This window comes from Heptranchias perlo, chromosome 5 (assembly GCF_035084215.1).
Source record: "Heptranchias perlo isolate sHepPer1 chromosome 5, sHepPer1.hap1, whole genome shotgun sequence".
NCBI classification, from domain to species: Eukaryota; Metazoa; Chordata; class Chondrichthyes; order Hexanchiformes; family Hexanchidae; genus Heptranchias; species Heptranchias perlo.
In genome coordinates this window covers 97142121-97370123 of record NC_090329.1, presented here as the reverse complement: position 1 = coordinate 97370123, position 228003 = coordinate 97142121, and the positions used below count along the sequence as shown (strand labels likewise).

Genomic DNA, 228003 nt, shown 5'->3' with positions numbered 1-228003 from the left:
AATGGAGCTGAACAACATGTCATTGAAGCAGCTGAAGATGGCTGGACCAAGGATGCTTCTCCAAGGAACTCCTGCAGAAATGTCCGGGTAACACTTGCGCCAGATAAGTGCGAGATTGCGTAGTGGTTATATTGTTGGATTAGTAAGCCAGACGACTATAGTATTAATTCAGAGAACATGAGTTCAAATCCCACCATGGCAGTTTGAGAATTTGAATTCAGTTTTAAAAACCTGGAAATAAAAAGCTGGTACCAGTCAAAAAGTGACCATGAAGCTGTTGGATTGTTGTAAAAACCCAACTAGTTCACTGATGTTCTTTAGACAAGGAAACCTGCCATCTTTACCTAGTCTGACCTATATGTGACTCTTGAACCAATGTGGCTGACTCTTAACTGCCCTCTGAAGTGGTTCCTGTAAGTGATGAAGGTATTCCTACGATGGTATTAGGTAGGGAGTTCCAGAAATACACAGGAAGTTACCACCAGAATATTCCAGTACCTGACCTCCAGAGGCCTCCTTTGCTCATCTGTGGGGAGGACTGCAGAAATAGTGCCTTTCCTCATTTCTGGTTCTAGGAATGACAAACTCTGGAAGCACCTGAACTGGAGATTTAAAAGCAAAAGCACTGAATGCTGGAGATCCGTCGGTATCCGAAAAAAAGACACGTTAATATTTGACTCTTGGCCAGAATTCACTTTTAACCTGTGTTTTTTTTCTCTCTTCAGAGGCTGGTCTCATTTCTGATAGTCTTGCAGAGGTGAAGTAACGTGTTGCAGTGTGAGGCTGTCGGCCCCAGGGGTCGCTCAGACTGCAGTGTCGGGCTGTCGGCCCCAGGGGTCGCTCAGACTGCAGTGTCGGGCTGTCGGCCCCAGGGGTCGCTCAGACTGCAGTGTGAGGCTGTCGGCCCCAGGGGTCGCTCAGACTGCAGTGTCGGGCTGTCGGCCCCAGGGGTCGCTCAGACTGCAGTGTCGGGCTGTCGGCCCCAGGGGTCGCTCAGACTGCAGTGTCGGGCTGTCGGCCCCAGGGGTCGCTCAGACTGCAGTGTCGGGCTGTCGGCCCCAGGGGTCGCTCAGACTGCAGTGTCGGGCTGTCGGCCCCAGGGGTCGCTCGGGTGACGGCGGTGCTCGATGCTGCTGGAGATTGAAGTGATTATTGTGCAAACTGGGAGATTCAGTCTGCGTAGTAAGAAAGTCAGGGAGCAACAATAAAATCTGCAACTTCTCACATACCGACTGCACAGTCAATATTTGGGGTTGAACAGCAAAATAAAGGACACGATTTCATTCAAAAGTAAGTTTCATATTGCTTTTCGTAACTTTTTTTTTTGCAGGGTGTTTGTATCTGAATAAGGTGGTGCGAAGTCGCTACTTTCCCAAGTGCGTTACCGCATTCGGCTTCATATCGGGTTTGTTGGCCTTTCCCGATGTGCAAGTGCGGAGTTTTGAGAGCTTCCATTACCTGTTTGGTGAAGTTGTGGGTATGCATGAGAGGCAGAGGCGCTGAGAGACTCGGTTCGCTGACTTTCAGTAAAATATGTGAACAGTAAGAGAGTGCGAGGTAAAGAAAGCGACTCGCAGGCACAGGTGAGCCCGGGCTGGCTCCGAGGGGAGGGCGAGATGTGTGGTGTGACTCGGTGTAACACGCTGGTCCTGTGGGGGATGCTGTGGGGGACATGACACAGCCAGTGATAGATTATACAGCCCGTGATCATGTCATTTATGAGCCATCCAGTGATTTATTATTATTATACATTCTGTCCTGTTAAGAGTTTTAGATTTACTATGAAGGCCACGTGTGCTATTGATTTGTTATTGCTTCGAAATCTATTTTTGCGATGTTCCTTAGCTGATGGACTTCGGTTTATTTGAAACGAGTTTTAAACAAAAATCCTACACTGATGGCCAGCAACTTTTTCTTTATCCAACAGAGGTAATACTTTTAACATCAAAATAAAATTGTTGAACAAAGATAAAGTGGAAAATACATTTTGTTTGAACTTCTTTATTCGATAGTTTATTCAAACCACACGAAATATTGTACTAATATACTAGTATAATAAGGGATACCAGACATCGTTTGTCCAAAGGTTAACCTATCTTTATAAGCCTTTGACTATCAAAGAAGAATTGAGATCACTTAAGGATGCAAATTGGGTTCAAACTTAATGACCTAAAATAGTTAACATATTAATTGATTACTCCCTGGAAATATTAACTAAAGAAGAAACCAACAGCATGTTCCCCATTATAGGGGCTTGCACAACTAAAGGTTGACATCACTTGCGTTGGGATTAAAACCAATAAATTCCTAGGGAGGAATGATATTTACACAAGGGTGTTAAGTCTAGGGATTAAATCTTAAAACTTGCTGATGTTCATCATGAATACAGGGGAGGTTTCACTGGATTGGAAATGACTTGCATTTATATAAAACCTTTAATGTAGAAAAACATCTTCAAAACTCTGAAGCAGCTTGAGAAAACTGATATTGTGCCAAAGGAGAGATTGGGAGGTGTGCATAACAGATTGCTTAAAGAAATGAGAGTTGAAGGGGAGGGGAAGGTGGATGAGTTCAGGGAGGGAATTCCAGGAACCCAGAATGGCCTCTGGCAAGATAGTGGAGGCAAGGTGGAATTGTCCAAAGAAGTGGTTGGATGCAATGAAGGAGGTGCAATGAATCAGAGGCCTGTCTTGTTTTAAATCATAAAAGACTCTGGGGTGAATTTCCACAGGGGTTTGCCTGTTTTTCCAGGGTTTCTGCTACTCTTTCGCTGAAGTTATGTGGGAATTCACTCCCTCTACATTTTATTTTTCTTTATAGGTTTTTCTCCCTGATTGCTCGATGCAAAATATCACTTTTCGGTTTGTAGGAAGTGTGGGATTACATGTGGAAGTATTCGTTTGTTCTGGGCCTGAGAATAAGTATCTGAAGTATCAAAATTGTAATTTGGGGGGGAACATCAGGTTTCTCTTTAAAAATTTGTTCTCGAGATCTGTGCTGGGCTGGCAAGACCACATTTACTGCCCATCCTATTTGCCCTGGGAAGGCCCTGATGGTCATCCTTCTCCTTAAATAACTGCGGTCCTTGAGGTGATGGTGTTAGGCAGAGCATTCCAGGATATCAGCCCAGGAGCTATGATAGGTGTTCAAGTCAGGATGGTGTTGTGGCTTGTAGGGAAACTTGAAGGTGATGGTGTTCCCATGATATTGCTACTGTTTTCCTTCTACGGAAAGAAAGGCTAAATGGACACCCTCATCTGTACTTATCTTTGTGGTAACAGCATTTAGGAATTGTATCCCAGTAAAACCGAGCCTAAAGTGAGAAACTGAACTTTCATTAACCAAACAAGCATTATTTGTTACCAACCACTGTTTAATTAGAATCATACAGCACAGAAGGAGGCCATTCGGCCCATTGTGCCTGTGCCGGCTTTTTGAAAGAGCTATCCAATTAGTCCCACTTCCCTGCTCTTTCCCCGTAGTCTTGCAAATTTTTCCTTTTCAAGTATTTATCCAATTCCCTTTTGAAAGTTACTATTGCATCTGTTTCCATCACCCTTTCAGGCAGTGCATTCCAGATCGTAACAACTCGCTGCGTTAAAAAAGAAATGTCCTTAAACCTGTTTACTCTGGCTACCGACCCTCCTGCCAGCAGAAACAGTTTCTCCCTATGTACTCTATCAAAACCCCTCATAATTTTGAACATCTCTATTAAATCTCCCCTTAACCTTCTCTGCTCTAAGGAGAATAATCCCAACTTCTCTCCACATAACTGAAGTCCTTCATCCCTGGTACCATTCTAGTAAATCTCCTCTGCACCCTCTCCAAAGTGCTATGAGGTGAGAAGAGTTGTTGGACAGACAAGAGACACACACAAAAAGAATAAGGTATATTTTTGCAACATCAAAGCAATTTACAGCAGTAGCAGTATTAACAAAAAACAAATTTTGTTGTTTTATACTGGAAAGAATTCTTAACCATTCTAATACTGTTAAATTCCCTCCAGTATACTGTGTATTTTTTAAAGTGAAAACTGTACATTTTTTAAGATGTAACAGATCCTGTTACCTTAAATATCTATCATAGTACTGTATTTTAACGTCCATTTTTCTTTAATATAAGTTGCCCATTCAACCATGCAATTGTCACCCTGATAGTACAAAACTTCTAGTGTACATAACAGAAGAATGTCAAAGTAAGAGATCATAATGAATAGGGTAGCTAGGGCTTATTTACCTCACTCATTCATGCTCTTCTCCTATTTTGATCTTGGGTTAAAGTTAATTTGGAATGGCATATACTTTTGTGATTTTCGTGCCCCTGAAACACTATTATTCAATAGTATAAGAATAGTTTATGCTCACTGATGCGATACAGATCATATTATACAAGTGTGGTGTAGCACAATGTTGAAACACACTATAATGTTAGTATGGTGGGCATGGATTTGTGATTAATTTGATTCGTGCTGAGTGCCAATGTCAGGAGGATTCTAAGCAGAGGCCAGGATTTTCTCTACCAGCAGGGAGAAGAAAACTGAAGGAACATTCATCCATGGCCCATTTAATGACCAGTTACAGATCAGCCTTGATATTGTGCTGCAGATCCTGCCCACAGACCTGAGGTTTGTTGCACAGAAGGAGGCTATTCGGCCCACCATATCAGTGCAGGCTCTTTTCTCGAGCAATCCGAAACTAATCCCACTACCCTGCTCTCTTCCCCAGAGCCCTGTATCAATCCGAAACTAATCCCACTACCCTGCTCTCTTCCCCAGAGCCCTGTATCAATCCGAAACTAATCCCACTACCTTGCTCTCTTCCCCAGAGCCCTGTATCAATCCAAAACTAATCCCACTACCCTGCTCTCTTCCCCAGAGCCCTGTATCAATCCGAAACTAATCCCACTACCTTGCTCTCTTCCCCAGAGCCCTGTATCAATCCAAAACTAATCCCACTACCCTGCTCTCTTCCCCAGAGCCCTGTATCACCTGCTTCAAATATTTATCCACTTTTTTTTCTTAAAAGATGCAATGGCTTCAGGCTCAACCAATCGATCTGGCAAAGCGTTCCATGCTGTAATCTTCCGAGCAAAGAAATTTCTCCTAATATCTCTTCTTACTTTGTTAGTAAGGACTGTATGTAGCGTGGGAGACCAACGGCACAAATTGGCAGTTCGGAGAAGCCTCAGGATGGCTGCTGTGGGAAATTGATAAAATGTTTCTCTGATTCATTCGGGGGTGCTCTTCTGATGTTGGGCTGAGGCACGTTGTTGGGGCAGAGTATAGAAAGCTTTGCTCTGCCTCTGGCTGTGCTATACCTGATCTGGGAGTGCTTGAAACATGAAGATTTCTATTCCTCGGCACTGACAATCCTTCATCCTGTTGAGCACAAGAAAAGGGCGGGGTGGGGGGAGAAAAGCTTTAGGATAAATTATTAATTCAACAAATTGTGAATTAGAAAAAGTATTATTCACTTTCATAAGATGTCCTATACTAGCCTATGTATGCTTATACTGGAGGTAGTATGATAGATGGCTGGCATTCAGCTGCAGGGCAGTAATTCCATCAAGCAGTCTGCTAACACTGTCACCAGCAAGATTAGAGCTCGAGTAGTTAATTTATGAATGTTAGCAGGACTGTGAAATTCAACTAATATCTAGACTAACATTATTGTTCTTCATGCATAGTTCAGTGATTTTAAAGAACACTTTTATCTTTGACTAAGTTAAAAATGAAAGCCAGCATAGGCACAATGGGCTGAATGGCCTCCTGCCATGCTGTAATTTTTATGAATCTATGATGTGGGAGCTGGAACATAGGAATTTCTAGACGAGAAAAGACCAAGGTCCATCTAGTTCGCCTTCTAGCAGCCTGGTAGTCACATGGTACAATGATAATGGAGTTGTTGACTAATTAGGGTAATCGATCTCTTTCGATTAATCTACAACAGACCCAAACATGAGGTGAGGAAAACCTCCAGTGGTGAAAAGTTTTGGAAATCATGGGGCATAAATTGCTCACCCGAGAACGCCATTCATCAATGATGTCCTCTCTCTCTGCCGGCGAATCCAGGAAGCAAACTTGCGAATGTGCACATGCACATGTGCACTAAAACCCAGAAACTGCGAACTTGCTCCCGTTGGTTTGCTGGCAGTTTGACAGGTCTGAATTAAAGGGCCACGGTACGCTACAATCAGTGGAATCAATAACCATGTGTAAACTTACCCACAGCCAGCTGGAACGAAGATACTTACACCACCAAAAGTTACGCTGGAAAATACCAGCTCTGCACTACTTTTTAAAAGCACAATGACTGTGAAACAACAAAAAATTAAATTTAAAAAACATGGAATGTCATGTTACTCAATTTTTTTTGATCATTAAAAAAAATTTTTTTTTACTTTTCACTTCTGTAAGTTTCATTAAATCGTTTGCTTGGCTTTTCACAAAATATGCAAAATTTTTATTTAAACTAACATACAGAAGTTAACTGTAAAGGAATGATTTCTAGTTGCCTGCTTGTGGGTGTGACTTCTCTTCGACAGATTCTGTGGGCGTGGCTTCCATTCCCACAGTCTCTATCGGATCTGAATGAACCTGCGCTAAATTCATAGTGCTGAACTTAAAAAAAAAATTGAAGAGGGAGCAAGTGGACATCTGAGATCACGAGGTAAGTTTTTTTTTCGTAGTTTGTCTGCAGGATGTGCGGACAGCCTTGCCACGCAGGTCGGAGCAAGTTCCGGTCCTGCAGATCCAAAATCACCTGTTCCTTCCAAGCATGCTACACTTACCACATGTCATGTCTCTAAATATTATGTATCCCAAAATATTGTTTTCTGAAAGATATATATCTAATGTGATTGAATCAATACTATCTGCTCATCATCTACCCAAGGACCCTGTTTCATAGATTTGCCTCTCGCTCACTAAAATAATGTTTCCGCAGATTAGTTTTGAATTTCCCCCCCCAGCCCTTTAAGTGTGGGCTGTGACTTCTGGTTCTCTTTTTCTGGACAAGGTGAAGGTGAAGTTGTGTGTCATTACACAATCCATATACTTTTATAGTAGTACAGTACTAATGGGAGTTTTCAAGCAGTGAATTATAAGGAAATATACATTAAGTATTTATATATCGTTACTTAGCTGCCCATAATTTAGGGAATGCACAATTGATTAGTCAGTTTAATCCTTGGTTTCACCCCCCCCCCCCCCCCGCCCTAACTAACAGATAAATGAATATTTGTATTTGCAGTGTCTTTCCAGTATTTGCTTTTGGTATGAAATAACTCATTTGTTAAATCAGCTGTGGGACATCATGATACATTTACTATTAGATTACTGTGCCTATTACTATTGATCATCTAACCGCATTTTACTATGGTGAGGCTAGTTGCCAAAATTCAGGATTTCACAATTGCTTTAGGCACCATTACACTATATGCACCAATAAAGAATGCAATGGACATTCATTGTTCAACCCAACAAATTGTCACATTATTTTTAAAATTAAATTTTATCGGTGAGATAGATACATAAAAAAAGCTCAATTTTTGCTGAAACACATGATGTTTGTCATGATAACAGAATTCTGTTGTCAGCAAACTAGACTATGCTTGTCTATCCAATACTGTGCTTTTAAAAAATAAAAGTTACTTTTTATAATCCATGTTTTCTTTGGTGACTTCACTTGAGCTAGAACCACAGAAAGACACAAAGTTGATGTGTAGCAACTAACTTGCTGTTGCCATAGTATCAACAAGTTTTTTGTTAATTTTATGAATGTTTGTACTCATCAAGGCGAGGGAAGTTACTGCTAGGAAAGGAATACTATTCCATTTTGGATACTCTGTCAGCATCCAATGTGCCTCAACACCAACCCCAGAACAGCATTTCCTACTGCACTAGTGTAACGTGTTTCAAGTCCTTTAGGGAAGGAAACCTGCCGTCCTTACCTGGTCTGGCCGATATATGACTCCAGACCCACAGCAATGTGGTTGATTCTTAATTGCCCTCGCAAGCCACTCAGTTGTAAAATCTCGCTTAAAAAAAAGTCATAAGAATAAAACCGGACGGACCACCCGGCATCAGACCACTAGGCACTGGACACGACCAAGGCAAACCAAGCCCAGTCGACCCTGCAAAGTCCTCCTCACTAACATCTGGGGACTTGTGCCAAAATTGGGAGAGCTGTCCCACAGAATTGTCCAGCAACAGCCTGACGTGGCCATAATCACAGAATCATACCTTTCAGCCAACGTCCCAGACTTTTCCATCACCGTCCCTGGGTATGTCCTGTCCCACTGGCAGAACAGACCAACCAGAGGTGGCAGTACAGTGATGTACAGTCAGGAGGTGGTGGCCCTGGGAGTCCTCAACATTGACTCTGGACCCCATGAAATCTCATGGCATCAGGTCAAACATGGGCAAGGAAACCTCCTGCTGATTACTACCTACCACCCTCCTTCAGCTGATGAATCAGTCCTCCTCCATGTTGAGCACCACTTGGAGGAAGCACTGAGAGTAGCAAGGGCACAGAATGTACTCTGGAGGGGGGAACTTCAATGTTCATCACCAAGAGTGGCTCAGTAGCACCACTACTGACTGAGTTGGCCGAGTCCTGAAAGACATAGCTGCCACACTGGGCCTGCGGCAGGTGGTGAGCGAACCAACACGAGGGGGAAAAACCTACTTGACCTCGTCCTCACCAATCTACCTGTTGTAGATGCATCTGTCCATGACCGTATTGGTAGGAGTGACCACCGCACATTCCTTGTGGAGATGAAGTCCCATCTTCTCACTGAGGACACCATCCAACGTGTTGTGTGGCACTATTACCATGCTAAATGGGATTAATTCAGAACAGATCTAGCAACTCAAAACTGGGCATCCTTGAGGCGCTGTGGGCCATCAGCAGCAGCAGAATTGTATTCCAGCACAATCTGTAACCCCATGGCCCGGCATATTCCTCACTTTACCATTACCAACAAACCAGGGGATCAACGCTGGTTCAATGAGGAGTGTAGAAGAGCATGCCAGGAGCAGCACCAGGCGTACCTAAAAATGAGGTGCCAACCTGGTGAAGCTACAACTCAGGACTACTTACATGCTAAATAGCAGAAGCAACATGCTTTAGACAGAGCTAAGCGATTCCACAACCAACGGATCAGATCAAAGCTCTGCAGTCCTGCCACGTCCAGTCATGAATTAAATTAAACAACTAACGGGAGGAGGAGGCTCTGGAAATATCCCCATCCTCAATGATGGTGGAGTCCAGCACGTGAGTGCAAAAGACAAGGCTGAAGCGTTTGCAACCATCTTCAGCCAGAAGTGCCGAGTGGATGATCCATCTCTGCCCCCTCCCGATATCCCCACCATCACAGAAGCCAGTCTTCAGCCAATTCGATTCACTCCACGTGATATCAAGAAACGGCTGAGTGCACTGGATACAGCAAAGGCTACGGGCCCCGACAACATCCCAGCTGTAGTGCTCGATTGGCACCCCATCCACCACCCTAAACACTCACTCTCTTCACCACCGGCGCACAGTGGCTGCAGCATGTACCATCCGCAGGATACACTGCAGTAACTCGCCAAGGCTTCTTTGACAGCAATTCACAAACCCGTGACCTCTACCACCTAGAAGGACAAGGGCAGCAGGCACATGGGAACAACACCACCTGCACGTTCCCCTCCAAGTCACACACCATCCCGACTTGGAAATATATCGCCGTTCCTTCATCATCACTGGGTCAAAATCCTGGAACTCCCTTCCTAACAGCACTGTGGGAGAACCTTCACCAGACGGACTGCAGTGGTTCAAGAAGGTGGCTCACCACCACCTTCTCAAGGGCAATTAGGGATGGGCAATAAATGCTGGCCTCACCAGCGAGGCCCACATCCCATGAACGAATAAAAAAAAAAGTATCTACGCCAGCTATGATGATTTCTGAATGTAACTGTCAATTAGTGCCAAAATAGGAGCAGTTTTGTGATGTGAGCCTGTGTTACACCCCCAGTAGAAACTGTCCAGTCTTAATTTACACAGGGCTCTGACTGCCAAATGAGACATTCATCCCATTGGACTGGATTCAACCCAGGGTTCGGAGGTGAAAGGATATTGTGCTATCCAATCCCCTCAGCTGCTTTTTAAAAAAAAAATTCAGTTAGCAGGGATGATTCACCTTTTGACATTTTGATTTCTGGCATATCTTGTCTTGATACAAAAGTTTGAGATAATGATGCTTGAAACTTAGCATCACCTTCATTGAAATCCTTATAAGATAGGGCCAGAGTTTTCCATTTCTGTGCTCGCCAGCCTGCGATTTTCTCACCATTCATTTTAATAGGAGGAATGTCAACAGCCTGGCGAGCACAGAAACAGAAAATCCCAGCGTGGTGTATTTCATGCACATGGTATCTTTTTTTTACTAAGCCCATGTTTGAATTTCACCTTTTACTCACCTACGTTTGTTGGTACATTGTCGACTTTATTTCTTGTGACCTTTCCCAGATACAATTGTGAATGTCACTTTGAGAATGTACCATGCCAGAAGGGGAAAACACTTACCAATTTTTTTCATCAGCATAACTTCTCAACATTCAGCTGAAATTTGAAGTGATAAGAGATGGCATTACTTACATTTATTTTAACTTCAATTTAAATTTTGGTTAATGTTTGTGCTAATCAAGCTGTAGAATATGCATGGAAGAAATTGGGACACATTTGCTACTTTAGTGTCTAGTATCGGCATCAATCATGCCCAGCTCAAGCATAACATGGCCAGATACAAAGTAAAGCACTCTGCCCAACAAATCATCTCAACCCCAGCCTCATCCCATGGCAGCAATCCTATGGCCCCTCCGAATGCCGCTGCTGATATGTTCTTAGGTATGGGCAATTTTGTGTCAGTGACCCATGCCAAAAGGAACTGAATTTATATTGGTCAAGCTAGTTTTACATAGGACCCTTGCAGTTAAACAGATTTTCACCCCATCAGTCTGGGCTGGAGTCAAGCCTAGGACTCATGATTTATTTAATGAATTTCAGGGACCCCCTTTTTCATTCAGTCATTCATTAGAAGATTCTGAACTGGTCCTGGTACCGGGCATATATATATCCTGTGTTTTTGGGGCTACGGTGAAAAAAGAACTACATTTTCTAACATAAAGTACATTCACTAAGCATGCTCAATTACAAAGTCCTTTGAACATAGAGAGATGGGGGGGAGGAACTCCACAGGTAAAGATAAAAAACAACACAACTCTTTATTTTCAGTCAATACACAAAATTTCTTATTCATGAACATCAATCAAAAAGTAAACAACTTTAAATTTGATCCAGAAATAATTTTAACTTCAGACAAACAGCAACGATAATGCTCCTCAATTTTCCCTCCCCCCTCGATGCTGTTTCTTGCTGAGGTAAGGGGCCATGGGTTCTGGATGCTCTCTGGTACCTCATCCAGGTGTCCATTCTTAATATGTGAGCCAGTCAGTGATTGTCGGATTACTTCACTGGGGGCATCACAGCTGAGCCTGATTCTGTCACCCAACCTTCAAATGTGGACTTTCCAGCATGGATGATTGGATAGCCATCAGAATAAGGAATAGTTGCTGATTTTTTTTTAAAACTCTCCTCTCCACTGAACCAGTTTTAGTTTCCCTACTGTTGCCTCAGCTGAGATTGGTTAACTCAATACAGATCAAGAATTGGATCTGAAATGTTCCTGGTCCTTGTGGCTCAATACCATTCAAATAAGTTAGGGTTTACATTAAACGCTTTTTGACAGCAAGAAAGTTTAGTAACAGATCCCATATTCCCAGCGCCCCATCATTTCTAGGTTCCACTAGCTCCCTGTGCCCCAGCTAAATGATTTCAAAATCCTTGTCTTTGCTTTCAAATCCCTCAAGCTTTGCCCCACTATATCTTAATAATCTCCTCCAGCCTAATATCCCCCCATGCACCCTTCTCTCTAATACTAATCTTCTTAATCTGCTCCCTCCGTTCCAACATTGACCAATCATTTAGCCGCCACATCCTTGCCTAATTCCCTTTGCCTTGCCACCTCCTTCTCTGCTTTCAAAAATGTCCTCACACTGCTTTTTGACCATACCTTCAACCTTCACCCTACCCCCTTTCCATTTCCCATTTCCCATCTGGCTTAGCAGTCACAATTTTGTCCTCAATGTAAAGCACTTGAACACATCTTCCTGCTCGTGAGGGGTGCTACAGAAATGTAAGTTCTTTTTGCTTTCACAGACCTCAGCAGTACGCTGGTTAAAAGCCCTATGTTTATTGAATACATTTTGAACCCTGAAAAGCAGCAGAGCTTTGAATGATGCACAAAGCTGATTTGTGGTGGGATTATTGGGCAGTGTTTTACTCAGTGGGCTGAAGTGGGTTTACTAGCAGAAAATCATTGCAGTATAAAATTAAAATTGTTTTTCTTGGTTTTTAAAAAAAATTGTATAAATATCTAATTGGCTGACATTTAGCACTGGGAGCTATTTTTCTTTTCTGTCAAAACTACAAAGCAGTTGTAGGTGATCGGTGTGGCAAGTGTCCTTTCCCTCCGCTGTGAGGAGAGGATTTTTCTTTCCTTGATATATGTTCTGTAATGTACTCCTAGATTCCCAGTGCCATTGTAACTTTTATTATTGTCACTGCCGGCATAAACTATAGCAGTCAGTGGTACAACAATCCCAGAGCTGATGTAAGAATCCTGTCCAATGTTTCTTTTTAAAATGTAGAATAATCTTTTTTTTATTCGTTCATGAGATGTGGGCGTCGCTGGCAAGGCCAGCATTTATTGCCCATCCCTAATTGCCCTTGAGAAGGTGGTAGTGAGCCGCCTTCTTGAACCGCTGCAGTCCGTGTGGTGAAGGTTCTCCCACAGTGCTGTTAGGAAGGGAGTTCCAGGATTTTGACCCAGCGACGATGAAGGAACGGCGATATATTTCCAAGTCGGGATGGTGTGTGACTTGGAGGGGAACGTGCAGGTGGTGTTGTTCCCATGTACCTGCTGCTCTTGTCCTTCTAGGTGGTAGAGGTTGTGGGTTTGTAGGTGCTGTCGAAGAAGCCTTGGCGAGTTGCTGCAGTGCATCCTGTGGATGGTACACACTGCAGTCACAGTGCGCCGGTGGTGAAGGAAGTGAATGTTTAGGGTGGTGAATGGGGTGTCAATCAAGTGGGCTGCTTTGTCCTGGATGGTGTCGAGATTCTTGAGTGTTGTTGGAGCTGCACTCATCCAGGCAAGTGGAGAGTATTCCATCACACTCCTGACTTGTGCCTTGTAGATGGTGGAAAGGCTTTGGGGAGTCAGCAGGTGAGTCACTCGCCACAGAATATCCAGCCTCTGACCTGCTCTTGTAGCCACAGTATTTATGTGGCTTGTCCAGTTAAGTTTCTGGTCAATGGTGACCCCCAGGATGTTGATGGTGAGGCAATGGTAATGCCGTTGAATGTCAAGGGGAGGTGGTTAGACTCTCTCTTGTTGGAGATGGTCATTGCCTGGCACTTGTCTGGCGCGAATGTTACTTGCCACATATCAGCCCAAGCCTGGATGTTGTCCAGGTCATGCTGCATGCGGGCTCAGACTGCTTCATTATCTGAGGGGTTGCAAATGGAACTGCACACTGTGCAATTATCAGCGAACATCCCCATTTCTGACCTTTATGATGGAGGAAAGGTCATTGATGAAGCAGCTGAAGATGGTTGAGCCTAGGACACTGCCCTGAGGAACTCCTGCAGCAATGTCCTGGCGCTGAGATGATTGGCCTCCAACAACTACTACCATCTTCCTTTGTGCTAGGTACGGCTCCAGCCACTGGACAGTTTTCCCCCTGATTCCCATTGACTTCAATTTTACTAGGGCTCCTTGGTGCCACACTCAGTCAAATGCTGCCTTGATATCAAGGGCAGTCACTCTCACCTCACCTCACGTCTGGAATTCAGCTCTTTTGTCCATGTTTGGACCAAGGCTGTAATGAGGTCTGGAGCCGAGTGGTCCTGGCGGAACCCAAACTGAGCATCGGTGAGCAGGTTATTGGTGAGTAAGTGCCGCTTGATAGCACTGTCAACGACACCTTCCATCACTTTGCTGATGATTGAGAGTAGGCTGATGGGGCGGTAATTGGCTGGATTGGATTTGTCCTGCTTTTTGTGGACAGGACATACCTGGGCAATTTTCCACATTGTCGGGTAGATTCCAGTGTTGTAGCTGTACTGGAACAGCTTGGCTAGAGGCGCGGCTAGTTCTGGAGCGCAAGTCTTCAGCACTACAGCCGGGATGTTGTCGGGTCCATAGCCTTTGTTGTATCCAGTGGACTCAGCCATTTCTTGATATCATGTGGAGTGAATCGAATTGGCTGAAGACTGGCTTCTGTGATGGTGGGGATATCAGGAGGAGGCTGAGATGGATCATCCACTCATTTGGATCTTATGGTTAATTTTGTTTCTTTTCATGTAGGTGAGCTTTTATTTTTAGTCCAGGGGAACATGCATCACTGCACCATTTTAATATTGTACAGTAGTGTGAGCCATGTTATACTTTTCAGAAATCAATGGTGGTGTTGCATTTCAATTTTTATTACAATCGAGAAAACAGTGGGGTGCAGCAAAAAATTTATTTGAAAAAAAAACTATTACATATATATTATTTTCCCCTCATATCATTACAGTATTGTCAAGAGAAAAGACAGATAACTCAGTAGTAGATTTTCCACATGTAATATTGTTCATTATGCTTCAAATAAAACCTCTGGATTACCTCAACAAAACAGTAGCTGATTCCTGTTGCCTATTAAATAGCTTTTTTTTAAAAAAAGTCTAATAATTGTATAGTTGCAATGGGATGGTAGTCTGAGCATTCATACCCCAGCTGTCCCATGTAGCGAGTTACTGATGTCAAGCATATCATTTGGAGAGGCAATAGTGGAGGTCAGGTGGGGAGAGCGAAAGAAGGGTCTGAAGAATGTATTTTGTCTTCACGTTAATGCAGTCTGAAGTTAGATCATCTGTATGTTTGTACTGCTGCTCAAAACACAACAGGGCAACAATCAAAACCTGAGTCTAATTTAGCACAGCAATGGAAATATTCCACACTCAACTAAAATATTAAAGTTCGTTTCCATATTTTTCTCTCCCACAGAGCTCTGTGAAGTGCTTTGACATCCAACTCAGAATGAAGAATAGATATGGTCACGGGTTTAAGTTCTATGACTGCCTGTCACTTTTCAGAACAAGTTTATTCAGTATCACTTGAGCTATTAGACCAAGTGTTTCATTACATGGGGCAGTTCTTCTCGGAGGGTCTTACTTCAAGGCAGCCACATTTACCAGGGTGGAATATTATTGCCAGATGTCCTTTAGAAATCCATAGTTGACACTGTTCTCTGTAGGGAGACTACATAGCTCTTTATCAAGGTCTTAGACTACACTAGTCAGATCACACTTGGAGTATTGTGTTCAGTTTTGGTCACCAAGCCACTAAAAAGATCATAAATGTTTTATAAAAGATTACAGGAAAGAGCAACAAGACTGATCTCAAGTGTGAAGATGATGAGCTATCAGGAAGGATTAAAGAAGCTTTAACTACAGTCTGGAAAGAAGACAATTAAAGAGGGCGCTCATTGTACAGAAAATATTATATGCTACAGATTAGATAAATCCAAATTATACTTCAAAGTAAGGCAGGAAGTAGGGTTAGAGGTATAAATGGAAATTAGTGAAAAATACATTTAAAACCGATATTAGAGAACTTTTTTTAAAAAAGGGCGATTTGTTTCGATTTGGAATATTTTGCTAGGCAGGTAGGAGAGGCAAAAGCATTGGGTCATTCAACAAACAGTTGGAAGCAATGATAGGAGTGTGGGTACTGTAGGGAGAGGCTTTGATGGGCCGAATGGCCTTTTCTCATCCCTGATCTTTATGTTGACATGAGCTTCCTGTGGGGCGTTAACATGGTCAAAACTGAAACTGGCATTAAATTCAATTTGATCTATTCCAAACGGTGAAGTGAAACCTACCCATATTATTCCATAGGCCCCCAAAGTATCCAGTATACATGCCAGAACGACTATAAGAACCACATCAAGAGCTGTCGGTGTCAGCAAGATTCCTCTGTAATTTTCAGTCTTACTAGGATCCCATTTCTTGTGGATAGAAACAACACCTGTGCTCTGGAATACCGTGGGTATGCATGTCTCAAACAGAATCCTGTTGCCCCACCTTCAAAAGGAAAGCTCCAAGGCAAGTTGGTGGTTCCTGGCACAGATCTTGAAGGCCATTACAATCCTCCATTCCCTGACTAGGAATTCAACATGAATACAATTTTTGCCTGCTGCTCCCCCAGTAATTATGTGCTGCAATAAAGTGTGCAGCAGAGAATATGTAGGACAGTTTGTGGCCTTATAGTGGATTGCAGAACATCATACGGCTTTGGGGAAACCCATTAATATTGCTTTCATTGATTTTTTTTTGACCTAGAGTCTGACATTTGTACACTCACTGAGCCTCTTTCTCTTGATAGAGGAGTGAGGTTGTCAACTGTCATCTGTCTTATTTGATGTCATCTTCAATGTTGTGCTGTCAGGAACAGTCTAGAAGTCTGTTCAGGCCATTTCTGAAAGAATTCCACTGCTTCTCTTCACCGATAACAGTGTTATGGGTGGACTCTCCTGAAGACCCTCGTGCACTGTACTCACCTTCTTGAATAATGGACGAACCAATAGAATACATGGTAGGGTGGTCTCAGCTGGGCAAGCACTGGGAAGATTACCAGTTTGCTGTGCTGATGGGCTGTGTAGTTTAAGTACCACTGTATAAACTTGGGGTTATAACCTTTGTCCATTGCTAAGCTGTGCCTAAACTCTCTGGATTTGGGTAAGTAGTGTGTTCCTTGCCTCATTCCTCTTTCAAGAGGAAGAGGCTCAGTGAGTATACCACCCACAGGTATCCAGATCTTGGGAGCTGGAATACACATCCAAGATAAAATCCAAGATTGAGCCATATATTCCCACAGCTTCCAGATTCTCCATGAGGGCTGTGTGAGTCTCCAGGCCAAAACCCTTACAAAAATCAATAAGAGCAATCCTGCAGCGGGAGTGTACACTTCATATTGGGCAAACAGAAACTACCTGTGTAGATTTGTCAGTAGCTCGGCCTGGAGTCTCTTAAATATGGCTTCCGTGTAGGCCAGACACCCAATTGGCCAAGAAGATTCATGGGGCACTGGCACGAATACTGGGGAAAGAGGGAGCTGTTCCGATGGGATGGGCACATTTTAAACCGGGCTGGGACCAGCGCCCTGCGAATCAAATAACTAGGGTGTTAAACCAGAAAGGGGGGGGAGGGGTCAGGTGAGGGGAAATTTAGAAATCTCATCAGGAAAGTCAAGGCCACAGAGCAGTGTAGTGATTTGGGTAAAGATAAGCAGAGTGTGGCAGGAAGGGACAGAGTGTTCACCCACAATAGTGCATCAGCAAATAATGTCAAAGCAGGAAAAAATGGTAAAAAGTCAAAATTAAAGGCTCTTTATCTGAATGCACGGAGCATTCGTAACAAGATAGATGAATTAGTTGCACAAGTAGAGATAAGTGGGTTTGATCTAATAGCTATTATAGAGACATGGTTGCGAAGTGACCAAGGTTGGGAATTAAATATTCCAGGGTATATAACATTTAGAAAAGACAGGCAGAATGGAAAGGGAGGGAGTGTAGCCCTGATAATAAAGGATGACATAAGGACAGTGATGAGAAATGACCTTGGCTCGGAAGATCAGGAAGTAGAATCAGTTTGGGTAGAAATAAGAAATAACAATGGGCAGAAAACACTGGTGGGAGTAGTTTATAGGCCCCCTAATAGTAGCAATATCGTTGGACAGAGTATTAATCATGAAATAATAGGAGCTTGTAACAAAGGTAATGCAGTAATCGTGGGGGACTTTTATCTTCAAATAGACTGGGCAAATCAAATTGGCAAAGGTAGTTTGGAGGATGAGTTCATGGAATGCATTCAAGATGATTTCCTAGAGCAATACATCATGGAACCAACCAGGGAACAGGCTATTTTAGATCTTGTATTAAGTAATGAGACAGGGTTAATTAGTAATCTCACAATAAGAGATCCTCTGGGGAAGAGTGATCAAAATATGATAGAATTTCACAATGAGTTTGAGAGTGACATACTTAAGTCAGAAACTAGAGTCTTAAACTTAAATAAAGCCAATTACATAGGTATGAGAGGTGAGTTGGCTAAGGTAGATTTGGAAACCAAATTAAAGGGTATGATGTTTGAAAAGCAATGGCAAACATTTAAAGAATTATTTCAATATTCTCAACAAATATACATTCCGTTGAGAAATAAAAACTCCACAGGAAAAGTGATCCACCTATGGCTAACTAAAGAAGTTAAGGATAGTATTAGATTAAAAGAAGAGGCCTATAATGTTGCCAAGAAGAGTAGTAAGCCTGAGGATTGGGAGAGTTTTAGAAACCAGCAAAGGACAATCAAAAAATTGGTCCCTTAGAGGCTGAGACAGGAGAAATTATAATGGGGAAATCAGGAAATGGCGATGTGCAAAACAAATATTTTGTATCTGTCTTCACAGTAAAAGACTCAAAAAAACATACCAGAAATAGTGGGGAACCAAGGGTCTAATAAGAGTCAGGATCTTAAAGTAATTAATATCAGTAGAGAAAAAGTACTTGAGAAATAATGGGACTAAAAGCTGATAAATCCCCTGGACCTGATGGCCTACATCCGAGGGTTCTAAAAGAGGTGGCTGCAGAGATAGTGGATGCATTGGTTATAATCTTCCAAAATTCCCGAGATCCTAGAAGGGTCCCAGCGGATTGGAAGGTAGCAAATGTGACCCCGCTATTCAAGAAAGGAGGGAGAGAGAAAACAGGGAACTACAGGCCAGTTAGCCTGATATCACTTGTCGGGGAAAATGCTGGAATCCATTATTAAGGAAGTGGTAACAGGGCACTTAGAAAATCATAATATGATTAGGCAGAGTCAACATGGTTTTATGAAAGGGAAATCATGTTTGACAAATTTATTAGAGTTCTTTGAGGATGTAACTAGTAGGGTAGATAAAAGGGAACCAGTGGATGTCGTATATTTGGATTTTCAAAAGACATTCGATAAGGTACCACATAAAAGGTTGCTACACAAGATAAGGGCTCATGTTGATGGGGTAATATATCAGCTTGGATAGAAGATTGGTTAACGGACAGAGAACAGAGAGTAGGGATTAACAGCTCATTTTCAGGCTGGCAGGCTGTAACTAGTGGGGTGCCGCAAGGATCGGTGCTTGGGCCCAGCTATTTACAATCTATATTAACAACTTAGATGAAGGGACCGAGTGTAATGTATCCAAGTTTGCTGATGATACTAAGCTAGGTGGGAAAATAAGCTGTGAGGAGACCACAAAGAGTCTGCAAAGGGATATAGACAGGTTAAGTGAGTGGGCAAGAAGATGGCAGATGGAGTATAATGTGAGGAAATGAAAGGTTATTCATGTCGGTAGGAAGAATAGAAAATCGGAATATTTTTTAAATGTTGAGGAACTATTAAATGTTGGTGTTCAGAGAGACTTGGGTGTCCTCGTACAAGGAACACAAAAGTTAGCATGCATGTACAGCAAGCAATTAGGAAAGCAAATGGAATGATGGTCTTTATTACAAGTGGATTGGAGTACAAAAGTAAGGAAGTCTTACTACAATTGTGCAGGGCTTTGGTGAGACCTCAACTGGAGTACTGTGTACAGTTTTGGTCTCCTTATTGACGATACCGGATTCTTTACTCTTAGTCTGGTTCAGCAAAAACTGAAAGCGAATACACTTGAAAGTTTTAACACAATTTATTAGCTGCAGCTGGCCCTATCTATAGAATTGATTTCAACTCTTGACAGAGTCTGGTCAATCTCATAGAACAGGCAAATTACACAGTCAAAGTTCACACAATTATACATTTTCAGAGTGGGGAGGGACATGAGTAGCAAGGGGTTAAAACCAATCATAAGCTGAGTCTGGGCAAGCCATACTAACTGACATAATGACCGACCACTCACAGGTGATACCTGTTCATACGTAGGTCACAGGAAAGGGAGTCTCACTTATCTCAGGCCTGGGATGTTTTTCTACCTTGTCCGAAATAAGGATCCATTCATTAGGTAGCTGCAAAACAACACTCCCTACACCTGCTTACCCCAGAATTCAGCTTATCATATCGCTTTGCTTGATTCATAATAAAGCATACATTTTCATACAGGAAATTAATAACAATTCAGCTTATCATATCGCTTTGCTTGATTCATAATAAAGCATACATTTTCATACAGGAAATTAATAACATAAACGAATGCTCAAGGATAAACTCATTTGAAAATCTCATTGTTCTAATTCTAGCTAGCAAAATGGGCCACTTATATTAACCCTTGGTTTACCATACTGCCATTTTGTTATGGAGGCATCTTATTGAGCTACTGAAAGCTTACTACATTTGCATTTCATTAGAGGGGCACCTCGTAGGTATTCTCATTATCTAAGGAAGAATATACTTGCCTTAGAGGTGGTGCAGTGAAGGTTCACAAGATTAATTCCTGGAATGAGAGGGTTGTCCTATGAGGCGAGGTTGAGTAGAATGGGCCTGTACTCTCTGGAGTTTAGAAGAATGAGAGGTGATCTAATTGAAACATATAAAATTATGAGCAGGCTTGACAGGGTGGATACTGAGAGGTAGTTTCCCATGGCTGGAGAGTCTAGAACTAGGGGACATAGTCTCAGGCTAAGGGGTTGGCCATTTAAGACTGCGATGAGGAGGAATTTTTTCACTCAGAGGGTTATGAATCTTTGGAATTCTCTACCCCAGAGGGCTGTGGATGCTGAGTGGTTGAATACATTCAAGGCTGAGATAGACAGATTTCTGGACCACAGGGGAATCAAGGGATATGGGGATCAGGCAGAAAAGTGGAGTTGAGGTCGAAAATCAGCCATGATGTGATTGAATGGTGGAGCAGGCTCGAGGGGCCACCTGGCCTGCTCCTGCTCCTATTTCTTATGTTCTTATAAGAATTACACCTGCTCTGTTAAATTACATAGAACGTACGGCGCAGAAACAGGCCATTCGACCCAACTGGTCGTTGCCAGTGTTTATGCTCTACACGAGCCTCCTCCTACCCCTCTTCAGCATATCCTTCTATTCGTTTCTGCCTCATGTGTTTATTTAGGTTTCCCTTAAATGCATCTATGCTGTTTGCCTCAACTACTCCTTATGGTAGCGAGTTCCACATTCTCACCATTCTTTGAGTAAATAAGTTTCTCCTGAATTCCTTACTGGTTTATTAGTGAATATGTTATATTTATGGTCCCTAGTTTTGGACTCCCCACAAGTCGAAACATCTTCTCTACATCTACCCTATCGAACCCCTTCATTATTTTTGAAGTCCTCTAACAGGTCACCTCTCAGTCTTCTCTTTTCTAGAGAAAAGAGGCCCAGTCTGTTCAGTCTTTCCTGATAGTTGTACCCTCTCAGTTCTGGTATCATCCTTGTAAATCTGTTTTGACTTTCTCCAGTGCTTCTATACCCCTTTTATAATATGAAGACAGCAACTGTGCACAGTACTCTAAGTGTGGTCTAACCAACATAACTTCTCTGCTTTTGAATTCTATCCCTCTAGGAATGAACCCCAGTGCTTTATTTGCTTTTTTTATGGCCTTGTTAACCTGTGTCACTACTTTTAGTGATTTGTGTATCTGTACCCCATTTAGGCTCTTATTTTCCAAGGACTATGTGGCCGCTTTATTCTTCCTACCAAAGTGCACCACCTCACACTTAGCTATACTGAAATTCTCTGGTTAGTAAGTTTGCAGATGACACCAAGATTGGTGGCATTGTGGACAGTGAAGAAGGTTATCTAGGATTGCAACGGGATCTTGATAAATTGGGCCAGTGGGCCGATGAATGGCAGATGGAGTTTAATTTAGATAAATGTGAGGTGATGCATTTTGGTAGATCGAATCGGGCCAGGACCTACTCCGTTAATGGTAGGGCGTTGGGGAGAGTTATAGAACAAAGAGATCTAGGAGTACAGGCTCATAGCTCCTTGAAAGTGGAGTCACAGGTGGATAGGGTGGTGAAGAAGGCATTCAGCATGCTTGGTTTAATTGGTCAGAACATTGAATACAGGAGTTGGGATGTCTTGTTGAAGTTGTACAAGACATTAGTAAGACCACACTTGGAATACTGTGTACAGTTCTGGTCACCCTATTATAGAAAGGATATTATTAAACTAGAAAGAGTGCAGAAAAGATTTACTAGGATGCTACCGGGACTTGATGGTTTGACTTATAGGGAGAGGTTGGATAGACTGAGACTTTTTTCCCTGGAGAGTAGGAGGTTAAGGGGTGATCTTATAGAAGTCTGTAAAATAATGAGGGGCATAGATAAGGTAGATAGTCAAAATCTTTTCCCAAAGGTAGGGGAGTCTATAACGAGGGGACATAGATTTAAGGTGAGAGGGGAGAGATACAAAAGGGTCCAGAGGGGCAATTTTTTTCACTCAAAGGGTGGTGAGTGCCTGGAACGAGCTGCCAGAGGCAGTAATAGAGGCGGGTACAATTTTGTCTTTTAAAAAGCATTTGGACAGTTACATGGGTAAGATGGGTATAGAGGGATATGGGCCAAGTGCAGGCAATTGGGACTAGCTTAGTGGTATAAACTGGGCGACATGGACATGTTGGGCCGAAGGGCCTGTTTCCATGTTGTAAACTTCTATGATTCTATGATTCATTTGCTAATTTCATGGCCATTCTGTAAGTTTATTAACGTCGTCTTGTGTTTTGTCGCAGTCTTCCTCGGTATTAACTATATTTGGTGTTGTTTGCAAATTTTGAGATTGTATTTGAGTCCAAATCGTTTATTTAAATGGTGAACAACGGTGGTCCCAACACCAATCCTTGTGGAACACCACTTCCCACCTTTTGCTAGTTTGAGTAACTACTCTTAACCCCTACTCTCTTCTGTTTTGTAGCTAGCTTGCTATCCATTCTGCTACTTGTCCCCTGACTCCACATGCTCTGACCCTAGTCATGAATCTACTAAGTGGTACCTTATCAAAGACCATTTGAAAATCCAAATATATTACCTGTACTGCATTACCTTTGTCTAATTAATTGTAGAGTGCCATCAATAATATGGGGCACAAATTCAAGTTGGAAGTTCAGATACTGTGCTTGTAGCACAAATAGGAACTGTTCAAATCCATTTAAATAGTATAAACAAAAAAATAAATAAATGCAGATGTCAGACATCTGAAACAAGAATAGACAATGCTGGAAACACTTGAGGTTATCTTTGGAGAGTCCAATTAACGTTTTCAAACAACTTCACCTGAAATGTGAAATTGCCTTTTGCTCCTTTTAAAACAATGGCTGCCCCTAGGCAACATCATCCGAAAACACAATGTCAGGTTCCACACGTACGCTGACAACACCCAGCTCTACCTCACCACCACCTCTCTCGACCCCTCCACTGTCTTTCATTTGTCACACTGCTTGTCCAACATCCAGAACTGGATGAACAAAAATTTCCTCCAACTAAATATTGGGAAGACCGAAGCCATTGTCTTCGGCCCCCACCACAAACTCCGCTCCCTAGCCACCGACTCCATCCCTCTCCCTGGCCACTATTTGAGGCTGAACCAGACCGTCCGCACCAAGTCCCGTTCATCCATCACCCCTGTGCTTGCTAACCTACGTTGGCTCCCGGTCCGGGAACACCTCGATTTAAAAATTCTCATCCTTGATTTCAAACCCCTCCTTGGCCTCGCCCCTCCCCATTTCTGTTACCATCAGCCCTACAACCCTTCGAGATCTCTGCGCTCCTCCAATTCTTGCCTCTTGTGCATCCCTGATTTTAATTGCTCCACCATTGATGGCTGTGCCTTCAGCAGCTTAGGCCCCAAGCTCTGGAATTCCCTCCATAAACCTCTCTGCCTCTCTACCTCTCCTCCTTATAAAATGCTCTTCAAAACCTACCTCTTTGGTCACCTGTCCTAATATCCCCTTATGTGGCTCGGTGTCAAATTTTGTTTGATAACAGTCCTGTGAAGGGTCTTGGGACGTTTTACTACGTTAAAGGTGCTATATAAATGCAAGTTGTTGTTGTTGTTGATTGTGCTTGAAGCCACAAAAACATTATTAACTGGATAAACAGGATCCCACAACAATGGGAAGATTGTCATCTTATTGCCTGAGGCAGCATTCGCCTCCGTGTAAACCACAGAATCTTTAGGAATCATAAAGTAATAATTAACTGTGCCACTACAAAGAAAGTGTAATTATATCTACTTACACTATATTTAGCTTCCAAAGTTGCCAGTTCTTTTAAAAAGAAAATTTATTGGATTCTCAAGAAAGTACATTCATATATAAAACTCATGAGATCTAAGCCCTAAGCTCTGGAATTCCCTCACTAAATCTCTCCGCCTCTCTACCTCTCCTCCTTTAATGTGGAGATGCCGGTGATAGACTGGGGTGGACAAATGTAAGGAGTCGCACAACACCAGGTTATAGTCCAACAGCTTTATTTGAAATCGCAAGCTTTCGGAGCTGACGAAGGAGCAAAGCTCCGAAAACTTGTGATTTCAAATAAAGCTGTTGGACTATAACCTGGTGTTGTGCGACTCCTTACATTTCTCCTCCTTTAAGACACTCCTTAAAACCTACCTCTTTGACCAAGCTTTTGGTTACCTGTCCTAATATCTCCTTATGTGTCAAATTTTGTTTGATAACACTCCTACGAAGTGCCTTGGGACGTTTTACTACGTTAAAGGCGCTATCTAAATGCAAGTTGTTGTTGAGACCACTATACAATTGTGTACATTCGCATGTATATTTTGAGGCCATTGCACATTTAGCTATGCATTTACATATATTCCTTGAAAGTGTAGATTTACATATGTCTTCTAAAGTCATTGTACATCTTGATTGCATGGTGCATGCAGGAGGAGTGAGTGCATTGATGCATCCAGGCATGACTGTGCTTGCAGTGGGACCTGTACAGATTTTGGGTTTGAGGTAGCTTTTTTAATCTTGGTGCCTGGGTGTCGTTTAGGCCTGATGGGGGAAGAGGCCCCACATACTAGTGGTCATGTTGTTTGTGGTTGTAACAGAAAGTATAGAATGCTTCATGAATTTGCTTGTAATTCTTGTGCGCGGTGGGGTGGGGGGGCATGCTAATCTTCTGTGTCATTCCCATTTTAATAAACTTGCCACCGAAGCAAGCGTGACTAAGAAGCCTTTTATTTAATACAATACAAATGGAATGCATTGGCAACATATTTTTTATTTTATTGTAATTTGCTGAAAACTTATGTAAACTAGGTACTTTTGGAGTGGTATGACTTAATCTGTTGGCTTTACCTTGTAAAGGGTTAGTAGTAGCAGTCTCGTGTCACTCAGTTACAAAAGTAGCTACTTTTAAAATATATGCTTGATCAGAACCAAAAATTCATTAAAAGTCATCGAAGGAATCTTAAACTCCAGCAAAATGGCGAGATGGCGAGATAATCACTGGATTGGGGGTAATATTCTGGCATGGGTGGAGGATTGGTTATCTAACAGGAAGCAGAGAGTTGGGATTAATGGTTCATTCTCGGACTGGCAACCAGTGGCCAGTGGTGTTCCACAGGGGTCGGTGCTGGGTCCCCAACTCTTTACAATCTATATTAACGATTTGGAGGAGGGGACCAAGTGTAACATATCAAAATTTGCAGATGATACAAAGATGGGAGGGAGAGTGAGGAGGACATAAAAAACCTACAGGGGGATATAGACAGGCTGGGTGAGTGGGCGGAGATTTGGCAGATGCAATACAATATTGGAAAATGTGAGGTTATGCACTTTGGCAGGGAAAATCAGAGAGCAAGTTATTATCTTAAAGGCGAGAAACTGGAAAGTACTGCAGTACAAAGGGATCTGGGGGTCCTAGTGCAAGAAGATCAAAAAGTTAGTATGCAGGTGCAGCAGGTGATCAAGAAGGCCAACGGAATGTTGACTTATATTGCTAGGGGGATAGAATATAAAAACAGGGAGGTATTGCTGCAATTATATAAGGTATTGGTGAGACCGCACCTGGAATACTGCATACAGTTTTGGTGTCCATACTTAAGAAAAGACATACTTGCTCTCGAGGCAGTACAAAGAAGGTTCACTCGGTTAAACCCGGGGATGAGGGGGCGGACATATGAGGAGAGGTTGAGTAGATTGGGACTCTATTCATTGGAGTTCAGAAGAATGAGAGGCGATCTTATTGAAACATATAAGATTGTGAAGGGGCTTGATCGGGTGGATGCGGTAAGGATGTTCCCAAGGATGGGTGAAACTAGAACTAGGGGGCATAATCTTAGAATAAGGGGCTGCTCTTTCAAAACTGAGATGAGGAGAAACTTCTTCACTCAGAGGGTAGTAGGTCTGTGGAATTTGCTGCCCCAGGAAGCTGTGGAAGCTACATCATTAAATAAATTTAAAACGGAAATCGACAGTTTCCTAGAAGTAAAGGGAATTAGGGGTTACGGGGAGCGGGCAGGAAATTGGACATGAATTTAGATTTGAGGTTAGGATCAGATCAGCCATGATCTTATTGAATGGCGGAGCAGGCTCGAGGGGCCGATTGGCCTACTCCTGCTCCTATTTCTTATGTTCTTATGTTCTTATGTTCTTATGGTAAATTTAACCTGATCGTTGAAAGAAGAATTCCATCCTCGCTTCAATCCCCAGTCTGCACTGAGCCAATCTCAGCAGTGACTGTGGAGGCTGCAGCTGTACAGTTTGCTTCATTGCCCCAGGGGTCCCACCCCGCCTCCAGCTCATTGGCAGACACGGTGGTGTCAATAGACACTCTGGGAGAAGAATCAGCCAGGGTTCCCATTGCTGATCACTATCCAGTGACACCTGGCTCAGTTGTGATGGTATCCATTGTCACAATCAAAAGATAATTCACTAATATTCATGGTCTAGGTTCACACATGTTCAATGGCCATTGGGGCGATGCACCAAAGGGTAACTGATATCCTTGGAGCTGTACCCTAGCAAAATTAGGTATGCTATTTTATATAATTTTGTATACTTCACACTCCACTTTGGTTTCATGAAGCCACAACTAGAATTTCCTTGCTTCATTTCTGGGAAAATTTATTTGTCTTTCCAATTTTAAAAATGCTTGATCCTTAATTTAGTAGCTTCCATCCTCCCATTAAATGCATATTGACAGGAACATGGGAGCCTAAAATCTGCATTTAGTGCCATGATCCGCCTGCCAGTGACCTCCTAGAGCTGACTCTGCCAAAATATCAAAGTCAGGGACAGGTCAACGCATTTGAATATGCCAAGCGAGGGTTAATTTAAAAAGTTAAAAATTTTAAAAATCTTCAGGGGACCAGACCAAGTCCAGGCCTGAATCCACAGGTGGGCCCGGCATCTGCGGGTGGCCTCTTCATTCAACGTACTGCTCCACCTGGCCATGCTGCCTCTGACATTGGTGCTCTTGTTTGGGATGGGCAGAGGTTCCAACCAATCAAGGCTTTTAGAAACTGGCGGGGAGGGCTGGGACCTCGCATATCTAGGTCCCAGCCTAATTCCTGGTACTTCTACTGCATTCCTGCCAGACCTGTGGCACAATAATGCTGGACCATAGATTTTCAGCCCCAAACACCACGGTAGCACATGTTTATGAGGCATTGTCGGGTTACTGAAACCTCCCAGATATTGTAAATAGATTTGTCACAGTGGAAAGCAGTGTTATCGAAACTCCATTAGATTTTAAAGGTGAAAGAGCAGACATTCATTATATTTGTGTAGGCTACCACTTTCAATATACATCACCATTTCTATGACAGCAGATCCAACAACACAAATAGCATCTAGCTGAAGATTTCCATTGGGTTCAATGCGTCCTTCTTAGTATTGATGCTCCTCCCTACCCACAAGGAAGCTTGGTTCCATTCCAGATAATTCAACAAAGATTGGGAGCTTGCTATGTGGGGAATCTTAGCTATATGACACGTTCTGCGTACTAACTGTTTATGCTGCCCATAAAAGTTTTCTTGTTCCTATCTGTTCTTGGTGTGTGTGTGTTTGGTGGGGGGAGGGAGGAGCAAACATAACTATGGAATCCCATGAGGTTGTGACCAGTACTGTCAAAAACACAAGTGAGGGGGTTTTTTTGAACAATATTGCATGATATTGAATTACACCCAAGAGGAAACATGTGTAAAGTCTTGAGGTGAACTTTTAATTTATTTTAAAATCAATCTCAATAGGCTTACAATTGCTGATTAAACATATGACAACTTGCACACTGATGCATAGGACATAGTGGCAGAAAAATTCTAAATCAGTGCTAGAGAAAACATTTGGATCCTTTTCACATTATTGTGCTATTACTGCCCACATTGTAAGCTGACAGGTCAGAGCACGTTAAATTAAATGTGGTGAGAAGATAAAACACAACCATATTTGTTTATTTGATTTTAGTTTTTTGAACTGATTGACATAAAACAGTTTAATGCTGGAGTTACTGTTTTCCATTTGCAAAGATAATTTGTGGGATTCATCCAAAATTGGCTCATCAATGATCTTCAACTCAGCCAGACTACAGGCACAGAACCTGGGCCTTGTACAGGTCTCTGTTAAAATCAGTAACTAATTCCCCAATTGTTACACTACCTGGTGTGGAGAGAAAGATTTGCTTTTGTATAGCACTTTACCACAACTCTAAACATCTTGGCATTTTGAAGAATGAGAGGTGATCTCATCGAAACATATAAAATTCTAACAGGACTAGACAGACTAGAATGCAGGGAGGATGTTCCCAATGGCTGGGGAGTCCAGAACCAGGGGTCACAGTCTCAGGATATGGGGTATGCCATTTAGAACCGAGATGAGGAGAAATTTCTTCACTGAGGGTGGTGAACCTGTAGAATTCTCTACCACAGACGGCAGTGGAGGCCAAGTCATTAGATGTATTCACGAAGGAGATAGATATATTTCTTAATGCTAAAGGGATCAAGGGATATGGGGAAAAAGCGGGAACAGGATACTGAGTTAGACGATCAGCCATGATCATTTTGAATGGCAGAGAAGGGCCGAAAGGCCTACTCTTGCTCCTATTTTCTATGTTTCTATACAATGCATGGCATTGCAGTATAGTGACTTTTGTTATGTCGGTAAAGGTGGCAACTGTTTTTGTACAGCAAGATCCCACAAACAGCAATGAGAAGTATGACCAATCAATCAGTTTATTTTGGTAGTATTGGTTGAGGAGGGAATGTTGACCAGGGCACTGGGAAAATTCCTTGCTCTCGTTTGAAAAGTCCTATGAGATCTTTAACGTTCACCTGAATGGGCAGATGGGATTATGGTTCAATGTCTCATCCGAAGGACGGCACTTTTGACAATGCAGCACTTCTTCAGTACTGCACTGGAGTGCCAGCTGAGATTGAGAGAGGTGAAATGTGCAGACCAGAAATATCCCAGGTCCAGTCTTTGGTCTGTGCTGAGTTAGCTGATCACAGCTGTGGGGCAGCTTCCCTCAGCACACCCAGACTAGGAAGGAGAAAATTGGCCAGGGTTCTGACTCTAGTTTGCTGTACAGCTACTCCAAATAGGAGTGTGTGTGGAACAAGTGAGGACATTATCAGCCTCAGCTGTAATGGCCTCTGATGTTGTGTCTACTGACACTTGTTTCCTCAGCTCATGCATGAAGAATGGTCACTTGGGCAGGGTATTGGAGGGTGACTAGCGTCCATGGTGCCATATGCCAGAAAGGAGGGAGGAGAGGAAGAAAATTCTTGCACAAGGCTAAAAGATTCTGTAAAAGGAATACTGCAGCTTTAATACAGAATTAGACTAAAGACCAAATGATCAGGGAAACAGTTACTGTTTGATAAAGTGCCGAAACTGTATCAGAACCAGTCACTGTAAAGTCTTTTTATTTTAGTGTTGACTTTTGCATTATAACTTGGCTGATTTATGCAATTCAGTTAAGGTTTAATGAAAAAGTAATTTATTGTTGCTTGGTTTCTTACTTCAGTCCTGGCACAATAAAAGGATGCAAGAGTCTGTGTTGCTGTAGTGGCCATTCAGTCATGCTACTCTGATCCTCTTTTCAATGAAAATGCACCCACATTTTGATGTAAGGCTAAGATAATGAGAGATGGCGTAAAGGGTCAGTGCAATCTGTGAAAAGCTGTACAACGCTTTGTACAGTAGAAATATTTTGAAGACTGGTGTATACAACCTGCAAAACATGGAAAAGCTGACAAACGGCTTGACAACAGCTGCCACAATCTCCCAAAACATTTCACAACTCAAAAATCAGCATACAATATCATTAGGTTTAGAATAGTTATGGAAAAGGACAAGGAAAAATTAAATGTGAAAATACTCAACTGGAGGAGATCTAGTTTCAGTGAATTGGAAAGGGATCTGGCCCAGGTGGATTGGAATCAAAGCAATGGGAGGCCTTCAAAGGGGAGATAGTTTGGGTACAGACTATACACATTCCCATGAGGGGGAAAGGAAGGGCATCCAAAGCTACAGCTCCCTGGATGACTAAAGACATTAACATTAAAATGAAACAGAAAGAGAGACTTATGATAAATGTCAGGTTCATAATTCAGTAGAGAACCAAGCAGAATACAGAAAGTACAGAAGAGAACTGAAAAAGGAAATAAGAGGGGCAAAGAGAGTGAATGAGAATAGATTAGCGGGTAACATAAAAGGGAACCTAAAAGTGTTTTATAAACATATAAATAGTAAAAGGGTAGTCAAAGGAAGAGTGTGGCCGATTAGGACACTCTTCCAATCCTCCTTCAGATATGGGGATGGTGCCAGAGGACTGGAGGACTGCAAATGTTTCACTCCTGTTCAAAAAAGGGGAGAGGGATAAACCCAGTAACTACAGGCCAGTCAGCCAAACATCAGTGATGGGGAAACTTTTAGAGCCACTAATCTGGGACAAAATAAATTGACACTTGGAAAAATATGTGTTAATAAATGAAAGTCAGCACGGATTTGTTAAAGGCAAATCGTGTTTGACTAACTTGATTGAGTTCTTTGATGAAGTAACGGAGAGGGTTGATGAGGGTAGTGCGGTTGATGTGTATATGGACTTTCAAAAGGCGTTTGATAAAGTACCACATAATAGATTTGTTAGCAAAATTGAGGCCTGTGGGGCTAAAGGGGCAGTGGCTGCGTGGATAAGAAATTGGCTAAGAGACAGAAAGCAGAGAGTAGTGGTGAACGGTGGTTTTTCAGACTGGAGGGAAGTGTGCAGTGATGCCCCCCTGGGGTCCATGTTAGGACCGCTGCTCTTTTTGATATATACATGTCCTGGACTTGGGTATATAGGACATAATTTCAAAGTTTGCAAGTGGCACGAAACATAGAAATATAGTAAACAATGTGGAGGATAGTAATAAAGTTCAGGAAGACATAGACTGGTGAAATGCGCAAACACATGGCAGATAAAATTTAACGCCGAGAAGTATGAAGTGATTCATTTTGGTGGAAAGAATGTGGAGAAGCAATATAAACTAAATGATACAATTTTAAAGGTGCAGGAATAGAGAGACTTGGAGTCTTTGAAGGTGGCAAGACAAGTTGAGAAGGCTGTTAAAAAGCATATGGGACCCTTGGCTTTATAAATAGAGACATAGAGTACAAAAGCAAGGAGGTTATGCTAAACCTTTATAAAACACTGGTTAGGCCTCAGCTGGAATATTGTGGCCAATTCTGGGCACCACAATGTAGGAACGATGTCAAGGCCTTAGAGAGGGTGCAGAGGAGATTTACTAGAATGGTGCCATGGAGGAAGGGCTTTGGCTACATGGAGAGACAAGAGAAACTGGATTTGTTCTCCTTTAGAGCAGAGAAGGTTAAGGGGAGATTTGATAGAGGTGTTCAAAATCATGAAGAGTTTTGATAGAGTAAATAAAGAGAAACTGTTTCCAGTGGCAGAAGGATTGGTAACAAGAGGATACAGATTTAAGGTAATTGGCAAAAGAACCAGAGGCGACATGAGGAAAAAAAAATTTATACAGCAAGTTGTTATGATCTGGAATGCACTGCCTGAAAGGGCGGTTGAAGCAGAATCAATAACAACTTTCAAAAGGGAATTTGATAAATACTTGAAGGAGAAAAATTTGCAGGGCTGTGGGGAAAGAGCAGGGGAGTGGGACTAATTGGATAGCTCTTTGCTGTATCATTCTATAATTATGAACTGAATACATGGCTATAACCCAGGCCATTGCTTCAAGACTGAATAAATTAAATTCCTTTTTATCTTGGACTTCAGGATTTTTATTAGTGTTTTGGAATCAGATTCTACAATTTCAGTTTGTTTTTTCTGTGAAAACTGAAACCCAATGGCGTCGTGCTTTATGAAGAAATAGAAATAGTTACAAGGGGAGTGCGGCGGGCCCTGAACTTGTCATGATCTAAGTTGCAGCTATTTCCAATATTGTATTGTAGGAAAAACTTTGAAATGCACATTTTTGCAGTAGTGGATGTAGAAATTTCTGATGGAGAAACTGAGCTCTGATGGTGCATAATTTGTTTCCTAGCGGGTTCGGAGATACCTCCCCCTGGGAAATTTAGATTTTTCTTTTAAAACACTTCTATTTAGTAAATTTTCCAGCATTTTGAAATGTAATGTGATTATTTTTCTTGCCTGCTTTTTCTGTTTTTCTGCGTTTTCCCATTAGCATCAGACTCCGCTATGTTGAACTTCTTTCTCCCCTCCCCCCCCATCCCCAGGGTCAGTTGACTTACTGACTCCATTTTCTGAGATATTATGCATTTATAAACAAATTTGAAATAAATGCCATGTATTTGTGTCCAGTGTATTATAGCATTACGCAGTTGAAATGATTCATGAGGCAGCATGTGTAAGAGATAATCCATTCCAGGCACTTTGTTTAGTGACTAATTGTGGTTTGTGTTAGTCACTCATAAAACACACACTTACATCATTGTGTGGTCATATTTGTTCTGTATTAATTGTTTATGATTAGTACTGGCATTTTGTCACTGGGTATAACTTGTTTTAAATACTGTCCTAATTACACAAATCAGTAGAAGAGAACACTGAGCCACAAAATGCCAGTATAATCTATAATTGGTCCTAATTGTTTTATCCTCCCTCCAACAGCTCCTTGAATTTCTAATTTCAAAATTTAGTTTTGTGGGTAGTACAGGATATTGAAATTGTACTGTGCAGTGGTGTAGTAGAATTTGAATTCAGATTCTCCTTTGCGCTGTTTGGAGTGAAATCATAAATGTGTTTATAGAGCAAATCATTCCCTAAATTGAGTTCTCAGTCTCCACCTTGCCTCTTAGAGGAGGGGTACAGCTAAGCATGCCTCCATAAATGGCTCAGTGTAGTACTGAACCAGATAGAACAAGATGCTGCGTTAGCTGATCTCAGGTGGTTGAGGAGGTGAGGCACACTACAATTTGATATTAAATTCCCTGGGCTGGGGAAAAAAAACATTGATCAAAGATCCCATTTCTTACTGCTGTCTGGCGGCCCTGCTAGAATATCTGGACTGTTAATATCCAGATTATTTTAGTGTTTCAATAAATGTTTTGAAGGGATTTTTGATAGCCTTTTATTGACTGTCATGGCAAAATGAAAGCCTATTTTAGGAACATAGGAAACATAGGAACAGGAGTAGGCCATTCAGCCGCTCGTGCCTGCTCCGCCATTTGATAAGATCATGGCTGATCTGTGATCTAACTCCATTTTAATAAAACAATCTTGTTCTGAGCAAAATATTTACTGTGATCTTTGAAGGTGTGTTTTAAGCTTTCCAACCTATTTCTTGATGTTTTGCACTGACCCAGTTTCAGTTGAAGGAGAACGTTGTTTTTGAGCCATACACCTGGTTCTGGTTAAGAAATCTGCATTTTTCATGTATTTGTTGACCTTAACAGGGATTTTAAGATTTTTTAAATCCACCCCTATTTATATTTTTAAAAAACAGAAAGCTCATCCTTATCAGTCAAGGGCCTGAGAGGTTTGTGCATGTGAGGGGGAGATTGGGGATCCCAATGTTGTTCAGGGTATGGACATGTGTAGAGTAGGATCTCAGCTCTTCTGGGAATGGTGTGTAACTAGTTTGGGCTATGATATTGAGAGAGTTTGTGTTTGTAGGTGACATTGAGTGTGTGTGTGTGTATATTAACTAAACAGTATGGGAAGAGGAAAAATAAGAGTATCAAACTTGCACAGGGGCAGGAAATTCTTGAATTCCATTGAATGCTCACTTCTAATGTTCTGTAACTGTTTTTGTTATGAGTTAATATTACTTTGTTCCTCTTCTAATTTTATTTCAGTCACTTACTTGACGATGCTCTGTGCAAGTACATGCACACAAGTTGTTGATTTGCCTTGAAAGTTAGGAATTTCAAGTTATCAAGGAAGCTGTTAGAAATATCAGGTCACAGAAGAAAAATAAGGGCTGAAACATTCAGTTGACCAGGGAAAGTTTTACTTGTAAAAAGAATAATGCAATCATCTCTTGCTAAGACATGTTTAAGTAGAGTGTCTTATAAATGCAGATTATTATTTTGAAATATAAGTATGGAGTCCTTAATATTGACAGCGATAGCGTTCATGACAGCTTTTTTTTCAAGAAGTCTTTCTCAATGTATGTCAGAAACTTCTGTGCTCATTTTTTACTTCATTCCTGACTACAGTGCCAATCAGATATTTCTCTCGCTCACCACTTCAATTATCAAGCAATAATCCTAGATCATGATCATCATCATATTTCTTTTGGCGTCTGCAGTTATTTTCTGTATATGTTAGATGTTTTTCCTGTATCCAAATGAGGATGCAAAATCCGCCAAGTAAAGTGTGCAAACGGTGAACTTCTCCAATGGACCCAGCTTGGGTCCATTGGGCCCGATATTAGGAGGGAGGCGGGTTGGCAGCGGGGGATCGACTGGGCGCGTGGGTAACGCGCCCAGTGAAATCGGGGTGCTCCGCACGCAATCGCAGCTTGATTGAAGGTACTTACCTTTGCTTCCGGGTTTCGCGCTGGAAAGCTGCGCAGCGGGCGGACTGCGCAACCGCATCATAGGCTGTCAGCTGGAGGAGCGCTATTTAAAGGGGCAGTCCTCCACTGACTGATGCTGCAGAAAATATGCAAAATTACAGCATGGAGCAGCCCAGGGGGAAGGCTGCTCCCAGGTTTAATGATGCCTCACTCCAGGTCTTAGTGGATGGGGTTGAGAAGGAGGGGGAGGACAGAGATCTTCTCCCAGGCGGGTGGGAGGAAGTGGCCTGCCTCTGCCACCAAGAAGGCCTGGCTCGAGGTGGCAGAGGAGGTCACCTGTACCACCAAAATATCGCGCACCTGCATACAGTGTAGGAGGCGCTTCAATGACCTAAGTAGGTCAGCCGAAGTGAGTACACTTACTCATTCCCCTACACTCCGTCTGCCACATCACCGCCCCCACCCCACATCTCCTGCACTGCCAACACTACTCTATCACATCACCCCCCATACCCACTCAAAGGTCATCCTCATCTTACCTGCACTTACTCACCTAGCCAGTACTCATCCCACCACTACCACTCAACCCAATCATCATACAATCTCATGGCTCCATCTCATACTCACCATCTCATGCATCTCTTTCACGGTCAGCCTCACTCAACCTGCCACTACCTGTGCTGCAGCTACAGGACATGCATCACATATGTGCAGTAGGAAGCGTAAGGCAAACGTGTCGTGAGCATGAAGGGGACGCACAAGGGTGTTTGAGGGTTTGTCATGGTTTTTATTTATATTTAATTTCTGATCAGCTCACATAACATATTATATTGGCACGTCTTTGCGAATCTTGTCTGGCTTGTGCAATAATGCCCTTTCCTGAGGATCACAATGAAGACCCACAACTGATGCCACTCATTGTGTCACTGCAGAGTGGGTGTAGGTGCACTTGCAGGGCTCTTTTGTGCAGACGACTGAGAGACGTCGGCGATGTCCCCGGTGGCACCCTGGAAGGATGCGAAGGAGAAGTTGTTGAGGGCAGTGGTGACTTTGACAGCGACAGGTAAGAAGATGGTACTCGGGCCAGCCGGGAGCAGCTCGGCATGAAGGAAGCTGCAGATGTCCACGATTACATGTCGAGTGACTCTGAGCCTCCATGTGCACTGCTCCTCAGAGAGGTCCAGGAAGCTGAGCCTCGGTCTGCAGACCCTGTGGCGAGGGTAGTGCCCTCTGCGACGCATCTCTCTCTGCAGTTGCCCTCTCTGCTGCTGTGCAGGTGGATGTGTCACAGCACTGTGTTGTGGAGCTCCACGTGTCAGAGGTGGACGGTGTGGCCGGCGAGGCTGGTGATGCTGTTCATCCTCCGAGGAGGTCATGATTGCAGCTACGGCGGCCCCCATCTGGAAGATGTACGTTTGAGGGGGTCCACAAGGTCGGTAAATGTGAATGTACACCAGGGTAAGTGTGCAAGTTTGTGAATTTTATTGTTAGGAGGAGGGTGGTGGATGCCAAACTTTGTCCAAAGTGACAGAGTGGCCTCCTGCAATGGGTGAGGGTCTCCCAACCCCCTCCCCCCACCTGTCAAATGGACCTTTGCAGCTCACACAGGCTGGCTGCAACACGTCCATTTGAACTGGGAGTGTTTCCCCCAGTACGGGAAACAGTCTCAGTTGAGATGAAAATCCCACCCCTCATAAAATATCAGGTCAATCAACGCAAACGACCTGAAGTACCTACTTAATTACCTTAAGTGGCATCCCACCGGCTTTAATTGCCGGCGGGAGTCCCGCATGTGGGGGCTGCACGCGCATCTAAGCGCGCCACTGGGGAACCCGGAAGTGGACAAGTTGAGAAGGCTGTTTAAAAAAGCAGATGGGATCCTGGGCTTTATTAATAGACGCACAAGGTACAAAAGCAAGGAATTTATTCTAAACTTTTATAAAACATTGGTTAGGCCTCAGCTGGAGTATTGTTTATAATTCTGGGCACCACACTTTAGGAAGGATGTGAAGGCCTTAGAGAGGGTGTAGAAGAGATTTACTAAAATGGTACCTGGAATGAGGGTCTTCAGTTATGTGGAGAGATTGGAGAAGCTGGGGTTGTTCTCCTTGGAACAGAGAAGGTTAAGGAGGGATTTGATAAAACTGTTCATGATCTTGAACACTTCTAATAGAGTAAATAAGGAGAAACTGTTTCCAGTGGCAGACAGGTTGGTAACCAGAGAAGACAGATTTAAGCTGATTGGCAAAAGAGCCAGATCCAACATGAGGGAACATTTTTTTATGCAGCGAGTTGTAATGATCTGGAATGCACTGCCTGAAAGGGAGGTGGAAGCAGATTCAATAGTAATTTTCAAAAGGAAATTGGATAAATAATTGAAGGGAAAAAATTTACAGGGCTATGGGGAAACAGCAGGGGAATGGGACTAATTGGATAGCTCTTTCAAAGAGCCGGCACAGGCACGATATGGCCCATCTGTTAATTTAGTGCCTCAACCATGCTCTCTGTTTCCACAAGAAGATCTCCTTTGTTGTCCCTAATCGGCCCCACCCCTCCTTTGACTACCATTTTACTATTTATATGTTTATAAAAGACTTTTGGGTTCCCTTTTATGTTGGCTGCTATTCTATTCTCATACTCTCTCTTTACCCCCTTACTCCCATTTTTAGAATTTTTTTTATTTGTTCATGGGATGTGGGCGTCGCTGGCAATGCCAGCATTTATTGCCCATCCCTAATTGCCCTTGAGAAGGTGGTGGTGAGCCGCCTTCTTGAACCGCTGCAGTCCGTGTGGTGAAGGTTCTCCCACAGTGCTGTTAGGTAGGGAGTTCCAGGATTTTGACCCAGCGACGATGAAGGAACAGTGATATATTTCCAAGTCGGGATGGTGTGTGACTTGGAGGGGAACGTGCAGGTGGTGCTGTTCCCATGTTCCTGCAGCCCTTGTCCTTCTAGGTGGTAGAGGTCGCGGGTTTGGGAGGTGCTGTCGAAGAAGCCTTGGTGAATTGCTGCAGTGCATCCTGTGGATGGTATACACTGCAGCCACAGTGCGCCGGTGGTGAAGGGAGTGAATGTTTAGGGTGGTGGATGGGGTATTCATTTTCTGTATTTTGTATTCAGCCTAGTTCTCAACTGTATTTTAAACCTTACTTTCGTCATAAGCCTCTTTTTTCTGTTTCATTTTAATCTTTATATCTTTAGTCATACAAGGAACTCTAGCTTTGGACGGCTTTCCTTTCCCCTCATAGGCATGTGTCTACTCTGTACCCGTGCCAACTCCTCCTTGAAGGCCTCCCATTGTTCAATTACTGTTTTGCCTACAGATTTTTAATTCCAATTTACCTGGGCAAGATCTCTTGTTAACTCACTGAAATTTGCCCTCCTCCAGTTAAGCATTTTCAGATTTGATTGCACTTTATCCTTTCCATAACAATTTTAAACCTAATGATATTATGATCACTGTTCCCCAAATGCTCCCCCCACTAAAACATGCTCCACCTGCCTCATTTCATTCCCCACAACTAGATCCAGCACTGTTTCCTTCTTGGTTGGGCTGGTAACACACTGTTCCAGAAAGTTCTCTTGAGCACATTTCAGGAATTCCTCCCCCTCTTTGCCCTTTACACCGTTACTGTCCCAGTCTATTTTGGGATAATTGAAATCCCCCACTTTCACTACTCTATAGTTCTTGCATCTTTCTGTAATTTGCCTGCAAATTTGTTCCTCCATCTCCTTCCCATTATTTTTTTTATTCGTTCACGGGATGTGGGCGTCGCTGGCAAGGCCAGCATTTATTGCCCATCCCTAATTGCCCTCGAGAAGGTGGTGGTGAGCCGCCGCCTTGAACCGCTGCAGTCCGTGTGGTGACGGTTCTCCCACAGTGCTGTTAGGAAGGGAGTTCCAGGATTTTGACCCAGCGACGATGAAGGAACGGCGATATATTTCCAAGTCGGGATGGTGTGTGACTTGGAGGGGAACGTGCAGGTGGTGTTGTTCCCATGCGCCTGCTGCTCTTGTCCTTCTAGGTGGTAGAGGTCGCGGGTTTGGGAGGTGCTGTCGAAGAAGCCTTGGCGAGTTGCTGCAGTGCATCCTGTGGATGGTACACACTGCAGCCACAGTGCGCTGGTGGTGAAGGGAGTGAATGTTTAGGGTGGTGGATGGGGTGCCAATCAAGCGGGCTGCTTTATCTTGGATGGTGTTGAGCTTCTTGAGTGTTGTTGGAGCTGCACTCATCCAGGCAAGTGGAAAGTATTCCATCACACTCCTGACTTGTGCCTTGTAGATGGTGGAAAGGCTTTGGGGAGTCAGGAGGTGAGTCACTCGCCGCAGAATACCCAGCCTCTGACCTGCTCTCGTGGCCTGTAGTATGCACCCAGTAGTGTAATAGCTCCTCTATTGTTCCTTAATTCTAACCAAATAGATTCTGTCTTTGACCCCCTCAACTACATCATCCCTTTCCAAGGCTATAATAGCTTCTTTGATCAATACTGCCAAACCCCTCCTTTCTTTCCTTCCCTATCTTTCCTGAATACCTTGTAGCCATGAATATTAAGTTCATAATCCTCCCCTTCTTTGAGCCATGATGTGGAGATGCCGGTGATGGACTGGGGTGGACAAATGTAAGGAATCTTACAACACCAGTAACATACAGCAGTCCTGGCAGTAGCGAGTGTCAGCTTGCCTCCGTTACAAATGCTCTCACCTCTGAATCAGAAGGTTGTGGGTTCAAGTCCCACCCGAGGACCTAAGCACATAATCTAGGCTGACACTTCAGTGCAGGGCTGAGGGAGAGTGTTACTGACTGAAGCTCGCTGTTTAATGGAGGAGAGTGAGGAGGTGGGTGGGTGTTACTGACTGAAGCTCGCTGTTTAATGGTGGAGAGTGAGGAGGTGGGTGGGTGTTACTGACTGAAGCTCGCTGTTTAATGGTGGAGAGTGAGGAGGTGGGCGGGTGTTACTGTTTATTGGAGGAGAGTGAGGAGGTGGGCGGGTGTTACTGACTGAAGCTCGCTGTTTAATGGTGGAGAGTGAGGAGGTGGGTGGGTGTTACTGACTGAAGCTCGCTGTTTAATGGTGGAGAGTGAGGAGGTGGGTGGGTGTTACTGACTGAAGCTCGCTGTTTAATGGTGGAGAGTGAGGAGGTGGGCGGGTGTTACTGTTTATTGGAGGAGAGTGAGGAGGTGGGCGGGTGTTACTGACTGAAGCTCGCTGTTTAATGGTGGAGAGTGAGGAGGTGGGCGGGTGTTACTGCTACAATACGTTGCAGGAAAGGATGCCCCGGAGCATGGTACATTGGCGAGACCATGCAGACACCGCGCAACAATCGCCAGACAGGAGGGTTCCCTCCCAGTCGGGGAACACTTTAGCAGTCAAGGACATTCAGCCACTGATCTTCGGGTCAGCGTTCTCCAAGGCGGCCTTCGAGACACACGACAACGCAAATTCGTCGAGCAGAAGTTGATAGCCAAGTTCCGCACCCATGAGGACGGCCTCAACCGGGATCTTGGGTTCATGTCACGCTACATGTAACCCCACCAGCAAAAAGGGGGAAAAAAAAGTTATGTGTTTTAATATTCTCTCTCTCTCTCTGCCATTTGGGTCTCTTTCTTTCTGTCTGTGTAATTGACACAATGTATATCCAGTGTACTGGGACGTGCTGTTCTCTGTGACTGGCCTGTTTGAACAACAACGACACCTTTTGATTGGTGTGATGCTGTCCCAGCCTAATATAAGATATGCGATTTGAGAATCTTTCACTCATTCACCTGACGAAGGGAATAATCTCCGAAAGCTTGTGATTTTAAAATAAAATTGTTGGACTATAACCTGGTGTTGTAAGATTCCTTGCATTCTTTGAGCCAGGTCTCTGTTATTGCCACCATATCATAGTCTCATGTGGCGACTTGAGCCTGCAGCTCACCAATCTTATTTATCACACTACGTACGCACATGTACTCTAAACTCATCTTAGATTACTTTGCATTTATTCCCTGTCTGATCCCTCCTATTTCTGAACTGTTCTTTACTCTAGTGCTACTCGTCCCTCCCAGTCTTCTGTGCACCTTGTTTCTCCTCTATAATGTTTCATCCTGGTGCCCATCCCTCTGCCAAATTAGTTTAAACCCTCTCCCACAGCACTAGTTAACCTCCACGCAAGGATTTTGATGAGGTCTTCCATTTTCAACATTTTACAGCGTAATAAAATTAGGTCAATGGTTTGAAACTTTTAATTAACCAAGGTTATCAGAAATTAATAACAACAAACCTGTGAACTGCATATTTTAAACACTGCCTTCCCTAGTCTGAAACAGTAGTAGGTAATGGTACTCCCTCTTATGACTTGATGAGAGTTTCATGCATTAAAAATGTTGCATTGTGTAATGCACATGGCCTAGGTTTTTAAATGTCATGATGATACACACATCACTGATTTATTAAAGGTCTCAGTTCAGTTGTTGCGTAGTATCTCTTGGCAAAAACCTTTAGAGGTGCAGTTTGTCATGTTCAGCCAGGGGAAAGCAGTCCAACAATAATCCAAATACCAATAAGTAAGACATTTTTCATTCTGCCTCAACATCATTCAAAGTTTTGCTCACTGCACTCTAACAGGAGCCATATCTTCGAGTATTAAACATACTTTTTTGCAGGTTTCTACAATAAAACAGCTACAAAAAAAAATCCTTTCAGTCTGTACAGAGGAAAGGAATGTAAAGCATAATTGTCAACCATCCACTTTTCATATGGACAGTCAGCTTTTTGAATCCTGGGTTGCCCCATAATACACTGTGGCTCACCTCTTCTATGCATGTGCTGAAACATCATGCATGCTCAGAAAAGATGAGCCACTGTGGACTATGGGTGACTTTAGCGATCTTAAAATCAACTGTTTTCCAAGCCCCCATGTGAATAGGGATTGAAAAAGCTGAGTCTCTGCGTGAAAAGCAAATGGTTAGCAGCTATATTCTACCAGCAACTATTGTCTCTGGCAGTGGGTTCATGCTGGGTGATTACCCTGTAGAAACCCTGCAGTCGAGTCCATGGATATCCACCAATCCTATTGGCTCAGCTGAAACAGTGATGATATAGAGGGACAGCTGCTGGTGAGAACTTAGGCGAAGATCCTATAAACCATCTGAGAACTGAGTTCTACAGAACGAAGCACTTTACATTGAGTAGAGGTGATGTACGGAGTGTTAACTCGTCACTAGCTCACAGGCTCTCTGTACTGGTGCTCACCGATACCCTATAATGGGGTGGTGAGGAAAGGGTTGCACCCAATGCAATAGATTTGCACTGTACGGAGAGAAGGGTGGGTGGCACAGGGGCAGGTGGAGCAGTGTAGGTGTCATTTGTGTCTCTGGTGGAGCTTGGCTCGATTTGCCCTCCTAGCTCTGCGCCCTTCTACTTGCAATGAGTACGTTCAGATGTACTTTCACATAGTAGCTTGATGCAGGTTGGGTTCTGGGAGAGCAGCACCAAAACCACTTCCCTACCTCACTTCCTCATTTTATTTTTAAAGGAAGACTTGTGTTTATATAGTGCCTTATTGCATTGATACTCAACACACAATTAATTACTTTGAGGTGTTGTCATTTTAGTTATGCGTACAAACGGAGCAGCTATTTTGCACATAGAATCAGCAGTGCAATAAATGGCCATTTTTTTTTAGTTTTTTTGGTTGAAGGAGAAATCTCAGCCAGGACACCAGGAGAATTCCTCGTTCGTCATGCCATGGGATCTTTGGTATCCAAGTGAACCACTTGAACAGATGCACAGGCCTTCAGTTTAATGCCTCATTCGAAAGACGGCATCTCAAACAATGCAGCTCTCCCGCAGCTCTCTCTCAGCCCTGCACTGAACTACATTCCAACAACGTTCACCTGAGGAAGGAGGAAGCCTCCGAAAGCTTGTGAATTTAAAATAAAATTGCTGGACTATAACTTGGTGTTGTAAAATTGTTTACAACTGCACTGAAGTGTCAGCCTAGATTATGTGCTTAGGTCCTCGGGTGGGACTTGAACCCACAACCTTCTGATTCAGAGGTGAGAGCATTTGTAACGGAGGCAAGCTGACACTCACCACTGCCAGGACTGCTGTATGTTTGTTGGAGGCTGATCAGGTACATGCCATCCAGTTCTTCTGCACGTGTGCAGACTGTCCCCACAGCAGAATGCCATTTTATGTCATGACATTCAAAGACTCCCTTCTATTTGCCAAATGTATTAAATTCTCCAAGTACCTCAAAGACTCTTGATATATCTGGGGTTTGACGAGTAGTGGAGTGATGTGTGTTTTTCCATCCGATTTCAGTCTCGCTGAGGTCATCCTTTAATCTACTGTAGCTCATCCCTTCTTCGCTTGTGCTGGAACATCACGTGTACGTGGGTGAAGTGAGCCACTCTGGATTGTGGGATGACCTTAACCAGCCTAACATCGGCTGTTCTCCAAACTCCCCTCACACAAACAGTGCAAATGGATGCTGAAAAAAATATGAAAGGACACTTTTTTGCTCTTGGAGTAATGTCAGGCTTTTTGAGCTCTTTTTTCAACTTGTGCCAATCACATTATTCTTGTTGCAAAAATGTTATATTTGTTGTTTTGCAACATCTGTATAAAATGTCATCATAAGCATGTACTATTCCTTCCCCTAAAAGGGCAACAATCCCCTTAAATGATTAACAGTAATGTACTTGTGTATGTACCATAGCAGAGAATTGCAGATAGTCTGGTTGATTTTTTTCATTTTATTTTTTGATCATCCAGCCTGCTGTCCACTCCACTGTACTGTAAAAGAACGTTTTACTTGACTGCTTAAAAAATACTTCCAAGATTTCTGATTATAATATGATGCTGTTAGTCTTCCCTTACAGAGAATATTATTTTGTCATGAGGGGAGTACTTTAATTGTAAGCTACTATGCTGATGGACTGATTTATTGACAGAGGAGATAGGCTGTAGTCTAGGAAAAAGAAAAATAAGTCTTATGAAAACAGGGTTACCTGAGAATTGGCTTTTTAGGATTTTAAAACTGATCCATCAAGCTTAACTTTGCTCTACCAAAACTGCCCACAACTTTAGGATCATCCTGGAAAGCAAAGATAATCCCCAGCTTCATAAGTCCTGCCCCCTCCACCCTCACCTTTAACATGTGCAAGGGGCTCATAGAGGTCTTTGTCACCAAGATTGAAACCATTCATTCTGCTGCCTCTGCTGCTACCTCTTTTTCCTTCCCACCAAGTCAAACCTTCCCCCAGACATTCTCCTACCCTAGCCGTGAACTATTTGTAGTTTCTCTCCCATCACCATCCCATGCTCTCTCCAAGCTCATCTCACCCCTGAAAGCGACCAACTGCTACCTCAGACTCACTCCCACTAAACTTTTTTTTTATTCGTTCATGGGATGTGAGCGCGCTGGCAGGGTCAGCATTTATTGCCCATCCCTAACTGCCCTTGAGAAGGTGGTGGTGAGCCGACTTCTTGAACTGCTGCAATCCGTGTAGTGAAAGTTCTCCCACAGTGCTGTTAGGTAGGGAGTTCCAGGATTTTGACCCAGTGACGATGAAGGAACGGCGATATATTTCCAGGTCGGGATGGTGTGTGACTTGGAGGGGAATGTGCAGGTGGTGTTGTTCCCATGTGCCTGCTGCCCTTGTCCTTCTAGGTGGTAGAGGTCGTGGGTTTGGGAGATGCTGTCGAAGAAGCCTTGGCGAGTTGCTGCAGTGCATCCTGTAGATGGTACACACTGCAGCCACAGTGCGCCGGTGGTGAAGGGAGTGAATGCTTAGGGTGCCAACCAAGCAGGCTGCTTTGTCTTGGATGGTGTCGAGCTTCTTGAGTGTTGTTGGAGCTGCACTCATCCAGGCAAGTGGAGAGTATTCCATCACACTCCTGACTTGTGCCTTGTAGATAGTGGAAAGGCATTGGGGAGTCAGGAAGTGAGTCACTCGCCGCAGAATACCCAGCCTCTGACCTGCTCTTGTAGCCACAGTATTTATGTGGCTGGTCCAGTTAAGTTGCTGGCCAATGGTGACCCCAGGATGTTGATGGTGGGGGATTCGGTGATGGTAAAGCCGTTGAATGTCAAGGGGAGGTGGTTAGACACATCTCTTGTTGGAGATGGTCATTGCCTGGCACTTGTCTGGCGTGAATGTTACTTGCCACTTATCAGCCCAAGCCTGGATGTTGTCGAGGTCTTGCTGCATGCAGGCATGGACTGCTTCATTATCTCAGGGGTTGTGAATGGAACTGAACACTGTGCAATCATCAGCGAACATCCCCATTTCTGACCTTATGATGGAGGGAAGATCATTGATGAAGCAGCTGAAGATGGTTGGGCCTAGGACACTGCCCTGAGGAACTCCTGCAGCAAGGTCCTGGGGCTGAGATGATTGGCCTCCAACAACCACTACCATCTTCCTTTGTGCTAGGTATGACTCCAGCCACTGGAGTCGATTCCCCCGATTCCCATTGACTTCAATTTTATTAGGGCTTCTTGGTGCCACACTCGGTCAAATGCTGCCTTGATGTCAAGGGCAGTCACTCTCACCTCACCCCTGGAATTCAGCTCTTTTGTCCATGTTTGGACCAAGGCTGTAATGAGGTCTGGAGCCGAGTGGTCCTGGCGGAACCCAAACTGAGCATCGGTGAGCAGGTTATTGGTGAGTAAGTGCCGCTTGATAGCACTGTCGATGACATCTTCCATCACTTTGCTGATGATTGAGAGTAGACTGATGGGGTGGTAATTGGCTGGATTGGATTTGTCCTGCTTTTTGTGGACAGGACATACCTGGGCAATTTTCTACATTGTCAGGTGAACCAACCAACTTCCCTTTCTGTTCTCCCATGCTAGCTGATATTGTCAATTGTTTCCTCTCTTTAGGCGCTGTCCCCCACCCTTTCAAAACCGCTGCCAACACCAAACCCACCCTGGACCCATTTGTCCTTGTAAACTACCAACTTCATCTCCAACCTCCATTTCCTCTCCAAAGTTCTTAAATATGCTGCTGCCTTCCAGATCTATCTTTCCCACAACTTCCTGTTTGAATTTCTCCAATAAAGTTTATACCCTTTCTATAGCACCAGTATTGTCCTAACCAAAGCCACAAACAACATTCTCTGTGACTGTTGTGCAATATCTTTCCTTTGCCTCTCTGCAGCCTTTGACACGATCAACCATACCATCCTCCTCCAAGGTCTCTCCTCCATTGTGTTGGGACTGCTATTGCATGGTTGCACTCTTACCTATTCTAGCATTGCTTCCAATTGTTTCTCTTCCTACCCCACATCATTACCTCAGGAGTCCCTCAAGGATCTATCCTTGGCCACTTCCTTGCCCTCATCTTCACGCTGTCTCTTGACGACATTATCTGCAGACGTGGGGTCAGCTTCCACGTGCATGCTGATGATACCCAGCTCTCTACCCTTCCACTACCTTGCTCAACCTCCTCCACTGCCTTTGTTCTGTCAGACTGCTTCTCTGACATACACTCCAGCTATCATCTGTGTCCCCCCATTACAACCTCCATACCTTCACCACTGAATCCATCCCTCTGGCCACTGTCTCAGGCTGAACCAGACTGTAGGCTTCCAACCCCATATTCTCCAGCACAAAGACTGCCTACATCTATCTCCATAACATCACCTACCACCACTGCTACCTCAACCCATCTTCCACTGTAACCCTCATCCATGCCTTTACTACCTCCAGACCCAATTATTCCAATGCTTTTCTGGCTGGGTTCCCATCTTTCACCCTCCATCAGCTTCAGCGCATCCAAAACCCTGCCGGCTGCATCCTATCCTGCACCTAGTTTCACTCACCCATCACTCAGTCCCCCAACACCATAAAATTCTCTTCTTGTGTCTAAATCTGTCCATGGCCTCACCCTTCCCCCCACCCTTCTCTGTAACTGTCCTCTGTATCTTCCCACCTTCACTCCACTATTTGTGGCCTTGTCTTCAGCTGCCTCAGTCCCAGACACTTGAATTCCCTCCCTCACCCCCTCTCCCCCCGCTTCTCCAGTTCCTTCTCCTCTGAAGACTCTCCTTAAAACCCACCTCTTTCACCAAGCTTTTGATTACCCCAATTGATATTTCCTTCTTTGGCTTGGTGTCCATCTTTTTTCCATATGCCTCTGTAAAGCATTTCAGAATATTTCTTTACCTTAAAAGTTCTATATAAATGCAAGTTGTTAACATCTGAGAGATAGCTTAACAAGGACACTAGACACTCAATACAATCTGAAGCATTGTTCACAGCTATCACTTTGTAGAATTTGCCAGCATTCAACACAATAGGTCAGTGATTTGGGGAAAACTGATTTCTAGCTAGCGTAATGAAAAGAGATGGTTTACTTTATTTTCTCCTAAAAATAATGAGTGGAAAGTCAATTTATACCAAACCTACAGGAGGGGTATAGTCAGTCATTGCAGTCTTGATAAGAAGGACTGATTTGTACTTTGGTATTTTAAACCCATTTTTAACTTTGCTGATGTGGCACGATAATTTAAAATGTTTACAGGAAAGTGTGATGTGATAGAGCTCTAAATATCTGAGCGCATGATACTCGGGACTAGTTGCCAGTAAATTTCTGCAGGTGTCTGTTCTGGACCCACTGCTGTTCACACTATTCAATTCAGATGAGATTACAACCCTGAAAATTCTCTAGTGTCGGGGGGGGGGGGGGTCACAGATTGGGGACGGAATCTGGATCCGCCGGGTCTCTACCCCTTTCTACCTGTGATTCTAAATTATGATGGGGTGGGAGGGGAGAAGCAGACACTTCTTGCACACACCTGCTTCCATGGTGACGATACTGATCGAGGCAGGACTGGTTGAATGGTGCCAGGCGCCCTGAATCTGACAGTTCCGTGTCAGATGCTCCACTGTACCACATAAAGCCAGGACTTAATCCTGGTGGAGATGGGGCCCAGCTTTTTAAAAGTCAATTTCCAAGCAGCAATCGACTTGCTGCTGGGAAAACAGCAAATTTGAGTTCTGGGCCTTTCAGCCATTCTTGTAATTTTAATAAAAACAGAAAATGCTGGAAAACACTCAGGTCAGGCAGCATCTGTAGAGAGAGAAACAGAGTTAACGTTTCAGGTCAATGACTTTTTATCAGAACTGAATGAAAGGAATCAATAAATAAATAAAACAAGAAAAGTTGCATTGGACAGAGTTTGGAATTGAGGAAGGGATTGTTCATCAGTTGGCAAGCTTTCTCTTGTATCCTGTTCAGGGGTAGAAAAGAAGTGTTTGAAGGAGCTCCCCATACATGGGAGCAGTATTCACGCCTTTGACAAACTTGGGCTTAATGGAGAGTTAAGAGATGTTGAGGAAAAAAGAAGACAGCTTTAACAATGGAAGACCTTGTATGGATAACTCCATAAACCAGGGCTAATAGTGGAGAGGCTAATAATGCATAGATATTCTGCTATTTTATTTGATTTACTTTTAGGGATTAGAGAGTGTTTATGCAGAGCTTTCTCTAAGAAGATTAAATACTGTCGAGTCATTATGTAGGGTAGAGTGTATATTGTCTGTGCAAGGAGAAAACATGTAGACGGAATGGCATTTTCTCATTCCATAGTTTCTTCTGTTGTTTCTGACAGGCCTGCAGTCTGAATTCTGATATGTGTATTTATTGCACAACTACTTTTATTGATGTAATATAAATGCAGCATAAAGCACAGAACTCTTGATGATGGAAGACCCCAATAGTTTCTGTCATTTTGCTTTCCTTCCTTCACTTTTCTTGTCTGAATATTCTTTTGCCTCTAGGTGACAGTTTAAATATGTTTTGAAAAGATGGAAAAAATGCCTATCAGTGAAGGTGTACTGTCCCTACCAGCAGTAAATTACACTTGGAAAGAATTATCCAGATGTTTCATAAAGTTCATACATCAAGTTCAACTACAAGATTGGCTAAAAGTTACATCAAAGTGAGATTGACGAGCACTCCATCTTCCTTTGGCTACAAATTAATGTCTGTGAACAATCTACTGGATTAGCAGCTAGTTACACAAGAAAAAAGTGGTGAAGTATTCTCAATGGGGGGAAAAAGAGTTCATCTAATATTGTCACTTGGTGAATATGAAAAACAAGTACTGCTTAAAAACAAATAATTTCTTTTACAGGTTGATGGTAATCCATATGGAATCTTGTAAGGAGTCGCACAACACCAGGTTATAGTCCAACAGCTTTATTTGAAATCACAAGCTTTCGGAGCTTTGCTCCCTCGTCAGGTGACTCACCTGATGAAGGAGCAAAGCTCCGAAAGCTTGTGATTTCAAATAAAGCTGTTGGACTATAACCTGGTGTTGTGCGACTCCTTACATTTGTCCACCCCAGTCTATCACCGGCATCTCCACATCATATGGAATCTGATTGTATACACAATAATAATGTCTCTTTTTTTAAAAATTACATCTGAACAATTTGATTAAATATTCACCGGATTGTTTCAACTATCCAAAGTAGAGGCAGTAATGTATTAATTCAATTATCAAAGCAGAAATGTTGAAAATACACTGCAGATCCGAAAGAGAATGATAGACTTGTATTTCAGACTAGAACTGATAAAAGGGCTGATGAAGAGTCATGCCTGAAATATTAACATAACTTTCTGTCTCTAGTGCGAAATGACCAATTGCATTTCCAATATTTTCTGTTTTGATTCCAGATTTCCAGTATTTGCTGGGTTTTTTTGTCTATTAATTTAAAGATACCCGCTTGAACCAAAACCATACTTTCTTTGCAGGGAGTAACTTTTACTTCAAAAAGTATTTTCTCAAATTTAGTTGCTGTTTGAGTATTTGATTTTTCTGTGTAAACATTAAAGGGGCATGCTCTTCACAAAGTTAGACACATCTTTTTGTTATCCCTTTAATAGCTTACACCTTAATTTTCTGCAATAACTCTCTTACATGACATCTGTTTTTAGGGGAGGTGTGCACTGAAGGTGCATGATTTATTTTCTGGAGGGGATCTAAGGGCCTGCTTTCCAGGGATTTTTTCTTGGGTATCCAGCCTTTTAAATGCTATATAGATAGTAGTGCAGCTTGAGAGAAATAGTGCCTGCTGTTAATGATTTTGTAGAAATTCTAAAATATTTTGTAACTACTGAATATGGGTCTGTCAAATGGTACAGCAGGTTGATGCTCCAACATGCTATACCATGAGTGATAGGATAAGGGATTGTGGCCATGATTCCTTACACGTTGAATTTCCAATCTCAGTTGGGTCATTGAGAATGACCTGGAGCTCAGAGTCTCCCTCACTTGGGGGGAAGAATAATCGGAGAATGTGGCACCTTGGTCCACTCTAGTGCATGACTTAGTGGCCAGCGCCTAGAGACACCCTGATCCACCAACAAGCATACTTCAGCGGACTTTCCCAGTAACTCGGTAGGTAACTCCACCATTTGGTGCAGTGGAGTCATACAGATGCTACTGTTGGATTTAGCATCACTGGCTGGAGAAGAGGGAACAAGTCTGCCAGGGTTCCTGATCCTCGCCTCTAACCAGTACCTGCTCCTGAAAGTGCACTTGTAGATGTCCGATGAATACAGGAACTGGGCTTAGCTTGACCACTGTGGTAGAACAGCCTGCTGTTACTTTGTCACACAGGAAGCAAGGTATTGCACGTCTTCCAGCATCCGTGGAACTTTATCCAATAACAGTCACCTACCTCGTGGGAGAATGGAAGGGAAAAGATTAGCCACAAAGCCTAATGAGCAAGGAGGTTATGATGGAGCTGTATAAAACACTGGTTAGGCCACAGCTGGAGTACTGTGTGCAGTTCTGGTCACCACACTACAGGAAGGATGTGATCGCTTTGGAGAGGGTGCAGAGGAGATTCACCAGGATGTTACCAGGGCTGGAGCGCTTCAGCTATGAAGAGAGACTGGGAAGATTGGGTTTGTTTTCCTTGGAGCAGAGGAGGCTGAGGGGGGACATGATTGAGGTGTACAAAATTATGAGGGGCACAGATAGGATGGATACTAAGGAGCTTTTTCCCTTCGTTGAGGGTTCTATAACAAGGGGACATAGATTCAAGGTAAAAGGCGGGAGGTTTAGAGGGGATTTGAGAAAGAACTTTTTCACCCAGAGGGTGGTTGGAGTCTGGAACTCACTGCCTGAAAGGGTTGTGGAGGCAGGAACCCTCACAACATTCAAGAAGCATTTGGATGAGCACTTGAAATGCCATAGCATACAAGGCTACGGACCAAATGCTGGAATATGGGATTAGAGTAGACAGGGCTGATGGCCGGCGCGGACACGATGGGCCGAAGGGCCTCTATCCGTGCTCTATGACTCTATGTCTATGACTCTAATGTGCTTCAGCCTCCAGCTGAAATGGTTTTAAGCTACTCACTTCCCAACAATTAAATGAACAGGATGCCAATTTCCTATAGAACTGGACGGACCACACATATTTCTATAGCCTCACACCAAAAATTAAAAACTCATGTTTGCATTAAAATTAATAATATGTAAACATGAAAGAATGGGAATCAGTGCAGAAGTCTTCACTGTGGCATGCCTTTAATGGTCCTCCGAAAAGAAATCAGAGGAGCCAATTAGTCTGAATTAAAAGGAAACTTAACCTAGCAGTGAATTAAAATGGCTCTTCCAATTTATTGTGAATAACCTGTGGGCATGAATACTGCATTGCATCAAATTTCTTTTTGGCTTTTGGCCATTTTATGTTTTTTCAATTCAAATTTAAACAAAGCTACTGAAACAAAATGCCTGCTTTTCACTCTCCGGTTCTGAATCCCTCATTACCTCTAACGGGTAGAAATTGATCGTTGTTGCGCCTGATTTCCAGGTAGAAAATGGGGGTTAAAAGGACAGTTTCAAGGTGCAACGTCCCGCGAGGGTTGCCAACTCTGGTTGGATGTATTGTTGGAGGTTCAATCATGTGACATGTGATATCATAGCATTCAATCACGTGACATTGTCTGGGCTCACACATGAAGAATGGTCATTTGGGGGCGGCTGGCGTCGGGGGAACCGAACCCCAGTGAGAGTCGGTGCCGGGGGAACCGAACCCCAGTGAGAGTCGGTGCCGGGGGAACCGAACCCCAGTGAGAGTCGGTGCCGGGGGAACCGAACCCCAGTGAGAGTCGGTGCCGGGGGAACCGAACCCCAGTGAGAGTCGGTGCCGGGGGAACCGAACCCGAGTGAGAGTCGGTGCCGGGGGAACCGAACCCGAGTGAGAGTCGGTGCCGGGGGAACCGAACCCCAGTGAGAGTCGGTGCCGGGGGAACCGAACCCCAGTGAGAGTCGGTGCCGGGGGAACCGAACCCCAGTGAGAGTCGGTGCCGGGGGAACCGAACCCCAGTGAGAGTCGGTGCCGGGGGAACCGAACCCCAGTGAGAGTCGGTGCCGGGGGAACCGAACCCCAGTGAGAGTCGGTGCCGGGGGAACCGAACCAGAGTGAGAGTCGGTGCCGGGGGAACCGAACCCCAGTGAGAGTCGGTGCCGGGGGAACCGAACCCCAGTGAGAGTCGGTGCCGGGGGAACCGAACCCCAGTGAGAGTCGGTGCCGGGGGAACCGAACCAGAGTGAGAGTCGGTGCCGGGGGAACCGAACCAGAGTGAGAGTCGGTGCCGGGGGAACCGAACCAGAGTGAGAGTCGGTGCCGGGGGAACCGAACCCCAGTGAGAGTCGGTGCCGGGGGAACCGAACCCCAGTGAGAGTCGGTGCCGGGGGAACCGAACCCCAGTGAGAGTCGGTGCCGGGGGAACCGAACCCCAGTGAGAGTCGGTGCCGGGGGAACCGAACCCCAGTGAGAGTCGGTGCCGGGGGAACCGAACCCCAGTGAGAGTCGGTGCCGGGGGAACCGAACCCCAGTGAGAGTCGGTGCCGGGGGAACCGAACCCCAGTGAGAGTCGGTGCCGGGGGAACCGAACCCCAGTGAGAGTCGGTGCCGGGGGAACCGAACCCCAGTGAGAGTCGGTGCCGGGGGAACCGAACCCCAGTGAGAGTCGGTGCCGGGGGAACCGAACCCCAGTGAGAGTCGGTGCCGGGGGAACCGAACCCCAGTGAGAGTCGGTGCCGGGGGAACCGAACCCCAGTGAGAGTCGGTGCCGGGGGAACCGAACCCCAGTGAGAGTCGGTGCCGGGGGAACCGAACCCCAGTGAGAGTCGGTGCCGGGGGAACCGAACCCCAGTGAGAGTCGGTGCCGGGGGAACCGAACCCCAGTGAGAGTCGGTGCCGGGGGAACCGAACCCCAGTGAGAGTCGGTGCCGGGGGAACCGAACCCCAGTGAGAGTCGGTGCCGGGGGAACCGAACCCCAGTGAGAGTCGGTGCCGGGGGAACCGAACCCCAGTGAGAGTCGGTGCCGGGGGAACCGAACCCCAGTGAGAGTCGGTGCCGGGGGAACCGAACCCCAGTGAGAGTCGGTGCCGGGGGAACCGAACCCCAGTGAGAGTCGGTGCCGGGGGAACCGAACCCCAGTGAGAGTCGGTGCCGGGGGAACCGAACCCCAGTGAGAGTCGGTGCCGGGGGAACCGAACCCCAGTGAGAGTCGGTGCCGGGGGAACCGAACCCCAGTGAGAGTCGGTGCCGGGGGAACCGAACCCCAGTGAGAGTCGGTGCCGGGGGAACCGAACCAGAGTGAGAGTCGGTGCCGGGGGAACCGAACCCCAGTGAGAGTCGGTGCCGGGGGAACCGAACCCCAGTGAGAGTCGGTGCCGGGGGAACCGAACCCCAGTGAGAGTCGGTGCCGGGGGAACCGAACCCCAGTGAGAGTCGGTGCCGGGGGAACCGAACCCCAGTGAGAGTCGGTGCCGGGGGAACCGAACCCCAGTGAGAGTCGGTGCCGGGGGAACCGAACCCCAGTGAGAGTCGGTGCCGGGGGAACCGAACCCCAGTGAGAGTCGGTGCCGGGGGAACCGAACCCCAGTGAGAGTCGGTGCCGGGGGAACCGAACCCCAGTGAGAGTCGGTGCCGGGGGAACCGAACCCCAGTGAGAGTCGGTGCCGGGGGAACCGAACCCCAGTGAGAGTCGGTGCCGGGGGAACCGAACCCCAGTGAGAGTCGGTGCCGGGGGAACCGAACCCCAGTGAGAGTCGGTGCCGGGGGAACCGAACCCCAGTGAGAGTCGGTGCCGGGGGAACCGAACCAGAGTGAGAGTCGGTGCCGGGGGAACCGAACCCCAGTGAGAGACGGTGCCGGGGGAACCGAACCCCAGTGAGAGACGGTGCCGGGTGAACCGAACCCCAGTGAGGGTCGGCGACGCCAGGGGAACCGAACCCCAGTGAGAGTCGGTGCCGGGGGAACCGAACCCCAGTGAGAGACGGTGCCGGGCGAACCGAACCCCAGTGAGGGTCGGCGACGCCAGGGGAACCGAACCCCAGTGAGAGTCGGTGCCGGGGGAACCGAACCAGAGTGAGAGTCGGTGCCGGGGGAACCGAACCCCATTGAGAGTCGGTGCCGGGGGAACCGAACCCCAGTGAGGGTCGGCGACGCCAGGGGAACCGAGCCCCAGCGAGAGTCGGCGACGCAGGAACCGAACCCCAGCGAGAGTCGGTGAGCAAACCATTGGGCAGGTAGACCCACACCAGCATCACCTGCTTGCCGATATTGTAGTGGTATGTCCCGTAGTTGGTGTGCGGCATGGCCACCGCGCTCCGACTTACTGAAGGCAAAGCCGGAGGCAGTCCGAGAAAGAAGTTTGCAGGCACAAAGCGCAAACGTGAAGTAGTTTTTTCCCGAGTTGCCAGCAGCAGCGCTCGGGAAACACGTCGCCGATTTTGGGAGACTCCTGCCCAAAGCAGGAGGGTTGGCAACTCTACGTCCTGCGCCTGATCTGCGCATGAGTTACGGGCGGCGTCATATTGGTAAAGTTAGCTTTGCACGCGTCCACTTATTCTTAACTCCGCCTGCATCTGCTCTAATGTAATTCCCTTCATTCCACTTACCCAGTTTTAGTTTAACCTCACATCCATCCCTCCGTCTATTCTTGGTGCCAAGACATTGGTGTGGGGCAGTTCAAGTGCAATCCATCCCTCTTGTACAGCCATCTCCTGTTCTAAAACTATTCCCAATGCCCCACAAATCTAAAACCTTGCTCCTATACCGTTCTTCCAATCAGAAATTCAGGTGCCTAACCTTACTCTGCCTGTTTGGGTTCATAGTACTCCTGAGAATACTAGCCTTAAGATCTTATCTTTTCACTTTCTTCCTAATTTGCCACATTCCTGATGCAAGATGTTTTTCTTTACTCATTCTCGGGATGTGAGCGTCGCTGGCAAGGCCAGCATTTATTGCCCATCCTTGGTTGCCCTGAGAAGGTGGTGGTGGAGGACTGGTTCTTGAACTGCTGGTAGCAGATTGATACAACTGAGTGGCTTGCTACGCCACTTCAGAGGGCAGTTAAGAGTCAACCATGTTGTTGTGGGACTTGAGTCACATATAGTTCAGACCGGGTAAGTTTGGCAGATTTCCTCCCATAAAGGACATTAGTGAACCAATTGGGTTTTGACAACAATCCCACAGTTCTGTGGTCACTTTTACTGATTAACAATTTTTTATTTCCAGATTTTTAAAACTGAATTCAAATTTTCAAACCGCCATGGTGGGATTTGAACTCACATTCTCTGGATTATTAGACCAGACCTCTGAATTACTAGTCTAGTAATTTAACCACAACACTACCATACCCAATAATATCCTTTCCTTACTCCTACAAATATCATTTGTTCCCACATAAAACCACTCACCCACCTCTCAAAAGTCTGTCCGCATGCAGCTTGATGTCCGTCACCTGGCACCTTTTTTTAAAATTCGTTCATGGGATGTGGGCGTCGCTGGTGAGGCCAGCATTTATTGCCCATCCCTACTTGCCATTGAGAAGGTGGTGGTGAGCTGCCTTCTTGAACCGCTGCAGTCCGTGTGGTGAAGGTTCTCCCACAGTGCTGTTAGGAAGGGAGTTCCAGGATTTTGACCCAGCGACGATGAAGGAACGGCGATATATTTCCAAGTCGGGATGGTGTGTGACTTGGAGGGGAACGTGCAGGTGGTGTTGTTCCCATGTGCCTGCTGCCATTCTCCTTCTAGGTGGTAGAGGTTGTGGGTTTGGGAGGTGCTGTCGAAGAAGCCTTGGCAAGTTGCTGCAGTGCATCCTGTGGATGGTACACACTGCAGCCACTGTGCGCCGATGGTGAAGGGAGTGAATGTTTAGGGTGGTGGATGGGATGCCAATCAAGTGGGCTGCTTTGTCCTGGATGGTGTCGAGCTTCTTGAGTGTTGTTGGAGCTGCACTCATCCAGGCAATTGGAGAGTATTCCATTACACTTCTGACTTGTGCCTTGTAGATGGTGGAAAGGCTTTGGGGAGTCAGGAGGTGAGTCACTCGCTGCAGAATACCCAGCCTCTGACCTGCTCTTGTAGCCACAGTATTTATGTGGCTGGTCCAGTTAAGTTTCTGGTTAGTGGTGACCCTCAGGATGTTGATGGTGGGGGATTCCGTGATGGTAATGCCATTGAATGTCAAGGGGAGGTGGTTAGACTTTCTCTTGTTGGAGATGGTCATTGCCTGGCACTTGTCTGGCGTGAATGTTACTTGCCACTTATGAGCTCAAGCCTGGATGTTGTCCAGGTCTTGCTGCATGTGGGCACGGACTGCTTCATTATCTGAAGGGTTGCGAATGGAACTGAACATTGTGCAATCATCAGCGAACATCCCCATTTCTGACCTTATGATGGAGGGAAGGTCATTGATGAAACAGCTGAAGATGGTTGGGCCTAGGACACTGCCCTGAGGAACTCCTGCAGCAATGTCCTGGGGCTGAGATGATTGGCCTCCAACAATCACTACCATCTTCCTTTGTGCTAGGTATGACTCCAGCCACTGGAGAGTTTTCCCCCTGATTCCCATTGACTTCAGTTTTACTAGGGCTCCTTGGTGCCACACTTGGTCAAATGCTGCCTTGATGTCGAGGGCAGTCACTCTCACCTCACCTCTGGAATTCAGCTCTTTTGTCCATGTTTGGATCAAGGCTGTAATGAGGTCTGGAGCCGAGTGGTCCTGGCGGAACCCAAACTGAGCATCAGTGAGCAGGTTATTGGTGAGTAAGTGCCACTTGATAGCACTGTCGATGACACCTTCCATCACTTTGCTGATGATTGAGAGTAGACTGATGGGGTGGTAATTGGCCAGATTGGATTTGTCCTGCTTTTTGTGGACAGGACATACCTGGGCAATTTTCCACATTGTCGGGTAGATGCCAGTGTTGTAGCTGTACTGGAACAGTTGGCTAGAGGTGCGACTAGTTCTGGATCACAAGTCTTCAGCACTACAGCTGGGATGTTGTCCGGGCCCATAGCCTTTGCTGTATCCAGTGCACTCAGCCGTTTCTTGATATCACGTGGAGTGAATCGAATTGGCTGAAGACTGGCTTCTGTGATGGTAGGGATATCGGGAGGAGGCTGAGATGGATCATCCACTCGGCACTTCTGGCTGAAGATGGTTGCAAACGCTTCAGCCTTGTCGTTTGCACTCATGTGCTGGACTCTGCCATCATTGAGGATGGGGATGTTTACAGAATCTCCTCCTCCCGTTAGTTTTTTAATTGTCCACCACCATTCACAACTGGATGTGGCAGGACTGCAGAGCTTTGATCTGATCCGTTGGTTGTGGAATTGCTTAGCTCTGTCTATAGCATGTTGCTTCCGCTGTTTAGCGTGCATGTAGTCCTGAGTTGTAGCTTCACCAGGTTGGCACCTCATTTTTAGGTACGTTTGGTGCTACTCCTGGCATGCTCTTCTACACTCCTCATTGAACCAGGTTTGATCCCCTGGCTTGTTGGTAATGGTAGAGTGGGGAATATGCTGCTGCTGATGGCCCACAGTGCCTCATGGATGCCCAGTTTTAAGCTGCTAGATCTGTTCTGAATCTATCCCATTTAGCACGGTGGTAGTGCCACACAACACATTGGATGGTGTCCTCAGTGCAAAGACGAGACTTCGTCTCCACGACGACTGTGCAGTGGTCACTCCTACCAATACTGTCATGGACAGATGCATCTGCGACGGGTAGATTGGTGAGTACGAGGTCAAGTAGGTTTTTCCCTCATTTTGGTTCCCTCGCCACCTGCCGCAGGCCCAGTCTGGCAGCTATGTCCTTCAGGACTCGGCCAGCTCGGTCAGTAGTGGTGTTACCGAGCCACTCTTGGTGATGGACATTGAAGTCCCCCACCCAGAGTACATTCTGTGCCCTTGCTACCCTCAGTGCTTCCTCCAAGTGGTGCTCAACATGGAGGAGGACTGATTCATCAACTGAGGGAGGACGGTAGGTGGTAATCAGCAGGAGGTTTCCTTGCCCATGTTTGACCTGATGCCATGAGATTTCATGGGGTCCAGAGTCAATGTTGGGGACTCCCAGGGCCACTCCATGGGAGACAGTACACCATTCTGGATTCTAGGTTAGGCCAAAAGACATACCTGTCTATCCCCCAACCACTGAATCTCTTGCTACTAACACTTGTCTCCTCATATCTCACTGGGGGCCAGTTACCCAAGGTAGTACTCTGATTAACAGCACTGTTTGCCACATAGTGTCTGCCAAAACTCTTGTTTGCTTCAGAAAAAGCCTGCCTGGAAAACAATTTGCATTTCATACTGGAGAAGGAGTTGGGTAGTTTTGGCCTAGGTGGACTCCCACCCAGACTACTTTCCTCCTGATGATACCTTGTGGATCCCTTTCCTCTTCCTATCCCCATCTCCCAGCCCTGCCTCTCCTCACTTTCTTGTCCTGGTGTACCCATGCTTCAAGCCATATGGTCTAAAACTTTTGCCCCAGCCTGTGTACTATGTAATGCATCAAGGTGCTTCTCATTCAATAGTTTGCTGCTTGAGCATAACAACTTGATAACAAATAATGCAAGCTTATTCAGTTGAATCATGCACACAGACTGTACTTCATGCATTTCATGATGGCGCACACCCTTTTAAAAGAAAGCAGTCTTTATGGTCGGTAAAAATAAGCCATTAATTGATTGATGGGTCTTTATCCTGTTGCCACAGTAACGTCCAAACCAAAAACCATTTCAGTATGTAGACTGAGGCAGGTATGAATATGCCTAACTGATCCGACAATCCTGTCAATAAATCTGAAGCTGAAACTTTTTTTCCCAAACTGGGATTTGATTTATTTTGTTCCATGTTTGGTATGCACTCTTCCATGAGGAGGATACCTGTTGCAGAAAGGCAGGACCCAAGAGAGGGCAGAACTAGTTGCAAGATGGATGACTTTCAAGTGGTAGCTAACCAGAATGTTGTTCATTGAATTGGAGAGAATATCATCAATTTTTTTAATCAACCTTTTTAGTTCCTATAGTCCGTGTCTGGGTCACTACCACTGTGTATAAAGGGCGAAGTTACATCTGTGGTGTTATGTTTCCGCAGCAGGTAGTACTTGTATTTCCTTGCTTTGTTACCACATGGTACGATTATCTGTGCTGCAGCTTCTGGCTTACGTGCTCATGAAACGACCTCAGCAGGTCATTTCCTGGAACTGTAGTTACGTGATGCTACATTTGTCATCCCATTGCGGTGAGGCCTGGGATTCCTTCTTATTGTGTAACTTTGTGCCACTCATTCAAAGAAGTTGGAGCAGCTGTTTACTGGAGGATTTAAGTACTGTGTCACTTTGACCTGCCCCCCTGCCGGGCCATCACTAACTCTTGAAAAAGTGATCTGCAAAGCCAGATTAGCCCAACCATTTCTGTTACATCTCCTGAAGGTAATTCCAGTAATGTGAACAAGTGTATGCACCTTTAATTGTATTTTTGTCAGAATGGCTTAAGAATAGGAGAGTGAGAAGGTCACCAGGAACCACTCAGCAGGTCAGCCAGCATCTGTTTACAAAAGAGACAAGCTGCCATTTCACCAGTACTGCATTTAAAAAGGAACAGAACAAGGGGAGAGAAAAAGAACACACACAAACATGCTCACAGGAAAAGAAATAGAAAGGGTGATTTTAACCCTGCCCGCCCAGCGGAAACTGGGTAAGCAGGCAGGTTGGTAAAATCACCTGGGAGACTTACCCACCAATGTTCCACTGTCTTCTGTTTTAACACGCTCTTCTGAGCAGGTGGCAAGGACACCCACCTGAAACCAGTGGGATTCTTCTTTAAATATGTGGATCGGGGATCCATGATATCATTGAGTACTAAATGCAATTTTAACTGGTGGCTTTCCAGCCAGGTGAAGCTAGTGGTAGGAAGAGCCAGGGCCAGAAGAGGGCCTAACAGGTATGTTTTTTATACATTTTAATTTTTACTTTCCTTGTGCTTATTCTGGCCCCACAAGGAAAGTTTAAGCCTCCCCTGCTCCAGGCTCCTCCCTTTCTCACGCTCCCGCACCCCCGACCTTTCACGATGGCGATACACCACCGAAACCTCCTCCCCATGACACACCTGAGTGCCGGTGACCGTTCCTCTGGTCCCGGCTGGCAGCCTCCTGCTATCAGATATTTCGCTCCCACCAGCCATCTATCGCTTCTCGCTGGTCTCAGGCAGGCAGCTGTCCAGGGGACGTGCCACATGAGGCCCACAAGTTAAAATCTGTCGGGGCCTCACGCTGCCGAGGTCAGAGGGGTTTGACTCTCACCTCGGTCCCCGCCTGCCTGATTCCTGCACTGGGTTAACATTGGGTCTACAATGACCAGGAAAATGCTTAAGTGGAAAACAGGAGATGGCTACGTGACAGAAGTGATATTAGCATGGTATAATAAGAAGCATAATGAGAAATAGAAGACTTATATTAGACGCAGAGAGTGTTTGAATGGCTGAAGGGGTGGAGGACAGGCAGGTAGAAAGGGAAGTATGAAAAACTGGCAAAGAGCTGGCTCCAGTAGCCGTGTAGGATAAAGAAATGCAGGTTGACACCAAGAGGGCGGATCACCTTGCCAGCATGATGTTCCGATAGGGAGAGGTGGGGGCTCCCACCCCAAGCACTATTTTATCTTCCCCCCCGCCCCCCCCCCCCAATTATGGAGGGAATACGAGCACACCCATCTCACATTATGTAATGATGGTAGTGAAAGAATGGAGCTACGTCTTGTGTGAAACCCATGCATTCGTACAAGCTATGGCCCCATCATTGTTGGGATATGTGTGTGTGTATTGCATTTAATTATTAAATAAATACCCACTTAAGATGCAGCACCTTCAATTCTGCCAGTTCCATCAAAAGTAAGTCAGGTGGAATGAGGAGCAGTCAGGGAATCACGTTGCAGTTACACCCCTCCCCCTGACTCCCATATTCAATTTTTAATTTTTCCAAAGAGAAAGGTAATTAAAAAATGATTTTCCTTTTCTGTGGGTTGTTAGCAATATTGTCACCTAATTACACATTTTAATCATGAATAAAGATTGTTCCTTTGAAATGTCAAATCAGCTGCCAGATGATCCCCACAAACGACAGCAGTAGCTTGACTCATCTCAAAGATACAGTAGAGTCTTGTGCTGGTTGGTTGAAAGATTGTGACCATTTTTGCTATAAAAATGCAAGTTATTATTGATTTACTTGTTGAGATGTGTATAACAAGGAGCATCCCTGGCTGGCAGTGATTCAATTGAGTGACTCTAAGATGTCATAAACAATGTGTAGCTTAAGGTGCTTGTGGATATCAGCAGCATTCAAAGATGTAGTAATAAACTAAGTATTTTTGTCTAGTTTCAATTTAATAGGTTTCTTTTTTGAAAATTGACCCAGCTTTGGTCCCTGTACCGACCTTATTTTGAACTTGCTGTGAAACTACTCAAACTCAACTGGGTAAATCTACCTGGACTCCCAGCTGAGCCAAGACTGGATCTAACTCAACCTTTGAGTATTTATCCATATTGGCTTCTCTCCTCCATTCCTAAAATGTCTCTGCCACCTTTTGTCCCATCAATCCATTTCTGCTCCCCAATAGCTGGCTTACATTCCCATGTAGCAGAATCTTAGAATCATAGAAATTTACAGCACAGAAGGAGGCCATCTGGCCCATCAGATGTCATCATTGCATATGCTGTGATTGTGATAATGAACTTGATTCAAGGAGAAAAACAAACTCATGCAAAATATAGGATCCTTTTCTTCATTTGCACGTTCCAACATGGCCTCACCCCTCTCTACTCTGAAACCTCCTTCAGCCTATGTTGCTGCACACACCCTTGACTGTTCCAGTTCTGGCCTGTCCCTGTGGCTCCCCCTCGCTGCGCATTACCTTTGGCTGCAATCTGCAGCCATTGCAGCCTCACATTCTGCAATGCTGTCCCTAAACTCTTTCACTTTGCTATCTCCCTTTCCTCCCTCAAAACCTACCTGGTAATCACCGTTAACCCTTCTCCCACCGCTGCTTGGTGTCGGTTATTTTCACCTCTGTGAAGCGTTGTGATGTTTTATGTCAACAGTGCTATAAAAATGCAAGTTATTATTGATTTACTTGTTGAGACGTATAACGAGGAGCGTCCCTGGCTGGCAGTGATTCAATTGAGTGGCTCTAAGATGTCATAAACAATGTGTAGCTTAAGGTGCTTGTGGATATCAGCAGCATTCAAAGATGTAGTCGAGAGCTCTGGAATTATACAACAGACCATTTAGCATCTGAAAAAGAAAGCTAAGTTGACATTTCAGATGGGACTCTTCATCTGAACTGTAGGATAAAACCATTGCTTTCAACAAACCAACCAGATTTTTTTCCCCCTGCAGTTTGAAAGAAAATCCTTTCATGGGGCTAGCTGTAGGCAACAAGGATGATGAAAGGGCAATAAACAGGATGGCAGTGACAGAGGAGCTGTAGATGAATGGTACAATGTCATTGTTCCCACATACCAAATGGTTTTGCAGAGTGTTAAACACTGTTGTATTTTCCGATGAATAAAACTATGAATTTTTAAAAATTCCTTTTTTTTCCCCTGCTTTGTTGTAAACAGTCTAATGACAGTATTCATACTTGATTGATCTTGCCTGTAGCTGACTGGTTGTGCTGCCTCGTGATTTGCCTGTGCTGTTCCAAGATGGTTATAAATTATTTCCGACAGCTAACAATGGAGCTGGCTAGAGCAGAAATGAAACGATACCATTGTATTTGATAGCACCTTGAGATGTTTTTCCACATTAAAGGTGGTTTATAAATGCAAGTTGTTATTGGTGTTGTTGAGAATTTCAAATCTGAGGTGTTGGGACACTGAGAGCCAACGTAGGGCAGTGAGCACAGAGGTGATAGGCGAAATGGGCTTGGTGTGGGATTGGGTATGAGATTTGGATGAGCTAAAGTTTGTGGACAGTGGAGGATGGGAGGCTGGCCAGAAGAACATTGGAATAGTCAAAGTTTGGAGGTGACAAAGGCATGGAAAGAATATGGGGTCAGAAGCTCAGCTAAGGATCAAATAGGATGCTGAGGTTGCGAACAGTCAGCTTGAACTTGAGACGGAGGCCTGGGAGGGGAATCGAATCCATGGCGAGGGTACAGAGTTTTTGGAGGGGGACGAAGACGTTGGTTTTGGTCTTCCCAATATTTAACTGGAGGAAACTGTGGCTCATCCGGGACTGAATGTTGCACAAGGAAAGAAGTAGTAAGGAAGGAAGACTTCTGTTTATAATAATAGGGAGAGAAGTGCAAGAAAGACTTGCATTTATACAGCACCATATCGTATCTCAAATGCTTCAAAGTGTTCCACATTCATTGAATTTGTTTGAAGTGCATTTACTGTTGTTATGCAGGCATCCACTTGGTAATTATTGCCATGTAAATTGAGGATGCACAACTTTACAGTTCTTTACTAGGCCGCCTTATACGGATAACTTGATAAATACTCCAGTTCTTTCAACGGTTTTCAGTGGCACAGCCAGTTTCACCGTTATTACATCTTATTGACGTCATTCGTCTTAGGAAATTAATGTGAAACTTTGCTACAAGGTTTCTCCTGGGTATGTTTTGATATGTGCTAATATTGCTGCATGATGGGATGTAGTGGTTTTAAGTCACCATTTGTTATTGTGCATGTCACTGAACAGAAGGGATCAAGACAACTTGTTTAAAGAAAACAAGTTTTTACTGGGTTTTTTTTCCTATTGAAGGTGTTACAGCTCCTTTTTTAAAGATATTTTCTCCATTTTTCCTTTCTTGCGTCTCTCCATACCACACACAAACCCCAGCTGAGTGGACAACAGTGGAATAACTTGTAACCCACCAATGCTACTCTAAAGCCAACTGCAAGGAATTACGCAGGAATGGCTTGGAATGGCGCTCTCACCCATATTCTTGCTCACCTTGCAAGAAAGGACCTGGTTCTTTCTCTGTGCCTCTCTATGATAGCACGGCTGAGATCACAAACTCACCCTGTGAAAAACTCAGCCACAAACTCGTGTCCTACTGCGGTATCGGCTCTTTGCTTTTGAGGGAGCTACAGAATAAAATCTAATTTTATTTACATTTAAAAACTACTTCCCCTTTTGGTTTTCACCAAAGTAGTCTCCTCCCCTTCCCGCATTCCCTTTGCTGCCCATTAGATCGATTTGTTTTAAGTGTCAGAGAAGATTTGTCCTTGATGGTCACTAAATGTGATTTCCAGGAGTGCAGCTTCATATTCTAATGACCACGTGTTTCAGTAATGCTGCTCCTTATCTGTTCCCTCCTCCTTTTGTAATAATTCTTTGATATATTTTGTTTCTCAGATTAAGGGTAGAACTCTTTTGATTTTTGCATAACTTCAGAAAGATGTTGCGTTTGAAATTTATCAGAACAAATATGTTTAGTGTTGTTGGATCCAACAGGTTGGTGCCTTTCCAGCACAGCTTGTAGGCCAGGAGGAGCAGGAGTGTTTCCCTCCAGCCCACCAAGCAAACCTGCTTCCCTCTCTGCGATCCGCTGACCACCCTACCACCACCACCCCCACCCCGATCTCCCTCTGCCTGGCCCACAATGTCCTCTTTTCTGCCCCTCCCCGACCCATGATCTCTCCCACCCTCCCTTCCCGGCTGCGGCCTGGTACCGCAGGCCTTCCCGCCCGACAGTCAGCCTCTTAATCTGGTTGGCTGCCGGCCAGGAAACAAAGTCAAAAAATGTAAATGAGGTCCTGCCGTTAAATTCCCAGCGCCTGTATTTCCAGGTTACCCGACCGCTACACCTCCCCCCCACTGCCCACCGCCCCCCCCCCCCCCCCCCACCTCCCAGTAAATATCAGAGCCTTTTTTTTGTGAGAACATAATCCATGCGATTTCTCTATTTCCTCCAACCCCTGCCATGAGAGTAATGGAGACACTGCTGAGAACTGCAGTGGGGGTTGGAACCTGCGTCTATCTATCTCTGCCGCCTGTGCCAGTGAGTATTGACACTCCAAAGCGCACTTCGCTCCATCCTTTAAGTCTAAAGGAAGATGGATATCAAGGGGCTAATCTTACCAGATTTTGTTGGCGGTAGAGAACCTCACTGGCTGTGAAGTTGGGGAACACCGGCTAATTCGGAGCGGGCTTCGTTTTGCGGAGAAGAAAAAGGCCAACATTTTTGAGGCTGCGATGATAGCTGGTGCAAATCACATTTAATGCTCCACGTTTTATGTAAGTAGGCCCCTCACTGGAACTTGCGCCTTTTTCTGTCACTTTCTTGTCAGCAGTGATGCCCACCCCTTTAGAAATGGGCGCTGCAGTGTTCGGATGTCAGGGCTTGTAGGAGTAGGCTTCTTAAAGGTGAGTATTCTTTTTGGCTGGTAAATTAGTTATACTTTGCTTAGCATGTTGCTTTATCTGCATTTTTATTGGTACGTTATTTTTTGTTGCTGTTTAGGCCTGATTTTATTGCATTTGAAGACTTTAATCACCAAATCTATTTCTTACAACCATTTGCTTCTACCTGCTGTTTCACTTGCAGCAACCGAAAAGAGCGGGATTGGAATTCCATTGGCATTTCTAATGGTACTCCTACATTTGAAGGAGGAAAAGACGACAAGAAATGCAGTTGCAACTGTACCTCGTGTAATATACGCAGTGGTCCTTACCCCAGCACCCACATTTAGTGGCCCAGACAGCCTTTCCTGGGTGTGGGAAAGGAGACCTGTCTTCCACACCTTCCCTTCACAACGTAGCTAGACCATCTCTTGGAAGCTATCTTGAAAACAACTCTACCACAGGGAAGGCTCTTCCCATGAGTAATTGGGGGTCGTGCCTTCATCTGCCTAGCCCAAAGACCTCCCTAAACCTCTCCGCCTATCTACCTCTCTCTCCTCTTTTACGACACTGCTTAAAACCCACCTCTATGACCAAGCTTTTGGTTATCTGTCCTAATGATAAGTGTTGATGGGGTCTCTTTGCAGTGTGTCTACTCCCTCACACTAAAGGTGTGTTCTTGGTGTTTTTATAGACTGACTTCATTTCTTTAGTTCAAAATTTGCACAAGCATTTACTAAAACACTCTTTGACCAAGCTTTTGGTCATCTGTCCAAATGTAAAACTAAGTCGAATGTTGCTTTTGACAGTGCACTATTATAATTAGAGTAATGTCCTTCCTTACATTGGACAGAACAATATTATGAAAAACATATTTGTGTGGTAAGTATAAATCTCATTTTTTTTAAAAAAACCTCCCACACAGGCTGGCTGTTAACATTCAGTCAGCCAAAAGGACAGGTCAGTGCAGGCTCTAGGTTTCCCCCATTAGTCAGTACTCCTACACAATGGCTTAGCTGGAGGTGAAGGAACTGTCTCACTTTAAGTTCCCTCCACCACCCCAATGCCATCTGGAGGTACTTCATTTAGTGGCCTGATTTTAAGTGACTGTCAGTCGGTGCTGCCCTGATGGCTGTCCCATGTGTTATTGAGCCATACACACCAGAAGGTGATAGATTCAATGCTTAGCCTGTGCTAAGTTACCTGATCTAAGTGGATGCAGCAGTTGGGGCAGTACAATTGCCCTCAGTGCCCCTGAGTGAGGGAGGGGGAAGATCCAAGCGATGCCTCCTTGAATGTATCATCATGTGAAAACTGGATTGGATTTGGTCGCAAATGGTCTCCATGGTTGAATAGCTTGACAATACTCACAGTCTAGGCTCATGGGTGACGAACTGCCATGTGGATGAGGTGCTGGAGGTCCTTTTTGTTCTTTGGCATCTTCAGGAGAGGTGCAGGGAAAAATCAGATTTTTAAATAATAAGAAAATCGCAATAGGAGGCAAGTTGCCAATCACTGCAGCCAGTGTGCTGGTCACAGATGAGTTATGGTATTGACACATGAGAAGCGCATAATGAGTTTCTTAATATTAAGCTGTTGCCACATCTGAGGTGTGTCGGCTGCATTGACATAATAACACAATACAGCAGTTAATCGGCTTATTTGTTTCTGTTTAGGAAGCCCTGAAGCACACGCCTCAGTGACTAATTTGCAAGCAGTCAGTTGAGGCTTTCTTGAATCACTGTTTTAATTTATTTAGCGATTTTGTGTAACGTGTTATTTTTTTTCTTTTTGTGGGTTTTGAGGAGGGAGCGACACATCCATTTTTCCTTGTTGACCTATGTGATGTTTTCCCGTTTTCCTTTGTTTGGAAGACAATCTAATCGGACTCCTGTCATTGCCGCTTGTGAAGACTTCTCGACGCATGGCGGCAAGAAAGGGATTGTAGATGTGAAATGTTTTGATCTATAAAGGAGGAGGACAGGCCACGTTGACATGCTTTGGCATCTGAAGCAGCATGGCAGAACCTTGTGTCTCAATAAGTCTGTTGAGGATTTTTTGCATCACAGTTTTAATTTATTTAGTGGATTCAACCATGCGGGAGCAGAATTTCGATTGGCAGCAAGCCACCGGCTGGCACCAAAGGGGCAATCACCAGCAAAAAGAGAAGTGATGGGGAGGGGATTTCAGGATAGAAGGGGAGAGCACAGGGCAGGGGAGGTCTAAACATTTCTTGTGGGGCCTGGACGTGGACTCCAGCTCCTCCTGGTTTGACCAGGAAAGTAAAAACAAAGCTTACCTGTTTGGGTCTCTTCTGGCCCCGGACTCTTCTTTCCCCTGTCTTCACCTGGCGGGAAAGCCACAACGGATTCCTGGCTCAGGCCACAGCTAATATTGCAGTTGGTGCTCGATGGCATCATTGGACTCCAGCCTGCATATTTACATGACGGCCTCGCCGGCCTCAGGCGGGTGTCGTTGCCACCTGCTCGGAAAAGCAGGTTAAATAGAAGACTGCGGGATATTGGCAGGTAAGTCACCCGGCTGATTTTAACTGCCTGGTTTCTGGTTGGCAAGAAGGGTTAAAATTGCCCCTGAGGTCTCCTTCTCAAGTTTATTTGCTTTTTACATCTTTGCTGTGCCTTGTGCATGTGTACAAACTGCTGTGTGCAGATTTGCATAACATTGTATCATGATTTGTATTTCATTTCTAATTAGTGAATCCATAACTTTGCATTTCATTCAGAGTATGGGTAATCACCCATGATATAGCACATTTTGAGCTATATTTTTTGCCTATTCATTAACATCTCACATGCTAAGCATGAAATAAAACCTGAAAAGATTTTTTTTAGGCAAAGTTATTATCAAGTAGCACGACATAACTATAAAATCAAGAAACTTCATTTTGCAGCATTTTCTATTGAAAATTAAAAAAGCTATAATTTAAATTTTAAAAAATCATCTTTCTTCTCCATTAATATAGTTCAAAATGTCATGCAATATTCCTTCCTAAGCCAAGAGAATGACAGAATAGTTATCATGTATACATTTTCAAATTTTTCTTAAAAACTATTTTTGCTGCCAGGTACCACTGCAGGGGGATAATAGTTGTTGCATAAAGCTTTGAAAGCAGTACCCCTTTTAAAATTATTCTATTTACTCATCTGGAGCCTTTCTTAAAAGCTGAGTATTCTCTAGCCTCATTTTCCCTCGAAGGCTGTTGGTGGAATTATTCATGAGGGGCCAGTGTTCCCCCTATTGGAACACATTGACCAAACTGTACACATTCACAGTCAATCAGTTTTGCTCCTAAAATTAGGGGTTTCAAGTTTCTGAGTACCAATTTCTTTGACATTTATGTCATTGCTAAATGTTCCCTAATTTATTAATTTTGGCAAATATTTTGTGAGTGTATTTAGCGATTTCACTGGCCTGCGCACCCTGTTACATCAAGGTATAAACTTGAACCTATTTTAGCAGCATATACATTTTTTAATGCTTTCTGCAAACTGGTACAGCTTATTCTTTCTTCTTTACTGTTTGCAATTTCTGACCAAGCCAGTAAATTTTTCTATTGAAAATTTTAAAAGCTATAGTTTTTTTTTTAAATTATATTTCTTCTCTCTTAATCTAGTTTAAAATATGTCATACACTATTCCTTCCTACGCCAAGGGGATGGCCAGGCACCAAATGTTGCTTTTGAATGACATAGGCCAGGGTACTTGCCTCCATAAAGTGTTTTTTTTAAATCCCTTCCCCCCCCCCACCCTGCTAAAAACAGGTTAGGAACACACAATGGACTTGACAAACATCTTCCCTCTGCATGGAAGCATCTATTTGCCATCACAAGTGTGGTTTTAATAAAGAAAAAAATGTTGTGTTTGCCCTTCAAGCTCTGATGATGCCGTGATCAGACTGCTTCTATATGAAAAACCTGTGTCTGTATTTTTTATGAGGGAGATCAGGGTTTGGAAGGACAAAAAGTGAGAATACTAGACCAGACTTTTCATAAATATAGGGCCAGAATTTCCTTGATCTGAATTACACCAAAATTTACACGGTTTCTATGCTTATTTTGCAACACCAACTTATGCCAAAATTTCCTGAGAATCTCATTGCCATATGCCAGAATGTAAAAACCAGTTGAAATAATCAGGGCCTGAGGAAAGTATGGAACATACATCTAGCATCTTTAAATCCCTCTTTATCTTAATGGGCTAGAATTTGCGCAGAGCAGCGTGGCAACGATTCTGCAAAATAAATTTACAAATGTACTTACTGCGGGCTCTGTGGCGTCGACTTGCGTGATTTTGAACTTTTAAAGAATTGTGCGCTATCAACCCAGCCTCTGAACGGGGTAATTGATTTGCATGGAAATGTCTGTGAGACTAGAAGACGCCCAGAAAATCTGTCAGGAAAAGAAGTCACGCCTGCAAGCAGACTTCATTCATTTAAAGTTAGTATTCTGGAAGTCATTGTGAACAAAAAAGTTACTTTTTTTTTATAAAAAGCCAAAGAAATAATTGAATTGAATTAAATTAAAGAGGCAGAAGGGAAAAGTTTCAAAAAAAAAATGTAATGACCAAAATCTATTAAAATAAGGAGTAATATGAGATTCCACATTTTTAAAATTTAATATTTAGTTGTATGGCAGTCATAAAGAGTTACCGTGCTTTCAAAACTTAGTTTAGACCTGGTATTTTTCAGAATACCTTTTGATGGCGTGGTTAGTTACATTCCAGCTGGGCGGATGAGCAAGTTTGTGATATTTAGCACGCGGTGGCCTTTTAATTCGCAGCTGTCAAATCGCTGGTGAGCCAATAGGAGCAAGTTCACGATTTCTGCGTTTTAGTGCGCATCTGCAAACGCGGGAACTTGCTCCTTCGATTCGCCATAGAAAACGGAAAGCGTAGTTGAGCTCCTCCGTTATTTCGGGATCAATTTCTGCCCATTTGATGTTATGAAAGTTCAAATTTGAAGCCATCAAACCATCATTTATGCACATTAAGCACAGCATGTTTAAGAAAATGAAATTGTGGCAGCTTTTCTTTTTCTAATGTAACAGTTTCTGATGCCATTTAAAAAAAGCATTCAAAGATATAGAAAATACAGTACAGGTCTGAGTAAGGAGGAATTTTTTAAAAATTGCTATAGAACACCAGAAATCGTGACTTTGGATCCTGCAGTGCCTAATATTTTGGGCATAAATTTATGCCTGTTCAGAATTAAGTTAATTAAATGGGCGTGAAGAGACTGCGTAACAGGTAGATATGTGACACAAAGATAATGTCGAGCCGAGAATGAAGAGCTTATATACTGGGATTGACTAAAGTCCTCATCAAAAGCTAGAAAATTTACTGTGTAGACAAAAATCAGAGAGGTTGCACTGTGAGCCTGCCATCATCTTTCCTTTCGATGGAACTGGTTTTGTATCTTCTAAGTGTTGTGATCTTCACAAAACACATTCTGTATGAAGATTCTGCTTTCAAAACACTTCCAAAAAAAAATTCATGAGAAGGTAACTGAGCCGATGAGTACACTGCTATTGCCAATAGTGGACTGTTGTGATTGCCAAAGTCTGATCCTAGCCAGCCTTCGCAGCAGGACAAGAAGTCCCCCTTCAAATAAAGGAAAAGGAAGGAAAGGACTTGCATTTATATAGAACCTCACATATCCTCAGGACGTCCAAAAGTCACTTCACAGCCATCTAAGTACTTTTGAAGTGTAGTCATTGTTGTCTTGTAGGCAAATGTGGCAATTTGTGCAGTGGTGTTGCTGTTCTATTCGTTTTTGTAAGTGTATACAGAAGCACTGTAAATAAATGAGTATTGTGCACATAGAAACACTTCAAACACCAATCTTGACATTTTGTCCAAGGAGATTATCCAGGAATGAAAAGGCAAGGTGTTATTAATTCAATCTACAGGAATGTCAATTTTAAGGCTATAATCGTCATTTTTTCCTCACTTGAGTGACTAGTTAATAGAATTCAAAGGGGGATATAGACCTTGGTAAGTAATAACGAGGAGTAATGCTTTCTTCCAGAAAGTCCTCCCAGGTGAACAATAAACTCTCTTTGTTAGAGAGTAGTGGGTTTTCTATTGATAAAATGCTGATTGTACAAAGAAATCTGGTATTTAATAATCTACCTTTCTTAGGTTTTTTTATTAAACTGTAATCTTCACGCAATTAAAAGTAAAACACTTCTGGGCTGGGACAAGGAAAATCAGCCAGAGTTCCTGTAACTATTCATTGTCTATCAAACTGTGCTAAAAAGTGTCTGCTAGGTGAGGACAGGGGTGAGGCAGTAAATGTTGAACCATCAACAGGGTTGGTGGGTGTAGGGTGGGCGGCAGTGGAGGAAATGAGGGATGAGGAGGAGATTAGAAATATTAATCCTTGGGGAATGATTTGAGTTGGATGATTGCCAGGAATGGCAGGGGTGGGGTGATTGAGGGAGATGGCAATAGTTATCAAGTCGCACTTAATTACAACTGTTAAACAATTTTTCTAAAAATAAAAGCCAGATACAATTACCTGGATTTGCCAATTTAGAGCAGTAGTTTTTTTTAACTTTTCTTTCGGATGAGATGTTAAACCAAGGCCCCGTCTGCATTCTTTAGGTGGGTGTACAAGATCACATGGCACTATTCAAAGAAGAGCAGGGTAGTTCTGTACTGATTGCCTGGGTTAGCAATTGTAAGGAATCTTACAACACCAGGTTATAGTCCAACAATTTTATTTTAAAATCACAAGCTTTCGGAGATTATCCCCTTCGTCAGGTGAATGAGTGAAAGGTTCTCAAATCGCATATCTTATATTAGGCTGGGACAGCATCACACCAATCAAAAGGTGTCGTTGGTGTTCAAACAGGCCAGTCACGGAGAACAGTACGTCCCAATACACTGAATATACATTGTGTCAATTACACAGACAGAGAGAAAGAGACCCAAATGGCAGAGAGCGAGAGAGAGAGTATTAAAAACAGATAACTTTTTTTTCCCCTTTTGCTGGTGGGGTTACGTGTAGCGTGACATGAACCCAAGATCCCGGTTGAGGCCGTCCTCATGGGTGCGGAACTTGGCTATCAACTTCTGCTCGACGATTTTGCGTTGTCTTGTGTCTCGAAGGCCGCCTTGGAGAACGCTTACCCGAAGATCGGTGGTTGAATGTCCTTGGCTGCTAAAGTGTTCCCCAACTGGGAGGGAACCCTCCTGTCTGGCGATTGTTGCGCGGTGTCCGTTCATCCGTTGTCGCAGTGTCTGCATGGTCTCGCCAATGTACCATGCTCCGGGGCATCCTTTCCTGCAACGTATGAGGTAGACAACGTTGGCCGAGTCACAGGAGTATGAACCATGTACCTGGTGGTGGTGTCCTCTCGTGTGATGGTGGTATCCGTGTCGATGATCTGGCATGTCTTGCAGAGGTTGCCGTGGCAGGGTTGTGTGGTGTCGTGGACACTGTTCTCCTGAAAGCTGGGTAATTTGCTGCGAACGATGGTCTGTTTGAGGTTGGGTGGCTGTTTGAAGGTGAGTAGTGGAGGCGTGGGGATGGCCTTAGCGAGGTGTTCGTCGTCATCGATGACATGTTGAAGGCTGCGGAGAACATGGCATAGTTACTCCGCTCCGGGGAAGTACTGGACGACGAAGGGTACTCTGTTGGTTGCGTCCCGTGTTTGTCTTCTGAGGAGGTCTATGCGATTCTTCGCTGTGGCCCGTCGGAACTGTCGATCGACAAGTCGAGCGTCATATCCCGTTCTTACGAGGGCGTCTTTCAGCGTCTGTAGGTGTCCATCGCGTTCCTCCTCGTCTGAGCAGACCCTGTGTATTCGCAGGGCCTGTCCTTAGGGGATGGCCTCTTTGACGTGGTTGGGGTGGAAGCTGGAAAAGTGGAGCATCGTGAGGTTGTCTGTGGGCTTGCTGAGTGAGGTGCTGAGGTGCCCGTCTTTGATGGGTTAGCAATAGCAGAGACAATGATTGAGATTTCCCAGTGTTGGCATTAGCACAGGCAATGTTTACGAGATAGCCCCTTATATCAGAGCAATATTCAAAATGATGTTTGAAATTTTTAGATTGCAGTAAGTGATAGATAGTAACAATGAAAGCGTATGATTTCAGGATAACTTTTCTAAAGTTTAAACACTCTACATGATTATGACAAATTTCACTTGAGCCCCTTTTGGGTTTGTAAAGATTACAACTTTACTTCTTGGAATCTATAAATCATAATCCAGCATCATACTTGTTTTTGGATACTCAAACCTCACCTGTAGCTTTGTCATTTTTGAAATGGTTCATGTTTTAATCCTCAGGCACATGGATTCTTATAGTGCTCCATCATATTGCTGTAAACAATTTTACAACACCAAGTTATAGTCCAGCAATTTTATTTTAAATTCACAAGCTTTCGGAGGCTACCTCCTTCCTCAGGTGAACGATGTGGAAATCCATTTGCCACAGTTTTGCCCATTCAATTAATCTATTAATATCACTCTGTAATGTTATGCTTCCATTCTACACTGCTAACAATGCTGCCTATCTTTGTGTCATCGGCAAACTTGGATATGTGGCTCTCTGTCCCGTCATCTAAGTCGTTAGAAATACAGTGAATAGTTGAGGCCCCGACACAGATCCCTGTGGGACACCACTAGTCACATCCTGCCAATTTAAGTACCTGCCCATTTTCCACATCGTTCACCTGAGGAAGGAGGTAGCCTCCGAAAGCTTGTGAATTTAAAATAAAATTGCTGGACTATAACTTGGTGTTGTAAAATTGTTTACAATTGTCAACCCCAGTCCATCACCGGCATCTCCACATCATCATATTGCTGACAGCCCAGACTGTTAGTAGAAAATAATCACATTCAAAAAAATACAAGCAGGGACATCCTACTTGGAATTGAGGGCAAATTATTGACTTGGTTAGGAAATTGGCTGAGTGGCAGGAGACAGAGAGTGGGGATAATGGGCAGGTACTTAAATTGGCAGGATGTGACTAGTGGTGTCCCACAGGGATCTGTGTCGGGGCCTCAACTATTCACTGTATTTCTAATGACTTAGATGACGGGACAGAGAGCCACATATCCAAGTTTGCCGATGACACAAAGATAGGCAGCATTGTTAGCAGTGTAGAATGGAAGCATAAAATTACAGAGTGATATTAATAGATTAAATGAATGGGCAAAACTGTGGCAAATGGATTTCAATGTAGGCAAGTGTGAGGTCATCCACTTTGGACCTAAAAAGGATAGATCAGAGTACTTTCTAAATGGTGAAAAGCTCAAAACAGTGGAGGTCCAAAGAGACTTGGGGGTCCATGCACATAGATCATTAAAATGTCATGGACAGGTACAGAAAATAATCAAAAAGGCTAATGGAATACTGGTCTTTATATCTAGAGGACTAGAATACAAGGGGATAGAAGTTATGCTACAGCTATACAAAGCCCTGGATAGACCACACCTGGAGTACTGTGTTTAGTTCTACCCACCGCACCTTAGGAAGGTGAATTAGGACTGGGTTATTGTCGTTAGTTGAAAGAATGTATAATTTGTTCATGGACCGCACAATCCTCGTGGAGACGAAGTCCCATCTTCACACTGAGGACACCATCCAACGTGTTGTGTGGCACTACCACCATGCTAAATGGAATAGATTCAGAACAGATCTAGCAGCTCAAAACTGGGCATCCATGAGGTGCTGTGGGCCATCAGCAGCAGCAGAATTGTATTCCAGCACAATCTGTAACCTCATGGCCCGGCATATTCCTCACTTTACCATTACCAACAAGCCAGGGGATCAACCCTGGTTCAATGAGGAGTGTAGAAGAGCATGCCAGGAGCAGCACCAGGCGTACCTAAAAATGAGGTGCCAACCTGGTGAAGCTACAACACAGGACTACATGCATGCTAAACAGCGGAAGCAACATGCTAATAGACAGAGCTAAGCGATTCCACAACCAACGGATCAGATCAAAGCTCTGCAGTCCTGCCACATCCAGTCGTGAATGGTGTTGGACAATTAAACAACTAACGGGAAGAGGAGGCTCTGTAAACATCCCCATCCTCAATGATGGCGGAGTCCTGCACGTGAGTGCAAAAGACCAGGCTGAACCGTTTGCAACCATCTTCAGCCAGAAGTGCCGAGTGGATGATCCATCTCAGCCTCCTCGTGATATCCCCACCGTCACAGAAGCCAGTCTTCAGTCGATTCAATTCACTCCATGTGATATCAAGAAACGGCTGAGTGCACCAGATACAGCAAAGGTTATGGGCCCCGAAAACGTCCCGGCTGTAGTGCTGAAGACTTGTGTTCCAGAACTAGCCGCGCCTCTAGCCAAACTGTTCCACTACAGCTACAACACTGGCATCTACCTGACAATGTGGAAATTTGCCCAGGTATGTCCTGTCCACAAAAAGCAGGACAAAACCAATCTGGCCAATTACTGCCTCATCAGTCTACTCTCAATCATCAGCAAAGTGATGGAAGGTGTCGTTGACAGTGCTATCAAGCGGCACTTACTCACCAATAACCTGCTCACCGATGCTCAGTTTGGGATTTGCTAGGACCACTCAGCCTTGGTCCAAACATGGACAAAAGAGCTGAATTCCAGACGTGAGGTGAGAGTGACTGCCCTTGACATCAAGGCAACATTTGACCGAGTGTGGTACCAAGGAGCCCTAGTAAAATTGAAGTAAATGGGAATCAGGGGGAAAACTCTCCAATGGCTGGAGTTGTACCTAGCACAAAGGAAGATGGTAGTGGTTGTTGGAGGCCAATCATCTCAGCCCCAGGACATTGCTGCAGGAGTTCTTCAGGGCAGTGGTCCTAGGCCCAACCATCTTCAGCTGCTTCATCAATAACCTTCCCTCCATCATAAGGTCAGAAATGGGGGTGTTTGCTAATGATTGCACAGTGTTCAGTTCCATTCGAAACCCCTCAGATAATGAAGCAGCCCATGCCTGCATGCAGCAAGACCTGGACAACATCCATGCTTGGGCTGATAAGTGACAAGTAACATTCATGCCAGACAAGTGCCAGGCAATGACTATCTCCAATAAGAGAAAATCTAACCACCTCCCCTTGACATTCAACGGCATAACCATCGCCGAATCCCCCACCATCAACATCCTGGGGTCACCATTGACCAGAAACTTAACTGGACCAGCCACACAAATACTGTGGCTACAAGAGCAGGTCAGAGGCTGGGTATTTTGCGGCGAGTGACTCACCTCCTGACTCCCCAAAGCCTTTCCATCATCTACAAGGCACAAGTCAGAAGTGTGATGGAATACTCTCCACTTGCCTGGATGAGTGCAGCTCCAACAACACTCAAGAAGCTTTACACCATCCAGGACAAAGTAGCCCCCTTGATTGGTACCCCATCCACCACTCTAAACATTCACTCCCTTCACCACCAACGCACTGTGGCTGCAGTGTGTACCATCCACAGGGTGTACTGCAGCAACTCGCCAAGGCTTCTCCAACAGCACCTCCCAAACTCATAACCTCTACCACCTAGAAGGACAAGGGCAGCAGGCACATGGGAACAACACCACCTGCACGTTCCTCTCCAAGTAACACACCATCCCGACTTGGAAATATATCGCCGTTCTTTCATCGTCGCTGGGTCAAAATCCTGGAACTCCCTTCCTAACAGCACTGTGGGAGAACCGTCACCACACGGACTGCAGCGGTTCAAGAAGGCGGCTCACCACCACCTTCTCAAGGGCAATTAGGGATGGGAATAAATGCTGGCCTTGCCAGCGACGCCCACATCCCATGAACGAATTTTAAAAAAAATACATAATGGAGCAGAAGGAAGAAATGTAAATGTTTCAAATGAAAATTGGCCCAATCAATGATTTATAAAATCTAGCATCCCATATTCTTTTTTTCTAACAGCTTTATCAACTTTTAAAAATCTGTGTTTTACTCATTTCCTATACATTTCCTCTTCTCACACATAAATAATGGCACTTGGGTGAGGTATCTGAGAGAGATGGTTGCTCTACCAAAGAGTCAACACGTTCAGGCTTGTATCTGGATGAGATTAATTGGCTGTAGTGCAGTAAGTGTTAAAATGGCGAGGTTCATCTAATGTCAATCATGTTCATCTAATGTTCATCACACTCAAACCTACAGTAATCCCTTTGTGGATTGGGTTATTGTTTGTTGAAAGAATGTATAATTTGTTGAATATACATAATGGAGCAGAAGGAATAAATGTAAATGTTCAAAAATTTGAAATCAAATACGTATTGAAAATTATTGCAGTGGTATATATCCCTCAACACCATCAAAATAGATTACCCGGTCATTTATCTCATTGCTGTTTGTGGGACCTTACTATGCACAAATTGGTTGCTATGTTTGCTGACATAACCACAGTGACTACATTTCAAAATAAGTCAATGTCTGTGAAGCATTTGGGACATCCTGAGGACATGAAAGATGCAATATAAATGCAATTTTTAAAAATTAAAATCATTGTAGAGTTGGATATTTAGATATATATTTTTTAAAAGAAAGGTTGGAGTTTTATTTTTTTTAAATTAAACTTAGAAATAGCAAATAAATGAGGAAGGATCAAACTAACCCTTATTAATTTTAAGCTAATTCAATTAATCCCCACTTCTCTTTCTTTACCCCCCCCCCCCAAGAATACAGAATAAGAATAAATAAAACTGGGAAGAAGTATTGCAAAGCTCTGGTCATGAGGCTGCTTCTCCCAAAGTAGTCAGGTTTTTTCCATTACTTAATTTCCTCCTGGAGGTGCCAATCCATCTGTACCTGAGGACGCTTATGGTTTCCTGGACCTCAGGATTTTGAATTGTAAACTCTGGGAAAGGACACAACTCCTGAAATTTCCTAGTGAAGTTCTGGAACTATTTCAAATGGTGGTAGCTGCCCCTGAGTGCCAGTGATTTGTGTGTTTGGAAGCATCATATTTGCCTATAAGGAGGGGGGTTGCTGTCTGGATAACAAACAATAGCAGTCACTCCAATCTTACAAAAAGCAAAATACTGGAAATCTGAAACAAAATCAGTAAAACACTGACAACACTCAGTAAATCAGACAGCATCATCGAAACAATGCAAATCAACATTTTGGATAATGAACCCTTCCTCAGAACTGAAAGATATTACAGATGAACAGCATTTAAAAATGTTCCGGATGTTTCTGCCTCTCTCTTTTTTTTCCTGTTTTTTTTTGTTGAATGTGTATTCGGGGGTTCTGTAGGTGACACCTCTCTGTTTGAACACGGTGATTGCCTTGGCAACGGGCAGTTGCAGAGGCAGTCTGTAAACACCATGTATTGTTCTATATGTATAAATGCGTAGGCTTCGAGGAGCTCCTGAACATTTACCTGAGGAAGGAGGAAGCCTCCGAAAGCTTGTAGATTTCAAATAAAAATTGTTGGACTATAACTTGGTGTTGTAAAATTGTTTACAAGCATTTAAAAAGGAACAGAACAAAGGGAAGGGGAGAAATAAGAAACCTCACAATGACTTGTAAAATACTTAGGTTGCGAACAGGAGATGGTTAAATGTCAGAAGTGAGATGCGCATGAGACGAAATGAGGTTTAATGAGAGAAATCAAAGAAATAAAAGACATATACTAGACACATAGTGTGTGACTAGCTAAAGGGGATAGGTAAGTAGAATCGGAAGCCCAAAAAACTGGCAAAGGCCTCAGTGGCCCAGGAGTATGCTGGAGGAGAAAAGCAGGTCGACATCAAGGGTGCAGACCGCCTGGCCAGCACACTGTTCTGACGGGAGTGGGGGGCTCGCCACCACAAGCACCAACCCTCTCCCTTTAGCTATTCACACTGTTTTCTGACTCCATTTTTAAATGTTTCCTGACCCACTAATCTGACACTGATAGATCATAAGTGAACACAAGCAACTACTCCTGCTCCTAATTCTTATGTTAAATAAACATCATTTAACTGCAGAAACACACTTCAGTAAGTAACAGAGCATGCCAAAAAAGTAGTCTTAAGTAGCCTTGGTTGGTTAAAGCTGTTCGGGCGGCCTTCATTCTTCATTGTGACGGGCACTAGTGAAGCTGCTATTGACATGTAAATTGATGTGACAGTTATCCCGGTGAGAGCTTGTAGCGAGCAGTACATTTTGGCTGTTGGCTGTGAATGAGACATTTTAGGTTGAAGTCTTTGACCATACAGGTCTCTTCCTTGTGATCGCTGTACTCAAAGCTTGGACATGAGGAGATGAAGCTGTAACTGTAAGTACTAAGCTGTACTTTACCCTTTCCAGTCATGTTAAATTGATGATTGTGTGTATGTTCAGCTCGGAGAACAATGACAAAAGAAAGTCTTTCTTCACAGTCCCTCCTCCTTTTGATAAACAATACGTGACCTCATGTTTAGGTAGGGTGTTATTTCAGTCTACATGTATTTCAGCAGTGTAACAATTTTAAAAATAAATTAGCTGCATTTGAGAGGCTTCTGGTCAAAATAAACACGCATGCACAAACACACACACACACACACACACACACACACACACTGTTCTTTTAGGTATACGGCATCAGAACTTTTTTTAGAATCTATTCATTGCTCGGAATTGATTCTAAAAGGGAAATTCCATTTATAAACTGTGTTTAGTAATATTTCCTGGGCCAAATCTAGGAATCAGAGGTATGTGCCAGGTGGCAGAGAGCACTTTCAGCACAAAGAAAGCAGTAAAGACCAACGAACAATGCAGTACTATGGGTTCAAACTGCTGCCAGAATTAATTTCAGCTAGGTGATGAAAATCTGTGTGCACATTGATGTACAATTTTAAGTTCTGAATTTTATTCCAAATATGTAATGCTAAATGTCAAAATTAACCATTCAGATGTACAAATCTGAATGGTCAATTGGGGGCATTAACATTATAATAGGAGGTTGCCATTCCAATTATTGGGGCCTTTTGAATATGCTTCCTTCAGTTTAGTGAGTTTGTTCTTGGAAATCTGTTAGACTGAATGTTTTGTGTGAGCGAGGTCTTCTGCTTTATTGTGTGGGGGAAGGGCTGGCAACTAAATAGAGAGCACCTCCTTCCTGGCAGCCAATGGAATAGAGTGCCGTGTGGCGAGAGGCCTGTGAAACAGGCTACTGCACATTGAGATAACATAGAAAGGCAGCTTGTGCAGTAGAGCTGTGCTGCTGCCATCTGAGTAATGGAGAATTTATTGCTAATCTCATTGGCAAGTCAGCTGCATCAAAACTAAATAAATCTGTTCTGTATCGACTGAAAACCACCCGCTGCCATTTTCTCAAATGAATTGAGACTAAGAGGAAAGTAAATGTTTACAAACCTCCTGAAAGTTTTTACTTTTGTAAAGAGACATTACCTAATTACATATTAATGAAATGCATGGTAGCAGATAGTCCCAAGCACTTGGAGAGCAGATATTTTTTTAAATTTTGTGTTCTCTTTTGTGCTATTGTACCAAGAGCACTCTTGACTGAAGAAATGTGCTGCTTGGTGTAGTATTGAGCCATTTAGACCAGTAAGGGTCCAGCTTCAATTACAGGTCCCTGCTGGGTTAGTTCAGTGTTGTACAGAGGGACTTCTGGATTGTCAGGGATGGCATCTTTCAGATGAGACTTTAAACTGAGGCCCCTTCTCTAAATGTAAAAGATCAAGTGGCACTATTTGAAGAAGAGCACGAGGTTTTCCCAGTGGCCTGGCCTGCATTCCTCTCTTAATCATCATTCACCAATATAGATTGGCTGGTGATTCATTCATTCATTTGTTGTTCATGGGAACTGGCTGTGTGCAAATTGGCTGCCCCATTTCCCTGGATAACAGTGACTGCACTTGAAAAAGTAATTTATTGGTTGCAAAGTGTCATGGCATGCCCTGAAGATGTAATGGGATGCTACGTAAATGCAAGATTTTTTTCTACATTTGGCCTCAGCATCCCTGAGCAAGGATGTGGAAAATCAGCCAGGGTTCTCACTCCTGATCATTATCGATGGGCCTTTGTTGGCAAGGTGCACATATGTGGATAAGAATGAGGATTGGGTTGATTGTGATGTCTCCTACAGATGAATAGTCACATATCACACATTCGTAGATGTCCAGGCTCAGAGATAATTGTTCATTTGGGCAAGGTACAGGAGGACTACTAATGGCTTTGGAACCATAGTTCAGTATAATGTAAAAAAAGAGTTGCATTTATACAGCGCCTTTCATGACCTCAGGACGTCCCAAAGCACTTTACAGCCAATGAAGTGCTTTTCTTTTGCTGTGTAGTCACTGTTGCAATGTAAAAAATGCGGCAGACAATTTGCACACAGCAGTGTGATAATGACCAGATAATCTGTTTTCGTGGTGTTGGTTGAGAGATACATCTTGGCCAGGACACCAGGTAGAATTCCCCTGCTCTTCTTCACAATAGTGCCATGGGATCTTTTACACCTGTGAGGGCAGACGGGGCCTCGATTTTAATTTCTCAACCGACAGTGCAGCACTCTAATACTGCACTGGAGTATCAGCCTGGATTTTGTGCTCAAGTCCCTAGAGGGAGACTTGAACCCATAACCTTCTGACTCAGAGGCGAGAGTGTTACCCACTGAGCCACAGCTGACACACACTCTACGTGGAGCCTTCAGGAGAGGAGGGGGCAAAAATGGGGATGGTGGAAAAAATGTACCAGTAATTCTGTATTAAAATACTGCTGGCAAGGTTTCAGTTGTAATGACTTCCTGAGCTTTTGTCTGCCCTGTAGTCTCTTTATAGAAAATTCCCTGGGTGATGTTTATAATTAGTGCTCCCTTTCCAATTTTTTTATTGCAATTCCCTGCCAGTCTAAATAAATATTGGGGGGGAAAGTATGAAAAATCATTTCCTTTGGTGCCCCTTATTGAAAAGAATTGATCGATGCAGGAGGCAGTTGGAGGGACTTGACTTCCTTTCCCTGCTGCCCTGTATGTGCTTGGTGTCTAGGAAAGAGTTCTGCTTGCCAGGGAGACATGCATCTCCCTCCAGCTGGTGAGTGCTGTAGAGCAGGAGGTGATTTGGTGCAGATGATGCTGCCACTTTCCTTGCACAGAGCATTATCAAATTTCCACCATCCATTGGATCTGTTCAGCAAGCTTTGCTGCTGCTTTGTGATCATTCCGACTCTCCACCACGACTCTTCCTGCCACACTAAACATGGGAGCTTTGTGAACACTGCAGTATGTACGCATGGAGTACTGAGCCGGTGATAAGACGGGGCAGCTCCGTGGCAGGAGCATGAGACCCCAGAAGGAAAAATGCCTCATAATCAAGCTAGGAACACGAGCTGTTACAGTTGTACCTTAACACCCTGTTTTAGCCTAAAAAAAAATTGTAGAAAACCAGTGGGAAGTTTTCATGCATGAGGGTCGAAAATCCTCGATTCTTGCGGCGCACTTCTATAACCCCAGTGGATGTGCAACCTGGGAGCTGCTGGGGCCACAATCAGGAGGCTTACAGCTATGAGTTGGCCTTTCCCCTCCTTCGACCTTCTCTCCACCCCCCGCCCCCCCCACCCTACACAAGGTCCAGCCACAGTGCCTTCTGAGGTGCTCCAAATGTGCCATAATGTTGCGAGTAACCAATTGGGAAACATAAATTGGGTGATCTCCCCTTGACCCACCAAACCTCTACAGGGTCAATGGCGGAAGTCACTGGCAGGCACAATCCCGCATTATTGCTGGAATCTCTGTCCCGTGCAAATTCAGGTCACCATCTTGTAGTTCTGAAACTACCTTACATTAATGGAACTGCCTGGAACATAGTCTTTTGTATGCAGAAATTATTAATGCAATAATGTTTGCTTGATGAGACAGAGTTTTTGGAACATGCATTAGGCCAGGAGCCCCAATGTTTTGGAGATCCTTGAATGGGCTGCATCGGAGTAAAAGCAGTACATTATAGCTTTTAGCGTGGGTGAGAAGCAGAAATGGTGCAGCCTTGATGGTAAAGTTGTATTACAAATGCTGTCTCCTTCATTTTAGTCTTTTTCCTCATTCACTCCCGTCTCTTCCTCTCGCTGCGTTCGTTTCTGTCTCTTCCCCCTTTGCTCTTTTTCTTTCTAACTGGGTGGTGAGAGGCAGCAGAATTGGGCTCAGGTGAGTGGTAGAGTTAGAGGCAAAGGGGACTCGGGTGGCAGATGAAACAGCAACATTAGGACTCTGGTTAGAGGTGGCCACTGCATCTGGGCGAGGTGTGAAGCGATACTCGTGATTCTGCTGTATGCAAGAGCCGAGAGTCTCTTGATTGATGGCTGACTGTAGACATTAGGGGTTCCGGCATCCTCAGACACAGTCCCTGTGAACCTGGGACAGTCAGTTGCTCAAAGATGGGACTATCCTCCAGTGCAAATTGCTCACCTCTGATAAACCCATCGGTAGAAACAACTGATCTACAAGTAGGTTCTTAAAAAAAAAATGGTCAAGGTCACCGCAGCGCAATGGACCTTGTCAGCATTCGTGTACTGGATTGACATACAGCTTTTGTACTACTCCCCTCCTTTAGGTGGGACATGTATTACATAGCATTACATAATATTTACAGCACAGAAACAGGCCATTTAGCCCAACAGGTCCACACCAGTATTTATGCGCCATAAGAGCCTCCTCCCATCTTATGTCATCTCATCCTACTAACATTATCCTTCTTTTCATTTCTACTTCATGTGGTTATCTAGCTTCTCCTTAAATGAATCTATGCTATTCACCTCAACTACTCCTTGTGGTAGCAAGTTCCACATTCTAACCACTCTCTGAGTAAAGAGATTTACTGTGGATCCCTGAGCCACTGCCCAACTGAAGGAGGACAGCAGCGCTGCTGGGAGTGGGAGTTACAGGTCAGTCCAGTGCACTCCTGCTGACAAAGCCAAATAGCCCTGCCTGTGATTTTTTTTAAAATTATGGCAAACCAACTGGTAGATCAACTGTTCCTACCTGTGAGAGGAATCAAAAGGTGGAGCTTTCCACCAGATCTAACAGTTGCTGCTTCAATACAAATTGTACAGGTTGGTAAAGAGCATGATCAGTTCTGTGTCAGCTGAATTATTTCGCTGTACCAACTAATAAACTGGGAGGGAGGAAATTAAATACATCTCAGTCCACATGTGTCCTCTGTGCTGTACGGGAGTCATGTTTATAAACTAATTGGCACTAAACTGGCCATCTCACTCCAAGAAGGGAAGAATGGCTGGTGTTAGAAGGGAGAGGGGCGAATCAAACCGATGAAGCCAGGGACGCTGTTTTGAGGTTCGGGATCAGGGTTTTGCCAGGGCAGAGCAGAGGGCACATCACTGTCACCCTGTATTCAACGTGTGGTATGCCTAACATGGAAGCACTCAATGGTAAGAGTGTGGGGGTAATTTTGACTTTGAGCGATAGTGCAAAACGGGCGATATCGGATCAGCTCGTTATACATCCCTCCCGATTTTCAATTCCTGTGCCTACAAGTCTTTCCGTCAGGCTACAGGAAACTGATTTAACATCACAAACGCTGCAAGACAGCTCATGAATACCAGTCTCCTGGAATCTGAATTTAAAAAAACAATATAAAAGCAGGTTATGTGTGTTAGTTGAAAAGTCACGTTGTACTGAACTCAGCTGGAATTGAAATATTTCCCATTATCTTGATGTTTCTGAGAACCTGAGTGATAGTCACACATTGATGTCTCTGAAGGGCGCCATGTTTTTCCAGTTGCTCGAGCGTGACTTCCAAACCATAGCCTGCTCATTGATACGAGAGCTTTATAGGCCTTTCAAAGCTGGAAAGAGATACAAAATATCTAAGAGATGATACATGTTCATAAGGGATTCAAGAGGTGCTGCGGTCATGGAAAAGTATTTGGACAGCGCAAAGTCCCACATGTCATTTTCATCACACTGACATTATGCAAAGTGACAGATGCATTTCAATGTTAATTGTATCTTGTGCTTGAAAACAAAAGGTTTGCTAAGCTCTCTTGTGAAGACTTTAATAACATTCTAAACTAGTTTGACAATGCTGTCAAAAATCATAATGAAACACACATTTCCTATAATGATTGATTTTACGTCTAGCATCAAGCTGAGTGCAGTTTCTAAATAATCCTGAACTATCATAGCTGACAATAATGCAGTAGGCCCGACATGGTGTTCTGTGGCATCTGGTCGTCATATTTATTATTAAGCAAGGAGAAAGGAGTTTTTAAAAGGGGCGGGTCAGTGAGATAAAATTGAGTGATGCTCGCTGATTAAGAATCTTTGCATACTGCTGCAAGCAGACCGGTAGAATATACCTCAGCATTCAATCACATCTTGTTATTTGAATATAGGTACAGGATTCAGCCCCTCGAGCCTGTTCCATCATTCACTTAGATCATGGCTGATCTGTACCTCAACTCCATTTACCTTCTTTTGTTCCGTATCCCTTAATACCCTTACCCAATAAAAATCTATCAATCTGAGACTTGAACATTTTAATTGACCTAGCATCCACAGCCTTTTGGGGGAGAGGAAAGTTACTAGTTGATTTGGGGAATTATAGTAGGACGAGGAAAAGCAAAAAATGCACAGTTTTGACTCGCTGCTTTCAGTGGATTTTTTTTTTGAGTGCATTGGTAGTTAAAAGTTTCACACTGACATTGGTGTAGAAATGGGAAGGGTTTCTTTTTTAAAATGTAAATACTGGTCACTCATATTTGAGTTTGAAAATGGCAACACATTTGTAAGAAAACGTGTTGCCATTTTCACACAAGTAGTATTGCAATGAGTTATATGAAAATCAACAGGGAGCATGAAAAAAGGTAAATCCTCTCAACAGTCTGAGCATTTCCCTCCCCTTCTATTTTCCATTTTTTTTTCTCATTTCCCCATTTGTAAATTATTTTCTTTTTTTTTTAGGCCCCCTTTCTCATGGAATATACTGATCTCTGGCTGAGAGGATAGATAGGCAACCATCCCCTAGGTTCCTGCCAGTACTAGGAGGTGTGACACAACAGCACAGATCTGCTTTCCTTCAGATGTTGTCCTCTCTTGGAGAAGCAGCAGAGCCCAGCTGTCATTACATTGGGTTTCATTGGGGTAGAGCTCCTAACTCTCAACACTCTGCTAAAGCCAGCAGCCAAGAAGACCCATTAAGTTTGCTTTAGGTTACCACCGGCTGCACGAGATGAGATTAATGGTATTTTCTGTTGCCCACCTAAGCTCTTCCTGCCCATGTGATTCACATGGCTGAGATACAAGCTGGGGCTGGTGTGGGAAGTCAATTGTCAGACTGGTGTAGTAGAGTTTCGAGGTTGGAGCTATTGCTCAGTGTTGGGTGAGTGTAGAGGGAGTTTTATTCTGTCTTTATTTAGTCTGACAGTACCCTACCTGATCTGACAGTACTTAATGCTGACCATAGGTTCCCAAAATTGGAATGTGTTCCATTCTTAAGCATTAATCTCCCTCACCTCAATGAGCACAAAAATTCCCCTAAAATAAACTGATGACCTATTAAGCACAGAGTTCTGAAGTACAGCTGGATAGCCTACACAAATATACTGAACTAACCTCTGCTGCATTGAATGTTTGAAATCTCAGGTAGATAGAGTGCAACATTCACCTCCTGTTCATAGGGCCCAGACTTCAATCCTAATTTCATTTGAAATTAACTATCCACAGTAGGTAAATGTTGCCAGCTCTCAGCCTAGTCACTCATTGAAGCATCTCTCAATAATGGAGTACTTATGTTTTTTTGAAGGGATAGAGAGAAAAGAAAAAAATGATTGCAACTGCAACTGCAAGGGAATTAGGGGTTACAGGGAGCGGGCAGGAAATTGGACATGAATTTAGATTTCAGGTTAGGATCAGATCAGCCATGATCTTATTGAATGGCGGAGCAGGCTCGAGGGGCCGATTGGCCTACTCCTGCTCCTATTTCTTATGTTCTTATGTTCTTATTAAGCTGCACCTCTTATTGCCTGATATGGAGTGGTGCTGATGGTAATACGAGAGATGTCTGTGGTATGGAAAAAGTAGGGGATTTTTTTTTTTTCAGTTTGGTTTCCCTCGTGCCTCCGTCCCCCATGGCAGTGACTTGTGTTGGATTATGGTTTCACGGACTCCAGGGGCTCGATGTTAGGAGGGAGGCAGGTTGGCAGCGGGGGGGTCGACTGGGCGCGTGGGTAACGCGCCCAGTGAAGTCGGGGTGCTCCGCACGCGATCGCAGCCTAATTGAAGGCACTTACCATGGCTTCCGGGTTTCCTGTTCCAGATCTGCGCTGCGGGCGCACTGCGCACCCGCATCACGGCTGTCAGCAGGAGGAGCCCTATTTAAAGGGGCAGTCCTCCAATGCTCCTCCTGCAGCAAAGAACCTATTTTGGATCATGGAGCAGGCCAGAGGCAAGACTGCTCCAAGGTTCTCTGACTCCTCACTCCAGGTGCTGCTCGATGGGGTGAAGAGGAGGAGGGAAACTTTTTTTCCATCGGATGGGAGGAGGTGGCCTCCCTCAGCCACCAAGTAGGCCTGGCTGGAGGTGGCCGAGGAGGTGAGCAGCAACGGCAATATGTCCAGAACCTGGGTCCAGTGCAGGAAGCGCTTTAATGATCTAACCAGGTCAGCCAAAGTGAGTATACTTACGCATTCTCCCACACTCCATCTTCCACATCACCTCCATCACTGCCACCACAATGCTCTCGCATCACTCCTCACATCCACTCAATCATCATCCTCACCTTGCCTGCACATACTCACCGCCCCAGTTCCCATTCGAACACTACCACGCAACCCAATCCTCGTACAATCTCATGGCTATGTCTCACATGCACCCTCCCATGCATTTCCCTCATGGTCACCCCCACCCACACCAATGCATGCAGCGGGTCACCATGCAACCATCACTCAATCACGCCTCTGTGTTTTGCCTTGATAGAAGAGATGCCAGAATGCCCGGGAGAGGGCAAGGACCGGAGGGGGCCCGCCACACCAGGTGGCCTTAACAGATGCGGAGCAGCAGGCACTCGAAATAAGTCGGACGCTGGAGTGCCTGTCCGTGGCGGACACCGAGACTGGGAGCGCACAAGCGGCTGGTGACAGAAATCTAACACTCAGCACTCGTGATAGCGAATGATCGCAGCATCTCAACATCTGTCCACATGCTTAATATTGCTTTCTGTTCTCTTGCAGGGCCATCTGCGAGCGCTGTGACGGCGGAGGGCGATTCCTCAGAGGACCTGCCGGCCTCTGAGGGGGCATCATCACATCTGAGCCAGCCATCCACCAGTGCAGATACACACACCTCGGTGGGTCCCCATCCTCACTTAGTTGGGCTTGCACATGGCGAGTCACCACTCACATGTGAGCACGAGCAGACCCTGATGGCAGGGGCAGCCGTGGAGAGTCCTCGTCGGTGGGAGCACTCTTCTCCAGGCTCTGCTCAGCTGGACCCAGATGCTGAACCCTCGGGGCCAGCCATGAAAAGGAGAGTCATCGAGGGGCAGCAGAACATTGCCGAGGTACTGGAACAGTTGCCACGTGCACTCTCCACAATCGCGCAGAGGATGGAGGAGTCCAACTCCTGCATGAGTGGAATACTGTCACAGGGACGTGAAGGCATCTCTGAGATAGTGTCGAGGGTAGGTGCGGGAATGTCTGCGATGGAGAAAGGCTAGCCTCCATCGAGCGTCAAGCACGGTTCAACAATGAGTCCATTCAGGCCCTGACAACGGCCGTTAGGATTCAGGGTGAGCAACATTCTGCCGCCTTAAACAGGCTGACAGATACCTTGCAACTGGCCTTCCAAGGCTTCACACAAGTCCTCCAAACTGTCATCCAGCGGAGTGGAAGGAGTGACGTGGGCCTGGGCCAGGAGAGGGATGATGGTGAAAGGGGACATGGAAGTGGGGACACCACACAAAGCACTCCCACGTCTCACCCGTTGCCCCCCTCTCAACCAGTACCTGCAATGCTGCCCCCTTTCCAGGTGGCTGAGTCTGGCCCTGCACAGGTGCAGGTGGAGCAGTCTTTGGAGGGGCCCTCACGGGCACCAAAACCCAGAGGGCGTCCGCACAAAGCATCTCATCGGTCAGGGCATGGACAAGAGCAACCTGCCACTACCTCCCGTAAACGTAAGGCGAAGGATTTGTGAGCACAAAAGGGATGCACAAGGATGTAAGACAAAATGTCATGTTTTTGATTTACTTTTGTTTGTTTTGCCAATAATCATAAAAAATTATCACCACGACTGCCAAGTCTTTGCAAATCATGTCTGGTTTGTGCAATAATGTCCTTTCCTGAGGATCACCATGAAGACCCACAACTGATGCCACCCATTGTGTCACTGCAGAGTGGGTGTAGGTGTATTTGCAGGGCTCTTTTGTGCAGACAACTGAGAGACGTCGGTGATGTCCCCGGTGGCACCCTGGAAGGATGCGGAGGAGAAGTTGTTGAGGGCAGTGGTGACTTTGACAACGACAGGTGTGGGGGGAGACCCTCACTCATTGCAGGAGGTAAGAAGATGGTGCTCGGGCCAGCCGGGAGCAGCTCGGCATGAAGGAGGCTGCAGATGTCCACGACTACATGTCGAGTGACTCTGAGCCTCCATGTGCACTGCTGCTCAGAGAGGTCCAGGAAGCTGAGCCTCGGTCTGTAGACCCTGTGGCGAGGGTAATGCCTTCTGCGACGCATCTCTCTGCGGTTGCCCTCCCTCCTGCAGGTGGATGTGTCACAGCACTGTGTTGTGGAGTTCCACATGTCAGACGTGGATGGCATGGCTGGTGATGCTGTTCATCCTCCGAGGAGGTCATGACTGCAACTATGGCGGCCCCCATCCAGAAGATATACGTTTAAGGGGGTCCGCAAGGTCGGTAAATGTGTCTGCAGCCCGGGGTTGAGGTTCCAAGTTGGTGAATTTTAGTGTTAGGAGGAGGGTGGTGGAGGCCAAACTTTGTCCAAAGTGACAGAGTGACCTCCAGCAATGAGTGAGGGTCTCCCCCCACACCTGTCAAATGGACCTTTGCAGCTGCCACAGGCTGGTGGCTGCAACACGTCCATTTCAACTGGGAGTGTTTCCCCCAGTACGGGAAACACTCTCAGTTTGGATGAAAATCCCACCCCTCCTAAAATATCCTACAAATCAGGTCTGCTAACGACCTGAAGTATCAAAATAATTGCCTTAAGTGGGATCCCGCTGGCTTTAATTGCCGCCGGGAGTCCCACACGCGGGGGCTGCACGCGCATCTAAGCACGTCACTGGGGAACCCGGAAGTGGGCGGGGCGGAGACGGGCTCCGGACCTGCTTCGGGAATCCCCACTTTTCAGAGACCCCCCCCCCGCTACGAACGCACCCGCTCGGACGTCTGAAAATCGAGCCCCAGCTCTTCCATGGTACCCCATCCAAGCGGGCATTCTTGCTGTGCGACGGTGCATGTTGGCAGACTATTCTGGCTTTGGGGTTCACAGTGGAGCTTGATTCTGCTCTTGCCCTCACGCTAACACTTTCCAGCAGGGGCTATTGGATAGAAATCAGAAGTAGGGGCGCTGGCTGATGTTTGTGCTTCCCTTCCTAGTCCTAATTCAGAGCCACTTAGGGGCAATTGTAGCTGTCAGCTAACTCTAATTACTGCAGCAGTCAGAGACTTTATTGGATGTAGTAAATGCCTGATTCTCTGTGGTGAGAACCTTAAGGAATGAGGAAAACCAATCTGATACATTGAATTTAAAACCTATTGCACTTATTGCCCCTCTCAGGCATGATAAGTTCAGCCAATGATAATCCCACCGTTTAAGAAACAGTTGAATGCTCTTCATGCTCAAATATGAACATTTGTCAAAGAAGTTGTCTGGTGATTCCCTTGATCAAGAGCAGTAATAATGTCCAGTGGAGTTCTAAACCAGCACAAATTCCATGTTCCAGAACTTGTATGTAATCTCCTTGAGTAAAATTCTAAACAATGCAAGGAGACCCAGTTGCATTGCTAGAATATATTTGAAATTCTCCATTGATTGAACTCTGGTTGTTTGCCAACATAATTACCACTGCACTTCAAAACAAAAAGGAATTAATTGTGTAAAAGTATTTTGAGAAGTTTGTTTGTGAATATGTTATGTAAATATAAGTATTAGAATTTTTAACGGGCAGCAAGTTATTTGGCCTGTATTGGACAGCAGCTGTCCGTCAGATAGTAGCCTGAACCAGAAGGACACTGACTGATCTCCTAGGATTCCCAGTCACAATCCCAAGAGAATGTTGATTGAGGAAAGGGGTATCAGGAATGCGAGTTTGTGCTGCGGTACAGTGTTACCAAGATATCCCGACACCCTGTTGATAAGTGTTGTTTAATTTTTTTGATGAAAAATAATTTACAAAAGATTTTTGCATTTGGTTTCCTGTATACCATCGGCAGCCAATTTCGCCCGCCATAAATCAAATTCGGAATTCGTTGCCAACTGTTTTTGTTTCCGTTCAAAATGGGTCAACTTTTCTTTTCCTTTTGTTGTTGTTGAGGAAACAAATGGTGGTTAAAGGTAAACCACTCGTAATGTTTTTGGAGGGGTGCCAAAAGAATTCTAATACATCACCACAGTTTTTATTATTGCACTGTGGCTTCCTCTTTGTAGTACTGAGCCTCCTGGAATGGTTTTAACCTCAGGTGTTTGGGTCCCGTGCCAGGAATGTGGGATGAAGCTCATCCTTCACTGCAGGGCATGAAATGTGAAAGTATTTTGAGCTGGTAGTTCTTACAGAAACAGATTTTACAAAACAAGTTACACTCGGGGTTCAGAAAGAGTATATAGCCATTTGATCTTTGGGAAACAATATTAATAACAGGATTGAGCAATAGTTTGGAATCCTAGTTAGATTGAATTTTGACAGAATAGCCATAACTGCTCACTTTTATCAATATCCTAACATTGTCACTCACAATGAATGGCAATTTGTTGCTTCACTTTTGTTCTGAGTCAGTATAATAAAATACAGTAGAATCCCGTTCACGTGAATTGCCTGGGAGAAACTTTTTAAAAAGTTAGAATAGAACAGAAGATTCTTTTCATTTATCATCTTGTAAATGCACGGTGCAAGTGAGTTTAGCATGAAATTTACTTTAAGGATTGTTGTGGATAATGAGGGTTTAGAGAATCAAGATTCTACTATAAATACAAGACATGAAATGTGAACCTGGAGAGAGAAGTGCTGTCTGCTCTAACAAATGGTGCTGGCAAAAATGTCTAATGTGCGGATTCAATTCTGCAAGATGGAGGACCAATAAGGAGGAAACAAATGTGCACTACAGGACTTAACACAAACAATCCAGAAAGCCGCCTTGATATAATTTCTAGGTCAGATGCACAGTCATTTCAATCAGAAGATTCAGCAGAGACTCTCTGTGCTAATCTGTTAGTTTACCTCATTCTTGACTACATTTGGCTTCATGCAGATTTGAAGTAAACTGTAAAGCTGGAAGTCCCCTAAGTATCAACCCTTGGCCCCCTCCTTTTTCTCGTCATGTTGCCGAGGGGCAGCATGTAGATATCAGGTTTCCACATGTACGCTGACGACACCCAGCTCTACCTCGCCACCACCTCTCTCGTCCCCTCCACTGCCTCTGTGTGTTACCAGACTGCCTGCTGACATCCAACCCTGGATGAGCTGCAATTTTTTCTAATGAAACATTGAGAAGATTGGAGCCTTTGGCCTTGATATTTATGGGGAGGCAGGGAGCGGGGCAGGGAGGGGGTAGTAGCGGCTAGGAAACCCGGAAATGCGGGTAACGCAGAGGTCCTGCCGAATTTAACGGCAGAACCTCGTTCAAATTTTTTTTTCCCGTTTTCTGGCCAGCAGCCAGCCAGATTGAAAGACTGGCTGGCTGTCGAACGGGAAGGCCTGCACTGGTAGCTGGATCCGGGGAGCAGAGCAAAGACGAGGGAGGGGAGAGGTCTGGGGTTGTGGGGGGTGGGGGAGGGGGGTAGGTCGTGGGTCGACGGGGGGAGATCGTGGAGGGAGTAAACGTGGGTCGGAAGGAGATCGCGGGAGGGTGGGAAGGATCAGCGGATCACTGGGAGGGAGACCGATCACAGCAGGTTTGCTTGGGGGGCCGGGCAGAAGCACTCCTGCTCCTCCTGGCCCACAGGCAGTGCTAGAAAAGCACTTACCTGCTGGATCCGGCCGTTCACACCTCTCTTCAGCTGCCGGGTTTCCCAAGCCCTGAGAAACCCGACCCACAGCTGTTAAATCTAAAACTGTGGTAAAATTTGAGGCACGCAGCCTCATTAAAATATTTAAATAACTGACCCGCCTCTGGAGAGCAGGTTAGTCGCCCACCCTCCAATCTGCTTCTTAAAACTGGAAGTGGACAGGTTGGAGTCGGGTTTCTGATTTTTGACTGTCGTGGGACAGGTCAGTTTTACCCTACCGATGATGTGTCGTTGCAATAGTAGTCCTGCTCAGTACAACAGGAACTGCAGGTTCAGACAGTTGGAGGCGAATTAGGGTCGGGTTTCAGATATTTGAAATTTTAACCACCTCCCTATCCCTCTCCTGCCTGTCCTGGGGAGTTAAAATTCTCCCCATTGTCTTCAGTCCCCGCTACAAACTCTGTTCTGTCACCACCAATTCCATCCCACTCCCTGGCCGCTGTCACAGGCTGAACCAGACTGTTCATAACCTCGGTGTCCTATTTGACCCTGAGATGAGCTTCCAATCCCATATCCTCTCCATCACAAAGACCTCCCATTTCCACCTTGTCTGTCTCCACCTCTGCCTCAGCTTGTCTGCTCCTGAAAGCCTCATCCATGCTTTTGTTAACTCCAGACTAGCCAATTCCAATGTCCTCCTGACCAGCCTTCCATTTTCCTCCCTCCATAAACTTGAGCTCATCCAAAACTCTGCTGCCTGTATCCTAACTCGCACCAAGTCCCATTCACCCATCACCCCTGTACTCGCTGACCTACACTGGCTGCCTGTCCATCAATGCCTTGATTTCAAAATTCTCGTGCTCATGTTCAAATCCCTCCCTATCTCTGTAACTTCCTCCAGCCTTACAACCCTCCGAGATCTCTCTGCTCCTCCAATTTTGGCCTCTTGCACATCCCTGATTTTAATCACTCCAAAATTGGTGGCCGTGTCTTCAGCTGCCTAGGCTCTGGAATTCCCTCCCTAAACCTCTCCACCTCTCTACCTCTCTCTCCTTTAAGACGCTTTTTAAACCCCACCTCTTTAATCAAGCTTTTGGTCACCCATCCAAATATCTCTCTTAGGCCCGTGTCAATCTTTGTCTGATTATGCTTCTATGAAGTGCCTTGGGATGTTTTCCTATGTTAAAGGTGCTATATAAATGCAAGTTGTTGTAAAGATATTCTCAGTATTCACATGTACTAACATGAGTATTACATGGACTGCAATAATACATTTATTATGTAAAAACCTTCATGCTTTTAATACCTTAAAACTTTCCCCGCTGTTACAAAACGTAACATTCAGGAATCTTGTAAATGCTTACTTAAAACATTAGAGCCCTGAAGTATAACTTGTGGAGATGGGGAGCACACATCCAATTAACAGCCTTAGTTAGAACCAGAATGTGCCAGGGCAGGAATAAACAGGATTTGAATTGTTCTATTGTCCAGACATGTGTAACTAATCTGTCAATACAGCTGTCAGTTTTTGGTGATTCCTGTTATGTCTGCAAACAATTTTGGAAATAGAAAAATGTACCTTTTTATTAATCATCTTCCATTTGTAAGTGTATTTGTGCTCTTATTCACAACCCCCTCTCCAAATGCCACAACACCATTCCTTAACTGGCAGGGTAGCTATCAGTAGTATGTTGGCAATGGTCCAGGCTGATTCATTGGCTATTTTTTCTTCCCTCCCTGTGTGCCTGGTTCACAAACCTTATAACACAGCACATATAGGTTGAAATTCTTCTGCATTTTCTTAGTGTACTAGTGGTGCGTTCATGTCAAATTCCTGTGTGAACTATTTTAACAGTCACTAACCCACGCGTAGGAATTTGTTGTGAACGTGTAACTAGTGCACTTAAAATACTGTACAGAGAATTTTCAACCACTTGACCTCTGTGTTTGGTGAATTGTATCTGACATCATATTAGTCTATGACACAGCATCTTAAAGCCCAGGTGCTCCCTTTCCCCCTCCTCCTCAATATGCATCTTTTGAAAACATTACACATGCACAGAATAAAAACAGAAAATGCTGGAAACTCTCAGCGGGTCAGGCAGCATCTGTGGAGAGAGGAGCAGAGTTGACGTTTCAGGTCGATGACCTTTCATCAGAACTGGAAGAAATTAGAGATTTAACAGTTAATAAGCACGTACAGAGCCAGGGTTACATTATAGATACAGAGCGATATATATAGATCGATGCAGATAGCTATAGGTCAATATCTATACATGATGTGGAGATGCCGGTGATGGACTGGGGTGGACAAATGTAAGGAATCTTACAACACCAGGTTATAGTCCAACTGTTTTATTTGAAAATCACAAGCTTTCGGAGATTATCTCCTTCGTCAGGTGAGTGAGTGAATGAGAGGTTCTCAAATTGCATATCTTAGATTAGGCTGGGACACGATCACACCAATCAAAAGCGGCTACAGAACATTTTGGAGGGGGAGGGCGAACAGCCAGCTGTCGTGGTGCACATAGGCACCAACGATATAGGTAAAAAAGGGGATGAAGTCCTAAAAGCAGAATATAGGGAGTTAGGAGGTAAATTAAAAAATAGGACCTCAAAGGTAGTAATCTCAGGATTGCTGCCAGTGCCACGTGCTAGTCAGAGTAGAAATAGGAGGATATTTCAAATGAATACGTGGCTAGAGGAATGGTGCAAGGGGGAGGGATTCAAATTCCTGGGACACTGGAAACGGTTCTGGGGGAGGTGGGACCAGTACAAACCGGATGGTCTGCACCTGGGCAGGGCCGGGACCGCTGTCCTAGGAGGAGTGTTTGCTAGTGCTGTTGGGGAGGGTTTAAACTAAAGTGGCAGGGGGTTGGGAACCTGAGCAGGGAGAGAGAGGAAAGCGTAACAGGAAGGGACAGAAGGTATGGAGTAATAGGTAAAGTGTTAAAAAAGGAAAAAGCAGGAACTAAGCGTCACAAAACAGATTTGAAAGTTCTTTATCTGAATGCACGTAGCATTCGTAATAAAATGGACGAGTTAACGGCACAAATAACTACGTATGGGTATGATCTTGTGGCCATTACAGAAACATGGCTGCAGGGTGACAACGACTGGGAATTAAATATGCCAGGGTATTTAACAATCAGGAAGGACAGGCAGGAAGGAAGGGGAGGTGGGGTGGCTATGTTAATAAAGGAAGGAATCACTGTAATACAGAGAAATGATATTGGGACAAAGCATCAAGATAATGAAACAGTTTGGGTGGAGATAAGGAATAATAAGGGAAAAAAAACATTAGTGGGCGTAGTTATATAGGCCTCCTAATAGTTGCAACTCTGCTGGAAGAAGTATTAATCAGGAGATAGTCGGGGCATGTAATAAGGGAACAGCCATAATTATGGGGGATTTTAATTATCATATTAACTGGACAAATCAAATTGGGCAGAGCAGCCTTGAGGACGAGTTCATTGAGTGCATCAGGGATGGATTTCTTGAGCAGTATGTAACTGATCCTACAAGGGGGCAGGCAACCTTGGACCTGGTCCTGTGTAATGAGTCAGGATTAATTAATAATGTCCTAGTTAAGGATCCCCTTGGAACGAGCGACCACAACATGGTTGAATTCCATATCCAATTAGAGGGTGAGAAGGTTGATTCTCAAACAAGCGTACTGAGCTTGAATAAAGGAGACTATGATGGTATGAGAGCGGAATTGATTAAAGTGGACTGGGAAAATAGATTAAAGGGTAAGATGGTACATGAGCAGTGGTGTTCATTTAGGGAGTTATTTTACAACTTTCAAAATAAATATATTCCACTGAGGAAAAAAGGGTGTAAAAGAAATGACAGCCATCCGTGGCTAAGTAAAGAAATCAAGGATAGTATCCGACTAAAAACAAGGACATATAAGGTAGCCAAACTTAGTGGGAGGATAGAAGATTGGGAATTCTTCAAAAGACAGCAAAAAGTAACTAAAGGATTGATTAAGAAAGGGAAGTTAGATTATGAAAAGAAATTAGCAAAAAATATAAAAACAGATAGCAAGAGTTTCTATCGTTATATAAAAAGAAAAAGGGTGGCTAAGGCAAACATAGGTCCCTTAGAGGATGAGACCGGGAAATTAATGGTGGGAAACATGGAGATGGCAAAAATGCTGAACAAATATTTTGTTTCAGTCTTTACAGTAGAGGACACTAAGAATATCCCAACACTGGACAAACAGGGGACTCTCGGGGGGGAGGAGCTAAATACGATTAAAATCACTCAGGAGATGGTACTCAGTAAAATAATGGGACTCAAGGCGGATAAATCCCCTGGACCTGATGGCTTCCATCCTAGGGTCTTGAGGGAAGTGGCAGTAGGGATTGTGGATGCTTTGGTGATAGTTTTCCAAAATTCCCTGGACTCAGGAGAGGTCCCGGCATATTGGAAAACTGCTAATGTAACACCGTTATTTAAAAAGGGTAGTAGGCAGAAGGCTGGAAATTATAGGCCAGTTAGCTTAACATCTGTGGTGGGTAAAATTTTGGAGTCTATTATTAAGGAGACAGTAACGGAACATTTAGATAAGCATAATTTAATAGGACAAAGTCAGCATGGCTTTATGAAGGGGAAGTCATGTCTGACAAATTTGCTTGAGTTCTTCGAGGATATAACGTATAGGGTGGATAAAGGGGAACCAGTGGACATAGTGTATTTAGACTTCCAGAAGGCATTCGACAAGGTGCCACATAAAAGATTATTACTTAAGATAAAAAATCACGGGATTGGGGGTAATATTCTGGCATGGGTGGAGGATTGGTTATCGAACAGGAAGCAGAGAGTTGGGATAAATGGTTCATTTTCGGACTGGCAACCAGTAACCAGTGGTGTTCCACAGGGGTCGGTGCTGGGTCCCCAACTCTTTACAATCTATATTAACGATTTGGAGGAGGGGACCGAGTGCAACATATCAAAATTTGCAGATGATACAAAGATGGGAGGGAAAGTAGAGAGTGAGGAGGACATAAAAAACCTGCAAGGGGATATAGACAGGCTGGGTGAGTGGGCGGAGATTTGGCAGATGCAATATAATATTGGAAAATGTGAGGTTATGCACTTTGGCAGGAAAAATCAGAGAGCAAGTTATTTTCTTAATGGCGAGAAACTGGAAAGTACTGCAGTACAAAGGGATCTGGGGGTCCCAGTGCAAGAAAATCAAAAAGTTGGTATGCAGGTGCAGCAGGTGATCAAGAAAGCCAACGGAATGTTGGCTTTTATTGCTAGGGGGATAGAATATAAAAACAAGGAGGTATTGCTGCAGTTATATAAGGTATTGGTGAGACCGCACCTGGAATACTGCATACAGTTTTGGTCTCCATACTTAAGAAAAGACATACTTGCTCTCGAGGCAGTACAAAGAAGGTTCACTCGGTTAATCCCGGGGATGAGGGGGCGGACATATGAGGAGAGGTTGAGTAGATTGGGACTCTACTCATTGGAGTTCAGAAGAATGAGAGGCGATCTTATTGAAACATATAAGATTGTGAAGGGTCTTGATCGGGTGGATGCAGTAAGGATGTTCCCAAAGATGGGTGAAACTAGAACTAGGGGGCATAATCTTAGAATAAGGGGCTGCTCTTTCAAAACTGAGATGAGGAGAAACTTCTTCACTCAGAGGGTGGTAGGTCTGTGGAATTTGCTGCCCCAGGAAGCTGTGGAAGCTACATCATTAGATAAATTTAAAACAGAAATAGACAGTTTCCTAGAAGTAAAGGGAATTAGGGGTTATGGGGAGCGGGCAGGAAATTGGACATGAAGCTGAGTTCGGATCGGTCAATGCCCTGTGGGTGGCGGAGAGGGCCCAGGGGCTATGTGGCCGGGTCCTGCTCCGACTTCTTGTGTTCTTTAGATTTGTGGTTGGGATCAGATCAGCCATGATCTTATTGAATGGCGGAGCAGGCTCGAGGGGCCGATTGGCCTACTCCTGCTCCAATTTCTTATGTTCTTATGTTCTTATGTTTCGTTGGTGTGATCGTGTCCCAGCCTAATATAAGATATGCGATTTGAGAACCTCTCATTCACTCACTCACCTGACGAAGGAGATAATCTCCGAAAGCTTGTGATTTTCAAATAAAACTGTTGGACTATAACCTGGTGTTGTAAGATTCCTTACAAATATCTATACATACAGCTGAGCTCTGATGGCTACGAGAATCATCTGCTACCCACCCTGTGCTGTGTTTTTTATCACTTCATTTGTTTTTCTTGTCCATTATCTTCTGTATTTAGAAGCATAGGAACACAGTTGTAATGAAAAAGTTATATTTCTAAATTTAATGGCATTTAAGAAAATACTTTAATCAATAATTCTTGCGTTCTGCCCTTAATGTGCACAAGATTTAACGAGTGGCTTGGTTGCTGGATCCTTCCTGCTGGAAAAACTGTCTTTTTCCCGCAGTGTTTTTCTCTCTCAATTTTTAATAGCAGTTGACCCTTGTGTGACCATTTTTTTTTTAACTTTGCAGTGTATTAATCACTTCAAAATCTGGGGGGTAGCCATGGCTCAGTGGCATCTGAGTCAGAAGGGCTCAGGTCCTACTCCAGAGACTTGAGCACAAAGCCTAAGCCGACACTCGAGTGCTGCACGGTCGGAGGTGCTGTCTTTCGGATAAGACGTCAAACCGAGTCCCCGTCAGGTGGAAGTAAAAGATTCCATGGCAGAATTTCGAAGAAGAGCAGGGGAGTTCTCCCCGGTGTCCTGGCCAATATTTATCCTTCAACCAACACCACTAAAGCAGATTATCTGGTCATAATCACCTTGCGGGATCTTATTGCGTACAAATTGGCTGCTGCGTTTCCTACTTTACAACAGTGACCACACTTCAAAAGTACTTCATTGGCTGTAAAGCCTTTCATGACCTCAGGGATGTCCTGAGGTCATGAAAGGCGCTATATAAATGCAAGTTTTTGCTTTCTTTAGTCTTTAAAAATGTCCAGTTTCAAAATACAGGCTCCTTTCTAGCCTTAAAGCTAAATTAGGGCACCTCTACTGTGGTAGAAGCAGAAAGCTGGGACAAAGCATGTGGCCATTACTGTTTTTGTTTAAAAGGTTTGGGAGGAGGAGGTGTAAAAGAAGGAAACAAATAGGAAGCCTAACATTTTGAAATGAAAACAGGAAAGGCCAGAAACACTCAGCAGGAACAGAGTTAACATTTCAATTTAATGACCTTCCATCAGAACTGATGAACGGTCATTGACCTGAAACTTTGACTCTGTTTCTCTCTCCACAGGTGCTGCCTGACCTGCTGAGTGTTTCCAGCATTTTCTGTTCTTATTTCAGATTTCCAGCATCCACAGAATTTTGCTTTAGTCTTGAATTTTGATTCCTTTCTATATGAAACAAGCACCAGATGCTTGGTTAAATTTGATTAGATTGATTGGTCTAAAACTATGCAAATCTGGGCCATTGGGAGAAAAAACTAATTCTGAGACAAGTTTGTATGTAACGAGAAACTTAGCGGAGTTGCTCTGCAGTGGGGCCTTGTTCTATTGACGCTAACCATGTTTGACAGTTTCTCCTGTAAGCATGTTTCAACGTTCCCCCCCCCCCCCCCCCAATTAAATGAGAAATAGCCCACTGAAAAGTAGTGACTCTGTCATAACCACCCTCCCGGTCATGAGCCCAAGATAACAACAGCAACCTGTGACCCTATGAATCCAACCCCGCCCCCCCATTATTGTATTATTTGTAGTCACAGTTTCAAAGCGTGCTAACTTAACGTTTAGAGAACTGAGCTCTGCTTCCAAGAGGGTTGTTTTTTGTGAAACCCACTTTTCGCTGCTCTTTTCTCTCACTCCAGGTTACATCTTAACACAGTCCTCTCACCCTCACACAGCTGAGAGGCAACTGCCTGCCTGACTCTCTTAGATCTCTGCTGCTGGCGTTCTTGATGTGGATGGTTGGAACTAGCCCAATACAAAGCTCTTGTGCCAGCAGGAATGCTACAAAAACTGTCCTCCACTGGATTTCACACATTATCCTACATCCGCATTGTGCTAAAAGACTGGGAAGTTTGGGTTTGTTTTCCTTGGAGCAGAGGAGGCTGAGGGGGGACATGATTGAGGTGTACAAAATTATGAGGGGCACAGATAGGAGATGGATACTAAGGAGCTTTTTCCCTTCGTTGAGGGTTCTATAACAAGGGGGCATAGATTCAAGGTAAAAGGCGGGAGGTTTAGAGGGGATTTGAGAAAGAACTTTTTCACCCAGAGGGTGGTTGGAGTCTGGAACTCACTGCCTGAAAGGGTTGTGGAGGCAGGAACCCTCACAACATTCAAGAAGCATTTGGATGAGCACTTGAAATGCCATAGCATACAAGGCTACGGACCAAATGCTGGAATATGGGATTAGATTAGACTGGGCTTGATGGCCGGCGCGGACACGATGGGCCGAAGGGCCTCTATCCGTGCTGTATAACTCTATGACTCTATGACAAGAGGAGCCAAAAATGTGTCAGATTCTATCCCTGGGAAGATCCTGTGCCATTGCACCAAACTGCCACCTCAATATCTTAGTTATATTGGCTTTTCACCAAATCTGGATAACTTTTTTTCTAATCGGACACTTGTTCACCTTCTCCTCCCACTTCTAGTTTATAGTTTCTTTTTCCTCCCCCTTTTTTCAGATCTTAACATTGTTCAGAACCTCCCCTTAGCTACAATAGCAGGAAAGGAGGTGTTAATTATTAGTATTTTTCTGAAGATTCCTCATGTTTCTAGTATTTTTTTCTGGAGTGCTTATCTTTCATGCTGTTCCTTTCGACTGACTTTAATTGCAGTCGATGTGCCTTTTGATGACATTGCTGTGTGATCTCAAATTTCGTAGAGATTGTGGGGCCCGAGGCAAGGGAAGGGCGTTTTTTTAATGAGAAATACTTGCTTATTTTGACCAGAACATGTAATGCGGCTGTTAGCTGGAGATTGTAAAGAAAGAAAACAAAAGAACTTGCATTTATATAGCATCTTTCACATCTTCAGCACGTCCCAAAGAGCTTCACGGTAACTCTGACATTGCTAATGCAGAATAACCCCTCTACAAGCTCGGAACAGTCCAGTGTTCCCATGGGATTCTCCTGTTCCCATGGTTTCAATCCATGTGTCTTGTTGATGAGATTCGTTGAATTAAGCAGCTCTGCTTGAGGCTGTGAATATACGGATCCATTTCACTTGTGACCCAGAAGAGCTGGCGACAGGACCTACTGTAATAATACTAAGGAAGACTTGCATTTATATAGCACTTTTCATGACTTCAGGACATCCCAAAGCTCTTTACAGCCAATGAAGTATTTTTGAAGTGTTGTCACTGTTGTAATGTAGAAAACGCAATTTGCGCACAGCAATCTCCCACAAACAGCAATGTGATAGTGACCAGATAATCTGTTTTTAGTGACGTTGGTTGAGGGATAAATATTGGCCAGGAACCGGGGATAACGTCCCTGCTCTTCCTTGAAAAAGTGTAATGGGTTCTTCTACACTCACCTGAGAGGGCAGACAGGGCTTTGGTTTAATGTCTCATCCAAACGACGCAACCTCCAAGAATGCAGCACTTCCTCAGTACTGCACTGGATTGTCAGCCTAGATTTTGTGCTCAAGTTTCTGGAGTGGGGTTTGAACCCATGACCTTCTGAGGTGAGAGCGCTACCAACTGAGCGATGGCTGACCTCTGTTCATGAACTTTGATCTCTGACCAAATCATTCTCACTCAGGCACTGTGTTTTTGGTTACTTAGCATAATCTACATGTTTATGTGCTAATTATGATTAAAAAAAAGTGTTTCCCAGTTGAATCAGAGGGTGATTTGAATACCCACCTAAAATTCAACCTGTCTTGTCATTCTGCGTAAAATAATTCCTAAAATTTGAGACTGGTCACAAATATTTTTCATGGAGGTATGTAGTGAAGTTATTGCTGAGACCTTTGCCTGTGACTGATCGTAGAACTGAAAGCTGATAAACTTTATTTAGTTAACAGGGTACTCTCTCAAGGAAAGAAAAACAAAATGCTTGAATTGCAGGTCATTTCCCTTAATAAGATGGTAGAAAACTGGGTGAAGGATATCGCCTGTAATAATTGGTATAAAATTTATTATCATTGTCAGTCTATTAGTATGGACTTGTGAGTTTAATGAAGTTTGTGACACAAAGTGTTTTGATATTAGTATTACTGACAAGTTACCCTTCTCCCTCTAGATTTTACTTCACAACTTGCAATGATAGAGAGCTTTTAACGAAGTAAAAACATACCAAAGTGCTTCAGAAGTGAAAAGAAAATTAATGTTGAGTATAAAAAAGTTCATGCTGTACTGTACTTCTAACTACAGCAAATAATTTTGTTTTAAAGTACTTTCTGGCAAAATTCCTTATTTCGGGAGTGAGATAAGGTTAAAGGGTTGGTTGTGTGCCATTTCCATCGTGGTGTCACATAAGTGACGCAATGGGTTCTGATGTGAATTACGTTATTATGCCATGTGTTTGTAAAACAAGTTGGAAAGGAAATTACTCGTAAAGGCAATGGCCCTCTAATTCTCTAGATTTAACTCCCTTTCCGTTATCTTCTCACTGCTGCCTCCTGCTATTACGTTAAAAAGGAGACTGAGCTCTGGTCTGACCCTTAGGGCTCAATTTTAAAACCGAGCCGGGAAGGGAGCGAGGGGGTCAAATTGAGGTCGGGAAACCCATTGGTGCGGGTTTCCCAGAGGTCCTTACGATTTTGATGTAAGGACGGTTTTTTTTGTTGGTTTCCCGTCCGACTGACCGGACTGATTGACAGGCTGGTCTCAGTCCGACGGGAGACCAGCCAGGGAGAGTACGTGTTCAAGTAAGTCTTTGTTTGTATGGATGGGGGGGGCCATGGATGGGCGTAGGTTGGCACGGGGTCATGAGTCATTGGGGATGGGATAGGGGGTCAGTCATGAGGGGGTGTTGGGATCGGGGGTCCGCGATCGTTGAGGAGGAGGGTCGGGGGTGGGAGGATCGGGGTCAAGGATCGAAGTGGAGGGGAATGATCGGGGTCAAGGATCAGAGTGGGGGAGAGGATCAAGGATTCGCGATCGGCGGGGGGGGATCCGTGATCGGGAGTCGGGTGTCCGCGATTGTTGGGGGATCGTGCAGGTTGGCTTGTTAGGCCTGGGGGAAGTGCTCCTGCTCCTCCAGGCCGACATGCTGTGCCTTTCTAGGCACCTACCCGTTAGTCTCAGGCCTTCTCGCCTCCTTTCACGAAGCGTAAAACAGAAGGCCCAGGAATCACGGCCCCCCCGGGTTGAAATCGGGAAGTCCAGAAAAATGGAGGCCCAAAACCTCCTTGAAAGATTTTAAGGCCCGACCCACCTCCTGGGAGCGGGTTGGTCGCCCGCCCCAGTGAAAACCGGAAATGGGCGGGTTGGAGGCAGGTCTGAAATGGTGGCAATTTTCAATGCTCCCCCCCAGCCCCCAACCCACCCATTTTTCACTTTGAAAATTGAGCCCTGAGTCTTTGTTGATGCTGCTCCTGGATCAGCTGATGGGAAGTGTGTTTTTGCAGACTGCGATTACTCTTGTCAGTTATTCTTCTCCCCCTGAGCTGATGTACTCCATTGCTGGACAGTTTGGCACAAGGATTGGTGAAATTCATTGGATGGTAGCAAGAAAATTTGAATATCTATCAAGTCTGAAAGTTCCAATGCTTTACGGCTGGAGAGCTAAGGGGATGTCCTGTTCTACTTGTACTTTTCTGTTGATTACACAGAGGCTGAAATTATTGCAGATTATAAAGGATACTTTGTCTTTCTCACCCCCACCACCACACACACAAAGTATTTGTTTTTTGTCTATTATCCTTTAAATTTCCATCAGTTATTGATTAGTTCACATTTTTGGAGACAGAAATACTGTTTTTATCATTCCAAATTTTCTGTCTTAATTTTTCATTAGCTGATTATTTTGTAAATGAAACCATTCTGTTACTATGGAAACTTCTGTTGAGACTAACTCGAGAAATAACAGGTGCCACAACAATATGTAGCAATGGCCCTTTGTGATTATTGTGCAGTTTGAACAATAATCAGTCTTAACTTAGTCTCCACTGGTCTGAAAGCAGAAATGAGTACTTAATAGATTGTAAGCTCTTACTTGGAATCCTTATAATAACCATCTTATCTTTCCAGGTCCCAGTCTCTTAAGGAAATGAAAGTGCTTGATTTATAAAGTGCCTTTCTCTGGACATCCCAAAGCGCTTTAAAGCTAATGAAGCACTTTTTGAAGTCACTGTTGTTACGTAGGAAATGTGGCAGTCATTTTGCAGGAAATGTGGCAGTCATTTTGCACACGGCAAGATCCCACAAACAACAATGTGATGACGATGACCAGATAATTTGTTTTAGTGATGGTTGAGGGATAATATTGGCCAGGACACCAGGAGAACTCACCTGCTCTTTGAAAAGTGCCATGGCATTTTTAACATCCACCTAAGAGGGCAGACGGAGCCTTGGTTTAACTTCTCATCTGAAAGATGGCACCTCCAATAGTGCAGCACTCCCTCAGTACTGCACTAAAATGTCAGCCTGAATTGCGTGTTCAAGTCTGTGGAGTGGGGCTTGAACACTGGACTTTCTGACTCAAGAGGCGAGAGTACTACCACTGAACCAAAGCTGACACCTTCTACAGAGCAGCATCAGACTTGTTGCTGGAGTACTGAGTGCAACAGGGCTTGTATCATAGTATGTTACAGCGCAGAAGGAGGCCATTTGGCCCATCGTGCCTGTGCTGGATCTTTGAAAGAGCTATCCAATTAGTCCCACTCTCCTGCTCTTTCCCCATAACCCTGTAATTTTTTTCCCTTCAAGTATTTATTCAATTCCTTTTTGAAAGTTATTATTGAATCTGCTTCCACCACCCTTTCAGGCAGTGCATTCCAGATCATAACAACTCTCTGCAAAAAAAAAATGCTTCCTCACGTCACCTCTGGTTCTTTTGCAAATCACCTTAAATCTGTGTCTTCTGGTTACTGACCCTTCTGCCACTGGAAACAGTTTCTCCTTATTTACTCTATCAAAACCGGCCATGATTTTGAACACCTCTATTAAATCACCTCTTAACCATCTCTGCTCTGAGAGCAACCCCAGCTTCTCCAGTCTGTCCACATAACTGAAGTCGCTCATCCCTGGTACCATTCCAGTAAATCACTTGTGCATCCTCTCTAAGGCCTTGACATCCTCCCTAAAGTGTGGTGCCCAGAATTGAACACAGTACTCCAGCTGAGGCCTAACCAGTGTTTTAAATAGGTTTAGCATAACTTCCTGCTTTTATACTCCATGCCTCCATTAATAAAGCCCAGGATACCATATGCTTTTTTAACAGCCTTCTCAACTTTTCCTGCCACTGTCAAAGAACATAAGAGAACATAAGAAATTGGAGCAGGAGTAGGCCAATCGGCCCCTCGAGCCTGCTCCGCCATTCAATAAGATCATGGCTGATCTGATCCCAACCACAAATCTAAAGAACACAAGAAGTCGGAGCAGGACCCGGCCACATAGCCCCTGGGCCCTCTCCGCCACCCACAGGGCATTGACCGATCCGAACTCAGCTTCATGTCCAATTTCCTGCCCGCTCCCCATAACCCCTAATTCCCTTTACTTCTAGGAAACTGTCTATTTCTGTTTTAAATTTATCTAATGATGTAGCTTCCACAGCTTCCTGGGGCAGCAAATTCCACAGACCTACCACCCTCTGAGTGAAGAAGTTTCTCCTCATCTCAGTTTTGAAAGAGCAGCCCCTTATTCTAAGATTATGCCCCCTAGTTCTAGTTTCACCCATCTTTGGGAACATCCTTACTGCATCCACCCGATCAAGACCCTTCACAATCTTATATGTTTCAATAAGATCGCCTCTCATTCTTCTGAACTCCAATGAGTAGAGTCCCAATCTACTCAACCTCTCCTCATATGTCCGCCCCCTCATCCCCGGGATTAACCGAGTGAACCTTCTTTGTACTGCCTCGAGAGCAAGTATGTCTTTTCTTAAGTATGGAGACCAAAACTGTATGCAGTATTCCAGGTGCGGTCTCACCAATACCTTATATAACTGCAGCAATACCTCCTTGTTTTTATATTCTATCCCCCTAGCAATAAAAGCCAACATTCCGTTGGCTTTCTTGATCACCTGCTGCACCTGCATACCAACTTTTTGATTTTCTTGCACTAGGACCCCCAGATCCCTTTGTACTGCAGTACTTTCCAGTCTCTCGCCATTAAGAAAATAACTTGCTCTCTGATTTTTCCTGCCAAAGTGCATAACCTCACATTTTCCAATATTATATTGCATCTGCCAAATCTCCGCCCACTCACCCAGCCTGTCTATATCCCCTTGCAGGTTTTTTATGTCCTCCTCACTCTCTACTTTCCCTCCCATCTTTGTATCATCTGCAAATTTTGATATGTTGCACTCGGTCCCCTCCTCCAAATCGTTAATATAGATTGTAAAGAGTTGGGGACCCAGCACCGACCCCTGTGGAACACCACTGGTTACTGGTTGCCAGTCCGAAAATGAACCATTTATCCCAACTCTCTGCTTCCTGTTTGATAACCAATCCTCCACCCATGCCAGAATATTACCCCCAATCCCGTGATTTTTTATCTTAAGTAATAATCTTTTATGTGGCACCTTGTCGAATGCCTTCTGGAAGTCTAAATACACTACGTCCACTGGTTCCCCTTTATCCACCCTATACGTTATATCCTCGAAGAACTCAAGCAAATTTGTCAGACATGACTTCCCCTTCATAAAGCCATGCTGACTTTGTCCTATTAAATTATGCTTATCTAAATGTTCCGTTACTGTCTCCTTAATAATAGACTCCAAAATTTTACCCACCACAGATGTTAAGCTAACTGGCCTATAATTTCCAGCCTTCTGCCTACTACCCTTTTTAAATAACGGTGTTACATTAGCAGTTTTCCAATCTGCCGGGACCTCTCCTGAGTCCAGGGAATTTTGGAAAACTATCACCAAAGCATCCACAATCCCTACTGCCACTTCCCTCAAGACCCTAGGATGGAAGCCATCAGGTCCAGGGGATTTATCCGCCTTGAGTCCCATTATTTTACTGAGTACCATCTCTTGAGTGATTTTAATCGTATTTAGCTCCTCCCCCCCGAGAGTCCCCTGTTTGTCCAGTGTTGGGATATTCTTAGTGTCCTCTACTGTAAAGACTGAAACAAAATATTTGTTCAGCATTTTTGCCATCTCCATGTTTCCCACCATTAATTTCCCGGTCTCATCCTGTAAGGGACCTATGTTTGCCTTAGCCACCCTTTTTCTTTTTATATAACTATAGAAACTCTTGCTATCTGTTTTTATATTTTTTGCTAATTTCTTTTCATAATCTAACTTCCCTTTCTTAATCAATCCTTTAGTTACTTTTTGCTGTCTTTTGAAGAATTTCCAATCTTCTATCTTCCCACTAAGTTTGGCTACCTTATATGTCCTTGTTTTTAGTCGGATACTATCCTTGATTTCTTTACTTAGCCACGGGTGGCTGTCATTTCTTTTACACCCTTTTTTCCTCAGTGGAATATATTTATTTTGAAAGTTGTAAAATAACTCCCTAAATGAACACCACTGCTCATGTACCGTCTTACCCTTTATGTGCACCCCAGGTGTCTCTGTTCCTCTATCCCCTTCAAAATTGTACCTTTTAGTTTACATTGCCTCTCCTCATTCTTCCTACCAAAATGTATCTCTTCACACTTCACTGCATTAAATTTCATCTGCCATGTGTCTGCCCATTTCACCATAAGTTTGTCTATGATCTCCCGAAGTCTGTTACTATCCTCCACATTGTTTACTAATTACCGAGTTTCGTGTCCTCAGCAAACTTTAAATTATACCCTGTATACCCAAGTCCAGGTCATTAATATATATCAGAAAGAGCAGTGGTCCTCATACTGGGGGACACCACTGCACACTTCCCTCTGGTCTGAAAAACAACCCTTCACCACTACTCTCTCCTTTCTGTCCCTTAGCCAATTCTGTATCCACGCTGCCACTGCCCCTTTAATCCCATGGATTTCAATTTTGCTTACCAGTCTATTATGAGGTACTTTATCAAATGCCTTTTGAAAGTCCATACACACATCATCAACTGCACTACCCTCATCAATGCTTTCCATTACTTCATCAAAGAACTCAATCAAGTTAATCAAACGCATTTTTTCCTTTAACAAATCCCTGCTGACTTTCATTTATTAGCCCATTCTTTTCCAAGTCCCATTAATTTTGGCCCGGATTATTGTCTCAAAGTTTCCCCACCGCCGACGTTAGGCTGACTGGCCTGTAATTGCCCGGTTTATCCCCCTCCCTTTTTTTGAACATTTGCAATCCTCCAGTCCTCCGGCACCATCCTCATACCTAAGGAGCATTGGAAGATTGTGGCTAGAGCCTCTGCAATTTCTACCCTTATTTCCCTCGCTAACCTAGGATGCATCCCATCTGGACCAGGTAACTTTTCTACTTTGAGTACTGCCAACCTTCTAAGTACCTCCTCTTTATCTATTTTTATCCTATACAATATCACTACTACCTCCTCCTTTGCTGCTACATTGGCAGCATCTTCTCTAGTGAGACCGATGCAAAGTATTCATTTAGTGCCTCTGCCATACACTCTACTTCCACAAGAGAATCTCCTTTTTTGTCCCTAATCGGCCCAACCCTTCCTTTGACAACCCTTTTACTATTTATATGTTTATAAAAGATTTTTGGGTTCCCTTTTAAGTTACCTGCTAGTCTATTCTCATACTCTGTCTTTGCCCTTCATTCCCTTTATTAGATCTGTACTTTTTGTATTTAGCTTGGTTCTATACTGTATTATGAACCTTCTCTTAAGATTCAAGTTCTGAGTCCTGAACATGTCCATTTGTGGACTTCTGACACATGTGTTGGGTGCCAACAGCTTTGAGCATTTCCTTAACATGTGCCATTTTAATAGAATTTTAAGCCAGTGTCTCAATACTGTTAAGGCCATGAAGTAGGTGTCCTTCAGTGGGACAAACAGTAAAAATGCCAGCTCAGAGATGTTGAGCAGTAGCCCCGCCCCGAGTTAAAATCGAGGCCTAACAGTCCTGTTTGGGTATCTTGGGTGAACTATGAGATTGGAAGCCTGGGTAGTGGGAGTAAATCTCCAAAAGAGATGAGATTGGTGACAGTCTAGAAAGTAAAGTTATGATGTTCAGCAGTGCAGTCATAATCCAGAAGGAGGTCGACAGATAATTGGCATTTGGCCTCAACCAGGTAGGAGTCCTTCTGCCATTCGACAAGAGTACCTCCATTGTCAGCAGGTTTCATGTTTCATGTTGAGGTCAATAATCAGGGAGCAAAAGTTCAGAGGGAGATAGAAACTCAGCTGGCTGATACTGTGGCGACAGTTCTCATGAAAAGATTGAGACAAGACAAGAGACCAGGGGGAGGCTAGAGGCAGGAGAAAGGGTAAGATTCATGAGGGGATGCTTTCCTGGACAAAACAGAAAGCATAGAGGTGAAAGCAGCAGCAGAAGAGCTCAGCATCGTGTTGGGTTTGGAATTTGATGAGGAGGCGCATGAGGAAGAGATGAAGCAAAGGCTTTTGATGTTTTTTGTTAAAGCAACAGATGGGACAAAGGATGATGTGGAACTAAGAACCAGGCCAGCTACTGTATAGACTGAGCCAATGTGGCTGAAGAGAGAAGTTCAGAGTGGAGATGCATGATGGAGAAGGTGTGGAAGATTGCAGAGATATCAGTGATCACAAGTAGATCTGAAAGAAGAGTCTGGGGTCAGCTGGAATCCACATGGAAGGAGTTGGAACTTTGAGCAGGTGCTGGAAAAGATGATGGCGTGCTGATGGGTTTTAGCAAATGTACAATTATGAACAAGAAGAAAATGGCTGAAAAATGATAGTGAACAGGACAAAAGAGACAAATGAAAATCACAGTGAAGAGATGAACGGCACTTCAGCAGGCTGACATTCTTGGAAGAGAAGTAGCAGAGTCTTTGCGATTTTTATCTTTTTAATATGTACCAGCTCACTCTTTTGATCGCCTTTGCCCCTACCTGCTCCCTCCCGTCTGTGCACTTTTTTGCTTGTTTCCTTTCATTCTCTTTTGATGTCTTTGGATTCTGCTTGCTTCCTTCTCCATTTCTGTTTGATGCCCTTTTTCATGTCAATGGCCCCTGGTAACTTCCATCTGCATTTGTTTTAGTAATTTTTATTCATACCCTCCTGTTCTGCTCTTGTGTCCCTGCTGTTACTCCCCTCTCTTGTGCGAGGTAGAGTTTAATTAATACTCTACATTTTTCCAGACTCTCTGACATCATGGAATGTGTTTTATACCCTTTGCAGTATTTTGTAATTGTGTCTTTGATCTAGATTACAGCACATTTAGAGAGTTTCTAGAGAAAATATAAAAGGAGGAGGGCAGAATTAGATGCTGTTTGGAAAACATCCTCTTTCTCCTTGGTTCTCTAAGGGTTCCACATTAGTAATGTGTTTCATAATGTCCTGTTTTCATTGAACTTCAGGCAGAAATTACAAAGAGAAAACTGTTCGCTTTACAGTTCAAATAAAATTACCCTTCACATAGTAATTACATCAATTATTGAAATTACTATTTTAAATTTTTAGCTTTCCTCTGTTCTTATCAACTGGGATGGAAACAGGAGTTGATGTGTATTTATTGATTAATACAGAGAAACCCTCAAAGTACATTTGCTATTTCTTCATTTCATGAGGTTTTCTATGCATGTAGGATTAATGAAACCAGCAACAACTTATATTTATATAATGCCTTTCAAATAGCAAATCATCCAATGTCGCTTTATAATGGGAGCAGTGGACACTGAGCAGGAATTGGCAAAGATTTAGAAAGGAAATTCAGAGGCATAATGGCTGATGGTTCTGCCATTAATGGTGAGTAGAAGGAGGGAGCATGCACAGTGGACCAGAGCTGGAAGAACACAAGGTGGGTGATAGCATTTCGGGCTAGAGTATTTTCCACTAGTTGGGTGCAGTAAGGACATGAGGAAGATGAGATGAGGGCAAGAATTTTGAAGCTGATACATTGTTTGGGGGGGGTGGGTGGTGGTTGGTGGTTGGTGGAGGGTTGGCGAGTATAGAGGTGATCAGCATGTGTGACTTTGTGCAGCTTAGGATATAGGCCACAGAGCTCTGGATGTGATCGAGTTCATATAAGTGGGAGCTGGGAGAGGCTGGTGAGGATCACACTATGAGGATGAAGGTTTCAGCAGTGGTGGGTGTAAAGGCGGGGTGAAGGTAAACTATGTTCCAAAGGTGGGATTAAGTGGGCTTGGCAATGGACCACATGTGATGTTTGAAATTCAGCGCAGGGTTTAACAGGACATGAGGATGTACACCTACAGGTTCAGTCTGTGAGCAACTGAGGAGGGAGATGGTATCAGCATCTGAGGTAGGAGGTTTCTGACAGGGGTTGAACAGGATGACTTTGGTTTTGTCAGTGTTAATCTGAGAAAGTTCTGGGTCAACCAGAACCTGATGGCAGACAGGCAGCAAGATGGTGGTGGAGAAGTAGGTTTAGATATTATTGGTGTACGTACAGAAGGTGATCTCACATTTGCAGAGGATGTCACCAAGGATGGCAAATAGGTAAGGACTAGGAGATGATTGTTTGGGCCTAGAGAAGAGACCATTGGCTGAGATGCACGTACTACAGTTGCACAGGTACAAATTGAATCAGGAGAGGGCAGTGCTGAGAGGTGGAACACAGAGGAGAGGCAATGGAGAAGAATGAAATGATTGACTGTATCAAAGGCTGTGGAGAGGACAAGGAGAGCGAACGCACGGTGGTTGCAGTCATGTAGGATGTCATTGATAACTTTGAGCAAATGCTCTTAGCTCTGTGTTTAGAACAGAAGCTAGACTGGAGGGATTCGAATAGGGAGTGGTGGGCATGAAGCTGGTCAATGATGATGCACTCAAGGACCATTGAGAGCAATGGGAGATGGGGATGCTAATTTGAGGGGACAAAGGAATTAAGAAGGGGGTGAGTGAGCTTAGCAGCATTGGTGAGGGAAGGGAGAGAAAGATGCCTTAATAAAGGGAAAGGTTGATAATATTGGTGAGCACTGCGCCAAAGAGTGACCGTTGAGTGGTGAGGACATAAGTTGGGAGGTGACTGAGGCAGCAGGTGATGGGCCTTATAGAGAAAATTAATCTGTGGCTTACCCCCTTATTTTCCCCTTCATCATTATCAGCGTTTAGTGTGGATGGAGGCAGGAGACAGTAAGATCCGGGGAAGGCGGATGCAACTGATTGAATAGTAGGTGCAAATAAGCAGATAGCAGCTTCAGTTTTGGAGTTGTAATAGATCCATGAGGTCCTGCTGTTGGACAGTAGAAGGAGAGCAGAGGAGGATGTTTGTACTGGAGAAGAGGAGTTTGGAATTATCCTAGCCCTCTAGCATGATGCTGGAGCAAATGAATGGGAATGGTGAAGATAAATAAAGACCTGGCCAGAAATGGCCTCGGAGGTGGTCCAGTTTTCGGCTGTAAGTTCTAATGTACATCAATTAGTGATTACGTTTTTATACACTAACATATTTACATGGGAGAAACAATAAAAGACCATTGTTCTCAAGTATGAACACGTTCCTGGGCCGCTTGACATTTCTAAAAGCTTAAACCGTTCATTAAAATACAATTATCCACATATACGATCCACATATTTAATACAGACACATTGAAGAGAATTTTACTCTCCCGCCGCCACCCCCGCCCCTCCCCCAGCCTGGCAGAAACCGAGCAGATGGGCAATTAAAAAGGTTTGGGAAACATACCCGATGGCCTCCTGCCCTGATATTGCCGACTGCAATTTTAAATTTCAGGCGCCAGGGTCATCCACCAGAAGCCGATGAGGTCCTATGCTGATTGGGCCCTGATGACATCATAGGACCTGACTGCAATATTAACCCGAGGCCTATGCGGGGAAGCCCTCGTTCCCTCCCCATCGGGCCACACCTGCTGGGAACGGGAACCGGGGCAAGGTAGGAAAATTTTCCTTATGGACCAGGAGAAGTGATTCTCCAGGTGTCACAAGGAAATCTCGCCCCTTCCCCGCTCCTGGCTACCCTCCCCCGACCACGATTGCCTCCAGACCCGTCCTCCCCAATCACTTACCTTATACCAGGCACAGTTCCCCTGGGTCCTGCTCGCTGGGCTCCTCATCATTCCCATCGGGTTCGGGTGGGAGTCCATCTTAGAGAATATAAATGAGGCCTGCTTGCTAAAATCAGTTGGGCCTCTCTGCTGCTGCTTTTCTGTCCAGGGTTTCTCTGTTGTGTTTATCATGTCCTGTTACTCCAATGCAATGCTCACATTTCTAATGGAAGCATATGTGATACTCTTAAGTTCTTTTTTTGCTGTTCTCCCCCACTCTTCACCTGGTCTTCCGAGTCCATAAGCCGTGTGTTATTGAAATAGCGATCAGGTGACTGGAGACCAAGCCACCTGGGCCCTTTATGTTGGCTAGGAGGTGCAGGAGAGCATCCGAGGGGTGACTGTCCTCTTCTCCCTCCCTGTGTGGAGGCACCTCATTTCCTTAATACTTTCTTTCAACAGTGTAACTGCGATGAGTAAAAGAATGGGCTGAATGGCGAATTGTGTCCAACTGCCCCCATTTGTCCTGTGTCACAGTACAAAATGTTTACTGACATTATTTATGCAAAAGTCATCAGGGCCTCATTTCTCAAATGGGTTTTTGGTCTTGCATCCACTGCAATGGGTGCTAAATCTGATGGAGAACATCAAAAATTGAAAAAGCAGCAGCAATTGCTGCTTTAGACAGAAGTTTAACTTCTCTTGCTCCAAAATAGAGTTAGAATTTTTACCAGGAATTTTTTTTTTTGCCAGTTTCAAGTTTGGTAAGAGCAATTGAGACCTGTTTGTTTGTATTACTGCTTCCACCAGTGTTGTCATATTGTCGTAAAAGCCCAACTGGTTCACTAACGTCCTTTAAGGAAGGAAACGTGCCGTCCTTATCTGGTCTGGCCTATATGTAACTCCAGTCCCACACCAACGTGCTTGACTCTTAACTCTCGTCTGAAGTGGCCTAGCAAGCCACTCAGTTCCTCGGGATGGCAACAAATGTCAGCCTTGCCAGTGATGCCTACATCCGAAAAATAAATAATACAAAGCCCCTCCAGATCAAGGGTGTTCATTAAACAATGCTTTGGATTCTTGAAGCAATGATTTAATTGTCTGGATCACCAGGGCTGTTTCTTCCTCCCCTTCCTTTCCTTCCTTCCTTTCTTTCTACATTATGATGGGTTATGGTACAGTAAATGGTAATAGAGTATTTTTTCCATTGGTCAGCAAGACATTAACTAGAAGTTAATCACAAAAAAGATTTAAAAGGGAAGTCAGAAATAATTTCTTTACATGGACGTCGGTTTGAATATGTGACTCTTTGCTACAAACCATTGTTGAAGCTTTATCGTCCTGCATTTTCCCAGTTAACACATGAATGATCTCTTGGACGAGGTACTGGAGGTTGACTCGTGCTTGTGGGACTGCACCTCAGCCAGCAGTCAGTGCTATCAGCAGGGGGAGAAAATTTTTAAAAAACACATTAACAAATATTAACTAAACTTTCTCACTAATGTCCCAGAGCGCTTCACAGGAGCATAATCAGACAAAAATTGACACCGAGCCAAAGTAGTAGATATTAGGAAGGGTGACCCAAACTCGGTTAAAGAGTGATTTCTTTCCTAAAATGGACATGTTAAGACTCATCCAACTCACATATCTGTGATGAGCAGTTCCTCACCTGAATAACTTAAGGGGGAATATTGCTATAGGGGGTGCATTTTAAATTAAAATACCGCCTTTAGTTAAAAAATATAATTAACAATCTCACCTATATATTTGGAGGAACTTTAATATTTAAAGTCTTTCCCCAGACTGGAAATTCCCTCCCCCAAACAAAAACACATGGTAGGTTTGAGTTTCAGAAAACAGCTTTCAGCAATGACTCCCTTTGCAATGAATTCTGAAGCATTGATGTAGATTGGTGGCTTTGTAAATCTTGTTTGTCTGTCTGGAGGCATTAGCTATTTAAAAAAAATCAGTGTCAATCACATCCAGGAAAGGAAAAATTACATTAAATTTTACATTTCTCTTATAAGGTGGTGGAAATGTTTTTCTTTTTCCTTCTGTTTGGCGAGGAACCAGAGCCAGGCATCGTTTCTGTCAAAATATCAGCATTTGTAAACAATGCAATGATATTTGTGCAGTTTAAAACACCATGGGCGCTAAATTGGGCCATGTAGCGCTTGTTGTTTCGGCACTACACGGCCTCTAGAGGTGCCAAGATGGCGTCTTGGCTGCGCACGCACGTATGTTTCCAGCGTGATGTGCGCCGGACGCCATCTTGGTATAGGAGTTAGCACATGCGCAAATACCGAACACCAGCTGCATGTAAAGTAAGGAGAAAATGGATACAATCAGTGTACAACGCTGATTCAAAGTGATAGACACCATATTGGCACTTAATGCTCAACTCAATGCACAGTCTTAACCTCGACCATTTGAATGTGTCTTAGAGTGCCTGAAGGACCCCACCAATGCTATTTAAAGGGACCATGCAGGATTTACAGGTTAGCGACTGGATTATTGCTTCTGGCTGCCGAGACATTTGTAACTGTTTTTGGAGGTCTCCTATACTTGAATACTAGGACGTGGGGACCTGGCATTTAGAGCCAGGACGTGCAGGAGTGAATTTTGGAAATGCTTCTGCACGCAAAGGGTGGGAGAAGTTTGGAACGCTCTTCTGCAAACCGCAGTTGATGCTCGCTCAATTGTGAATTCTAAATCTGAGATTGATAGATTATTGTGAACCAAGGGTATTAAGGGATATGGGGCTAAGGCGGGTATTTGGAGTTAGGTCACAGGTCCACCATGGTCTCATTGAATGGTGGAACAGGCTCAAGGGGCTAAATGCCACGGCCACTTGCTCCCCCCTGATATGTGCCACCTTCTCCTGCAAGAAAGCAGGACATGTGTCTGGGTGATGTGCCTGTCATGGTTTTTTTTTATTTGTTCACAGGATGTGGGCGTCGCTGGCGAGGCCAGCATTTATTGCCCATCCCTAATTGCCCTCGAGAAAGTGGTGGTGAGCTGCCTTCTTGAACCACTGCAGTCCGTGTGGTGACGGTTCTCCCACAGTGCTGTTAGGAAGGGAGTTCCAGGATTTTGACCCAGCGACAATGAAGGAACGGCGATATATTTCCAAGTCGGGATGGTGTGTGACTTGGAGGGGAACGTGCAGTTGGTGTTGTTCCCAAGTGCCTGCTGCTCTTGTCCTTCTAGGTGGTAGAGGTCGCGGGTTTGGGAGGTGCTGTCGAAGAAGCCTTGGCGAGTTGCTGCAGTGCATCCTGTGGATGGTACACACTGCAGCCACAGTGCGCCGATGGTGAAGGGAGTGAATGTTTAGGGTGGTGGATGGGGTGTCAATCAAGCGGGCTGCTTTATCTTGGATGGTGTCGAGCTTCTTGAGTGTTGTTGGAGCTGTACTCATCCAAGCAAGTGGAGAGTATTCCATCACACTCCTGACTTGTGCCTTGTAGATGGTGGAAAGGCGTTGGGGAGTCAGGAGGTGAGTCACTCGCCGCAGAATACCCAGCCTCTGACCTGCTCTCGTAGCCACAGTATTTATATGGCTGGTCCAGTTAAGTTTCTGGTCAATGGTGACCCCCAGGATGTTGATGGTGGGGGATTCGGTGATGGTAATGCCGTTGAATGTCAAGGGGAGGTGGTTAGACTCTCTCTTGGAGATGGTCATTGCCTGGCACTTGTCTGGCGCGAATGTTACTTGCCACTTATGAGCCCAAGCCTGGATGTTGTCCAGGTCTTGCTGCATGCGGGCTCGGACTGCTTCATTATTTGAGGGGTTGCGAATGGAACTGAACACTGAGGGAAGGTCATTGATGAAGCAGCTGAAGATGGTTGGGCCTAGGACACTGCCCTGAGGAACTCCTGCAGCAATGTCCTGGGGCTGAGATGATTGGCCTCCAACAACCACTACCATCTTCCTTTGTGCTAGGTATGACTCCAGCCACTGGAGAGTTTTCCCCCTGATTCCCATTGACTTCAATTTTACGAGGGCTCCTTGGTGCCACACTCTGTCAAATGCTGCCTTGATGTCAAGGGCAGTCACTCTCACCTCACCTCTGGAATTCAGCTCTTTTGTCCATGTTTGGACCAAGGCTGTAATGAGGTCTGGAGGCGAGTGGTCCTGGCGGAACCCAAACTGAGCATCGGTGAGCAGGTTATTGGTGAGTAAGTGCCGCTTGATAGCACTGTCGACGACACCTTCCATCACTTTGCTGATGATTGAGAGTAGACTGATGGGGCGGTAATTGGCCAGATTGGATTTGTCCTGCTTTTTGTGGACAGGACATACCTGGGCAATTTTCCACATTGTCGGGTAGATGCCAGTGTTGTAGCTGTACTGGAACAGCTTGGCTAGAGGCGCAGCTAGTTCTGGAGCACAAGTCTTCAGCACTACAGCTGGGATGTTGTCGGGACCCATAGCCTTTGCTGTATCCAGTGCACTCAGCCATTTCTTGATATCACGTGGAGTGAATCGAATTGGCTGAAGACTCGCTTCCGTGATGGTGGGGATATCGGGAGGAGGCCGAGATGGATCATCCACTCGACATTTCTGGCTGAAGATGGTTGCAAACGCTTCAGCCTTGTCTTTTGCACTCACGTGCTGGACTCCACCATGAATAGCTGCCAGTGTGTGTGGCCTGTGAGTTGTGGGTGGGTGGCTTGCAACAGTGGTAATGTTTAAGGGTGAGAGGAAGCATCTGGTTGGAAGAGTTGAGTACTGATTGAAAGAGTTTGTTGGTGTGTGGGTGATGGGGTATAGTGCGTGGAGCAGTGGATGCGGCTAGTGGTGCAGTTGATAGGAGTCACCACTTGACAGTTGACCTCACTCACCTTGACCACTCATGTCAAAGCAATGAACTTCTTCCTGCACTGCATCCATGTTTGTGGTGCTATACGCCTGGCATTGACTTCGTCCTCTACTGCCTCCCATTGCCTTTTGGGCATATGCCTGGAGGGCCTCTTGCACTCCCCACCCCCCTCCCCTTTTTGTCCACCTCTTGCACCTAGGCCTCTAGTGCATCATCAGAGAACGTTGGCGCATATACTCTCGCAAGCCTGGTACAAACTCAGATCGGCAGATTGGTGAGGTCTGGCATGCAGATTGGAGGATGTGGGATTTAGTAGTGCGCAACCTTTATTCAATGTTTTAACATAACTCATCAGTGTGTAAACATAGGGACAGGAGCTGCATGTACGTTTTGCATGTGCGATGTCTGATCTCTGTTTGGACTCCGTGCAGACAGCAGACTGATATTTTCAGCAAATAACAGGTCCCATCTCCCTTTTAAGAGATTTGTAACAGTCAGCCTGCCTTTAAGAGATTGGGGCTCCCCCTGCTGGTGGAAAGTGTGAATTACATCGAATCCTCTTTCGACGCTGATTTGGAACGCTGCTTGCAGGTAAGTCCTCAGGCCTGACGAAAGTCTCGTCCTGCCTGCGCAGGGGCCATTGGGTGCGGGGTAATAGTGGATCACGCTATCCTTGCCCAATAATAGGCTCTATCCAATTTTTTTTTCCCCAATTTTTTTTTCCCCATGTGTGTTTATAAACAAGCGAAAAAGAAAGTTTCACAAGCACATTTTCATGAAGGTAACATTCCTTTAAGCAAAAATGTTTTTTGAAACTACTGCAGATTTTTTGAGGATGAAAATCTCTGAATAAAAAGGAACTTGTCTCTAAAAACAAGCATAGCTGAAAGCCAAAATAATCCCCTGCATGAGTAGTAATTAGTCAGGCTGCAGAAACCTGGTATATGTGATTGTGCTGATAAGTGCCTAGATGAGGTCATTCAATCAAATAATATGAACGTTTACATTTCTTTTTGCTTCAGGGAATTTACTGAATGAAAATGTGTTAGACCGACACAAGGAGTAAACGTAAGTGGCATTATCAATCTTCCAGAGAGGAATTATATAAACCGAGGGACTCCTTGTTTTCCGTTGTGGTGAAGATTATGTGAATACTTTTCTAAGGTAAGCAGTGTGAGCAGTTGGTGAATCTCCAAAATAGTGCACATACTAAAACCTATATCTAATAGCATGTTCATGCTGAGTCCATGGCTGATGTTGGTATCACCATCCACAGGTACCTCAAAATGCTTTTACATTACAGGAGTGCAGCTAATAAATCAGATGCCAGGCGTCCCTCTGTCAGCTCCATTCATTACTGTAAAACCCGACACTTAGGGACCCGGTAGCATCTTAGCACCATGGAAATGTAGGTCTATGGATCTGCCACCTGATCTTTTCTTGAAAAATAAACTCGGTGAGTCAGTTCTTTTTGAAGTATAGTCACTGTTGTACCGTAGGCAAATGTGGCAGCCAATTTGCATGCAACAAAGTCCCACAAATAGTAATGAGATAAATGACCAGATAATCCGTTTTCATAATGTTGGTTGATGGATAAATGTGGACCAGGGCAATAGGAGAACTCCCCAGCTCTTCGAATAGTGCCATGGTATCTTTTATGTCCACCTGGGAGGGCAAATGGGGCCTCAGTTTAACATTGCATCTAAAAGACGATAACTCCGACAGTGCAGTACTCCCTCAGTGTAGTGTCAGCCTAGATTATATGCTTAAGTCTCTGGAGTGGGGCTTGACTTAATGACCTTCTGCCTCAGAGGTGACAGTGCTACCACTGAGCCAAGGCTGACACCTTAAAGATAAGGTATACTTAAAAATATAAGTACAATATTGTGATCTTACACTTCACTAATGAAGCCCCAAGAAATCAACTTGTGGCATTGCCTTTTAATCCTGTAACTATTTGCCTACTCTGCAGATCCTGTTCTTTTATATTAGAAAAGTGTTGCAGTGGGAATTTGAGGGGGGAGGAGGAGGAGTCTCTTGTCTCAGTAATACTAAGTACAATATTTTACACCATTGTGCTGGTGCATTAACAATGCAGCCTCATTTGTGCCAGCTGGGTTATATTGACTAGTAGCCACAGGAGCACTGATGTCCTCTGAAATTCAGAGTGCTATTGCAAACTCAAGGCATATTTGCTTAACACATGACATTGTACACATCTGCATGCACATGTTTAATGCCACTCCCAATTTTAAAAGGAACCAGAGCACCCCAATAACCTAGCTCAGATCAGGAACCCATGTTGAGAGAATTTCTGGGTACGAATGCTATAGCACACCAATGTACTTCACAATAGCACTGATTTTCATATGTGTTTTAATAATGTCTTTTCATATTCCTTATTCTCCCACCCAAATTCCACTGCAGGCACAATCACACTTACTGATGACTTCAGTTTGCTAAGCATTCTCAATATCATTGTTATAGTCCTTAAATATGCAAGAAGTGAAACACTGGGTTATTATAATTAAAACCAAATCTTTCATTTAATTTTCAAATTGGAACCTATTCACTCTCTTTGTCTGTGAAAAATAGACCAGTCTCTGTCAGCACCGATATTAAACTCGCTTATTGCAAAATCTGTACAATGTTTTGTCAATTCTGACTGAGAAGAAAACTGCGAAGAAATAGTGACCCATTCATTTTTGTGTTAATGATCCTAAATGCTATCCACTTCCAGGTGTTTGTTGTTCTTTGACCCTTCACTTGTAGCACAATGCTTTTTGTGCCTTGGTGTAGAAATCTACACCTGGACTGTTCGCAGAGCAGGAGCGCAGCACTTTAGTGATGTTGGGAAGAGTGATTTAATTATCTTGAATCAGTAAATATTTACTTGTGCTTTGCTCCCATTTTTTTTAAAAGCTCACTGTTGAAGGGGGATTCAAAGCTCTGATTACTCGCTGGGCCACAGGTGCTGCTTCTCTGCAGTGTGACATCAGGGAGTACCCAAATTCAGGGCCTTCTTGTCTGATCGGACTTCGGTGTGATTTCAAATTTCGATCTGAACCTCCTCCTCGATTAGTTCAGTTCTCAAAAAAAAAGTTTGGAGAATCAAAAACCCAAAGTATTCAACAGCAGGCGTTCAAAGATCGCAGAAACCTAAAGATCGAAATGCTGCACAGATGGTTGTGACTGGCAGTTCATTCCTTTGCAATCAAATTGCTATGGTTAGTAGTTTGTCATTTAAGCCACTTGGAGCATCTGTACTGTAATATTGCTAGGGAATAAGTAAAGATGCTGGTGGAGCTCTTGAAAATTCTTGTTTAAATCGAGGTTGTAATTTCATGTGCCCCATGATAGTAGAATGGGTGTAATGCAGTGTAAAGTGTGCAGGACACGCTGAGAAAGGTCTCTCTGATGAATCTGTTCCGCTGTCTTATAATACTGTACGCAATATGCACCATTGCATGCTCCCAAAGCAGCTAATGATTGGTTGCAGCAGTAATAAGTACTGAGTAAATACTTTAAGGTCATGTATTGTCAGGGATTTTTTGACTCTCAAACCAGAAATTCCTGTTTTATTGAAAGATCAGCAAGTTTGAAGTATCAAAATTGGCAACAGATGGGTTGCTACTATTCACAGCACTTGGATCCAGTTTCTACTGCAAATGGAACCGGGAGGGAAAAAATAATGCTCGCAGTAAATCTGCAACAAAGAAAGTTTCAGTCAGTGTTGTACCTCTGATGCATTACTGACCAGAAAAGGGACACTCCACTGAGAGATTTCCAAAGGTTAACCAACAGCTTCTCACCAGTCAGAAGAGAAGAAAAGGTAGATCAGGTACTTGGAGAAACTTGGTACAGGTACAGGCTAAGTAACAGGAAGCAGAGAGTAGTGGTGAAGGTTGTTTTTCGGATTGGAGGAAGGTGTACAGAGGTGTTCCCCAGGGGTTGGTGCTGGGACCACTGCTTTTCTTGATATATATTAATGACTTGGACTTGGGTGTACAGGGCACAATTTCCAAATTTGCAGATGACACAAAACTTGAAAGTATAGCAAACAGTGAGGAGGATAGTGATAGACTTCAAGAGGATATAGGCAGGCTGGTGAAATGGGTGGACACGTGACAGATAAAATTTAATGCAGAAAAATGCAAAGTGATACATTTCGGTAGGAAGAATGAGGAGAGGCAATATAAACTAGAGGGCGCAATTCTAAAAGGGGTACAGGAGCAGAGAGATCTTGGGGGTATTTGTACACAAATTGTTGAAGGTGGCAGGGCAGGTTGAGAAAGCGGTTAAGAAAGCTTGGGCTTTATAAATAGAGGCATCGAGTACAAAAGCGAGGAAGTCATGATGAACCTTTATAAAACACCGGTTCGGCCACAACTGGACTATTGTGTCCAGTTCTGAGCACTGCACTTTAGGAAAGATGTGAAGGCCTTAGAGAGGGTGCAGAAAAGATTTACCAAAATGATTCCAGGGATGAGGGACTTTAGTTATGTGGATAGACTGGAGAAGCTGGGGTTGTTCTCCTTGGAAAAGAGAAGATTGAGAGGAGATTTGATAGAGGTGTTCAAAATCATGAAGAGGCTAGACAGAATAGATAGAGAGAAACTGTTCCCATTGGTGGATGGATCAAGAACCAGAGGACATAAATTTAAAATGATTGGCAAACGAACCAAAGGTGACATGAGGAAAAACTTTTTTACACAGCGAGTAGTTAGGATCTGGAATGCACTGCCTGAGGGTGTGGTTGAGGCAGATTCAATCATTGCCTTCAAAAGGGAATTGGATAAGTATTTGAAAGGAAAAAATTTGCTGGGCTACAGGGATAGAGCGGGGGAATGGGACTAGCTGGAATGCTCTTGCATAGAGCTGGCATGGACTCTGGACTGAATGGCCTCCTTCCGTGCTGTAACCTTTCTATGATTCTAAACCATCGCAAACCATAATGCAGTAGGGAGATCAATTTCTTTTAATGTAAAGAATCTTACAACACCAAGTTATAATCCAACAATTTTATTTGAAAATCACAAGCTTTCGGAGATTATCTCCTTCATCAGGTGAATGTGGGAATCCTTGAACGTTTCGCATTTATATTCAGCGAACAATACCTGGTGATTACAGATAGTCTTTCCAACTGCCCGTTGTCAAGGCAATCAAAGTGTTCAGACAGAGAGGTGCTACCTACAGGACCACCGAATATACAAACGGCCAGAACACAAGACAGAGAGAGAGAGGGAGAAACATCCGAAAGGAAGAGAAAGACAGAGAATGACCCGTTGTATTAAAAACAGATAACTTTTATTCGCTGGTGGGGTTACGTGTAGCGTGACATGAACCCAAGATCCCGGATGAGGCCGTCCTCATGGGTGCGGAACTTGGCTATCAATTTCTGCTCGACGATTTTGCATTGTCGTGTGTCTCGAAGGCCGCCTTGGAGAATGCTTACCCGAAGATCGGTGGCTGAATGTCCTTGACTGCTGAAGTGTTCCCCGACTGGGAGGGAACCCTCCTGTCTGGCGATTGTTGCGCGGTATCCGTTCATCCGTTGTCGCAGTGTCTGCATGGTCTCGCCAATGTACCATGCTCCGGGGCATCCTTTCCTGCATCGTATGAGGTAGACAATGTTGGCCGAGTCACAGGAGTATGAACCATGTACCTGGTGGGTGGTGTCCTCTCGTGTGATGGTGGTATCTGTGTCGATGATCTGGCATGTCTTGCAGAGGTTGCCGTGGCATGGTTGTGTGGTGTCGTGGACCCTGTTCTCCTGAAAGCTGGGTAATTTGCTGCGAACGATGGTCTGTTTGAGGTTGGGTGGCTGTTTGCAGGCGAGTAGTGGAGGTGTGGGGATGGCCCTTAGCGAGGTGTTCGTCGTCATCGATGACATGTTGAAGGCTGCAGAGAACATGGCGTAGTTTCTCCGCGCCGGGGAAGTACTGGACAACGAAGGGTACTCTGTTGGTTGAGTCCCGTGTTAGTCTTCTGAGGAGGTCTATGCGATTTTTCGCTGTGGCCCATCGGAACTGTCGATCGACGAGTCGAGCGTCATATCCCGTTCTTACGAGGGCGTCTTTCAGTGTCTGTAGGTGTCCATCGCATTCCTCCTCGTCTGAGCAGATCCTGTGTATTCGCAGGGCCTGTCCATAGGGGATGGCCTCTTTGACGTGGTTGGGGTGGAAGCTGGAAAAGTGGAGCATCGTGAGGTTGTCTGTGGGCTTGCGGTAGAGTGAGGTGCTGAGGTGCCCGTCTTTGATGGAGATTCGCGTGTCCAAGAAAGAAACCGATTCTGAGGAGTAGTCCATGGTGAGCTTGATGGTGGGATGGAACTTGTTGATGTTATCGTGTAGTCTCTTCAGTGATTCTTCGCCGTGGGTCCATAGAAAGAAAATGTCGTCGATGTATCTGGTGTATAGCGTTGGTTGGAGGTCCTGTGCAGTGAGGAAGTCCTGCTCAAACTTGTGCATGAAAATGTTGGCATATTGGGGTGCGAGTTTGGTCCCCATGGCTGTTCCGTGTGTTTGGGTAAAGAACTGGTTATCAAAGGTGAAGACATTGTGATCCAGGATGAAGCGGATGAGATGTAGGATGGCGTTTGGAGATTGGCTGTTGTTGGTGTTGAGTATTGATGCTGTTGCAGCGATGCCGTCATCATGGGGGATACTGGTGTAGAGTGCCGAGACGTCCATCGTGGTGGGAAGTGTTCCTGGTTCTCTTTTAAAGCCATAAAAGCCAAACTATATCTTGTTTAAGATGTGTAAAGGCTCCAGAACTAGCTGCGCCTCTAGCCAAGCTGTTCCAGTATAGCCACAACACTGGCATCTACCCGACAATGTGGAAAATTGCCCAGGTATGTCCTGTCCACAAAAAGCAGGACAAATCCAATCTGGCCAATTACCACCCCATCAGTCTACTCTCAATCATCAGCAAAGTGATGGAAGGTGTCGTCGACAGTGCTATCAAGCGGCACTTACTCACCAATAACCTGCTCACCGATGCTCAGTTTGGGTTCCGCCAGGACCACTCGGCTCCAGACCTCATTACAGCCTTGGTCCAAACATGGACAAAAGAGCTGAATTCCAGAGGTGAGGTGAGAGTGACTGCCCTTGACATCAAGGCAGCATTTGACTGAGTGTGGCACCAAGGAGCCCTAGTAAAATTGAAGTCAATGGGAATCAGGGGGAAAACTCTCCAGTGGCTGGAGTCATACCTAGCACAAAGGAAGATGGTAGTGGTTGTTGGAGGCCAATCATCTCAGCCCCAGGACATTGCTGCAGGAGTTCCTCAAGGCAGTGTCCTAGGCCCAACCATCTTCAGCTGCTTCGTCAATGACCTTCCCTCCATCATAAGGTCAGAAATGGGGATGTTCGCTGATGATTGCAGAGTGTTCAGTTCCATTTGTAACCCCTCAGATAATGAAGCAGTGCAAGCCTGCATGCAGCAAGACCTGGACAACATCCAGGCTTGGGCTGATAAGTGGCAAGTAACATTCCCGCCAGGCAAGTGCCAGGCAATGACTATCTCCAACTAGAGAGGGTCTAACCACCTCCCTTTGACATTCAACGGCATTACCATCACCGAATCCCCCACCATCAACATCCTGGGGGTCACCATTGACCAGAAACTTAACTGGACCAGCTATATAAATACTGTGGCTACAAGAGCAGGTCAGAGGCTGGGTATTCTGCGGCGAGTGACTCACCTCCTGACTCCCCAAAACCTTTCCACTATCTACAAGGCAGAAAGGGGTGTGATGGAATATTCTCCACTTGCCTGGATGAGTGCAGCTCCAACAACACTCAAGAAGCTCGATACCATCCAGGACAAAGCAGCCCGCTTGATTGGCACCCCATTCACCAGCTGAAACGTTCACTCCCTTCACCGGTGCATTGTGCCTGCAGTGTGTACCATCCACAGGGTGCACTGCAGCAACTCGCCAAGGCTTCTTCGACAGCACCTCCCAAACCCACGACCTCTACCACCTAGAAGGACAAGAGCAGCAGGCACATGGGAACAACACCGCCTGCACGTTCCCCTCCAAGTCACACACCATCCCGACTTGGAAATATATCGCCGTTCCTTCATCGTCGCTGGGTCAAAATCCTGGAACTGCCTTCCTAACAGCACTGTGGGAGAACCTTCACCACACGGACTGCAGCGGTTCAAGAAGGCAGCTCACCACCACCTCCTCAAGGGCAATTAGGGATGGGCAATAAATGCCGGCCTCGCCAGCGACGCCCACATCCCATGAATGAATAAAAAAAATGTGCATCTGATCCATATAAACGGGCTGTGTAGCAGAAAACCTATATGGTACCACATACAACCTCTGTTCAAAACAAAACTTCTCTTAAATAAACACTTAAAAAATTGATTGCACCCTGTGATCCAGCCCACTCCATTAATGTCGTGGAAGATTCAATCTGTAAATCATACTCTGATGTTTAAGTTATGTCAATGTATAAAAGTCGATCTCCTTTATGTAGAGGAGATAAAAAACATACACAAATCTACAATTTGTACAATGGATTTTACAGTGTTTTTTGACTTTTTAAATGATATTTAGCAACACACAAAATCTCAAGGCTGAAAAAGACTATACGACCAATTTTCTTCTCCTTTCCCTCCCCCCCCCCCCCCCCCCCCCCCCAACTATCCCGTTTCCCTCCCACCAAGCTGGGCACAAGTTAGGTGGAGCACATTTGAAATGGACACTGCTTGACCTGACCTGAACTCTGCCTGACCTGACTGAACCTTCCCTTGTTTGCAGCTTATGTAATTAGCCTAGGTCCGATATATGTCTGGTGCAGGCGTGTCCCTGGGAGGCCCGAGAGGACAGCAGCACCACTTAAGGCTGCTGCAGCCAGAAGGTCTCCATCTCTGAAATCCTACTGAAGGTTCTGAAATAAAAGGTACTTACCTTTTTGCGTCCTCCATGGCCTTGCTGCCTGCCCCTCTCGGTAAGTCTGATCTGAGGGGTTGAATGCAACGCATAAGGCTTAATCTTTTGGGCATTCTTCCTAAAGGCCATTTGCTTGGGATTATGATTGCTTGTTCCATTGTCAACTCGGGATACAGTATATCCGAGACACGAGCTTGCTTGTAGAAGTGGTTCTTCTTACACTGAGCGCAAGAAAATTTATCTGTCGAGAGCTTGAATCATAACAACCACCTCCACTTGAAGTCCCAGCTGAGATGCTCTGCTGTTTTCCGAGCTCCAGAGGTTGCTGGGATGCTGAGGCTGAAATGTCTTTTCTCAAATATGGTTTCTACAAGGTGAAATCATTAAATGGTTTTACTTATAAATACGTTTTAAAAAATTGTTTAGTTTTTGAAAGAATGTTCAAGGATAAGGTTATTCATAGTTTCGTAGTAGGTACAGCCCAGGAGGTGGCCATTCGGCCCATAATGCCTGTGCCGGCTCTTTGAAAGAGTTATCCAATTAGTCCGTTCCCCTGGTCTTTGCTCATAGCCCTGTAAATTTTTTTCCCTTCAAGTATTTATCCAATTCCCTTTTGAAAGTTACTATTGAATCTGCTTCCACCACCCTTTCAGGCAGTGCATTCCAGATTATTACAACCCACTGCGTAAAAAAATGTTTCCTCTTGTCACCTCTGGCTCTTTTGCCGATCACCTAAAATCTGTGTCCTCTGGTTACCGTTCTGCCACTGGAAACAATTTCTCCTTATTTACTCTGTCAAAACCACTCATGATTTTGAACATCTCTATCAAATCTCACCGTAGCCTTCTCTGTTCTAAAGAGAACAATCCCAGCTTCTCCAATCTCTCCACATAACTGAAGTCCCTCATCCCTGGCACCATAGAATCATAGGAATTAATTGTAGGAACTCTCCTAGAAAAATCCTTTATTTGTTGGTAATGGGTGACCTCCTGGCAAAGTAATTGAACATAGCAGCTGAAAAAGGGGAATGTTAGACGTATTTGAATGCAAGAATAAATATTTGCATTTATATAGCACAGTATCACTTCTCAGAAATGCTTTAAAGCTCTTCAAGTTCGATCAATTACTTTGAAATGTACTGACTGTTGTTATGTGGGCAAATGCAGCAGCCATTTATGCACAGCAAGATTCTGCAAACAGCAATAAGAGAAATGACTAGTTGATCTTCTTTTGATGGTGTTGATGAGGGAGGAACGTTGTCAGGACACCAGGATAACTCCCTACTCCTTTCTGAATTGTGCTATGGGATTTTTAACGTCTACCTGAACCACTGGCACGGACAGGTGGAACTTCCGTTCAGCATCTCATCTGAAGGATGGTACCTCCGATGATGTAGCAATGAATTAATACTGTACTGGAACCTTGCCTTAGATTATGTGCTTGAGCGCTGGTGGTGGGGTTTGAACCCATAACTTTGACTCATTGGCAAAAGTGCTTTACGTGAACAAGGTGAATATAGTTATACATCTGTAAAATACGAGAGTTTGTACACTGTATTCACGTTCATCTCAGAGTCTTTCCTGACCTCCGTGTTCTTTCAGACCTGATTAACTTCAGAACATTTTGATTTCCCCACACCTCAATCTTCTCCCCATCTCTAGTAAAAACGTTATGATGATGCTGTCCAATTCTGGCACTTTTTTTTATTCGTTCATGGGATGTGGGCGTCGCTGGCGAGGCCGGCATTTATTGCCCATCCCTAATTGCCCTTGAGAAGGTGGTAGTGAGCCGCCTTCTTGAACCGCTGCAGTCCGTGTGGTGAAGGTTCTCCCACAGTGCTGTTAGGAAGGGAGTTCCAGGATTTTGACCCAGCGACGATGAAGGAATGGCGATATATTTCCAAGTCGGGGTGGTGTGTGACTTGGAGGGGAACGTGCAGGTGGTGTTATTCCCATGTGCCTGCTGCTCTTGTCCTTCTAGGTGGTAGAGGTCGTGGGTTTGGGAGGTGCTGTCGAAGAAGCCTTGGCGAGTTGCTGCAGTGCATCCTGTGGATGGTACACACTGCAGCCACAGTGCGGCGGTGGTGAAGGGGGTGAATGTTTAGGGTGGTGGATGGGATGCCAATCAAGCGGGCTGCTTTGTCCTGGATGGTGTCGAGCTTCTTGAGTGTTGTTGGAGCTGCACTCATCCAGGCAAGATATAAATCCACAGCTACCGGATATTCTCCAGTCGTTTGTCCAAGTGGTATTTTCCATTCAAAGACCCAAATCTGATTCTGATTTCATCTGATGCCTAAATATGCACTGGCAATAAAATAATATTTGCAATATATAGCTCCTTTCACATCAAAACGTCTCAGTTTTCACACAATAAATTACTTACAGAAATACACTTACTGTTTTATGTTGGAAAACAGGCAAGCTATCCTGAACCAGCAACATCCCACAGAGAGCAATGTGAATGACCAATTAATATATTTTTGCTGGTGTTGGATGAGGGAGGAGTGTCAGGCAGGACACTGGGAAAACTCCCTGCTCTTCTTTGAATAGTGCCAAGAATATTCAACATTTACTTGAACCAGGGACTGAGAAGACAGGACCTTGATTTAACCTCTCATTCAAAGGATGGCACCTCTGCCAGTACAGCACTTTTTCAGTACTGCACTGGAGTGTCAGCCTAGCTTATGCACTTAAGTCATGTTTGAGGTGGAAGCTGTGAATGTGCCATGCTAACTTACACTTTCCAACTGATCATTGTCAGTTATCTGCAGCGAGAACCCTGCCTGATTTCCCCCCCCCACCCCTTTTACCTAACTTAGGGGCAACGAGGACAATTGTTATGTCCCACCATTGGCCTGACTGAGATCCGATAACTCTGCACAGACCGGGAATCCATCTTGGCACCTTACTCGTCTGTATGGTTCGGTACCACAGTGCATTTATCTACTGCACTATCAAGCTCTCACTTCCATGACATTTTGATCCACTATCATGGACTCTCATTAGCAGGAGGCAGTGAATAGAAACATCTTGAAGAAAATTATATTTTTTAGCTCTAAAACGGAAGATATGCATTGAAACTGCCATGTTCTGTATAAATGCAAGGGGTATTTTTTCATGGAATGATAATACTTTCTCATTAAAGAAGGTTGGAACAGGGCAATGATGCAAGAAGATTGTTAGAAGACTGATTGATTAAAAGAGGTGGATCTGATTGTATAGATGATTTAGAGTTCAGGGCTTGTGATTTTTTTAATAAAAAAGCTTCAATAGTTAAATGGCTGGTAGACAATAAAGAAAAGCGTGTGAGCTCAGCTATTGCACATACCTTAAATAACTGCACAGTGAACCAACTGCCAGCGCACTGAGCTTGGCTACTTGATGCTTTCATGTGTTCAGTGACAGTTTTTTTCGGGGCACTTTAGGAGCTGGGAGGAGAGCAATCATGTACACAGTGACAGATTTCAGCACGCCCCACAGCCCACGCTACTTCTGAGGAGTGTTCTGGACTGAGTGGATCTTGCTCAAAGCGTGAGAACAATACAGAGCCTGTAGGAGGCTGCTGCACCAGCTGCTTCTTCACATCTGTGAGCACTACGTGCGGTGGAATATCACTGGATAAAATATGAGATTTTTTAACAGAGCTGTAAGTGACAGTCTAAGTTACAGTTTACTAAGCATAATGCTATTTTGCTTTTATTCATAAAGAAATACTAAAGGGTAGAATGATTTACGATCTTTGTGACTAAAATCTGATAAAGATCGCTTTAGATGAGGTTTTATTTTAATCCGCCCATTTAGCACTTTGCTATTTAGTGTCCACGTGAAGCAGATCACCATTAAGTCGGAGTGAATGGTGAGGGACTAGTGTGTTGAAAACTGTCAGCTGTTGATCACTTTGGTATCTCAGAGCAATGTTGAAAGTGGGAAACCACAGAATCTGTAATTGAATCCATGTGGAGGGAAAGTCAAACTTCTAAATATTAATCCATTAAGCACAATTATCACTTCACTGGCTGCGTAGAGATCATTTACACTGTGGATAAAATAATTGACAAGTGCTATAACTAACCAACCAAGATAATGGAGGCAAAACATTGGGGTTATTCAAAATACAATGATATGCTTGATTGGAGAGTTCATGTGCTAGAGTGATGAGTTACCATGGGTCAAGTGACCTTTTCTCATCTCTGCCTTGAATGATCAGTGTCTAATCTATAGTCTATGTGATTAAAAGTTTGTTATAATGATCCAACCCATGAATGCAAAAATGTTGAACGTTGAGACAACTAATGAAGTCTGCCAAATTTTTGTTACCGCATACATGCTGTACAATTACTCTTATCAGAAGTACATCACATTTTCACAATACCTACCTCGATAAATCTCAGCAGTAAAAATAAAAGCAATATTATAGGTCAGGTGGCTTCTGTTCAAGGGCAGGGCTTCTGATGTTTCAACTCCATCCACACCCTGTACTACCCTTGTTTTGAGTCTCCCATCTTATCTGAACAGTGGATTGATGTAATTATAAGGATAGTGTAATAGACTTATTTTACAGTTTTTAAAATTGACACACTCAAACCTCATTTTATATGTTTTAACTTATTCAAACAGTGTTGTACATATGATAGAGTATTGGACCTACAGCAGCATTTATTGGATTTTTTTCATTTGTGTGAAAAACCTTGTGGAATATTGTACATATTCAATGGGTGTGAATTAAAATCTCATTACTAGTAATATATTAGTTCAATGCAGTGAATTACAAATTATTATTTAACGATCCTAATCTAAAAATGTTGTAAATGAATCACCAACAAATCCACAGAATGCCCAAAGTGTTACAGATCAATTTTCACTTGTGCATATGATTATGTTTTGTAACCCAGGAGGTAAGATTCCATGGCAATATTTTGAAGAGCAGGGGAGTTCTCCCCAATGTCCTGGCCAATGTTTATGCCTCAACCAACATCACTAAAAACAGATTATCTGGTCATTATCACATTGCTGTTTGCTGTTTGTGGGACCTTGCTGTGTGCAAATTGGCTGTGTACATTTCCTACATTACAACAGTGACTACACTTCAAAAGTACTTCATTGACTGTAGAGCGTTTTGGGACATCCAGAGGTCATGAAAGGCACTATATAAATGCAAGTCTTTCCTCTTTCTTTCTAATTCAAAAAGCAAGAATTTTCATTTTGAAATAACTTATCAAATTGTGGTTCCTTGAAGCTCACAAAAGAACTTGATAATTTATTGTCCCCCAGTGGGACAGCCTGCATGTAACTTCTGGTTGTAACTTTTTTTTTTACTGGGCAGGCCAGTGTCACTCTTGAAAGGAGTGTTCCTATACAGAATTTCAGGTTTGCAAGCCATAAATGATCAGCAGTATTTTCTCTCTTAAAATCGCTGTACCTTTATGAAAATCAAATCAGCTGGCTTGTTTTGGGCTGTTTTGTGAGAGATTTGCCTATAAGTTGATTAGTGAAAGAGAAATAATATTGAAACAGATAATGAAAAGAATAACAGATGATTCGGGGTGTTCAGTAAACATGTTTGCAGTTGTATATTGGTTTTCAGCCAGAGTCAAGTACGTACAAGTTTAATACCAATGATAGGCCCCAAAGTTATCAGTAATTCTTGATTTTCCTTCATTTTGTATATGGTTGCTTCTTTCCATTTATTTTCTTCAATGAAAAATAGTCATGGGCTATCATGTGACTTAAAATGGTGGCTAACCGGATTCCACCAGGAACGGGGGCGATAAGGCTGAACGCTCCATTTTAATATAAAATATTCTGTTTTTCTATTCTTCCTACCAAAGTGAATAACCTCACATTTCCCCACATTATACTCCATCTGCCACCTTCCTGCCCACTCACTTACCCTGTCTATATCCCTTTGCAGACTCTTTGTGTCCTCCTCACAGCTTACTTTCCCAACTAGCTTTGTATCGTTAGCAAACTTGGATACATTACCCTCGGTCCCTTCATCTAAGTCATTAATATAGATTGTAAATAGCTGCGGCCCCAGGACTGATCCTTGCGGCACCCCACCAGTTACAGCCTGCCAACCTGAAAATGATCCATTTACCCCTACTCTCTGTTTTCTGTCCATTATCCAATCCTCTATCAATGCTAATACATTAGCCCCAACCCGATGAGCCCTTATCTTGCATAGCAACCTTTTATGCGGCATCTTATCAAATGCCTTTTGAAAATCCAAATATACTACGTCCACTGGTTCTCCTTTATCTACCCTGCTAGTTACATCCTCAAAAAACTTTAATAGATTTGTTAAACACGATTTCCCTTTCATAAAACCATGTTGACTCTGCCTAATCATATTATGATTTTCTAAATGCCCTGTTACAACTTCCTTAACAATGGATTCCAGCATTTTCCCGATGACTGATGTCAGGCTGACTGGCCTGTAGTTCCCTGTTTTCTCTCTCCCTCTTTTCTTGAATTGCGGTGTTACATTTGCTACCTTCCAATCCGCTGGGACTGTTCTGGAATCTAGGAAATTTTGGAAGATTACAACAAATGCATCTACGATCTCTGTAGCCACCACTTTTTCAGGTCCAGGGGATTTGTTGGCTTTTAGTCCCATTAGTTTGTCCAGTACTTTTTCTCTACTACTATTAATTGTTTTAAGTTGCTCACTCTCATTTGTCCCTTGGTTCCCCACTATTTTTGGTATGCTTTTTGTGTCTTCTACTGTGAAGACAGATACAAAATGTTTGTTTAACGTCTCTGCCATTTCCATATTCCCCATTATAATTTCTCCTAACTCAGCCTCTAGTGGACCAATATTTACTTTTGCTATTCTCTTCCTTTTTACATACTTGTAGAAGCTCTTACAAGTTCTCGATGATCAATTGCCTCCTCCTTATCTCCAAATGCGAGGAGCTTATGAACTTTTTCATCTCAAAGATAGAGGTAGGGTTTCCAACCCTCCAGGATTGTCCTGGAATCTCCACGATTAATCTCCAGGACACTGCTTTGAGCAACAGGAGACAAATCATAGGGGCATTAAAATATTGTGTATATTTTTAATTCTCTTTGAACACTTTCAATTATTAGTTATAAAAATATTGGAGATGGGGAAAAAAGGCTGTTTGACAGACAAGAATCATCCATTCGGGTAACGAAGAGTCTGTTCACTTTCCAATTGGTGTGAGAAGTTGGTGCCCCATGAGGATGGACGTGTCGGGCAGCCAATGGCGGGAGCATGGGAGTGGGGCAGTGGTGCAGAAGATCATATGATGCAACCTCCAGGAATACGCCCAACAGACCTAGATAGAGATGGTCTGTGCCACAACTTCTTTCTCCACATCCCCCAACTCTCAATAGATTCATCTTTTATAAGAGACCCTACTCCTTCAATCCCCTCCACACCCAAATCCTGATGACTTAACTACCTTTCCTAGCCCAACACTTGCTGACATTGTTAATGGCTTCTTTTGCAGACAATCTTCTTCCGCCCTTTCAAAACTGCTGGCAAGATACACACCTCAAAATGTCCATTGTCAATCCCTAGATCCGTAAACACATTGCTACCCAGATCCCTGGTCACTTCTCCCACAATTTCTGGTGGAATCTCTTCAGTCTGGCTTCTGCTTTGCCCACAGCATTGAGACTGCACAGGTCAAAGTCACCAACAGTGCCCTTCGTGAGTCCAGCCAATGCACGTTATCACCCTTTCCCTCAATAACTTCTCTGCGTTCACCATTGTATCCTGCTCAACTGTTTGTCCCCTATGGTTGCTCCCCCTCCACCCCCCCCGGGACTCTTCTCATGTAGTTCCACTCCTGCTTGTCTAAATGTACCAGCACACTTTCAGCAATGACTTTGCCTTCTACCCCTGCAGAATCACCTCACAGTACCGCAAGGTTCTATCCTTGGCATCTTCTTTTGCTTGTTTACATTTTGCTGCAACGGGTATATGTTCACTTTCCATATGCTGATGACACTCAGTGATAAATCTCCATTACCACCTTTGTTTTCATAATCACTTCTGTGTTGTCAGACTGTCCAACATTACTTCCTTCAATTGAACATTAGGCAGACTGAAGCTTATTCACCTCCTGCCAAAAATTCCATAGCCTTACCTTTAATGTTATCCTCTTTCATGGCTGCTCGCCCAGGCCGAATCTGACAGTGCGTGATGTCGGTGTCCTGCTTGATCCTGAGCTGAGCTCCAAATCCCATACCCTATCTATCATCAAGACTGCTTACTCTCACCGCTGCAACTTCATCAGCAGCCGTCTTATCTCATCCTCAATGAAACATTTGTCCACATTTTCATAAGCCCCAAATCTATCTTCTCCAAAGCATTCCTTGCTAGCTTCTTAATCTCCATTCTACACAAACTCCAATTTGACCAAAACTTTAGTGCCCCGTCCTGGATGCCCATTAGCCCTGTCCTCACCGACCTCGGTTGGCTCTCCATTCCCTAAGATGTCAAATTTAAAATCATTGTCCTCTTTTACAAGTCCATGGCCTTGGCCTGCTGTACCTCTTCAACGCTGGAGATGGTGCTACTAAATTGATACCCAGCCTTTGGGCACTTAATTACCAGGTTAGGTTTCAAGACCTATTTACTTTAGAGAAGTGCAGGGGACATGATTGAGTTTTTTTTTAAATGATGAAGGGATTGGATTCAGTCTGATTGGAAATGTTACTTGAGACAGTTAGGGATGGTAAAACTGGATGGCATCCTCATGTAAAGAGATAGTTTAGATGCCAAGAGGTACTCATTTTTACCAAACGTTGTCACGTTCTGGCACAGACTACTAAAACACGCGCTGTGTATGGATTCACTTCACTCCTTTAAAAGGGAGCTTGACAAGTTTCTGAATGAAGTGAATGTTTTTAGTTACAGAAGCTAAATTGTTAATTAGCTAAATGGGTAATGGCTCCTGGATCCTTACCTGATTGCCTCAGGGAATCGGAGAGGACTTTCCCAGAGCTTTTCCTATATTTCTTCCCTCCTCCAGGAGATTGTGTGATTAAGGGGTGGGTAAATGGTTTACTTGATTGCACTTTATATGGATGTAGCAGACCTGATGGGCCTGATGGTTTTTTCATGTCCTCCTTCTCGTATGTTCCTAATGTAATCTCTTCTCAGCCATATGTGCATCTCCACTTTTTATGCTCCACCATTGGTAGCAGAGCCTTCAGCTGTCACGGCCCTACTCTCTGAAACTCCCTTCCTAAATCCTTCCGCCTTGCTATTTCTCCTCTCCCTGCCTTCTAATGCCTCCTCAAAAACCTCTTTTCGACTGTGCTTTTGTCATCTCCCTTAACTCTTCCACTACTGTTTGGTATCCACTTCTCCTCCATGGAGCACCTTGACAAGATTTTATGTTAAAGGTTGTTATTGAGTTAAAATTTTAAAAAAGAACCTTCCCCACAATATATCGATAAAGCTAATTTGTTAAAAGTAAGCTATAAGTAAGATATATTTATGGATTTTCTGAGTGTATTTAAATGCTGCTATCTGTGCTTGCTGATGTCTGGAGGGCAATGCTGGATCAAAGTCAGAGGCCTGGAATTTCCTGCGATGGTGAAGAACGCTATCGGTTAGACCGTTGTGCACCTCAATCTTCAGTGGCAAATTTATGCCAAAATTTACTGGAGAACTGATTAGAATACGTTACAGCGAGCAAAGCGGCAGATCAGAAGCAGCGCAGCCAATGGCCAGTATATTGATTTCGTTAAGCTAGCGGCGCAATTTCTGTGAACGAGCTTCTGGACGATCAAAGTGACAAAGGGAGCTGCCAGGATGTGTCCAAGAACTCCACCAGGGTCCAGATTCCCAAAGTCATGAATGGAGGATCTGCTGTGGACTCCACTTAGAAATTGGATCATGCTCAAATTGCACCGCACGCCTAAACAGGCTAGTGGCAGGCCACGCCAAATTGGTTTGCCGGCCTCATTTGTATGTTGCTGGTGAGCTGCTGGAGGCTGGTCTTGCAGACGGAAGAGGGAAATGCTGGCTTGAGGTCCTTCGGTGAGTCCAGGAGAGGGGGCTGGGGGTGGGGGGGAGGGGTTTGGGGGTAGGCAGGCAATCAGGATGGGGTGTGAGTGCTCCTCCTGGAACCATTCTGGTAAGCACAAAACTTTAAACCTTTTTGGGTGGCACACTTCAGCGGTCCCTTTAAAGACCGCTGGCTTGGCTGCTGTACGCCTGAGAAAATGATGCATGCTGCAGTCAGTCGCCGACTAATTTAGGGCAACAGGCGTTGGCTCCAAATTTGCACAAGCAACAGGCGTAATGTCCCGGGTGACTATAAGGCACCCTTATTAATACAACGCGCAGCGCAATTCCGGTGCAGACTGAGCATGTGCACAGAAGTGTTAGTGAGGGATCACTTTGGGACCAGTGATCATAATTCCATTAGTTTTAAGATAGCTATGGAGAATGATAGGTCTGGCCCAAAAGTTAAAATTCTAAATTGGGGAAAGACCAATTTTGATGGTATTAGACAGGAACTTTCAGAAGTTGATTGGGAGAGTCTGTTGGCAGGCAAAGGGACGTCTGGTAAGTGGGAGGCCTTCAAAAGTGTGTTAACCAGGGTTCAGGGTAAGCACATTCCTTATAAAGTGAAGGGCAAGGCTGGTAGAAGTAGGGAACCTTGGATGACTCGGGAGATTGAGGCCCTAGTCAAAAAGAAGAAGGAGGCATATGACATGCATAGGCAGCTGGGATCAAGTGGATCCCTTGAAGAGTATAGAGATTGCCGGAGTAGAGTTAAGAGAGAAATCAGGAGGGCAAAAAGGGGACATGAGATTGCTTTGGCAGATAAGGCAAAGGAGAATCCAAAGAGCTTCTACAAGTACATAAAGGGTAAAAGAGTAACTAGGGAGAGAGTAGGGCCTCTTAAGGATCAACAAGGTCATCTATTTGCGGAACCACAAGAGATGGGTGAGATCCTGAATGAATATTTCACATCGGTATTTACAGTTGAGAAAGGCCTGGATGTTAGGGAACTTGGGGAAATAAATATGATATCTTGAGGAGTGTACATATTACAGAGAGGGAGGTACTGGAAGTCTTAACGCGCATCAAGGTAGATAAATCTCCGGGACCTGATGAAATGTATCCCAGGACGTTATGGGAGGTTAGGGAGGAAATTGCGGGTCCCCTAGCAGAGATATTTGAATCATCCACCGCTACAGGTGAGGTGCCTGAAGATTGGAGGGTAGCAAATGTTGTGCCTTTGTTTAAGAAGGGCGGCAGGGAAAAGCCTGGGAACTACAGACCGGTGAGCCTGACATCTGTAGTGGGTAAGTTGTTAGAGGGTATTCTGAGGGACAGGATCTACAGGCATTTGGAGAGGCAGGGACTGATTAGGAACAGTCAGCATGGTTTGTGAGAGGAAAAATCATGTCTCACGAATTTGATTGAGTTTTTTGAAGGGGTAACCAAGAAGATAGATGAGGGCTGTGCAGTAGACGTGGTCTACATGGACTTTAGCAAAGCCTTTGACAAGGTACCGCATGGTAAGTTGTTACATAAGGTTAAATCTCACGGGATCCAAGGTGAGGTAGCCAATTGGATACAAAATTGGCTTGACGACAGAAGACAGAGGGTGGTTGTAGAGGGTTGTTTTTCAAACTGGATGCCTGTGTCCAGCGGTGTGCCTCAGGGATCGGTGCTGGGTCCGCTGTTATTTGTTATTTATATTAATGATTTGGATGAGAATTTAGGAGGCATGGTTAGTAAGTTTGCAGATGACACCAAGATTGGTGGCATTGTGGACAGTGAAGAAGGTTATCTAGGATTGCAATGGGATCTTGATAAATTGGGCCAGTGGGCCGATGAATGGCAGATGGAGTTTAATTTAGATAAATGTGAGGTGATGCATTTTGGTAGATCGAATCGGGCCAGGACCTACTCCGTTAATGGTAGGGCGTTGGGGAGAGTTATAGAACAAAGAGATCTAGGAGTACAGGTTCATAGCTCCTTGAAAGTGGAGTCACAGGTGGATAGGGTGGTGAAGAAGGCATTCGGCATGCTTGGTTTCACTGGTCAGAACATTGAATACAGGAGTTGGGATGTCTTGTTGAAGTTGTACAAGACATTAGTAAGGCCACACTTGGAATACTGTGTACAGTTCTGGTCACCCTATTATGGAAAGGATATTATTAAACTAGAAAGAGTGCAGAAAAGATTTACTAGGATGCTACCAGGACTTGATGGTTTGACTTATAGGGAGAGGTTAGATAGACTGGGACTTTTTTCCCTGGAGAGTAGGAGGTTAAGGGGTGATCTTATAGAAGTCTATAAAATAATGAGGGGCATAGATAAGGTCGATAGTCAAAATCTTTTCCCAAAGGTAGGGGAGTCTATAACGAGGGGGCATAGATTTAAGGTGAGAGGGGAGAGATACAAAAGGGTCCAGAGGGGCAATTTTTTCACTCAAAGGGTGGTGAGTGCCTGGAACGAGCTGCCAGAGGCAGTAGTAGAGGCGGGTACAATTTTGTCTTTTAAAAAGCATTTGGACAGTTACATGGGTAAGATGGGTATAGAGGGATATGGGCCAAGTGCAGGCAATTGGGACTAGCTTAGTGGTATAAACTGGGCGACATGGACATGTTGGGCCGAAGGGCCTGTTTCCATGTTGTAAAAAAAAACACCATGTTCCATATTGGGTCCTGTAGCGCCCATATTTAGCCCGAAATACAGGCCCTGTGCAATCGAATTTCTGGGCCAAGGAGTCTGATCAGGAAGAGTGACCAGGAAGTGGCCAGGAGATACCTCAAGACTTACTACCCATACTTCAACTATAGGGTGAACTATAATGTTCTACCGGCTCTGCTCCAAGTGGACAACTCCTTCTACACCATCATCTACTCTACTAGGGACCGTGTGGTCAGCAGCAAGTATTACTGCTGCTACCCCAGCCCCGGAGAACCTGTAATCCCCCTGATTGTAATCAGCCTTTCTGCTTTTTATTGTGTAACTGCACATACATGCCTCGATAATGTTGTGTTGCGTGATGTATTTATTACACTAACTTTACCACAATACATTTAGTAGAATGCATACTAAGCCAACGCTTTTAGGAGCCTGTTGAAGATCTTGAATTAAATTTTCCCGTTCTCTTCCTCCAATTTAAATCACATCACTTCCAGGTCACCAGCTCCACTCTTTAAAGGACTAAGGGGCAGTGGCGATCAAAGTGGTGTGAATTCAGCAAATTAGCAACCACCATTGATTTTAATAGAGGCGGAGCTATGATAATTAACTGCTCAACTGTTTTGGTGAGCGAAACGGCGGAGCGGCGCAAAAGTTCCAGGAAATTTTGGCATGGCGTAAGTCATTTGCGCCATAGTTTCCTGAGACCTATGCACTGTAAAATAGGCCCTGCAACGCAGATGTGCTATTATAAAGGTGCAAGTCTCCAGGAAATTCTGGGCCATAATTTTCTTAACCCTTTGAAGAATTGCAGTAGGATTTCTGCACTAAAATATATATTGCATTGATCAACTGTATTTAAAAAGGAGCAGAACATGGGGGAGTGAAAAAGTGTGTGTGTGTGTGTGTGTGTGTGTGTGTGCGCACCCTCCCCCCACATCTGCCCCTTTTTCTGTTCCCTTTTAAATGTTGTTTATCTGTAATATCTTCCTGTTCTGATAAAGGTTCACACCTGAAATGTTAACGTGTCTGTTATCTCCATGGATTCTGCCTGACCTGCTGCATGTTTCCAGCATTTCTTTGTTTTTGTTTCAGATTTTCAGCATCTGCAATATCTTGTTAGTTCTTCATTTTAGAATGACTGTAAAGAAAATACTTGAACATATCAGGAACCCACTGTTCACTTATTGTATGGGAGATGGGTTCTTACATTTGACATTGAGCTGTTCAAAGTAACGAATGGAAGAAATGAGTCAGCATATTCATTTAGTTATGAAAAGGACACAATTTTCTGTGGGTGGAGGTATCAAGACCCAAACTAATCTCAAACATTTTCAGAGAGCATTTGTAAAACCTATCGTCCCCCTCTATTATTTGGAAGCTTGCCGTTGATTAATCCCGGCTTTTGAGATGAATTAATTGTGTTGTGTACTGAAAGGCTGAAGACTGGATTGCACCTGCTGCGAAGAGTGGCTTTTCAGTCTGTGTCCGATAAATAGCTGACTGTGAGAGAGGAAACCTCAATGGTTCAAACATATCTAGAGGAGATAGCAGAGGCACTGACCACAATCTTTCAAACATCCTTAGATATGGAAGTTGTGCCAGAGGATTGGAGAGCTGCTAATATAGCACATCTGTTCACAAATTGGAGAAAGGGATAAACCAGTTATCAGTAGATCAGTCAGCTTAACATCTGTAGTGAGTAAGCTTCTAGAAGCACAGTATAGGATAAAATTAATACTCGCTTAGAAAAACATTGATTAATTAAGGAAAGCCAGCATGGTTTTGTAAAAAGCAAGTCATACTTGATGAATCTAATAGACTCCTTAGAGGAAGAAACAGAGTGTATGTTGTGTATATAGATTTTCAAAAGGTGTTTGATAAGCACTGCTGTCTCCTATTTATTTTTCTTCCTACCACCACTCCAAAATGAGTCCTGCTGGAGGCTGAAGACCCACAATTGATCGCTAAAAGTGAGGTAATCTGGCTCCACAGATTTGAAATGGGAGACCAGAACAATCTTGTTCTTCATTGCTGTTGCGGTTATGGAAGTTCTCCACTGTATATTAGTGAGTGCTGTAGACAGCAGGCATGTGGTTCTCCTTCAATGTAAAAGTGCCTAAGAGTTTCCTGGCTCTACAGAGATGCATTATTAAAATCCTACTGAAAGCTGCTTTTGTAGAGCACTGCTGTTTATTTGTTTTAACCGCAGACTCTGGTTGCAAGGCTCCCTTTGCTGTTATTATGTGTTTGGCCAAATGGTTTCCATACAACCCCACTGCAAGTCACACTGGAAGCTACAAAAGTCTCTCTGAACTCTGACAAGCCTCCAATGAAAACTGACATTACTCACTTCAATTTGCTCTGTATAGAAATCCCAATTTTAGAAACAAATTCAGTAATTAATAAAATGAGGGATAAAAATGTGTCCCTTACCCTCTCTCTGACTGAGAACCCCTGACAGTGCCAATCTTGAGAAGGCTGCTAAGAAGAGCGTAAAGTCCCATAAGCTGGCCTCCCCCTCTATTTTTCCGGTAGGAAGCTTTCTGGGCTCCAATCCTGTACCCCTCCCCCCCCCCCACCCCATTGTGACTCAGCTGAGCTCACGGTGAGAGGAATTATGTGTACGTACTTGTGTCACAGCACATCGGAACATCAAGCACTGCGCCACCTCAAAATCTTTGAGACTAGCAATACTTTAAACTTTAGTACAATGATTCCTCATTTCACTGCTAGATATGGTTCTTACCTCATTGTTGAAATATTTTTATCCTTCTTTGGACTAATTATTGAGTTTAAAGGAAATTAGATTTCTATGTATAAAAATTTAAATAGTGCTAGTGTTCATTGGAGCCATGACAAGTTCCTTACCATCGATGAATTTGGCTGCTGTATTTCCTACATTACAACAGTGACTGCACTTCAAAAGTACTTCATTGGCTGTAAAGCGCTTTGTGACTTCCTGAGATCGTGAAAGGCGCTACAGAAATGCAAGTCTTTCTTTCAATTAACATTTCCACTAAAATGGAAATTCTTGAAATTCTAACAAGTAACCTGTTTAAACATTTGTTTTAATTTATATCAAATTAGGTTTACCAACTACTTCCAATGAATTATAGATTGGTAAAAGTTCTAGCTAGTTGTACTATGCGAGTTGTGTTTGCTAACATGGACTGATGACCAGTGATCAGTGCAGGCCCAAACCACTTTATCATTGGTAAAGGGATACTGCAGCTTTAATGAGTAGTTGATCTGGTACAGAGTAATTAAGTTTACAGAATTTCTGTGAGAAAAAGCTGTTGAGGATTTTGCACCACTCAAACGGTTAATGGGGTACTGTTGCCAGAGGGTGTTTACGTAACAACTTTCCAATTTGTTTTGTAGTGATTTGATGGCAGCTGTACTAAATTAGGTTTTCTCATCTCAACATTGCCCCACCTCTGAGATGAAATTTAATTTTGCTCGCTGCAAAGCTATTTGAGTTCAGACTACATAAATGTCCCACTGACACTGAATTGAACTTTTTCACCCCCAGGGTGCTCTGCAATATGAAGGGTTACCTAAAATTTTCTAATTATGAAGCACCATCTGGTTTATAAAGAAGGGAATTCCAAAATTCCACCTAAAAGTGGCTGATTCAAACTAAACAATCTTGATTAAAAGTAATTTTAAGTAGATTTTATGGGTTAATTGGTATGGTTAGACAATCGCTAACCTGAATCCCTGGGGCGCTATGAGTAAAATTACTTGTGAGAATTTTCTGTATTTATAACCTGCATTTTTCTTCCACTGCTGAAGATACCAGTACCTTGCCCAAATGGTCATTTTTTATTGCGAGTCTAAAATGTCATCAGGATATTGAATCGTGGAGGGCATCACAACTGGACCTAGTTCTGTCCTCATCTGCTGGCTGCACATCTGTACTTTGTAGCAGGGACCACTGGATAGCAATCAGAAGTAGGAACTTTCTACCTCCCCCACCCCACCCAGTCCCTAGCCCACGGGTGCTGAGGCTATTTGTAGCATTCCAACTGCGGTGTCAACTGACATTAGCCAACGCAGCCCAGAATGGGAATAAAACCTGAAACCTTATGATTTACAGCTTGCCCTCTCTTGAATGTGCACAAATCTTCCGTGAAAATGTCAGCTGCCAACTTATTGTAACTGGATGTGCAGTAATTAGCAGGAGGATTTCACTTGCATCATTGGAGTACAGACAATCTCCTGAGAATGTGTAAATGAAATATTGGAGCTCACTCCACTTTCTCAATACTGTCATACATACTAGAGGAACATAAATCATACAGGGTATGGCATGGTCCACTCATTTCCTTCAGGTAAAGGAACCTGCCACCCTACCTAGTCTGGCCTACACATGACTTTAGTTCGCACTACGTGGTTGACTCTTAATGCCCTCTGAAACAGCACCTCCTCAGGGCCACTAGGGAAGGGCAATACATGTCACTTTGCCAGTGTCGGCCCCCCCAGAGATTTTTTTAAAAATTACTAGAGAGAGTTAATTGACTGGATCCAACGCAAGAAACCCTAATGTAACCATAATAAAGTGGATGTTGAACCAATAGCTTGATAGGAAGTTTCAATCTACAGTGTTGCTATGGCAGATATTGTGTACTGTATCATTTTATGAACAAAAGTGCTGAAATAAATGAAGTAAGTAACTAACTGTTGTTTACCAGTATTTCTTTCTCTGCTCTGAAAACTTGCAGTTTTTCTGTTCTTTAGCAATTTCAGGTACTGTATTCAAATCAGAATTTGAATATTTTCTTAATGGTGAGCGACTAGAAGCGTTGGAGGAGCAAAGGGCTTTAGGTGTCCATGTACACATCATTAAAAACTAGTAGGCAGGTACAAAAAGTAATCAAACAGGCTAATGGAGTGTTGGCCTTTATCTCAAGGGGATTGGAACACACAAAAGTGAAGAAGTGATGCTTCAGTTCTTTAGAGCCTTTGTCAGACCCCATCTGGAGAACTGTGTTCAGTTTTGGCCACCGCCAAAGGGAGAATATATTGACCTTGGAGGAGATATAACATAGATCCACCAGAATGATACCAAGACTTAAAGGGTTAAAGTAAGAGGACAGGTTGCATAAACTTGGTTTGTATTCCCTTGAGTTAAGAAGGTTGAGAGGTGATCTAATTGAGGTGTTTAACGTGATAAAAGGATTCAGTAGTGTAGATACAGAGAAACTGGGGGAATCTAGAAACAGGGGCATAATCTTAAAATTAGAGCTTGGCCATTTTGAAGGAAGCACTTTTTCATACAATTGGTAGTGGAAATCTGTAACTGTCTCCCCTAAAGGCTGTGGACGCTGGGTCAATCGAAATTTTCAAGACTGAGATGGATAGATTTTTGATGGTAAGGGTATCAAGGAATGTGGAATTCAGGTACAGATCAGCCAGGATCCAACTGAATGGGCACAACAGGAGGAGTTGAATGGCCTACTCCTGTTCCTATGTTCCTTGCATAGATTACTCTAGGTGTTATTGAGTGACAGGAAGGTCTACCAACTCCCGTACATTTGATAGGAATCGCGTTGGAAATTGCAGAGTCCTACCTTCCCACCGGAGAATCCTGATCTCCCACGTTTCTGCGTTGTGCTGGTAATTCCTGGCACTACTGTTCCTTTTGCTCATTGGAGAGTACATAAAAATCTACAGGACTGGAAAAGACCATTGGGGTGAATCTGGCTAGTCCCAATGTCTAGAAAATATCATATCCTGTGAGACCTCTCAATCAGATTTGATGTGTTTATCTAACTCTGTCTTGAATTTGCTGATACATTCAGCTCCCTGGGCAGTTTGTTCCAGACGTTCACTACCCTCTGTGTAAAGTAGTTAAATCAAACTGCCTTTTCACCCTCTTATTAAGTTTGAAGCTGCTCTCTTGTAAAAATCTGTGACTGTGTTCAACATTTGATGTTTATCTTGTCCTTCAGGATTTTGAATACTTCAATAAGATGACCCTTAAACCTTTTTTCCAGTGTAAACATTCCCAGCTTCCATAGCCTCTCGTAATTCAGGTTCCTAATCCCAGCTATCACTTTAGTTGCTCTGCACTGCACCCTCTCCAATGCCTGGATGTCTTTCTCAATATAGCGACCAGGTTGTACACAGTACTTCATGTGGGGCCAGACCAGCGTTCTACAAAAACTCAGGATAATTTCCTGAGATTTGTGCTCTATTTCTCTGACTATACAGCCCAAGATCCTATTTGCTCTCTTTACTGCTGCTGCACATTTTGCTGGTAGCTTCAGCTATTTATCCACCAGTACCCCCAAATCCTTTGCCTGTGTTGTGTCCTGTAGAATAAACCATTTCGCTTATATTGGCATTATTTATTATCCTTTTCCAGTCTCTTGACTTTGTATTTGTTGACATTAAATGATCTGTGCCACTTATCCCCCTAACTCCCGAATCTATCCATGTCCTTCTATATTTGATCAGCTTGTTCCTAGTTCCTGGCAGTTCCTCCCCTTTTGTTATCATCCATAAACGTGGAGAGCTTTGTTTCTGTCCCCACTTCCAGGTCATTTATTTATATTGTACACAGCTATGGCTGCATATAGTGACACCACTGTTCCTGGCCAGAACGTAGATGATTGGGTAATTCCCCCGTCAATCACTGCTGAAAGTGACTAGGATTGATTTTACGTATATAATTTGTCTGTAACTGTCCTCCCTTCACTGCATTTCGCTGGAGAAATCACCCTGCTTTTATCGTAAGAAGTTGCTGTGATTTCAGTCATGAATTCTGTTAACTCTAGTTTGTAGAGACTCTTTTCAAATAGACTCTGTAGACTGTTTGCTTAGTGCACTGTTTAAATAGGACTGTGTATAGTGACACCACTGTTCCCGGCTTGTTTGCTGAGTAAATAGACTTTGTTTGCTATGAGTCCTGTCCCATCTCCAACTCATTGACTGATAATGGTGTCAATAGACACTCTGAAGAGCTACAGCCCAGTACTGATCCCTGAGGAACCTGCTAGTTGTCTCATTCCATGCTAATCTGGCCCTACACACAACTGCTTTGCCTCCACTGCTTCAGCCAATTTTAAATCCATTTCAGAAGTACTTCTGCCAATTTTAAATCCATTTCAGAAGTACTTCTGCCATGTCTTCCAACATTGAGAAAGAAAGAAATAAAGAACAAATTTGCATTTAAACAGCACCATTCACGACATCAAAGGCCTCTGGTACCTTGCCGCTTGTCATATGTGAGTCTAAATATTTAGCATCAGTAAGCAAATCAATCAAGGCTGGGCTTACCAGCTCTCTCACAGATGAAATTGGAATCTCGTGCCAATGGATGGTCCCCAATTCCCATAATGTGGATTGGCACAGAAAAGTCTCTACCTGTAATATGTACCGCTCTTCATTATGGAAGAGGTTCTATGCCTGTGCGCAGGATCTACCAAATGGGAGTGTACATGTGCATAAAAAATATTTGGTAGGCAGACAGGCTCACAGCATTTTGTAATTAAACTGCTCTAGCTACCCCACCGTTCAAGGAGAAGCTGGTGTAAACCCATGTGCCACCATTGCACGAGTGCTGCACTTCTTGGGTTCCCCCTGGGCGGAGCCCAGTATTAAAAAAATCCTGTTAAGTTTGCACTTCTGTCCCTATCGGGTAGAATTCTGTCCAGTTAAACAGATGCTCATTTGGTTGGTAGACCTGTACTAACATGCAGGAAAACGTGTTAGTCATTGCTTTGTTGGATTGGTGAGATGGACTATAACATGGATTGAAATCAAACTCCTGCAAGATAACAGTTGTAAACTGTCAAAGTGCATCTTGTAAAATCAAAGGATCGCTCAACAATTTGCTTACAGGTTATCAACACTTCTGCCTTCCCTCTGGAGATTTACTTCAGCATTATTATGAAAGTTGTATAGCAATGTTTATATAACAATAGTGACTGCACTTCAAAGTAATTCATGGTTTCTGAATTGCTTTGAAACGTTCCTGAGAGACCTGATCAAGCCCTTGTCTTTCTTTTGCATGCAGACACAATATTTAATTTAATGCAATGCTCTCCAGCTTTGCAAATGGAACCTGTAGAGGATGGATAGAAAGACTTGCATTTATATAGCGCCTTTCACAACTTCAGGACGTCCCAAAGCGCTTTACAGCCAACGCAGGTTGCCAGATTTATAGACAGCAGCCCAGGGTGTCAGGGCCTTTGTGAAACCAGAACATCTTGCAGCATCCTGCAGCTCTGTGGTTTTCAAAAACTGGCAGCAAGAATGGCATCTTACAAAAGATGATTTGTAAGCTAAGCACTGCAACCATACAACGAGGGAGGATGTTTGTACAGATCCTGCCCAAAGCGAAGTCTCCCGTTCACCTAGGTTGCCAGAGAAGGGCAAGTGCAGCAAGAAGCCAAAGGAGCAGCAGCACATGACAACCAGAGGGCCCCGGTCCCACAATCACCAGCAATGAGGAGGATCAAACAAAGTCCATCAAGAACAATCTGGAAGAGTCTGAAGCTGCCACTTATGCCACAACCAGCGCCTGTAAGAACGTAGGCAGACAGTGTCCATGGAGGAGGTGGTAGCTGAGGGGATCATTGGGGAATGATCAGTGGTAAGGAGGAAGGATGTGAATCATATGTCCCATGGAAAAAGGGAAAACTGCAACCCCCTCAGGCACAGGTTGGCAGCATGCTGCCACAGTAAAAAAGGACAGCAGCACTGGAGATCACAACTCTCCACTTGAGCATTTTTCTCTTTGAGCCCCAGCAGATATGTAAACATATCTCGTGAAGCTGCACTCTTCATGTCCTCGGGGTGGTCTCACGAACCAGTCGGCTGTAAGCAGAAACCTTCCATGGCTTTCACCTTACCTACTTTCTGTGTAATATGATTAACCTTAGGCAAAATTGCAAATAAAAGTTTTTTCTGACATTGGACTGAAACATGTTTGGGACAATTGTATTCTGATCATTTATTGTATGTATTAAAAAATGATTTTTGATCAATCTGAATTTACATGTAACCTAACATCTTTTTTGTCTACTAAACATTGTCTACTGCCAATTTTTGTGATCTTTGCTGCCAGAGGATGCCCATTTCCTGGGTCCAAAGGTCAGGAAAAAGGGGGCAGATCTCTGCCCTCTTTGCATAGACCTGGGCAGGGCAGGGCATGTACTGCTACAATAGGTGCAGACCAAATGTAGCGCTACTAATGAGGTGGCAGGGCATCCTCGGCTGCCCGCCTGTTTCTCCTGCAATTATGACAGGGGGGCATCCAGAAATGAGCCTAGAAACTTAGGGACGCACAGAGGACACAGGGAACCATCCTTGTTCTTGAATGTTAAGACTCAAGCCTTCCATTTAAGGGATGCCCAACATTGATATTAAAGAGCCATAGAGAGTCATAGAGTTATACAGCACGGATAGAGGCCCTTCGGCCCATCGTGTCCACGCCGGCCATCAAGCCCTGTCTACTTATGTATCTACTGTGGAGATACATAAGCCCTGCCTTATGTATCTCCACAGTGGCTTCCTTTGTTTAAAGATGTACAGAGAGATCAAAGATTCACTCAGCATCACAGTTACATTAGAGTGCATAACCGACTCACTACAGAGATCCATTGTAATTTAACCTACTTTACTAAGCACGGCCCAGTTTTGTTAACATCTTTCACACTGAAACTGGTAATTTTAGAAAGTAGAAAATCTCCGAATGTGATAAATTAAGATGTTGCAGCCTAGAAATTGCACTGTACAATATTATTGTACAAACAGTTCATGCATTTGTATCAAACATCTTTTTATGCTATTTTAATGTAGGCAGGTTAACATCACACTTAGAATAGCAGATAGAGAAATTTGATATGAATGCCTACAATAGTATTATAGTATCAGTTCTAGATTTCAGTTTTTATGCATTGTGCAGTACTGTATGGTTAGTCACAGAGTCCAAAACTTTGAAGGTTCTAAGTAATGTAAAGATTCATAAAGAAATTGGTGATTTTAAACATTGATATGATAAATTCAGTATTTTGCAGTACAAAAGCTCGGGCAAAATGATCTTGTAGGACTCTAGCGTTTTAAAAATGGATTTAACCAATCAAATTATAACAACAGTTGGGGGTATATTTTCTTCTAGAGAAAAGGGAAATCAGTTTTATACCCATGTCAACTTATTTTTTTGCTAAGATCCGAGAATGGGGGAAAATACATCCCAATGTCTTCTATGAGTGTAGGCTTTTTAAGATATTCAACAAAATGAGCACATTCCTGTTATGCTGGTGCCCACTGAATATAATTTGTGCCTTCCCAATTGGTCCCTCACCTCCTCCCCTCTGCCCTTGTCCCCATACTCATCCATCCTGGTCATTTCCCCCTGGTATGGCCACCATCCTCCCTCAAGTCTAAGGGGCACAGACTTGAGTGTATCTGGCACACAACTGGCTTAGCCATCCATCACCAAATCTGGCTGGACCACATCAAGTACAATCGAACCTCATCCTCTGCCCATTACTCCAGGTACATCCTGGGAAGCAGAGAAAACCCCTTTCTTTTTTTCTCCACTACCCACCATCTCCTTAAATCCCTCTTCTCTGCTCCTACACCCTCACCTCCAACAACGTGTGAAGAGCTCATACACTTCTTTGTCACTGAGGTTGAGACCATACGATCAGCTGCGAATGCTGCTCCCCCCCCACCCTTCTCTTGCCCACCAAGCTCCTCCTAGGCTTCCCCCTTCTCAAGACTGCCTCTTTCTCTAGTTTCTCTCCTATCTCCCCATATGCCCTCTCCGAGCTCATCTTGTCCATGACTCCCATCTCTTGCTCATTTGTCCCCATTTCCACCAAACTGCTGACTACCAACCTTCCCTTCTTGGCATCTGTGCTAGTTGATATTGTCAATGGTTCCCTCTCAGGTACTGGCCCCCTCCCTTTCAAAACCGCCATCATCACCCCCTCCTCAAAAGACCTAGCCTTCACCGTACTGTCCTTGCAAATTACTGCCCCAGCTACAACCTCACTTTCTTCAAATTCCTGTAACCTCCCAAATCTCTGCCCATCTTTTCAGCAACTCTGTTTGAATCTCTCTAATTAGGTTTCCACCCCTGCCACAGCACTGAAATGGCCCTAATTAAAGTTACAAATGACATCCTCTTTGACTGTGACCATGGTGCATTGTCCCTCCTCATCCTCTTTGATCTTTCTGCAACCTTTGAGATGATTGACCACACTATCCTCCTCCAATGCTCTCCTCAGTGGGATTGCCTCCACTTAGGACCACTTTCACTTATCCGATCATAGCAAGAGCATCTTCAGCAATGGTTTCTCTTCCTGCCCCTGCACTGTTAACTTCTGCAATTCCCCAAGGATCTTTCCATTACCCCCTCCTCTTCCTCATCTACTTGCTGCCTCTCAGCTTATCATCCAAAGACTCGATGTCACCTTTCACATGTACACTGACAACACCCAATTCTCCCTCTCCACCCCTTCACTGTGTAGGGTCGCCTGACCTGTTGGCCTCTGACCTTGTCGGATCCGGATCCGGATCCGGATCCTCTCCTCAGGGATGCCTGGTTTCGCTCCAGGGTCAACCCTACTCCTGTACTCTACAACCTGACTGGAGAAAGGGGCCTCTCTTTTATGCTACTTTTGAGGCTGGTGACAGAGGCTATTATTGACACAGGTGTTTGACCCTATGAGGATCTTGCCAAAAGGTGTAGTGGCCAATTGGGTGTCGAGCATCTTTCAAGACAAAGGAATAAGAGTTGGCCTACTCCATATCTCATTGATGGACACAGGGTAATGGAGTAGCCCTCCCCAATGCCATACCCCCTTGATTGACCAATTACCGGTTACCACCATTCCCACAAGTCTGGCCCCTCATCTTATCCTGTAGTGTTTCTCTCAAAGCCACCTTTAGCAGCTTTTTTAAAATTCATTCATCAGATGTAGGCATCACTGGCAAGGCCAGCATTTATTGCCCATCCCTAATTGCCCTTGAGAAGGTGGTGGTAAGCCACCTTCTTGAACCGCTGCAGTCCATGTGGTGAAGGTTCTCCCACAGTGCTGTTAGGTGGGGAGTTGCAGGATTTTGACCCAGCGACGATGAAGGAACGGCGATATATTTCCAAGTCACATGCTTATAGACCAGCTTCTAGATCTATTATCTTATACTCCTGTCTGGGTTCCAGGCTTGGAACTCTAAGACTCCATTGTCTCATATGGACAGTTAGGTTCTTATCACGTGGACATGTCTTCGTGCTGCGCTGGCGATTTTATATTTTACTTTTATTAGTTTTAATGAAGGATTTTTAAGGGTTTTTGCAAAGCTCGACGGATTTCTAAGTTGTGTGGTTAATTGCTATATATTTGCTTATTTAGTATAAAGAGAGAAGTGTGTTCGTATAAGGATAAAAGAAGGTACATGTCCCCAATACATGTGGTACAATGAGTCAAGTTACAGGTGTGATTACAGCAATATATTGGTTAACAATCATCAGGTATATGTTTGATTAATACAAAAGGTGAATTGCCCAAACTACATGGTCAATACAGATTCATCAGGTGATGGTATAATCTTACAACTGTCTGTCATGTCTGCTTATCCAACATCCAATTTTGGATGAATCGCAATTTCCTCCAACTAAACACCGGGAAGACCGAAGCCACCGTCTTTGGCTCCTACCACAAAGCCTAGCCACCGATTCCATCCCCGTCTCCAGCCGCTGCCTCAGGCTGAACGAGATCTTTCGCAACCTGGGCATCCTATTGACCTTGGGCTGAGCTTCTGACCCCATATTCACTCGATCACAAAGATCTCCTACTTCCAGGTAACGTTATTCCCTACCTCAGCCCATTTGCTGCTGAACCCCTCACACAGACTCGACTATTCCATTGCTGTCCTGGCCGTCCTCCCATCCTGAGGAAATTCTATCTGCAGACTTGGAGTATCATTCAAAGCTGATCGTTACTGAAAATCTATATGTACACTTTACCACTGGGAAAAGGAATATTCTAACCAGCTGAAGAGGTTGGATGACAACCAACTTAGCATGTAAGAATTGTCACTAAAAGATCCACTTCCTACAAGACAGATGTTAACATGCAATGATTCCACCACAAAGTTGTCTAATACCTATTTCTGATGATTAAGGACATAACTTTATCCTGTAACTCAGAATGAGTAATGTCTGCGGTTTGTAATCCTTTTGGTGACTACTAACCACAATCTGCCAATAATTTAAATCATTTTTCATCCTGAAAGATAAGAACCATTTCCGTGGTTTGGGTGCACTAACGTTTTTTTTTAAATGACATCTGCTACCTTTCAAGTTCTGCTTCATCGCATGGTACGTAAGATATTTGTCAACGTAAATGAATGAAATGATCATGTGACTCAGCCTTTAAAAATGCTACCAAAACCACCTTGGTCAGTGAGCAATATATTGTACTGTATATTGTATTGTGAAAATTGTTGTACATACTAGTCTATGATGAGAATGTACTAAAAGTGGTCTTAACATGTTTTATGCGGTTGAACACGGTATGAACCACCTAATTGATGATTGGGAGGGTCTCTTTTTTTGTTATTTTCTTCCTCGCCTACTGGAGGTCATTTTATGGCATATACCTATTCTCCAACAAGGAAAGTGCAAGCATACAACATACAGTCTCTGCTAATGTCACACCTGAACTGGGCCTTTACGAGGAACACTTTAACTTTTTCGTAGGCTAACTGTTTTGACCATTTGAGGGCAGCCATCAAAGTGGAAATCCTGGCCAGTTTTTACCTTCTGAGATGCCTGGACTAATTGTAGTATATTTGTGTTTCTCTTGTTGAAATCTGCAAGCTCAGCTCAGCACAGATCAGGGTTTGAACTGCCTAGTCTGCATGGTTGGTACAATCAGTAAAAATCACAATTCTCAATAGTTTAAAACAAAATCCAGCCATTTTATACCATATCACCTTTTCCATTACAAAGTATGTTTGGATAGCTGACTGGTCTGTTGTACTGACTGAAAATAAAAATTTGATGGGTATATCAATATTATAATTGGTTGTTTATATTGGCCGCAATGCTCCTATAACTTGGATTTTTTTTTAATTGAGAAGGTTAGATGAAGGGCTAAGTGTATAGTGCGGGATACCACAAAGATTGAAAAGAGTAGGAAAGAAGGTGAGCTAAATCGACGAATACTTCTTAAATGACTCCAAACTTGTTTTTTTAAAGGCTGCAGGAGAAAGGGAAAGCTGAGAGAAAAAAATGAGTTCCACAGTGTAGGTTGAAGTCCTAGGAAAGAAAGAGTTAAAGGAGATGGTGCGATAAGCCTTGATTTCAACTCAGTGAAGTTGCAGGGAGGCAGAAGAGTGTGTAGAATCACACATTCGGAACTTGGGAGAAACAAGGAAGCAACGACCATAGTGATAAAATAGAGGATCTCCAGTCAGATGACAAGCTTTTTCTTTTAATAAGGAAAGGGAAGGGAAGGTTACCATGTCCCAACAATGCTACCGAATGACCTTAACACTAAACTGAAGAAAAGCTTCATGGTTCCAGGTTGCCCACTTTCAGAAACAAAAATGGTGGTACTAACTTTTAAACTGAATTCATGCATGATAATGAAAACTAAAAGTTGCAGTAGCACTGAAATGCTCGCTTGCCAAAGCTATAAGATATCTGCTCACCATTGTCAAGAGTCATGGATATTGTAGATGCAAGCGGGCATTTTAATTTGGACTGTGATCACAGGACTGAGAGAACATGAGTACAAAATTAAGAAACCTCAAATGACACTGGAGAAATTCATGTTCACACAAATATACTTGTCAAAATGCTGACAATACAGAAACAACACTGAAAATTGACCATGGCATTTAGTTACACTGAAAGTGCGGTGGACACAAGCTTGTAATAACTTAAGCTGCAGCTACAACCTTACAATATCATTGTATAGTGGAAGATTGTGATGACATTTTGGGGAACGTCCCTCATTTCTTGCTGAGAAAATGAAGACCAATATGGGGATGTATTAAAATTCTCTGCAAATAAACCTGATTGTTGAATTGGTTTCAATTTGTTTATGTGGTTGTCACAGTGACCTGGAGGCACATTTCACTGAACCACTCTTCTCTCAGTTCCCTACCAGTTCATGCTGCTATTCTTTTTCTTCCCCTTACCGTTACTATGGGTGATTGAACCTACATCATGCTGTGGATGGAATGTCCTGATTTTGCATTACACTCATGAAATTACAGCGTAGGGCAGAATTTTAATCTCTTGGAGCAGCATCTTCAGATAGTAGTGAGGGACGATTGGGGAACAGGACTGATTCTCATCCCCAAATGTGGACACAAGGTTTGAAATGCTGTTCATGTAAAATATAGTCATTTGGTATGTACATGCAAAGAGTGACTAACACATTGAATGTACTTGTGCATGGTATAGTGGAGGCTAAATTCCCGGAATCATTTAAAGGAGACTTGCATATTATGATGGGCGGCGGGGGGAGTGGGGGGGGGGGGGGTTTCTAGATGGATCAGCTGAATGATTGCCTCATTCGTATTTATCTTGCAATATTGCTATAATTTGTTTTCGACTGGGCCGCAAGATGGAGTGCAGTTAAAAGCGGATCATTCCACTGCAGAGGACTTATTTTTAAGCAGTCAGTAATCTGCTTTTTAAAATGCAATTGCTCAAATTCCCCTGGAAATAAATGAAATATGTCACATGAAACAAGCATGCTCCAGTCCGTGTACTCATGTCATGGCGTTGACAAACAGCCTTTATAATGTTGTACAACGATTATAATCCCTCCGCTCTGACAACTCAAGAACTGTTCCATATTCAATTTCACAGGTTGAGAAGATGATGATGATGATGACGTAGAACAGATGTTGTAATGCATGGAGCAAGTTAAATTGCACCTATCTGAAGACATCATGAACGACCATGTGATGAAACCACCTATAACAGAGCACAGCCAATTCAAAGGTGCCTTGTTATCCTAAAAAAAATCCCTGGAGTCCAGTATCCAAGCATTGCAGTTCTGAATTTCATTTTACTGACAGAACCTGTCCATTGGTTGCCCTGAGCACCTCCTTTTCTAATTCATGAGCCAGAGGGATGCAGTCGCTCAGCTTTCAGAACGGCTTCTCATAGCTGCACACAAAGGCCAGACAGAGAATGTGGTGCAGCTCATCAACAAGGGGGCCAAAATAGCCGTCACTAAGGTAACCACATTGAATTGGTATGTGCGTGTGTGTTTCTGTTCCTCCCCTCTCCAGTTTGGATGTTGCAAACCTAATTATCCATTCTTTCCATGTACAATAAGTAGCATTTAAGCTGACCCTGGCACATAACTATGCTTGAGTTTGAACAGACTATCCTCTGAATGGCATGAATATCTTGGATTTGCAGTATTGTACTGCAGTATGGTCTGAACTTATGTGAGACTAGTTTTGCATCTGTGTTGTCATATTTATGGAGTGTCTATAATATTGTATGGAATTCAATCACCGCAAAGACTCACCTGATAACAGTTATGTAACGTATAAAACTGAAATTCAGATCCCAATCAATGAACATAGGAACATAGGAACAGGAGTAGGCCATTCAGCCCCTCGTGCCTGCTCCGCCATTTGATAAGATCATGGCTGATCTGTGATCTAACTCCATATACCCGCCTTTGGCCCATATCCCTTAATACCTTTGATTGCCAAAAAGCTATCTATCTCACATTTAAATTTAGCAATTGAGCTAGTATCAATTGCCGTTTGCGGAAGAGAGTTCCAAACTTCTACAACCCTTTGTGTGTAGAAATGTTTTCTAATCTCGCTCCTGAACGGTCTGGCTCTAATTTTTAGACTGTCCCCTACTCCTAGAATCCCCAACCAGCGGAAATAGTTTCTCTCTATCCACCCTATCTGTTCCCCTTAATATCTTAAACTTCGATCAGATCACCCTTTAACCTTCGAAACTCCAGAGAATACAACCTCAATTTGTGTAATCTCTCCTCGTAACTTAACCCTTGAAGTCCGGGTATCATTCTAGTAAAACTACGCTGCACTCCCTCCAAGGCCAATATGTCCTTCCGAAGGTGCGGTGCCCAGAACTGCTCGCAGTACTCCAGGTGCGGTCTAACCAGGGTTTTGTATAGCTGCAGTATAACTTCTGCGCCCTTGTACTCCAGTCCTCTAGATATAAAGGCCAGCATTCCATTAGCCTTATTGATTATTTTCTGCACCTGTTCATGACACTTCAATGATCTATGTACCTGAACCCCTAAGTCCCTTTGGACATCCACTGTTTTTAACTTTCTACCATTTAGAAAGTACCCTGTTCTATCCTTTTTTGATCCAAAGTGGATGCCTCACATTTGTCTACATTGAATTCCATTTGCCACAGTTTTGCCCATTCACCTAATCTATCAATATCACTTTGTAATTTTATGTTTTCATCTACTGAAAAACCAGAAAGACTGTGATATCCTGTTACCCATTTGGTGTATTTAGTGCTGTTTTTAACAGCCCGTCCTGTGGCAAGTAGCAACAACGCGCTTATGAAAAGAAAAAGAATAAACTTGTAGCATCCTCAGATCATCCCAAAGTGATTCATAGCCAAAGAATTGATTCTGAAGTGAGGTCACTGTTGTTAAGTAGGTAAACACAGCAACCAATTTGACCTACAAACAGCAATTACCAATAAATCTGTTTTTGGAGGTGTTGATTGAGGAATACATATTGGACAAGAGACCAGGGAGAACTCCCTATTCTTCAAATAGTGCCATGGGATCTTTTGCATCCCCCTATACAGGCAAATAGGGCCTTGGTTCATCATTTTATCTGAAAGATGGAATCCCCAACCATGCAGCACTCTCTCGTGATGCCTTATGATGCTATGTACCAGCTATCAGAAGGACGTGAAAGACTCACTCTGTGCTGAAATGTATCAGTATCACAAGGTACTTCATTTTTCCTTCACTTTCCTAAAAGCAGTGACTCATGATGTGGGCACTGCAGTTATCTAATACCTCATCGAATTAGCCATTCTTCATGCATGAACCTGGACAATAAGTTGGGGGCATTATAGCCGTTGCAGGAGGAGACACTGGATAACAATTAGGAACAGGGATCATGGTTGCTATCTTTCCTGTCCCTCAACCAGGAACATTGAAGCCAGTATGCCAATTATAATACCCCCACTGCCACCCAGCTGAGATCACCTAATCACAAATCTGGTCTACAAGACTCAGTACCATACCAATCACCTTCTGAGCAAAACTAGGCACTTCATTTAATACCACACCCGAGAACCAATGAAGGTTGTATGATTGGAATTTGACCCTAGTATGGGGAGTTAGGGGACTACAAAGTAACAGGCACTTAAAATTAAAAGATGCTGTTGGAAAGTAGAATTAACAGCATGGAGAATGATTTATTTAGTGAAAGCACAAATGTACAAAGGAAATCTTTCCCTTCCCCTATCATGTTGAAGAATTTTGCAAAGTCACCGTGGTTTTAAGGATGGTGATTTAGCTAGTATAGAGACAATGAAACATAGATAGCTTTTACTTAGATGATATTAAAGTTCCAAAATTACAAAACAAGGTAGCAATGGAAAAAGCCCATCCACCTTCTAAAGTGTTAATTGTTTAATCGACCCAGGCCATCACATTTATCACAAGCAATTTTGCCATTGTCAAAGGTTGGCTATCCATTCTACATTGATGAATGGCTGTTTGATCTAATATAATTATGAGAGATGCAACCATTGGCTGCCTTTTGTTTCAGTACAGCTGCAGAAGTGGACCCATGCAACCTTGACACAGAACAAAGATTCAAACACTATCCTGGGGTAATGTCTTTGATTAACAGCTGTGTCTGAGACCTTTGAGGAGACAGGGTCAGTGATTAGCTGTAACCCTCTTTGATGGCAGTTCAGTGGTCAGAGTTTTCCTATCACAGAGTATGGCAGTCTACAGTCAAGTGTTTCACTCTTATAGCCAGCAGCCTAAGAGCAGTGTGTTTTAAAGTTTTAGGCCACACCAGCCACGGAGCTAGGCCAGATAGAGGTTACAGCAAGTAAACTTCTGTTTAAAGTCTCTGTTTAGAGAGAAAGTGAGTAGTGCCTTTATTATTTTAAGTAGTGGTGTGTTCTTTTTGGTTGATGGAATTGTGGTTAGTTGTTTACATATCTACATAAGTACAGTCTGCAATCACAGAATGGTGTGGATGGGTGGTAAATTGTTGCTCTTTGGATCTTGTAGCATGTTAGAATCTTCCTTTCTCCAGGATGAGTGGGTCTGTCCCTGATACAATTAGTATTATGTTCTTTGCAGCATTGTGTAATCTTTTCCTGTTGGCTGGAAAGAAAACAACTCTTAAATATGCAAGATATATGCAGTGCCAAACATTAGTTCCTGTAGATGATGACAAACTTTCATGGCTATATTCACTCTTTATATTGCATCACCTGTTTGAACAAGGGGACAGACTGAATTTATCATTTTTATGAGGTCAAATCCTGGCTAATGACAATTTTGCTCTTCCACCCCCACATACACCCCCAGAATAGGTCCAGTATAACAAGACAGGTAAAGGAAGTAAAAAACTGTGTACACTAACATTCTCAAGACATCTTTTGAATGTTGGGGTCATTCAGGAGATGTCCTCTAATCGGTACCATGAAAAGTGGAAAAAATGTTTTGTGCTAAGAGACAGTGACGTTTGGAGGAGAGCATATGACCCATGACTTTCTCAGTTTACAGTCCATTTGTGCACATCCTACATGCACAGTACAACGCCAGATGTGAGTCAGTTGTCCACTTTGTGTACACTAGGGAATTAATCTGACTGCTACTAAGATGAGAGAAAATAGCATTAAGGACAGTTAAACTGTTACTGCAACAAACCAGGTTTTAGGCTTTAGTTTATCTGTAGTAGCAGAAACATTCTTCTTTATGAAATGAAATTCATCTTCTTTCTCTGAGCGGCACATAGGGGGAGACCCCTTTCTCCCACTGCTTTTACATCCAGCAGATTGTACTCTGGGTTGTTTCTGTAACGAAGACCCCTTTTATGCGGACGGGTTGTTAGCTTAACTCACTACCCCCTACCAGGAGGTCCAGCTAGATACGATGTAGGATGTGGGGGGGTCGCCATTCAGCTCCCATCAGCTCCCATCGGACACAAGTACCCCACCAGATGGCAATCCAGTATTCAGAGACCAGAATCCTGGTCTCTGCTTGTAATGTATGTTAATTATCATAAAACTAATTTTGAATGGAACCCAATAAGAATCGGACTAATTGCATTAACTCCAACATTGCATTAACGAAAAGGGCCTTTGAATTGATTAAAGGATAAAAGTTCTTCTTGTGCTCACAGTTATGAAAAAGTTCTTGAAACTCCATTTCAACATAGGCTGTACTCACCATTGAAACAGCTGTGAATGTCAAAGCTTGACTTGAAGCAGCAGAGGCCTGGAAAGTTTATAAAGAAATCTGAATTCATTCTAGACTTTGCCACGTTGCTTAGACACCAGACATTCTTTTAGTAGGGTACCTGAAACAGAACGGTGGCTTGCCTCCAAGCATTTATGAAAGAGTCTCTGTTCACTGATATTGTGACAACCTGTTCCCTTAAGCTCCAAAGCAGGGTCCTCATTAGGTGTTTCAGGATACAGATATGGTTCTGTGTATAGCTTTTTCGGTGTTGAATGTGCAAGTACAAGCCTACCAGTCATGTGTGCCCATTCTTTTGTATTGAGCTGATCTGTTCTCAGAGCAGACAGAAGTAGGCCTTAGGACCCGGAGAATCAATGCAAATTGTATTTGCCGTGCCTTAGTATTGAACTTGGACGGTTAAAATACAGTGCTAACAAGACATCTCAATTATATTTTGAGCTATGATAATTACCATGTACACATGCCAGTACAACAGGATATTTATGCCACTGTTTGGTCATCTTATACAGGAATATAAAGCCCTGAGGACTGAAGATAGGAGAGCTCTTTACATGTAACACTTGCTTCAACTTTTCGGTTACGCTTGCTTTAAAATGAAAGGAAATGTGTAAGAAGGAAGATAAGGAATCTTTTCATTTTAGTTTGGCACTTGCTGACTACACTGGCGCTGTGGCTGGGACTGGGATTGGGACTGGGACTGTGGCTGGGATTGGGACTGGGACTGGCGCTGGGACTGGGACTGGCGCTGGGACTGGCGCTGGGACTGGGACTGGGACTGGGACTGGCACTGGGACTGGGACTGGGACTGGCGCTGTGGCTGGGACTGGGACTGGGACTGGGACTGGCGCTGGGACTGGCGCTGGGACTGGGATTGGGACTGGGACTGGCGCTGGTACTGGGACTGGCGCTGGTACTGGGACTGGCGCTGGGATTGGGACTGGCGCTGGGATTGGGACTGGCGCTGGGACTGGGACTGGCGCTGGGACTGGGACTGGTGCTGGGATTGGGACTGGGACTGGGACTGGGACTGGCGCTGTGGCTGGGATTGGGACTGGCGCTGGGACTGGCGCTGGGACTGGGACTGGGACTGGCGCTGGGACTGGGACTGGGACTGGGACTGGCACTGGGACTGGGACTGGGACTGGCACTGGGACTGGGATTGGGACTGGGATTGGGACTGGCGCTGGGACTGGGACTGGGACTGGCGCTGGGATTGGGACTGGGACTGGGACTGGCGCTGGGATTGGGACTGGCGCTGGGACTGGCGCTGGGACTGGCGCTGGGACTGGGACTGGGACTGGGACTGGGACTGGGACTGGCGCTGGGACTGGGACTGGCGCTGGGATTGGGACTGGCGCTGGGACTGGCGCTGGGACTGGGACTGGCGCTGGGATTGGCGCTGGGACTGGGACTGGCGCTGGGATTGGGACTGGGACTGGCACTGGGACTGGCACTGGGACTGGGACTGGCACTGGGACTGGGACTGGCGCTGGGATTGGGACTGGGACTGGCGCTGGGACTGGGACTGGCGCTGGGGCTGGGACTGGCGCTGGGACTGGCGCTGGGACTGGGACTGGCGCTGGGACTGGGACTGGCGCTGGGACTGGGATTGGGACTGGCGCTGGGACTGGGACTGGCACTGGCACTGGGACTGGGATTGGGACTGGGACTGGGACTGGGATTGGGACTGGGACTGGGATTAGCGCTGGGATTGGGATTGGGACTGGGACTGGCGCTGGGATTGGGACTGGGACTGGCGCTGTGGCTGGGATTGGGACTGGGACTGGCGCTGTGGCTGGGACTGGGACTGGGGCTGGGGCTGGGACTGGGACTGGGACTGGGACTGGCACTGGGACTGGGACTGGGACTGGGACTGGGACTGGGACTGGGACTGGCGCTGGGACTGGGACTGGGATTGGCGCTGGGACTGGGATTGGCGCAGTGGCTGGGACTGGCACTGGGACTGGGACTGCGATTGGCACTGGGACTGGGACTGGGACTGCACTGTGACCATGGCTAACAAAAGAAATTAAGGATAGCATTAGAAAAGAGGAATCATATAAAGTTGCCACAAAAAGAAGCAAGCCTGAGGATTGGGAGCAGTTTACAATTCAGCAAAAAGGACCAAGAGATTGATTTAAGAGGGGAAAAATAGAGTATGAGAGTAAACTTGCAAGGAACATAAAAGTGGACTGTCAAAGCTTCTACAAGTATGTAAAAAGAAAAAGATTAGTGAAGACAAATGTAGGTCCCTTACAGTCAGAAATGAGAGAATTTATAATGGGGAACAGGGAAATGGCAGAGCAATTAAACAAATACTTTGGTTCTGTCTTCACGGAAGAGGACACAAATAATTTCACAGAAATGCTAGGGAACCAAGGGACTAGTGAGAAGGAGGAATTAAAGGAAATTAGTATTAGTAAAAAAAAGTGCTGGAGAAATTAATGGGACTGAAAGCTGATAAATCACCAGGGCCTGATAATCTGCATCCCAGAGTACTAAAAGAGGTAGCCATGGACATAGTGGATGCATTGGTTGTCATCTTCCAAAATTCTATAGATTATGGAACAGTTCCTGCAGATTGAAGGGTGGCAAATATAACCCCATTATTTAAAAAAGGAGGGAGAGAAAAAACAGGGAACTACAGACCGGTTAGCCTAACATCAGTAGTGGGGGAAAATGCTAGAGTCTATTATAAAGGATGTGATAACAGGGCACTTAGAAAGTATCAACAGGATTAGACAAAGTCAACATGGATTTATGAAAGGGAAATCATGTTTGACAAACCTACTGGAGTTTTTTGAGGATGTAACTGGTAGAATAGATAAGGGAGAACCAGTGGATGTGGTTTATTTGGATTTTCAGAAGGCCTTTGATAAAGTCCCACATAAGAGGTTAGTGTGCAAAATTAAAGCACATGGGATTGGTGGTAATAGACTGGCATGGATTGAAAATTGGTTCAGACAGGAAACAGAGAGTAGGAATAAATGGGTCTTTCTCGGGGTGGCAGGCAGTGACTAGTGGGGTACCACAGGGATCAGTGCTTGGACCCCAGCTATTCACAATATATATCAATGATTTGGATGAGGGAATCAAATGTAATATTTCCAAGTTTGCTGACGACACAAAACTAGGTGGGATCGTGAGTTGTGAGGAGGATGCTGAGAGGCTTTAAGGTGATTTAGACAAGTTGAGTGAGTGGGCAAATACATGGCAGATGCAGTATAACGTGGATAAATGTGAAGTTATCCACTTCGGAAGGAAAAACAGAAAGGCAGAGTATTATTTAAATGGTGATAGATTGGGAAATGTTGATGTACAAAGGGACCTGGGTGTCCTTGTATACCAGTCACTGAAAGCAAACATGCAGGTGCAGCAAGCAGTTAGGAAGGCAAATGGTATGTTGGCCTTCATTGCAAGAGGATTTGAGTACAGGAGCAAGGATATCTTACTGCAGTTATACAGGGCCTTGGTGAGACCACGCCTGGAGTATTGTGTGCAGTTTTAGCCTCCTTACCTAAGAAAGGATATACTTGCCATAGAGGGAGCACAGTGAAGGTTCACCAGACAGATTCCTGAGATGGTAGGACTGTCGTATGAGGAGAGATTGGGTCGACTCGGCCTGTATTCTCTCTAGTTTAGAAGAATGAGAGGGGATCTCATTGAAACATATAAAATTCTGACAGGGCTAGACAGACTGGATGCGGGGAGGATATTTCCCCTGGCAGGGGGGGTCCAGAACGAGGCGTCACTGTCTCAGGATACGTGGTAGGACATTTAGGACTGAGATGAGGAGAAATTTCTTCACTCAGAGGGTGGTGAACCTGTGGAATTCTCTACCACAGAAGGCTGTGGAGGCCAAGTCACTGAATATATTTAAGAAGGAGCTAGATAGATTTCTAGGCACAAAAGGCATCAAGGGGTATGGGGAGAGAACTGGAATATGGTATTGAGATAGAGGATCAACCATGATCATATTGAATGGCGGAACAGGCTCGAAGGGCTGAATGGCCTCCTCCTGCTCCTGCTTCTATTTTCTATGTTTCTATGTTTGGCTCCTGCTCATAGTGGTCTGGGTGCAGGTTGACCACTGTTTTTGAAAACTGAACTTGCGAAGCTCTGGTTTGGCTCTGTGTTTGGTAGCAGCGTTGCAAGTACACGAGTTGACCTGCACTCAGAGTAGGGTTGCAAATCTGGTAGGATGTATTCCTGGAAGTTTCATCACATTACTTCCTGCCTCAAACTGCCCCACCCTGTCAAACAGCCTTTTTATCCATCTCCAATATTTTCATAACTAATAAATGAAAGTGTATAAAGAAAATGAAAAAAACAGACAATGATTTTTAATGGCCCAATGATTTTCCTCTTGGATTGATCGCAGCAGTGTCAATCGCAGGAGATTAATCTTTAATTGCTGGAGACTTCAGGACATTCCTGGAGGGTTGACAATCCTAGCTCAGGGCACAGTAAGTGGGAACGAAATACAGAACGAGTCACAGCTACAAGGTGAATACAGTCAGCAAGTAAGGAGCTGAAAAGATCATTCTTAATCCCTCTTCTTACTTGTTTCCTTTTGTTTTAGAGGAAGCATAACTAAAAAGATTATGAAAGACTACCAGCGGGATAGCTTTCAGTACAAATACTCCTCACTGCAAACAAAGGTGTCTATTTTATTCCACTCTGCAGTTCTGGTCTCCTGCTGCACTTTCCGCACTGCCCGTCTCCTGCACCCTTCTCTCCAATATGCTAAATGACATTTCCCGGTGCTGGGGACAGCATGGTGACTGGTGGGGAAGCTGACCAGAACGTGGGAAATTTCAATCTTGTTTTTGAAGGTTGGACTGCTTGGGTTTATTGCCTTGAAAGTAGCAACAAAAAAATCATCAACCTGTCTGAGAAATAAGGACGGTTGTGTTCAGCGTGGTTGTTTTTATATGAGAGTATATACAGTACAAGGAAGTTGTCTTCTGACAGTAATGAACGCTATAAACGTGGAAAGTCCAGCAACTTTATAGAGCTGTTTACATACAGAATCTAAAGGTCATCTCTGGAACTGATATTTTCAGAGAATAGACCTTGTGGTTTTCTTGAGGTTATGGTTCCTTTAATTAAATGGTGCCGCAGGGGTTACTGGGAATGTGTTTTCTTTTACACTTCAATTTTCTGTTAAACAAAAGTGATGGGGTGTGGAAAGTTGAAGTATTTTTGAGCCCTGCAGCCCATAGAGATCTGTCAGAGTGGAGTTTAGCACTTGCCGTCGGATTGGAACAGTGTGATCTGTAATTACTTGACAGCTTGGCCCACGCATGCCGGCAACAATGGAGCTTTAACAAGTTCTTATCTGAATGTTACGTAACTTTCTACCGACTGTGTAATATTCTTAGCTGGTTTAGCAGAGAAGTTGTGAAGTAGTACACTTTGGAGAAAGAAACCGCGAAAGGACGTATACTCTACACGGTAAGATTCTGAACAGAATGGAGGAACAGAGGGATCTAGAGTTACAGACACACAGATCTTCTGAAGGATGGAGTGCAGGTTAAAAAAAAAGATTATAAAAAGAGAAATGATATTCTGGGTCTTATACATAGAGGCGTTGAATATAATATAAGGCAATTATGTTGAGTCTGTACAAGACATTAGTTAGGCCACAACTGGAGTACTGCAGGCAGTTTAGGGCATCCAGATTATAGAAAGAACACGAGAGCTATGGAAAGGGTAAAGTGAAGATTCACGAGAATTTATAACAGGAATAACAAAGGTGTTACTTTGGCACTCTCCACTGCGACAGCACAATTTGCATATTTAAGGAGAGTTGAATAATTGTGATCTGAGCCTCTGCTAACTCCTCTCTAGTTTCTTTCTACAGCCTCGGGTGCAGGCAATCAGGGCCCAATTATTTTTACCCACCCTGGGTTCTACTATTTTTTTAGAACCGACTGCTTTTCTACAGATATGTCAAATGATTGTTCAATGTTCTCTGCCAGAACACCTACATTGTCACTTCCACCATCACTTGTATAACAACGATTCAAAATATTTATTTAACATCTCTGCCACACCTTCACAATTAGACTCCCTCCACTTAAACCCTGAGCAGTCTTACCTTCTCTAACTATTCTTTTACTTTTTATGTGCTTATAAAAGACTGTAAAATTTCCATTTATATTATCTGCTAGTCCTTTTCATAGTCCCGTTTACTACTATTACTACTACAAATGTCACAAAGCGCTTCATGGAGGCATAATTAAAAATGGGTGCTGAGCCAAAGAAGGAAATATTAGTAGAGATGACCAAAAGCTTGGTCAAAGAGTTGAGTTTTAAAGAGGGCTTGGACATATATCGCTGTTCATCATCACGGGGTCAAAATCCTGGAACTCCCTACCTAACAGCACTGTGGGAATACCTTCACTACACGGACTGCAGCGGTTCAAGAAGGCGGCTCACCACCACCTTCTCAAGGGCAACTAGTGATGGACAATAAATGCCGGCCTCGTCAGTGATGCCCATATCCCCAGAATGAATTTTTTAAAAATGTTCCAAAATAATCAACTCCAGCAGTAGAACAGAAGAATTTTCAGGAACAGGAAACGTTAGACAGTCTCTAGCTTCACGTCATTTTATAGAGACATTGTGGGTATGTTTCCTTGATCAGTGTCCCTTCTGGTTCTGGGTTGTTGTTCACACCTTGCAACTAAAACAGAAGAGTTTAAAGTCTTGTCAGGAGGAACAGCGGTGCCATCTTTATGACAAAGCATTGGGCAAACCTTCTTTGTGTAACAAAAATAGAAGATTCTGGAAATGCACAATAGGTTAGTCAGCAAAAAGGGCAGTTGAACATCTTTCTTCAGAACTGGAGACCGAACAAGCATTTTAATAGATTCAGAAAAAAAGGGGGAAAGGAGAGGAAGGAAAACACCAGCAAATAACACATACTGCAATCAGAAAAAGGTAACAAAAGCAGGAAAATGTTAGAAGATATAGGGATATTCTCACAGGCAATCAGTGATCATTTGCCAAACACAGTGATATGACAAAATACCTCACTGTATTACATAAATGTCATCGCTCACTGCCACACATTACTGGCTGAATTTTATTTATCTGAAGGCAGTGCACCTGCCATGACCACCACTCCACTTCCCATAAATGTTATCAAACATACAAGAACAAAGGCTGTGCCTGACCAGAATGAGATCGCAGTTTAGATGATGAACTGATGAGTTTCAACACATTGCAATTTGGCAAACACAGAATAAATATTTGCCAAAAACGTTTCAATAAAGAATGCTCCTCTTTAAAAGTGATCCAATCACATAAAAGTGATCTGATTTTTGGGAAGCTAAAAATAATGATCGTGTATGAATCACAGTGGTAGGTAATTGCACTAGTAATATAGACCACCCCGCACCCCCCCCCCCCCCCCCCCTTTAAAGTTAGAAATGGGGCTTTTTAATAGTTGCTTTGTTCCGGGAGTGGACTGTCTGTCATTCACTCTGGGTGGCAATATCTGCTCTGGCAAAAACTGTTGAAAGATCAGGAATTCCAGCCTGCAGCCCTTGGCGCTGACTCCGCTCCCAGAGTGAAGCAACAGTGTAAGTTGGGAGCTGGAGCTGGGACTGGCAAGATCTCTCTAAGTGGCTTGCAGCAAAACTTCACACTGCAACAGCCGATTTGGCATGCCAAAAACATGTACAAATTTTGGTACTGTGAAAACACTTGCCTATCTCATACCCTTTAAGAGACCATTTAGCACTGTTGAAGGGATAAGGCTTGCTGTTAATAACCACAACTTGCATTTAGAAAGCACCTTTCATGCAATCTCAAAGATTCACAGAGGCGAAATTAACTGTACACCAAACAGTAATGGGAGAAGGGCTAGAGGTGGTGACAAAAGGCATGATCACAGAGGTAAGAAACATAAGAAATAGGAGCAGGAGTAGACCATATGGCCCCTCGAGCTTGCTCCATCACTCAATAAGATCATGGCTGATCTTCGACCTCAACTCCACTTTCCCACCTGATCCCCATATCCCTTGATTCCCTTAGAGTCCAAAAATCTATCAGTCTCAGCATTGAATATACTCAACGACTGAGCATCCACATCCTTCTGGGGTAGAGAATTCCAAATATTCATGGCCCTCTGAGTGAAGAAATTCCTCCTCATCTCAGTCCTAAATGTCCGACCCCTTATCCTGGGACCATGTCCCGTAGTTCTAGACTCTCCAGCCAGGGGAAACAACCTCTCAGCATCTACCTTGTCAAGCCCTCTTAGAATCTTATATGTTTCAATGAGATCACCTCTCATTCTTCTAAACTCCAAAGAGTATAGGCCCATTCTTTTCATTCTTTCCTCATAGGACAACCCTCTCATTCCAGGAATCAATCTAGTGAACTTTCGTTGCACCGCCTCTAAGGCAAGTATATCCTTCCTTAGGTAAGGAAGCCAAAACTGCATACAGTACTCCTAGGAAGGAGCAAGGCCACAGAGGGACTTGTGGATGAGAAGGATATTGCAATCAATGTATTGAGAGCCAGTGAAGGTTTGGGAGGATGGGATGATGGGAGTGGGGCTTAGTGTAGAACAGAATGCATGTAGCAGAGTTTTGGATGGGTTCCAATTTGCAAAGGTCAGGACTCGAGACCAGGGAATAGAGCATTGGAGTAAGCGAGTCTGGAGGTCACAAAGGCATGGATAAACATTTTCAATAGCAGTAGGAATGAGGTATAGGCAGAAGTGGGAACTGTTGCAGAGATGAAAATAGGTGGTATGGTGATGGTGTGGGATTTGAAGCTCAGCTTGGATCATCAAACAGATTGTGAATCGGTTCAAACTGAACGTGCTGCTGGGGTGAGAGATGTAGTTGGGGGCTAACGTGCAGAGGTTTTGACGGGTGATGAACAGAGTAGCTTCAGTTTTCCTGATGTTGAGTTGAAGGATGTTCTTGCACATCCAGGACTTGAGGTTGCCTAAGCAGTCAGAAATGCAGCAGTGATGGTCGAGGAGTCAAAGGTGGTGGCAGAATGATAGAACTGGGTGTCATTAGAATGGACGTGAAAGTTGTCCCCATGCTTACGAATTACGTTACCAAGGGACAACATTTAGGTGAGGAAAAGAAGGGGGCAAAGGATGGAACCTTGGGGTGACCCTGCAGAGGTGGGAGGAGAAGCTATTACAAAAGAATTGCTGGCTTTGCTGTGATGAACCAAAGTAGAACCAAACCAGGACACAACCATGGAGGTGACCACGGGTGGAGAATGACTGAAGTGGTGAACAGTGTTGAACATGGAGGAGAAGTCAAGGAGTATGAGAAGGCTCAGTAGAACACTGTTGCAGTCACAAAGGATATTGTTGGTGACTTTTACTGTAACATCCTTGGTGCTGTGGGCAGGGCAGATACGGGATAAAAGGGATTCAAAGGGGTAATGATGGAAGATGTGGGCTTTCATCTAGTGGTGATGATGAACCATTCAAGGATTTTAGGGAGGTTGGACCCAGAGAAGGATAAAGGGATCAAGGGTGTTCTTTTGGGGTTAACAACAGCAGTCTTGAAGGGTGGCAGGACAGAGCCCGAGGATGAGGAGATATCAACAAGGATGGGTAGTTGTCCAATGAGAAGTAGCGTTGGGAAAGCATTGAGGGTGTCATGGAGGAGATGAGCTTGGTGAGGGTGTAGGGATAGATGCTGTGGGGCAATTTGAGGTGGCTGGGAGGACTTGGGTGGAAGAGGAGGAGCTGAGGCAGCCGATTGGAAGGTCTTGATTTTTAAGATGAATAAATCCATGAGCTCCTTACATTCAGTGTTGGAGGTGGAGATGGGAGGGTGAGGGGTGAGAGCAGAGGAAGAGGATTGGAGGAGGCAGTTTGTTGTTCGGAAGAGGTGTCTGGAGTTGTCCTTACCCTCCAGGATAACCCTGGAGTAGTGGGAGAATTTGAACAAAGAGAGGGAGGCATAATAATACTTTAGATAGTGGAGCCCAATCTGGCAGTGAAAAACCGGGCCAGTTATGCGCCAGATACGTTGTTAGTGACACGGTTAGCAATAATGACTGAGGTTTTGGGTTTGGATGATTGAACATGTATTTTGAATATTTACGTGTTTATTCTTTCTCACAAAGCTTTCCAGCTCACACAACATCCCCAGATGAAAGGATGTGCAAACAGGCCGCTCTATCAATATAACCTCTGGAACTGGTCACTAGAATGTGTATGAGTGGGCCAGGTGATATTTCCATCTCTATGGAGAAGTGCCTGACTTCCCTCACTGCCTCCTCAAAATACATGTCTGACATTAGAAGCTCCTAATGTGGATATGAGTCTGAATTCTGCAATTCAGAGCATCCATCAATAAGTCAATATTTCAGTTGATTTGAACATCCATGAATGAATATTTTAAAATGATAACTTGCACCCAACAACCTCTACGTGGATCCTTTTTTTTTTATTATTCGTTCATGGGATGTGGGCGTCGCTGGCGAGGCCAGCATTTATTGCCCATCCCTAATTGCCCTTGAGAAGGTGGTGGTGAGCCGCCTTCTTGAACCGCTGCAGTCCGTGTGGTAAAGGTTCTCCCACAGTGCTGTTGGGAAGGGAGTTCCAGGATTTTGACCCAGCAATGATGAAGGAACGGCGATATATTTCCAAGTCGGGATGGTGTGTGACTTGGAGGGGAACGTGCAGGTGGTGTTGTTCCCATGTACCTGCTGCTCTTGTCCTTCTAGGTGGTAGAGGTCGCGGGTTTGGGAGGTGCTGTCGAAGAAGCCTTGGCGAGTTGCTACAGTGCATCCTGTGGATGGTACACACTGCGGCCACTGTGCGCCGGTGGTGAAGGGACTGAATGTTTAGGGTGGTGGATGGGGTACCAATCAAGCGGGCTGCTTTGTCCTGGATGGTGTCGAGCTTCTTGAGTGTTGTTGGAGCTGCACTCATCCAGGCAAGTGGAGAGTATTCCATCACACTCCTGACTTGTGCCTTGTTGATGGTGGAAAGGCTTTGGGGAGTCAGGAAGTGAGTCACTCGCCGCAGGATACCCAGTCTCTGACCTGCTCTTGTAGCCACAGTATTTATATGGCTGGTCCAATTAAGTTTCTGGTCAATGGTGACCCCCAGGATGTTGATGGTGGGGGAATCGGCGATGGTAATGCCGTTGAATGTCATGGGGAGGTGGTTAGACTCTCTCTTGTTGGAGATGGTCATTGCCTGGTACTTGTCTGGCGCGAATGTTACTTGCCACTTATGAGCCCAAGCCTGGATGTTGTCCAGGTCTTGCTGCATGCGGGCTCGGACTGCTTCATTATTTGAGGGGTTGCGAATGGAACCGAACACTGTGCAATCATCAGCGAACATCCCTAATTCTGACCTTATGATGGAGGGAAGGTCATTGATGAAGCAGCTGAAGATTGTTGGGCTTAGGACACTGCCCTGAGGAACTCCTGCAGCAATGCCCTGGGGCTGAGATGATTGGCCTGCAACAACCACTACCATCTTCCTTTGTGCTAGGTATGACTCCAGCCACTGGAGAGTTTTCCCCCTGATTCCCATTGAGTTCAATTTTACTAGGGCTCCTTGGTGCCACACTCTGTTCTATAAATAGGAGTATAAAGTACAAAAGTACAGTGGTATTGCTAAACCTATACATATCATTAGTTAGATCACACTTTTGGGAGCCTTACTTTAGGAAGGAAGTCAAGGCCATGGAGAAAGTACAGAAGAGATGATACCGTGGATGTAAGGCTTTGATTATGAGGAGAAACTAGAGACATTGGCTTTTCACTAGAATAGAGAAGGTTAAGAGGAGATCTGATAGAGGTGTTCAAAATTAGGAAGGAATTTAAGGAAGTAATTTGGAAAAATTATTTTCACTGATTAGTGAGTTGGCAGCTAGAAGTCATAAATTTAAGATCATCATCAAAGAAAGAAAGGAGAAATTAAGAGTCTTTTTTTTAACAGAGGTAGTTACAACATGGAATGCCCCACCAGAAACATTGGTGGAAGTAGAATCGAGAATAGCTTTTAAAAGGGATATTTGAAAAAGAAACATTTAAAAGGGGACAAGGACAGGGCAGGGGAATGAGGCATCATTGATAGCTCTGGCACAGGTGCAATGGACTGAAGGCCTCCTGCTGTGCTGTAAAATTCTATGATTACCTTCTGCTGTGTTGTGAATCTTTAAGGGTTGGTATTTAAAGTGTGTGTAATGAAACCAAGGGACAACATTTAGGTGAGGAAAGGAAGGGAGCTAAGAATGGAACCTTGGGGTACACCTGTGGTGACTGAGCAGGGACGGGTTTGTAATGGGACAAGTTGCAAGAGAGTCTCCATATGGGAGTTATTAAGTGAAGCTTTGTGTAGTTAACCATTTCTCATTGTTGTCTGCCATACTTTTTCAGCATGGACGTACTGCACTGCATTTGGCTGCATACAAGGGCCACATTGACGTCGTACGAATTCTGCTGAAAGCAAGTTGCGATCTCGACATCCAGGATGATGTAAGTCAGAAGTGACCAGACCACTTCTCATCAGATTTCCTTGTTTCTTGCCTCGCATTTCACACCTGTCTCACAGCAAAGAGTATTTTGGAGAGGGTTTGTTGGGATCTCAGGAAATAATCATGTGTTGCATCATAAATACTTGAAACCAGGATAATTATGAAATCTTTCTAGTCATGGTTTAAAGTATCTTTCCAAATAAGACAGTTAAGTTTAACATTGCTACTTAACTCCAAACTATGTATTGTAGAACTGAATGAATTTGGCCCACTAACATTTCCTTAACTCCCTGAAATTTTAATTTTTATGTAAACACATTTTTTTCCTTATATTCTACCATTTGGTGTAAGGTTTAGGAATGCAGGATTTCAAATGGAAAAATAAAATTAATACTCAACTTGGGTGAAAAACAGGAAGGATATTGTACTGCAAAGCATCTGGTTTTATGGCCTGGGTTTGTTTCGTTTTACTTCATGCAGTAAGATTTCCCTATGTTTGCATTTCTTTAATACCTGGGATGTGGGCAACACTGAAAAGGCAGTATTCCTAGTAGCCCCGAGGGCATTAAGAGTTAACCACAGAGTGTGAATTTGGAGTCATGTGTAGGCCAGACAGAGTAGGGGTTAGAACCGGACATCAGTTGGGTTTTTACCATAATATGGAAGCTTTCATTTATTGAATTCGATTTCACAACTTGCCATGGTTGGATTTTAACTCCCGAGGGCTGGGTTGTCAGTACCATAGCCTCTATGCAACCATACCCTGCATAGTGCTCCAGTGGTAACTCTTTCGAAGGCCTCAGTTGGAATAAAAGCTAGCCTATAATTTGCAACTGATAAATAGTCACCATAACAATGACTTTCACATACTTCTGACCCAGCATTAAACAGCCTTTTGGGGGAGCGAGTTTCAGATTTCCACTATTCTTTTGTGAAAAAGTGCTTTTTGATTTCATTCTTAAATGGTTTAGCTCTACCTTTAAGATTATGTCCTCTTGTTCAGGATTCCCCCACTAGAGGAAATTGTTTCTTCCTATGTATCCTTTTGAATCCCTTTATCATTTAAACACCTTGATTAGATCACCCCTCAACTGTCTAAACTCAAGGGAACACAAATCAAGTTTATGCCACCTGTCCTCATAATTTAACCCTTTAAGCCCTGGTATCATTCTGGTGAATTTGCGCAATAATCCACCCAAGGCCAAAATATCTTTCGTGATATCGTTCCCAAACTGAACACAGTATTCCAGATGGGGTCTTTTTTTTAAATATTCGTTCATGGGATGTGGGTGTTGTTGGCGAGGCCAGCATTTATTGCCCATCCCTAACTGCCCTTGAGAAGGTGATGGTGAGCCGCCTTCTTGAACCGCTGCATTCCGTATGGTAAAGGTTCTCCCACTGTGCTGTTAGGAAGGGAGTTCCAGGATTTTGACCCAGCAACGATGAAGGAACGGCGATATATTTCCAAGCTGGGATGGTGTGTGACTTGGAGGGGAACATGCAGGTGGGGTTGTTCCCATGTGCCTGCTGTCCTTGTCCTTCTCGGTGGTAGAGGTCGTGGGTTTGGGAGGTGCTGTCAACGAAGCCTTGGCGAGTTGCTGCAGTGAATCCTGTGGATGGTACACACTGCAGCCACTGTGCGCCGGTGGTCAAGGGAGTGAGTGTTTAGGGTGGTGGATGGGGTGCCAATCAAGCGGGCTGCTTTGCCCTGGATGGTGTTGAGCTTCTTGAGTGTTGTTGGAGCTGCACTCATCCAGGCAAGTCTGACCAAGGTTCTGTATAACTAAAGCATCACTTCCTCACTTTTAGATTCCAACCCCCTTGAGATAAAGGCCAACTTTCCATTAGCCTTTTTGATTGCTATTTGTACTCGCTTTTAGTGATTTGAGTACATGGACACCTAAATCCCTTTGCTCCTCCACAGCTCCTAGTCTCTCACCATTAAGAAAATATTCCGATTTGTGTTTCTCAGATCCAAAGTGAATGATCTCACACTTCTCCACATTGAACTCTATCTGCCACAGTTAGTCTGTCTATGTCACTTTGTAACTTCCTGCTCCCATCCACACAACTTACTGTGCCTCCTAACTTGGTGCCATTTGAAAACTTGGATTACAACTCTCTATTCCTTCATCCAAGTCATTAATATATATGGTGAAAAACTGAGGCCCCTGTATAGATCCCAGGGGAACACCACTTGTCACATCCCACCAATCAGAGAACAAACCCTTCATCCCTACTCTCTGTCTCCTACTTCCCAACCAATTACCGACCCATGTCGCCAGATTTTGTCCAATCCCATGCACTCTCATTGTTTCTAATAATCTTTTGTGTGGAACCTTATCAAATGCCTTCTGGACGTCCATATGGACAATGTCCATAGACATTCCCCTATCCACCATGCAGGAGACCTACTCAAAAAATTCAACTAGATTAGTCAGACATGACCTACCCTCCACAAATCCATGTTGACTCTGATCAGCTCTGTCTCTGATGATAGATTCCAGTAACTTCCCCACATCTGATATTAAACTGACATGCCTGTAGTTACCTGGCTTCTCCCTCCCTCCCTCCCTTCTTAAATAATGGAGTGATATTTGCAGTTTTCCAATCCAAAGGCACCATTTCTGCATCTAGAGAGTTTTGGAAAATTATGACAAATACATCCTCAATTTCCTCACCTATTTCTTTTAATACCCTGGGGTGGAAACTATCAGATCCTGTATACTTGTCTATCTTAAGTCCTATTATTTTCTCTATCGCCATTTTCTTGCTTATATTAAATCCACTAAGTTCCTCCCCATGACTTATTTTTAGGTTCCCTTGTACCATTGATATTTTGTCCTTTTCTTGTGAAACAGATACAAAGTATTTATGTAACAAGTCTGCCATTTCCTTATTGTCCATTATAGTCTCGCCTGCATCTCTCTTTAATGGGCTCACATTCTACTTTACCACTTTCTTTCTCTTAATATATTTATAAAAAACTTTTGCTGTTAGCTTTGATATCCCTTGCAAGATTTTTTTTCATAATCCCTTTTTGTACCTCTTAATACTTTCTTTGTATCCCATTGTTGCTTTATATACCTCCCAGTCTGCTGGATTTCCACTTTTCCTTTTGTGTAAGCCTTTTCATTTGTGTAAGCCTTTTTATTTAGCTTGATACTGTCTTTTACCTCATTTGCTGACCATGGTTGCTTAACTACACATGTGGAGCTTTTGTCTCTCAACATCTCAAAGTGCTTCACATAATGAATAAGTTTTGAAATGCAGGGAGTATTGTTATATAGGCCAATCTGCTTCAGCAACATCCCACAAACAGCAAGCTAATCTGTTTCTGTAGCATGAGTTGAGAGGAGAATGGTGGCCAGGTCACTGGGAGAACTCTCTGCTTCACCAAATAATGCCGTAAAGTCTTTAACAGCCACATGAACAGGCAGATGGGAACTCAATTTAATATCTCATCTGAAGGACGGCTTCACCAACAATGAGGTACTTGCTTCATACTGCACTGGAATGTCAACCTAGATTATGCACTGAGGACCTGATGTGGGGCTGAAACCCACAACTTTGACTCAGAGATGAGAAAGCTATCAACTGAGCCAAGCTGACACAATGGTCTGTAAGACATAAAAATATACGGCAAGGAAGGACTATTAACCATCTTTTCATCCTGCATTTGTAAATACTTGCTCAAGACCCACTTAGCCTACTTTCTTCTTCCTCTCCTTTGAATCAGGATGTGACTACTTGAAGAGGTGGTGTTGCTAGACAAATTTTTTTGCATATTCTGTTAAAGTTTTACAATGGCACCTACTGTTCCAGTATCATTAAAATTGATACGATGAATTGAAGACCAATATTTGACATTCCTACCGCTGTAAAGTGTTCCTTTTGACTGATTCAGAGGTATCAAGTTTAGATGAAGAATGACCTCCAGTGGCCTAGATTGGGATTTCTATAATTTTGAACCAATTGGATCGAGTCCTGTGGAACACATAACCCCTGTTAGTAATACGTTCCTTCTGCTAACCAATCACTTAAAACCTTATTGGGCCTCCAACCCTATTTCTGATTGGTCCATGAATATTCACACACTGCAAAATTTTGGATGTAATCAAGGAGACTGTTGCTATGGTGATAGACAGAAGGCAGAGATACAAGCTCTTGGAAAAAAAAGCTCTTGGAGGAAGGCCATAAAGAAGTTAAAAGATCAGGAGATGTGAAGGAGGTTAGAAATTTATGTTATTCAAATACATCTGCCATGCATTCTCTCCTGGTTGATGTGAGACCTAGGTGTTGCATCATTATTCATTACTGAATCAAATTATTGCAGTCAACATGCTCTAAACCTTAGCTTGGTGATATGTGCCTTTGCTGCTGAAATGAAAATTAATTCATATTGTGAGAAATTATCACTGTAATTTAAATCAAGGGTTAAGTAAATGTATGCAGCATATTGCAAATACTGTGTGTCCCGTTTCATAAGTCTTCCCCTGCTTTCAGGAGGATATTTTTAGGATAAAATAGTTTTGATTAAAGAAGGCTCTCTAGCCCACTTTAATTCTCCTTTGAGTGCTAGTTCCGTGCCTTCCTATTTTAGTTTTTTAAGGACTACTTGAAAAGGCAGACAAGAACCTGGTTTAATGTGCCATCTGCAGGATGGCACCTCTGACAATGCAGCACTCACTTAGTACTTGAGTGTCAGCCTAGATTATGTGCTCAAGCCCTGGAATAATGCTTCACCCCATAGCCTTCTGACCAGGAGGCAATTTGCTAGCAACTGAGCCAAGCGAAAAACAATAACAACAACAACTTGCATTTATACAGCACCTTTATTTTTTTTAAAGAAAAGGTCTCAAGTTGTTTCACAAATATATAGGGGAACAGACACCGAGCCATGGAGGGAGAGATTAGGGGGGTAAGCTCGGTTGAAAAGATGGGGTTTGGAAAGGTTTTTAATGATGGGCTGAATGGCCTACTCCTGTTCCTATGTTCCATTGCTGGGGAAAATTGTCTCCTTCTTGCTCCTGTCTGCACCCATCAGTAACTGAAGGGGAGCATTGTTAAATCTAGGTGCTGGCCTTGCTCATCCATAGAACCATAGAAAAGATACAGCACAGAAGGGGGCCATTTAGCCCATCATGTCTGCGCCGGCTCAAAGAACAACCAGGTCCCATTCTAATCCCACCTTCCAGCACCCGGTCCTTAGCCCTGCAGCTTACAGCACTTTAGGTGCAGGTCCAGGTACTTTTTAAAAGAGTCGAGGGTCCCTGCCTCTATCACCAATTCGGGCAGCGAATTCCATACACTCACCGCCCCTCTAATCCTTCTGCCAATCAGCTTAAATCTATGTCCTCTAGTTCTTGAACTCTCCACTCGGGGAAACAGGTACTTCCTGTCTACTCTATCTAGGCCCCTCATAATTTTGTACACCTCAATCAAGTCTCCCCTCAGCCTCCTCTGCTCCAAGGAAAACAACCCCAGACTATCCAATCTCTCCTCTAGCTGCAATTTTCAAGCCCTGGCAACATTCTTGTAAATCTTCTCTGCACTCTCTCCAGAGCAATTACGTCCTTCCTGTAATGTGGTGACCAGAACTGCGCATAATACTCCAGCTGTGGCCTTACCAGCATTTTATACAGTTTCATCATTACATCCCTGCTTTTGTATTCTATACCTCAGCTAATAACGGAGAACATTCCGTATGCCTTCTTCACAACCTTATCTACCTGTACTGCCACCTTCAGGGACTTGCGCACATGCACTCCAAGGTCTCTCACTTTTTCTACCCCTCTCATTATATTCCCATTTACTGCTTATTCCCTTTTACTGTTTGCCGTCCCTAAGTGCATCACCTCATACTTTTCCGGGTTGAACTCCATTTGCCACTTTTCTGCCCACTCCACCAACCCATTGATATCTTCTTGGAGTCTACAGCTATCCTCTTCACTATCAACTACACGGCCAATTTTTGTGTCATCTGCAAATTTGCAAATCATGCCCCCTACATTCAAGTCCAAATCATTAATATATACCACAAACAGCAAGGGACCCAACACTGAGCCCTGTGTCACACCACTGGAAATGGATTTCCATTCGCAAAGACATCCATTGACTTTTACCCTTTGTTTCCTTATACTGAGCCAATTTTGGATCCAATTTGCCACATTTCCCTGTATCCTATGGGCTTCTACCTTTCTGACCAGTCTGCCATATCCTGAATCCATCTTGAATAACTCTCACCGTCTCCTTCGAAAACCTCCTAGCTCCTTCAAATTTCATTTTTGCATTGACCCTTTAAATAGTGGAGTTTAGATCACAACCGCTGTCACCGCATGGACGCAAAACCCAGAAGTAAAATTATAATTACGCAGCCATGTTGAAATCGGACATTCCGACCCACTAATGTTGTCCCGGGTTTTGCCCACATAAATCTCCAGAAACCACCCCCCCGTCCCCCCCCCCCCCCCAGACTTGGAACTCGCCTCTGCGTTAATATCGGGCCCATTATTTCTCTTTAATACAACAGCCTTTGCTTAATATTATATCATTACTAGGAAAAAACAATGACTCTGTGTTATAATTTTATAACATAAAAAGTCTTAGTAATTATATCACTGCATTTCATGGGTAGAACATCTTTTTGCAATGTCCTTTGTGAAAATCTGTATGTTTCTATGTATTTGTGAAATGATATAGTCTGCATTACTGGTATGCAAATGAAGGCTGAACCCACAGGATGCAAAGTGCTTTCACATTTAGCACTTCTGTAGTTCAGGGCTTGCGAATCTGCCTCCAGGATTGGGGAGCCAGTTTGATCAACATGAACATGGGAAACTGGTACACTGATGTTGCTCTTCCACAATATGAACTATAAGTAGATGTGTAGAACAGTAAAAGTAAAGGTGGACAACCTATCAGAATGAAATTCTAGCTCACTGAAATTGTGACTGTTGCACATTTTCAGACTTTCTTCACCACTGTGTGAAAATCTTCCTCACTGGAAGTCACTACCAATCACAGTGGCGTTGAATGTTTGCCCCAGCACGTGTCTAAAAATGGTCCTCTTTGAATCTGTAGAGATTGAAATCATAAAATCCCAATTGTTCTGTGGAATAGTTCTCTACAAGTCATTTTTCTTGTCCGTGTCTTTCGTTCTTTGTGAGCCTTTTCTCATTAATCACTCATTTTTTTTCTCCTGTCCATTTGACATAGATCTGAAGTGCTTGCTGCAGCCCTCTGGCTCTTGTGATCATTTTAAACATCTGTGCAGCAATAAACCAATCCATTTGACAAGTTTTAGTTCCTGGTGATTGGGTCTTTATGATAACCCAGCTATAAATTTTAGCACTTGACAACAAACTGTTTCAGAAGTATTTTAAGTGAGACAATGGTAAACCGTAAGGCTCGATTTTAACCCTGCCCGTCCGGCAGGAATGGGGTAGTTGGGAGTTAAATGGCGACTGGGCATTTAATGCATTCTGATCGGTTCGCGCACGCTGCCATTTTAACTGGAGGGTTTCTCAGGCAGGCAAGCAGGAGCCTCATAAATATTTAAATATCGGGATCTGATGATGTCATTCGGACCCCGACACGATCTTAACTGCTGATCATGGCAACTGCGCCCACCGCCTGGCCCACCAGCGCAACCTGGTAGCAGGCAGCTACATTGCCAGAAGAGGCCCAGGAAAATTTTAGTTTTTAATTTTTTGAAGGATTCCTTGTGAGTCCAGGGGAGCAAGTGTGTTCATAGAAATTCATGAAAGGTAAACAGCACACAAAAGCTATGATCACATTAAATGGAAAATTAAATAGTGTGGTGGACAATTTTATTGGGACGTCTGTTAGATAGTCTGGGCACAACAATGGGATTTATCCAATTTCATAAAAGTTATGTAAGTTTTCAAGCTGTGATCTGTTCTCTTACTTACACTAATATATTCTTTATTTTTCCTCTCTGCTTCTTTGTGACAGAGTGATCAAACAGCTGTACATCGGGCAGCTGTTGTGGGTAATACTGAGGTTATTGCGGAACTCATTCATGAGGGGTGTGCACTAGACCGGCAGGACAAGGTGAGGAATACATACATTACTTCACAAAATATATATAAATGTCTGTAGTTTCATCTTTCTTGAAAAAGCAGTGACGTTTCATCTCTGGGATTTGAATTTTAATCCAGCCCATAATGATGAGATTAAAGTCTTCCGGACTCTTTGGGGTGAAATTTGCCTTGGGCGGTAGTGGAGTACCAGAGGCAGTGAATCAGTAGCCCGTTTTACATTCCGCCCAATTTTCTTCACCAGAATTCGTCCAAGACCAATTTCACCGCCTTTATGTGACATCCTCTGTGACCGTGGTAAACTATCCCTCCTCATCCTTCTCGACCTGTCTGCAGCCTTTGACAGGGTTGACCACACCATCCTCCTCCAACGCCTCTCCTCCATCGTCCAGCTGGGTGGGACTGCGCTCGCTTGTTCCATTCTTATCTATCCAGTCATAGCCAGAGAATCACCTGCAATGGCTTCTCTTCCTACTCCTGCACTATTACCTCTGGAGTCCCCCAAGGATCCATCCTTGGTCCCCTCCTATTTCTTATCTATATGCTGCCCCTCAGCGACATCATCCAAAAACACAACATCAGATTCCACATGTACGCTGACGACACCAGCTCTACCTCACCACCACCTCTCTCGATCCCTCTACCCACTCTGATTTGTCACACTGCTTGTCTGACATCCAGTGCTGGATGAGGAAACGTTTCCTCCAACTAAATATTGGGAAGGCCGAAGCCATTGTCTTCGGTCCCCGTCACAAACTCCATTCCCTAGCCACTGACTCCATCCCTCTCCCTGGCCGGTGTCTGAGGCTGAAACAGACCGTTTGCAACCTTGGCATCCTGTTTGACCCTGAGATAAACTGTCGACCACATATCCGCTCCATGACCAGGACCACTACTTCCACCTCCATTACATCGCCTCCGTCGTCTCCGCCTCTGCCTCAGCTCAGCTACTGCTGAAACCCTCATCCAGGCCTTTGTTACCTCTAGACTTGACTATCCCACTACTCTCCTGGCTGGCATCCCTTCTTCCACCCTCCATAAACCTGAGCTCATCCAAAATTCTGCTGCCCGTTTCCTAACTCGCACCAAGTCCCGTTCACCCATCACCCCTGTGCTCGCTGACCTACATTACCCGGTCTGGGAACGCCTCGATTTAAAAGTTCTAATCCATGTTTTCAAATCCCCTCCATAGCCTTGCTCCTCCCTATCTCTGTAACCTCCTCCAGCACTACAATCCTCCAAGATCTCTGCGCTCCTCCAATTCTTGCCTCTTGTGCATTCCCACCATTGCTCCGCCATTGGCAGCCGTGCCTTCTGCTGCCTAGGCCCTAAGCTCTGGAATTCCCTCATTAAACCTCTCCGCCTCTCTACCTCTCTCTCCTCCTTTAAGACCCTCTTTAAAACCTACCAAATATTGGCTTTCATATAAACAATGGTATTTATTTAAATTTCTTTAAAAATTATAAGATTATTATAATGTGTGAAATGTGTTTGACAACAGTCTGCAGCAGGTTACTTAGTAATTGAGCTGTGCCTCTTCACTGAAGCTTCTGCTAAAATCTTTACTGTGAATCTTGTTTGTGTCTCAGGATGGTAACACTGCTCTACATGAAGCCTGCTGGCACGGATTCAGTCAGTCTGTCAAACTCCTGGTCAAGGCAGGAGCAAACGTCCATGCAAAGAATAAGGTAAGAAAGAAGATCATTTTTATTTTTCTGAATTTAAGAATTCCATTGATCTGTGTAATGGATTGTGTATGAAGAATGTGGGAGTAATTTTGACTTTGGATGATAGTGTAAAACAGGCGCTATCAGATCATTCGCTTGACTTCAATGGAAATGAAAATCGGGAGAGATGTATAACGGTCGCTTGATCTGATATCACCTGTTTTACAGTCAAAATTACCCCCTGTACTTTTAACAGGGTGAGTGAAAAATCTTCCCTCCTTTTAACAATGAAATGGCGATGGCCCAATTTACCTTTTTAAACTTCCATGCCTCATGGTTCTTGCAACTATATTTTCCCAATGTGTAGCTGAAACAAAAGAAGCTGAAAGTTTTCGACCTAACCCAGGTAGTCATGTTTTCACAACAGGGCTCATTTTCAGAGATGTGTGATTTATGCATTTGTGCGAGAACCTGAGCTAAAAGGAAGATTTCCACAGCATGAGTACATGCTCCAGAAAGTGATCCCTGCTGTGAAATGTTTTAATATCTTGTAATAGTAATTGCTAAAAAGCAGTTTTTATAATTGGTGGACTTATTTAAGAGAGAACTTTAATTACAGCATTTTTTAATTACAGCATTTGCTGACTTTGGTGGTTACCACGTTTTTAGTAGATGCACAATTCAGCTTGTTTGTGAATTATAAAGGCCAGTGTTGAGACAATAACATGTTTGTAGAGATCAGCCATAGTTGCATTGAGAGGAATGGGCCTTTACTCTCTGGAGTTTAGAAGAGTGAGAGGTGATCTCATTGAAACATACAAGATTCTGAAGGGCTTGACAGGGTAGATGCTGAGAGGTTGTTTCCCCTGGCTGGAGAGTCTAGAACTAGGGAGCATAGTCTCAGGATAAGGGGTCGGCCATTTAAGACTTAGATGAGGAGGAATTTCTTCATTCAGAGGGTTGTGAATCTTTGGAATTCTCTACCCCAGAGGGCTGTGGATGCTCAGTCATTGAGTATATTCAAGGCTGAGATAGACAGATTTTTGGACTCTAGGGGAATCAAGGGATATGAGGATCGGCGGGAAAGTGGAGTTGAGGTCAAAGATCAGCCATGATCTGATTGAATGGAGGAGCAGGCTCGAGGGGCCGTATGGCCTACTCCTTTCCTATTTCTTATGTTCATATTATTTTGGTCCCATTGTTAGAAGTTTTAAAAAAAAATTCCCTTCTTTGAGCTGATTTGAACCACTCTACTTTACGAGGCCAGTTGACCTCCTCACTGGTATCTACTGATGCAGCCCTGGATTAGACTGCTACCCATGAGTTCCTGTGTAATTTGTTTCCCCCTCCATCTTCATTAAATGTGTCTGTCCTCTGCTTACTATCTTCCCTTTGACAACCATGCAGGAGATTGTGAACACGAGCCCAGCTGGTTCAACACCAAACCACCTGTACAGGATCAAAATGATGATTGACAAAATGGCCTTTAGAAACCAATCAACTAATGTCAAGAAAAGTGCCTAATAATCTGTTAAGCTGCCAAGGACTGGAGAAGCATTTTAATACCATGTCTTCCCATGTGTTTTTGTTTCTGTATATTCTGAACACTCTGTTGCTGAAGCTACACAGTCCTGCATGTTTTTTTCAGTCCTGCTCTTAAGGCAGTGTGATCTGACCATTATTTCACACAACAAAATCATTTTGTTTTCTGAAATCGCCATTTTAAAAGCCTGATATATTTTAGAATAATTGTAGTGACACACAAATTTGTGATCTTCATTCAATTTATTTTCTTCCTTTCCTCGACATGATCTCCATAAGCCACTAACACCCATATCCAGCGGGGCAAGTAAACTGACCTGTTTACAAGGTTCTGTCTGTTCTGACTGGCTATTGGGAAAATTGCAGGAGCAGCTTGGGTTACAGCGCAGTTTTCCCTCACTCCCAGAAGGGAAGTGTCTGACCTTCGCTTAATGCTACCTTGGATGAGATCAATAAATCAACACTTAGGGAATCAGCATGAAATCCTCTCAAGATTAAACAAACTGATAATCTGCTTAGCACAAGATTACGTTGTTTAGTAACTTTTCAGTCTTGCCGCTTGTGTCTCCCTTAAGGCAGGTAACATAGCCCTCCACTTGGCCTGTCAGAATGGCCATTCCCAGAGTTCTCGTGTGCTATTGCTGGGAGGCTCCAGGCCTGACATTAAGAACAGTGTAAGTGAGGGTCTGCCCTTCTATATTTTTTGATATTCAGAAGAATATTTTTCTTAAAAGGAGCCTTGTTTGTCTTCAGTATTTTTGTTGGTTTATATTCAGCCCGGCTTGGAGTTGAAGTGTTTCTGTTTTGCAGATGGGTGACACATGTTTGCACGTTGCTACTCGTTATAATCATGTGACTATTATTAGAATCCTCCTGAGTGCTTTCTGTTCTGTCAGTGCGAAGAACCAGGTCAGTGCGTGAGAATGCTGTCCCTTATACTCTATACTGTGGACTTGTATTATTCAAATTTGTCTTTTATTAGAAGTCTGACATTTAAACATGTTGATAGGCTTTAAATATTAAGATGATATACTGAGTAAATGAGATTATGGATGTGGACAAAAAACAATGCCAACACAGAAAAAGACTGAAGTATGTATAACTGTTATGAAATACTGTTTAAAATTGGATACAAAAAAAGTGTCACATGAAGTTTAATATTCTATGTGTGCCATGTACAAGAATCTGATGCTTTCAAATATCAATTCAGATAACGAGTACAATTTAATTTTGGTTTGTAAGGCAATTGATTTTCAATCCAAATTAATCTCAGTTGAAATTGTGTGCTGATGTCAATCCAAAACATGAAATGATAAATCTCAGAATAGTCAGGTGCAACTCACATCTGCATTCCTTTCCTATTTTTGTTCATACATGGTGTCCTAGATGTTCCTATCGCTGTTATTTTAATGCCAGTATAAACCCATTTATTTTAAACAATTTAACACTGGCATTAAAATAATGCCAACCAGAAAATCTCAGCTAGTGTGTTCTGTATGGGATAGGGGATGGGAAATACGTCATACATTTGAAAAACTGATTAAAATTTCACCTTCAAAGCTACAACATCCCTTGCCTTGTACTATTTATTGTGTTGTTCTATATTGAATATGTGGGCTGCTCCAATAGGATCCAGTGTTCATAAGGAGTGCATCCAGGGAAATCTCAGGCATGCAGCATCTCATTTGCCATTCACTAAAATGAATGCACACCTGCGATTTCCCAGGCTGCATTCCCTGCGAGTTCCCCTACCTCTGGGAGTGCTGGATCATGAAATTGCCCCTAATACATGTATCTGTGTAGTGTATTAGATAAAATAAAGTCGTACTGTTACATTTTTTTTTAACTTTCATTCCTGTCTGCTATTTAAAAAGTACTGCAGTAATCGCCTTACTGGTTTTGTCTCTTGCCACTTTACTCCTTCATTGTCAAATCTACACTGACTTGAGAATTATTTAGAACTTCACAAACTGGCCCTGAACGGACTAGTAGATCCTTATCGTCTCAGTCTTATAAGTGGATAGAAAATGTTATAAAACTCCATGAGCTGACCTGATCTGTAATCACAGGCCGGAGATTCCCCTCTCCATATTGCTGCTGCACTCAACCACAAGAAAATAGCCCGACTTTTATTGGAAGCTGGGGCTGATGGGAACATTGTCAATAATGTAAGTAGATTTTATGTTACTACTAATTAAATGTTTACAGTACTGTATGTAGATTGGCATTGAGGAAAATAGCGTTGGTTTGTATATCTGTATGAGTTTAGCCGAGGCGTATCTAAAACCTCGCTCTAAAGCATCACATTTCTTTTTGAAACAGCCCAAATGGATACAGATGAGTTAAGCTTTGGATTCAACTTGAGAATTTTTCCTAGCATTTTGAAATGTCTTTTCTTCTTCAGCTTTCTCTATGCCACAATCTGGACATGTCTCTTCTCACCTCTGCATACCAATGTAACCTGAATCACCTCTGTGTCCATTTGTTTGCCGATTACTTCTATCTTCCTTTTTTTCTCTCTTAGTCCCTCTTGGGCCCTTCTATCCTGTCTCCTCCTCTTCTTGTTGCCCACTCATGCAAACTTCATTTTCCCACGCTCTCAAGTACTTTGCCTCCCCCAATCCCTACCCCAACCCATCACTACTGCTCTGCCTTCCTACTCTCCTCTCTCATGCTGCCATTCAAGGCTTGAATTCCCCATTGGATACGTCCACACGATCCTCCCTCCTTTCCTCCCTCAGCCTCTGCACTGAGCGACTCCTCAGCGTCAATGCTTTCAACCTTTATCTCAGCTCTCTCTCCTCTGATTTCACTGCCCTTCTGTCCTCCCCAAACCTCTTCTCCCATATAAATTCTCCTACCCATACTCCCACCCCCTTGACCTTACCATCTCCCATGGTCTCTATCACAGACAAGGCCATCTCTGACCACTCCCTTGTATCCCTCACCACCCACACCCCCTAACCCTTTCCAACCCCACTTGCTCCTGTGTCCGCCGCTTGAAAAAAAAATCTTCCCCGAATCACTTACAACTGCACTTTCTCCACTATCAACCATCTCCTTAAACCTCTCTCCCTGCCCCCTCCAGCCTCACTGCCAACAAGTGTGAGGAGCTCATGGAATTCTTTGTCACGAAGATTGAGACCACCCATTCAGCTGCCTTTACTGCTTCTCTCTCCCCCTCTTCTTGCCTACCAAGCTAAACAACTCCTCAGGCTCCCCCTGCCCTAAATCTGTGTCTTCAGTATTCTCCCATCTCCCCTTTTGCCCTTTCTGAGCTCATCTTGTCCCTAAGACACACTCTCCTTTGACCCCATTCCCATTAAACTGCTGACCCAACTCCCCTTACCGGCCTCCATACTAGCTGACATTGTAAATATTTCCCTTCCTCAAAAAAACCACCCTGGACACCCCTGTCCTTGCAAACCACTGCCCTATTTCCAAGCCCCCTTTCCTATCCAACCCCATATCCTCTCCGTTACAAAGACCGCCTACTTCCACTTCCGTATCATCGCCCACTTCTGCCCTGACTCAGTCCATCTGCCGTTTAAACACTTATCCACATCTTTGCCACCTCCGAACTCGACTATTCCATGCTTTCCTGGCTGGTCTCCCATTCTCCACCTTCTGTAAACTTCAGCTCATCCAAACTCTGCTGCCTGTATCCTGGACCAAGTCCTGCTCATCCATCTGTGCACCTTTTGGTATAAATGTTTTTTTCATGTGGACAATTAAATTGCAGTATCCCCTGAATATCATTATCATCCTATTGTTGCAACCATCACCATTAACTGTGTGCAATCATTTAAAATGATTAAAATCTCAATAGATTTAATGCACCAGTTTGAATGAAGCAAGTGAAAATAAGCTTTAAGGGTAATGAGTCAACCTGGATCTAAGCCTTATTCCAAAATAATTTGTGTGATACGAGTATGTAGATTATTGAGTTCTGGTGATCTTATCCGCTGAGCGAAAGCAGGTATTATACATTGTAGAAGTAGGGATCGAGGAATCAGTTGAGCAGCTGCAGCTCAGTAGTTACCTAAGACAACTTACTTACTAATTGTCATAATGAATGCTCAAGTTTGTTTTACGACAGAATAGAGGATTTCAATTTAAGTAAACCAGTAGGCTGCATTTCATACGTGTTGTGCCTATTCTGGCATAAAATACAATGGATAGTTCACTATCATAATAATAATCCACTTGTTCTTACTTATTATTCCACTAATGTGTTGCATTAGAGAAACTAATACCAGTTATGTTGGGTACTCCAATGTTGACTATATCAAGAAACTCGTTATCTCTTGAATTCTTTCTGTAGGCAGGCCTGAGCCCTCTGGAAGCAGCTAGAGAAAGTAATAGCCCTGAAGTGGCCCTTCTTCTCACCAAGGCACCACAGGTAAGAGCTTGTGGTAGTGTCAAGAGTGGTGACTACCTATGGGAGGGAGTCAGCTAGGGTTGAAGAGTGGAGATGGATAAATATTCTGCCTTTTGGCTTGGTTATTTTTTGCAACTAGGAAGTATTTATGTAGGACTTTCCTTAGGCAGATTAAGAGAGTGGGCTAGAATCCACTTCATAGTAATTCATTGCATGTAAAATACTTTGGGATGTTTCTGAAAGACCTGATATAAATATACAAAAGCTCATTCTTTCTTTGTAACTGTTAGGTCACAACTGGTTTAGTAAATGTATTAATACATTGATATGACATAAACCACTTTTAGCATTTTGACTTTGTGGAGCTGTCTTTTGATAAATTGATTTTTATATTACTAGGTTCTCAGCTTCTGTCGTGGGAGAAGCCTGAGGAAGAAGAGGGAAAAATTAAAGGAAGAACGAAGAGCCCAATCTGTACCCCGTGATGAATTGATCCAGAGTAAGGTAAATAAATGGTAATCGTTTTAAAATATCTATCTGATAAACAGAGTTTTGAATGTGGCTAATTGCAAAGTATATTGATTAAAAATTTTCTGTCCCTCGATCTGTGCTGAGTTAGCTGATCTCCACTGGGGTAGCAGTGGAGAGTGGAGAGGGGGTTGGCTATGATTGACCTTGGCTGGAAAGGGGAAAATCAGTCAGGGTTCCCACCTGATTGCGAGCTAGTGAATCTTTCTGGAAAGTTCAAATTAGGAAAGCATCTGGCGCCAACCATGATGCTACTACTGTGAAGTAGCCTGATGGGGGTCGCTGTATGACATACATGAAGAATGGCCACTGGGCAAGGTGTTGGCATTGTGGAAGTGTAGCCCACAATAAGTCAGCACCTTCAGAAAAGGTAGTAGGGGGGAAATGAGGGGAAAAGTCCTGATTAATTCAGTGTTAATAGTTAGTTAGCAGACAGTTGATCATTGAAATCTGACTCTCGGGTGCCTGATTAGTTATGGTTTTCATCTGGAAAGTCAAGTAATTGTGAAGACCTGAAGCTTGGCTTTGACCTTAATTAAATTTTGATATCGATTGATTTTTTTTGTTGGGGCAATTACCTACAATGAAATCTTAATGTTCATCTCAAACAAACTAGTATTTAAAAAGCCATTGTACACTGTTGTGCCTACTAATCCCATCCAATATGATTAGCTGTGGAATAACATTGTGACTGGATCTATTGTCAAACTTAGAAACTCTTTGGTTACCTTCATGAAAATTCCTGAACTGAGGGTTTAGGTTATATGGTTACTTGTTTTCTGAAACCAGGAGGGTTCTGATTCAATTCTGTTCTGGATGCACTGGAAGTGGATTTCATAATTTGTGGTAATTATGTTATCATAGAATCATAGAAAGGTTACAGCACGGAAGGAGGCCATTTGGCCCATCGAGTCCACACCGGCTCTATGCAAGAGCAATCCAGCTAGTCCCACTCCCCCGCCCGCCCGCCCTATCCCCGTAGCCCTGCAAATTTTTTCCTTTCAAGTACAGAAAGGACGTGTCAGCTTGCAATAAGGATTAACCAAACTTGACTGTAGAATTGCTACCCCAATGCATGGATTGTATCGGCATCACCAAACAATTGAATAAAATCATTGATCACATCACACATTGCGACGCTCTGTAAATACTTCACCGAAGCACATTTATATTGTGTTCAATAGCACCGTGGTACGTTATGTTCATCAACATTTCATGTAGTGAGATTTTGCTGGTGTTGTGCTAGGTAATTTGGTTCTACTCACACCGTTTCAGTTCTATATCACTGGTTCCACTCCTATCTCTCCCAGTGTATCTAGGAACAGGAGTAGGCCATTCAGCCCCTCGTGCCTGCTCCGCCATTTGATAAGATCATGGTTGATCTGTGATCTAACTCCATATACCCGCCTTTGGCCCATATCCCTTAAAGCTTTGGTTGCCAAAAAGCTATCTATCTCACATTTAAATTTAGCAATTGAGCTAATATCAATTGCCGTTTACGGAAGAGAGCTTCAAACTTCTACCACCCTTTGCGTGTAGAAATGTTTTCTAATCTCGCTCCTGAAAGGTCTGGCTCTAATTTTTAGACTGTGCCCCCTACTCCTAAAATCCCCAACAAGCGGAAATAGTTTCTCTCTATCCACCCTATCTGTTCCCCTTAATATCTTATAAACTTCGATCAGATCACCCCTTAACCTTCGAAATTGTAGAGAATACAACCCCAATTTGTGTAATCTCTCCTCGTAACTTAACCCTTGAAGTCCGGGTATCATTCTAGTAAACCTACGCTGCACTCCCTCCAAGGCCAATATGTCCTTCCGAAGGTGCGGTGCCCAGAACTGCTCACAGTACTCCAGGTGCGGTCTGACCAGGGTTTTGTATAGCTGCAGCATAACTTCTGCCCCCTTTACTCTAGTCCTCTAGATATAAAGGCCAACATTCCATTAGCCTTATTGATTATTTTCTGCACCTGTTCATGACACTTCAATGATCTAAGTACCTGAACCCCTAAGTCCCTTTGGACATCCACTGTTTTTAACTTTTTACCATTCAGAAAGTACCCTGTTCTATCCTTTTTTGATCCAAAGTGGATGACCTCACATTTGTGTACATTGAATTCCATTTGCCACAGTTTTGCCCATTTACCTAATCTATCAATATCCCTTTGTAATTTTATGTTTTCATCTACACTGCTTACAATGCCACCAATCTTTGTGTCATCGGCAAACTTAGATATGAGACTTTCTATGCCTTCATCTAAGTCGTTAATAAATATTGTGAATAATTGAGGACCCAAGACAGATCCCTGCGGGACTCCTGCAATAACTTCTCCTCCTGCCTCCGCATGGCCACCTCAGGTGTGCCCTAAAGTTCCATCCTTGGCCCCTTCTTTTCCTCATCTACATTCTGCCCCTTAGTAACATCATCCATATGCATGGCCTCAACCTTCACATGCATGCTGACAACACCCAGCTCTGTCTGTTTGCCACTAGCCTTGTCTTCACGACCACCATCTTGTTGACTGACTGTTTGTCCTGTGTCAAGTCACGAATGATGAAGAGCTTTCTCCAATGTCATGTCAGCAAGACCAAAGCTTTGCTGTTTGACTTCTGCCAAAAACTCTCACCCAAGTGCCTGAATCAATCTCTTGCTGGACTCTCGTACAGGCTGAATCCTCATTAATTCTGAGCTGAGCTTCAAACCCCACTTCCTTGCCACCACGAAGACCACCTATTTCCATCTCCACAACTTTGCCAAACTCTGCCACTACCTCATCCCCACCCCCACCCCCGCAGATGAAATCCCCATTCATGTCTTCATCGCCTCCAGACTCTACCTCTCCAATGATATCCTCACTCCAACTCATCCAAAACTCTGCCAACCTGAATTCTATCCCATACTAAATCCCATTCTCTTGTCACCCCTATCCTTGCCAACCTCCATTGGCTATCTATCCCCAAATACACAGAATTCAAAATCCTTTTACAGCCTAGACCTCCTCTACATCTGCATTTGTAATTTTCTCCAACTCTATGTGCCAGTCCCTGCCCGTTTTTGTACACCCCTTTCCACTCCTCGGTCATAGACCGTTCAGGCGTCTTGGCCCTACACTCTGGAATGCTTTCCCTAAACTGTGCCTTGCTGCGATCTCCCCTCCTTCAAAAGTCTCCTATAAACTGACCACAATGACCATGCCTTCTGTCATTACTCTTAACTCTGCTCCCACCACTGCTCAATATCTAGTTTCATCTCTGTGAAGTGCTTTGGGATGTTTTATTACATTAGGTGCTATATAAGTTTATTTTACAATATTTTTTACTACATTAGGTGCTATATAAGTTTATTTTACAATATTTTTTATTACATTAGGTGCTATATAAGTGCAAGTTGTTGAAGTAGTAGTCCGTGATCTTTATTTGCTGTACTGTGGTATAGTCTTTTAGAGAGACATACTTCTTTGCCTTCCCCTCCCCAAGGAAAAAGTACCTATCACATTTCCTCTATCTATCCAATAGTCCATTAAGTTCTCATCAGATACTAAAATATTGAGATGGCAATGACCTGTACACTCACTCTTTCTGGTATGTAATAGGGAAGTGCCTCAGTAGATGATGTCCACAGCAGTGACCGAGGACACCAGAAGAAGAAAAATGGGGATGATTTAATCAGAGTAGCTACACCAGAACAGAAGAGAAAGAGGGACAGAAAGAAAAAACAGAAGGAAAAGGTAACCTTGGCTTTTTTTGTAAGTATCGTTAGGAACAAACTACAGTAAATTAAACAATTACTGTCTGACAAACTGTTTCAAAAGAAACTGAATTACATCAATAGGGCAATAATAATGGGTCTGGTAAATCCTCTATGTAATTACGTTTAGGATCTTCGTTTCTTAGAAAAAAGTTACTTTCCAAGGTTTGTTCTACAGGTCACACTTACAGTAGGTACCGTCAGTAAATCTGCATCAGCCAAAATAAAACACTCAAAATGGCTACTGGATAATGTATCAACACTCTGAAATCAATTTCCATTCCTCCTTAGCAAGCAACAGTTTAAAAATTCTGGCTGTTTCCAATAGCAGTCTAATCTACACATGATGTGGAGATGCCGGTGATGGACTGGGGTGGACAAATGTAAGGAATCTTACAACACCAGGTTATAGTCCAACAAATTTATTTTAAAATCACAAGCTTTCGGGGATTATCCCCTTCGTCAGGTATAGTTTGGCAAAGTGATTTAACTGCAAAGGATCTCATGCACCATTTGAAAAAGAGCAGGGGATTACTCCCAGTGTCCTGGCCAATATTTATCCCTCAATCAACATCAGTAAAACAGATTATCTGATCACTAATCTTATTGCTATTTGTGGGACCTTGCTGTGCACAAATTGGCTTCAGCGTTTCTCTACATTACAAGAGAGACTACACTTCGAAAGTACTTAATTGGCTGTGAAGCGCTTTGGGTCGTCTTGAGGTCATGAAAAGCACTTCATATATGCATGTTATTTTTTTTTATTTGTAAAAATGAGGGTAGCAACTCAGCTCATCTGGCTCATCCTTCCATGACAGGTACAGGAGCCTAGTGATTATGGTACTGGATTAACAGCCCAGAGGTTGAGAGTTCAAATCCCACCATGGCAAGCTGTGAAATTGAATATAATAAATCTGGTAATTTGCATGCTAGGACTGGAGTATGACCGCTGGATTGTCATTTAAAAAAAAACTGGTTCACTAATATCCTTCAGAGAAGAGAAGCTTCCACTCCTATCTGGCCTGGCTTACATGTGACTCCAGTCTCTCACTATCTGGTTGATTCCTAATGCCCTCAGGCCAACCAGGGATGGGCACTAAATACTGCTTTCCCATTGTCCCTCACGTCCCAAGAGCAAAAGCAAAAGTAAAAAAAGAAACCAATGTTTCCCCCATCGCTGCATCTAACTGCCTCTTGAGTTGCTCCAGAGTTTTTTTCCCCCTCCACTAGCCTATCCAGAAGTTCATTACAGGTATTAATCACTCTGTGTGAAGAAGTGCTTCCTGACATCAGTGCTGAGCTTGTCTTCCACTGGTTTATACTTGTGTTTCTTTGTCCTTTTAGAGTTTACATATAGTGGAACTTCAGAGTGTAGCAGGTTTTCCAGGACAAGCGAACTGTACTAGTTTAAAGATGCTCAGTGAACAGTTTTAATACTTAAATAATATGTTGTTTCTTGACTTTGATTTGAACAAGAAGCTATTTTATGCAAAATTACTAAACTTATTACTTGTGCACAGGGTTCTGCTCTTTCTGACCCTCCTCCATTGACCGACCAGCAACCTCAACAAGACAGTAGACACCTCAGGAAAAGGCGAAGCAAACATTGCTGCTGTTCCCCATCCCCACAGCAAGCTCTTCTCCCTCATAATTTCCGTGCCTACCAGCTCTACACATTATACAGAAACAAGGATGGCAAAATCATGCAGGTAAATGCACAATGCTACACTGCTTGATTGTATTCCATTTTTACACAAAAATAAATTGGAATATACACCAGGGAGTGACTACAATTTTAATTGAAAGAACAAGATAATATCACACATTCGGAGACCGAAGCTTGAGCAGTTTACCTCCATCATCCCAACTCCAAGATTAGACTATGGCCTTGAAATCACTCCCTGCTATCAGATATAATTTTTATATTAACTACAGATTTGACTTTATGATGACCTTTCATTCAGTTTATTTTTTTTTGTGCCCACGGTACAGGAAAACTGGCCTTGGACTCCATAGGGTAAATTATCCTCTAGTGTACAAAAGTGCTTATCACAAATTTGGGCATAATTTGCAGCTGATGTTTCTTCTATTAAATTTAGTGGGAGGAAAACCGTGTGCCTCTAGTACCCAAGTTCACAATAAGTGGTTGTACCTCACCAAGCTTTTATGCTTAGGCGCTGGAGAAAAAAATTCATCCTTAAGTCTGTGACATCTTTACTTCATATTTTACAAGCAGTTGATTATTGGGAAATTTTATTACCAGCTTATGTCCCATTTAAAGTGTCAATTTGAATTTGATTGACACCATGCTGTTTTAGGCTGAATGCAAACTTGCTGGTGAATTGAACTGTGTCCAACTACAGTCTCCTCCATGTGCAAATCTTCACTTCAAGCAAAGAGAAGGAATAAAGATTGAATCTGATTTCCTCTCCGTCTGTGTAATCATAATCCGATACTGGCAAATGGATATCATTTTTCTTCTCTTCAGTAAAACTGATCAGTGCCATTTGCTAAACTGAAAGTATGTTCCATAATGAAATGTAAAGATCACACTAGGAGCTCCTTCAGTTTTTCTAATACTGTCGGATTATTTATTCAGAGGCTGATGTTGGTTTTACACTAGTCGCTTTTTTTTTAAAAAGCAAGAAATGGAGCCATTCTCACCTTGATTGTTCATTGTTTCTTAAGAAATGTTCCAACACTGATGCAAATCCCTTTGCTAGTCGTGCTTTCTACTTCCTTTCCAAGGTTCACCAGTTATGTAGTATCAGCATACGTTTCAGAATAGCACAGTGTTGATCGTAGCTTGACATGTCCTTTGCTTTCCAATTACATTGTTTGACATTGCCAGGAAACTTCAGATCACTTGATGGTTACCTTCAATAGGGCAACTTTTAACTCTCTTTGGCAAGGTGGAGAGAATTTAAGAGTGTTAAGTCAAAATGGTTGAAGGCTGTGCCACTGAGGGCAGGGAGAAAATACAGTACATAAGAGTCGGAGGAGTAGAGGGTACAGGTGGCATGCAGCCCTGGAAGAGATGGCAGAAATGGGGTGAAGCAGGGCTAAGGAGGGATTTGTAGATGAAGAGGGGCACGAAGGTGAAGACAGGGCACTGGGCGAGCATGGCTTAGTGCAGAATAGGATATGTGCCTGGGAGTTCTGATGAGTTGAAGTTTTATATAGGGCGGAGCTCAGGAGATTGGGAAGAAGGACATTGAAAAGTCTAATGAAGGCATGGATTAGCAATGGAGGTTAGATAGGGCCAGAGACGGTTGATATTTTGGAGGCAGAAGTAGGCAATCTTGGTGATGATGGGGTATTCTGTTGTAAAATTCTTCTACCTGTAACTGCATATGAATTAGAAGGTTATACGAGTAGATTTCTGATTTTAAAACTGCATTTGTTAAAGCTTAGTTTAATCACTCATTAAAATCAGCCATTCAAAACCCTTCAGCGGATGACCATTTGTAAATTCCTTGTTCAGGCCCCCATAAATGGCTGTCGTTGTGAGCCACTGATCAATAAATTGGAGAACCGTCTTGAAGCTACAAAGGAAGAAATAAAAGCTGAACTTGAGATTGTGCAGGGAAAATTGAATACAAAACTTGGAGAACTGGAAGGAAGAAACAAACATGAGGTAAGAGAGGAACGTTTTACATCTAGGCTGTCCGTAGATTTTTTTTTACCTGTCAACACAGAAAATATTTTCATTATTTTTTAATTTGATAGGTTTAAATATTACTATTTAAATTATCGGAAGTCAGATCAAAGCGCTTGGCAGGCTGTGATTCATAACCATGCAATTTGGCTCTAGCTTCAAAATTAACACCCACTGCCTGGATTCCCAGGAATGAAAACAAAGGGGAAACTGGCATTTATGATGGTGTTAGTGGTTGTACTGCGGTTATTTTCCGTATAACGCTACATACATGAAATGTGGGGTGTTTTATATATAAAATGAAAAAGATTAGGAGGTGCAATGTCGGAATCCACTCATTTCAGAGGAAATCAGGTCGTACAGTTTTTTTTGAATTGGGGTGTTCAGCACTATAAAATGTTTAATTCTTAACATCTAATGAAGCTTTATGACAATTACTATATTCAGCTCTTATTTTGTAAGTTTTTTCTCAAAATGTAATCAGCAATTTGTCTTCAAAATGGAGCACTAGGTCTAAACAATGCCCTGCTAAGAAAACACAATGGGTTGCCAAGATAAAATGCCAAGTCAAACAAAATGATTATTCATTTACACAATAAATTCTGCTCTGCACACATCCTGGCAAACAGTAATATCAAAACACCAGGCTGTATCAGGTTATTTATTGTAAGTACAAGTTGGATGTAGCTGTTTATAAGTCTCGGTTTGCCTCAGTGGTAGCACTCTGACCTCTGAGTTAGAAGGTTTGTGGGTTGAAGCTCCACAGTAGGACTTAAGCACATCATCTAGCCCGACATTTGGCTGGAGTACTAAAGGCGACGTGGATTGTTGGATGTGCTGCCTTTTGGCTGAGATGTTAAATCAAGGCCCTGTTTGTCTTTTCAGTTTTATGTAAAAGATCCCATGCATTATTTGAAGAAGAACTGGGGAGTTCTCCCAGTGTCCTGGCCAACACTTAACCTTCAACTGACACCACCAATACAGATTAACTGGCCACTTGTCTCAACGTTGATTGTGGGACTTTGTTACACACAAATTGGCTTCCACATTTGCCTACACAACAGTGACTACTGAGCTAGCGGACATCCTGAAAATGTGATGGCGCTATACAAATGTAAACTTTTTCTTCTTTCTTTAATTGATGATTGGTAAATTCTTACAGCAATGTCCTCTGGGGGAAGCAGGGCAGGTTATTTTTCCTGTGAATAATTGTTTATATTTGCCACAGAATGTAATTTTTGCTTCAGCAGTGGAATCCCGGGACTTCCTGAGAACACTTTCTGGAGTATTATCTCATGATTAGAGAACAAATTATGATCCACTTATGGGATGGTCATCTTGTGGATCATTCAAAAATTCACCGAGCCAATGCACCCCATTCCCCCAAAGTGCTGAGATCAGCTAACTGAATAAATGTGGTTGGATCTTTAATATTTATGAAATATGTATTGTTTTAATTTTATTTTACTCATGAAATTCTATATTTGTTTACATTACTGTGGTATTAATAAAGCCATTATTGACTATTCTATTCTCCTGCCAAACCACTACAGTAAATCCACAACAGAAATGAACCTGCAATATGGCTTTAGAGCTGATGGAAGTGAAACCAAACACAGTGTTGCAAGATGTTTATCAGGAGGAATCAGCATTGTGTAATTTCTGTACCATTACAGGAGCTTCACTCCATACAAATGTTTTACTTTTGAAACTCAGGTCAGAGTCTTAGATAAGCTAACATCTGAACGGATCTCGGCAGAGCGGACAGAATGCTTACACCGTATTGACCAGCGTGCTGTACTAGAGAGGCTAGAAGGAGACAAACGCCAGGTAAAACCAAATCTCCTGATAACAACCAGGGGAGGGGGGAGAGAGAGAGGGGGGAGAGAGAGGGGGGGGGGGAGGAGGGAGGGGCGAGGAGGGAGTAGTGGGGGGATTGGAGGGAGGGAGAGTGGGGGGGGTGAGGGGGGAGAGTGGGGGGGGTGAGGGGGGAGAGTGGGGGGGGAGGGGGGAAGGGGGGGGAGAGTTGGTGGGAGGAGGAGGGGGGGACAGATTGGAAAATAAGAAAATGGTGGGAATTAGGCCTCAAAGTGGCAGGAACTAAATAGAAAGGGGGAGGGTGGAAAGCTGGAGGCCCACTAAGAATGTGGTAGGCACCTTGTGGAGGGAGTTGGTTATGGCAGTACCACTTCCTTGAATTACAGGACTCCTTTTGTAATGCAGAAATACATTTAACAATCTCACCAGAACATCCTAGGTAAACTACCTGCTCTTCTGACCCTTCCTTGTAGTGTCTTTTTATATGTGTGTCAATTCTTCATTCATTCATTACCCTCACGGTACCAGAGGAGTCAGAGGTGAAAGTGGGATCTGATATTGGGGAGGAGAGGCTCATAAGAAATAGGAGCAGGAGTAGGCCCTAAGGCTCAGCCTCACCCTGGCACCCGAGCCTGCAGCCTTGGACCTCCGGGCACCTAGTCTAAAAAGGATGCTGGATCAGCATCATGCTCACATGGAGGCACCGAGGACAAGCGGAGAGAACATTGACACTGGCTTCTCAGAGATTTGACTACCGTCTTTCAGGATCTGCAGGATCTCACTGATACCAGGAGGTCTGCCCTCCCACTGATCAGTGGGCACTCAGGTCCAAGTTCCAGCACAAGTGGTGTGGTTAGAATCTGCCTTCTTGGTGCCTTCCTGTTGACATCCCATGTGACATTTCTAGCCTGCTCATTGTGTCAGGAAACAGGACCAGGCTTCCCATACACTGTATGGCAACATGGCCTATTGAAGAGTCCTCCTGGAACTCAGAAGCCCTGAGGTGAATGCCATTACAGTCCCAAGAGGCTCAAGATATCACAACACAGCCAAGCACCACTGGGGTCCCCGGCCCTCAGGTATCACCTCAGCACAGCAGCAGGATACGTTTAAGAACAGCACAGAGAGGCAGGCAGCTGTAATAGGAAGCACACTGTGAATATATATGTGCACAGTAAAACCATTTTGTGATATTAAGTCCAGCATTCTGAAGTATGTCTGTTCTTCATGTTTGAAAGGATGTTTGGAGGTCAGTTTGCAATGGGGGACAGAGTTCTTTCTTTCCCTCCTTACTGGATTTCTGCCTCCTTAAATAGATCTTGTGAGACACCATTGAGGGAGCAGCGTGGTTTGTAAACTCTGGTGGAAGAGTACCTCCTGGTTGGTCTTATTCTGTCATTTCCTCTACCTCTTGCTCCTGTTCTGCCTCCATTATAAGGAAATATTTGGGGATATCTATGTTTACCGTGTCTGTTTGTTTTATAATTTTGGATACCTTTGTCAAATCCCTCTCAATCTTCTTAGTTCGAGAGAAAACAGCCCTAATTGCTCTAGCCTTTCCTCATTCCCGGTATCATCCTGATAAATCTGTGTTGCAATTTTTTCCAGAGCTTTATATCCCCCTAAAACTACACATAGTATTCCAGCTGTAATCTGTCACGTTGTACTGTCATTATATCCTCTCTGCTTCTGTATTCAGTCCTTCTAAATATAAACACCAAAATCCCATTTGCTTTCTAAATGTCTTTTATTTAAAAACCTGTCCTCTCACCCTTAAGGATTTATGTGTCTGCACACAAAGATCCCTTTGCTCCTCCACTACGAGAAATTCACCATTTAGGGGATATTTTCATTCCTTATTCTTGTTCTCTGCTAAAATTCCTATCTTCCTATTACATAAAGTAATTTGAATACCAAAACTAGCCTGACTGTAGTCACTGCGGGCAAATGTTGGTTTCATGCCTATAAAACCTTGCGAGGATTCTCCCGCTTGCCGACTAACTTTGGCGGAAGAGCTGAGGAAACTCCAGAGAAATGGCGTAGACAGTGTATTTTCAGTTAATCTATACGTTGAAACAGAGTTAGCCACAATTTCTTACTTCCCAATTTTTTGTGGTATGTTTATTTTTGAATTGAGCAAACGGTACTTAAATTTGGTTTAAATTTACCAATATTTTGTCTGGTTAATCATTCCTGTCTTCTCCGTAGGCTTCGGTGGTGGATGATATGAAATCTTGGTGTATGTCCAAGCTCCAAAATCTTGAGCTCAAGTTGTCAGGAGAACCGAGGTCTAAATCTGCAATGACTGCTGGTGAGAACTTGCCAGAGACTCTGAGCACCGATACCATCCAAACCAACAGGGACTGTAGAACTGTCCAGATATATCCTGTTGTGCAACAAGCTGGAGAACAACCACAACAGCCCTACATCAGCCTGCACTGTAGTTTGTCAGAAGAATCGGGAGGTGCCAAAGTCCAATCCTCAGATGAGGCATCGGGCAGACAGTACTTTGTCATTCAACAGGATAGTCCACCAGGTACACCCTGTAATACAGGATTTAGGGAGCAGCTAAAACATATTCTTAATCCTTCACTGGTAATATAAGAATTTTAGGTAAAATCAAAGGCAGGCTATTGGAAATGATTAAAAGCACCCAACATACAGAGAGTACTAGTATCACTTGGCACAAGTTATACCTTCCTCCTCTCAGCTTGATGTATTACTACTAACCCGAGAATACTCTGCACACGGTAATTGAAATAACAGTTGATAATCTGTATTAAAATGTCCCCCTTTCCTCCCCAAATTTGCTTCCAAAACTCCTCAGTGGAGATTAGTCGACAAAAGAGAAACCCAAGTTGTGATCAGAATTGATCGTTTTGGTAGATCCTTTTATGGTACCTGGTGGGTTCTTAAAATCATTCAAAGTGAATTTTTCACATTTCTGTGGAATGGGAGAAGGAACACAGGAACGGGAGTAGGCCATTCAGCCCCTCGAGCCTGTTCTGCCATTCAGTGAGATCATGGCAGATCTGTATCCTAACTCCATATACCCGCCTTGGCTAGCAATAAAATCTATCGATCTCAGTTTTAAAATTTATTAATTATGCTAGCATCTACTGATTTTTGTGGGAGGGAGTTGCACACTTCTACCACCCTTTGCGTGAAGAAGTGTTTCCTAACTTCTCTCCTGAATGGCCTGGGCCACAATAAATGTTGGTAAACTACAGGGAGATGAAGATAACCTGATCATTTAAAATGAAATTGTACAGGCACATGGTCTATACTCCATACAACCAAACCCAAATGGATGAAGCTGGAGGAGGAGACAACTGCCAGAGGAGTGTCATTGTTGGGACTGTTCTTTGAACGGTAGGGGGAGGAAGGAAGCAGCAGGCACCTTAAGGTTACAAACCCTTGCCTAGAAATTCCATCAGCGCCATTGCTGGAATTTCTGCCCACCACATTGATCCTGTAAGTTCTTATCCAAAATCATGGGGATGGGGTAATTTACATAATTGGGGGTGGAATATTGGAGCAGCACCCTGCCGCTACGACATGGTTGAAGGTTTGCGACTCTTACTTTGATATTTTTCAGCTCCCAGAATGGGAAGCCCTGAATCACACATCAATTGAGCCCTCTTAATGAGTCCCACATGTGCCATAGAATAGCACTTGAACCTGCTTCCTGCAGGCCTATGTACTGCTGACCGTAAAAGAAGTGTATCTGGCGGAATTTCAGGTGGAGTTCGCAACCAGCCCCCCAACCTCCAAACTAACGTCTGGATGAAGGGAGTGCGGGTGGAAAAAGAGATTCCTCTCCCATCAGAATTTGCCGTGGCTACTTCCATAAGAACATAAGAAATAGGAGCAGGAGTCGGCCAAAAGCCCCCTCGAGCCTGCTCCGCCATTTACTAAGATCATGGCTGATCTTCGACCTCAACTCCACTTTCCTGCCCAATTCCCTTATCCCTTGATTCCCTTAGAGTCCAAAAATCTAACGATCTCAGCCTTGAATGTACTCAATGACTGAGTATCCACAGCCCTCTGGGGTAGAGAATTCCAAAGATTCACATCCATCTGAGTGAAGAAATTTCTCCTCATCTCAGTCCTAAATGGCCGGCCCTTTAGCCTGAGACACTGCCCCCTAGTTCTAGACTCTCCAGCCAGGGGAAACAGCCTCTCAGCATCTACCCTGTCAAGCCCTCTCGGAATCTTATATGTTTCAATGAGATCATCTCTCATTCTTCCAAACTAGAGAGAGTATAGACCCATTCTACTCAATGTCTCCTCATAGGACAACCCTCTCATTCCAGGAATCAATCCAGTAAACCTTCGTTGTACCGCCTCTAAGGCAAGTATATCCTTCCTTAGATAAGGAGACCAAAACTGTACAGTACTCCAGGTGTGGTCTCACCAAAGCCCTGTACAATTGCAGCAAGACTTCCTTACTCTTGTACTCCAACCCCTTTACAATAAAGGCCAACGTACCATTTGCCTTCCTTATTGCTTGCTGTACCTGCATGTGTTTCTTGTACGAGGACACCCAAATCCCTCTGAACACCAACATTTAATAATTTCTCACCATTTAAAAAAATTCTGTTTTTCTATTCTTCCTACCAAAGTGAATAACCTCACATTTCCCCACATCATACTCCACCTGCCACCTTCTTGCCCACTCACTTAACCTGTCTATATCCCTTTGCAGACTCTGTCCTCCTCACAGCTTACTTTCCCACCTAGCTTTGTATCGTCAGCAAACATGGATACATTACACTCAGTCCCTTCATCTAAGTCATTAATGTAGATTGTAAATAGCTGAGGCCCCAGGACTGATCCTTGCAGCAGCCCGCCAACCTGAAAATGACCCGTTTATTCCTACTCTCTGATTTCTGTCTGTTAACCAATCTTCTATCCATGCTAATATATTACCCCCAACCCCATGAGTCCTTATCTTGTGTAACAACCTTTTATGTGGCACATAATCGAACGCCATTTGAAAATCTAAATATACTACATCTACTGGTTCCCCTTTATCTACCCTGCTCGTTACACCCTCAAAAAACTCTAATAGATTTGTCAAACACTATTTCCCTTTCATAAAACCATATTGACTCTGCCTAATCATATTATGATTTTCTAAATGCCCTGTTACCACGTCCTTAATAATGGATTCCAGCATTTTCCCGACGACTGACTTCAGGCTAACTGGCCTGTAGTTCCGTTTTCTCTCTCCCTCCTTTCTTGAATAGTGGAGTCACATTTGCTACCTTCCAATCTGCTAGGATTGTTCTAAAAATCTAGGGAATTTTGGAAGATTACAGCCAATGCATCCACTATCTCTGCAGCCACCTCTTTTAGAATCCTAGGATGTAAGCCATCAGGTCCAGGGGATTTGTTGGCTTTTCGTTCAGTACTTTCTCCAGTACTTTTTCTTTACTAATATTAATCACTTTAAGTTCCTTACTCTCATTAGACCCTTGGTTCCCCACTATTTCTGGTTTACTTTTTGTGTCTTCTACTGTGAAAACAGATACCAAATATTTGTTTAACGTCTCTGCCATTTCCTTATTCCCCATTATAATTTCTCCTGTCTCAGCCTCTAAGGGACCCATGTTTACTTTCGATGCTCTCTTCCTTTTTCCATACTTGTAGAAGCTCTTACAGTCTGTTTTTATATTTCTTGCTAGTTTACTCTCCTATTCTGTTTTCCCCCTCTTCAATTTTTTGGTCATCCTTTGGGAGAGTTTTAGAAACCAGCAATGTTCAAGCTTACTACTCTTCTTGGCCACATTATAAGCCCCTTTTAATGTAATACTATCCTTAACTTCCTTAGTTAGCCATGGATGGATCACTTTTCCCTTGGAGTTTTTATTTCTCAATGGAATGTATATTCATTGAGAATTATGAAATATTTCTTTAAATGTTCACCATTGCTTATCTACTGTCATCTTCTAATCTAATTTCCCAATTAACCTTAGCCAACTAGCCCTTCATACATAAGTAATTGGTTTTGTTTAAGTTTAAGACTCTAGTTTCGGACTTAAGTACTTCATTTTCGAACTCAATGTGAAATTCTATCATATTATGATCACTCTTCCCCAGAGGATCCCTTACTATGAGATTACTAATTAATCCTGTCTCATTACACAAGACAAGATCTAAAATAGCCTGTTCCCTGGTTGGTTCCACAATGTATTATTCTAGGAAACTGTCTCGAATGCATTCCATGAACTCGTCCTCTAAACTGTTTTTGCCAATTTGATTTGCCCAGTTTATATGAAAATTAAAGTCTCCCACGATTATTGCGTTACCTTTGTTACAAGCTCCTCTTATCTCTCAATTAATACTCTGTAGGGGGCCTATAAACTACTCCCACCAGTGTTTTCTGCCCCTTGTTATTTCTTATCTCCACCCATACTGATACTGCTTCCTGATCTTCCAAGCCAAGATCCTTTCTCACTACTGTCCTTATGTCATCCTTCATTAACAGGGCTATCCCCCTTCCTTTTCCATTTTGTCTGTCTTTTCAAAACGTCACGTACCCTGGAATATTTAGTTCCCAACTTTGGTCACCTTGCAACCACGTCTCAGTAATGGCTACTAGATCAAACCCATTTATCTCTATTTGTGCCATTAATTCATCTATCTTGTTACGAATGCTTCATGCACTCAGATAAAGTGCCTTTAATTTTAACTTTTTACTATTTTTCCCTGATGCACTATTACCATTAAACACTCTGTCCCTTCCTATCACACTCTGCTTATCTTTACCCAAATCGCTAGACTGCTGTTTAGCCTTGACTTTTCTCTTTACATTTATAAATTTCCCCTCATCTGAACCCCCCCCCCCACACACCTTTATAGTTTAAAGTCCTATCTACAGCCCTAGTTATTCAATTCGCCAGGTCACTGGTTCTAGCCCAATTTAAGTGGAGCCTGTCCCAACGGAACAGCTCCCCCTTTCCCCAGTACTGGTGCCAGTGCCCCATAAATCAAACCCCCTGTCTCCCACACCACTCTTTGAGCCACGCATTTAACACTCTGATCTGTTTGACCCTATGCCAATTTGCATGTGGCTCAGGTAGTTAATCCAGAGATTATTACCTTTGAGGTTCTGCTTATTAATTTGGACCCTAGCTCCTCAAACTCCCTCAGCAGGACCTCATTCCTAGTTCTACCTATGTCGTTGGTTCCTACGCGGACCACAACAACTGGATCCTCCCCCTCAAGCTGCAAAGGATGGAAACCTTTGGAGTAAAATCTGGCCCCTCTGCTGTCACTATGCCTGACTCCCACCCTCCGAAGCACCAGATGTCCTGTCTTTAAGGATTCCATATAATTCTTGCTTCAGATTGAAACTATCAGAATATTCTGTACGGGATTCAAAGGAAGGCCTTCTTTAGAGAAATCGCCTAAGTGGGAACATATGGAAGGACAAACTGGACCTGCGCATAATAAAGAGGGAATGTATTGTGTTTCTTGGTACAAGGTTCATACTTCTCCTCTGAGCACGAGGAAGGTACCTGGTGCAGGAAAACACTGTCAGGGCCAAGAAAATCAAATTAATTACAAAATCTGAATCCCCATCAAAGAGGCAAGAGCAAAGGCAAAGGCTTGGGAGCAATTGCTTCTTAGTTTAGGACTACCCAGGATTTAGGAAGACCTGGAATGGGGTTTATGGTAGAAAATATCTTGCAAACAAGGAATAAAAACTCTTACCTCACCACAACATTCGCAAACTGTTTAAATAGTGAGCAAACTGATCAGAAAATGTATTTACTTGTTATATCCATACATTAATGAAAATAGTTGATGATCTTTGTTTACAACAGTAATATTTTATCAATTTCTTTAGAACTGAAAATGTATCCATGAAACAGATGTCCTTTTTCAGATCTGAAAACAACAATGAGAACATGTTTGTGATTAATCAATATTTTTATTTACACAGGAACAACACAGCCAGTACTGACAGTTTCCAATTCTTTCCAAAATATGCCCCAAACAACTTCTCCTCCAGCTGTTAGACCAAAAGAAAGAGCCTCTGCTCCCCCAGCCAAAATACCCCACGAGTTGCCACCTTTGGAACAGCCTTTGCTCAAGTCTGGACATGTAAAGTTTCAGACTTCTAATGGAACGTCAGTTGTAAAGACTGACCAAGCAGTGAGCATTCAACCACTTGGAGGATATAATCAAAACAAAAGCACCCAGACTAAAAAATCTCTCCGTGTAAGGCACAGGCAACAACAGAGCAGCATGATGCTTTCTGCTGCACATCATACGGACCAACCCACCACACAAATCAAGGAGAGCTCACCTGCGCTCGAAATCACACAATATTTTTTTGAGGCAGTTTCCACACAGATGGAAAAGTGGTATGAGAGGAAGATTGAGGAGGCAAGATGCCAAGCTGATCAGAAGGCCCATCAGGATAAAGTTGCTTTGTTAGAGCAAATTAAAAGCTTGGAAGAAGAACTGCAGAAACTTAGGACTAAAATGCAGAAGGATAGCTAGCAGATGCCAGTCAGAGACATCTCTTCCTGCCAAGGAAGATATCATCTATACACACATTGCTGTCGACTCAACGTTCCCTCCTGGGTGTAGGTTGTAGGAATTAACACAGCAAATATGTGGACTTTCACTGTATTGGAGACTTGCATTAAAAGAATGCATTTTTTTTTTTTTGAGTTTGTCAGACTCTCTATGCCACAGATTCAACCTGAGGAAGTTAAAGTAACTTTTTGAAGGATGCTTTGTAAGTGGATTTGTACTATTTCACTCCCTTTTTTTGGCTTTTTTAGTTATTTCAAGGGCTTTCTGCCATAAGTTCTAGCACTGATCCATTTTGTTTTACTCCTGGAAATGTGGACAATGAATTTCCCGATGGGATTCCGACTATATTTATGTTTTCTGGAGGTGGAAAAGAAGGATGCACAGCAGGTGAGATTGTACTAGAGGACGGCTGTGGCCAATGCCGTTACCCTCCAAACTGCTACTAAAGAGACGTGGGCTTAACTGGACTTAGTGTATGACGACGCTGTTCTTTACACACCAGTAGTAAGCATTTTAATGAAAAAATTGAAAATGAGCTAGGAAGCTTCCAACAGCATTGCTTGTGGTCCCTGGATTGGGGAATGGGGTCAGTCACAGTATCAGGAAGCAGGGCACTCAGGGTAGGTCTCAATGCAACTGTGAGAGTGGAACTGGAACACTCTGGGAGAGAGAGCAGGGACCAGGCAGAGGGTGTAAAATGCCTGAGGGGACTGGGGAGCTATCATGGCAGCCAAAAATTACTAGTACATAAACAGAATGTAACAAAAGTTACAGCCACTTGACAACCAACAAGAGAAAATGTGCGGAATCATGAGCGCAATGTTCAATGCTGTATCACCATTCTGAAAATCTTAAGTACTGAATGTTCTTGCTAGATTTGAAAGATGTCTATTTTTCATCATTTAACAATTGCAAGAATTAGCTTTTCTAAGTTTGTAGCCCTGATTATTATGAAGTACAGAACATTTTCAAAGTTTTTTTTGCCAAACTGGTACAGAAATCTAGTTTTTTTTTAAAAGGATGATCATTCTGCCAACCACTGTTTCAGAAGGCACTTTTCAATGTGATCACTACATCAATACAAATGTTAGCCAATGTAGCAAATGGGACTAAAACAACTTTGTAAACTGAAAATATTTTGATGACGTGTTGCCTAACACTAACCATCATCAAAATGGTGGCTGCAACCTGCTTAGTAACCAATACAGTTAATCAAAAAATAAATCTTTGGGCACTTTGCTTTCTTTCAGCTTACAAGTCATCCAGATGGATGGTTAATTAATGGAGAATTTGTAATCTTGTAACTGATATTGGAGTTATGCAAATTACATTCCCAAGCTGCTAGTTTTAATTTAGATTAGGTACATAATGAGCTACTGGAACATTTGAGATAGAAAGAACTTGCTTTTATATAGGATCTCATCCTTTTAACACGTGCTTTTCTAAAATCCATCATCTTTGTGGATTTGATAGGATGTTCACTACAGACCTCACAAAAAGCTGAAACAGGCGTTAGGTGCCCTGCATATGCAAATCGAGATCCTAATGCCGGTTGAAGGACCCCGATTAAAACTGGTCATCAACTGGACGGAGCTTGTGCCACACAGGTTCCACCCAATTGCTCTGGGTCTTTAGCGGCCTAACCAGTGGTCCTTAAAGGTGACAACTGGAGCCCACCCACAAACTTTTTTACAGTTTCATTTCTGTGGAGCCAGGAGGAGCTGAAGTGCTTCTCCAAGCTCCATAAAAATACTGCAGGCAACGGCCAGCCTGGGCTCGCCACCCCCTCCCACCATCACCTCCAGTTCATCTCCCCTCGCCCCGGACCTGCGGGCCAGCTTGGCCTTGGAGCCGGAAAAAAATCCTAAGTCTGTGACTGGCGAGCTGCATCCGATTGACGACTACAGCTCGTGCAGATGAGGCCCAAGGCTCGTTGCCATCATGCCGTCCATTTTGCACCGGAACCGAAGCTCCTCGAATCTGCCCCCATATCTTTGGGCCTGCATTGCAAGTGCTGATAAGATAGGCATTTGGATCTACAACTGCGCACACTTCCTGCTCAACATCAATAAACAAGAAAATAATTCAGCCCCCTCCACTGCCGAATAAACAGGTGCTGAACGCAGCCATTAGAGCGTATGCAATATTGTGACAAGCATCTGATTATGTTTATACCACATTTTAAATGTGCAAAAAAGCCTATTGAACTATCTATAGTACAGAGTTGTCCCAGAAGCAATATACATGACCTGCTTGTAAGTTCTGTTACTTATGTTAGTTGAACTTGCTATAATAAACTTGTGTATCTCTCCCATGAGAAAAACCCTTCCACCCTTTTTAAAAAAAATATTTTCTTAAAACTAATAAGAGGATTACCTGGCTGTGTTTGCATTAAATTGTTCTACATTCATCACTATTTAAACCTGTTTACGTACAGTATGTTCTCTGCAGCATCCTTTATTGTAATAGTGTATTTCATGACTTTTTTAAAAAATGTAATTTTAGTGGTGTTTTTTTTTAAAAAAAGCCTTTTGAATGCCAGATTGTGCAGAATACATGAATTAGATATACAGCCAAAGACTTTTTTGAACTTCTGCTGTGAAGTTGGACATATGGAGGGTGGCAAGTAAATCAGCATTTGTTTGTTAAAATTCTCATTTTAATGTTACATTGACTCAAGGGTAGACTACAACAACTTGCATTTATATAGTGTCTTTAACGTACTAAAACGTCCCATCGGGCTTCACAGGAGCGAGATCAAACTGATTTGACTCCGAGCCACGTAAGGAGATATTAGGACAGGTGACCAAAAGCTTAGTCAGAGGTAGGTTTTAAGGGGCATCTTGAAGGAGGAGAGAGAGAGGTACAGAGGTGGAGAGGTTTAGGGAGGGAATTCCAGAGCTTAGGGCCTAGCCAGCTGAAGTTACGGCTGCCAGTGGTGGAGCAATTAAAATCGGGAATGCAGACGAGGCCAGAATTGGAGGAACGCTGAGATCTCGGAGGATTGTAGGGCTGGAGGAGGTTATAGAGATAGGGAGGGGCGAGGCCATGCAGGGATTTGAAAACAAGGATGAGAATTTTAAAATTGAGGTGTTGCTGGACTTACTAAAATGTCCCAACCCGTTTCACAGCAGCGTAATCAGACAAAAATTGACACCAAACCAAAGGAGTAGACATTAAGACAGGTAACCAAATGCTTGGTTAAAGTGGTAGGTTTTAAGCAGCCTCTTAAAGGAGGAGAGGTGGAGAGTCAAGTAATGGTTGACCGAAGTCCAAATCTGGACCATATGTTCTTTTGCTTCAGACCTGCAATACTTTATATACATTCTAACATTTAGGAGGCTTTGATAGCCATAATTCACATTCAGTGCTTATGTTGTGGAGCTCAGGTGCTAAGAAACAGCATGAATTGTTCCTTTAAAATCTCTCATTTCTGGATTGAGCTTAACATTGCAGTTAAGGGAATCTAACTTATTCTGTCCTGATCTTGTTATAATATAGAACAACTATACACCTGAAGTGTATTCTCTCCTAGATTCTGACAAGATATTTTAAGCTAAGTGAAATCTAAGTCGATGGCATTTTCAAAAATACTGTGATAATTGTTATATCTGAATTTACATTAATCTGACTTGTCCAATAACACTGTTGTTTTCATTATTTAACTGTTGCTTTGTCACATTTCTCTTCATCGCAAAACAATAGAAGTTTACAGCACAAGAATAAGGCCATTTAGCTGACTGTGTCTGTGCTGCTCTTTGCTAGAGCAATCCAAAACTAATGCCACTGCTAAACTCACTCCATTTATATCTTCCTGTGATTCAAATATTTATTCAATTTTCCCTTAAAAGATGCAATATTCCATCTCAACCACTTCCTGTGGCAAAGCATTTTATGCTCGAACAACCCACGGTGTAAAGAAATTTTTCATCACTCAATCATTTTAAATTGATAATCCTTTGTCACTGACTCCCCAACTAAAGGAAATAGTCTTTCCCTATTCACTATCACCAAACTCCCCATATTTTTTTTTTAAAAAACTCTATTACACCTCCTCTGTTCCAGTGGAAATAGTGCAAGCATCTCATGTCTCTCCTTGTAACTAGTTTCCCATCCCTGGCATCGTCCTGGTGAATCTACACTATGTTCTCTATGGCTTTAATGTCCTTTCTATAATGGGGTGCCCAAAAACTGCATGCAGTACTCTTAACCGTGGCTTAACTGATGTTTTGTCTAAATTCGGTATTACTTCTTTACTCTTAGACACTATGCTCTGAAGCCTAAGATTCTATTGGCCTTTATTATGGCTTTATCTGCCTGCACTTCCACTTTCAGAGAATTGTATTTGAACTCCTTGGTCTCGCTGCTTATTCTTTCCATTAAGTGTACATTCTCATTTCTTGTTTTTTTTTCTCCTAAAATGTATTACATTACACTTACCTACTTTAGATTGCATCTAAAAACACAAGAAATAGGAGCCTGCTCTGCCATTCACTAAGATCATGGCTGATCTACTTCAACTCCACTTTCCTGCCCCATCCCCATATCCCTTGATTCCCTTAGTGTCCAAAAATCTAGCAATCTCAGATATATACTCAATGACTGAGCATCCACAGCCCTTTGGGATAGAGCATTCCAAAGATTCACAACCTGCTGAATGAAGAAATGTTTCCTCATCTGCTACCTGTCTGTGCCATTTTACTAATTTGTCAGCCTTCCTGGAGTTTTTTTCCAGTCCTCTTCATTTTGTCAAACCTCCGACTTTTGTGCCATCAGCAAATCTCGAGATGGTGTTCCCTATACCCAAGTCCAAATCATCCGTCAATACCAAGAACAAAAGTGGACCCAACATTGAACCCTGGGGTTCAGCACATCCAACCATTCTCAATCCCAACCCAACTTTGGCGGGGTCAGCACTGGAGTTCAGTGATGAGCAGATGCAGCACTTATACCAGGATTGATGGCTCGTGGGTTTTCAGGACCCTTGTGTCCAGCACATACCTGTATTACACAGCTGTGACACTTTGTTACGGATGCAAGAAAGCCTTTAAAATAAAGTGAGATTATCAGTTACCAGGAGCCTGAAGCTTAGAAGCTATTTTGACTGCTCTATGTTTGAGCTCATCAATTTATAAATAGCTACATCACCTGGATTTGACTATTTAGAGAAATGATTGTAAAATCACAAATCAGATGTAGCAAACATTACAACCATACGCAAGACCTGTGAGCAATTCCATGGGAGAGCCACTAGTATATATAACAGTCTTGCATATAGCCTGCACCCATCACACGTCAAACTGTCATGAGGTATAAAACATGTTTTTTGCTGGCCTTGGTAAACTGACCTCTCAAAAGCAGAGGCTGGGGATTTACAGATCAGTTGCCAATCTACTAAAATACACCCCCCCCCCCCCCCCCCCACCACCAGCAATCAGCCTTTAATTGATTTCAGGATGTGCCTATTTTAGCCTCCTTCCCTGCTCAGGGAGTATCTTATCGGTGGCCTTAAACTGCCAGGCCAGGTTTTAAACACACCTTTGTCTATAGCCCAGATCACTGTCAGAAGGAATGATATATGTAACTCAAGAAATACCAGGCAGTAAGGAAGCCATTCCTGAAAGCCCACACAACCCTCCCACGTAAACCCAAAACGTCCCTCAAGAAAGTTAAAGGGGGACCACAAACCAGTGAACCCCCACCCCCGCAGTATTCCACAAAGGATAAAACCTGAACCTTACTGGACCACTGCAAGGCCCGTGACATCCCTGACTCAGCCAAACCCCAAGGACCATTTTCAAATCAACCTGAACCCCAAACAACATACTGATTCCAATGTATGCATAAAGACCCGACTGACCTTGTACACCAATGTATATTCCTGTGATAAATTAAATAGTGATTTCATAAAATATATGTACATTCTTTTTGCTTAAGAATATTACTTTTTTTTTACATAGCTCCCTCTTAGCAGCTATATATCACAAATGTGTTTCAGATCCCAGACTACGCTAGAGCAATGGCTAGGGAGATCGGCTAATGTGTCCATATAAAGACATGGCATTTTAAAACGGCAACACCACAGGACATTAATATTTTCAACTCAGCAGCTACCATGTTCAAAAAGAGGCAATAAAAACAGACACCAAGGAGTGAGAGCTGCCCTGAAAAACGCTGCAAGTAACACAAAGATCATACTTGAAACAAAATAGATCTATGTTGTAGCTAGTAAACATTAATACGGAGTGACTTAATCACCGCATATTACAACAATTTACAGAATCATTTACCAGCATTTAGTTTTCTCCTTGCTGTTCAGAGATCTGTATTTTGAAATGGAGCCAAGTCTAAATAAATATAGTAAAAGGTCACTCCCTTTTATAATCTCTAGTTTATGCATGATTAACACACCCAATTATAACACAACAGAGCTTGTACAATTCTAAAACAAGCAGTGTATAACCTGTGGAAAATTAAATTCAGATCTGCCTTATCAAATTTATGTCTCAAAGAGTTAACATTTTAGACCTTGCAAATCATGAACTACAGACTTTTTTTTTTAATAAGTATAGAAAATGCCGCACTTCCCAGCAAATAGATTTCAAGTCCTTCCAAGCAACTGTTTCACTGGAAATTACTTGAAGAAGTTATTGCTGCACCAGTTTGTGAAAACTTATCAGGGCTAGAAACATATGTTCCTCAAAAGGCCTCAGCAGAACTATAACTGTTCTGGAAAATCTTAGCCAAAAGCAATGCATTGTTATTGTCTTCCTTTTATTTTGCTAATCGAAGCATTTTCTCTAGTTCCTGTAGTTGCAGATTTCCATGTGTGAGCATCATTCGTACTGTATCCTGTATGGAAAAAAACAATAACCATTTAGTACATAAACTGGTAAGTGATAGAAATTTCACATTATATAGTTATTGATTATAGAGAGATATAAAAACAAATCATCTCACCTGCCTAGAGGAATGAACTTGCATTTATATAGTGCCTTTTATGCCTCAAAAAACTTTGCAGCCAATTAATTACTTTTGAAGTGCAGTCACTAGTAGACAAATGTGGCAGCCAATTTGTGGACAAGGTCCCATAAACAGCAATGAAATAATTGACCAGTTAATCTGTTTTGGTGGTGTTGGTTGAGGGATAAATATTGGACTGGACATTCGGAGAACTCCTTTGCTCTTCTTCAAATAGCACAATGGTCTTTTACATCTACCTGAATAGACAGATCTTGGCTAAATGTCTCAGCTGAAAGTTGGCACCTCTGACAATACTGCACTGAAGCATCAGCCTATATTATGTGCTTGAGTGGGACTATGAACCAAGGACCTACTGATTTAGAGGCAAGAGTTCTAACATTGAGCCAAGCTAACATTTATGGGAAATAACAGGCACAACATGAGGTCCATTACAGGTTAATTGATGTTGTTTGAAGACTCTCTTGCAGCTTCTTGCCTGTTCTCCTAAGGGAGAGGTAAGATTACCTCAAGATTGAAAACCAAAGGGCTGTTATTTCACTTTTGTGTTCTAAGTTTATTGTTCAGTTGATTTGCTGGTGTTTCATACAAAGTGTGATTTACACATAGACTTTCAGATATATTTATAAAATTTAAACTGGTAAAATAAATGAATTGTCATTCAAATGTCTTCTTCCCCCCCCCCCACTACACCCATGTGTGCTTTGTTGTATTTCCAAAACAACTAAAAGTTACATCTCAACACCTTTTCAATGGCCCCCAGGCTTGCAAATATTCTGAGCCCTGTGACCTCCAGCTCATGTTGGGACACCAACTAATGAACCTATGCCCTCACAAAGCACAGGATAAATGAGATGGAAAAGCAACATAAATATTCAATTATAAAGATATATGGTTAAACAATAAAATGTTATTTCAGTACCAAATGTTGCATCTTAAACCAAATACAGTAGTTCTTTAATATTAAAACTGATACCGATGTGAGAAATGCACACCATTTTACGACAACAAAAGATATTTCACTGGCTCTGTTAGAAGACACTGGCCACTTTGTAGTCTCAGTGCCAAGATGTTTGACTACATTATTATTTAGTAAATATCTTTGTGTAACTCTGACTTCTGTAACAGTACTCTTAAGATTCTGGCCAGGAAAAACACAGAAGCAGATCTGGTGATTTCCAAGTTACATACACACAAAAGCATCCAAAGCCTGATTATGTAGCAGAGACTTACTTCATCTGTAGCATTTTTATTCTGTTTGAACTCTTGTCTCGCCCAATTTTTAAGATACTGCTTATCTCCTTCATTTGGAATCTGATAAATGGCTTTTAAAATCTTCCTGTACAAACTCAGGACGTTTTGTCGATGCACAAACTTGAAAATAAATAATTCACATAATCAGACACCAACATTTGTAGTGCTGAGGTAAAACAAAATGTCATACATACAGTTCAAAGAAACCATTAAATTCATCTTTTTTGTGAGGAAGAATCTTTGAGGTACGCTGTTACACTTTTGTCATCTACATTCAAGGCACAACATGGATTATATGCAGAGTAAAACTTCCTCTGCTCGATCCCACCAATAATTAAAAAGTACCTGGAAGTGTACCTGAAGTGCCGTGACCTACAAGGCTACGGACCAAGTGCTGGAAAGTGGGATTAAGCTGGGTGGGTCATTTTCGGCCAATGCGGACACGATGGGCCGAATGGCCTCTTTCTGTGCCGTAAACTTTCTATGATAATGCTCGAATGAAACCTTAGAAGAGCACCTCTACTGTACCAGTGAGATCATTGGCCAACTCAACCATGATTGTGGACCAACTAGGATGACAGTGACAAACTTAAAATCATAGAATTTTAAGCACAAAAAGAGACCACTCGGCCCATCATATATGGTGGTTCGCTGAAAGAGCTAGCCACTTAGTCTCAGTCACCTGTCCTCTCCCCATATCATAGAACCATTGAAAAGATACAGTATAGAAGGGGGCCATTCGGCCCATCATGTCCGCGCCGGCTCGAAGAACAACCAGGTGCCCATTCTAATACCACCTTCCAGCACCCGGTCCGTAGCCCTGCACCTTACAGCACTTTAGGTGCAGGTCCAGGTACTTTTTAAAAAGAATTGAGGGTCCTTGCCTCTATCACCAATTCAGGCAGCAAATTCCATACACCCACCACCCTCTGGGTAAAAAAGTTTTTCCTCATGTCCCCATGCTAAAGGGATCAAGGGATATGGGGAAAAAGCAGGAACTGGGTACTGAGTTAGACAATCAGCCATGATCACTTTGAATGGCGGAGCGGGCCTGAAGGGCCGAATGGACTACTTTTGCTCCTATTTTCTATGATTCTCTAATCCTTCTGCCAATCAGCTTAAATCTATGTCCTCTAGTTCTTGAACTCTCCGCTAGGGGAAACAGGTACTTCCTGTCTACTTTATCTAGGCCCCTCATAATTTTGTACACCTCTATCAAGTTTCCCCTCAGCCTCCTCTGCTCCAAGGAAAACAACCCCAGACTATCCAATCTCTCCTCGTAGCTGCAATTTTCAAGCCCCGGCAACATTCTTGTAAATCTTCTCTGCACTCTCTCCAGAGCAATTACGTCCTTCCTGTAATGTGACCAGAACTGCGTACAATACTCCAACTGTGGCCTTACCAGCGTTTTATACAGTTCCATCATTACATCCCTGCTTTTGTATTCTGTACCTTGGCTAATAACGGAGAACATCCCGTATGCCTTCTTCACAACCTTATCTACCTGTACTGCCACCTTCAGGGACCTGTGCACATGCACTCCAAGGTCTCTCACTTTTTCTACCCCTCTCAATATATTCCCGTTTACTGCGTATTCTCTTTTACCGTTTGCCCTCCCTAAGTGCATTACCTCACACTTCTCCGGGTTGAACTCCATTTGACACTTTTCCGCCCACTCCACCAACCCATTGATATCTTCTTGGAGTCTACAGCTATCCTCTTCACGGCCAATTTTTGTGTTGTCTGCAAATTTGTCAATCATGCCCCCTACGTTCAAGTCCAAATCATTATACCACAAACAGCAAGGGACCCAACACTGAGCCCTGTGGCATACCACTTTAAAATGTTTCTTTTTCAAAGATTTATCCATTTCCCTTTTAGAAGTGATTATGGATTCTGCTTTCACCACTGTTTCAACATGAAAAAATTTCTCCTAACCACTCCCTTCGCTCTTTTGGTGACGACCTTAAACTTATGCCCTCTAGTTACTGGCTCACTGACCAGTGGAAATAGATTTTCTCGATTTATTTTATCAAACCTCTCATAATTTTGAACACCTCTATTAGTTCTCCTTTTAACATTCTTTGTTCTAAAGAGTCCCAGTTTTTCTACTCTCTCCTTAGAACTAAAGCCTCTCATCCACTTGGTGAATCTTTTCTGCAACCCCTCTATAGCCATGACATCCTTCCTAAAGTATGGCACCCAAAACTGGACACAATATTCTAATTGTGGCCTAGCCAATGATTTGTAAAGGTTTAGCATTCCCTCTTTGTTTTATAAATAGGGTATAGAGTACAAAACTTAAGGATCCCACGTTTTAGATTTAGAAAAAGATTAGTGAAGACAAATGTAGGTCCCTTACAGTCAGAAATGGGGGAAATTATAATGGGGAACAAAGAAATGGCAGAACAGTTAAACACATACTTTGGTTCTGTCTTCACAAAGGAGGACGCAAATAACCTGCCAGAAATGTTAGGGAACCAAGGGTCTAGTGAGAGGGAGGAAATGAAGGAAACCAGTATTAGTAAAAAAAAAGTGCTAAGGAAATTAATGGGGCTAAAGGCTGACAAATCCCCAGGGCCTGATAATCTACATTCGAGTATTAAAGGAAGTGGCCCTGGAAATAGTGGATGCATTGGTGATCATCTTCCAAAATTCTATAGACTCTGGAACAGTTCCTACAGATTGGAGGGTGGCAAATGTAACCCCACTATTTAAAAAAGGGAGAACAAACAGGGAATTACAGACCAGTTAGCCTAACATCAGTGATGGGGAAAATGCTAGAGTCTATTATAAAAGATGTGATAACAGAACACTTGGAAGGCATTAACGGGATTGGACAAAGTCAGCATGGGTTTATGAAAGGGAAATCATGCTTAACAAATCTACTGGAGTTTTTTGAGGATATAACTAGTAGAATAGATAGGGGAGAACCAGTGGATGTGGTGTATTTGGATTTTCAGAAGGCTTTTGATGAGGTACCACACAAGAGGTTAGTGTGCAAAATTAAAGCACATGGGATTGGGGGGAATATACTGGCATGGATTGAGAATTGGTTGACAGACAGGAACGAGAGTCGGAATAAACGGGTCTTTTTCAGGGTAGCAGGCAATGACTAGTGGGGTACCGCAGGGATCAGTGCTTGGGCCCCAGCTATTCACAATATATATCAATGATTTGGATGAGGGAATGGAATGTAACATTTCCAAGTTTGCAGACGACACAAAGCTGGGGTGGAATGTGAGCTGTGAGGAGGATGCAAAGAGGCTCCAATGTGATTTAGACAAGTTGGGTGAGTGGACAAGAACATGGCAGATGCAGTATAACATGGATAAATGTGAGGTTATCCACTTTGGTTGTAAAAACAGAAAGGCAGATTATCATCTGAATGGTGATAGATTGGGAAAAGGGGAGGTGCAACGAGACCTGGGTGTCCTTGTACGTCAGTCGCTGAAAGCGAGCATTCAGGTGCAGCAAGCAGTTAGGAAGGCAAATGGTATGTTGGCCTTCATTGCAAGAGGATTTGAGTACAGGAGCAGGGATGTCTTACTGCAGTTATACAGGGCCTTGGTGAGACCACATCTGGAGTATTGTGTGCAGTTTTGGTGTCCTTATCTGAGGGAGGATGTCCTTGCCATGGAGGGAGTGCAACAAAGGTTGATCAGACTGATTCCTGGGATGGCAGGACTGACATATGAGGAGAGATTGGGTCGACTAGGCCTGTATTCACTAGAGTTTAGAAGAATGAGAAGTGATCTCATCGAAACATATAAAATTCTAATAGGACTAGACAGACTAGATGCAGGGAGGATGTTCCCGACGGCTGTGGAATCCAGAACCAGGGGTGACAGTCTCAGGATACAGGGTATGCCATTTAGAAGCGAGATGAGAAATTTCTTCACTCAGAGGGAGGTGAACCTGTGGAATTCTCTACCACAGAAAGCAGTGGAGGCCAAGTATTCAAGAAGGAGATAGATATATTTCTAAATGCTAACGGGATCAAGGGATATGGGAAAAAAGCGGGAACAGGGTACTGAGTTAGACGATCAGCCACGATCATTTTGAATGGCGGAGCAGGCCTGAAGGGCCGAATGGCCTACTCTTGCTCCTATTTTCTATGTTTCTGTTTTCTTTATAGCTTTATCAACTTGGCGTCCCACTTTTAAAAACTTGTGACTCTGAACCCCTAAGTGTCTCTGTTCTTCTATTCCTTTTAAACTTTAGCCACGTATATTTCCTCTCCTTATTCATCATCCCAAAATATATCACCTCATATTACTCTACAATAAATTTCATCAGATATCTGTCCAATCTACTATTCTATGTCCTCCTGCAGGCAGTTACAGTGCTCGTCTCAGGTAATATGGTCAGAAAGTCAGTTCAGGGTTGAATAGGACACCAGGGTTGCGAACAGGGACAATGGTTGGGGATGGAGATGGAAACGGTGCATGGGTATAGCATTTGTGGCAGGGCCCAACAACAACTTGCATTTTTTAGCACCTTTAACATAAAAAAACGACCAAAGGCGCTTCACAATGGTCCCAAAAACAATGGCTGTGGTCTTCCTGACATTTAACTACATGAAATTACAGCTCATCCCAGACTTGATGTTGGACAAGCAATCTGACAACACAGAAGACTAAGAGAGGTGGGAGTGGGTGATGTCAGCGTACATATAGAAGCTGACCTCATGTCTGAGGATGGTGTCACAAAGGGGCATGGATTTGGGAGGCAAAGGGACTGTGGAGATGAGACAGTATTTTGCAATGTTAGAAGGGCTGAGGATGGATTTCTTTAAGCATCATTTCCTTTTTCAATGTATTAAATGTGTCATATGATTTGTATTCTTTTACAAATCCATGCTGGTTGTCTTTAATTAATCCATGTCTTTCTAGGTGACTATTATGGATTATAAGTTGCAAAGGTTACCCACTCCAGAAGTTAGGCTATAGTTACCCGTTTCTCCTTATTGAACAGAGGTATTACATTGGCAACCCTCCAGTCCTCTGGCACAATTTCCATATCTAAGGATGTTTGAAAGATTGTGGTCAAATCCTTTGCTATTTCTTCCTCTGAGGCCGTTCTAGGTGGCATGCCATTTGGGCCCACCGCCTTTTCCATTGTGAGTTTCATCTTTTTATTTCAATACTACTTCCTTATCCATAGCTATCCTAACTAACTGCTCCACTTCTTCCTCTTATACTCTTTCATTCCCACTAACACACTCTTCTGTGAAAACTGAGGTGAAGTACTCATTTAGCATCTCTGCCATTCCTGTAGTTATGTGATCAGTAGGAACTGGGGTAGAGATTGCTCACATTCCTTATAGGGACTGACATCCCATCAGTCTGGACTAAACTCAATTCCAGGTATTAGAGATCAAAGGATAATGTTCTTATTCTCTTCACCACCTTGTTTCCATTACAATTTCTTGCTTTACTACCTTAAAAGCATTCATTTTAGCAACTAAGACTCAAGAAAAGTGCCACAGAGGTACAAATTGAGAACCTGCTTGTTCTCATTAACCAAGCATTCCTTTGGTACTGCAGACTCCTACAAGTCCAGAATAGGAGCCTGGTATGGGAGGTTGGAATAGGAACACAGGAATCACTCGGCAAAAAAAAAAGGCCATGGTCCTTCCAGTTCGCATTCTACCCTCCTGGCAGTGATGATAATGGATCTGTTCACTAATCATAACAATCAACCTCTACCAATTAGTCTGAAACAGACCCAGACACGAGGGGAGGAAAACCCGAGTGGTGGAGAGCTTTGGGATCCATAGGTTCATAGAATGTGAAGTATACTTTCCTGGTACAACATTGCAGCACAGAGATATATATATAAATATATATATATAAATATATAACATGATGCGGCACATAGTGATTGGTAAATGGTGCAAGAGACCCATCAACTCCATGTGAACTTCTAATTTACTAGTTCACAACGCGTTATAAAAACAGGGGCGAAGGACAAAACACTGAATGAGCCACACCCGAAACATAAACCTGTCCGCCCTCCCCACAGGCGCCGAGTGACCCGCTGGCCGTTTGCAGCTTTTTCTGTTTGTATTTTAAACGCCCTCCCCTTCCACCCACCCGTCCCAGTTTGAGCCCGGGGGCCCCGTTATATTTTCACTCCAAGATCCGTGCGGAGCTGGACCCAGTCCCGCCGGGGAAAGGGGCTCGGTGCTCTGCCTCCCCTCTCACCTGTTTAAAGCTCAGCACACCCGGGGGTAACCTGGTCGCCGCCGCCGCCGCCGCCATCCTTCCTGCAGGCCGCGCCGTCGCACTGTGATGTGGTCATGGGCGGAGGCGCCCCCTAGTGAGAGGTGCGGGTCAGACGAGTCAATAGTGAGAGGTGCAGCCCGCACCCACAGCCTGAACACCTCTGCCTTCTCCACCACTGCTGCTGCATTGCCAGCAATTTTATACTATATGCAAATTATCTTTGTGTTCAGCAATTACTTAAAACATACAGAAAGACATGTCGAATTACACTCATGATGTGGAGATGCCGGTGATGGACTGGGGTTGACAATTGTAAACAATTTTACAACACCAAGTTATAGTCCAGCAATTTTATTTTAAATTCACAAGCTTTCGGAGGCTTCCTCCTTCCTCAGGTCATTCTCACTGAATTACACTCAGTGAGAATGACATTCATTCTGGTTTAAAAGTATAACGAGTTTTGATGCAAATCACTGTTAAAGAGACAGCTAGTTGTTTAAATGGGTGGGCAATTTGTCTCAAGCGCAGTCAACATAAAACTCAACGGCAGCATTTATGCAGTGTTCAGAACCCTTAGTGTACTGTGTATTTCAACCACTAAAATCTATTATTCTTGGACTAGTTAGTGCTTTAAGAGACTTTTACTGCTTCCTGTTACACAACTGGCATTGTGTGGAGATGCCGGTGATGGACTGGGGTTGACAATTGTAAACAATTTTACAACACCAAGTTATAGTCCAGCAATTTTATTTTAAATTCACAAGCTTTCGGAGGCTTCCTCCTTCGTCAGGTAAATGTTCAGGAGCTCCTTGAAGTCTACGCATTTATACATCACAGAACAATACATGGTGTTTACAGACTGCCCCTGCAACTGCCCGTTGCCAAGGCATTGGTAGTTCTTTCAGCCATAAAGATGCAAACTAGAAAAAGATCAGGGAAGGAGTATGTTGAACAACACCGCAGCTATTCTAAAACAAAGCAGCGTTGAGCATATTTTATACACATTAAATATATTTACATATATTAGTAAATACTTAAAAAAACTAGCTTGCAGTAATCTGGAAAAAAATTCAGTCAAGTCTAGAGAAAGGATGGAAAGTTTGGAATGTGAAGCACATATTCATATAAACTTATTAAAATATGTATGTTATATTGTGCAGTACATATTGATAAAACAGTATAAAAGACCTGATGCATGTTATAGAAATATATGGTAGAGGAGAAAATGTCTGATGTGTGTCATTCAATTAAGATAGAAAAAGTGAATGCTGCAAATCTAAAATAAGATCTCTTATTCTTCTAAACTCCAATGAGTATAGACCCAACCTGTTCAATCTTTCCTCATAAGACAACCCTTCCATTCCCGGAATCAACCCAGTGAACCTTCTTTGAACTGCCTCTAATGCAAGTATGTCCTTCCTTAAATAAGGGCACCAGAACTGTACACAGTATTCCAGGTGTGGTCTCACCAGCACCCTGTACAGTTGCAGCATGACTTCCCTGCTTTTATACTCCATCCCCCTAGAAATAAAGGCCAATATTCCGTTTGCGTTCCGGATTACCTGCTGCACCTGTATGTTGACTTTTTGTGTTTTATGTACGAGGACACCCAGATCCCTCTGTACTGCAGCATTTTGTAGTATTTCTCCATTCAAATAATATTTTACTTTTTTATTTTTCCTCCCAAAGTGGATGACTTCACATTTTCCCACATTATATTCCATCTACCAAATTTTTGCCCATTCGCTTAACCTGTCAATATCCCTTTGCAGACACTTTGTGTCTTCCCCTCAACTTGCTTTTCCATCTATCTTTGTATTTTCAGCAAATTTGGCTACGATACACTGTTCCTTCATCCAAATCATTGATATATATTAGTTGAGGCCCCAGCACAGATCCCTGCAGTACCCACTAGTTACAGGTTGCCATTTTGAAAATGACCCTTTTATCCCGACTCTTTGTTTTCTGTTAGTTAGCCAATCCTCTATCCATGCCAGTATATTACCCCCAACACCATGAGCTCTTATCTTGTGCAGTAACCTTTCACGTGGCACCTTATCAGATGCCTTTTGGAAATCCAAATATACTGCATCTATTGGTTCCCCTATATTCACCCTGCCCGTTACATCCTCAAAGAACTCTAATTTGTCAGACATGATTCCCCCTTCATAAAACCATGTTGACTCTCCTGGATTGTATTGAGTCTCCAAATGTCCTGCTACTGCTTCCTTAATAATGGATTCTAGCTGGCTTGACAATGCTGGCCTCCCTCCGACTAGTGGTGATTCTGCAGCTCAGATGCACAACAATACAAAGGGAACTGCAATGCTAGAAGGACTGCCCATACTGTTCCAAAATCCTGCCCCACAAGTGGACTTTACATCCACAGTTGCTATTATGACTGCTGATGTAAACAGTTCCCAATCCTGGTGTTTACAATGCAGAATCTGTTAATGAGCTAAAGAAAAATAAATATGCCAAGAAAGCTTGACCTGGCAAGAAGCCTAGTCCATCACTGCTTATTTGATTTCCTTTTTTAAAAAAAAAATAAAAAGATGAAAGCACCTAGGATTTGAGAACAGAGGGACTTCCTTTTAATTCTATTAATATGCCCAAGATAGATCTGAGCAAGGAAGTCACACTAAACCTTTATAGATTTTAGCAAGGCTTTTGACAAGGTCCCACATGGCAGACTGGACAGGAAAGTAAAAGCACTTGAGATCCAAGGGAAAATGGCAAGTTGTATCCAAAGTTGGCTCAAGTGGCAGGAAGCAAGGGGTAATCGTCGACAGGTGTTTATGATTGGAAGGCTATTTACAGTGGGGTTCCACAGGGCTCAGTATTAGTCCCTTGCTTTTTATGGTGTATATCAATGACTTAAATGTAGGGGGCATGATTAAGAAGTTTGTAGAGGATACAAAAATTGGCCATTTGGTTGATAGTGAGGAGGAAAGCTGTAGACTGCAGGAAGATATCAATGGACTGGTCAGGTGGGCAGAAAAGTAACAAACGGAATTCAATCTGGAGAATTGAGGTAATGCCTTGTTTGCCCTCCCCAAATGCAAAGGTGTACACAATAACAGAGGGACCTTGGAGTGCATGTCCACAGATCCCTGAAAGTAGCAGGACAGGTAGATTATGGTGGTTAAGAAGGTATACAGGATACTTTCCTTTATTAGCCAAGGCAGAGTATAAGAGCAGGGGGTTATGCTAGAACTGTGTAAAACGCCAGTTAAGCCACAGCTAGAGTACGGCATATAGTTCTGGTCACATTATTACAGGAAAGATGTGATTGCACGAGAGAGGGTACAGGACAAAGCAGCCCACTTGATTGGCACCCCATCCACTACCCTAAACATTCACTCCCTTCACCACCAGCGCACCATGGCTGCAGTGGGTACCATCCACAGGATGCACTGCAGCAACTCACCAAGGCTTCTTCAACAGCACCTCCCAAACCCATGACCTCTACCACCGAGAAGGACAAGGGCAGCAGGCACATGGGAACACCACCTGTACGTTCCCCTCCAAGTCACACACCATCCCGACTTGGAAATATATCGCCGTTCCTTCATTGTCACTGGGTCAAAATCCTGGAACTCCCTTCCTAACAGCACTGTGGGAGAACCTTCACCACACAGACTGCAGTGGTTCAAGGTGGCAGCTCACCACCACCTTCTCGAGGGCAATTAAGGATGGACATTAAATAAATGCTGGCCTTGCCAGCGACGCCCACGTCCCATGAACGAATCAAAAAAAAAAGCAAGATTTACAAGGATGTTGCCAGAACTGGAGAATTTTAGCTAGGAGGAAAGATCGGATAGGCTGGGGTTTTCTCCTTTGGAACAGAGAAGGCTGAAGTGAGATTTAATTGAGGTGTATAAAATTATGAGGTGCCTAAATAGAATGGATAGGAAGGACCTATTTCGAGTGGCAGAGGGGTCAATAACTAGGGGCATAGATTTAAAGTAATTGGTAGAAGGATTAGAGGGGGGCTAAGGAGAAATGTTTTAACCCATAGGCTGGTGGGGGTCTGGAACACTGCCTGAAAGGGTGGTAGAGGCAGAAACCCTTATTGCATTTAAAAGTACTTGGATATGCACTTGAAGTGCCATAACCTACAAGGCTACAGACCAAGAGCTGGAAAGTGGGTTAGGCTGGGTAGCTTTTTTTTTGGGCATCACACTTTAAAAAGAATGTCAAGGTCTTGGAAAGGGTGCAGAGGAGATTTATTAGAATGATGTCAGGGATGAGGGACATCAGTTATGTGGACAGACTATATGGGATTGTTCTCCTTACAGCAAAGATTATGGGGAGATTTAATAGAGTTGTTCAAAATTATTTACTCTATCAAAACTTCTATAAAGAGAAACTATTTCCAGTGGCAGGAGGGTCAGTAACCAGAGGGGACAGATTTAAGATAATTGGCAAAAGCAGAGGGGAGGAGGGGAGAAGAGGAGAGTATTTTTTTTAAAAAACAGCGAGTTATGATAATCTGTAATGCACTGCCTGAAAGGGTGGTGGAAGCAGATTCAATAGTAACTTTCAAAAGGGAATTGAATAAATACTTGAAAAGGGAAAATTTGCAGGGCTATGGGGAAAAAGCAGGAGAGTGGGACTAATTGAATAGCTCTTTCAAAGAGCCGGCACAGGTGCGATGCGCTGAATGCCCCTCCTTCTCACGTGAGCTTTGTGCAGATGTTTGTACAGTTGTGTAATAAATTCACAGCCTTTTCAACATTTACTGTTACTGCTTTTTTTTTTTAAAACCTCTAACCTGTATTTCAGTATACATTACATACAGCATTATTAGTTTGTTGGACTAAAGTCACAAAAAAGTTCATAGGAGTGTTTACAGGTAGGAGATGCATGTAAGTTACCACATTAAACCATTTTATACCACATTCAAAGTGTAGTTGAACTATGTAAAAGTCATTTGGAAAAAGATTCATGGTGAGTTATTAAATTTGAATTTTTATTAATGAAAACATTTAAATAAAATCAGAATACAGACAGGCAATAAGGTAAACAATCAAAATATCATACGGCCTCAATAGTTTATATTTTATTTGCATCTCTCCGATTGTAAAGTTGCATTAGCAGCAACATCTTGAATGACAATATGAAGCTAGAGATCAATTCACTGCTCATGACACGCTACAAGCAGAGTTGAGGGGGTAATAAAGCTGGAGATGAGAAATAAACACCTTAAGTAGTTCTTTTAAAATTCAATCAGG

At 43.5% G+C, this 228003-nt stretch overlaps 3 protein-coding genes across 3 annotated transcripts in view; 1 reads left to right on the top strand and 2 right to left on the bottom strand.

Annotated features, from left to right (window-relative positions):
- Positions 1 to 1067: 1067 nt before the first annotated feature.
- On the top strand, positions 1068 to 209525 carry ankrd6b (ankyrin repeat domain 6b). The gene is made up of 17 exons (XM_067984888.1): positions 1068 to 1290; positions 120864 to 121005; positions 157248 to 157621; positions 174244 to 174342; positions 182319 to 182417; positions 183994 to 184092; positions 186189 to 186287; positions 186424 to 186522; positions 187683 to 187781; positions 189938 to 190015; positions 190394 to 190498; positions 194115 to 194249; positions 195790 to 195978; positions 197754 to 197906; positions 199644 to 199757; positions 201954 to 202281; positions 207700 to 209525. The coding sequence occupies exons 3-17, from the start codon at positions 157502 to 157504 to the stop codon at positions 208260 to 208262; spliced, it is 2379 nt and encodes a 792-aa protein (XP_067840989.1). The 5' UTR covers positions 1068 to 1290; positions 120864 to 121005; positions 157248 to 157501; the 3' UTR covers positions 208263 to 209525.
- Positions 209526 to 214845: 5320 nt separating this feature from the next.
- On the bottom strand, positions 214846 to 222917 carry lyrm2 (LYR motif containing 2). Its single transcript, XM_067984889.1, has 3 exons — positions 222746 to 222917; positions 216516 to 216656; positions 214846 to 215153 (listed from the first exon to the last, which is right to left on the bottom strand). The coding sequence occupies exons 1-3, from the start codon at positions 222800 to 222802 to the stop codon at positions 215076 to 215078; spliced, it is 276 nt and encodes a 91-aa protein (XP_067840990.1). The 5' UTR covers positions 222803 to 222917; the 3' UTR covers positions 214846 to 215075.
- A 4803-nt stretch (positions 222918 to 227720) lies between these two features.
- mdn1 (midasin AAA ATPase 1) overlaps positions 227721 to 228003 on the bottom strand; it is a 178672-nt gene continuing 178389 nt past the window's right edge. The window contains exon 102 of the mRNA XM_067985297.1: positions 227721 to 228003. This exon is cut by the window's right edge and continues 1438 nt beyond it. The gene's annotated coding sequence lies outside the window, so the exon portion shown is untranslated.

Bases quoted from the DNA above. Each gene is read 5' to 3' on its own strand.
- ankrd6b (XM_067984888.1), top strand. From the start codon at position 157,502: ATGAGCCAGAGGGATGCAGTCGCTCAGCTTTCAGAACGGCTTCTCATA. The intron at 186,288-186,423 runs GTAAGTGAGGGT...TCTGTTTTGCAG, and splicing joins GGCCTGACATTAAGAACAGT to ATGGGTGACACATGTTTGCA. The intron at 190,499-194,114 runs GTAAATAAATGG...GGTATGTAATAG, and splicing joins ATGAATTGATCCAGAGTAAG to GGAAGTGCCTCAGTAGATGA.
- lyrm2 (XM_067984889.1), bottom strand. From the start codon at position 222,802: ATGGCGGCGGCGGCGGCGGCGACCAGGTTACCCCCGGGTGTGCTGAGC. The intron at 216,657-222,745 runs GTGAGAGGGGAG...TTTATTTTCAAG, and splicing joins GTGTGCTGAGCTTTAAACAG to TTTGTGCATCGACAAAACGT. The intron at 215,154-216,515 runs GTAAGTCTCTGC...TTTTCCATACAG, and splicing joins ATAAAAATGCTACAGATGAA to GATACAGTACGAATGATGCT.